The sequence below is a fragment of the Oncorhynchus masou genome, chromosome 33 (assembly GCF_036934945.1).
Source record: "Oncorhynchus masou masou isolate Uvic2021 chromosome 33, UVic_Omas_1.1, whole genome shotgun sequence".
Lineage (NCBI taxonomy): Eukaryota > Metazoa > Chordata > Actinopteri > Salmoniformes > Salmonidae > Oncorhynchus > Oncorhynchus masou.
Window position 1 is genome coordinate 13,646,758 of NC_088244.1, and position 288,358 is coordinate 13,935,115.

The following is a 288,358-nucleotide window of genomic DNA, read 5'->3' on the forward strand; positions in this document are numbered from 1 at the left end:
CAATGCCAAGCTTCGGCTGGAGTGGTGTACATCTCGCCGCCCTTGAACTCTGGAGCAGTGGAAACAAGTTCGCTGGAGTGGTGAATCACGCGTTCCCCTCTAGCAGTCCGATGGACAAATCTGGGTTTGGAGGACTGCCAGGAGAACTCTACCTGCCCGAATGGTAGAGTTGTTGGATGAGGAATAATGGTCTGGGGCTGTTTTACATGGTTCGGGCTAGGCCCCTTAGATCTAGTGAAGGGTAATCTTAACGCTACACCAAACATTGACATCTAGATGATTCTGTGCTTCCAACTTTGTGGTAACAGTTTGGGGAAGGCCCTTTGCTGTTTCAGCATGACAATGCCCCTGTGCACAAAGCGAGGTCCATACAGAAATGTTTCTCGAGATCAGTGTGGAATAACTTGACTGGCCTGCACAGATCCCTGACCTCAACCCCATCGAACACCTTTAGGATGAATTGGAACGCTGCCTGTGAGCCAGGCATAATTTCCCAACATCAGTGCCCGAACCTCACTAATGCTCTTGTGGTTGAATGGCAACAATGTTCCATCATCTAGTGGAAAGCCTTCCCAGAAGAGTGGAGAATGTTATAGATGCAATGGGGGTACCAACTCCATATTAATGCCCATGATTATGGAATGAGATTTTCGACAAGCAGATGTCCACATAGTTTTGTTCATGTATTGTATGTTGGATTCACGTCTCCATCTCAACCAAGAATGAGTTAAAGAAGTTAAAGTTAAAGAACATGACTAAATCAAATCAAACTGCAAGTTACATTTGTTTTGATTTAGTCCTATTCTTTGACTTCGATTCTTGGTTGAGATGGAGATGTGAATCCAACAAATCAATGAAACATTTGTAGACCAACTGGATGTCGAATTGAGTTTGGTTGTCAATGCAACCAAATATCAACATTTGAAGGAGATTTATCTTCTGCTTGGATAGTTCTATCTGAGCCACTGACTTAGTCTGGCTTAATTCCAGTTAGTCTACAAGAATCGAAGTTAAAGAATAGGACTAAATCAAATCAAATCTCCTTCAAATGTTGATATTTGGTTGCGTTGACAACCAAACAATTTATTGACACTTTGGCAAAACAGTATATACCCTATTGACTTGTCGACAAGTTATCAAATGATATGTTGGATTCACGTCTCCAACTAAACCACAAATAACAGTTAAAGAATGGAATTAAGCCAGTGGCTCAGATGAAACTATCCAAACATAATTCAATCATCATTTTGTAATACACTAAAAAGCCTAAAGTTAAGGCTGAAGTATCAGTAACACGTCCATGGCCACATTTTGTGGTAAGCCTACTGTGACTATAAATGTCTTGTGTAATCCTAAAAAGTCTGCATGTTCAAGATAGCAAGCAAAGGTTGCAGGTCTGTGGAGATCTTCACAATGGCTGTAATAACCTGTGGAGAATTTGATCAGCATTGATCACTTGCACCATGTACTTTAATGTAGTCTCAACTGTAATCCCGGTCATTTGGTTGTGCTATTAGATGAAGCACAGTGATGACACGTTGTGTATAAATACAAAATATCTGACATTGTTTTCCTATTTGAACTTTGTTGTGCATTTAAATGGTTGAAAGCGCAGTGATAACACATTTAGACAACTAAACCAAAAATCTTTGTTTTTGATGACATTTTGGGGAATTTTAAAACAATCTAACTGCAGTGAAGCTGCTCAACATTACATTCAGTCATCCAGCAGACACTCCCATCTAGAGCAACCCACAGGAGCAACCAGGGTCAAGTCATCCAGCAGACACTCCCATCTAGAGCAACCCACAGGAGCAACCAGGGTCAAGTCATCCAGCAGACACTCCCATCTAGAGCAACCCACAGGAGCAACCAGGGTCAAGCGTCGCGCCCAAGGGCACAAGAACCGATCCCTCACCCAGTTGAATCTGGTAGGCAAACCAGCCACCTTGAATCTGGGACACAAACCAGCCACAAGCTCCCAACCACCAGGCCAACTATCCAAGATTGCCCCCCCCCCCCCCCCCCACACACAGTATTTTTTTATTTTTTTATTTAACCGTTATTTAACTAGGTATGTCAGTTAAGAACTAGTTATTTTTAATAATGACCGCCTCCCCTGGCCAAACCCGGACGACTCTGGGCCAATTGTGTTTAAATGTGGGTGTGTGTATGCATGTGCAAGCCCCTGTGAGGCATCAGTCTCAGGAAAACAGGCATTGGATGTAACAACGTTCCTTTTTAGTGTCAGTTAAACTTTATTATTATTATTATTATTTTTATATTTGACCGTCATTCTACCCCATGCCCAGCAACTTCATTCCTACTTGGCTCCAGTTCCACATCCCAACCCTCAGTTTCCCTCAACATCTTTCGATTTCTACCAGCCATATATCTTTCAACTATGCTGTGATATTTAACATACAATTCAAATCTATCTAATCAAATAGAATCCACAGATTGCGAGTTGAAGATAAATACTTTTACTAAGTGTATTAGTATATTAGGAATTGACTGATCAGGTCTCTCCATATCTCCCAACAATACTATTTGTAGGGTCATATTTTATTTTATCTGACATTGTTTTTCCATTGGAATTTGGATGTTGTTTTATATTGTTGAAAACAAAGTGATTACACATTGGGAATTCAACAAACTTCTGGATGTTGTTTTGAGCGGGTTAATAAAGGTTGAAAACTCATTGATCAACATCTCAACCAAATAATAACCCCAAATCTACATTGAAATGACGTATGTGGTGTGCCCAGTTGGATACACACACACACACACACGTGTCACCCTCTTATCCCCCAACCCCTCACGCCCCAGCCTCACACCTACCCACCTTAGCAACCTCCACCCGGCCCAATCCCTCATGGAGAGGAATGTCGGAACAATAGAATTGTCCTGGCCCCTCCCTGCCCCAGCCCCAAGCAGGTCCTGACAGGAGAACAAACGTGCACCTTGCACCTCTCAGCAGAACCGCTGGCGCCCCTGAGACACATACCTCAATACCTGTGGCAGAGAGGGAGAGAGAAGGGAAGAGAAAATCTCACTCTATATGCGAATCAGCCTCTCTTTCTATACATTTCATCTATGATAGTACTGCTTTTATCCACCTGACTTACATTGTTTTCTTCCAAATATCTCACAATTATTTTCTTATATTATCCTTCACCGTCTCTCTCTCTCGCTTTCTCTCCCACTCATGTCATGACATGCTGTAGCCTTGGCCTATGTGTTTGTTTGGTAGTTTGACACCTCTGTCAGAGCACAGTGTTGGTTCCCCTCTAGCTCTCCCCTGCTCTCCTTGGTTCTACACAGTGTTGGTTCCCCTCTAGCTCTCCCCTGCTCTCCTTGGTTCTACACTGTGTTGGTTCCCCTCTAGCTCTCCCCTGCTCTCCTTGGTCCTACACAGTGTTGGTTCCCCTCTACTGTAGCTCTCCCCTGCTCTCCTTGGTTCTACACAGTGTTGGTTCCCCTCTACTGTAGCTCTCCCCTGCTCTCCTTGGTTCTACACAGTGTTGGTTCGCCTCTCGCTCTCCCCTGCTCTCCTTGGTTCTACACAGTGTTGGTTCCCCTCTACTGTAGCTCTCCCCTGCTCTCTTTAGTCCTACACAGTGTTGGTTCCCCTCTACTGTAGCTCTCCCCTGCTCTCCTTGGTTCTACACAGTGTTGGTTCCCCTCTAGCTCTCCCCTGCTCTCCTTGGTTCTACACAGTGTTGGTTCCCCTCTAGCTCTCCCCTGCTCTCTTTGGTTCTACACAGTGTTGGTTCCCCTCTCTGTAGCTCTCCCCTGCTCTCTTTGGTTCTACACAGTGTTAGTTCCCCTCTACTGTAGCTCTCCCCTGCTCTCCTTGGTTCTACACAGTGTTGGTTCCCCTCTACTGTAGCTCTCCCCTGCTCTCTTTGGTTCTACACAGTGTTAGTTCCCCTCTACTGTAGCTCTCCCCTGCTCTCCTTGGTTCTACACAGTGTTGGTTCCCCTCTACTGTAGCTCTCCCCTGCTCTCCTTGGTTCTACACTGTGTTGGTTCCCCTTTAGCTCTCCCCTGCTCTCCTTGGTTCTACACAGTGTTGGTTCCCCTCTACTGTAGCTCTCCCCTGCTCTCCTTGGTTCTACACAGTTTTGGTTCCCCTCTACTGTAGCTCTCCCCTGCTCTCCTTGGTCCTACACAGTGTTGGTTCCCCTCTAGCTCTCCCCTGCTCTCCTTGGTTCTACACTGTGTTGGTTCCCCTTTAGCTCTCCCCTGCTCTCCTTGGTTCTACACTGTGTTGGTTCCCCTCTAGCTCTCCCCTGCTCCCCTTGGTTCTACACTGTGTTGGTTCCCCTCTACTGTAGCTCTCCCCTGCTCTCCTTGGTCCTACACAGTGTTGGTTCCCCTCTAGCTCTCCCCTGCTCTCCTTGGTTCTACACTGTGTTGGTTCCCCTTTAGCTCTCCCCTGCTCTCCTTGGTTCTACACTGTGTTGGTTCCCCTCTAGCTCTCCCCTGCTCCCCTTGGTTCTACACTGTGTTGGTTCCCCTCTACTGTAGCTCTCCCCTGCTCTCCTTGGTTCTACACAGTGTTGGTTCCCCTCTACTGTAGCTCTCCCCTGCTCTCCTTGGTCCTACACTGTGTTGGTTCCCCTCTACTGTAGCTCTCCCCTGCTCTCCTTGGTTCTACACAGTGTTGGTTCCCCTCTACTGTAGCTCTCCCCTGCTCTCCTTGCTTCTACACAGTGTTGGTTCCCCTCTACTGTAGCTCTCCCCTGCTCTCCTTGGTTCTACACAGTGTTGGTTCCCCTCTACTGTAGCTCTCCCCTGCTCTCCTTGGTTCTACACAGTGTTAGTTCCCCTCTACTGTAGCTCTCCCCTGCTCTCCTTGGTTCTACACAGTGTTGGTTCCCCTCTACTGTAGCTCTCCCCTGCTCTCCTTGGTTCTACACTGTGTTGGTTCCCTTCTACTGTAGCTCTCCCCTGCTCTCCTTGGTTCTACACAGTGTTGGTTCCCCTCTACTGTAGCTCTCCCCTGCTCTCCTTGGTTCTACACAGTGTTGGTTCCCCTCTACTGTAGCTCTCCCCTGCTCTCCTTGGTCCTACACAGTGTTGGTTCCCCTCTAGCTCTCCCCTGCTCTCCTTGGTTCTACACAGTGTTGGTTCCCCTCTACTGTAGCTCTCCCCTGCTCTCCTTGGTTCTACACAGTGTTGGTTCCCCTCTACTGTAGCTCTCCTTGGTCCTACACAGTGTTGGTTCCCCTCTAGCTCTCCCCTGCTCTCCTTGGTTCTACACAGTGTTGGTTCCCCTCTACTGTAGCTCTCCCCTGCTCTCCTTGGTCCTACACAGTGTTTGTTCCCCTCTAGCTCTCCCCTGCTCTCCTTGGTTCTACACAGTGTTGGTTCCCCTCTACTGTAGCTCTCCCCTGCTCTCTTTGGTTCTACACAGTGTTGGTTCCCCTCTACTGTAGCTCTCCCCTGCTCTCCTTGGTCCTACACAGTGTTGGTTCCCCTCTACTGTAGCTCTCCCCTGCTCTCCTTGGTTCTACACAGTGTTGGTTCCCCTCTACTGTAGCTCTCCCCTGCTCTCCTTGGTTCTACACAGTGTTTGTTCCCCTCTACTGTAGCTCTCCCCTGCTCTCCTTGGTCCTACACAGTGTTGGTTCCCCTCTACTGTAGCTCTCCCCTGCTCTCCTTGGTTCTACACAGTGTTGGTTCCCCTCTACTGTAGCTCTCCCCTGCTCTCCTTGGTTCTACACAGTGTTGGTTCCCCTCTACTGTAGCTCTCCCCTGATCTCCTTGGTTCTACACAGTGTTGGTTCCCCTCTACTGTAGCTCTCCCCTGCTCTCCTTGGTTCTACACAGTGTTGGTTCCCCTCTACTGTAGCTCTCCCCTGCTCTCCTTGGTCCTACACTGGGGGTGAGCACTGTCTGTTTTCAGAAGAGTGACCACTCTATTCATTCCCTTTCTATGGCTTGAGGTTTGTTTTGAGGTGGCTGTTTGTTAGATTAGGGCAATGGGTCGCTGATAGTCCATTTATCAATTTATTAATCTATTAATCATTTCTCCCTGTCTATCCTTGTATTTATACTTGTCCATACCCTTCTTCAACAGGGAACATAGGACAGAGAGGGTCTGTACTTGGGAAGAGTGACACAACCCCAACCTCATGTCTCATTGGAGAGGTGGGCAGGAAATGGTGTGTACCCCCTCAATGGGGTCATGTCCTGTCCTTGGGTAGAGCAGCTTCTATTTGTCCTGAGATGTGTAGTTGTGTGTGCTTGTGGTTGTGCGTGTGTGTGGTTGTGCGTGTGTGTGGTTGTGTGGGTGTGTGTGTGGTTGTGTGCGTGTGTGTGGTTGGGTGTGGTTGTGTGTGTGTGTGTGTGTGTGTGTGTGTGTGGTTGTGTGTGTGTGGTTGTGTGTGTGTGTGTGCCTGTGGTTGTGCGTGTGTGTGGTTGTGCGTGTGTGTGGTTGTGCGTGTGTGTGTGGTTGTGTGTGTGTGTGGTTGTGTGTGTGTGTGTGGGGGGGGGGTGTCACAGACAGATTAGGGACTGAAGGAGAACCAAAAGAGGGACAGAGTGAAAGAGCGAAAGACAGTAGTGTGTCCTTTTTCTCTACTTGGCACAGACACAGCTACAGCAGCCCATGACAGTGATCAGAACTGCATTACAACATGTTCTATTCCTCAACCAATACAACACGTCGTTCGACCTCCTGCTTCCCCTCGCTCTCACACTCTGACAAACCTTGACCATTTCATCATCTGTGTTGTTTCTTCATTCCTCTCTTTCTCTCTCTATGTTCCCCCTTCTCTCTCTCTATCTCTCCCCCTCTCTTTTCCATTCCTCCTCTCCCTTTTTCCCTTTCTCCCTCACTCCATAATGAGAAATGTTTCTAAAGCTGTTGGGTCTGCACTAAAGTCCAGTAAAGCTACATTGTGTGCAGGTATGGTGAGTATTGGGCTTGTAACTATGTTAGTAGTAATTCTAACCCGGTGACAAAGCCCTCCTGGCTGGAACCTGATCCCAGTGACTCAGCCACCAAACCCCATTGGGTCAGTCCTGGCTTGCTCAAAAACACTAGTCTTTTTAGACATAGGCTGAACTCTGCTGTGACTTATTGATGTGCAGTGGTATACCCACCACCTCCTTTACACATAGGTACATCACACACACATACAAACAGGCGTACACACACACATACACGCACGCATGCACGCACGCACGCACACAGGAGAACACACACACACACACATACACGCACGCACGCACGCACACAGGAGAACACACACACACACACATACACGCACGCACGCACGCACACAGGAGAACACATACACGCACGCACGCACACACGAGAACACACACACACACACATATATGTACACACAGGTATACACACACAGACATGAACACACACACATACACGCATGCACGCACACACACACTTATACACATACACACAGGTATACACACACAGACATGAACACAAACACACACACACACTGATGTGCGACCCCGCCCAGATGTTTTTTATCAGCGCTGCCGGATTGGTGCTGTTTATACAAGCCTGACAGCTCACTTCCTGTGTCCCAAACATAGAGAGAGAGAGAGATTACTGCAGTAGAGGAGAGTTAAAAGAGGGGGACAGAAACAGAGAAGCCATCTCCCTCTCTGTGTAAAGTAGGTCAGCAGAACATGCTGCATTATCCAACCTGAACTGAACAACACAGCTATCTCAATGAGATGTTTCTCTCTGTTTATCTGTTTATCTGCATTATCCAACCATCTAACCTGAACTGAACAACACAGCTATTTCAATGAGATGTTTCTCTATTTCCTGGTTCTGTTTCTCTCCTTCTATCTGTCTCTCTCTCATACTGACACACACACACACACACACACACACACACACACAGTGTGTTTCAGAAAAGAAGGCTGTATTGTGTGTCTATCAGTAATGGTTCAGGAATGTCACATTAGTCAGGCGCTGCATGTGTGACTCTGACATAAAAACACACCGACATCACAAGCATGATCTCACACACACACACACACACTTAGAAACACACCAGCATCTCCAGTGATCTCACTGCCTCAGAGCTACAGGGTAACAGGGTGCCTCCTACACAGACAGACAATAGCCCAAATATGCCCCTCTGGCTGGCTGGCACAGCTTAGGTTTCATCGAAATAACAGTTTTTTTTTTACAAAAATGAATATTAAACTTGAGTCAGTACTTGCACAATTATGTGCATACGTGCACGCATGTGTATGCTCGCTGGGTGCCAGTGTGTGTGCGTGTGGCAGACAGATGCTGTTGCCACCAGACACTCAGCCCAGCGGGGGTTCGATTACCTCTGACTGTTGAGTAAAATGTTTAGTTAGAGTCGTGTTAGGCCTACTGCCAAATTGGTTTACATGACAAGTGTCATTTTCAATACGACTGAAAAGAAATGAAGTGAACTCCATTACGTCATCCTCTACCACTCAACAAAACATGCACACCCACATGTGCACATACACAGAAGTTCCATCCATACAACCTACCCACCCACGCTCCTCTCTCTGCCCAGCTAACCTGACACCGTCGGGAGATCAAGCAGAGTTCAGTCCCCCCTGCCCTGGCTCTCTCTCTCTCTCTGACTCACCATCTGTGTAAACCCACTACACCAAACTCCCCCAAACTCACACTCACACATGCCCATAACCCTATAAAACACTGGAGAAAAACAATCATGCACACACACACACGCACACCATCTATCCACTACACCAGACTTTGGGATCCTTTTCCAAGGTGGGGTGGCTCTATTTACATTACACACAAATGAGGGAACCTGAGCTCCTTCTGGCCCTGTTGTGGCCCTTCTCGCCCCCCAAAACACACACACATACACACCCCATCGCCAGTCCCAGCTATGGGTAGAAACACACCGTTACCTCAGAAAGACTGCATGGGTGAGGAGGGCAGGGCATACTGCACACCCTACCCTACCCATGTGTGGGGTGTTTGTTAGGGGTTAACATGCATAGGCTAAGGGATAGTCAGTCAGGGGTTTAGCCAGGATGTAGTATGAAAGGCTGGAGGCAGGGAAGGGGGTCAAATGGGCCATATGTGGGAGTATACCAAGACCATGGGATAGCTGGGGTTCGACCCTGTAGCTGGGGTTCGACCCTGTAGCTGGGGTTAGACCCTGTAGCTGGGGTTATCAAATCAAATCAAATCAAAGTTTATTTGTCACGTGCTCCGAATGCAACAAGTGTAGACCTTACAGTGAAATGCTTACTTACAGGCTCTAACCAATAGTGCAAAAAAGGTGTTAGATGAACAATAGGTAAGTAAAGAAATAAAACAACAGTAAAAAGACAGGCTATATACAGTATTGAGGCTATAAAGGTAGTGAGGCTACATACAGACACTGGTTAGTCAGGCTGAATGAGGTAGTATGTACATGTAGATATGGTTAAAGTGACTATGCATATATGATGAACAGAGAGTAGCAGCAGCGTAAAAGAGGGGTTAGCGGGTGGTGGACACAATGCAGATAGCCCGGTTAGCCAGTGTGCGGGAGCACTGGTTGGTCGGCCCAATTGAGGTACTATGTACATGAATGTATAGTTAAAGTGACTGTGCATATATGAGAAACAGAGAGTAGCAGCAACGTAAAAAGAGGGGTTGGGGGGCACATAATGCCAATAGTCCGGGTAACCATTTGATTACCTGTTCAGGAGTCTTATGGGTTGGGTGTAAAAAATGTTGAGAAGCCTTTTTGTCCTAGACTTGGCACTCCGGTACTGCTTGTCATGAGGTAGTAGAGAGAACAGTCTATGACTGGGGTGGCTGGGGTCTTTGACAACTTTTAGGGCCTTCCTCTGACACCGCCTGGTGTAGAGGTCCTGGATGGCAGGCAGCTTAGCCCCAGTGATGTACTGGGCCGTACGCACAACCCTCTGTAGTGCCTTGCGGTCAGAGGCCGAGCAATTGCCGTACCAGGCAGTGATGCAACCATGCTCACGATGTTGTAGCTGTAGAACCTTTTTGAGGATCTCAGGACCCATGCCAAATCTTTTTAGTTTCCTGAGGCTTTGTCGTGCCCTCTTCACAACTGTCTTGGTGTGTTTGGACCATTCTAGTTTGTTGTTGATGTGGACACTAAGGAACTTGAAGCTCTCAACCTGCAACCCCATTGATGAGAATGGGGGCATGCTCGGTCCTCCTTTTCCTGTAGTCCACAATCATCTCCTTAGTCTTGGTTACGTTGAGGGATAGGTTGTTATTCTGGCACCACCCGCCCAGGTCTCTGATTAGACCCTATAGCTGTGGTTAGACCCTATAGCTGGGGTTAGACCCTATAGCTGGGGTTAGACCCTATAGCTGGGGTTAGACCCTATAGCTGAGATTAGACCCTATAGCTGGGGTTAGACTCTATAGCTTGGGTTAGGTGCTATAGCTGGGGTTACACCCTATAACTTGGGTTAGACCTTATGACTGGGGTTAGACCCTATAGCTGGGGTTAGACCCTATAACCGGGGTTAGACCCTATAGCTGGGGTTAGACTCTATAGCTGGGGTTACACCCTATAACTTGGGTTAGACCTTATAGCTGGGGTTAGACCCAATAGCTGGGGTTAGACTCTATAGCTGGGGTTAGGTGCTATAGCTGGGGTTAGACCCTATAACTTGGGTTAGACCTTATAACTGGGGTTAGACCCTATATCCGGGGTTATACCCTGCAGCTGGGGTTAGTCCCTATAACTTGGGTTCAAACAGGCTCCAGCTTACAATGTCTAGGGGCAGTGATGGTAGAGCAGAATGCAGACACACTGTGATGGTAGAGCAGAATGCAGACACAATGTGGCTCTAGCGGCCAAGACCAGAGACTGCCTGGCTTATCCTACAGCCTGCAGCTTGAGTTGAGCTTGGGGTTAATGCTCTGCTGGGGTTTAGCCTAGCTGTGTCCAGCTGTATCCAGGCCTGCAGCAGTACAGTGCAGTATGTGGGTCAGGGGGGCTTCTCAAACTCTGCTGATTTCAAGCTACCTCCTGCCTAGGGGCCAACTATCTCTCAGCTGGAGCCAGGCACAGGTTTTCAAAAGATCATTGTCTCTCTTTGCTGGTCTCTCACTCTTTAATCTCCCACCCCAATAACTCAGACACACCTGTAGGATTGTCAAACATTTGCCTGACGACAGTACTTAGCACATTTGAACAGAGTGTCGGGGGTCTCTGTTGTGTTCAGAGAGCAAAGACCTTGAAGTCGTCAGCCACTCAACCTTGTTAAAATACTCCAAACCAGAAGGTGGCAATAGCCTTGTTTGGCAATGCATGTGTGTGTATGTTTGGCTTAGTTTTTGGTATATATTCCAATGTTAGCTAGCTAGCGACACTAACGTTACTATTTTGTAGAAGCCCTTTGCTGATACTACCAAGATGGTCACAGCTCGAGAACTACCGAGCAAGGTGTCGAAGAAACAATTTCATTCACCATAATCCCTACTGCCAGTGCCAGCCCATAGCCAAATGTTTAGCTTGCTAGCTAGGGTTAGCATATTCACTAGCTAGAACAACTTAGCTAGCTAGCTAAGGACACTGCAGTAACTTGGCAGCTAACACAGGCAGCTGTTTTATGGAAACTAATCCATTGTGATTTAATTATAATGTCAATAGTAGCTACAGTAGTAAAATAGCTTGGAAGCTTGGAGGGAAAATGTAGCGTTGTGTGCATTGTGTCTGTGTACTACTTAGCTAGCTAACATCCTATAGCCTACATTGCATATGAAGTGTGACTGGCTCATGACATTTAACCATGGATTTACGGAGGAAATGCCCTCTTTTTTCCTTTTTGTTGTCACTCCAGTTGGCTTCCCCATGTTGGGTTTTGTGCTCTCTGATTGGCATCAAGTAGAAATGGCAGATTCGTTGCTACCGGTCAGCGCGCAGCAGGTACCACTTTTCTTATAGCAAGAGAAGGAACGGCCTCCCACTGTTACAAGTACCTATAGGCAGTTTATCAGCAGTGAGATTCTCGGTGTGTTTCATGCTTAACCTCTCACTCTTTCTCCCTCATCCAAACTGCTCTCTCTCTCTCTCTCTCTCTATCCACCTGCAGTCAGTCCATTCATGCACCCCTCCAGAACATGTGTTGTCCATGTGTTGTTGGCTCAGCAGCCACACACATGTGTATGTGCTCAAACACACACTGCCCTGTGTAATCTGTGCTGAAAGCCTGGCAGGTGTGTGCAGGTGTTCCATACATCCCTCGACACCAGGGACTCAAACATGTCTGCATTCTCACACACACTTGCATACAGACAGAGACAGACACATAGACACAGACAGAGACACCGACAGAGACACAGACAGAGACATAGCCAGAGAAACATACAGGGACAGACAGAGACACAGAGAGACAGAGACAGACACATAGACAGAGACACAGACATAGACACAGACAGGGACATAGACAGAGACACAGAAACAGACACATAGACAGAGACACAGACATAGACAGAGAAACATACAGGGACATAGACAGAGAGACAGCGACACATACAGAGACACAGACAGAGACACAGCCGGATACATAGACACAGACAGAGACAGCGACACATACAAAGACATAGACAGAGACACAGAGAGACAGACACAGATAGAGACACAGACTGAGACACAGACAGGGACATAGACACAGAGAGACAGAGACACAGACAGAGGCTTAGACAGAGATACAGACAGACAGAGACAGAGCAGCACACTGACACAGAGATAGAGCAGCACACAATATACAATGACGAACTAAAGTACTATATCAACATGTATTACCCCTACCTACATGTACAAAGAACCTCTAAAGTACTATATCAACATGTATTACCCCTACCTACATGTACAAAGAACCTCTAAAGTACTATATCAACATGTAGTACCCCTACCTACATGTACAAAGAACCTTTATTGTGTAACTTGTTTTTTACTTTGCTTTATTTACTAAATATTTTCTTATATCTGCATTGTTGGTTAAGGGCTTGTCAGTAAGCATTTCACGGTAAGGTCTACACCTTGTATTCTTGTATTGTATTCTTATTTTTATATATATATTTAAAAAATGTAACCTTTATTTAACTAGGCAAGTCAGTGAAGAACAAACCCCGGCCAAACCCTAACCTGGACAATGCTGGGCCAGTGTGACAAATAAAATGTTAAATTATGTGGTAACAACAGTACAATACATGTATAGTTATAGTTGCAAAATAATATTTGAACGGAGTGAAAAGGAATGGAAACCATGTATTTGATACCATTCCACTAGTGCTGCACCAGCCATTAGCATGGGCCCATCCTCCCAATTAAGTTGCCACCAACCTCCTCTGCCAATAACAGACCAAGAACAGATTTAAGACAAAGCTTTATTTACATATGGCAAGCAGTGGAAAGGACCGTCTCTGCTGGTTTAGGAATCATAGCAACACATCTCATGATAAATCACAAAGTTATTTGTAGTAGAGCATCATGTTCCTGACAAATTGGCAAGGATGGCACATACAAACTCTTCATAAATAAATCTTGCCAAAAATGATTTGAAGCATTTATAAAAGTTTGATTTGAAAATGTTAAAGCGGAGATGGTTCAAATGGCTTTGGTTCGGTTACCTATTGGATATAGGACTTAGACTGCCTTTGGTTCGGTTACCTATTGGATATAGGACTTAGACTGCCTTTGGTTCGGTTACCTATTGGATATAGGACTTAGACTGCCTTTGGTTCGGTTACCTATTGGATATAGGACTTAGACTGCCTTTGGTTCGGTTACCTATTGGATATAGGACTTAGACTGCCTTTGGTTCGGTTACCTATTGGATATAGGACTTAGACTGTCTTTGGTCATTCTGATATGGTCAACTGACTTGTGATCAAAGCACACAAATCCCAATGGCTTGGTTCTGGCAAATGTTATATAGGTGAGGCGTGTGGTGGGGAGGTATAACGGGGGAACAGGTGCAGAGTGAGGATTAGAGGGGTGAGGGGAAAAATATTGAGAACTTGGGGGGTAGGTGGGGGGGGGGGGTTAGTCAGGGATAAGTGGAAAGGGTCTGGAAGAGATGGACTAGGAGGTGTGGTGTGAGGGAGAGGAAGGAGGTAAAAGCAGAGGGATGAAGAGGTTGTGATGGGAAGGAGGTGAGGAGATAAGGGAAGAGGATATAAGGGAGAAGGGGTGAGGGGATGAAGGGTGAGGAGGGAGAAGAGATGAGGGTCAACTGTTGAGGTCAGAGCTAAGACATCTCGCAGTACCCTGCCTCCACAGAACACCATACAGACAGCTGTCCACACACACACCTGTCCCAATACATGTATGCTGTGTATGTGGACAATGAGAGACAACATTCACTTTCTACACACACGCCAGCAGCTGCACTATGGTCACAGTCCCGGACCAGCCGGCACCGAGGGGTATGCTGGGAATTAACTATGTCCAGCTGCTCCCTCCACACACATATTCATTTGATTGGCATCACAGTCAACATCAAGTCTCTATGCATAACAACAATATGAAAAACTACTTGTTTTCAAATGTCAAGTGTTTTTTGTGTTTTTTTACAAATGGAAGGCACTTCGGAATTGAAAAGAGTTCACTTATAGGCAACACCCTCCCATCCCTGTCCTTCAGGCCACGAGGTTGCTCAATGGGGGTGCCTAATACCCCTCCAAATTGATGGATGTTTGGGGATCCATCCCCCTCTAAACATTGTCTGAGTGGTCCTGGGTCTTTCAACCCACTACAGTCGGTTTCTACTTTCACCCAGAGCAACTTACAGTCTGTATCGCAGTAAACATCCCTTATGGGGAATTGATCAACAGTGGCATCGTGGGCCAGACGTTCTAAGCCGCTGGGTCAGTGTGTGTCTAGGAGGCAGGGCAGCAGCCGGAGGCAGTGTGTTTGTGTAGCAGGGACATGCGGCTGAAGGTGCGAGAGCAGGAACCACACTGGTACTTCTTCACCTCAGAGTGGGTTTGCATGTGGGCCCGCAGGTTGGAGCGATCTGCAAATGCACGGTTACAGTGTTGGCAGGAGAACGGGCGCTCACCTGAAAGGGAGAGAGACAGATGTTAGGAGACTTGTCTTGATAAAGATTGTGTAACCAAAACATCAACGATGTGCAATCCCCTTTGCTGACTCAAGCCTTTGATTGACTTCTTTCCTCGCATAAACACAGAGATAAGATAGTGTCACAAGGAGCAATAACATGTGTTTACACCTCAGGGGACATTAATGAATATCAATGCCTGGCTAATCCCTAAGCTTCAACCAGTTTGAACTGGAAATGTCAACCTACCAGACCCCCACAGAAAAAGGGGTTTATTAGTCACATGCACAGGGTCGCAGATGTAATTGCAGGGTACAGTGACATTCTTAAGCTCCAACAGTGCAGGTCCAAGAGAAGTGAGTGAAACAATAAAAATAGTGAAATAAATAAGTGTTATTACCATGTAATTACAATGTGTACAACTATCCAACAGTGTAGTAAAGACCCCTATAACAATCCCAGTGCCATAAGAATGTAGAGGGTAAGACTCACCAGTGTGCGTGCGGATGTGTCCTCTGAGCAGCCAGGGTCTGGAGAAGGCCTTTCCACAGGTGGTGCAGACGCAGGGCAGGGTATGTGAACGGATGTGCATCTTCAGAGCCCCCAGGCTGGTGTACTCCTTTGGGCAGTTTTTGCAGTGGAAGGCTGGTCGAGGCAAGGCCTCGCTGGGTATGGAGCTGATCTCGCTGCCCCTGGGGCAGTGGGTGAGCTGGTGCCTGGAGAGGCCTGAGGGGCTGCTATAGGTCTTGCTGCAGTGGAGGCAGTGGTAGATGTGGTGGGGGGGTACAGGGCTGGGAGGGTCTGATGTGCGCCCTGCCTCCTCCTCATCCTCCCCACTGCTACTGGAGGGGGAGCTGCTGAGGTCCAGAGGTCCTGTGAGGGAGACAGGGGACACGGGGGAGAGGGGTGCTGGGAGGGCGTCCATGTTGAAGAGCAGGGCGGTGGGGAAGTAGGTCAGCACGGAGCTGTTGCCCCTCATCGGGAGCTCAGCAAGAGGATAGCACTCTGGGATGACTGCTGGAGGGGGTGAGAAAGAGTCAGTTAAATCTAGTTACACAGGTAACTTGTTTTCCTTCTCAGTGTCTTGTTACAGTCAAACTCAAGTGTTCCATGCAGTCCTGTTCCAACCATATGACTCGATGAGCAAACTTCCCAATTCACCATAGGCACCATAGGCCACAAAGAGATGGGACACACCTCTTTTAACACACACACTTAAATGCACCAATAGAAAATGTGAACCCTTTCCTGTTAAGCGTCTCGTGCACCTTGTTACACACTAGGTGCCAAGGTTGACACAACCGTATTCACACACTAGCCATCACTGTCCATCTGCCTCTCTGGCTCCTCACCAAATAGGCATATTAAGCTTGATCTCATCTCATAGACCAGACTTAATATTGTAAATGGAAATCCGGAAAACTCAAATAAATATAATATGTTAAGCCTTGGTATGGTATGGTCACTTATAAGACAGAAGGTTACTTAAGGCAAAAACGAAAGTAGGTTGGTCAGTTGTGGTGGACGCAACTACTTAGTATTTTGCAACTACTTAGCATGTTAGCTCACCTTTCCCCTAACCCTTTAACCTAACCGTAAACCTAGCTAATATTAGCCACCTAGCTAACGTTAGCCAAAGCTAATGTTGGCAACAAAAAATTGGAATTCATTACATTATCATACATTTCGCAAATTCGTAACATACATACGAAATGGATGATGACGTCCACGTAACATACTATTTGAAGTATCCCGGATTTACTTTTACTATGTTACATCTACTCCTGAGTCCAGGTTGCAGCAGCGCTATTTCCGCAGTTTATTAACACCGGATCGCCAAAACTTTGGAGGGGACGTGATCCCGACTGTTAAACGGGTTCATGAGGATGTATCAACGGAAAACGGTCTATTTTTTTAGTTGAGCGCTCACCAAGGTGAATTCATGATATCGAACCGTTATGGGGTGCACTTCGGGTGCACTTGCTGTTAGGATACACTACTTAAAATCTAGGCTAACCTCGATTAAAATATACATGTGTTCTCATAGTCATTTCAACAAAAACAGCTCACAACTTTGTGCAGAATTAAACGTTTTGATTTAAACAATTTACCATTCTGGCTTTCCAACTCGCTGTAATTCGGCCTCTTGTTGGTGAAATACTTCTTGACAAGGAATGACCGAGGCATCTTTGCACGCCTGGAATATTTCTGTTTTTGCAGATGAAAAATGACTTCTGCTCTTTCCTTGCAGGGTGGTGCCCGTCTCCCAAACCTCTCAGGGAAGAAATCACAGCGTTCCAAGACACTTCACTATGCACCACTCAATGTTGCACACAGAAGCTGTCCACTCCAAAAGTCCAAAGATACTTTCTTGTTTCCAAAGAGGCGCGGTTGTTGATAAAATGATGATTCAATCGATCACCAGATAAAAGATAAGTTGGAGCTGGGAGTCTGTCCCCTGATATAGCAGCTGAGGGGGGAGAGGGGGTTGGCAAGGATATCCCCGCCTCAAGACACACCCGCCCCAAAATACGCGCCACTAGGATCCTTGCTGACCGCAGGTGCCCGATCGATGATGGACGCACTTGGCTTGCAGACCAGAATCTATTCACATTACAATCCAAAATTGCTAAATGATTGCAGACGAAGCGCATTCCGAAGAAGATTGTGCAAATTCATAAATGTCCTGTTGTCACCTGTCTGCACGGGTGCGCACGGCCACTGATGATGACTAATTCGGCTTGCTACAAAAAAATAAAAAATATTTAGCAGAAATTACGTTTAAAACACTATTATAGAATGCATACACTGTTTCCTATATATTTCCTTATTTTTTAAAATCGCTAATTACCCTCAACATATTGTATTTATTTAAAAATAATAGACAGGCCTAATTGAATCAGAATGTTATCTTCAAAACACCGTTTATAAACCCACAAGAGTTTGTTGAACGCTCTCAGGTGACATTCCATGTAGCCTGCCTAATAGAAATGGGCCTAGAATAAACGCTGTTACTCAGATGATTGCTCCTAAGTGAAGCTGGAGCGTCCTCTGTTGGAACAAAGCAACACAGCCACCGAAACTATAATGTGTGACACTGAACACCTTATCATGAACTATTAGTTCAACAACAAATTCAGATATAGGCCAACTTTTTATATAGTAAATTCTGCACAACTGCGTGTTTTTACGGAGCCATTGAGGGGGTATGGGGCTGTGTGTTATAGCCTATGCCACGTCAACTGTGCTTTGGTTAAAAATGGACTCCAACCTCCTTGAATTATCTACGTACAATGGCAGCATTTACGCACACACAGGCAAGGAGACATTTGTATTAACGCACTGCAGACAAGCGCACCGTTCTCCTCTTTCCACACAAAGAAGCGTGCTCTTCATTCATGCTCTCCACTGCAGGAGCTCTGCGGGAAACCACCCGACTGCATGAAAAGAGGCGCTGTTCTCTCGCATGTGTTCGCAGTGGGACCGGGAGGGAAATTAACCGAGCCGACAGGAACAATATGACGCCGTAAAACCTCGCTAAAGTGCCCAAGGTGCCATGAAATTCACTGACCGGGTCAACCCCCAGAAGAGGTTACACACAGAGACACTGTTTGACACTTCTGTGTGCCATATATTTAATTGGTTTGTGTCAGGGTGTTGCCTAAGTAAGTCAAACTTTGTAAAACAAAAACTGTTCAAGGCAACAGTTAAACATGTAAATACAATTAGGCCTGTAATTCAATGTAGTTTAGGCCTTGTTGGTTAGTAGGTTAGACATCCACAGCTACCTTGGCCGGATAGAACCAGATAACTGGTGGTGTTGAGGTGCCAGTCGCCCTGTCCATTAGGCGTGAATGTAACGGTTCTAAGTGGCCCTGTTTAACATAACGAAAGGGGGGCCAAATGGCATATGCCATCTTGCGCCGAGTGAAGGGGTGAGGGGTGTACACCTGTCTATAGACGGCATTGTTCTAGAACCCAGGAATGTCTCCGCAACAGCATGCCTGATGGTTCACACGTCGTTAGCGCGCTTGTTCACACCGACTCCGTGCAGACTGGGGGTCATGGGGGCAAGGCCACTCTAAAAGCTAATAGCGTAGACACAAGAAAGTAGTAGAACTATACATCATTCAAATATGACCATTGTAGGTACATATGTGAAGGTACTATTATCCAAAGTGTGCCACACAGAAGCTGCGCTTTTGTGTCAATCAAGTGTACTTTAGGTCACTTCAGGTTTTTTGAACCAGGCAAGTCAGTTAAGAACAAATTCTTATTTTCAATGACGGCCTAGGAACAGTGGGTTAACTGCCTGTTCAGGGTCAGAACGACAGATTTGTACCTTGTCAGCTCGGGGATTTGAACTTGCAACCTAGTCCAACACTCTAGTCCAACGCTCTAACCACTAGGCTACCCTGCCGCGTTTGTATTTCAGGTGGAGCTTTTGGGTGCTTTGTAGGCCTATAGTGTGTGTGTTTGTGTTTTTGTGTGTGTGCATAGCCTATGTGGTGGTGGGGGAGGTGTCTTGCTTTCTACTATCTTGCTTTTAGGAGTTTATCCTTTAGGTCTTTATCCTTATGGTAGCCTATATTGTTTACTTTAATCTGACATCATTAGCAGGTAACTTATTTGCTAAATCAAATTGTATTGTATTTGTCACATGCTCAGAATATTGTGTCTTGTTGTCCTGGTGACATTGACCTGGTGACATAGAGCGAGAAGGAGCAGGTTAAATGTGAAATGCTCTCAGTTAAGAACAGATGTCTTCCACTTGTGGCCTGAGGGGGTTATCAGCCTCTCTTCATCCACTCTTTATTCTCTCTTCAGCCTCTCTTCAGCCTTTCTTCATCCTCTCTTCATCCTCTCTTCATCCTCTCTTCAGTCTCTCTTCAGCCTCTCTTCAGCCTTTCTTCAGCCTCTCTTCATCCTCTCTTCAGCCTTTCTTCAGCCTCTCTTCATCCTCTCTTCAGCCTCTCTTCAGCCTCTCTTCATCCTCTCTTCAGCCTCTCTTCATCCTTTCTTCAGCCTTTCTTCAGCCTCTCTTCATCCTCTCTTCAGCCTTTCTTCAGCCTCTCTTCATCCTCTCTTCAGCCTCTCTTCAGCCTTTCTTCAGCCTCTCTTCATCCTCTCTTCATCCTCTTTTCAGCTTTTCTTCAGCCTCTCTTCATCCTCTCTTCAGCCTCTCTTCATCCTCTCTTTATCCTCTCTTCATCCTCTCTTCATCCTCTCTTCATCCTCTCTTCAGCCTCTCTTCATCCTCTCTTCATCCTCTTTTCAGCTTTTCTTCAGCCTCTCTTCATCCTCTCTTCATCCTCTCTTCAGCCTCTCTTCATCCTCTCTTCATCCTCTTTTCAGCTTTTCTTCAGCCTCTCTTCATCCTCTCTTCATCCTCTCTTCATCCTCTCTTCAGTCTCTCTTCAGCCTCTCTTCAGCCTTTCTTCAGCCTCTCTTCATCCTCTCTTCAGCCTTTCTTCAGCCTCTCTTCATCCTCTCTTCATCCTCTCTTCATCCACTCTTCATCCTCTCTTCAGCCTCTCTTCAGCCTCTCTTCATCCTCTCTTCATCCTCTTTTCAGCTTTTCTTCAGCCTCTCTTCATCCTCTCTTCATCCTCTCTTCAGCCTCTCTTCATCCTCTCTTCATCCTCTTTTCAGCTTTTCTTCAGCCTCTCTTCATCCTCTCTTCATCCTCTCTTCATCCTCTCTTCAGCCTCTCTTCAGCCTCTCTTCAGCCTTTCTTCAGCCTCTCTTCATCCTCTCTTCATCCTCTTTTCAGCTTTTCTTCAGCCTCTCTTCATCCTCTCTTCAGCCTCTCTTCATCCTCTCTTTATCCTCTCTTCATCCTCTCTTCATCCTCTCTTCATCCTCTCTTCAGCCTCTCTTCATCCTCTCTTCATCCTCTTTTCAGCTTTTCTTCAGCCTCTCTTCATCCTCTCTTCAGTCTCTCTTCATCCTCTCTTCAGCCTCTCTTCATCCTCTCTTCATCCTCTCTTCAGCCTCTCTTCATCCTCTCTTCAGCCTTTCTTCAGCCTCTCTTCATCCTCTCTTCAGTCTCTCTTCATCCTCTCTTCAGCCTCTCTTCATCCTCTCTTCAGCCTCTCTTCATCCTCTCTTCATCCTCTTTTCAGCTTTTCTTCAGCCTCTCTTCATCCTCTCTTCAGTCTCTCTTCATCCTCTCTTCAGCCTCTCTTCATCCTCTCTTCATCCTCTCTTCATCCTCTCTTCAGCCTCTCTTCATCCTCTCTTCATCCTCTCTTCATCCTCTCTTCATCCTTTCTTCAGCCTCTCTTCATCCTCTCTTCATCCTCTCTTCATCCTTTCTTCAGCCTCTCTTCATCCTCTCTTCAGCCTCTCTTCATCCTCTCTTCATCCTCTCTTCATCCTCTCTTCATCCTCTCTTCATCCTCTCTTCATCCTCTCTTCATCCTTTCTTCAGCCTTTCTTCAGCCTTTCTTCAGCCTCTCTTCATCCTCTCTTCATCCTCTCTTCAGCCTCTCTTCATCCTCTCTTCATCCTCTCTTCATCCTCTCTTCATCCTTTCTTCAGCCTCTCTTCATCCTCTCTTCATCCTCTCTTCATCCTTTCTTCAGCCTCTCTTCATCCTCTCTTCATCCTCTCTTCATCCTCTCTTCATCCTCTCTTCAGCCTCTCTTCATCCTCTCTTCAGCCTTTCTTCAGCCTCTCTTCATCCTCTCTTCAGTCTCTCTTCATCCTCTCTTCAGCCTCTCTTCATCCTCTCTTCAGCCTCTCTTCATCCTCTCTTCATCCTCTCTTCATCCTCTCTTCAGCCTCTCTTCATCCTCTCTTCATCCTCTCTTCATCCTCTCTTCATCCTTTCTTCAGCCTCTCTTCATCCTCTCTTCATCCTCTCTTCATCCTTTCTTCAGCCTCTCTTCATCCTCTCTTCAGCCTCTCTTCATCCTCTCTTCATCCTCTCTTCATCCTCTCTTCATCCTCTCTTCATCCTCTCTTCATCCTCTCTTCATCCTTTCTTCAGCCTTTCTTCAGCCTCTCTTCATCCTCTCTTCAGCCTTTCTTCAGCCTCTCTTCATCAACTCTTTAGTCTCTCTTCAGCTTCTCTTCAGTCTCTCTTCAGCTTCTCTTCAGTCTCTCTTCATCCTCTCTTCATCCTCTCTTCTCTATCAATGCCATATTCAACTGCCAAATTCTCTGAAATGACGTTGGAGGCAGCTTAAGGACATTCCTGTAGTCAGCATGCCAATTGCACACTCCCTTGAAATGTAAGACGTCTGTGACATTGTGTTGTAAAACTGCACATTTTTAAAGTGGCCTTTTGTTGTCCCCAGCACAAGGTGCACCTGTGTAATGATCATGCTGTTTAATTAGTTTTTGATATGTCACACCTGTCAGGTGGATGGATTATCTTGGCAAAGGAGGAATGCTCACAAACAGGGATATAAACAAATTTATGCACCAAATTTGAGAGAAATACGCTTTTTGTGTGTGAAACATTTCAGGGATTTTTTTTTATTTCAGCTCATGAAACATGAGACCAGCACTTTACATGTTGTGTTTATATTTTTGTTCAGTGTAGATAGGGAACGAAGGCAAAACAGAGGGATCGAGAGGAAACAGAGAGAGCTACTCCTGGTATGCCTTCTCACTGTACAAGACACTAAAACACTAAATACATGACCAATCATTATGAACATCCACAGTCAGGCCTCCTTGTTGCAGTTGATGCCTGACTGATTGCAGTGGGCACCATTATGTTTAAAAGATTAGGATGTATGGAGAAAAATTGTGTATTAAATTGAAAAGAAACTCCAACAGATGGTGATCGTGATGCTCCACGGATTGGATCTTATTACTAACGTTCCGGTCTAACAAACAACCAATCATCAACCTTGATGCAACCTAGAATCTAGAGAGTCATACAGATGCACAACAAAACAAGATGAACTTGTTATTTTCCATGAATAAGTCAAATAGGGTACCTACATTGGGTTCTTAGAGAGGGCACAATGAGATCAGGGTTTTCAATTAAAATGTCCACTCATTTTCTTTTACAATATAATAATAATATGCCCCCCCCCCCTTATGCAGAGCTGACATGACAGACAGACATATGACTATGCATTGAGTGTAAAAAACATTAGGAACACCTGCTCTTTCCATGACATAGACTGACCAGGTGAATCTAGGTGAAAGCTATGATCCCTTATTGATGTCACCTGTTAAATCCACTTAAATCAGTGTAGATGAAGGGGAGGATCCAGGTTAAAGAAATATGTCCAAGCCTTGAGACAATTGAGAAATACATTGTGTACAGTGGGGCAAAAAGTATTTAGTCAGCCACCAATTGTGCACGTTCTCCCAATTAAAAAGATGAGAGAGGCCTGTAATTTTCATCATAGGTACACTTCAACGATGACAGACAAAGTTAGAAAAAAAAATCCAGAAAATCACATTGTAGGATTTTTAATTTATTTATTTGCAAATTATGAGTTACTTTTTTGCCCCACTGTATGTGTGCCATTCAGAGGGTGAATGGGCAAGGCACATTTAAAACGAGGCATGGTAGTGGGTGCCAGGCGCACCGGTTTGAATGTGTCAAGAACTGCAACACTGCTGGGTTTTTCCACACTCAACAGTTTCCCTTGTGTATCAAGAATGGTTCAACACCCAAAGGACATCCAGCCAGTTGACACAACTGTGGGGAACATTGGAGTCAACATAAGCAAGCATCCCTGTGGAACGCTTTCGACACCTTGTAAAGTCCATGCCCCAGTAAATTGAGGCTGTTCTGAGGCCAAAAGGGAGTGCAATTTAATATTAGGAAGGTGTTCCTAATGTTTTATACACTCACTGTATTTCCATGTAGTGTTTTTTTTGTCTATACCTTTTTTGTTAATCTTTAATCAGTGTGCTCTAAAGTGCTGTTTTAGTCCATTGTTCAGCTACAGTAATAGCCCTGCAATGTGAATGTTCCTATTAGCATGTTAAAAGTCTGACTTTCTGTGTTTTGCATTTAAAGACATGCATTTCCAATCACATGTTAACATGGCAATAGCTCTATTTCTTTGATCAGAAATGATTTGGGGGTAATGAACAACAGATATGGTAAACCAGCTTTTAGCTTGAAGCTAATCTATGGCAACTCCTGATGAACGTAATAGCTTTGGACTGTCATGAATGCTTGCATTGACTGAAGCATTCATATCCAATGCAAATCAAAATGCAATATACTGAAATGTAGTTTGGACTATATGCACACCTATAAGTAGTCAATAGTACGTTCAATATTTGCATGGGGAAAAAAATTGACTTCAATAACATTTTTCTTGAAACGCTAACGTATTCCAAAGGTAACGCTTATAGGACAGCGCCTCCGTGGTCTGTGTAGAAGTGTAGGGGGTTGATCATGAGGGGCCTATCCACCCTGATTAGAGTGTTGATGATTCGGTCGTTACCACCCACCTTTGTATTGTGTTGTAGAGTAGAGCCATTCCGATGCCTTCCTGCCGTATGGTGTGTGTCTGTGTGTGTGTGTGTGTGTGTGTGTGTGTGTGTGTGTGTGTGTGTGTGTGTGTGTGTGTGTGTGTGTGGGGGGGAAACCAGTGAAGAATAAACAACATTGTGTCATGTCTTGTTATGTCTGTTCCTGTCCTTTCTCTTCACTCTGTCTCTCTCTGCTGGTCTTTTTAGGTTACCTTCTCTGTCTCTCATTCTTCAGCTGTTCTACATCTCCCCTAACTAGCTCATCCACTCTTTCCCACCTGTTCTCTCTTCCCCCTCTGATTAGGTCTCTATTTCTCTCTCTGTTCCTGCTACTTTCAGTGTCTGATTCTTGTTTGTGTTTTTGATGCCAGAAGCAAGCTGTCGTCCCGTTTGCTTCCACCTTGTCCTATCCTGTCGGAGTCTGCCTGGCAGGTGCATCCTGCATTATACTACGTTCTTTTGTTCCATTGACTACGTTGGAAGAGGATTTATGCCATTCCTGTTTTTCATTAAAGAACTCTGTTTTCTGTTAAAACCGCTTTTGGGTCTTCACTCAAGTACATAACACATTGTAAATACAACCCATATTTATGCTTATTTATTTTCACTACAACACTGTACATAGACATATTATGACATTTAAAATGTCTTTATTCTTTTGGAACTTTTGTGAGTATAATGTTTACTGTTAAATTTGTATTGGTTATTTAACTTTTGTTTATTATCTATTTCACTTGGTTTGGCAATGTAAATATATGGTTCCCATGCCAATAAAGCCCTTCAATTGGAATTGAAATTGGAGAGAGAGAGAGAGAGAGAGAGAGAGAGACACACTGAGAGAGACACACACTGAGAGAGACACACTGAGAGAGACACACAGAGAGAGAGCTGAGCTGCCTGGTGTTCCGGGGCTTGCTGACCTAGCAGGGGGAGATAAGGTGTCTTTGAGGAATGTAAAGACGAACCATATGGACACACTCACTCGGCAGGCAGCCCTAAATCACCACTGCAGTCAGTGGATTAGTCTTTTAGCACCCCTACTCAAACTAAGCTCATTACCTGTGTGTCACTTCACTGTTCCCCATGGGGTTAAACTGTAGTATGTGTTTGCATGCATGTGTGTGAGGAGAGAGGGTCACCTTTTAGGATGGATAGAATGGGAAACAGCAGGAAAGTGATTTGGGGGCTCTGTCACCCTCTGTACCTCTAGCAGCATACTGGAATAGTTTTGGGTGTCTGAGTTTGTTTCACAAACAGTTGACCAATTCACGGTAAAGGTCTACATCTGTTGTATTTTTTATTTTATTTTTTATTCTATTTTTATTTAAATAGGCAAGTCCAATTGTTATTTACAATGACTGCCTAGGAACAGTGGGTTAACTCAGGGGCAGAACAACAGATTTTTACCTTGTCAGCTCCGAGATTCAATCTAGCAACATTTCGGTTACTGGCTCAACGCTCTAACCACTAGGCTACCTGCCGCCCCAGGCAAATAAAATGCTATTTGATTGAGACACACTTGAAGTTTTTCCACATTTTCTAAAGCCTCATCCTATATGTAATGTGCTTATTTCTAATATGTTCAGGAAAATCACCACAACGTCAACACAGACAGAGCAAGCAGACACCGAGGTGAAAACGACAGGAATGCATTTCTTACAGAGAATAACATGCCACTGTTACATGATGACAAACAAATGAAATATACCAGTTGATACATTTTTTTAAAAACAGTGGAAGAGGTATTTCAGCAACACAGCACAAGGCAACATCCATCTATTGTATTTGTGTAAGGAGATCCAATCTGCATGTGAATGACTTTGTACACCACTCACTCACTCACTCACTCACTCACTCACTCACTCACTCACTCACTCACTCACTCACTCACTCACTCACTCACTCACTCAATTCTTGACGTAGTGTCTAGTATCACTCCAGAATGGTCTGGTATATTTTGCTGGGAACAAACACAAAAATACAGTGTGTGTGTGTAACAGTATATCTTTAGACCGTCCCCTCGCCCATACCCGGGCGCGAACCAGGGACCCTCTGCACACATCAACAACAGTCACCCACGAAGCATCGTTACCCATCACTCCACAAAAGCCACAGCCCTTGCAGAGCAAGGGGAACTACTACTTCAAGGTCTCAGAGCAAGTGATGTCACTGATTGAAACACTACTTAGCGCGCACCGCTAACTAAGCTAGCCATTTCACCTCCGTTACGTGTGTGTGTGTGTGTGTGTGTGTGTGAGATAAAGATAAAGAAAGAGAGAGAGAGAGAAAGACAGACTGACAGTGAGAGAACTACAGACATCATGGATCACACTTATGTACTGTCATGGTAACAACTGATCTGCATGGCTATGGGGGTGGACTAAGGACAGTGTGCGTGTGTCCTTCTAGGCATCTCACCGTAATAATATGGATGTGGGCACATCCTGGAAAAGCTTTGTACAGAGCCGCAGGGTTTGGGTCAGTCAGTCAGAAAGCAAACACTTATTATTCTCTCTATAGAAAATATTGTTGTTTTTTCGTGCTTTGATTATTGGTTATTGCTAATCCATATTTGCCACTGCATTTAGCTCAGCATAAAACATGTTGTTTTGCACTCATATCACTGAGGAGAAAAGTAGTACCATTATTTAAACAGGTAAGTCAATTGAGAACCAATTTTGCATCAGTAAGTGGTGTATTATTTCTACCATTTAATTCTTTATTGCAGACCCGTGTGTTGCTCTACTGTGATGTACAAACAGACACAGAGGATGACATTGACAGAGAACATCTGTTCATAGATGAAGACTTTATATTATCTATTCGCTTGTTGATCCACTTACTCCTTTATTCACTTCCTCATTTATCCTAAAATATCTTCTAATATGGAGGACTTGGAAACCATGGAAACCTTCAACCATAATTGTTCTAGGTTCGTAAACAGATTTCGGTCAGGTTCTCAACGTCTCCTTTATGTTACTTCTGTCCGTTGCAATAACGTTGTGTAACGCGGTCAGTCTTACCATCTTCCTGGGCTCCCACCGTTTCCGGACCCCCCAGGGGTACCTGTAGGCCTCTCGGGCTACAGAGGACCTAGCAGTGGGGGTACTGCTCATCCCCTACTCCATCCACACAGAGATACAGGCCCCACTGACGGGAAGAGAAAGTGTGTAAGTCTACTAACATTCTGATTCAGGTCATATCATGTTCTAATGTTCTGATATACTATTGGTCCAACATGCCGATGTTCTATTAACCAGTCTGATGTTCTTTTCTTCATTTGTTCTGTCATTCTGTGATCCCTGGCTGGTTCCCGTCCACAGAACCACAGCCACAGGGGTTTTGTCCCTGTTTCCTGATAGGACCCATATTCGCTGGGTGTATGTTAGTTTCAGTGACCACCATCTTCCTGCTGTCAGTGGAGAGGGGTGTAACGGTGCTGAAACCCCTGCATAGGAACCTGGTGGTGACCAGAGAAAGGACTCTGTGGCTGATCGCCCTCTTCTGGCTGTTCTGCTTCTTCTGCCTGTCTCTCCTCTGATAATATCAGTCTGGAGTACAACCTCTGCAGCAAGATGTGTAACTACGCCCTCTCACCAGGAGGGAGGCAATATTATCAAGAACATAAGGTTAGTACAGGAGGCTGAGTTGGATTTGTCTTCTGTTTGTTTGTCTGTTTGCTCTCTGTCTCTCTCTCTCTCTCTCCCTCCCTCCCTCCCTCCAATTCAATTCAAGGGGCTTTATAGGCATGGGAAACATATGTTAACATTGCCAAAGCAATAAACAATAAAAATGAACAGTAAACATAACACTCCAAAAGAATAAAAACATTACAAAGGTCATATTATGTCTATATACAGTGTTGTAACAATGTGCAAATGGTTCAAGTACCAAAGGGAAAATAAATAAACATAAATATGGGTTGTATTTACAATGGTGTTTGTCCTTCGCTCGTTACCCTTAACTTGTGGCAACAGTACACAAATCTTGCTGCTGTGATGGCACACTGTGATATTTCACCCAGTAGACATGGGAGTTAATCAAAATTGGGTTTGTTTTTCAAATTCTTTGTGGATCTTTGTAATCTGAGGGAAATATGTTTCTCTAATATGGTCATACATTTGGCAGGAGGTTAGGAAGTGCAGCTCAGTTTCCACCTCATTTTGTGGGCAGTGTGCACATAGCCTGTCTTATCTTGAGAGCCAGGTCTGCCTCCAGTTGCTATGCTCACTGAGTCTGTACATGGTCAAAGCTTTCCTTAAGTTTGGGTCAGTCACACTGGTCAGGTATTCTGCCACTGTGCACTGTCTGTTTAGGGCCAAATATTATTCTTAGTTTGCTCATTTTTTTGGTCATTCTTTCCAATGTGTCAAGTAATTATCTTTTTGTTTTCTCATGGTTTGGTTGGGTCTAATTGTGCTGCTGTCCTGTCACTCTGTGGGGTATGTTTGTGAACAGAGCCCCAGGACCAGCTTGCTTAGGGGACTCTTCTCCAGGTTAATTTCTCTGTAGGTGATGGCTTTGTTATGGAAGGTTTGGGAATTGCTTCCTTTAAGGTGGTTGTAGAATTTAACGGCTCTATTCTGGATTTTGGTCGTTAGCGGGTATCGGCCTAATTATGCTCTGCATGCATTATTTGGTATTTTACCATAAGACTGCTGAACAATTCATAAAAATCGCCATGGCTTTAGAAGCTTCTGTTAGGCTAATTAACATCATTTGAGTCAACTGGAGGTGTACCTGTGGATGTATTTCAAGGCCTACCTTCAAACGCAGTACCTCTTTGCTTGACATTATGGGAAAATCAAAAGAAATCAGCCAAGTTCTCAGAAAACAATTGTAGACCTCCATAAGTCTGGTTCATCCTTGGGAGCAATTTCCAAACGCCTGAAGGTACCACGTTCATCTGTACAAACAATAGTATACAAGTATAAACACCATGGGACCACGCAGCCATCATACCGCTCAGGAAGGAGAAGTGTTCTGTATCCTAGAGATGAACGTACTTTGGTGCAAAAATTGCAAATCAATCCCAGAACAACAGCAAATGACCTTGTGAAGATGCTGGAGGAAACAGGTACAAAAGTATCTATATCTACAGTAAAATTAGTCCTATATCGACATAACCTGAAAGGCCACCCAGCAGGAAGAAGCCACTGCTCCAAAACCGCCATAAAAAAGCCAGACTACGATTTGCAACTGCACATGGGGACAAAGATCGTACTTTTTGGAGAAATGTCCTCTGGTCTGATGAAAGAAAAATAGAACTGTTTGGCCATAATGACCATCGTTATGTTTGGAGGAAAAAGGGGGATGCTTGCAAGCCGAAGAACACCATCCCAACCGTGAAGCATGGGGGTGGCAGCATCATGTTGTGGGGGTGTTTTGCTGCAGGAGGGATTGGTGCACTTCACAAAATAGATTGCATCATGAGGAAGGAAATTTATGTGCATATATTGAAGAAAAATCTCTAGAAGTTAAAGCTGGGTTGTAGTAAATGGGTCTTCCAAATGGACAGTGACCCCAAGCATACTTCCAAAGTTGTGTCAAAACGGCTTAAGGACAACAAAGTCAAGGTATTGGAATGGCCATCACAAAGTTCTGACATCAATCCTCTAGAAAATTTGTGGGCAGAACTGAAAAAAGCATGTGTGAGCAAGGAGGTCTACAAACCTGACTCGGTTACACCAGCTCTGTCAGGAGGAATGGACCAAATTCACCCAACTTATTCTGGGGAGCTTGTGGAAGGCTACCCGAAACGTTTGACCCAAGTTAAACAATTTAAAGGCAATGTTACCAAATACTAATTGAGTGTATGTGAACTTCTGACCCACTGGGAATGTGATGAAAGAAATAAAAGCTGGAATAAATCCTTCTTTCTGACATTTCACATTCTTAAAATAAAGTGTTGATCCTAACTGACCTAAGACATGGAATTTTTACTTGGATTAAATGTCAGGAATTGTGAAAAACTGAGTTTAAATGTATTTGGCTAAGGTGTATGTAAACTTCCGACTTCAACTGTATGTATAGTTTTTTATTTGCTCCTGTGCAATGGTGTCTAAATGGAATTTGTATTTGTGGTCCTGTCGACTGGACCTTATTTTGGAACTTACTGAGATTTACTGTCAGGGTTCAGGGTTCTGGCAGAATCTGTGTGGAAGATCTAGATGCTGCTGTAGGACCTCCTTGGTTGGTGACAGAAGCACCAGATCATCAGCAAACAGTAGACGTTTGACTTCAGCTTCTAGTAGGGTGAGGCCGGGTGCTGCAGACTTTTCTAGTACCCTCACCAATCGTTGACATATATGTTGAAGAGGGTGGGGCTTAAGCTGCATCCCTGTCTCACCCCACGGCCCTGTGGGAAGAAATGCGTGTGTTTTTTGCCTATATTAACCGCACACTTGTTCTTTGTTTACATGGATTTTATAATGTCATATGTTTTTCCCCCAATGCCACTTTCCATCAATTTGTATAGCAGACCCTCATGTCAAATTGAAGCAAAGTCTTTTTTTAAATTGACAAAGCATGAGAAGTCTTTGCCTTTGTTTTGGTTTGTTTGTTTGTCAATTAGAGTGTGCAGGATGAATACATGGTCTGTCGTATGATAATTAGGTAAAAAGACAATTTGACATTTGCTCAGTACATTGTTTCCACTGAGGAAATGTACGAGTCTGCTGTTAATGATAATGCAGAGGATTTTCCCAAGGTTGGTCTTGACGTATATCTCATGGAAGGTATTGGGGTCAAAATGTTCTCCACTTTTATGGATTGGGGTGATCAGTCCTTGTTTCCAAATATTGGGGAAGATGCCAGAGCTAAGGATGATGTTAAAGAGTTTTAGTGTAGCCAATGGAATTTGTTGTCTGTATATTTTATAATTTCATTGAGGATACCATCAACACCACAGGCTTTTTTGGGTTGGAGGGTCTTTATTTTGTCCTGTAGTTCATTCAAGGTAATTGGAGAATCCAGTGGGTTCTGGTAGTCTTTAATAGTTTATTCTAAGATTTGTATTTGATCATGTTTATGTTTTTGCTGTTTTTCTTTGTTATAGCGCTTGGAGAAGTGGTTTACCCATACATTTCCATTTTGGATAGATAATTCTTTGGTTTTTTTTTGTGTGTTTTCCAATTTTCCTAGAAGTGGTTAGAGCCTATGGATTCTTAAATTACATTGTGTGGATATCTGACAAGCTGTTCCTTCTTTTTCTATAGTGTATTTCTGCAGTGTTTTAGTGATTCACCATAGTGAAGGCGTAGACTCATGTTTTCTTTTGGTTGGACAGGTTTCTCAAATCCTTTTAGGTTTTTGCATTCTTCATCAAACCATGTCATTGTTGTTCATTTTCTTCGGTTTTCTGTTTGACATTTTCAGATTTGATAGGGAAGCTGAGAGGTTAAATACTGTTAAAATGTTCTACTGCCAAGTTTACACCTTCACTATTACAGTGGAAAGTTTATCCAGGAAGTTGTCTAAAAGGGATTGAATTTGTTGTTGCCTAATTGTTTTTTGGTAGGTTTCCACACTACATTCCTTCCACTTATAGCATTTCTTATATTACTCAGTTCCTTTGGATTTGATGCCCCATGACTGAGTATTGCTCTGTTCAAGTAGACTGTGATTTTGCTGTGATCTGATAGGGGTGCCAGTGGGCTGACTGTGGACACTCTGAGAGACTCTGGGTTGAGGTCAGTGATAAAGTACTCTACAGTACTACTGCCAAGAGATGAGCTATAGGTGTACCTACCATAGGAGTCCCCTCAAAGCCTACGATTGACTATGTACATACCCAGTATGCGATAGAGCTGCAGTAGTTGGGACCCGTTTTTATTGGTTATGTTGTCATAGCTGTGCCAAGGGGGGCACATGAGGGAGGGAATTCTGTCACCTCCAGGCAGGTGTTTGTCCCCCTGTGTGCTGAGTGTGTCAGGTTCTTGTCCGGTTCTGGCATTTAGGTCGCCACAGACTAGTACATGTCCCTGGGCCTGGAAATTATTGATTTTCCCCTCCAGGATGGAGAAGTATGGGGATTCTAGTGGGGGGGTATAGGTAGCACACAGGAGGAATATCTCTCTGTTAAAATAATTTCCTTTTGAATTTCTAGCCAAGTGTTAAATATTCCTGTTTTGATTAATTTAATGGAGTGAGTTAGGTCTGCTCTATACCAAATTAGCATAAGCCTTGAGTTCCTTCCCTGATTCACACCTGGTAGTCTCTCTCTCTCTGTGTCTCTCAGTGAAATGACTGGGGAGATGATGAGAAACAAACTGATGCCAGCTGGTCCTGTCTATTTTAATTAAACCTCTTCAAGTCAAGTCTAATATACTGTGAAAGACTTTCTGTAACAGGTCCTTCAGATTCACTGCTTTTCTCTCTCTCTCTCTTTCTGTCTCTCTCACACACACACTCTCTTTTTTATATAAAAATGTATTATCCTAACTTTGCAGACCAGTCTTGCCTCGTATATTAATATGTATTTTAGTATCTCACCCTCTCTCTCTCCCTTCTCTGCTCCAGAGCACCACTGGGGGAGGGTGGAGTGTGATGCTTCTCTTCCCTGCTTTCAATATCTCTCTCCTGAGGGCCACCTCAGTCACCAACCTGGTCAGCTTCTCCACTGTCCGCAGCTTCTGCCACGCTAGGAAGCAAGTGCTTCCTAAAGCTCAACACACACACACACGGGTCCACTACAGTGCACGGGCCCACCGGTTCCGTCAGAGGGTGCAGGAGCTGTTCCTGGGGAAAGTGGGGAGCAGAGCCGGGTCGGACCCCTGCAGTGGCTGACTGGGGTCGAGGAAGGTCGGGACGCTGTGTGGGAATCATCAGCAATGAATTGACTCCTGACTTTACACGGACATAAATACGCACCCCAGAGATCACCATCAGACATGAGGTGACCACGGTCACCAGTCTTAGGAGGACAGAAGACAGGTCACCTATTTGTTCTAAAAAAAATATATAATTTAAAAACAGTTCATCTAAAAAAAATGAAGTAGAGAAGTCGCCATAGCAGTTGGATAGTCAACCGACGTGAAAGTCCTACAAGAAGAAGAAATATCAGGTCTAAAATATCTCAAATATTTAAGGCAGATGTATGTCCAAAATAAGGTTGGGCGCTGTATGATAGTGATCAGTGATGTTTTGTGCTTAGAAACTCAACGTTTTGGCTCAAGTGCAACCACACAAAAAAAGGTGCTACCTAGAACCTAAAAGTGGTCTTACGGCTGTCCCCATAGGAGAACCCTTTGAAGAACCCTTTTAGTTCCAACTAGAACCTTTTCGGATTCCATGTAGGGCTCCCAAAAGGGTTAGAGCTGGAACCAAAAAAATATTCTTGCTGGAACCAAAAATGGGTCTCTTATGGGGACAGCCGAAGAACCCTTTTGGGAGCCTTTTTCTAAGAGTGTAGCCTGCTTGGTTTTATCATCAATGTCTATGGTTTGTATGTAGTATATAATATGATACAAATCAAATTGTATTTGTCACATCCGCCGAATACCACAGGTGTAGACCTTTCGTGAAATGCTTATTTACAAGCCCTTAACCAACAATGCAGTTTTAAGAAAATAGAGTTAAGAAAATACTTACTAAATAAACTCAAGTTTAAAAAGTAACACAATAAAATAACAATAATAAGGCTATATACAGGGGGTACCGGTACGGAGTCAATGTGCAGGGGGACAGGTTAGTCGAGGTAATTGAGGTAATTTGAACAATTAAAGGAGAGCCCACACTCTAGGAGCTCAGATGCAATAATGTAATTACCTAATATCCAACGTTTCAACAGACAAGCTGTCTTACATTTACATTTACATTTAAGTCATTTAGCAGACGCTCTTATCCAGAGTCTTCATCAGGGTATAATGACACTGCGGAGTGACTCGTTTATATAGTGTTAAAATACACACACAGGTGTCTGTAATCATGGCCGGGTGTGGCCTGATGTCATTGGTTAATTCTCAAATATTAAAATAGCATACAACAAAACATAAATGGATAGCATCTGATCATAGATACATTTGGCTACATAGGCCTACAAACATTTACAATGGCAAAATCACAATAATCACAAGAAAGGATTCAGATCAAAGTCTACGTTGAGACCAAAGGGAGGAAGGGTCTTTAAATGTAGGTCATTTGTACATGTAGGTAGGGGTGAAGTGACTATACATAGATAATAAACAGACAGTAGCAGCAGTGTACATGTAGGTAGGGGTGAAGTGACTATACATAGATAATAAACAGACAGTAGCAGCAGTGTACATGTAGGTAGGGGTGAAGTGACTATACATAGATAATAAACAGACAGTAGCAGCAGTGTACATGTAGGTAGGGGTGAAGTGACTATACATAGATAATAAACAGACAGTAGCAGCAGTGTACATGTAGGTAGGGGTGAAGTGACTATACATAGATAATAAACAGACAGTAGCAGCAGTGTACATGTAGGTAGGGGTGAAGTGACTATGCATAGATAATAAACAGACAGTAGCAGCAGTGTACATGTAGGTAGGGGTGAAGTGACTATACATAGATAATAAACAGACAGTAGCAGCAGTGTACATGTAGGTAGGGGTGAAGTGACTATACATAGATAATAAACAGACAGTAGCAGTAGTGTACATGTAGGTAGGGGTGAAGTGACTATACATAGATAATAAACAGACAGTAGCAGCAGTGGAAAAACAAAGGGGAGTCAATGCAAGTTGTCCAGGTGGCCATTTTATTAATTGTTCAGCAGTCTAATGGCTTGGGGTAGAAGCTGTTACGGAGCCTTTTGGACCTCTGTGGTAGCAGAGTCTTTGACTTGGGTGCCTGGAGTCTTTTCCTATTTTTTTAGCCTTCCTCTGACACCGCCTAGTATATAGGTCATGGATGGCAAGAAGCTTGGCCCCAGTGATGTAGTGGGCTGTACGCATTAGCCTCTGCAGCGCCTTACGGTCGGATGCCGAGCAGTTGCCATACCAGGCGGTGATGTAGTGGGCTGGATGTTCACAATGGTGCAATTGTAACACTTTTTGAGGATCTGGGGACCCATGCCAAATCTTTTCAGTCACCCGAGGGGGAATAGGCGTTGTCGTGCCCTCTTCACAACTGTCTTGGTGTGTTTGGACCATGATAGTTTGTTGGTGATGTGCTTCATACATACTTCTCTGCTTCATACAGAGAAGATAGAAATGAATTCTAACTTGACGCTTTCACAAAGCCATGTAAACTCAATGAACTGCTATTTCCTTGTACGGTAACGTTCAGAATGTTGTAACTGTGTGAGTGTTGATTCAATGTACATTCAAATGAGTCAATGGCTGTGGAAGAAATGACATATTGAGCACATCATAACAACCAATTTCAAGTGGGAGGGAAGTTCCTCTTGTTTCTATCTCCTCTGGTAATCATTTGTCTGGTCAGATGCGAGATGGACTGATGCCAGCTGTCCTGTTTATTTTAGTATACAACTCAGCCAGCCTGATAGGTAGCACCTAATAGTTTGTGAATTCACTTGAATAACAGAAGCTTGTAAGTCAGCCTTGCCTTTTTATTCGTTGCATCTTGTCTCTCTCTCTCTCTCTCTCTCTCTCTCTCTCTCTCTCTCTCTCTCTCTCTCTCTCTCTCTCTCTCTCTCTCTCTCTCTCTCTCTCTCTCTCTCTCTCCCTCTCTCTCTCCGTCTCTCTCTCTCTCTCTCTCTCTCTCTCTCTCTCTCTCTCTCTCCCTCTCTCTCTCCGTCTCTCTCTCTCTCTCTCTCTCTCTCTCTCTCTCTCTCCGTCTCTCTCTCTCTCTCTCTCTCTCTCTCTCCGTCTCTCTCTCTCTCTCTCTCTCTCTCTCTCTCTCTCTCTCTCTCTCCGTCTCACTCTCTCTCTCTCCGTCTCTCTCTCTCTCTCTCTGTCTCTCTCTCTCTCTCTCCGTCTCTCTCTCTCTCTCTCCGTCTCTCTCTCTCTCTCTCTCTCCCTCTCTCTCTCTCTCTCTCTCTCTCTCTCTCTCTCTCTCTCTCTCTCTCTCTCTCCGTCTCTCTCTCTCTCTCTCTCTCTCTCTCTCTCTCTCTCTCTCTCCGTCTCTCTCTCTCTCTCTCTCCGTCTCTCTCTCTCTCTCTCTCGTCTCCGTCTCTCTCTCTCTCCGTCTCTCTCTCTCTCTCTCCGTCTCTCTCTCTCTCTCTCTCTCCGTCTCTCTCTCTCTCTCTCTCTCTCTCTCTCTCTCTCTCTCCGTCTCTCTCTCTCTCCGTCTCTCTCTCTCTCTCTCCGTCTCTCTCTCTCTCTCTCTCTGTCTCTCTCTCTCTCCGTCTCTCTCTCTCTCCGTCTCTCTCTCTCTCCGTCTCTCTCTCTCTCTCTCTCCGTCTCTCTCTCCCTCTCAATTCAATTTAATTTCATGTTTAAAAATTGTATTACAATGTATATTACTGCCTTAATTTTTGCTGCACCACAGGAAGAGTAGCAGCTGCCTTGGCAGAACCGAATGGGGATCCATAATAAATACAAATACAAAATGAAAGGGCTTTATTGGTATTGGAAACAGGGTGAAATAGGTAATACATACAAGTGAAATAAACAATCAGAAATTAACAGTAAATATTACACTCACAAAAGTTTCAAAATAATAGAGACATGTCAAATGTAATATTATGGCTCTGTACAGTGTTGTGAAAATGTGGAGACTTTCTCTCTCTGTCTCTCTCTCTCTCTCTTGCTGTCTTACAATCATTCTCTTTTTCCTATTTCTCTCTTTCTCTGTAATTACTTTGGCTTTGCTGAACAGCTTTGACTAGTGCCCCGTGTGTGTGTGAGCGTGTGTGTGTGTGCGCGTGTGCGAGTGTGTGTGTGTGTGAGCGTGTGTGTGTGTGTGTGTGAGCGTGTGTGTGTGTGAGCGTGTGTGTGTGTGAGCGTGTGTGTGTGTGTGAGCGTGTGTGTGTGTGTGAGCGTGTGCGCGTGTGCGAGCGTGTGTGTGTGCGAGCGTGTCTCCTATACATGTGTCCATTCCAGTATTTTGGTTATTGCTCCAGGGTAAAGCTCCCGCTATAACACATAGATTTAACTAAATCAAAATGTATTCTAGCATTTCAATAGGATTGCGGACAAGGCCTCATGCTTCAGCAGCTTGTTACAGATTGATGAGGATTCATTGATTGTTTTGATGACAGGTAAAAACACTGCCCAATGAGGAAAGGAGATACACCCTCTAAGGTCTTTGTCCAGTTCTTCTGGCAAAAGAGACTATCTCAACAAGACTTCTGAAGGATCACAGCCCCCCATGACGAGCCTGGTTAACACTCGACCCACGTAAATGCACAGCGAGCTGAAGACTTGGAGAGCTGGTGTCAGACAGAATAACCCACGGCAACTTCTTTAACAAATATTGTATTACATAACATGCCTATGGATGTTGCTAAAGACAAAGATAAATACATCATTTTCCATGTCTTATATCCAGTGTTGTTTGGTTCAGAGGTCACCCGACCTGACCTGGTCTCACATGGGTTGTTACACCCTGATCTGTTTTACCTGATCTGTTTTATTGTCTCCACCCCCTCCAGGTGTTGCTTATTTTCCCCACTGTATTTATCCCTGTGTTTCCTGTCTCTCTCTGCCAGTTCGTCTTGTATGTTTCCAAGTCAACCAGCGGTTTCCCCGTTCTCCTGCTTTTTGCATTCTCCTTTTGCCTGTCTTCCCGGGTTTTAACTCTTGCCTGTTTCTGGACTCTGTACCCGCCTGCCTGACCATTCTGTCTGCCTTGACCACGAGCCTGTCTGCCTTGACCACAAGCCTGTCTGCCTTGACCACGAGCCTGTCTGCCAATCCTGGACTCTGATCTGGTTTTGACCTTTTGCCTGTCCACCACCATTCTCTTGCCTACTGCTTTTGGATTAATGAACATTGTAATACTCCAAACATCTGCCTCCTGTGTCTGCATTTGGGTCTTGCCTTGTGCCTTGATATGGGGAGGTTATACAGCCCAAACACATTAACTTCTGCTTTCTGGAGATCTACAGTAACTGAAGATAAGAGAAATGATTACTAAGGGCCAGATTCCTAATGGGGGTCAAGTGATATTCATCTGAGGCTGGAGGTTATCTTGACAAGAAGACCACTAACTCCACTTCAAAGTATCTTGATCCATACCTGGGATGCTGTGATGCTGGGAGTGCATGCAGGACATATGCATCAGGATGTAATGCTGTGTAATGGGGTTCGACAGCAACACAGCAACAGAGAAATATAGCAACAGAGAAACAGCAACACAGCAACTCAGCAACAGAGAAACACAGCAACAGAGAAACAGCAACACAGCAACAGAGAAACACAGCAACACAGCAACACAGCAACACAGCAACAGAGCAACAGAGAAACAAGAAACGGCAACACAGCAACACAGCAACAGAGCAACACAGCAACACAGCAACAGAGCAACAGAGAAACAAGAAACGGCAACACAGCAACACAGCAACAGAGCAACAGAGCAACATAGCAACAGAGAAACAGCAACAGAGCAACACAGCAACAGAGCAACAGAGCAACAGAGCAACAGAGAAACATAGCAACAGAGAAACATAGCAACACAGCAACAGAGAAACATAGCAACAAAGAAACAGCAACAGAGCAACAAAGCAACACAGCAACACAGCAACAGAGAAACATAGCAACTCAGCAACAGAGAAACACAGCAACAGAGAAACAGCAACACAGCAACAGAGAAACACAGCAACACAGCAACAGAGAAACACAGCAACAGAGCAACAGAGAAACAAGAAACGGCAACACAGCAACACAGCAACAGAGCAACACAGCAACACAGCAACAGAGCAACAGAGAAACAAGAAACGGCAACACAGCAACACAGCAACAGAGCAACAGAGCAACACAGCAACAGAGAAACATAGCAACAGAGCAACACAGCAACAGAGCAACACAGCAACAGAGCAACAGAGCAACACAGCAACAGAGAAACATAGCAACAGAGAAACATAGCAACACAGCAACAGAGAAACATAGCAACAAAGAAACAGCAACAGAGCAACAAAGCAACACAGCAACACAGCAACAGAGAAACATAGCAACACAGCAACAGAGAAACAGCAAAAGAGCAACAGAGCAACAGAGCAACACAGCACCAAATAAACACAGCAAAAGAGCAACACAGCAACACAGAAACAGAGAAAAATCATCATATCATATTTGTTTTAAGTTCTTGGAAGTGGAAATGACATAGATTAATATGCATCATCATTATTCAGCTTCGCAGAATTTATGAATGTCTAAGAGGGTTAGAATTCTGGTTGCCTGTGTTTCATCATCAATCATTTTAAAGTCTAATTACAGAGAGAACAGGGAGAAAGGAAAGGCCACTTCACATTATTTAGAGATACACTATTGCCCGGAATATAGAGCTCTGTAAAGGGTCTCCATCTATTGGCCAATTGTGAAATTGAATTGAAGTGGGCGTTTTCTGCCATTGAACCACAAGAGGGCGATAGAAGGCTAGTTATGTGACGTCTCAGGCCAGCGGTTGGCCAGCAACATAATCAATCACAAACGGCAAATGAATTCAAACCGAGTATTACACAGATTCATAGTGTAGTATAAATCTAATTAATTGTATTAAGTTAATCTGATTCCTTTAACTTGGTGAGTGTTTATTACCTGAGACCTTTCTAGACAACCCAGACAACATACAGGGAGCGGCCTTCTTACAATGGCTCATGATACCACACACACACACACACACACACACACACACACACACACACACACACACACACACACACACACACACACACACACACACACACACACACAGGCAAGCACAGAAAGTACCGAATGGGAATGATGAATGTGGAATGAATGTGGAATGTGTATGTTGTGCCTTGCCCTAACATTAAAAGATCAACATTGTGCAATGCTGACCAACAGACTTCAAACAGCAGACAGACTGAATGTTATGACCCTTCCCCTGACGATTGCTGTTTTTACTGAGTAATATAAAAACAAACATGCATCCACAGTACCTTCAGAAAGTATTCATACCCCTTGACTTATTCCACATTTTGTTGTGTTACAGCCCGAATTCAAAATTATATATATAAAAAAAAACTCTCACCCATCTAGCCTGAATACCCCTTAATGACAAAGTGAAAACATGTTTTTAGAAATGTTTGCAAATGATAAAAAATGTAATACAGAAATATGTCATTTATGACGGAGGGACCTTACAGATAACTGTAACACAACAAAATGTGTAAAAAGTCAATGTGATCGTATGAGTACTTTGTAAAGGCGCTGTCTTCATGTTTGTGTCATTATGTTGGAACCTGCTAGTCGGCTTCATGGTGTTTTGTATTGCTTTTATCCTGCCTTATAAACGCATCTAGCAGGCAGAACTTGGCATTGGAAATGGAGAGTTATTTGATGAAACATTTAGTTTAGCCTTTACTACCATAGCCCATAGAAATGCATTGCACAGCACGTGTGCATGGCAAAACAGACAGTTCAAAATAAATGGTAAGGAATAAGGTTGTGAGCTGTCTGGCCCATATCTGAGAGATATAAGACAATAAAGATTGAGCTCTGCCTGCTATGTGTCCTCTTCGATATTTATATAAGTCAATGGTCCCCTCTATGTCCCATCGCTCTTTCTGTTGAATCAGACTGTTGAATCACCCATTCCCACAATGGTCAATTAACCGCACACGGAGACAAGAGTAAAGCCCCTCTCTCCCTCTCTCTCTCTGAATTCACAGTAAAAATAGAATAGATACTCATTTACCTCTCCATAATGTTCTGTCATGCCTCTGGTGTTCATTGTCAGAGGATAGAGAGAATCATATGCCCACATCAATCGTCTATATTCTAGAATGGCATTACATTCTACCTACATCTATAACCCAGGGTAGCCTGGGTAGCAGCAGGGTAGCCGAGTGGTTAGTGTGTTGGACTAGTAACAGAAAGGTTGCAAGATTGAATCCCTGAGCTGACAAGGTACAAACCTGTTGTTCTGCTCCTGAACAAGGAAGTTAACGCACTGTTCTTAGGCTGTCATTGAAAATAACAATTTGTTCATAACTGATTTACCTCGTTAAAAAAACAAGAATGTTATTACAATGTCCCTACAGCTTTAACCCTAAACTGCTGGGAAGTGTCTCTATGTTGACAAGATAACTCCCTTTTGGGTGCTACAATACTGTCTTTATCGATTCCCCACAATCATTACACATTCTGAATGTGACTATTCCCTTTGTAACACAGCAGATTGCGGCCCGGTTGAGGCTGCATGTTGAAAGCTACGACCTGGTCGAAAGCTTCAAGTGACTTTAAGTGACCAAATGTACTTGGCAAAGTGGGTCAGTCAGTCACAGGAAGGACAGTACGATGATCCCCCAGCATACTCCAGTTCCATGAAGGATAGGATGTCCTGTCCAACTGTCCACACTAAAGCTGGGACACTGATCTACGGTCAGTTGAGCTTTCATCTCTCTAACAGTTCAACTTAAGATTTGGAGAGGGTAAGCTGATCCTAAATCTGGGTAAATTCTACCCAGAGCCCAAAAGAACATTGTGTCCTTTTCACATATGTTTTGCTTGTTTATGTCTCTTCTTCCTGTTCCTTGTTGGGTTGTTGTGTCCTTGTTGGGTTGTTGTGTCCTTGTTGGGTTGGTGTGTCCTTGTTGGGTTGTTGTGTCCTTGTTGGGTTGTTGTGTCCTTGTTGGGTAATTGTGTCCTTGTTGGGTTGTCGTGTCATTGTTGGGTAACTGTGTCCTTGTTGGGTTGTCGTGTCCTTGCTAGGTTGTTGTGGCAGCAGAGCAAGAGGTTGGTGGGTTGTTACATTTATCTGATGGTTCCTTGGTTATTGTGGTCGTTCCAAAGGAGGGACAGAGAGCATTCAGTTGTAAATTGTCTGGTCACCAAACAAGGAATGCACTGACCTGTAGCCTACAATATGACTAAACGGCATCCCCAAATCAAAGTTGAAAATAAGAGCCAATCATTATTTATTTATTTATTTATATATGAGGATTTCTAAATCTTGCTGAATAAAGGCACTGTTTGATGATGTAATGTATAAAATGAGTTGGCAAAAGTAATACCCCTGTTACTGTTCACATTTCTTTTAAAATCTTTATCCAATTCCTCCCGTCACAGTCAATTTGAAGATTTGGCTGCAGAGATTATCTTCTCCTTTCATTTAGACAAAAGAAATCCTGGAGATGCCGGGGATTGAACCCGGGGCCTCATACATGCAAAGCATGCGCTCTACCACTGAGCTACATCCCCTCCCATACATGAACTTATGCAACAGGCTTTATGTGCTTTCCCTGCAGGCAGGTGTCAGTCCTTATTGGTCCTGTGAAAGAGGAGCCAATAGACAGCCAGGATATTTCTGTTTGACTGTTATGCAATATGATTTGAGTTGCCCAGTCTTAACCCTTGACCTTGTGTTAATTAGGTGTGTGTGTGTGTGTGTGTGTGTGTGTGTGTGTGTGTGTGTGTGTGTGTGTGTGTGTGTGTGTGTGTGTGTGTGTGTGTGTGTGTGTGTGTGTGTGTGTGTGTCTTGTGGATGTGTGTGTAGTAATTGGCTTTGGATATTTTTTGTATATATTTTTTGTCATGAATATATTTTACATTAATATTCACTTTGGTTTCTATTTTCGAGGAGACATATACCACAAAGTACATTCCTTTCTTCCATTCATGTTTTCTTCTGTTCTTTTCATTAAAAAAATACACAATAAATGAAAAACAAACATACAGATGATTTATAGATACACATTTCTTTTTGAAACAATCCAGGCAATTTTTAGCTGAATGCTGTATTTTGGTTCACTGTAATGGGATTGGGGAAACAGACGATCTTCCCACAGCGCAAATACAGACCCTGTGTGTGTGTGTGTGTGTGTGTGTGTGTGTGTGTGTGTGTGTGTGTGTGTGTGTGTGTGTGTGAGAGAGAGAGAGAGAGAGAGAGAGAGAGAGAGAGAGAGAGAGAGAGAGAGAGAGAGAGAGAGAGAGAGAGAGAGAGAGAGAGACGGAGAGAGAGAGAGAGAGAGAGAGAGAGAGAGAGAGAGACGGAGAGAGAGAGAGAGAGAGAGAGAGAGAGAGAGAGAGAGAGAGAGAGAGAGAGAGAGAGAGAGAGAGAGAGAGAGAGAGAGTGAGTATAAATGCATGTGTGCCTCCGTGCGTGCATTCATAATCGGGTGGAGACCAGCATTTTCTCATCAGCCATGATATTCTAATCCAGTGGGAGATTAAAATAGCCCTGTTTCCTAATATCCTCCGGAGGACCGTGGAAAGGACCATGGCCTATCCCTAGCTAGCACAGCTTGTTCCCCAGCCACACTCTCCACCCAGAGCCCTGCCAAGGACACCCACCTGCAGCCCTACTTGTGTTAGCCATGTAGGGACAGACCCACAGCATCGGACGCATGGAGTGAGGATTTTAGTAGAGCTAAAGGAGAGGAGGAGTGGAAAAGGGGGGAAGGGAAAGAGAGGAGGAGGAGGTTGACTCTCTCCCCCATATATCTCTCTTTCTCTCTCTCAATTTCAATTTCAATTTAAGGGTTTTTTATTGGCATGGGAAATATATGGAATGGTGCCGGAGGGGATTGGCTGCCGTTTCACGGGCTCCTTATCAACTGTGCTATTTTGTGTGTTTTTCGCATTATTTGTAACTTATTTTGTACATAATGTTGGTGCTACCGTCTCGAAAAGAGCTTCTGGATGTCAGACCAGCGATTATTCACATCGAACTGGACGAAGATCTTTTCTTTAATGTGTCTGACGTGAAGGATATACCGTTTTTTTGAGACCAGGCCCAAATCCCCGTCATTCGCGTAAAGAAAAAATGTAGGTACAGCGGACGTAGATTGGGGTGCCTTGTGAGAATTTGTCAGCGAGAGAGTAACCCGCCTCTACCATCCGTTCTATTGGCTAACGAGCAATCGCTGGAGAATAAACTGCATGAGCTCCGTTCGAGACTATCCTACCAACCGGACATTAAAACCCGTACTGTCTTATGTTTCACAAGTCGTGGCTGAACGACGACACATATAATATACAGTTGGCTGGGTTTTCCATGCATCGGCAGGACAGAACAGCTACGTCCGGCAAGATGTGTGTCTGTATGTCAATAGCAGCTGCTGTGCGATGTCTAATATTAAGGAAGTATCGAAGTATTGCTCACCTGAAATAGAGTATCTCATGATAAGCTGTAGCCCACACCATCTATCAAGAGAATTTTCATCGACATTTTTTTGGAGCTGTCTATTTATCACAACAAAACGATGCACTAAGACAGCATTCAACGAGATGTATAAGGCCATAAGCAAATAAGAAAATGTCAATCCAGAAGCGGCGCTCCTAGTGGCCGGAGACTTTAATGCAGGCCAACTTAAATCCGTTTTACCTAATTGCTACCAGCATGTGCAACCAGAGAAAAAAAACCTCTAGACCACCTTTACTCCACACACAGAGACACAAACAAAGCTCTCCCTTGCCCTCCATTTAGCAAATCTGACTGTAATTCTATTCTCCTGATTCCTGCTTACAAGCAAAAACTAAAGCAGGAAATACCAGTGACTCGCTCAATACGGAAGTGGTCAGATGATGTGGATGCTACGCTACAGTACTGTTTTGCTAGCACAGACTGGAATATGTTCAAGGATTCATCCAATGGCATTGAGGAGTACACCACATCAGTAACCGGCTTCATCAATAAGTGCATTGACAACGTCATACCCACAGTGACTGTACGTACAAATCACAACCAGATGCCATGGATTACAGGCAACATCCACACCGAGCTAAAGGCTGTAGCTTCCGCTTTCAAGGAGCGGGAGACTATTCCGGATGCTTATAAGAAATTCCGTTAGGCCCTCAGCCAAACCATCAAACAGGCAAAGAGTCAATACAGGACTAAGATTGAATCCTACTACAACGGCTCTGACACTCGTCGGATGTGCAAACTATTACGGACCACAAAGGGAAACCCAGCAGCGAGTTGCCCAGTGACACGAGCCTACCAGACAGGCTAAATTCCTTTTATGCCTTCTTCGAGGCAAGCAAAACTGAAGCATGCATGAGAGCACCAGCTGTTCAGGAAGACTGTGTGATCACGCTGTCCGCAGCAGATGTGAGCGAGACCTTTAAACAGGTCAACATTCACAAGGCCGCAGAGCCAGACAGATTACCAGGACATGTTCTTAGAGCAGGCATGGACCAACTGGCAAGTGTCTCATGGACATTTTCAACCTCTCCCTGGCCGAGTGTGTAATACCTACATGTTTCAAGCAGCCAACCATAGTCCCTGTGGCTGTCACGCCCTGACCTTAGTTATCTTTGTTTTCTTTATTATTTTGGTTAGGTCAGGGTGTGACGAGGGTGGTATGTGTGTTTTTGTCTTATCTAGGGTTTTTGTACATCTATGGGGTTTTGGATTTGTCTAGGTAAATGTAAATGTCTATGGTGGCCTGAATTGGTTCCCAATCAAAGGCAGCTGTTTATCGTTGTCTCTGATTGGGGATCCTATTTAGGTTGCCATTTTCCATTTTGGTTTTGTGGGTTATTGTCTATGTGTAGTTGCCTGTCAGCACTCGGTTTATATAGCTTCACGTTCATTTTGTTAGTTTGTTTAGTGTTCTTTCTTTATTAAAATAAGTATGTATTCATATCACGCTGCGCCTTGGTCTCATCAATACGACGAACGTGACAGTGGCCAAAAAACTGAAGGTAGCCTGCCTAAATGACTACTGCCCAGTAGCACTCAATTCGGTAGCCATGAAGTGCTTTGAAAGGCTGGTCATTGCTCACATCAACACCACCATCCCGGAAACGCTAGACTCACTCCAATTGGCATTCCGCCCCAACATACCACCTCCCTCAGGAGTGCGTGCTTAGTCACCTCCTGTACTCCCTGTTCACCCATGACTGCATGGCCAGGCACAACTCCAACACCATCATTAAGATTGCTGATGACACAGCGGTGGTAGGCCTGAAACCTGAGGCCAGACACCTGGCCGTGTGGTGCCAGGACAACAAACTCTCCATCAACATGAGCAAGACAAAGGAGATGACTGTGGACTACAGGAAAAGGAGGGCCGAATATGCCCCCATTCACATCGACCGGGCTGTAGTGGAGCGGGTCAAGAGCTTAAAGTTCCTTGGTGACCACATCACCAACAAACTATCATGGTCCCAACACACCAAGAAAGTCATTCAGAGGGCATGATGATGCCTTTTCCCCATCAGGAGACTGAAAAGATTTGTCATGGATCCCCAGATCCTCAAAAGGTTCTACAGCTGCACCATCGAGAGCTTCCTGACTGTTTGCATCCCCTCCTGTTATGATAACTGCTAGGCACCTGACTGTAAGGAGCTACAGAGAGTGGTGAGTACGGCCCAGTACATCACTGGTGCCAAACTTCCTGCCATCCAGGACCTATATACTAGGCGTGTCAGAGGAAGGGCCAAAAAATTGTCAAAGACTCCAGTCATCCAAGTCATAGACTGTTCTCGCTGCTACCACATGGAAAGCGTTACCGGAGAACCAAGTCTATGTCCAAAAGGCTCCTTAATAGCTTCTACCCCAAAGCCATAACTGTAACGCTTGCCATCTGGGGAAGGAGAGGAGGACCAAGGTGCAGGCGAGAGATTCCGGCAGCGCCTGACAGGCGGGAGACTCCGGCAGCTCCGGAGTGAAGGGCGATTCCGGCATCGCTGGCGTGACAGACGGCTCTGGCAGCTCCTGGCTGACTGCCGGCTCAGGACAGACTGGCGGCTCTGGCAGCTCAGGACAGACTGGCGGCTCTGGCGGCTCAGGACAAACTGGCGGCTCTGGCAGCTCAGGACAGGCGGGAGACTCTGGCAGTGCTGGGCAGGAGGAAGGTTCAGGCAGAGCTGGACAGGCGGGAGCACCTGTAGGGAGAAGACAGAGAGACAGCCTGGTGCGGGGGATGCCACCCGAGGGCTGGTGCGTGGAGGTGGCACCGGATAGACCGGACCGTGAAGGCGCACTGGAGCTCTTGAGCACCGAGCCTGCCCAACCTTACCTGGTTGAATGCTCCCTGTAGCCAGGCCAGTGCGGCGAGGTGGAATAGCCCGCACTGGGTTGTGCTGGCGAACCGGGGACACCATGCGTAAGGTTGGTGCCATGTACACCGGCCCGAGGAGACACACTGGAGACCAGATGCGCTCAGCCGGCTTCATGGCACCTCGCTCGATGCCCACTCTAGCCCGGCCGATACGAGGCGCTGCAATGTACCGCACCGGGCTATGCACACGCACTGGGGACACCGTGCGCCTCACGGCATAACACGGTGCCTGCCCGGTCCCACTCGCTCTCCGGTAAGCACGGGGAGTTGGCTCAGGTCTCCTACCTGACTTAGCCACACTCCCTGTGCGCCCCCTCCCAATAAATTTTTGGTGCTGCCTCTCGGGCTTCCAGCCGCTCTGCCATGCTGCCTCCTCATACCGCTGCCTCTCAGCTTTCGCTGCCTCCAGCTCTGCCTTGGGGCGGCGATGTTCCCCAGCCTGTGCCCAGGGTCCTTTGCCGTCCAGGATCTCCTCCCATGTCCAGGAGTCCTGACATCGCTGCTGCTGCCCGTTACCAGGCTGCTTGGTCCTTGGTTGGTGGGTGGTTCTGTAACGGCTGTTGTCGGGAGAAAGAGAGGACCAAGGTGCAGCATGGTAAGTGTTCATATTATTTAATGAAATATGCAACACTAGACAAAACAACAAACACGACAAACAAACAGTCCTGAAAGGTGAAACAAAAACACTAAACAGGAAACAACCATCCACAAAACACAAAGGAAAACAGGCTACCTAAATATGGTTCTCAATCAGGGACAACAATTGACAGCTGCCTCTGATTGAGAACCATACCAGGCCAAACACAGAAATAGAAAATCATAGACAAACTAAAATAGACAACCCACCCAACTCACGCCCTGACCATACAAAAACAAAAACAAAAGGCAAAACAAAGGAACTAAGGTCAGAATGTGACAATAACACTGCTGAACAATTAATCAAATGACCACCTGGACTAAATAGTCCCTCCCCTTTGTTTTTACACTGCTGCTCACTGTTTATTATCTATGCATAGTCACTTTACCCCTACCTACATGTACAAATTATATCGACTAACCTGTACCCCTCCACATTGACTCAGTAACGGTACCTCTTGTATATAGCCTCATCACTGTTATTTTATTACATTTTTATTTGATTTTTTACTTCAGGTTATTTAGTAAATATTTTCTTAACTCTATTTCTTGAACTGCATTGTTGGTTAAGGGCTTGTAAGAAAGCATTTCACGGTAAGGTCTACACCTGTGGTATTCGGCGGATGTGACAAATAGATAATAAACTAAAGTGAAATAAACAATAAAATGAACAGTAAACATTACACTCACAAAGGTTCCCACAATGTTGTAACAATGTGCAAATAGTTAAAGAACAAAATGGAAAATAAATCAACATAAATAAGGGTTGTATTTACAATGTTGTTTGTTCTTTACTGGTTGCCCTTTTCTTGTGGCAATAGGTCACAAATCTTGATATTTCACCCAATAGATATGGGAGTTTATCAAAATTGGGTTTGTTTTCAAATTCTTTGTGGGTTTTTGTAATCTCAGGGAAATATGTGTCTCTAATATGGTCATACATTTGGCAGGAGGTTAGGAAGTGCAGCTCAGGTTCCACCTCATTTTGTGGGCAGTGTGCACATAGCCTGTCTTATCTTGAGAGCCAGGTCTGCCTACGGTGGCCTTTCTCAATAGCAAGGCTATGCTCACTGAGTCTGTACAAAGTCAAAGCTTTCCTTAATTTTAGGTCAGTCACAGTGGTCAGGTATTCTGTTTGCTCTGTTTTTTGTTAATTCTTTCCAATGTGTCAAGTAATTATCTTTTGTTTTCTCATGGTTTGGTTGGGTCTAATTGTGTTGCTGTCCTGGAGATCTGTGGGGTATGTTTGTGTTTGTGAAAAGTGCCCCAGGACCACCTTGCTTAGGGGACTCTTCTCCAGGTTCAACTCTCTGTAGGTGATGGCTTTGTTATGGAAGGTTTGGGAATTGCTGCCTTTTAGGTGGTTGTAGAATTTAACGGCTCTTTTCTGGATTTTGATAGTTAGCGGGTATTGGCCTAATTCTGCTCCGCATGCATTATTTGGTGTTTTACGTTGTACACAGAGGATATTCTTTGTACAGTTCTGCATGCACAGTCTCAATTTGGTGTTTGTCCCATTTAGTGAATTATTGTTTGGTGAGCAGACCCCAGACCTCACAACCATATAGGGCAATGGGTTCTATAACTGATTCAATTTTATGTTCCTTTTGATGGCATTGAATGCCCTTCCTGCCTTGTTTCTCAGATCGTTCACAGCTCTAATGAACTTATCCTCTGCAGCAGAGGTAACTCTGGGTCTTCCTTTCCTGTGGCGGTCCTCATGAGAGCCAGTTTCAACATAGCGCTTGATGGTTTTCGCGACTGCACTTAAAAATAAATTTTGAGTTATTTAGATTTTCCGGATTGACTGACCTTCATGTCTTCAAGTAATGATGGACTGTCATTTCTCTTTGCTTGTTTGAGCTGTTCTTGCCATAATATGGAGAATGCCAAGAGTGTGCAGAGCCGCCATCAAGGCAAAGTGGCGCTGATATTTAGCCAAAGGTATATATAGTTTTTTGTGTGCTCTAGGGCAATGGTGTCTAGAATGGAATTTGTATTTGTTGTCCTGACCTTTTTTGGAAGACCATTATTTTTGTCTTACTGAGGTTTACTGTCAGGGCCTTGGTTGGGGACAGAAGCAAAAGGTCATCAGTAGACATTTGACTTCAGATTCTAGTAGGGTGAGGCCGGGTGCTGCAGACTGTTCTTGTGCCCTCACCAATTCGTTGATATATACAGTGCCTTGCGAAAGTATTCGGCCCCCTTGAACTTTGCGACCTTTTGCCACATTTCAGGCTTCAAACATAAAGATATAAAACTGTATTTTTTGTGAAGAATCAACAAGTGGGACACAATCATGAAGTGGAACGACATTTATTGGATATTTCAAACTTTTTTAACAAATTAAAAACTGAAAAATTGGGCGTGCAAGATTTTTCAGCCCCCTTAAGTTAATACTTTGTAGCGCCACCTTTTGCTGCGATTACAGCTGTAAGTCGCTTGGGGTATGTCTCTATCAGTTTTGCACATTGAGAGACTGAAATCTTTTCCCATTCCTCCTTGCAAAACAGCTCGAGCTCAGTGAGGTTGGATGGAGAGCATTTGTGAACAGCAGTTTTCAGTTCTTTCCACAGATTCTCGATTGGATTCAGGTCTGGACTTTGACTTGGCCATTCTAACACCTGGATATGTTTATTTTTGAACCATTCCATTGTAGATTTTGCTTTATGTTTTGGATCATTGTCTTGTTGGAAGACAAATCTCCGTCCCAGTCTCAGGTCTTTTGCAGACTCCATCAGGTTTTCTTCCAGAATGGTCCTGTATTTGGCTCCATCCATCTTCCCATCAATTTTAACCATCTTCCCTGTCCCTGCTGAAGAAAAGCAGGCCCAAACCATGATGCTGCCACCACCATGTTTGACAGTGGGTATGGTGTGTTCAGCGTGATGAGATGTGTTGCTTTTACGCCAAACATAACATTTTGCATTGTTGCCAAAAAGTTCAATTTTGGTTTCATCTGACCAGAGCACCTTCTTCCACATGTTTGGTGTGTCTCCCAGGTGGCTTGTGGCAAACTTTAAACAACACTTTTTATGGATATCTTTAAGAAATGGCTTTCTTCTTGCCACTCTTCCATAAAGGCCAGATTTGTGCAATATTAGACTGATTGTTGTCCTATGGACAGAGTCTCCCACCTCAGCTGTAGATCTCTGCAGTTCATCCAGAGTGATCATGGGCCTCTTGGCTGCATCTCTGATCAGTCTTCTCCTTGTATGAGCTGAAAGTTTAGAGGGACGGACAGGTCTTGGTAGATTTGCAGTGGTCTGATACTCCTTCCATTTCAATATTATCGCTCGCACAGTGCTCCTTGGGATGTTTAAAGCTTGTATCCAAATCCGGCTTTAAACTTCTTCACAACAGTATCTCGGACCTGCCTGGTGTGTTCCTTGTTCTTCATGATGCTCTCTGCGCTTTTAACGGACCTCTGAGACTATCACAGTGCAGGTGCATTTATACGGAGACTTGATTACACACAGGTGGATTGTATTTATCATCATTAGTCATTTAGGTCAACATTGGATCATTCAGAGATCCTCACTGAACTTCTGGAGAGAGTTTGCTGCACTGAAAGTAAAGGGGCTGAATAATTTTGCACGCCCAATTGTTCAGTTTTTGATTTGTTAAAAAAGTTTGAAATATCCAATAAATGTCGTTCCACTTCATGATTGTGTCCCACTTGTTGATTCTTCACAAAAAAATACAGTTTTATATCTTTATGTTTGAAGCCTGAAATGTGGCAAAAGGTCGCAAATTTCAAGGGGGCCGAATACTTTCGCAAGGCACTGTATTTTGAAGAGGGTGGGGCTTAAGCTGCATCCTTGTCTCACCCCACGACCCTGTGGAAAGAAATGTGTGTTTTTTGCCCGTTTTAACAACACACTTTTTGTTTGTGTACATGGATTTTATAATGTGGTATGTTTTTCACCCAACACCACTGTCCATCCGTTTGTATAGCAGACACTCATGCCAAATTGCATCAAAAGCTTTTTTGAAATCGACAAAGCATGATGCTCTCGATGGCTAGCAAAGAGAAATGTACCTGCATGTGTTCAAAGGGACCCATGTCTTTGTCTCCCTGCTGTGAATACTGTTATGTGACTTCCTTGGAGTCCAAAGGTATGAACACTGAGCATTATGATGGAAACCTATCCAGTCGAGGAAGGGAATCTATATTTTGGAGAGGCTGCAGGGTGCACTGCAACTGTCTACACTGTCCCCTGGTTCCTGGTTATTTTCCTTCCTAACAGGCAGAGGATTGGGGCCCCAGAGGCATTGGACACAGCTGAGTAGACTGGACAGGAAACAGTAGGCCTTACAAGGGATTCATCCAAGTCAACCCAGAGAGAGAACACGCACATACACATACACACACACCGCAGACTATGATTAAAAACCAGTTGTTCCTGATCCAATAAGCCAGGCTGAAAGAGAACTCTAATTAAACATAGGCGGCATGGCAACGCTACACATGTTGGGTTGTGTTATGCCCTATGACGAGCCATGAACTATGAACTGTTCTGTATGTTTTGTTGCTGTAATGAATACCACTGCAAGGCCTATGTGTTAGTGCTGTGTTACTGCTGTGTGTTCATTTGCCTGAATTTGTTTGTCGTTGGCCTATAAACAGGCCATGGCCACTGGCATGTCTCTGGTGATACTGATAGAAAGAGTTATCCTGACCTCTCTGCTGTGGCTGTACACTTATCATGAGCCAGGACACTCACACTGAGGAGAGGGTAGAGAGGGAGATAAGGGAGAGAGAGGGGGGGCTGAGAGGGGGCAGGGCAGGGAGGGAGAGAGCGACATGGTGGAGAGGGAGAGAGAGACATGGTAGACAGGAAGAGAGGGGGGGTCTGAGGGGGGGCAGGGCAGAGAGGGAGAGAGAGACATGGTGAAGAGGGAGAGAGAGACATGGTAGACAGGGAGAGAGAGGGGGGGTCTGAGGGGGGGCAGGGCAGAGAGGGAGAGAGAGACATGGTGAAGAGGGAGAGAGACATGGTAGACAGGGAGGGTGATACATGGTAGACAGGGAGGGTGAGACAGCAACATGGTAGAGAGGGAGAGAGACATGGTAGAGAGGGAGAGAGAGACACGGTAGAGAGGTAGAGAGAGACATGGTGGAGAGGGAGAGAGAGGGGCTGAGAGGAGAGGGAGAGAGAGACATGGTAGAGAGGGAGAGAGAGACATGGTAGAGAGGGAGGGTGAGACAGCAACATGGTAGAGAGGGAGAGAGACATGGTAGAGAGGGAGAGAGAGACACGGTAGAGAGGTAGAGAGAGACATGGTGGAGAGGGAGAGAGAGGGGCTGAGAGGAGAGGGAGAGAGAGACATGGTAGAGAGGGAGAGAGAGGGGCTGAGAAGAGAGGGAGGGAGATACATGGTGGACAGGGAGAGAGAGACATGGTGGACAGGGAGAGAGACATGGTAGAGAGGTCTGACAAGAGGGAGAAGGGCTCGGAGGGCTGAGACTGGGGCAGGGTTAGCGAGGGGGAGTCACTTCGACAAGGTAGAGACAGGGCAGAGAGGGAGAGAGAGACATGGTGGAGAGGGAGAGAGAGACGTGGTAGACAGGGAGAGAGAGGGGGGGGGGGTCTGAGAGGGGGCAGGGCAGAGAGGGAGAGAGAGACATGGTGAAGAGGGAGAGAGACATGGTAGACAGGGAGGGTGATACATGGTAGACAGGAAGGGTGAGACAGCAACATGGTAGAGAGGGAGAGAGACATGGTAGAGAGGGAGAGAGAGACACGGTAGACAGGGAGGGTGAGACATGGTAGAGAGGGAGATAAGGGAGAGAGAGGGGGGGTCTGAGAGGGGGCCGGGCAGAGAGGGAGAGACATGGTGGAGAGGGAGACAGCAACATGGTAGAGAGGGAGAGAGAGACATTGTAGAGAGGGAGACAGCAACATGGTAGAGAGGGAGAGAGAGACATGGTAGAGAGGTAGAGAGAGACATGGTGGAGAGGGAGAGAGAGGGGCTGAGAGGAGAGGGAGAGAGAGACATGGTGGAGAGGGAGAGAGAGACATGGTAGAGAGGTAGAGAGAGACATGGTGGAGAGGGAGAGAGAGACATGGTAGAGAGGTAGAGAGAGACATGGTGGAGAGGGAGAGAGAGACATGGTGGAGAGGGAGAGAGAGGGGCTGAGAGGAGAGGGAGAGAGAGACATGGTAGAGAGGTAGAGAGAGACATGGTGGAGAGGGAGAGAGAGGGGCTGAGAGGAGAGGGAGAGAGAGACATGGTAGAGAGGGAGAGAGAGGGGCTGAGAAGAGAGGGAGGGAGATACATGGTGGACAGGGAGAGAGAGACATGGTGGAGTGGGAGAGAGAGACATGGTGGACAGGGAGAGAGAGGGGCTGAGAAGAGAGGGAGGGAGATACATGGTGGACAGGGAGAGAGAGACATGGTGGACAGGGAGAGAGAGGGGCTGAGAAGAGAGGGAGAGAGATACATGGTGGACAGGGAGAGAGAGACATGGTGGAGTGGGAGAGAGAGACATGGTGGACAGGGAGAGAGAGGGGCTGAGAAGAGAGGGAGAGAGATACATGGTGGACAGGGAGAGAGAGACATGGTGGACAGGGAGAGAGACATGGTAGAGAGGTCTGACAAGAGGGAGAAGGGCTCGGAGGGCTGAGACTGGGGCAGGGTTAGCGAGGGGGAGTCACTTCGACAAGGTAGGGTTGTCACATTCCAGTGTAAATATGAAATAGGTGAAAAGAGAGGTCGTCCTAAAAGTAATCTGAAAAGAGACTGAGGTTCAGTGAACTGCAGGTCATACATTAGACTGTAGGTCCAGATCAAATAATGGGCTATATTTACTCAATGATTTCACCAGCGCGCATACTGCAAACATAAACACTTGGTAAATGTATAGAGAAACACTTGGTAAATGTATAGAGAAACACTTGGTAAATGTATAGATAAACACTTGGTAAATGTATAGAGAAACACTTGGTAAATGTATAGATAAACACTTGGTAAATGTATAGAGAAACATAATGCTACAACATGAATCTGCACATTATGAATTCCTTTTCTTGTCCTTAAACCCTCCTCCAACTCTGCCTCCTCCCCTCCCTGTACCATAGACTCCTCCCCCTTCTTCCTCCTCCTCCTCCTCCACCCATCACATGAGAGTGTGTTATGTCATCAGGTTTCCCCTGTTTGTGCTTCCCTCCGTTTTGGCAACCCTGCAGATCCATCTCTCTATCCATCACTCCATCCATCTCTATCTTTCTATCTACCTCCCACCCTACCTTACGGCAAATACCTCTGTTCCTCAGGCATATTCTTCTGAAGGGTGCTTTGTCTGACCTGTTAGGGCTTGGCTTGAACAAAAGCCCGAACACTGCGGCCCTCGAGGACCAGAGTTGCCCATATGTGTCTTAAAAGGTCAAATGTGGGCAAAACCTCCACAGACACAATGAGGGACACTGAGCCTTTGAGTTTTGCTCTGTCAGCTGTTCTATTTCTCGTTCCTGTGAATCCATCTCTTATCAAAAGCACACATAGCTCTGTGATCCCTCTTGTTCCTAAAGCTGAGTACAGAAAACAGGTCTTGGGTGATATAGTTAAGCAATAAGGCCCGAGGGGGTGTGGTATATGGCCAATATACCACGACGAAGGTACCTGGACACAGCCCTGAGCCGTGGTATATTGTCCACATAACACAAACCCCAGAGGTGCCTTACTGCTATTATAAACAGGTTCCCAATGTAATTAGAACAGTACAAATACATGTTTTGTCATACCCGTGGTATATGGTCTCATATACCACGGCTTTCAGCCAATCAGCATTCAGGGCTGGAACCACCCAATTTATAATGAAGCATAGTAGGCAGATGTATGTGAGCATAACCTCAGTCTCATCAGCAGCTGTGTGCTCCCTTTGTACCTTCTAACAAATGTTTAATGCAATAAGTAAACAGTACACATATGTAACATACTCCCCTTTTCTGCATTGTTTTCCTTGCTGAATAAATATACTATCCACTAACACACCCAACCTATCGCTTCAAACTTAAGTTTGTCCTCATGTGCCATTGCGGGGTAAGGAAGGGTAGGGTCAGGCGTGATAGCAAAGAGCAACTGTGCTAACTGTGCACGCACGCACACACACACACACACACACACACACACACACACACACACACACACACACACACACACACACACACACACACACACACACACACACACACACACACACACACACACACACACACACACACACACACACACACAGCAGCCCCGTGACCTTTCCCCTACTTCCTCTACCAGCCCCTAGGTGCTTGCTGGGAGAAGTGTAGGAATCCAGTCAGTATTCTGTAAAAACAGTGATTGTAGTTCAGAAGGAGAGGAGGGAACGAGTGAGGAAGTCGATCACTTCTCTGTGTTCTTGACGAGAGTTTTGAAGTCCAGCTGACAGACTCTCTCTCAGACTCTCTGGTCTGGGTTATTGTGAGAACATTTATGAATCACATTTCACAAGATGTTGTTTTTGGGTTTCAGTCCCGAGAACCCAGCTTTTCATTCAGGGATGGATTTAATTTTCTATAATGGGTACCTGGAGGAAAATGGGGGAGGGTCATGCTTTCTCCATTTCAGTCAAGCGGAGGGTTTAGTATCTTTTAAATCTAGTCTAGGGGAGGGTCATTTTAATTTGGAATTGATGACATTTCTATATTTGTCAGTGTTTTAGAATGAGTTGCTTATTAGGCTATATATGGATGTGTGCCTGATGTCCCCCCTGATCTCTGATTGTCCGCTGGGTGTGAAATATCAAGTGCGCCTATAGCCTATTAGGTGTCGTCTCAATCACACGATCCATAGCCTATAAGCTATGAAGTGCCTGTACGGAGAGCACATGGCACAGTTCTATTTCTAAGATAGCTGTTGGGATGGTGTAAATTAAACAAGGCTGTTCAACACACTCCACACAGTTGTCACTGACTAGTTGGATACTAGTTGGATGTTCCAACCCTGAGCCCCGGCATGCTCTGCTCTTGCTGATCAAAACTAAGTAGTGGCTGTGCTGTTTGCTCAGTGATAAATTAGTATCCAACTAGTCAGTAACAACTGTGTGGAGTTTGGAGTTTGATACAGCAATTATGTGAGCTTATTACAATATTATAGAAACTATGTCCTGGGATTTCCTGTGATCAATGTAGAAGAACCCCTTACCTTCTAGCGACTCTTGTTTAGAGCAAAACGTGTGCGTGTTCGTGAGCGTCTCAGCTTTTCATGGATAGATTTGTATAGTTTATAGCTCAAACCCTTTAGGACTCTACAGACGTTTTTGTAAAAATCCCCGACCCTGTGCCCCTTCAGGATCCACCCTCGTCTCACAAACACCGCTCTAGGTCAGCCCCCCATAATCACAGACTAATCACACAGGTTTCAATGGATGCAGACGAGATCTATTGAATCCAATGGTACTGTCACACCCTGATCTGTTTCACCTGTCTTGTGATTGTCTCCACCCCCTCCAGGTGTCGCTTATTATTCCAGGCGGATATATCCCTGTGTTTCCTGTCTCTCTGTGCCAGTTCGTGCTTTTCAAGTCAACCAGCGTTTTCCCCCGTACTCCTGCTTCTATTCTCTTTTGCTAGTCCTCCCGGTTCTTGACCCTTGCCTGTTTTCTGGACTCTGTACCCGCCTGCCTGACCATTCTGCCTGCCCTGACCTCGAGGCTGCCTGCCTTGACCACGAGCCTGTCTGCCACTCTGTACCTCCTGGACTCTGATCTGGTTTTGACCTTTTGCCTGTCCACGACCATTCTCTTGCCTAAAACTTTGGATTGTTTAATAAATATCAAGACTCAAACCATCTGCCTCCCGTGTCTGCATCTGGGTCTCGCCTTGTGCCCTTATAGGTACAACTCAGTCTGTAGCTCAAATATACAATGCTTTAAAGGGACTAGAAGCCCAAAACATGCTGGGACTGTAGGAGTTAAGAGGACTGAAATAAAATAATTTGATTATGTTTGGAATAGCTTTTGTCTCAGGCTGGTAATCAATAGGGCTTATACAGTAACTGAGCTGTAACAAACACCAGGGTCAAATATAGCAGACAGACAGTCTATCTGCTCCATGTTTGTGTACATGGTGTTATCACAGTGCAGGTATCAGGGAGAGGTGAGGTGTGTGTGTGCGTGTGCGTGTGTGTGTGTGTGTGTGTGTGTGTGTGTGTGTGTGTGTGTGTGTGTGTGTGTGTGTGTGTGTGTGTGTGTGTGTGTGTCGTTGTACACCTGTGAAAGAGTGTTTTTTAGCACTTGGTAACTGTACAGGCCTGTAGCTTTATCATCTTGCCTTCAGTTTAGACCACATTGCCATGGGACTGGTCTCTCCTGTCGTCCTTCAGTTTAGACAACTAAAGCTCACATTGCCATGGGGCTGGTCTCTCCTGTAGTCCTTCAGTGGTACAGTCAGAGAGAGCGAGGCTTACTGGAGAGCATGTAGCCTACAGGACACTGACACAACCTGTTCTGTTAGCTTTGATCTGGGTCTGTGTTCAAAACACACACACACACACACACGCACACAGCACACACGCACACACGCACACACGCACACACGCACACACGCACACACACACACACACACACACACACACTGTCTTCCCTGCCCATGTCTGTACTCACAGTACAGTATGCACACTAGTCAGTATGTACACTACTCAGTATGCACACTGGTCAGTATGTACACTACTCAGTATGCACACTGGTCAGTACGTACACTAGTCAGTGTTTCTCTCTCCCTCACTCTCTCTGCCTCGCTCTCTCTCACTATCTCTCTCTCTATTTCAATACCTCCCTTTTGCTCTCTCTCGCTCTCTCACTCTCCCTCCCTCCCTCACTCTCTCTTTCTCAATTTCAATTAAATTCAATTTAAGGGCTTTATTGGCATGGAAAACAGATGTTTACATTGTCAAAACAGGTGAAATAGATCATAAACAAAATGGAAAATGAATAAACATAGGTTGTATTTACAATGGTGTTTGTTCTTCACCGATAGCCCTTTTCTAGTGGCAGCAGGTCACAAATCTTGCTGCTGTGATGGCACACTGTGGTATTTCAACCAGTAGATATTGGAGTTTATCAAAATTGGGTTTGTTTTCGAATTCTTTGTGGGTCTGTGTAATCTGAGGGAAATATGTGTCTCTAATATGGTCATACATTTGGCAGGAGGTTAGGAAGTACAGCTTAGTTTCTCGCTCTCTCTCACTCTCTCTCTCACTCTTTCTCTCTCTTTTTCACTCTCTTGGTCTCGCTCTCTCTCTCCCTCTCTCTCTCTCTCTCTCTCTGTCTCTCTCCCTATGTCTCTCTACACTAACTCACATTTGTATCATAGTGCTTCAGTTCAGAGTCTCTGTGGAGGACATTGAGTCCTGTCTGACCTGTCCTGTCTGATCTAGAAGAATGTGAATATCTGCTCATAAACCATTGACTACTGACCATTACACCCATGCTTAACAATAAACCTTTGTCTCAGATTCTGTAAGAGATACTGGCTAATCCTGTGGGCACTGAGTAACACTAACATGTAGGCCTGCTGTTAAGCCTTTGCTATAGCAACCAAAAAACCTTACTGAAAGGTTCCTGATGGTCCAAACTTCAATGTATTAATTTCTTGGTCAGGTAAATATGACCTCTGGTCCTCACAGCAAGCCAATAAGACAGTGTATCTCAACACTGACAAGCCCAAACCCATTGGGGTTGTGTGGATGTTTGTGTGAGGTACGTGTATGTGCGTGTGTATGTGTGTGTGTGTGTGTGTGTGTGTGTGTGTGTGTGTGTGTGTGTGTGTGTGTGTGTGGATGTTTGTGTGAGGTATGTGTATGTGCGTGTATGTATGTATGTGTGTGTGTGTGTTTGAGTGTGTGTGTGTGTGTGTGTGTGTGTGTGTGTGTGTGTGTGTGTGTGTGTGTGTGTGTGTGTGTGTGTGTGTGTGTGTGTGTGTGTGTGTGTGTGTGTGTGTGTGTGTTTGAGTGTGTGTGTGTGTGTGTGTTTGAGTGTGTGTGTGTGTGTGTGTTTGAGTGTGTGTGTGTGTGTGTGTGTGTGTGTGTGTGTGTGTGTGTGTGTGTGTTTGAGTGTGTGTGTGTGTGTGTGTGTGTGTGTGTTTGAGTGTGTGTGTGTGTGTGTGTGTGTGTGTGTGTGTGTGTGTGTGTGTGTGTGTGTGTGTGTGTGTGTGTGTGTGTGTGTGTGTGTGTGTGTTTGAGTGTTTGAGTGTGTGTGTGTGTTTGAGTGTGTGTGTGTGTGTGTGTGTTTGAGTGTGTGTGTGTGTGTGTGTGTGTGTTTGAGTGTGTGTGTGTGTGTGTGTGTGTGTGTGTGTGTGTGTGTGTGTGTGTGTGTGTGTGTGTGTGTGTGTGTGTGTGTGTGTGTGTGTGTGTGAACAAGATTTCAGACCCTCAGGAACCTTGGCCTGCTTCCAATATGGAGGGTAATGTTGTGGTGTTAGGTGTCATCTGTGAAAGGCATCCTCTCTGACATAACAACAAACTTTCGCTCCATGTTGCAACAAGCAACAAGACACAGCACGCAGGGCATACACACATTGAAGTGTAGATTCAAGAAAACTAGCACAAGACATAGCTTAAACAAACAGACAGTTCAGTTCTTCACAAAACATAGCCGTAGGTCTGTACATTAGCACAAATGTACTGGAAATTCAAGACTCTGACAAGTGCACACATCATTAAACACCTGTTGAAGTCACATACGGTATGCAAAACACCCATCTCAACGTCACCGGTGAAGAGGTGACTCCGGGATGCTGGCCTTCAAGGCAGAGTTCCTCTGTCCAGTGTCTGTGTTCTTTTGCCCATCTTAAAATTTCTTTTTATTGGCCAGTCTGAGATATGGCTTTTTCTTTGCAAGTCTGCCTAGAAGGCCAAAAATCCGGAGTCTCCTCTTCACTGTTGATGGTGAGACTGGTGTTTTGCGGGTACTATTTAATGAAGCTGCCAGTTGAGGACTTGTGAGGTGTCTGTTTCTCAAACTAGACACTCTAATGTACTTGTCCTCTTGCGCAGTTGTGCACCGGGGCCTCCCACTCCTCTTTCTATTCTGGTGAGAGGCAGTTTGCGCTGTTCTGTGAAGGGAGTAGTACACAGCGTTGTACCAGATCTTCAGTTTCTTGGCAATTTCTCGCATGGAATAGCCTTCATTTCTCAGAACAAGAATAGACTGATGAGTTTTAGAAGAAAGTTCTTTGTTTCTGGCCATTTTGAGCCTGTAATCGAAGAGGCTCAATGTTAGTGTACACCTGTTGTTTACCAAGCATGGGACAAATAATATCTGATTGATTTGATTTACAGTGCATTCGGAAAGTATTCAGACCCCTTGATTTATTCCACATTTTGTTACAGAATAAGGCTGTAATGTATTAAAAATGTTTTGTTTTTTCCCCGCTCATCAATCTACACACACTACCCCATAATGACAAAGCAAAAAAAAATAGAGAAAAAAATAAAATAACTGAAAGATCACATTTACATAAGTATTCAGACCATTTACTCGGTGCTTTGATAAAAAGCACCTTTGGCAGTGGTTACAGCCCCGATGGTATGGCTTTACAAGCTTGGCACCTGTATTTAGGGAGTTTCTCCCATTCTTTTCTGCAGATCCTCTCAAGCTCTGTCAGGTTGGATGGGAAGCGTCGCTGCACAGCTATTTTCAGGTCTCTCCAGAGATGTTTGATTGGGTTCAAGTCCGGGCTCTGGCTGGGCCACTCTAGGACATTCAAAGACTTGTCCTGAAGCAACACCTGCATTGTCTTGGCTGTGTGCTTAGGGTCATTGTCCTGTTGGAAGGGGAACCTTCGCCCCAGTCTGAGGTCCAGAGTCCTCTAGAGCTTGGTTTTCATCAAGGATCTCTGTGTACTTTGCTCCATTCATCTTTGCCTCGATCCTGACTAGTCTCCCAGTCCCTGACGCTGAAAAACACTCCCTCAGCATATTGCTGCAAACACCATGCTTCACCGTAGGGATGGTGCCAGGTTTCTTCCAGACGTGACAATTGGCATTCTGGCCAAATAGTTATTAGTTTCAACAGACCAGAGAATCTTGTTTCTCATGTTCTGAGATTCTTTAGGTGCCTTTTGGCAAACTTCAAGCTGTCATGTGCCTTTTACTGAGGAGTGGCCACTCTACCATAAGGACCTGATTGGTGGAGAGCTGCAAAGATGGTTGTCGTTCTGAAAGGTTCTCCCATCTCCACAGAAGCACTCTAGAGGTTTGTCAGTGTGACCATCGGGTTTTTTGTCACCTCTCTGACCAAGGCCCTTCTCCCCCGATTGCTCAGTTTGGCCAGGCTGCCAGCTCTAGGAAGAGTCTTGGTGGTTCCAAACTTCTTTCATTTAAGTATGATGGAGGCCTTTGTGTTCTTGGAGACCTTCAATGCTGCAGAATTGTTTTGGTACCCTTCCTCAGATCTGTGCCTCGACACAATCCTGTCTCTGAGCTCTACGGACATTCCCTTCGACCTCATGGCTTGGTTTTTTCTCTGACATACACTTTCGACTGTGGGACCTTATATAGACAGGTGTGTGCTTTTCCAAATCATGTCCAATCAATTGAATTTACGTCAGGTGGACTCAAATCAAGTTGTAGAAACATCTCAAGGATGATCAATGGAAATTGGATGCACCTGAGCTCAATTTTGAGTCTCATAGCGAAGGGTCTGAATACTATATATCTATTTTTAATTTTTAAATACATTTGCACAAAAAAAAAAAACGATTCGCTTTATCATTATGGAGTATTTTGTGTAGATTGCAGAGGGTAAAAAATACATTGAGAATAAGGCTGTATGGTAACAAAATGAGGAAAAAGTCAAGGGGTCTGAATAATTTCCGAAGGCACTGTACATGTAGGCTACGTACAAATGTATAAACTCAACACACTCATAGGGTTCACATAATTAAAGCCTGGTACAACATATACTGTACATAGGCAAACACACACACATAAAACAAACACTCAGTCAAGGGCCATGGTCACCAGCTTGCATAACTTGTCAGGAGTGGGAGCAAGGGTAGAGGAGGGGAGTGCAGTGGGCGCTGACAGAGATTACTTGTCCCTGGCACAGATCACTGAGTCTGGAGTCACTAGCTGAGGCTTTCAAAAACATTCACTGCCCATTGGCTGCTCAAATGCTGCATTCAGACTGAACCCATTTGATTGGCCAGTTTGGGTCGAGTGGCATTGAAAGCCACTCCCACTGAAGGAAGAATGAATAAAATATAGGGAGGGGGAGGGGAGAGTGGGGGACTATGACATTTAAAGCGACAGTACTCTTAATGATATGATGGAATATTACCACTGGACAATCAAGTTATTACTGTTGTGTCATTACACATATATAACATTTATTTTGTGAACATATGTTCCTTATTCATGTGTTATTCAATTAATATAGGCCTAGAGAGGAAGGCAGATTGAAAACTTTATTTGGGTTAAGGTTATATTTTGTTTTAGCTGTTTCATCGCTGGACTGAAGCTTGCTGGTCCACATTCAGGCCAACTGTAAAGAATGTTTCACACATGAGAGTTTGATCAAGAATTTAGTTGCAATTCAATATTTTAAATGCAAAAATGTTGGTATCTTCAGGGGGCAGAAGAAGAGTCAAAACAATTTTCTCTGATTGTTTTATATAACCAGAGAGATATTTTATTTGTCCTGCTATCTCTTAGTAATTAGTAATGATGACAGTGGATTTCCTGTTATGCTGTCAAACAGCTTTCATCACATTATTGGTCTCACCCATCCTTACACACAGTCACTCTGTAGGCCATTCATAGTTCTAGGACCAGTTTCTCCTCCCTGCCACTGGCGCCACCAGTCGTAAACATTTGGAGGGGAAACAAAACACGGACCTTAGATCAGCTTCTAAGGGCAACTTTATTCTACTCCACCAGAGCATGTTGACAGCTTTGAGTCCGACTACGCAAAAACCATACCCAACCCCCACTGTGTTACCAAGAGGCCCGGCTTGGATCTTGTGTAATATTCCGATTGGCCGTCGGTTCTTGGGGGCGTGGAAATGGGCGTCACTGGAAGTATTGTGATATCACAATCAGCTGTTTTGTACGTTCTACATTCTGATCCGAGGATCAGCTGGAGGAAGCAATAACAGAGGGAAAATCTGCAGGGGAAAAAATCGAGCAAGAGGGAAAAAACTGCAGATGTTATACTCTGAACATCAAGTGTAAATTCAAGTTTTACACGAAGCCCCTTCTTCTGCGAAGAAAGCCTTTTTTTTATTTTGTATTATGGTGTTTTAACTACCTCACTTAAAAGGCAACCTAAAGCTATGCTTTAAGAATTATTGACGTTTCTACTTTGTGTGAGATCATCACGTTTACAATTTGAAATATATTGCTAATACAGGTAAGCTATTAAATCTACTTTGCTGTTGTGTTTTGTGCTTTCTGAAAGGCAAACTGTGTAAGCTTGCAGGGTATCAGGCTACGTCTGCCACTGACGCCTGTATAGCTATCTCTGATGATGCATAGCCTATCTCATAACAGCAGGTGAAGAAAATGCGAATTAGGTTGTGTTATAAACAGAATCATTCTGAAACAAAACAATCTACATTACGACGGAATTCATCCATTGTAGTAGTGGCTGTCACCGAGGAAAATACATTAGTTCCGCATGAAATTAATTATCGACTGTTATGCATCCTAGACATCCGTTTATAGGTCAATGACGTTTTGATGGCTTCCATAAATTGATGCTTTTACGGAAACGTCGACGTCCGGTTTATGATCTCTCAGAATATGAAAATTATGTTTACATAAAACCTGTCCTTGTTTTTCACCAAACGCTGGGGTGTTGTGTCGAGTGAAGACGATGGGGGGTATTTTTGAATTGTGCCTTTCTCTCTTCCTCAGTGCTAATGTAGGCCTATGTATGGATTTTGAACGACCTCGATATTATAATTGATTCCTTCGCATCAGTCCTATACTGGTGAGCCTATCTGTCATTGCCATGACCCTTCAGCTATATCCATAGCCGTGTCACAGACTCGGAGCTTACACGGATAATTCATGTTTAACCTGACCGCTATCGACAATGACTTATTCTGGGCCCTATTTTTCTTGTCGTCGGTGACATTGGGAAGATTTTTGTAATCCAAATTAATTTATATCTGGCTTTAAATCAAATGTACACTGCTTGCTGTCGGACCCATAAAAGAATAAAACAAATGTTTTTCTTTCTTTTTCTCTCTCTCTCATCGGCATCTGTCAATGTGGTTGTTTAACTCGAAACAAAGCAGTTAAGGATGTTGAATCATTCCTTTATTTATTAACAATGCTTGGGGTTTATTCTTACTTTTGCATCCGAACAATTGCAGTTGAAATACATAAATAATTATTTGACGGCACCAGAATTGGTCCTTTTCTATTCGCCGCTGTTCTTCTTTCCTTTTCCTCGACTGAAGTCGGCTGAACCAGCAGCATCAGTGACGTAAGAGTCCTTCGTCATGCAAGCGCATAGGAGGTATTTATGTTGTTTTCGCGAAGCCACGCCCATCTCCCTCAGCTCCTCCCTCTGTTTAAACGGCCTTCTGACTGCCATGAGCAGAGAAATTATGAGCGCATCTGGGAATAGCAGAGCAACAGAGCGCTTTTGTTTTGTAGAATTAGGAAGAAAAAATGAAATATATAATTGTCTATATCTGGTCTTTACCTATTTGCTATGAGCTTATACTGGTTTATAACCAGTTTATAACCAGTGGATCAGGGTGAAAAACACAAAAAGCATAAAAGTAATATGCATTTGTACACTGATTTAACACGTATTATTATATCAAATCAAAGTTTATTTGTCACGTGCGCCGAATACAACAGACCTTACAGTGAAATGCTTACTTACAGGCTCTAACCAATAGTGCAGAGAAGGGGGGAACAAAGTATGTGTGTGTGTGTGTGTGTGTAGGTAAGTAAAGAAATAAAACAACAGTAAAAAGACAGTTGAACATTTTGGCTATGTAGAATAAATGATTAACTCAACAGGTACCTGGCAGAGCTGTAATGACCATACCATATGCCATTAGTTTTGAATAACACATTTTTGCACGTGGGTTCAATCGCCATTCTACACCATTTACTGTAAGGTTATGTTTCCTTTTAGAATGAATTAAACCAGTCACCAGTGCTGTCACAATGGAATCTTTATAACCACAAGTAATAATTGAACAGGTACAGTAAACATTGTGATGTCATCCAGAGGATAAATGCCTTGTGTTGGTCTATCATATTTCCCCCTTAGTTTATACAGGGCAAAAATATGGGAAATCTCTCGACATTTTCCTTGGATACATTTCCAATGTATTTTTTTCCTGTTTTCCCCAAACATCAGTCCTTATATGGACCACCTGAGGCATGAGAGACCACTGCTGGCTGTTTAATGATGTTTCCAATATGTTCCAGTGCTGTTCTTATCCCTGGTGTCGTCTGTCTGTCCCAGTAGACAGAATGGTATATTTATACACCAGGCAGATAATACTGAATTAGCATCACAGCTGACTGATAGCATTTGCTTATCAAGGAGACTGAATGGTGCTTGACACAGTTCCTTCAAAGGAAGTGTGTTTGTGTGTGTTTATGACTTGGGAACTCATTAAAAAGTGGCCCTGGGACAGTTTAATATTCTTAGAAAGATTCAAAGTGGGTAAACTCACGTAAATACATTTTTTAAATAAATGTTTTATCTCGCATCATCCTGTGACTTCAGTAAGCCTTAAGGAATGCATGAAAAACAGTCAAGACGGGAGCTGATCAACAGACTCCTCTATGTCCTCTGCAACATCTCTCATATCTCCACCTAAACCATCAACATTAATGGTAGCCTATGGCTTTATTTTACGAGCCTTCTTATGACGTTTTATATTTGCCTTATAAACATATGCAGCCACACATAAACCATTACAAAACTGTATAATGCAATGATAAGACAGAAGCTAGAAGTCCGAATGAACTTTCTTAGCAGTAGGTTTTTATAGTAATAGAATAAGGCTTTGTTTTATCCTCTCTACAATCACATCACACTGGCTGAATCAACATTGTTTCCACGTCATTTTATTAAAATGACATTGAACCATAGACTTTGAATTGATGTCTGTTTACATCCCTGTTTTGAGAAAGGCAGCATTACTTTCTTCTTGGCTGCTTTCCTGACAGGATCGTTTCTGACAAAATGTCTAGTAAATGTGATCATTTCTGTGTGTGTTTCTCTTCTTAGCGTGAGACTCCTGTGTCCTCCTGTCGGCTCCTGGTGTCAGTGTCACCATGGCAACCGTCCAAATAAGCAGGAAGTGTCGCTTTCCACCCATGCGTAACATATGTCCCTCTCCTTCTTCATCGCGCTCCTTTCCTTTCATTTATCTCCCTCACCTCATTGTACACCTTTCTCCCTCTCTCTACCTCCTCTGTTTTTATCCATACCTGTAGCCCAATTGCTATATCTTTCTAGTCCTCTCCTACACCTCTCTCCTTTCCTCTTCTCCCCTTACATTAATCTCTCACTTTTCATTTGTCTCTCTTCCTCCTTCCTCTTTATAACGCCCCCCCCTCTTTTATCTAATTTTAGAAAGTACACCCTGTCAGATCAGAGAGGTCAGTGTTCCGTCATACCGTCCAGTAGCCTCTGCAGGAATGATATGTCTCTCTGATATCCAATATCTCCCTCCATGGTTAAATACAGGGACAGAAGAGTGCAGGCTCTAGTGGCTCAGTTGGTTAGAGTATGAGGCTTGCAATATCAGGGATGTAGGTTCGATCCCCAGATGACCTATGAAGTGTCTAAACTTTTTGTATATAATATTATACTGTATTTGTTATTTTTTTACTGTCTTTGTGTTACTCCTTCCCCCTAGACTCCAGGCCCGGATTACGACCCGAGTTAAGCATGCGTAAATTTAACTTTTCTCTCTATGCGTATTCTGACCTTGAACTTAAGCATGGGTCTAGCGAACCTGCCGGTTCCAGGTGGAAAAAATGTGTACTTAATTTTTTCATATAGAAATAAGAGCATTCTCCATGCACTGTAATTTCTGAATGGATAAGAGTTAGGTAAATGCATAATCTGTTTGGAGAAGGGGATTGTAAATACACACATCAATTGTTTTAAGTGATTTTTACTTATGATCCCTGGAGACGAATGTGATACCAGTGATATGGAAGCTAACTGAAAAGCATGTCAACATGACATGTCTTGCTGCCCCTTTCCCACAGTGAAATAGGTTACAAACACACCAAGACAGCCTTGAGGAGGGCACAAAAATGTCTTTCCCCCTCAGGAGATTGAAAAGAATAGGCATGGGTCCCCAGATCCTCAAAAAGTTTTACAGCTGAACCATTGAGAGCATCCTGACCTGGTATGACAACTGCTCGGCATCCGACCGTAAGGCGCAACAGAGGGTAGTGCGTACTGCCCAGTACATCACTGGGGCCAAGCTTCCTGCCATCCTCGACCTTTATACTAGGCGGTGTCAGAGGAAGGCCCAAAACATTGTCAAAGACTCCAGTCACCCAACTCATAGCCTGCTCTCTACGGCAAGCGGTACCGAAGCGCCAAGTCTAGGTCCAAAAGGCTCCTTAAATGCTTCTACCCCCAAGCCTTAAGACTGCTGAACAATTCATCAAATTCCCCCTCCCCCCTTGTTTTGACATGCTGCTACTCACTGTTTATTATCTATGCATAGTCACATTACCCCAACCTACATGTACAAATTACCTCAATTACCTGTATCCTCACACATTGACTCGGTACCGGTACGGTATACAGCCTCGTTATTGTTATTTTACTGCGTAACTTTTACATTTTTTACTATAGTGTATTTAGTAAAAAAAATGTATTCTACATTCTTAAAACGACATTGTTGTTTAAGGGCTTGTAAGTAAGCATATTAGGGTAAGGTCTACACCTGTTGTATTCGACGCATGTGACCTTTTTTGTGTGATTTGATAAATAGCTGTGCCATCGTTCTGAATTTGAATTGTGTGCCCTCATAATTTGCATGGATGAAAGTTGGACACCCAAGCTATAGGCTTCTGTAGGGCTGAACCTAGGCTTCTGTAGGGATGAACCTAGGCTTCTGTAGGGCTGAACCTAGGCTTCTGTAGGGATGAACCTAGGCTTCTGTAGGGATGAATCTAGGCTTCTGTAGGGATGAACCTAGGCTTCTGTAGGGCTGAACCTAGGCTTCTGTAGGGCTGAACCTAGGCTTCTGTAGGGATGAACCTAGGCTTCTGTAGGGATGAATCTAGGCTTCTGTAGGGATGAACCTAGGCTTCTGTAGGGATGAACCTAGGCTTCTGTAGGGATGAACCTAGGCTTCTGTAGGGCTGAACCTAGGCTTCTGTAGGGCTGAACCTAGGCTTCTGTAGGGATGAACCTAGGCTTCTGTAGGGATGAACCTAGGCTTCTGTAGGGCTGAACCTAGGCTTCTGTAGGGCTGAACCTAACGAATTTGCAGTTGAAGTTGGAGGTTTACATACACTTAGGTTGGAGTCATTAAAACTAATTTTTTAACCACTCCACAAATTTCTTGTTAACAAATTATAGTTTTGGCAAGTTGGTAAGGACATCTACTTTGTGCATGACACAAGTAATTTTTTCAACAATTGTTTAGAGACAGATTATTTCACTTATAGTTCATTGTATCACATTTCCAGTGGCTCAGAAGTTTACATGCACAAAGCTGACTGGGCCCTGACCTCAATCCTATAGAAGATTTGTGGGCAGAACTGAAAAAGCGTGTGCGAGCAAGGAGGCCTACAAACCTGACTCAGTTACACCACCTCTGTCAGGAGGAATGTGCCAAAATTCACCCAACTGATTGTGGGAAGCTTGTGGAAGGTTACTCGAAACGTTTGACCCAAGTTAAACAATTCAAAGGCAATGCTACCAAATACTAATTGAGTGTGTACACTTCTGACCCACTGGGAATGTGATGAAGGAAATAAAAGCTGAAATAAATCATTATCTCTACTATTATTCTGATATTTCACATTCTTAAAATAAAGTGGTGATCCTAACTGACCTAAGAGAGATCATTTGTATTAGGATTAAATGACAGGAATTGTGAAAAACTGAGTTTAAATGTATTTGGCGAAGGTGCATGTAAACTTCCGACTTCAACTGTATGTATGCACTTTAGAATGTTTTAATTATAGCCTATGGCCGGGCTTTTCTTAGCTTTATTTTACCATTTGTATCATGTATAATATTAGCCACTATTGGAGCCACCATCAGTAATACCCACATAGATGTATAACTGTCACTTGCACTGTTCGTTTTCTTACATTTTGTACCATTCCGTTCCGTTTACCGTTCATTCCTCTGTCACATCCGTGCAAGTTGTTCCTGAGGGTCACTAGCATTAGTGGATCATATTAGGCTAACGTTCAATAATTTGGGACATGTAGCCTATTCGAATCGTTATGGAACTCAGACCACACATAGCAGGTTAAACCTAGAGCCAGCCTTGCGCACGGTTCACGACGACTGGACCGTTGTCATACAGTTTCATGATTAGTGAGAATTGGGGTAGATTTATTTCAACACCTATTGTACACTTTTTTCCACATTCCAACATTTCATGGTTTGAACTTGAATGTGACAATTTTCAGGATGAATCAAACCCCTGTATTTTTTTGTGCGTAAAGGCTCTCCAAACCTGTCTTTTTTAATGATTCATGCATACTTTCCTAACCCTAAAATGTGCCAAAATAATCTACAAGATCAGAGTATTTTTAAATCTACCAGTTGGTGCAGAAATGGAGACGAAGATGGATAGATGGGTTGGTTGTTTAGCAACAAACCACCCGCTCACAACCGTCGGGCAAAACAGATGAGGTTGGCTTTGACTGTTGACAACATGTAAACTGTATTTCTTCTCCAATGTTTATTGAAAACATGAATACATTTACACAATGACCACTTGTTGTCTCTCGAATATATCGTTGAAGTTGTTGGCTAGCTAGCTAGCAATCAATAACAAGATTAAACAAGCTGAAACGAGCGACTTGCGATTTTCCACATGGCAGCTTGTTGTCATTCTTGCTAGTAATCTGGCCACCCAGAATCACAACGACAGGCGCGCTGAATTACATGTATTCAACGCGCGCAATGGAAGCACCGTTATATGCATAAGGTAAGTCTGCAAACCAACTACTGAGAAGTGTGTAAGAAAGAAAGGCGTACTTTTCCTTAATCGGAATCGGGTCCCTCCCGTCTTCTCTCGGTAGTCCATCAGGCCTAAACCCATTCTGTTGTTCACTATAGCAGTAGCACAGGGGGAGGGTGTCACGCCATTGTTCCTCAGGAACAGCCTGGCTGCGTCTCCTTATTCTGCAATAGCTTCCCTTCCCTTAATCAAATGTCCTTCATTACAACCCAATTCAAAGAACTCATGTGAAATAAGCAATTTATCTGTTTGCATTTGTGTCTGACAGATTCTAACTGCATGCATACATTTTATGATCCTATTGAGAAAAGACTATTGTGATTGTTTACGATATGTTGCGCTTATTAAGCTATTTACTTGTTATTCATTTCGGAATTACATTACAATTACCCAATAGCTTCACATTTTCCAACTTCTGTTGAATTCTTTGAAGTACAGTAAGCACCACAATGTGCGCACTGTTGTTACGGCATAATTTGCTAGTAGATTGAAGACAAATTGACCAGCAGAAACAGAACCGTAAAACTGTTACTGTCTCCAGTCAGCCAGTATGACCCAGACAAACCTTCTCCCTCTGTCTACCTCAGAAGTAGACAGAGATAACTGCATCTCAATACTCTAGTGCCTTCCTCTCCTCATCTCCTTCCCTTCATATGCACTGATCTGAGGACACAGAACAGGTGAAAGCATTATAAGTGGATGCCTACTGTGCATTTGCTTTCAGTTTACTGGTCAATTTCTTTCAGATGAGTGCGGGTGAAGGGAAGGAGATGAGGATGAGGTGAGGAAAACATGTGAGACTGTTGAGATGCAGCCAACCTATCACACTTTCTAATCTTCTCCTCATAAATGGTTCCTTGACCAACATGATTAAAGTAGCCCTGGAACAGAAAGGCTCTTTTTGTTCAGTTCTGTTCACGTGATTTCGCCACATACACTTCATGGCCAAAAGTATGTGGAAACCTGCTCGTCGAACATCTCATTCCAAAATCATGGGTATTAATATGGAGTTGGTCCCCCCTTTGCTGCTACAACTGCCTCCACTCTTTCTGGAAGACTTTCCACTAGATGATGGAACATTGCTGCAGGGACTTGCTTTCATTCAACCACAAGAACATTAGTGAGGTCGCGCACTGATGTTAGGCGATTAGGCCTTGCTCGCAGTTGGCATTCCAATTCATTCAAAAGGTGTTCGATGGGGTTGAGGTCAGGAATCTGTGCAGGCCAGTCAAGTTCTTCCACACCGATCTTGACAAACTATTTCTGTGTGGACCTCGCTTTGTACACGGGGCCATTGTCATGCTGAAGCAGGAAAGGGCCCTCCCCAAACTGTTGCCACAAAATTGGAAGCACAGAATTGTCTAGAATGTCATTGAATGCTGTAGTGTTAAGATTTCCCTTCACTGGAACTAAGAGCCCGAGCCCGTACCAAGAAAAACAGCCCCAGACCATTATTCCTCCTCCACCAAACTTTACAGTTGGCACTGCATTCGGACAGGTAGTGTTTTCCTGGCATCCGCCAAACCCAGATTCGTCCGTCGGACTGCCAGATGGTGAAGCGTGATTCATCACTCCACTGCTCCAGAGTCCAATGGAGGCGAGCTTTGCACCACTCCAGCCGATGCTTGGCATTGCGCATGGTGATCTTAGGTGTGTGTGATGCTGCTTGGAAACCCATTTCATGATGCTCCCGACGAACAGTTCTTGTGCTGACGTTGCTTCCAGAGGCAGTTTGGTACTCGGCATTGAGTGTTGCAACCGAAAACAGACGATTTTTATGCACTATGCGCTTCAGCACTCAGCGGTTCCGTTCTGTGAGCTTGTGTGGCCTACCACTTCACGGCTGAACTGTTGTTGCTCCTAGACATTTCCACTTCACAATAACAGCACTTACAGTTGATGGGGGAAGCTCTAACAGGGCAGAAATTTGACAAACTAACTTGGAAAGATGCCACGTTGAAAGTCACTGAGCTTCAGTAGGGGCCATTTTACTGCCAGTGTTTGTCTATGGAGATTGCATGGTGGTGTGCTCAATTGTATACACCTGTCAGCAATAGCTGTTGCTGAAATAGTCAAGTCCACCATTTTTGGCCATATCGTGTATCTCCTTCATCTCGCTTTTTACTACTTTGTGATTCGCAACGCTGCTTTCTAATGTTCCTCACCACTTGTTCCCATTGTCTTTGGATTTGTAATCTAAATATTTTCTTGCTGTTATTAATAGTCTCTCCTGTCTTTCTTTTGTCTCCCCACAGGCCTTTGCAGCGATACCAAGTAAAACCTTACATTTGCACTAAGGAAGCCTGTCGAGTCCTGTAAGAAAATCAACCTACGAGATCAAGACAAGAAAAGGGTTGAAGCAAAGAGAGGCCAAGAAAACCGTGCTCACTTTCCTGACCTGGCAACTGTTTGACAAAGCGAAAGGAGAAATAACTAACTAAATAAGGCAACAAAAATACTTAATAAGTAGCAAAAACACACAAAGGCAGCTAGCTATACCTTGAGAACTACAACTATACACAGAACCTGACTTCAGCGATCCCTGACCCTTGACTTTTTACCCATTGACGTGTACCCGACCAACCGGCCTAGCCATGTTCCAAGCTCTGAGCAGCCTGTTCTTCGGGGAGGTGGAGGAGGTGGCCGCAGAGATCAAGGGGCCCAACCCCTGTGTGACCGACGCTGATGAGGAAGGATGGATGCTGGTCAACCTGCCCGGTGAGTCCTCCCTTAGGGATAGTTGGAAGGGGTTGGAAGTGGAGAGGGAAATGGTAGTCACTAGATGGCCATGCCAGAATGGACAGAAGTGAGGATATTGACGGTACTGTTGAGCATGTACATCAGCTGTTCGTTTTCTAAGGTCAAAGGTTTTGGTGATTTGTGGTCAGCACTTCAGTCCTCTCTAGTGTGGCCATATAGTGATGGGGGTGTGGGGGCTAATATATTGTTTAAAATCTCCATAAAAGGGAATCTGAATAGTTTAGAGGCCACATCTCAAACTAAATATATAAGCCCCAATGAAACACATCACAAAACAGTCAGTACAACAATACTGTCACTGACATGACCAAGCGGTTAGAGGGTCGAAGTAACTAATTATATTATTCCTATTTTTATGTTTTGTGTTTCTTTACCCTTTCTTCTCCCCCCTCTCCAATTTTATTTAAATATCCTGACATTTCTCACACTGGTGTGTGTGTGTGCGTGTGTGTACGTGTGTGTGCATGTGCTCCCCTTTTAATGACCCCACAACCTGCATGGCTTCTTCCTCTTTGCCTTCACCTTTCCCCCTAACCTACACCACCCTAAACATACACCCTACCTCAATTGGCCAACTCCTCCATGTCCCACCTTTACTCTGTTCTCAGGGGAAGCTGATTGTGCGATGCTAGTAGAGGGAGGGATAGAGGCGCCATCGATAGCACAGGCTCAAGCACAAAACAACCAATCAAATCACCCAGACACACCCACCAGAACTGAGTGCCCCGTCCCATCTCCAACCCCTCCCCCCCAATATCAGAATCGCCACAGAACACACAAAGCTTGTTCACGAGCGGCAACAGTGGCGCCATCAGATCCCCTCTCCACTCTCCCTTCTGCTAGCCCGTTAGCCACGGGCATCGTTACGCCCATATCCCTAAAAAGGCGGGCCAGGCTCTCCACCCCATCTGTGTCCCCTGGCAGTAGTGGGTCGGAGAGAGGCTGCATGGACGAGAGCTGGTTCGTTACCCCTCCCCCCTGTTTCACTGCAGAGGGAGCCACGGCCGAGACCAGCCCCATGGAGGATCTGCTTATAGAACACCCCAGCATGTCCGTCTACGTCTCCCCTAGCAACCTGTCCATGATCTCCAACGGCAACCTGTCCATCGTCGGGGAGGAGAGCATCACCAGCCTGACAGGCAGCATGAGGTGAGGACCGACCGACCAACACCTTATTATATCTTTGTCACCATGTAATAGATCTGGCACATAGCCACCGTTCTATGAGAGCTACATAACTGCTTGACTAATGTTCTATACTCCCACTTCCTCCAATTCCTCCCCTCCTCTAGCAGGGTGGCAGAACCAGCCGCTACCTCTGCCGTCCATAATACCATGCCCACCAGGGTGACCCGAGGAGCCGCTGCCCAGGCTGGTACCCTGGCCAAGGTGACCCAGGTGGCCAGGGTTCAGAGGGGCAAGGCCCGCACTGAGAGGCGCCACCTTGGACGCAACCGCATCCAGCGCCAGAACCGCACTAGGGAGCAGGTTCCCCGCCACGCAGCCCACGCTAGAAACACCTACCTGCACCAGCCCTGCCAGCGTAACATCTGCCACTGAGCTCCCAGGGGGAGCCATTTACTCTGAGGGCATTCGTGGTTATACTCCCCCTTACATACATACAGGTAGATTTATATGGACACACACACATATATACTCATGTAGACAAATATGTAAATACACATGCACACAACGTACACGCATCATTTACACATGCACACACAGCACATAGAGACTCTCTCTTTCACTAAATCACTCTCGCACACACACACACACACACACACACACACACACACACACACACACACACACACACACACTAATTGATTTACGTAGGCTACTGTGCCATGTTAGGCCCTAAACCCCAACCAAGCCCTCTAATAACTTAAGTCTATTGTTGTTAGCTGTCACATATAAACATTTTTGAAAAACTTGCAAAAAAATATTACTTAGCAACTAATATGTGTGTAAAACTATAAAAAGTTCCATCTACTCTCTGCATTTCAGTTAAAACACTCATCTCCTCTGTCTCTTCCTAGTGGAACTCCACCTATTTACTGTCATGGAATACATGGCCCTCTCTCCTTTGCAGCCGTCCTCATGCTTTTAATCAGGTTGGGGGACAGGCAGGCAAAGGAGGAGAAATTAAAGATGCTCACTCTCTTTCTGCGGGAACAAGCTTTTATAGGGAATCTTTATTAGATAGTACACCTGTGGACATGTAATGATTTTAGCCGTTGAGTATCTACGTAGCTATACTTGTTATAAATGAAGACAGGGAAAGGCAGCCCACAGGAAAAACATCTCATCTTGTCCTTTATTTGCCGTGTTTGAGTTACAAAACATTTTTTAATTAAAAAAATCTGTTCGCAAAAAGGAAGAGTATACCGTGTACATTACAGTGAGAGAGGAGAAAAACCAGAAGTGGTGTTTGTCTTCTTGTCCCAATGTGAGGGATGGAAGCAGGTAGAGGAAGGTGAAAGAAGTCAAAAACGATGAATTGGAGAGTTTAGATAGGATGACAGAGGAACCAGAGTAGATGTAGTTGACTGTGTAGTGTAGCTTTCTGGGCAACCAATAGTTCATTTTTAGAATGCCTAACTGGCTACTTTTACATATGTGGCTTGCCATCTGTGACTAAGACAAGTTTGCCAATGCAGAAACAAACAGGCACTCTTATCTCAAGTCAGGCAGACTTGCAAAGCAGGAAGCTGATTCCTTAATTTCCTAAACGTTTTTGTTCAACAACTACAACACGATCATGAAAGTAATTCAGAGCTGTCTGGTCATAAGAAGTCTAGTATAGCTAGCTTCAATGACTGTGCATAATTAACTGTGTATGTCCTGTGGAAATTACTTTGTTGGGACGTACCATAATGATATATGTAGGGGAACTAGCCAAGGGTTGCCTGTAGGTTACAAGGTATGACAGGCTAAAGTAGGTGCAAGGCGGTATAGATGGCAACTCTTTATTTTATTTTGGTTTGTTTGTTTGTCTGCTACTGTTATTAAGGTTATGGAGAAGGTAGGCCTGACCAATGCTCTCTGAATGATGTCTGTGACAGAAAAAGCCTGTTCCCTGCAGCCCCATAATGAGAGCACATCGTTTCATCCAAATAGCTGACAACCTAAAAACTTGGCCTAGTTTGACAGAATGACTGTGAAAGATTCACACTTTGAGGAGAATAGTATAAAAAAAAGAGAAAAAATCTATATACATTTGCTCAGCACACACATTGGGCTCCAAATGATGTTGTTGTGCTGTGATGCTTCTGCATTAAGACACCTCCCCCCTAACTAAATATTAATCAAGTGACAACCTTACCCATGAAAAGACAAACAGGGAAATAGATAACATCGACCAATCCCTTTTCACTTCACGTCATTCAGTGACAACAGGGTAATCATGGTAGGAGACTCGGGGTGAACACACACACACACACACACACACGATGTCCACCGGGCTGATACTGCTCAGTGTTGCTAGTAAAGACTAGCTCAAGGACAGTGAATTAGTTATGAGTGACCCTTTACCTTCTACACCCACTCCCTGGCCTCCTAATAGCACATCCAGCCGTAACAGTGTCCCCCACCTTAAGATCTAGCTTACTGAGATGTATTCAACTACAATAGTAAACTATGGTGCTGAAGTGTATATGACTATATACTAAAGTTTGTAAATGATTTGAGACATGGATGTAAGTTTGCACTGTCATACATTTTGGTGAGTCAAAGTTTTAGCTGTGTGATGTCTTTTATTCTCCTTTGGGATGTTTACTTTTTCTTTTTTGTTTTGTATCAAACCATCAAAGGTCTGTGAGAGTGTGAGAGGATGTGTGTTAAAAAAAAATACTTCAAAAGACAAATAATGATCAATTATTTTTCTTGTACATATTAGAATACAGGTTGTAATGCTCCTTGCCGTTAGGTGTCAAAGCGACTCAGGATTAGAGTCCTTAAAGTAGCTACCATCTTGACTGAGGACAAGACTGTCCCTGCCTCTTTCCTGAATAGGACAGTAAGGATGCATCTCAATAATCTAAAGTGGCATCCTATCCACTTATCCTTTCCTTAATCTACACTGAGATGTGACCAATTGAGATGTACCCTATTGGAGCGTTTGGGTTAGATGTGTTAAGTTCCAATTAGACACTGCCTTCTAGGGGGATAAAAGTGGAATGACTTGTAACGACACAGGATCATTTCATGCTGGCATCATCATAACACAACACATATTTCAAAGTATAAAGATGTATTTGTGGGAGCAGTGGATTTGTTCTCTAGATACAGTGAGAGTGAGGTGAGTAATTGTTCTCTAGATACAGTGAGAGTGAGGTGAGAAATTGTTCTTATTGTTTAGAATGTTCTGAACTAGAAACATTTATTTGTCCCTTCAATCACAAACCACCCTGTTCCACTCAACGTATCGCCAACTATCTTGTAAATTACTATATTTTATTTGAATGATCTACTAATATGATATAATTATTAATATTATGTATATTTATTTTCTGTTGCTGTTTTAAATGATGACTGTATGTAACTCTGTTTGATCCTATAAATGACGCAGTGTGTGGATTGCAGTAACGACTCACTCACACACACAGATACACACACATCTGGTCTCCATACTCCCTTAACCCCTAGGGTTTTCTGAACCTTATACTACAGTATCTCTGTGGTCACACTTCTCACTCACATGATGAAGACATTTTACAAAGAGAGAGGGGAGGGGGCCTATACATGAGAGACCATAGCTGTGTGTGTGTGTGTGTGTGTGTGTGTGTGTGTGTGTGTGTGTGTGTGTGTGTGTGTGTGTGTGTGTGTGTGTGTGTGTGTGTGTGTGTGTGTGTGTGTAACTCACCACCTCTAACAAGGCCTCACTGCGAGACTGTTTTTCTCTTTTTCTTGTTGTTCTTTTCCTTCTTTCCATCACCCTCTGACCTTTACGTCCATGTTATCTCCAAGTTGTTGTTTTCTGAGTATGTAGTGTGGGACTAATGAAAGGTGTGAGTTTAGGGTGGCAACCCGCCAATCACAGAGAGAGGGCGGGGCCACCAGGTGCACGTGTGTCTAGTGTGATATGAGAGTTGTGGGGGAGGGAGAGAGGAAGAAAGAGGGGATGTGACAGAGGATGGAGTAAGCAGATAGATTGAAAAAAAATCTGAAATGAAATGTATCAACAAAAAAAAAATTTGCTTGTATTTTTCCCCGTTTAGTTATTAGAACAGTTGTTCACCTGGTATGTTAATGTTTTAAAAGAAAGGGGGTTGATTGTGTGTGGATTATTTTTGTTCTGCTTTGCGCCCTAAAATGATGGCAGCTTTAAGATACTTTGGGGTTCACCCACGTACCATCTCAATGAGTACACCCCTCCCCAGTCAAAACAACTATTTATAGACATATAAAAAAGATTGGTGTATCTGATATCTATGGTGATCGTGCCTTTCACTATTTCTGCATGGTTTTTGTGATGTACTGAATTGTTCCATCCCTGAGTGGACAGTCAAGTCCATAGACAGTCAAGTCCATAGACAGTCAAGTCCATAGACAGTGAAGACCTATGCAACCACCAACGGATGGGTTAATACAACATCCATTCAGAAAAACGCAGGTACCACACAACAACAACAACAACAATAAACACTCAGGTTGACAACCTGAATCTCGTCTCGTCATTTACACCTGAAGGACTGGTTGGTCGGTGTGAGGACTGGGGGGGGGGGGGGGGGGTAGCTTGGGTGGGGGTAGGGGTGAGGACAGGGTAGTTTAGGTGGGTTTGGGATGAGGGTCACATGGGTGGGAAAGACAAATGGGTGGGCAATGGGGAAGACAGTACAGGAATACACACAGAAACAGCAGCCTCTCCAAGAACGTCCCAGTTTTAAATCTTGTGGGGGGAAAAATAAGTATGGGTTTTTGAGCAGCTGACACATTGTATGACCTAGCAGGGTTAAAATACACATACACACTCACATACACATGCACAAACAATTGCACATAAACACACAGACCCACAAGCATACCATGAGTACCATAGTATATAGACAAACAAAATAAGGATAGCAATTTAAATTATACAAGAGCTTCTCATCTAAACCATATTGCACATAGTTTGCACACTTGATTAATGCTATAATTCACACGTGTGGATATTTTAAAAGCCTTTTATTTTCAATTTGGCAAAGCGAGCAAAAATGCTGACTACTGGTATTGAGGTAAAGGAGCCTTTGTCTTTACACTGTACCACTCAGAGGAGGGTATGTGATGTTGATGTCTCTTAAAGAGATATTTGATACTTGTGTCTTTACACTAATTCTATTTCCTTGAGCTGCAGGGTGGTGTAGCCTATAAACAGAGAGAGAGAGAGGCGGTCTGTCCAGCCTCAGGTTTCCCATCCTTTCAGTAATCTGCTACAGCACGCCCTACTAAAACTTGTTCTGCAACTCCAGTATAGAGACAACACCACTTCCCCTTCAGGAAGCACAGTCTCAGGTAAATGCTAAACCAGATACCTATTTATGTTTTTTTATGGGGTGTTGTAGGCTACATGTAAATATACCTACATGTTACGTTTTCAACGAGATCTGTGTTTGTTCACTGACTGTAAGATTCCAACAGTTTGATTGCAGGTGAGTCCTGCTGTCTCAAGGTGAGACCATATTGTATTTTAGGATCAACAACTGTGGGCTACCACATCTCATTGTGTGACCTGTAGGCTTACCTTCAGTGGTGACCATGTGACCATTTCCTATCGTTATGTTACTGATCTTACGTATCACCGAAGATCATCTATTATATTGACAAGATAACTGAGTGGCCGCTTTTATTTAACAATGGAAATACACGTCCTCAAAGATGGAAGGCAGGTAGGAGAAGGCGAGATCAGGTGGGACCATTCTAGCCAATGAGAGGGCAGATAAGCATGGTAACGATTGGCACAACTCTGATATAAAGTAGTATTTTTCAAAGTTGCTAAAATGTCATGTGCGTCAATTTCACTTATCAATTGAGCAATTACATTTTTGTTGACCAAATTTAACACTCAATAACCACGTTTCCATCCAGTTTTTATGTGAGTAAAAAAATATATACTGTAGCCTATTAAAAAAAATGACAGCTGTGATCGAAACAGGAAGTTACCGTACCATTTTATAATTGCAGACAGATCATTTGTTCGTTCGACATATGGGAGATCTTGGGTAAAATTAATTATGTAAGAAAGGATGGTGGAAACGCCATTAGGCTGAAATATTGATATAATAACTATCATGTAAAGCTGGGGCGCAACTTTCTCTGGGGACAGTTCTGAAATGGCATTTCTGACCCCCCCCCCCCAGTTTTATCATTGGAATGGGATACAAAACGATGCAACGGTGTGCTTTAGGACCAATGCGGATGCCTCAGAGCGGTGGGGTAGGCTGTTTAGAGTGTTTATCTTGCTGGATACATTTTAAAATAATAATAATAATAAATTATGCCCCCCACCCCCACTTCTTAAACGCAAGTTGCGAGTTGCGCCTCTGATCACGTAAACTTGGAGACCCACCATGACATAGTTTGTGGTCCACTCACTAAGACTCGTCAAACCTTGCCGTTTATTAGGCTACATATGAAATAAATATGATAAACTTCACATGGTGGTGACAAACTGAATTGGTCCACCCACACAGACAGTATCGTGAAGAAGGCGCAGCAGCGCCTCTTCAACCTCAGGAGGCTGAAGAAATTCGGCTTGTCACCAGAAGCACTCACAAACTTCTACAGATGCACAATCGAGAGCATCCTGGCGGGCTGTATCACCGTCTGGTATGGCAACTGCTCCGCCCACAACCGTAAGGCTCTCCAGAGGGTAGTGAGGTCTGCACAACGCATCACCGGTGGCAAACTACCTGCCCTCCAGGACACCTACACCACCTAATGTTACAGGAAGGCCATAAAGATCATCAAGGACAACAACCACCCGAGCCACTGCCTGTTCACCCCGCTATCATCCAGAAGGCGAGGTCAGTACAGGTGCATCAAAGCTGGGACCGAGAGACTGAAAAACAGCTTCTATCTCAAGGCCATCAGACTGTTAAACAGCAACCACTAACATTGAGTGGCTGGTGCCAACACACTGACTCAACTCCAGCCACTTTAATAATGGGAATTGATGGGAAATTATGTAAAATATATCACTAGCCACTTTAAACAATGCTACCTAATATAATGTTTACATACCCTACATTATTCATCTCATATGTATACGTATATACTGTACTCTATATCATCTACTGCATCTTTATGTAATACATGTATCACTAGCCACTTTAACTATGCCACTTTGTTTACATACTCATCTCATATGTATATACTGTACTCGATACCATCTACTGTATCTTGCCTATGCTGCTCTGTACCATCACTCATTCATATATCTTTATGTACATATTCTTTATCCCCTTACACTTGTGTGTTTAAGACAGTAGTTTTGGAATTGTTAGTTAGATTACTTGTTGGTTATTACTGCATTGTCGGAACTAGAAGCACAAGCATTTCGCTACGCTCGCATTAACATCTGCTAACCATGTGTATGTGACAAATAAAATTTGATTTGAATTTGATTTGAAGTGCACGGTGATGAGCTTGATGCTCCTTTCCCAAAAATATCGAGGGTCTTATTCTGGTGACATGTTTATTAATGCTGTTTGACAATTACTGCCGTTTGACAATTACAGATATTCTTGCTTTTATCCATAGTAATCTCATCGTGTAGACGAGCCTACAGTATCTGCAAGGTGCTAACTCGAAAATGTTTCCATAGTAATCTCATCATGTGGACTAGCCTACATGCAGAGCCTACAGTATCTGCAAGGTGCTAACTCGAAAATGTGTCGCCAATTCAAATCACAATTTATTTGATTGGACGGAAACCTAACTAGTGACCTCCACAAAAAATGCCTCCCTCCATAGTCTTATTTTCGTGAACAGATTTTAGGCGAAGTAAACCCATCTCGCTTCTTCCTCTCTGATAGCACATATTGGGTGTAATGATTAGTCCAAACAGTTGCAACGTTTTGCAACAAAAATTAGAGTTTCTATTGGACGAATTCAGGTAGTTCCCGCTCCGTTTCGTTCGCTTCCGTTATAAAAAAACGTTTTGGAAACGTTTTGCAACATAACGTTTGTATAACGTTTTTATATTGACTGCGTAATGAATACGCCCTGCTCTCTATCTGGAGATGGCTACAGGAAAGCCCTAATGTTCTTCCTTCCTTCCATTATACATTCTACAAGAACGTCCTATCTGAATTGGTTGATGCTTGAATACAGTTGTCTGTCTCAAATGGTAAGAATTTCACAATTTTGTTTTACTGCAAAGAATATTCCGTCGCAAAGGGGGGCAACCTTAGCGATGCGTCAATTTATGGAAGCCAGCCGTGTAGGCTGTAGCCTATGTAGGTTGCATCTCGAAGAGTTGGCTGGAAAATCAACAAGGAGATAACAACAACCCTCTCAGGGAGCAGCTGATGCGATCAATTCTGACACATTTGATCTAATAACCACATTACGCGAGTTTTGTGGTTGTAGGCCTAGGTAGATATTTGCCGCATATAGCTGATGTGTTTCACGACCACTTTCACGGTGGAAGCATAGACTATTGGTAGCCTAATATTCATAGGGGGCTATGTATTTGGCCTACTGTTTTAATACTCAATCTATTAAGTTATGCATGTGGTGTTGGCTTTATTTTCAACTATGAATGATATTCGATGCGTTTGATCTTTCCACAGGTCTTACGAATGGAATCGGATAGGCTATGAATAATTGCCGCATCACCTCCTAGACCTAGAGGGAGCCAGACAACAATGTTACGGATCAAGTGCAACATTGTTACAACGGACCAATAACAAGTGTATTATTGCAGACCAATAGCATAACTAATTGCAACATTTTAACACACCAGGTTAAGGCTACATGGCTACCTCGTGTGAAGTCAAAAGGCAAAACTGAAGACAATTCATCCTGAAGTCTGCTAAACAACATCATCAGTGGATGCTGTAAGTTAACGAGAGAGAAGAGCTCAGGTTGCGCTGACTCCTCTATTCATTAGTTGTCTTAACTGAACCATCGCCATGTATAACCCTGCCAACGATGCCGTGGCTGGGTACTCCAGCGGCACCATGACGGAGAAAGACCCGAGCCTGGAGACGACCCTGGGAAGTGCCTACTCACCGGTGGACTACATGAGCATTACCAGCTTCCCCCGGTTACCCGAGGATGACGTGGTTTCCGGGGAAAACACTCTCAAATCACGAAAAGATGACGACAACTTCCTTAGCGAGCAAGACACAGGTAAGAGATCGGTGGATACACAGCAGACAATAAGGTGGTGATTAACCAAACCATCAGTTAGAAGGTCGAGAGAACACTGTCATAGCAGTGACATCTCCTTTACCTTCCTTGTCTGCCAGACAGTCATGTATGATGTTCAATATGTTGTTGTACTCAGAGCCATATACAGTATTTAGATATAAATATATGGGTCTGGTTGTACTTATTCTGGCAACTGCTGCCTGCCTATTTCCCTTCATGCCCATTAAACACTTCCTGAATTGCATTGACCTCTGACCTCAATGTTCCAGACCCAGACCTGTTTCTGAAGTCAGCCCGTCTACAGCGTCTCCCGTCCTCTGCCTCTGACCTGGCCAGCCATGACATCACACCCCTGCGGGAGACCACCAGAGACCCCTTAGCGGAGGGCTGTGCCTGCCAGAGAGATGGCCTCACTGTCATCATCACAGCCTGCCTCACCTTTGCCACAGGAGTCACTATTGCTCTCATCATGCAGATCTACTTCGGAGACCCACAGGTGTGTTGTGTGTGTGTCTGACTTCCGCCCATCTTCCTCTCTTTACCCTCGACCCATCTCTCTGTCTCCCCATCTTCTCCCATTCTCTCTCCACCCTCATTCCCTCCCCCAATCTAAGTGTATTCCCTCTCCTCTTCCCTGTGTGTCAGATCTTTAACCAGGGGGCGGTGGTGACTGACGTGGCCCAGTGTACATCTCTGGGCTTCGAGGCCCTGGAGAAGCAAGGCTCCAGTGTGGATGCTGCCATCGCTGCTGCTCTCTGCCTGGGCATCATACACCCACACACCTCCGGCATCGGCGGGTGAGTCTTCACACGTCACACCAGCAGGTCATCACCAGCAATAGATAGTCAATGGGATTAGGTGGATCCTAATCAAAGTGTGAGTTATGTCCCCCTCGATCTGCAAGAAGAGGATGTGCTTATTGCTGTTGAACAACACTGATCTTTGTTATTTGCAGTGGAGGCGTGATGCTAGTGCATGACATCCGTAGGAACGAGAGCAGGGTCATAGACTTCAGTGAGACAGCGCCCTCTGCCATCCTGGAGGACATGTTACAGACCAACCTGGAGCTCAAGGTAAGAGTCTCATCATAACCTCAGGCCATGCTTGAGAGCATCAAAACCGTAATGTACCATGGGTAAATTGTGACTGACATGTCTGATCTACAAAAAATATTGAGTCGTTACTTATGATGCAAGGTGATTTGTAGATCAGTCAGTCGGCAGTCGCCGGCAGTCTTTATGATGCTCTCGAACACGGCCTTAGTCTACAGCTAAAGGTCAAGTGTTGTGTCAGCCTGGAGTTCTGGTATTTGTAGTCACGGGAAATGTTCACTATCTCTGTTCCAGCCTGGCCTGATGGTTGGAGTTCCAGGCATGCTCAGTGGTATGCACCAGGCCCACCAACTTTACGGAAGGTAAAGTGAAGTCTCCATGGCTTTTTATCTCTGATGAAGTCACTTTGTCTTAGAGCTTTGAAGCTCAGTAGCCCCAGTTAAATTCCACAGGGTTTAATAGGCTCTGGATGTCTCCTTGCTCCAGTTTAGCGCACACAGACAGTCCCGACTCTTTGATTGGGTTAATCAGGAGTAGAGTGTTATTCTCTGTATCAGCCTTGAACAAGGGGACTCTTAGTCCATCTCCTGTACAGTGGAGCTATAATTACTCCAGTGATACATGGTCATTATCGTGGCTCAGTTGGAGGAGTGGGGTGCAGCGTTGAACAAAGCTGTGGGTTTGATTACAATGTTGTCTACATACACTAAATATAGCTATGCACAAATGTTGGATCTTAATTTGATCACTCTTTTTTTGCTGATTTTTTTTGTACACAGCAGGAAATGCAAACTTATAGTGTATTTGAGTCTTAAAAACGCTTCTAACGTTTGTAATTTCCACTTTGAAATTTCAGAGTTGATTTGTCCTAGCGAAAAATTAATCACCCTCTACAGAAATGTCCATTTAATTATCATTCACATAATAATTCACATTTCTTGTTGCTGTAGAATAATTTTTCTGCCGTAGCAAAATGGCTCAAATTAAGATCCTACCTCTGCAAGTGGCTTTGGATACAAATGTCTGTTAAACCATATTTGGTTACAGATTTAGGACATAAAATGTAATGATAACACAATCCAAACGGACATTTTTTTCACAGAATGCCTTGGAAGGATGTAGTCACCATGGCAGCAGATGTGGCCAGAAGTGGTTTCAATGTTACACATGACCTGGGTAAGCATGAGGAATTGATATTATGCTAAACATATGCATCGGTGCTCCTTAGATCAGTGTCTAGGGGCAACTTCATCCTACTCTGTATCCCCCCTTCTCTCTAGCTGAGGCCCTGGCCAAGGTCAAGGACAAGAATGTGTCGGAGGCTTTCCGTGCCCTGTTTCTCCCCAATGGTCAGCCTCCCCTCTCCGGCCTGTTCTCCCGACGACCCGACCTGGCCGCCATCTTGGACGCTGTGGCAGCCAATGGGATTGCAGAGTTCTACAGTGGAAACCTGACCCAGGAAATGGCAGCCGCAGTAAGCAGCTCCTCTGTCTCCCAGCCGTCAGCCTCTGGCATTGTATAAGCACTCATAAATACTGTATTGGCTTCACTTTAAAATATATGCTCTGGGTAGACGTAGCACTTAGGGACATCTCTAGGATCAGCTTACCTTCTCTAAATCCTAACCTTAACCATTAGGAGGGGTAAGCGTAATACTGTCCTTGGATCAGTGTATAGGGGTAACTTCATCCTGCTCCAAAAGATCCGGCTTCTCGTGACGTCTCTTGGTTATTCCTTATTCATAGGGATCTAGTCAGCTTTATTCCATCAGCATAACTCTTGCCAGAATGGAAAGGTATTATCATGTGTTTCATGTATTTAAGCGATAAGGCCCAAGGGAGTGTGGTATATGGCCAATATACCACGTCTAAGGGCTGTTCTTAAGCACGATGCAATGCAGAGTACCTGAAAACAGCCATTAGCCACGGTATTTTGGCCATATACCACAAACCCCTGATGTGCCTTATTGCTATTATAAGGTGATTACCAACATAATTAGAGCAGTACAAATAAATGAGAGCAGTAAAAATACATGTTTTGTCATACCCTTGGTATACGGTCTGATATACCACGTCTGTCAGACAATCATCATTCAAGGCTTGAAACACCCAAATCATGTATTTTCTAACAGGTGCAAGCCAGAGGAGGAGTTCTCTCTGAGGAGGACTTTGGGAATTACACCACTGTCCTACAGCAGCCAGCCGAGAGTTTCTATCAGGGTAAATATAAGGTTCCCTTTGAACAAATATCTTTTCACGATTATATTGTGATGATGCATCCTCACTCCCAATTCTTGCCAGATGTGATATTTGAACCTGCAACCTTGCGGCTAAATGCATCCATTTCTCTGTTGTTGATGTTGTGTAGGGCACCATGTGATGGCAGCCCCAGCCCCCAGTGCAGGAGCAGCTCTGATCACAGCTCTGAACATTCTGGAAGGCTACAACATCACCAGCCAGGTCCCGCGCAACAGCACCTACCACTGGATTGCTGAGGTACTTCACCCGATTTCATTTACATGACTGATGAAAATACTTGGTTGTCAACCTGATCATTGAGTTAATCCGTAATGGTTGTTGATTACTACATGCATCCTATAGTAAAGGTTAACCCTGTATACTGTGGTGTCTACAGCATGTACAGTCGTGGCCAAAAGTTTTGAGAATGATACAAATATTAATATTCACAAAGTCTGCTGCCTCAGTTTGTATAATGGCAATTTGGTGTGAGTGTTGACGAGGACAAGGCTGGAGATCACTCTGTCATGCTGATTGAGTTCAAATAACAGACTGGAAGCTTTAAAAGAAGGGTGGTGCTTGGAACCGTTGTTCTTCCTCTGTCAAATATGGTTACCTGCAAGGAAACACGTGCCGTCATCATTGCTTTGCACAAAAAGGGCTTCACAGGCAAGGATATTGCTGCCAGTAAGATTGCACCTAAATCGGATCATCAAGAACTTCAAGGAGAGTGGTTCAATTGTTGTGAAGAAGGCTTCAGTGCGCCCAAGAAAGTCCAGCAAGCGTCAGGACCGTCTCCTAAAGTTGATTCAGCTGCGGGATCGGGGCACCACCAGTACAGAGCTTGCTCAGGAATGGCAGCAGGCAGGTGTGAGTGCATCTGCATGCACAGTGAGGTGAAGACTTTTGGAGGATGGCCTGGTGTCAAGAAGGGCAGAAAAGAAGCCACTTCTCTCCAGGAAAAACATCAGGGACAGACTGATATTCTGCAAAAGGTACAGGGATTGGACTGCTGAGGACTGGGGTAAAGTCATTTCCTCTGATGAATCCCCTTTCCGATTGTTTGGGGCATCCGTAAAAAAGCTTGTCTGTCTGGAGAAGACAAGCTGAGCGCTACCATCAGTCCTGTGTCATGCCAACAGTAAAGCATCCTGAGACCATTCATGTGTGGGGTTGCTTCTCAGCCAAGGGACTGGGCTCACTCACAATTTTGCCTAAGAACACAGCCATGAATAAAGAATGGCACCAACACATCCTCCGAGAGCAACTTCTCCCAACCATCCAGGAACAGTTTGGTGATGAACAAGGCCTTTTCCAGCATGATGGAGCACCTTGCCGTAAGGAAAAGTGATAACTAAGTGGCTCGGGGAACAAAACATATATATTTTGGGTCCATGGCCAGGAAACTCCCCAGACCTTAATCCCATTGAGAACTTGTGGTCAATCCTCAAGAGGCGGGTGGACAAACAAAAACCCACAAATTCTGACAAACTCCAAGCATTAATTATGCAAGAATGGGCTGCCATCAGTCAGGATGTGGCCCAGAAGTTAATTGACAGCATGCCAGGGTGGATTGCAGAGCTCTTGAAAGAGAAGGGTCAACACTGCAAATATTGACTCTTTGCATCAACTTCATGTAATTGTCAATAAAAGCCTTTGACATGTATGAAATGCTTGTAATTATACTTCAGTATTCCATAGTAACATCTGACAAAAATATCTAAAGACACCGAAGCAGCAAACTTTGGAAATTAATATTTGTGTCATTCTCAAAACTTTTGGCCACAACTGTACTGTATCTGTAAAGCATGGCTACTTCTGTCATTGTCACTTACCAATGTCTCTGTCCAGTCTCTGAAGATTGCTGTGGCCCTGGCCAGTGGGCTGGGAGACCCCATGTATGACTCTTCCATCTCAGACATGGTCACACAGATGCTCAGGTAGGTTCTTCTTGATCAACACAATACATCATCAGACACTGTGATCAAACAAAATAAGATGATTGAGACATGAATCAGTGTGAAGCGTGAACATCAGACCCCTGTGATGTTTTGAACCATCATAAAGCTGGCTAACCTGTTGATTCCTTGACCTGTGGTCCTCCAGTAAGTCCCAGGCAGTGCTGCTCCGCCAGATGATCAATGATTCCCAGGCATTCCCCCCGGGTCACTACACGCCCTCGTACGCCCTGGAGGAGGGCGCCGTGGCCAGTCAGGTCATGGTTATGGGGCCTGACGACTTCATTGTCTCTGTCATGAGGTATACCAAGAAACATGCTAGCAGATACCATAGACTTCCAGTCATTGCGTCAATGCTAGTTAGCGTTGGCTCTCAAAACTACCTCTAACTTCCTTCATACTGGACACTGAGACATAAAAATTATATCCATGAGTTCATCTGACTCAGGGGAAGTATATAAAGGGCTTCATCTGACTGAGTCAGTAGATAAAGGGCTTCATCTGACTCTGGGTCAGTAGATAAAGGGCTTCATCTGACTCTGGGTCCGTAGATAAAGGGCTTCATCTGACTCTGGGAAAGTAGATAAAGGGCTTCATCTGACTCTGGGTCAGTAGATAAAGGGCTTCATCTGACTCTGGGTCAGTAGATAAAGGGCTTCATCTGACTCTGGGTCAGTAGATAAAGGGCTTCATCTGACTCTGGGTCAGTAGATAAAGGGCCTCGTTGCCAAAATCCCAAAGTATCCCTTTAACCTCAGAGACATTATTAATCAAAAATGTTTGTTCCTATCTATTGAGTTAATAATCCTGGACTTTGAAGGTTTGTGCAATGGAGTGAAGTACTGAAGTAAAAATACTTTAAAGTACCTCTTAAGTAGTTTTTTGGGGTATCTGTACTTTACTTTACTATTTATATTTTTGATTACTATTACTTTTACTCCGCAACATTCCTAAAGAAAATAATGTACTTTTTACTCCATACTTTTTCTCTGACTTCCAAAAGTCCTGCGAAGTATTCAAAATGTAAATAGTACATGTCTAATGACATCCCTGGTCATCCCTACTGCCTCTGATCTGGCAGACTCACTTAACAGAGAACATCCCTGATCATCCCTACTGCCTCTGATCTGGCAGACTCACTAAACAGAGAACATCCCTGGTCATCCCTACTGCCTCTGATCTGGCAGACTCACTAAACAGAGAACATCCCTGGTCATCCCTACTGCCTCTGATCTGGCAGACTCACTTAACAGAGAACATCCCTGATCATCCCTACTGCCTCTGATCTGGCAGACTCACTTAACAGAGAACATCCCTGGTCATCCCTACTGCCTCTGATCTGGCAGACTCACTAAACAGAGAACATCCCTGATCATCCCTACTGCCTCTGATCTGGCAGACTCACTTTACAGAGAACATCCCTGGTCATCCCTACTGCCTCTGATCTGGCAGACTCACTAAACAGAGAACATCCCTGATCAATCCTACTGCCTCTGATCTGGCATACTCACTTAACAGAGAACATCCCTGGTCATCCCTACTGCCTCTGATCTGGCACTCACTTAACAGAGAACATCCCTGATCATCCCTACTGCCTCTGATCTGGCAGACTCACTTTACAGAGAACATCCCTGGTCATCCCTACTGCCTCTGATCTGGCAGACTCACTAAACAGAGAACATCCCTGGTCATCCCTACTGCCTCTGATCTGGCAGACTCACTAAACAGAGAACATCCCAGGTCATCCCTACTGCCTCTGATCTGGCAGACTCACTAAACAGAGAACATCCCTGGTCATCCCCACTGCCTATGATCTGGCAGACTCACTAAACAGAGAACATCCCAGGTCATCCCTACTGCCTCTGATCTGGCAGACTCACTAAACAGAGAACATCCCTGGTCATCCCTACTGCCTCTGATCTGGCAGACTCACTAAACAGAGAACATCCCTGGTCATCCCTACTGCCTCTGATCTGGCAGACTCACTAAACAGAGAACATCCCTGGTCATCCCTACTGCCTCTGATCTGGCAGACTCACTAAACAGAGAACATCCCTGGTCATCCCTACTGCCTCTGATCTGGCAGACTCACTAAACAGAGAACATCCCTGGTCATCCCTACTGCCTCTGATCTGGCAGACTCACTAAACAGAGAACATCCCTGGTCATCCCTACTGCCTCTGATCTGGCAGACTCACTAAACAGAGATGCTTAGTTTGTAAATGATGTCTGAGTGTTAAAGTGTCCCCCTGGCTTTCCGTAAATTAAAAAAACAGGAAAACCGTGCCGTCTGGTTTGCTAAATATAAAGAATTTGAGATGATTTATACTTTTACTTTTGATACTTAAGTATATTTTAGTGATTACATGTACTTGTAATACTTAAATACATTTAAAACCAGATACTTTTACTCAAGTAGTATTTTACTGTGCGACTTTCACTTTTACTTGAGTCATTTTCTATTAAGGTATCTTTACTTTTACTCAAGTATGACAATTGGGTACTTTTTCCACCATTGGGTTTGAGTCAAGTTGCTTATGTATAACTCGGGTTAGGATTCGGTCCAATATCAGCCAAATAGTCATGATTATATTCAGATGCTGTGTGCTTTGTTCAGAAAAAGAGGACGGTGTAATATGTTTGATCTATTACTGTAAATGTTATTGCAGTTGTTGACTATACATATTTGATGATTGTAAGACGGTTGGCGTTATCTCTGCAATCTCCCTTTAGCTCCTTGAACCGTCCGTTTGGGAGTAGGATAGTGACACCGTCTGGGATCCTATTGAACAGCCAGATCCTGGACTTCTCATGGTCCAACAAGACCCAGACCTCTCAGACTCCAAACCCGGTACCACTGCCTGTCATATAATGGACTGGTTTTTATCTTTGACTTGGATTTAATCAATCAATACCAGGGTTTCCCAAACTCGGTCCTGCCCCCCTCATGATGGGTTGATTATTTGAATCAGCTGTGTAGTACTAGGGCAAAAACCAAAATGTGCACCCAGGCCAGGACTGAGTTTGGGAAACCTTGATCTAAACCACCAGTTATTGGGCATATGAATAACCCTCTCTCTGCTGTCTGTCTGCAGCATAATGTCATTCAGCCTGGTAAGAGGCCCCTGTCCTTCCTGGTGCCCACGGCAGTGAGGCCTCGCCTGGGTTTGTGTGGCACCTATGTGGCCCTGGGATCCTCCAACGGGGACCGAGCCCTCAGTGGCATCACCCAGGTGTTGATGAACGTCCTGTCCTCTCGTAAAAACCTGAGTGATAGTTTGGCGTATGGTAGACTCCACCCACAGCTGCAACCCGACACACTCTTGGTGGACTGTGAGTATGGCCTTCAGAAATAGTTTCTAACTTTGTCGCTGTTTCATCCACAAATAATCACATATCCATTCATATACTGTATGTCTAAATACTAAACTTGTTTTTCATCTTTATTCCTTCTTTCCCTCTTTCAGCTGAGTTCCTGGAGGAGGATGTGGAGGTGCTGCAGTTCAAAGGTCACCAGGTGCAGAGGGTAGACGTCCTCTCATTGGTGGAGGGCACCAGGAGGACCAATGACCTCATCATCGGGGTGAAGGACCCGCGTAGTGCAGACGCCTCGGCCCTCACCATGTCCATGAACATGCCCTAGCCTTCCTTTATGACAGGGTTGGGTGAGTGACAGGAGGGAATGTAGGGGCGAGGGATCCAAAAGGGAAGCAGAGGGTTTTGAGGAGTATGAAGGACAAATGTCTATATATGAGGCCAGTATTTTGGAGGAAAATGATGCTCGAAAGGGCTGATATTCCACCAAAGGGCTGATATTCCCAAAGGGACTGATACAAACGGAATTATTATGGACAGGTATGAAGGAGGGATACTAAGGGATATTAAGAAGAGGAGTAGAGGTGGAGGAAATGGAGGGGTGTGGAGCAGTCTTTGGGTGTCCTGGAGAAATGTGTAATGAGTCTTTGAAACAGGTTATACCCTCCTACTCACACGGGGTGTAGCATGCTGTGTGTTTTCGGTTGTCTTTTGCCAGGCACATTTCACTGTAAATCCACTGGGATATGGCTATGCTCACACACACTTGAGAGGACGGAAACTGAAATGGCTCCTTCCACCACCACACACACACACACAATCCTACATACGCACGCATTCATTCCTTTGCACACATAACACACACAGATGGCATGCTTACGTCTAGATTCTCCTCAGTGGCCCATTTAACTTAGCTGAGCATACCCCTGCCTGTCGTTATACTTCCACTCATTCAAAATGGCGGCGAATGCCAGTGCATATAAAATCATATGGGTTTGATCTGCTCAGTTCCATTATCTTCCCTTGTGAACACTCAGGAGTTGGCTAGTCACATACTGACACACCTTGATTTATGCTTAGACCACCTGTTTACTGTGTGCATTTGTATGGGCAGTGAGTCAGTGACTGAGTCAGTGACTGTCCTTAATCAGATTCTTGTGGCTTGAGTCTAAAGGTGTAGTAGCTTGTAGATATCTAACCTGTTACGAACAATCACTAGGTTACTAGATGCCATTTTGTAAAGAATAGAGATCATATTCTTATCTCAAAAAAGAGTGGATACCGCACACTACTCTTCACTGAATGTCGTCCGTCCTCACTTCAATATTGAATGTTATTTATTGCTAGTACTAATGGGTTTAAATAATGTATTATTATTTAAGGTGTTCTGGGGTAATGACTGGAAAGGGAGTAGTTTAAAAGCTTATTGCAAACATTTTTTTAGAAAGGATATTTTTAGAATGAATGGTCAGAGTGACCAGGTTATGAACAATTGCTCGTACGATGGTTTTGTCTATTTATATTAGCATATTTTGCTTATACTTTGTCATTTGCACAGATGTTTTTTCGCTTGAGACAACACTTGCGCTATCTGATTTACTTTTTAATATATTGAATGATTATTGTATTTTAGTGAAACAGTAGACGTTAGTCTTTGTGCCCATATTGCTGTGTCAATGGGCTATTGATTATAGCACGTATGAAAAGACTCTCCCTTTGTATTCCAAAATGCTACCACAGGCCAATTCTTCTCCCTAGCCTCAGTTGATTAACTGACCATTGTGCTAATACCTCAATAGATGTGGCTGTTTTCAATCTAATTTGAAAATGCCAATAACCATGATAAAACACTGCTTGGTTACATAAGTAGTCATTGATGCCATTATGAAGCATTAAATAAAATGCATATTTTATTTTCTCTTTTGTTGAGCAATGACTGGCCTATACATGGGCTCTGTTTTCTGTGATGCTATTTGCCTTTCCTTCTCCTTTGTCTTAAATTTTAACGTCCACTTGTTTGCACAGTAACAAGGTTGTTTGTATACGCTACGCATTATGTACTTTGTATTGAAAAGTAAGAATTCACACTGGAAGAAACACTGTATAGGAGGGCCCAGTTATGGAATAAATATGTTTACACAGAAATGTGTATATAAGGATGGAATTACTGTTACTATGTTTTTTAAATTAATTATATTTTTAGACATACTGAACTGTCATTAAATGTATTATCAAAATATAAACGATAAAGGTAATCAAATGGATGTATCAATATCACATTTAAACATGTGGTTCAAATTATTTAACTTCAAACAAATGTGAGAAATCATAAACTAGGAACCCAGTGAAAATCTTTTAAGTTCAGGATTTATTTGTCACATGCACAAGTACAGTGAAATGCTTAACTTGCAAGCCCTACACAAGTGTAGAATTCAATATAAAAAAGTATAAGTAATAAGGGAGCTGTACTGAACAAAAATATAAACGCAACAATTTCAATGATTTTACTGAGTTACAGTTCATATAAGGAAATCATTCCATTTAAATAAATGTTTTAAGCCCAAATCTATGGATTTAACATGACTGGGCAGGGGCACTGCCATGGGTGGGCCTGGGAGGGAATAGGGACACCAACTTGTGAGCCAAGCCCAGCCAATCAGAATGAGTCTTTCCACACTAAAAGGCTTCATTACAGACATAAATATTCCTCCGTTTCCTTAGCTGCCCGGGTGGCAGGTCTCAGACAATCCTGCACATAAAGAAGCCTGATGTGGAGGTCCTGAGCTGGCATGATTACATGTGATCTGCCGTTGTGAGGCCGGTTGAACGTGCTGCCAAATTCTCTGAAACAACGGAGGCGGCTTATGGTAGAGAAATTAACATTAAAATCTCTGGCAACAGCTCTGGTAGACATTCTTGCAGTCAGCATGCCAATGTCATGCTCCTTCAAATCTTGAGACATCTGTAGCATTATTGTGTGACAAACCTGGCCATTTTAAGTGGCCTTTTATTGTCTCCAGCACAAGGTGTACCTGTGTAATGATCATGCTGTTTAATCCGCTTCTTGATATGCCACACCTGTCAGGTGGAAGGATTATCTTGGCAAAGGAGAAACGCTCACTAACAGGGATGTCAACGCACAGATTTTTGTGCATATGGAACATTTCTGTGATCTTTTATTTCAGCTCATGAAACATGGGACCAACACTTTACATGCTGCATTTATATTTTTGTTCAGTATACATGACCGGTCAAAAGTTTTAGAACACCTACTCATTCAAAGGTTTTCATTTTATTTTTTACTATTTTCTACTTTGTAGAATAATAGTGAAGACATCAACTATGAAATAACACATGGAATGTACTTAACAAAAAAGTATGTCAAGATGTGTATGAAGGCGAAGTCAGGTGCAGGAGAGAAGAGTATGATAAATAAAGCGCACTTTATTATAGTTCCAAAACGGGGGCACAACAAAACAAACGCACTCAAAAAAACGGAACAATAAAGTAAAGCGCTAAACGAACATCACTAGACATGAAAACAATTACACACAAAACATGATGGGAAACAGAGGTTTGAATACAAGTAGATTGATTGGGGAAATGAAAACCAGGTGTGTATGAAAACAAGACAAGACAAATGGATATATGAAAAATAGAGCGGCGATGGCTAGAAAGCCGGTGACGTGGACCGCCGAACGCCACCCGAACAAGGAGAGGAGCCGACTTCGGCGGAAGTCGTGACAAAGTGTTAAACAAATAAATATATACAGTGCCTTGCGAAAGTATTCGGCCCCCTTGAACTTTGCAACCTTTTGCCACATTTCAGGCTTCAAACATAAAGATATAAAACTGTATTTTTTTGTGAAGAATCAACAACAAGTGGGACACAATCATGAAGTGGAACGACATTTATTGGATATTTCAAACTTTTTTAACAAATCAAAAACTGAAAAATTGGGCGTGCAAAATTATTCAGCCCAATTACTGTCAGTGCTGCAAACTCACTCCAGAAGTTCAGTGAGGATCTCTGAATGATCCAATGTTGACCTAAATGACTAATGATGATAAAGACAATCCACCTATGTGTAATCAAGTCTCCGTATAAATGCACCTGCACTGTGATAGTCTCAGAGGTCCGTTAAAAGCGCAGAGAGCATCATGAAGGACAAAGAACACACCAGGCAGGTCCGAGATACTGTTGTGAAGAAGTTTAAAGTTGGATTTGGATACAAAAAGATTTCCCAAGCTTTAAACATCCCAAGGAGCACCGTGCAAGCGATAATATTGAAATGGAAGGAGTATCAGACCACTGCAAATCTACCAAGACCTGGCCGTCCCTCGAAACTTTCAGCTCATACAAGGAGAAGACTGATCAGAGATGCAGCCAAGAGGCCCATGATCACTCTGGATGAACTGCAGAGATCTACAGCTGAGGTGGGAGACTCTGTCCATAGGACAACAATCAGTCGTATATTGCACAAATCTGGCCTTTATGGAAGTGGCAAGAAGAAAGCCATTTCTTAAAGATATCCATAAAAAGTGTTGTTTAAAGTTTGCCACAAGCCACCTGGGAGACACACCAAACATGTGGAAGAAGGTGCTCTGGTCAGATGAAACCAAAATTGAACTTTTTGGCAACAATGCAAAACGTTATGTTTGGCGTAAAAGCAACACAGCTCATCACAATGAACACACCATCCCCACTGTCAAACATGGTGGTGGCAGCATCATGGTTTGGGCCTGCTTTTCTTCAGCAGGGACAGGGAAGATGGTTAAAATTGATGGGAAGATGGATGGAGCCAAATACAGGACCATTCTGGAAGAAAACATGATGGAGTCTGCAAAAGACCTGAGACTGGGACGGAGATTTGTCTTCCAACAAGACAATGATCCAAAACATAAAGCAAAATCTACAATGGAATTGTTCAAAAATAAACATATCCAGGTGTTAGAATGGCCAAGTCAAAGTCCAGACCTGAATCCAATCGAGAATCTGTGGAAAGAACTGAAAACTGCTGTTCAACAATGCTCTCCATCCAACCTGACTGAGCTCGAGCTGTTTTGCAAGGAGGAATGGGAAAAAATTTCAGTCTCTCGATGTGCAAAACTGATAGAGACATACCCCAAGCGAATTACAGCTGTAATCGCAGCAAAAGGTGGCGCTACAAAGTATTAACTTAAGGGGGCTGAATAATTTTGCACGCCCAATTGTTCAGTTTTTGATTTGTTAAAAAAGTTCAAAATATCCAATAAATGTCGTTCCACTTCATGATTGTGTCCCACTTGTTGTTGATTCTTCACAAAAAAATAGTTTTATATCTTTATGTTTGAAGCCTGAAATGTGGCAAAAGGTCGCAAAGTTCAAGGGGGCCGAATACTTTCGCAAGGCACTGTATTTGAGATTCTTCAAAATAGCCACCTTTTGCCTTGATGACAGCTTTGCACACTCTTGGCATTCTCTCAACCAGCTTCACCTGGAATGCTTTTCCAACAGTCTTGAAGGAGTTCCCACATATGCTGAGAACTTGTTGGCTGCTTTTCCTTCACTCTGCGTTCCGACTCATCCCAAACCATCTCAATTTGGTTGAGGTCGGGGGATTGTGGACACCAGGTCATCTGATGCAGCACTCCATCACTCTCCTTCTGGTCAAATAGCCCTTACACAGCCTGGAGGTGTGTTGGGTCATTGTCCTGTTGAAAAACAAATGATAGTCCCACTAAGCCCAAACCAGATTGGATGGCGATTTGCTGCAGAATCCTGTGGTAGCCATGCTGGTTAAGTGTACCTTGAATTCTAAATAAATCACAGACAGTGTCACCAGCAAAGCACCATCACACATCCTCCTCCATACTTTACGGTGGGAACCACACATGCAGAGTCATCCGTTCACCCACACCGCGTCTCACAAAGACACAGGATTGGAACCAAAAATCTCCAATTTGGACACCAGACCAAAGGACAGATTTGCACCAGTCTAATGTCCATTGCTTGTGTTTCTTGGCCCAAGCAAGTCTCTTATTATTATTTGTGTCCTTTAGTAGTTTCTTTGCAGCAATTTGACCATGAAGTCCTGATTCACACAGTCTCCTCTGAACAGTTGATGTTGAGATGTGTCTGTTTCTTGAACTCTGTGAAGCATTTATTTGGGCTGCAAGTTCTGAAGCTGGTAACTCTAATAAACGTATCCTCTGCAGCAGAGGTAACTCTGGGTCTTCCATTCCTGTGGCAGTCCTCATGAGAGCCAGTTTCATCATTGCGCTTGATGGTTTTTGCGACTGCGCTTGAAGAAACAAAGTTCTTGACATTTTCCGGATTGACTGACCTTCGTGTCTTAAAGTAATAATGGACTGTTGTTTCTCTTTGCTTATTTGAGCTGTTCTTGCCATTTCATAAACTTGGTCTTCTACCAAATAGGGCTATCTTCTGTATACCACTACTACCTTGTCACAACTCAACTGATTGGCTCAAATGCATTAAGAAGGAAAGAAATTCCACAAATGTACTTTTAACAAGGCACACCTGTTAATTGAAATGCATTCCAGGTGACTAACTCATGAAACTGGTTGAGAGAATGCCAAGATTGTGCAAGGCTGTCATCAAGGCAAATGGTGGCTACTTTGAAGAATCTCAGATAGAAAATATATTTTGATTTGTTTAACACTTTTTTGTGTTACTACATGATTCCATGTGTTACTTCATAGTTTTGATGTCTTCACTATTATTCTACAATGTAGAAAATAGTAAAAATAAAGAAAAACCCTGGAATGATTAGGTGTGTCCAAACCTTTGACTGGTACTCTACATGTATGGAGAAATTACAAGGAAGTGACTGGTAGCAGGATTAATAATGATAATAATAAACAGTTTGGCAGCAACATAAGTGGTGGGTGATTATGTAAGTGTGTGGGTCTTATAGTGTGAGTGTGCAAGTGTCAGTGTAGGTGCAAGTGTCAGTGTAGGCGTGATAGATGGATATACATGTCAACATGGCTTAAAAGTTACTGGTAGCAGGAATATATAAATACTTATGGTAATGTACTAATGGTAATATGTACATATAAACAGGAGTAATAGTGACCAGTTACAGGATAAATACTGTAGATGTATACTAATTGTAATGGCAATCAGTCAATGAACACTAGCGTAGTGGTAGTAATAAATCTAGCTAATCAATAATAATTTTAGCAGCAGTGTAGGTGTGAGGGGGAGCTGTTAGCCATTTAACAGTCTTATGGCAAGGGGATAGAAGCTGTTTATGACTGCTGGTGTAAGAGGACCATGATAGGTCCTCAGTGATATGGACACCGAGGAACTAGAAGCTCATGGCCCTCTTCACTGCCTGCTGCTCCGTCGATGTAAACACTCGCTTACATCTACTGTATTTGTTGCTTGACAAGTTTATTAGTGTGTAAGCAAAATAAGGCCAAGTAGTGTCCTTATAATAAATCCATAATAAATAGTAAAATCACAGAGTACTTAAATTGTCTTTGGTAAAAGTTTCTCCTCCATCGACCACAGCCTAGCATTTCACTTATTGGTTGTGATTTTTACTTATTTAAACCCCTTTCAGCCAGTCAAGTTCACTGTCATTAGAATAAATTGTACTGAAGATTATCTATTATATTGACAAGAAAGTCAAGTGACCGCATGGAAATGCATGTCCTCAATAATGTGCATCTGCATCTACATCTGCATTGCTTGTTGTTTGGGGTTTTAGGCTGGGTTTCTGTATAGCACTTTGTGACATCGGCTGATGTAAAAAGGGCTTTATAAATACATTTGATTGATTGATGGAAGGCAAGCGGGAGGAGGCAAGATAAGGTGGGACCATTCTAGCCAATGAGAGAGCATGAACTACTAGGACAACTCCAACAACATTTTTTCAAAGTTGCTGAAATGTACTTATGTCATTGCGTTGGTAAGAACCTAACCATTATGGAACTTGTATTTGATCAAATAAGCTTTACTCATAAAAATATGAATTAGAATACTAGAATAGACATGAACCTTCTTATGATGGGATAAAGGTCATCCATTTTGGTCAGGGAGTCGGTCAACCTTGGTTTGCAGTGCTGTGATAAGATAGGGTAAAATATAGAATTTGAAGAATGTATCTGCACTGTATTAGCTAGCTAGCCAGACAGTTTTAGAGGACTTATTCCATATAGTTTTTCTAATTAACTGGCAACATTCAAATATACCAACATTCATTCAAACATTGTAGTCAATCCACAGCCATACACTGGCTGAAATCTGTTGATGATTGGATTTAGACAAGTTGTAAGTGCAGCAAGTACTAATATTGTGTCATATATAATAGAACTCACAGCTTTCCAAGAAAACAACCATTTTGAAATGTATTGTCTGTTTACATATAGAGTAATAAGGGATATGTGTACATACAGTTGGTATAAGCCCCATATAAACTGTATTTATAATTATATGACATATTTTCGGTTGACAAAAATTCTGATACACAATTTCTGTAATATCACATGCCTTACTTTTATTTTCCTGCAGAATTAAAGTCAGGATTATGCCTCTACTGCCATTAACTACAATTAGACTGATTTGGATTTCTCCCTGACCAATATTGCTGCCATTTTAAATCCATGCTGAACTTTGAGGGGTTTATCCTATTAAATTACTAGAGGGGCTTATTATTTATGACCTCATGTATGAAATAAAAAAAAAACATTTTTTTTTGTTCGACACTGATTGACCTCCATACAAAAATATCTCACTTTGTGGTTATTATTTTCATGGACAGATTTTGGGTGGAGTAAAATCTCGAGTTTCGCCTTTTCCTCTCTTGATGGTACCAACTCCAGCTACGCAAACACCACCGCAAATAGCGTATTTTAGTAAGATAATGGTCCAATCAAAAAACAGCATCGACAGTCCGTGGGTCGTACGCTACGTTTTAAACGAATAATATATTCACAAAGAATTACGACGTAAATATGCGAGTATCTCTTTTTGAGAATACAGAGAAAACCGAAAGAAAAAATCTCGTCGGATTCGGATTGGAAAGCCTCTCCTGTTTCGGTGTTGGTTACCACTGTTCCCCGGTTCATGTTTTGTTAGCTATCAGATATTACATCATTGGACTTTCTCCCTAATGGATTTATCTAGTAAGTATTGCATTGTTATATTTCATGTTAACATTTGGCTAGCAGTTGTAACTAGCTAGATAGCAGTAACCGGGACGAATATGATGAAATAACTTAATACGCATGATCAAGCTAGCCATCTAACCGTTGCATAGTAGACGTGTAGCTAGCTAATGCTACACGCTAACTACTGGATCTTGCTAGCCAGAGCTAGCTGTTAAGGCCTTCATTGTTTTTTTTTGCTCAGCTGTGTGTCGTGGTGTAAACTTTGTAATCAATTGGCTTTTCGGTGATCTCTAACGTTCATTTTCGACAACTACAAGTTTTTTTTGCTTGCTAGCGCGGCACTATGCAGGCTTGTCAAGCCAGGTCTTCTTCGTCAATGACCTGCTAGCGAAGGCCTTTGCAATCAATCGTTCTGATTACCGCCTTAGCCAATCGAGGAAATTATTTAATCGCTTTTGGCGGATAGTGCTGTGGCTTTACATATTTTGTAGTAGGGGTCTTCTTATTAGTTATTGCTAAAACATGGCTTGTTGTTTTGAATTATGTCGCTAGATAGTTATTATTGGTGTTATACTTTAGCCATTGCATTTGTGTTCGTTAACTCAAGTTAGGTAGGATAGCTTAAAGCTAACGCTACCTGTCATGTTAATGATTGTGATAAACATCTTTTGTAACTAGCTAATTATAACCAAAAAGACTGTTTAATATACAGTAAATGAACAACTCCGGAAACTTTTAACAACATCGGCAGCTATCTTAGCTACATTGAACAACAATGTTACCAGGGGTATTATCATGGGTACTACTAGCCCTTGTTCATGACTCTCAGTTTCTTTACATTAAGGGAAAGGGGGATACCTTGTCAGTTGTCCAACTGAACGTTTTCAACTGAAATGTGTCTTCCGCATTTAACCCAACCCATCTGAATCAGAGAGGTGCAGGGGGCTGCCTTAATCGACATCCAGAGTCCCTACGCTTGGATTGACATTACCACGCATCGCTTGCAGTATGTTTTTGGAAGCACAATAATCTTATCTTTCATATCAGCGAGATGGGGAAAAAAATAAACTTAAATTGATACACAATTTTATAGGGCTATTAGTGTTTCCAGACGGTCATATCTCCATGTTGCAGCCTGTGTTTACTCTGCTCATCAAACTCGTTGTGGGGGATTGTTCGCGAACTGCTATTTAGCATGATCCAAACACCTGTGTGTAACTGAAGAAGGCATCGAGAAACGTGTGGTCATAGAAAAATACTGTCGGCTGCAACTGTGATAAATCTGTTGAAAACTGTGTACACACAACACAGGAGGTTGGTAGCGCCTTGATTGGGGAGGATGGGCTCATGATAATGGCTGGAACAGAATTGGTGGAATGGTATCAAATACATCAAATACATGGTTTCCATGTTGCCATTCCATTTACTCTGTTCCAGCCATTATTATGATCTGTCCTCCCCTCAGCAGCCTCCACTGAATACAGTAACTGTATACTTTACATTTGTGAAATTATTTTGATGTGATATGAAGTAAAGGGCTTTATGTTTCTTGAACAATATTGCAATGTGAGAATCGATTCACGTTTAGGTGGAGTTTGGACCTTGGACCTTTTTTAAGGAGTAACGGTATGCTCCTTAAGACTACATCTTGGGTTAGGGTACGATGTAGTCACAACCCAGCAACATAGGTAACTTGTTTAGGATTTATATATAGTTCCAACTATACTATACTGTACATATATTTGTTGCCTTCATAGCAAATAGAATCAAGGTCAGTAATTTGTTATCCATAATTGTGGTCAAGAAATATCTTGACACTTCCTTGCTTGTGTTTGCAAGGTCATGCTGTTTAAATGTATGGGTTAGGCCACTTGTTGTTTAGTTTTAGTGAGCCTATCTCTGTCCTTGCTCTCATCAGATCTGTAACAAGTCAAGACTTTATCTTTAATCTACAGTACCAGTCAAAAGTTTAGACACCTACTTATTCAAAGTTATTTACTTTTGCAATTTTTTTACATTGTAGAATAATAGTGAAGACATCAAAACTATGAAATAACACATGGACTCATGTAGTAACCAAAAAAGTGTTAAACAAATCAAAAGATATTTGAGATTCTTCAAAGTAGCCATCATTTGCCTTAATGACAGCTTTGCACACTCTTGGCATTCTCTCAACCAGCTTCATGAGAGAGTCACATGGAATGCATTTCAATTAACAGGTGTGCCTTGTTAAAAGTACATTTGTGGAATTTCTTTCCTCCTTAATGCATTTGAGCCAATTGGTTGTGTTGTGACATGGTAGGGGTGGTATACAGAAGATAGACCAAGTTCATATTATGGCAAGAACAGCTCAAATAAGCAAAGAGAAACGACAGTCCATCATTACTTTAAAACATGAAGGTCAGTCAATCTGGAAAATGTCAAGAACTTCAATTGAAATTCATTAGAGTTACTAGCCTCAGAAATTGCAGCCCAAAAAATTGCTTCACAGAGCAACTGTTCTGAGGAGACTGCTTGAACCAGGCCTTCATGGTAATATTGCTCTAAAGAAACCACTACCAAAGGATACCAATAAGAAGAAGAGACTTGCTTGGGCCTAGAAACACGAGCAATGGGCATTAGATCAGTGGAAATCTGTCCTTTGGTTTGATCAGTCCAAATTGGAGATTTTTGGTCCCAACTGCTGTCTTTGTGAGACTGAGTAAGTGAACAGATGATCTACGCATGTGCGGTTCCCGCCGTGAAGCATGGAGGAAGTGTGATGGTGTGGGGGTGCTTTGCTGGTGACACTGTCAGTGATTTTTATTTCGAATTCAAGGCAGATTTAGCCAGCATGGCTACCACAGGATTCTGCTACGATACACAATCTCATCGGGTTTGGGCTTAGTCCCACTATCATTTATTTTTCAACAGGACAATGACCTAACACACCTCCAGGCTGTGTAAGGGCTATTTTACCAAGGAGATGATTGATGGAGTGCTACATCAGATGACTTGGCCTCCACAATCCCCCAACCTCAACCCAATTGAGATGTTTTGGGATGAGTCTCAGCATATGTGGGAACTCCTTCAATACTGTTTGAAAAACATTCCAGGTGAAGCTGGTTGAGAGAATTCCAAGCGTGTGCAAAGCTGTCAAGGCAAAGGGTGGCTATTTTGAAAAATCTCAAATATATTTAGATTTGTTTAACACTTTTTTTTTATTTTATTGGTTCACACATGATCCCATATGTATTATTACATAGTATTGATGTCTTCACTATTACTCTACAAATTAGAAAAAATAATGAGAAACCCTTGAATGAGTAGATGTGTCCATATTTGACTGGAACTGTTCATTGACACTTTCTTATGGCCTTTCTATTGAAAGTAGATTTAATTACATGGCATACATTTTCATATTACTTACAATATTTGTCTCAATTGGGTATATCATGGAAGATAAAGTCCTCGTTTGGTTCCATAGCATAAACGATTCCAGTCTTCCCCACGCCAGTCCTACTGAGAGGGGAAGATGGCACATCAACATCTCCCATTGGAGCTTCCCCAGTGGACAACAGTCCCAGATGGGGACACTGAATCAGATTCTGACCGGGACTCAGGAGTCGGAGAAGATGCCGGCAGTCACCGTGGCAATGACATCTCGCACCGGCAGGATGGAGTTGGAGAGCGAGGCGGAGAGGGGGATTTCACAATCTTTGTTGCCTTTCGAGGAAATATGGATGACGAAGACTTACAAGAGAAACTTGACAACATCCTTAACGGGATGCCTAGTATGCTTGAACTAGGTTAGTAATGGGTGGTGACGTGGTGCACCTTTCTAAATGGGTAAACAGTTTCCTACTTTGTCAAACTACTTTCAGGATACATTCAATGTTTGAAAGCCATCATTTCAGACCTCTGTATTATTTCTAAGCTGAAAATGAACTGTGATCGTGTACCTCTCATCCTCGGTCTTATCCCTCACCAGATTCTGATAGACTCCAGCCCCAGCATGTGGAGCCATGGAACAGTGTGCGCGTCACCTTTAACATTCCCCGGGAAGCAGCGGAGCGCCTCAGGCTGCTGGCCCAGAACAACCAGCAGCAGCTCCGAGACCTGGGCATCCTCTCTGTACAGATAGAAGGTATGTACAGTACGCAGATAGTCATTGCTGCTGCTATGATCAGGCCCAAAAGTGATTGCTTATTTTATAATAAGCATCCAGAAAAGTACTTAGACCCTGGTTGTTGTTAATGTTTGTTTTTGTTTCGTCCAGGTGAAGGAGCCATCAATGTGGCCATGGGGCAGAACAGAGGTCAGGAGGTCAGGGTGAACGGACCAATCGGCGCCCCCGGACAGCTAAGGATGGATGTGGGATTCCCAGGACAACCAGGCCCAGGTACCTAACACTCATATTATGTCATACTGGCCCAGGATGGGGACGTAACAAGTTGAACTATATGCATTCATTGTTTATCTTTTAGTTGTTAAAATATAAACAAACCTCCATACCAATCCAGGGCTTGACATTAACTATTGTCCTCTTGTCCAGGACAAGTAAGACAAATAGTCAGACAAGAAGAATATAGATTTGTTGTCCGAATAGTAAAAAAAAAATATCACTCACAAATCACAATATCTAACTTTTACCCTGTAGGCCAACATTGGAATAATATTTAAATAAATGTTTCATGTACATAAATAAAAAGGCCAACGGGTCAAATTGTAGGTGACGTGCATATCTGCTACAGCCTCATGTCCAAACCCATGCTGACATGATGGAGGTGCCAGAAAATGTAGCCAAACATTAATGATACTTTTAATTACTTAAATATAAGCTAAACACCAGTTATGTTTGACAAATATATATGTTTTATTGTCACATACAGTACACCGGGTCAGCTATAGTAGTATGAATGAACTGTGCCTCAAGTATGTCGAGAGAATCAAGGCTTCAGCCTTGAGCGTGACTGTCACAAGACTGGAGAGTCAAGGACAGTGCCTGTTGCACACTGCACATCACCCACCTTAAATCTGAGCGGAGGCGGTCATCATGTTGAAACTATTTAACCATGAACTTAATTGTTTAAAACCTGGATGTTTTGTCATTTCATAAAAAGCATGTCTTACCTTGTTTCAAAGTATCTTTGGCTAAAATATGACCACAGAAATGTTGGGATTATTTTATAAACACTTATGACATTGAAACCAGCATGTTCTATTGGTTTTCAAGTCAGTGTTATTTTATTGTCCAGCAGCCAAAGACATAATCCTAGTCATATTAGTAAACCATGCTAGTTGATGATAATCCTAGTCATATTAGTAAACCATACTAGTTGATGATAATCCTAGTCATATCAGTAAACCATGCTAGTTGATGATAATCCTAGTCATATTAGTAAACCATGCTAGTTGATGATAGTCCTAGTCATATCAGTAAACCATGCTAGTTGATGATAATCCTAGTCATATTAGTAAACCATGCTAGTTGATGATAATCCTAGTCATATTAGTAAACCATGCTAGTTGATGATAATCCTAGTCATATCAGTAAACCATGCTAGTTGATGATAATCCTAGTCATATTAGTAAACCATGCTAGTTGATGATAATCCTAGTCATATTAGTAAACCATGCTAGTTGATGATAGTCCTAGTCATATCAGTAAACCATGCTAGTTGATGATAATCCTAGTCATATTAGTAAACCATGCTAGTTGATGATAATCCTAGTCATATTAGTAAACCATGCTAGTTGATGATAATCCTAGTCATATTAGTAAACCATGCTAGTTGATGATAGTCCTAGTCATATCAGTAAACCATGCTAGTTGATGATAGTCCTAGTCATATTAGTAAACCATGCTAGTTGATGATAATCCTAGTCATATTAGTAAACCATGCTAGTTGATGATAGTCCTAGTCATATTAGTAAACCATGCTAGTTGATGATAGTCCTAGTCATATCAGTAAACCATGCTAGTTGATGATAATCCTAGTCATATTAGTAAACCATGCTAGTCGATGATAGTCCTAGTCATATTAGTAAACCATGCTAGTTGATGATAGTCCTAGTCATATTAGTAAACCATGCTAGTTGATGATAATCCTAGTCATATTAGTAAACCATGCTAGTTTATGATAATCCTAGTCATATTAGTAAACCATGCTAGTTGATGATAATCCTAGTCATATTAGTAAACCATGCTAGTTGATGATAATCCTAGTCATATTAGTAAACCATGCTAGTTGATGATAATCCTAGTCATATTAGTAAACCATGCTAGTTGATGATAATCCTAGTCATATTAGTAAACCATGCTAGTTGATGATAATCCTAGTCATATTAGTAAACCATGCTAGTTGATGATAATCCTAGTCATATTAGTAAACCATGCTAGTTGATGATAATCCTAGTCATATTAGTAAACCATGCTAGTTGATGATAATCCTAGTCATATTAGTAAACCATGCTAGTTGATGATAGTCCTAGTCATATTAGTAAACCATGCTAGTTGATGATAATCCTAGTCATATTAGTAAACCTTGCTAGTTGATGATAATCCTAGTCATATTAGTAAACCTTGCTAGTTGATGATAATCCTAGTCATATTAGTAAACCTTGCTAGTTGATGATAATCCTAGTCATATTAGTAAACCTTGCTAGTTGATGATAATCCTAGTCATATTAGTAAACCATGCTAGTTGATGATAATCCTAGTCATATTAGTAAACCATGCTAGTTGATGATAATCCTAGTCATATTAGTAAACCATGCTAGTTGATGATAATCCTAGTCATATTAGTAAACCATGCTAGTTGATGATAATCCTAGTCATATTAGTAAACCATGCTAGTTGATGATAATCCTAGTCATATTAATAAACCATGCTAGTTGATGATAGTCCTAGTCATATTAGTAAACCATGCTAGTTGATGATAGTCCTAGTCATATTAGTAAACCATGCTAGTTGATGATAGTCCTAGTCATATTAGTAAACCATGCTAGTTGATGATAATCCTAGTCATATTAGTAAACCATGCTAGTTGATGATAGTCCTAGTCATATTAGTAAACCATGCTAGTTGATGATAGTCCTAGTCATATTAGTAAACCATGCTAGTTGATGATAGTCCTAGTCATATTAGTAAACCATGCTAGTTGATGATAGTCCTAGTCATATTAGTAAACCATGCTAGTTGATGATAATCCTAGTCATATTAGTAAACCATGCTAGTTGATGATAATCCTAGTCATATTAGTAAACCATGCTAGTTGATGATGGTCCTAGTCATATTAGTAAACCATGCTAGTTGATGATAGTCCTAGTCATATTAGTAAACCATGCTAGTTGATGATAATCCTAGTCATATTAGTAAACCATGCTAGTTGATGATAATCCTAGTCATATTAGTAAACCATGCTAGTTGATGATAATCCTAAAAGGCTGAGCTGTTGCCGTACCAGGCAGTGATGCATCCAGGATGCTCTTGATGGTGCAGCTGTAGCACTTTTGAGGATCTGAGGACCCATGCCAAATCTTTTCAGTCTCGAGGGGGAGTAGATTTTATCATGCCCTCTTAATGACTGTCTTGGTGTGCTTGAACCATGTTAGTTTGTTGGTGATGTGGACACCAAGGAACTTGAAGCTCTCAACCTGTTCCACTACAGCCCCGTCGATGAGAATGGGGGTGTGCTCGGTCCTCCTTTTCCTGTAGTCCACAATCCTCTCCTTTGTCGTGATCACATTGAGGGAGAGATTGTTGTCCTTGCGCCACACTGCCAGGTCTCTGACCACCTCCCAATAGGCTGTCTCATCGTTGTCGGTGATCAGGCCTACCACTGTCGTGTCGTCTGCAAACTTAATGGTGGTGTTGGAGTTGTGCTTGGCCATGTAGTCATGGGTGAACAGGAAGTACATGAGGGGACTAAGCACGCACCCCTGTGTGGCCCCTGTGTTGAGGATCAGCGTGGCAGATGTGTTGTTATCTACCTTTACCACCTGGGGGCGGCCCATCAGGAAGTCCAGGATCCAGTTGCAGAGGGAGATGTTTAGTCCCAGGGTCCTTAGCTTAGTGATGAGCTTTGAGGGGACTGTGGTATTGAACTCTGAGCTGTAGTCCATGAACAGCATTCTCACATAGGTGTTCCTTTTGTCCAAGTTGGAAAGGGCAGTGTGGAGTGCAATATAGATTGCATCTGGATCTGTTGGGGCGGTATGCAAATTGGAGTGGGTCTAGGGTTTCTGGGATAAGGGTGTTGATGTGAGCCAAGTGACATGAGCTTTTGGATAACAAAAAAAAGAGGTCCTTCAGACGAGTAGGACAGGTGGCTAAAAAAAGTTCATGTCAAGCCTTATAATCTCTCGTAGGAGGCATGAGAATGAGCAACCCGTCGATGGTCCCCTCTGGCCCCGGTATGTCTGGCCAGGCCATGGTCCCCAGCAGCAGTGGACAGATGCACCCCAGACCCCCTTCGCAGACTGGTGAGGACATACTTGCTTAATAACCAACCAGTTAACTCATTCACGCATCCAGAATATATGCAACTTGTTCAGAGGTAGTGAACATGTATATGTTTTTCCTCTCCTTCAGATGCAATGGACCCCATGATGTCCTTACAACAGCAGCAGCTTCAGCATCCCCAGGCTGGCCCCCACAACCAAGGCCCCATGCCCCCCCAGGCTGGCCCCCACAGCCAAGGCCCCATGCCCCCCCAGGCTGCTCACCACATTCAGGTATATAATCACTAATGGAGCTCAACAATAACCATGTGTTTATAATCACTATCAATACTACCAAGTAATGAAAGGATCAACGGTATCAGGAGTTGATTGCATTTATAAAGGCTGTATTTTGACCACAGGTCATGCAGGCAGGGCGGCAGCTCAACCCAGCCGCCCTCCAGCAGCTGCAGCAGGCTCAGCAACAGGCTCAGCAACAGGCTCAGCAACAGGCCCAGCTCTCCCAGCTTGGTGGCCCCCGTCCCCCTTTCAATCCCTCTGGCCAGATGCCCGTACCCTCCGGCTGGAACCAGCTCCCCTCAGGGGTCCTCCAGCCTCCTCCAGCCCAGGGAGGACCCATGGGCCCAGCAGCCTGGAGGAAGGCGCCTCCCCAAGTCCAGATGGGCCAACGTCCCCCTTCCCTGGCTACGGTGCAGACCCCCAGCCACCCTCCACCCCCGTACCCGTTTGGTAGCCAGCAGGCTGGCCAGGTGTTTAATGCTATGGGGCAGCTACAGCAACAGCAGCAGTCAGGGGCTGGTCAATTTGCAGCGCCCCAACATAAAGGTCCCCAAGGTGTGCTTGGAGGGGTGGCAGGACTCCCTAGACCTCATCTGCCTCCATCAGCAGGGCCTCAGGGTAACCTCACAGCCAAGTCCCCTGGGTCTTCATCTTCCCCCTTCCAGCAGGGTTCTCCAGGGACTCCTCCCATGATGGGTCAGGCCCAGCTAGGCCCGCGCTCTATGACCCCACAGGGTTTCCCTCAAGGGGTGGGCTCACCGGGCAGGGTGGTGATGGGACAGCAGGGTAACATGCAGCAAGGGTTCATAGGAATGCCCCAACATGGGCAACCTGGACCTCAGGTTCATCAAGGAGGAATGGGAGGTAAGAAGCTAAAACATTGTGGATGACTACAAATGATTCATTCACTTTCATAGAGTATGTATGTTTCATGGCCACAGAAGAGCTCCTGTGTTATTACCTTTGTAGTTAGAATTGCTGTTAACTAGGAATGTGACTGTATTTCAATATTTCTTTCCATGGCAAAAATGAAAACATGAAACAGATAACACTTTGGTCCTTTTAAAAACCTGCTGTATGTAAAATGGTGTGTGCTATAGTGTGAAAAATACATTAGTGATTCTGGATGACAAAGTTTGTTTCCAACATTGGGGATGTTTTCCTCAAGAAATGATATCTGATTCGTGTTTTCTTTCCTTGCCACATACTAGCGTGTATCATGATACTGGTATCGTCCTGGCCCTACTGGTATCACAATTCACTCTTAACTCAAAATAGTACTCAGACAGTTAGTGTAATACAGACTCACTATAATGACCGTGTTAGCTGGGCTGATGAAGTTCCCCATGGTGGGGTTTGATCACAGGCATGCCCAAACGTCTGCCCATGGGGTTCCCTAGCGTCTCAGGGAACCAGAACTTTGCCCAGGGTCAGGTGACTAGTGCCCCAGGAACCCCAGGGGGAGGAGCCAATCCCCAGCCCCAGAGCAGCCAGACTATGGCCCACACAGGTACAAGACCAAGAATAGATCAGCACATACCTTTCAGATATACTGTATACCATTAGAAAAAATGCTTAAGAGCAGATAACACAGTGATATGATTTAGACTGCATTCGTCAGTGTCATTCTTCTATCACAATCTGATTTCAGGAGCCCAGTCGTCAGCCTCCACCCCCAACACCATGCAGGGTCCATCCCACTCCCAGCCCAACGTCATGGGTCTCCACAGTGGCATGGCTGGCCAGCCCCAAGGCACAAACTCTGGGCCCAGTATGAGCCAGCCCCAGCCAGGCCTCCAGTCCCAGATGATGGACCTCCAGGGCCAGCCCGTGTCCTCGTCCCCCAGCCAGATGGTCCAAGGTGGGGGTCAGGGGCAGACAGTCCTCTCCAGACCCCTCAACCCAGGGCAGAGAGGAGGCATGACCCCACCCAAACAGCTGATGCCACAGCAGGGCCAGAGCCAGATGCTTGGAGGGCCGGGGCACCAGGCGATGCTCCTACAACAACAACAGCAAAACTCCATGATGGAACAGATGCAACAAATGCAAGGAAACAAGCAGGCGTTTGGGTTGAAAGGTCAAGCCGGGGTCATGCCAGGTCAGATGATGCGGGGTCCATCTCCTAACGTGCCCGGTAACATGGCTCAGTTCCAGCAGCCTCAGGTGGGCCAACAGCAGCAACAAATGACTCCACAGCAGCAGCATCAACAGCAGCAGCAAATGGCTCAGCTCCAACAGTTACAACAACTGCAGCTACAACAGCTACAACAACAGCAGCAGCAGCAACAACAACAGATGACCCAGCAGCCCCAACAGGTATTTCATTACTTTTTTTCCTTTTTTATTTGCACGGTGGAAAACCATCCACAAATTTTACTTCTGGGTAGCATTAAAGAGTATTATTTCACTCGCTCATTCCTTAATTTGTTCAGGTCCCCATTGGAGGCAACCCCAACCAGGCCATGGGTATGCAGGGTCAACAGATGAGACTCCCCAGTGGTCATCCTCTGGTCCAACAGCAGCTACAGCAGCAGCAGCTCCAACAAAAACAAGCCATGCTGCAACAGCAGCAGCAACAGGCGGCGCAGCAACACCCACACGCTCTCGGGGACCCCAGCGGTGCTACAGGCGACATGGGCGGTGTCCAACAGATGCTCCCAGACATGCAGGTTCAGCAACAAGGCATGATGGGAATTGGAGTCCCTCAGCACATGCAGGTGGGCAATGGCCACTTCCCTGGTCATGGGATGAACTTCAACCCCCAGTTTGGGGGTCAGATGCCCATGGGAGGGCCGTGTGCTCAGGCAGGGGGGTTTCCAGTGAACAAGGATGTGACGCTAACCAGTCCTCTCCTGGTCAACCTGCTTCAGAGTGACATCTCTGCCAGTCAATTTGGGCCTGGGGGGAAGCAGGCGGCTGGAGGACCTGGCCAGGCCAAACCCAAGAAGAAGAAACCCCCACGCAAGAAGAAGCCCAAAGTAGGGGAGGGACAGCAGCCGGTCGAGGGGCTAGGGTAAGCAGCTGGATTTAATTGAAATTAAAAACTATACTGAACAAAAATATAAACGCAACATATAAAGTGTTGGTCTCATGTTTCATAAGCTGAAATAAAAGTTCTCAGAAATGTTCCATACGCACAAAAAGCTTATTTCTCTCAAATTTTGTGTACAAATTTGTTTACATACATGTTAGTGAGCATTTCTCCTTTACCAAGATAATCCATCCACCTGACAGGTGTGGCATATCAAGAAGCTGATTAAACAGCATGATCATTACACAGGTACAACCTTTTGCTGGGGACAATATAAGGCAATTCTAAAATGTGCAGTTTTGCCACACAACACAATGCCATAGTTGTCTCAAGTTTTGAGGAAGCGTGCAATTGGCATGCCTACTGCAAGAATGTCCACTAGAGCTGTAGCCAGAGAATTTAATGTACATTTCTCTACCATAAGCCACCACCACTGTGGTTTTAGATTTATTTTTCTTTGTAATAAATCCCTTTTGTGGGGAAAAACTCTTGTTTGCAGGGCCTTGCTCCCCAGTGGGTGTGCATGGCTCTCAGTGGGTGGGCATATGTGAAATCCATAGATTAGGGCCTATTTCCTTATATGAATTGTAATTCACAAAAATCTTTGAAATTGTTGCGTTGTATATATTTGCACAAGGTATTTGTTATTGGACATGGTTTGTCATTGAGGTATTCTTCTCTCCTCAGGGGCCTGGATGTGGGGGCTGGCCTGGAGGACCCAGAGCTGCCAGGGCTGAGTGGGGAACAGGGAGTGGGCATGGACCCTTCCGGACCCAAACTCTCAGACTTCACCAACAGGCCTGCAGGTATGCAATTTGGATGCTTCTTGGTTTGCTTACTCCCACTGTTCTATATAGTTGATTGGCTTTCGATCACTCCTTTTCTCTCATGTCAGGTTTCCCAGGTCAGCCTGGAGACCAGAGAGTCCTACAGCAGGTGCCCATGCAGTTCATGCAGCAGCAGCAGCAACAGCAGCAACAGCAACAACAACAGCAGCAGCAACAACAACAACAGCAGCAGCAGCAACAACAACAACAGCAACAACAGCAGCAGCAGCAGCAGCAACAACAACAACAGCAACAGCATCAAATGCAGCATATGCAACAACAGCAAATGCAACAGCTGCAACAACAGCAAATGCAACAACTACAACAGCAGCAGATGCAGGGACTGCAGGCTCCTCCTGGACAGCAGCAGGGGGTGGCTGGAGCTCAGGGTCCGACTCAAGTCCAGCCACAGATGCACCCTCATCAGCTACAACAGCAGCAGCAACAACAACAGGTATAATCTACTGCCAATGTGTACTTGTTGCTTTCAGCCTTGCATTTGTGTATATGGTGAAAAGACACATTTTCCACATTTGGACTATGGATCATCTAGATAACTGGTTTCTTGTGTTAAAGCAGCAGATGCTGATGATCATGAAGATGCAGCAGGAGCAGGCTAAGAGCCGGATGCCCCTCCCTCCAGGCGGGCAGCACCCCCCCAGGGGCATGTTGAATCCCGGGGAGGCCCAGAGAACACCCGGTTCCCAACAGGGCAACATGCCTGTCATGATCAACCTCCAGGGGCATGGAGGAGTGCCTCCCTCTCCAGACAAACCCAGAGGGATGCCCCTCATGGTCAATCCACAGGTTGGACACACTATCTGGATGTTTGACATTTATATATATCATATTTATTGTTGTTGTCTTGTGAATGTTCTATGCTTTTTGAATTTGTCTGTGTAGGATAATGAATTCCTCTGTGTGTATAAATAAAGTATTCTCTTGCTCTACCTATGTAGATGGCTGGGGCAGCCAGAAGGATGTCTCACCCCGAGGCAGGGCAGGGTACTGGGGCTGATGAGGCCCCTGGAGCGGCCAACTCCCTGCAAGACAGACCCGGGGGCCAGGAGATGGGGATGCCGCCTGGTAACGGGGCCCAACAGATGGTGGTGAACCAGGGCCCCAATGCCCACATGATGAAGCAAGGCCCAGGCCCCTCGTCCCAGCACCCTGGAGCCAGCCCCCAGCAGCAGATGCCCCCTCAGCCCCAGCAGGGTGGCCCCATGCCAGGCCTCCACTTCCCTAATGTCCCCACAACTTCCCAGAGCTCCAGGCCCAAAACACCCAACCGAGCCAGTCCCAGGCCCTACCACCATCCTCTCACCCCAACCAATCGTCCTCCCAGCACTGAGCCCTCTGAGATCAACCTCTCCCCTGAGAGGCTGAATGCCTCCATCGCAGGCCTGTTCCCACCCAAGATCAACATCCCTCTGCCCCCCAGGCAGCCCAACCTTAGCCGGGGCTTTGACCAGCAGGGTGGGCTCAACCCCACCACTCTCAAAGCCATAGGGCAGGCCCCTCCCAGCCTAACTATGCCCAGCAACAACGGAGGTGGTGTAGGTAACTCTAACAACGGTCAGCAGTCTTTCCCTACAGGCAGTGGAACTGCCAACTCGGGCCAGGGCAAACCGGACAAGCAGCCTGGTGGAGGTCAGTCTAAAAGGACCAATCCCAGTAACGGCCGCAGATCCAGCCCTGCCTCCAGCCGCAAAGTCACTAACCCCAGCTCAGGGAGGCAGAAGTGGACCAAAATCACCCTTGCATCCCCTTCTCACCAGCAACAGATGGTCAACCCCCAGGCAGGGCATACCATGATGCTGAGCCCCACCCCAGTGCCTCCGAGCCCAGTCACTCTCCCACCAGTGGCGGGGGTGGGCCTAGAGCCCCAGCAGATCCAGACCCCCTTCCAGGTGATGCAGGGTAACCCAGCTGAGATGCCCAGGGAAGGGCAGGGAATGGCAGGTGTAGAGCACCGGCAGATGCCCCAGCCTCTGAGGGAGCTCTCCGCCCCACGGATGGCTAGCCCCCGTGTAGCCACTCCTCAGGAGGCTAAAGCTGGGCTGGAGCAGACAGTGGTGATAGTGGAGCGGCAGCCTGTACAGAGCACTCCTCAGCAGGTGTCTGGATCTGAGGCCTCTCCTTCTCTCAGGGATGCGCCTTCCTCCCTCAACCAGCTGCTGGATAACGCAGCCACCCCCAGCGTGCCTCCCAGGCCCACTCTGAGTGCTCCAACTGGGGATGCTGCGTGCAAGGAGAGCTCTAAAGCCTCCACAGTTTCAGAGAACCCATCCAGTGTTTTTCAGAGCTCGAATGTGGGGGCTACCACTGTTGCTACTACTGCTGCTGTGAACGAGCCAGAAGCGAAACCCAAGCCTCGCTCAACCCCCAGCCCAAAACTCCCAAATCCAGTCGGTAGTCCTAACCTGCAGCGCAATGCAAATACCAATCTGAATGCTAATCCCGGCCCTAGCCCCAATCTTAACCCAACTGACAGCCCCAACCTAAACTCTAACTCTAGCCCCAGCGTCAAGTCTAGCACCCCCAGCCCTAACTTAAACCCTACCATTACCCACGGCCCTACTCTAAACCCTACTCCTAGTCTTAGTGTCAGTGTGGGCGCCAGCGTCAGTCACAGTAGTCCCATCCCCAGCATCACCTCCAGCCCCAAACTTAACCCAAACCCTGCCGTTGGCCCCAAACCAACCCCCAGCCCTAAACCATCGACCAATGTCCCCACTGTCCTGCAGATCCCTGCATCATCCGCCACCATCTCCCCCAACCAGATCAGTTACACCCCTGCTCCCACCCCCCAGGCCTCCCCAGCCATCATCTCAGCTATGGTGGCAATGCCCAAAAAGAACATCAGACCCCAGCAGTCCAGCCAGCAGACCCGAGGTCCCCACACCCAGTTTATCACCACTCCTGTGTTTAACACCGGTACCCCCATCTTCCAGGTCCCTACAGTGTCTGTGGCCCCCAACGCCACGGTAGTGTCCCAGCCAGTCACCATGGTAAAGCCCATACAGGTGTCCACCACTAACATCCAGCTCACTGCTGCTCCAACCCAGGCCCAAGCCCCGGCCTCGACTCAGGCTGCTGTGGTCAGTGTGGCTAGCTACCAGCCTGCCCGAACGCTAGTTGGGCAGGTCCAGATGGCCACTAGACGTGCTTCCCCTGTCCCTGTTAGTACTCTGCCTCGTCCTCCGCAGCAAAGCCCTGGCACTCCCAAGTCAGAAACCCCGGGTGAGGCGCCCTCTGGCCAGAAATTGAGCCCACCTGTTGGGCAGCCATCCCCCCATCCCAGCCTCTCTCCCACAGCCTTGGCGTTTGCCTCGTCTTCCGTCCAACAGCCCCTTGCGTCCCCTCCTCCATGCTCCAGTCCTGGTGCCCCAGCCAGCACCCGGAAGAGCCCTATGTCCCCCCCCTTGCCTGCCCAGGGAAAGCCTACCCAGACTCCTGGCTCTGCGCCACCAGTGGGTAATCGACCAGACTACCAGCAGGTTGCTGAAGCACGGGCTGCCCAACCTTTAGAGGTGACTTCCCAGCCCCAGAGGGGGCCGAACTGGGCTGTGCCCCCTCACGCCTTCCCTCCACCCCCTGCATCTGTCATCCAGACTCGGACCACAGTGTCTGGAGCACAGACCAGGACCACAGTGTCTGGAGCACAGACCAGGACCACAGTGTCTGGAGCACAGACCAGGACCACAGTGTCTGGAGCACAGACCAGGACCACAGTGTCTGGAGCACAGACCAGGACCACAGTGTCTGGAGCACAGACCAGGACCACAGTGTCTGGAGCACAGACCAGGACCACAGCTGCTGCTGTTCCTCTGAAAGTTACCACTCCTCCTCCAGTATCAGCGCCAACTCCTGTCCTTGCGCAACCTACTGCACCAGCCCAGTCCTGTCTTCCTGCCTCTACTACTACCACCCCTCCCCCAGTGTCAGTCCCTGTCCCCACCCGAACCCCTACTACTGCCCCTGTTCCTACCCCTGCTACGTCTCTCCCTGCTCCTTCTTCAGCCTCAGTCCCAAGTCCATCCCCATCCACCTCTCCTGTTGCTGGTGTCCCTGGACCCTCCAACCCCCCCGGTGACTCCCCAGCCATATCCTCCCTAGTGGCCCCTACCCCTACTGGGGCTCAGCCTGCCCCCATAGCCATGGAGCCTCCCAGCCAGCCAGCCCCACTAGAGCCCCCAGCACCTGCAGGCAACACCCCAGGTACATATTGATCGATAAATCAATCAATGATTGAGTGACTTATCCCCCACATGTCAAACTTTGACTGATAATAATCATCTCCACCATGTCCTTTCTCCCAGTGTCAGTCCAACCTGAACCTCTACAGCAAGAGGAGCCTGCTGCTCCGGAGAAGACGGGTAAGTACTGTCACACTAACTTATCTGTAACAAAATGGTTCATGCTCCGGCCATGGTAATGATATGGCATATTGTTAAGAGGACGGATGGGAACATCCATAACGTAAGCTAAGATTGTGATATATTATGAGGGAACCATAAAATGTAAATGTAATAGAGCAAGTTATTCATGCAGGCTGTGCTGATCTAGGATCTGTTTTACCTTTAATATCATAATGAATAAGGTTATTTGGACAGATTCTAGAGCAGTGTTAGCCTGGTTGCCAATCTGTTTAGCTAACATTCCACTCCCTGAACTATGTCATGTGCCATATGTTTGGGCGTTGCCAATGGTGCGGTTTTTATAGGCCTTTCTCTTGGCCGCAGAGACATTTCACTGTTTTTAAAGCTAATTTCCTACAATTATACACATTTTACCATGGCTGAGGCCTTGTTCTTATGTTATCTGAGTGACTCGAGCATTATAACAAAGTCAATGCCATGACATTTTGGGAATTTAAGCTTCTCCCTGACTCAATGTTTTTTTGGGGGGGGGGGGGGTGATTATTAGTTCTCAAAGATGATCTTGTTTAAAAATATTGCACCATTATATTTTCTGCATACCCCCCTATAAAACATTAGTACCTTTTTTTGGGGGGGCTGCCACGATTTGACAGCGTTGGTGCCCCACTGCTAAATGCACATAAGGGAAACACTGCTTTATATGACACCCTGTATGCTGTGAACATGATATGCCCTTTGTTGTAATATTTAGTAACCTTTTTTGTTTGTTTTGTTTTTCCCTCTACAGCAGAAGTTGCCACAGTAACTGAGCAAGGGTGAGGTTGTCAAAACAGATTTCAAATGAACAAAATGAAACCCTGTTCTTTTTAATAAACAAATACTTTTCATGCCAGGGGTGATTGGGATATTCCATTGCCTTTAAGGTTATCAGTATTTACTACTTGGCCTAGTCTGCTGTAAGTGCCATGTTTGTAAACAGAAATGCTTAGACATTTGTAACTCTACTGAAACTCAGGGAGTTTATTTGGTTGGCCAGGGCAGGGGGGGTACATGGCGAAACCCAATGAGCCACGTGGCCTCAGCACTTGGTATGTATGCTTAGCATGCAAACTATATCCAAACTTAATGCATGTCAAAAGACAACTCAAGCTCTACCACTCCATAAGATCTTGTCTACAATATGAATATGGCCATATCTGATTTATATTTTCTGGCGATATTTATAATCATTAAGCGTATTTTGGCGGACTAAAACCATGTTTGTTCAGCATCGTCACAGTTTTAGTTTACCTCTGTTTTTTCACTTCTATCACAGATGGGCAAAGAAAAGAAAGAATCCTGTCAACTTAGTCCCAAGGTATGTAAATGTGAATGTATGTATTTACATGCGTGAGTACTGTCAGGATACACGCAGCAGCCCTGTCGCGTGCACCATTTTGTTATCTATCGGATACTGTTTGGGGTGAAGACAGACGACCGTATCTGTGGTCGACGAGGAATAACAACCCATTCCCCAAGCGGTTTTCCCAACTGAACTTTCACTGAGTAGCTACTGTAGAGCTACTATTTTTATTATTATCTCTGTAAATGACCTCCTGCTTTTCTCTTTCTCCCCTGTTCTGTTTTCTGTTGGGAATCTATCAGGGCTGCCGTGGAGAAGCCGAAAGGTCCCAGCAGACGGAGCTCGCGGGCTGAAAAGGAGGTGGAGGAGGAAACGGTGGCAGACAGCGCGCAGAGGAAGAGACCAGCCAGGCCTGGAGCCAGCACTGTGGTTGCTGCTAAAGGTACACACAGCCACATGTATACAGTACACACACTTCCCACTGAGGGCACACACTCTCTCACACAACTTACTCTTGCATAGCTTAAATTGTTATTTTAAAGTTCTTTGTCTCATCAAACTTGTCCCCCTTTCTTTCCTGTGGCCTTTCAGAAACCGGTGCCAGTCCTACCCAGGCTAAGAGAAGGAAGTCTAAGTGACCACAGTAGTGAAACCCTGTGAACTGTAAATGTGTTTTTCTGTCAATCATTCAATGACTTTATTTTCTCCCAGATTATGAATTCACAATGGAGAAAATAACCATGTACAGATAATTGTTTTTAAAATAATTATGTTGATGTTTTGTCCCAGCTATCATGTGAGGTTGTAGCTAGTGTGTGTTTGTGCGTGCGTGAATGTGTTTTGTTTTTAAACAATTATGCTGGATTAATCATGTGAAGACTGATAATTGAAGGTGTCTCAATTGTATAATTATGTTGTGAAACTTAATAAAATGTTCTGCTACTTAATTGTCCTGTTTTAATGTGTTGAACTGACGTTCTGTGAAAGAAGTTCACACATAAGTGGCTGACATGGCTGCATGAATTGTTCCATTTTACAATATTTTGTTAGGACTGAGTGCTGTCCCCTTTTTTAAAAGTGAAGTTTGACAATAGAATATTTTCTATCCTCTATATCCTACTGTTAATCTATCATAGAGAGATTTTACGACAAATAAGGGAACTGTAACTATTGTAGGGAGGAACCATGCAGGACAGGAGACATTTCTTTTTCATGATTTAAATTCGAGCATGCGCAGTTGCAGAGAATTCGGACTTAGCCCAGTGCGCAACGACTCCATTCCACAGTACCCAGACTACTCTGTCAACCTCATCTTCTTACCTTGGGCATCTCTGACTTGTGCATTTGGCTTTACAAGACAATGAGCGGGGATCACGGTGAAAGAGACTCGCAGGTAGTGTTATTATGCTGAACGAGATGTAGGTAGCTGGTTATTTGCATTATGTGACAGTTGGTTTGGTTGACTAGATAATGATAAAATTACATTTAATGTGATAGCCTATCGATTGTATCCATGCAATGTTAACAAGTTGCATTAGTTGTCTTTCAAGTAGCAACTTTGTTATAAATAATACAAGTAATCGCTGGGCTTTGTGTAGAATTTCTCATATTTTCATGTATGAAACTTGACATTCTCCTTTCTACCGGCATTCAGAAAATATAAACATTAATTTAATATATTTTTAAAATTTTGCAGGTCAATTCTGGGTCTCGAGCCAATGGTAAGTTGATTTTAACGTCAAAAAAAATATTGATCATGGTTTTGCTTGTGATCAAGTCCCAATCTTCATTCGTCTACTCCTGTTAGTTTTTAAAGGACAGAAATGGCGTCCCAGAGACTAAGTCCCTTCTCCTCCACTCTCTTGTGTCTATTGTTCAAAAAGAGGGCCTCAAAATTACCCTTTCGGTATATAATATTGCGATCTGAGGGGAAATTCTGGCAGCGCTTTACATCGTGTTTCTCAAATAGATCATTGTTTGTTTATGTTGTGGTGCAACAATGTATAATTTTTGAGCCGAAAGTAGTGAAATGGGGGTTTAGGACTTAGTCTCTGCGCCATTTTCTTTTTCTCTGTCTAGCAGCCAGTGCGCCGAGCACTGATAGAACAGTTGGCCGTGATATGGAGGCCAGAGCTGGGAGTTCATCGGCCTCTCCCACCCCATGGCTCCTGGTGCAATCGCTGCAGACATTACTGCCACATTTCATCTGTCAAAGATAGTTGCTTTATTACAAATATGTTTTAAATGTTGTTCTAGCTTGTTGCATTTGTTAGTCAACTTTGGGCATGGTTTTTAGAAATTATACTGGAATTCTGCCAGCACAATAATACTGTAATAACATATATTTAAAAAGGGGGGAGGGGGGAATCAAGTGCACACACCTTTGACAACTCAACATTTCATTAGTTTTATAATTACACAGTCATGGAAATGGGACAGAGATATAATAGTGGGAGCATATTATTGTTTCCTATGACAATAACCCCCTACCCGTTATTTAACTGCCATGACAGAGGGACGCCACAAGGTGACGTTCAAGCTCAAGACTGACAGTTATATGGGCCCACCCTGTGACAAAGCCACCACTAATTGGAAGTTTTTCCCACTTTTGTTCAGGGGGATTTAAAAAAAAAAGACAATCACCCAAAGGAGATGGCCCAAATTTAATTTATTGAGGAATCATAGACTGTCTCAAATTATAACCTGTTATTCTTAATCTAGTTCACTACTTCTCACCAGCGTCACAGACTATTGTGCACCACTAGAGGAAAAGGGTACCCTATCATTTAAGACAGGGGTATTCAACCTGGGGTCTGCGGACCCCTACGAGTTCGCCATGGTACTGCAGAGGGTCTGCGAAAATAATTGTTTAAAAATAAATAATGTTTTCATGAATATCGCTTGCAACAACAGAATAAATACATTTTGAATTACAAACCTACAGTCAACTTTTGTTTCTCTACTCCTAATATTGAGCTAATTACACTCACTGGAGTATCTGACATAGGCTTTGAAAAAACACCCGCATTTAAAAAGTGCTGCTGGTAAACTTTCTTGACTTGTACACTTCCTCTTCCAATTATAATGTGGGAAGGTCAAAACAATTAACTATTATTTGTACATTTTTGATTTCTTGTTGCCATTATAATTTACTTCATGATAAGACATATGATTGGGGTCCCTGGGTCGACTGTTTGCCTGGGCCAGGGGTCAAGAAAAGGTTGAAGACCTCTGATTTAAGATTTTACCTTTGACAGTGATGTAGTGGTAAAAACATGGTGGGTAAAATGCTGATTGCAAGACTGGATTACAGAAGTAACGCTCCCTATACTTTCAATACATTTTTCTGCAAGAGGTGTGTAAACGCTCACCCAAAATAAATAAAAAAGCTGCGTAAACAATGTTGTATGCGTTTACCCTCCCCTACACCACTGACCTTAGTTCTAGGGTTACATGTGAGTTCAACGTGATGTTACTGTCAACAGAGAACATGCAGGCGTGTGTGTGGGTGGTTCAGGTCTAGATGTTTGGGGAGCGTGTTGAGACAGGGCAGCAGCAGTATGGATCTCTCATGTTTTGGTCTAATAACAGAGATATGCAGCCTCCATTGTGGGAGAGTAGACCCACCTAGATGTCTGAACCTCCCTCCTATCCCCACTCTCCTGGACCCACTTTTTTTTCTCTTTGACACTCCCCCTGGGATCTAATTTTGAGTTTAGACAGGTAGGGATAGATATGCAAGGGTGGTTTTGACTTTCAATTACCCAGTCCTGTTTCCGTACTTGATTTTACAGGTCATACTTCACATTAAATGGTACAATACCGTTTAAGCTTTTAATTGTGGTGTAATTACAAAGTAATGACACAGTAACTTAATAATCCAGCCAACTAATTTGAAAGAAAATGTGGCACTAAAGAGGCTGGGTTAGGGTCTGTTTGATGTTTAATATTAAACACCCTTGCGGTATGAGAAGTGATTCTATTTGTTGAACCTGCTGTTTGTATTCATTACTATGTGACGCTGAAGACATTAGCTTATCCTTACACTGTGCCACCGAGGGCCACAAAATGCTCAGATTACACTGTGCTGTTACAGTTCCTATTGTCTGGGGGATCTCTACTAAACAAGTCAATCTCTAACTTTGTCCCAGACACTCACAAACACAAGGACAAGCACAAAGAACACAGGCGCAAAGAACACAAGAAAGACAAGGAGAGAGATAAAGCCAAGCACAGCAACAGGTATGTTCCCTCTCCCCTCCTCTCTTTGTCTCTCTCTCTTTCTTTCCGTTCGCTAGTCATCTCCATCCTGCTGAGGGTTTCTCAGAAGTAGTTCCGTCTTGTTCTCCATCTCTCATTCTTTCTCATTTCCCTTTTCATTTGGTCTGAGAGAGAGTTCTGAGTATACTGCCATTGCTGACCATAACTTTGTGTTGTACAAGACCATAAGACAACACCACATTACATCATTCAACAGGATATCTTCATTTACTATGCTGCACCTATGCTGTCTCTGTGCTGTTGTACTGTACCTTCAGAACAGTGGCGGTCGGGGCCATTTAAGATGGGGGAGGACATTTTTGTTTTATGAGCATGGCCTTATTACAGCATATTGGATGACTATCATTCATATTCCATTCACCCTGCTCAGTGTAACATCGATAAGTTTAGGCTACTACATGATACTCCAATTTTCCCTATATTCATCATGAGGTTGCTACAACCTAGCCTATGGATGAAAATGTACAACATAGGTGCACAGGTCCATTTATTTTTGAGTAATCAAGGTGACAGACATTGACACATTCAATACTGCCTTGCACACTCTTGCCTGCATCTAGCTGATCTAGGGTGTAATCATTAGTCCAACAGTTCCAAACAAAAGTTTCTATTGTACAAATTCAGGTATGTTTATCCCCGTTTTGTTCCATTTGAGAAACGTTTTTCAACAGAATCGGCAGAATGAATACGCCCCTGATCACACGCAAACACGGTTTACTTTCATAGCTGCCACATACAAACAGCATGATCCCTTTGATTGTTGTATAATTTCTTATCGCATCTATGCTCTCTCTTCCTCTCACCTTTTCCCTTCGGTTGTGGACGTCAGTGCCCTTCACATCACCAGTCTGTGACAAGGCACAAAAAAAAAATCACAAGCCAAACCTTCATGAATGCTAGCCACTACACACAACCTACATAATAGTCACCATATTAGCTAATGACATAATCAACATAGCTACTAGAACTAACCCACTACAATCACGCAGTACAGTATACAGCAAGCAGTTTAGCAGTTACACCATCGGGCCCCAATGGCAATACATTTATAAAATCAAAAGCTTACCTTGAATTGGAAGAGTTCCAGTGTTGGATAGTCATAGCCAGCTAGCTAACATAGCATCCCTATCTGTTTGAGCCAGGTGTTTGAGTAGACTAAACTAGCTAGAAGGGAAAGGGGGATACCTAGTCAGTTATACAACTGAATGCATTCAACTGAAATGTGTCTTCAGAGAGGTGGCTGCGGTGGCTGCCTTAATCAACATCCACGTCATCGGCGCCCGGGGAACAGTGGGTTAACTGCCTTGCTCAGGAGCAGAACGACATATTTTTATCTTGTCAGCTCGGGGATTCGATCCAGCAACCTTTCAGTTACAGGCCCAACACCCCTACCCGCAGGCTATTTTGAGATGCATTGGTTAGCTAAGTAAGTGAAAGTGGGGGATAAAATACAATGAAATATGGCTACTTTAGGTAGTTGCTTCTCCTTAATTTTTTAAGAATTGAATTAGTTCAAAACTGTTCAGTGATTGTCTTTCTCTCTCTTTGAGTCAACTACTCACCACATTGTATGCACTGCAGTGCTAACTAGCTGTAGCTTATGCTTTCAGTACTAGATTCATTCTCTGATCCCTTGATTCGGTGGAAAAGATGTCATTTTATGCTGCAAGTGCTCTGATAGGTTGGAGGACGTCCTCTGGAAGTTGTCATAATCAAATCAAATGTATTTATATAGCCCTTCTTACATCAGCTGACATCTCAAAGTGCTGTACAGAAACCCAGCCTAAAACCCCAAACAGCAAGCAATGAAGGTGTAGAAGCACGGTGGCTAGGAAAAACTCCCTAGAAAGGCCAAAACCTAGGAAGAAACCTAGAGAGGAACCAGGCTATGAGGGGTGGCCAGTCCTCTTCTGGCTGTGCCGGGTGGAGATTATAACAGAACATGGCCAAGATGTTCAACTGTTCATAAATGACCAGCGTGGTCAAATAATAATAATAATAATTACTGTGTAAGTCTATGGAAGAGGGTCAGAACCACAAGCCTCATAGGTTTTGTATTGAAGTCAAAACGGAAACTTGCTGTCCTCTGGCTACACCATGGTGCTACCCTAGAGAGTGCTGTTGAAACTCTGGCTACACCATGGTGCTACCCTAGAGAGTGCTGTTGAAACTCTGGCTACACCATGGTGCTACCCTAGAGAGTGCTGTTGAAACTCTGGCTACACCATGGTGCTACCCTAGTGAGTGCTGTTGAAACTCTGGCTACACCATGGTGCTACCCTAGAGAGTGCTGTTGAGGCTACTTTAGACGTTTGTCGTGTCTTTGGCATCATTAAACTGAAGATTCATCTTTATCAAATGACTGTAATTATTATTACGCGATTAAACTGATTAATCATGTAACTGTAATTAACTAGGAAGTCGGGGCACCAAGGAAAATGTTCAGATTACAAAGTTATAATTTTCCTAATATAACTTTTCAGATATATTCATATCTGATCAATAGTCTTCTGATTAATGAATTCTTCTTTACCACACATTAGTCTCATTCCAAATGTCGTAAATTGTTGGTTATCTGCACGAACCCAGTCTTCACTATGAGTCATCCATACATCAATTATCTTAAATCATTTATTTATTAACTAACTAAACAATCACAGAAGTGCACACACAAACAAACAAAGTAAATATGGTTACAAGGGAATGTGCCCTAGTGGGCTAAACCGGCATGGCGGCTTGTTCGACAAAAGGGGAGTGGGAGTCAGCTGAGAAGTCACTCCAGAGTTGATAATTATATAATATAACAATTGAAATGCTAATCCTTTGCACATGAACACTCACTCATTCGGGAACAATTGCAATCAATATATATATTTATGCTCAGTGCGTCGTCGGGATCTCTGTTGAAAAGTTAGTTTCTGTTGGAGAGTGTCCGTCCTCTCTCTCTCTCTCTCTCTCTCTCTCTCTCTCTCTCTCTCTCTCTCTCTCTCTCTCTCTCTCTCTCTCTCTCTCTCTCTCTCTCTCTCTCTCTCTCTCTCTCTCTCTCTCTCTCTCTCTCTCTCTCTCTGTCTTGGTTAGAATGGATAGTTCAGAGTGACATTCATTCATGTCGTTATGGATAGATGTTTCAGGCGGTTGTCGGTCTTCATTTTCAATGATACCGAATTCCTAGCTGCAGACTAGTAATTAATATCAAAGACATGTTCTTATTCTGTCGGTATCGATAGTCTAAGAGTTTAACCACGTGGGATGGTTAAAAGATTCAGCAGTCTGGTCTCAAACCTTGGCCCTCTCGTTATCGAGGTAAGCTGGTCTGCAACCTTTGTCCTCTCGTAATTGAGAGCAACATGGTCTGTTGAGAAATTCTCAAGGTGGGGGTTTTATTCGGAATTGCAGAAAAGAGCCTGTCCCAGGATGCCCGACCATAATTGTGCTCATGGGCGGTCCTCTGATTTTGTTCAACTCCAAAGAGAATTGGAGTTTCCTTCATTAAACAGTCCAAAATCACATTACACAATTTCACAAACAGTATCATCCACACTCATTCATCTTATGCAACAATTAGATGTAAACCTCATATCTGAGGCTATTATATAAACAGCGTTATGGTAATGTGGCCGTTTTGTCTTCCACGAGTTTCACAAAATTGTAACAAACGGACCAGTTCGTAGCTGGATTCTTCACCGATCTTTTATTACCTTCTCCAGAACATAAATGTTATTCGGTTCTCCAGTTCTGTGAGGTGGAAGAAATTCCTTTGTTCTCTCTATGAAACTGTACTCTCTATACTGTGGCCATGAGGAGATAATCTCCTCCAGGAATGTACGACCTCTCTCTGACCACAGCAGCCTGGGTGTAGGAGACAGGGAGAGGGGGATGGGGCTTGCTGTACCCAAAGATGACACCTTCATTGCAAAACAGTGTGTTTTATTCAATTATTTGGTGACGTGAATGTATTTCGTATAGTTTTAAAAAGGATAACTTTCTATTTTTCTTAAATTCACTGGGGGGGGGGGGGGGTTTCTCCCCTTTCTCCTCTGAGGAGCCTCCACTGGTTCAGAAACTATTCACACCCCTTGACTTTTTCCACATTATGTTGAGTGACAGCCTGAAATTAAATTGATTTTTTTAAGATTGTGTGTCACTGAACAAACAGTACTCAAAGTACTAAATAATATAATTAATTTAATCCATGCTCGAAAGAATACTAAAAGTGAAAGTGCAAGGTGCTAAATAAATTAAAAGGGGGCAGAGCATACGGTTCAGCCTTATGTCTTCATCAGTGCTGATGTGCAAAACGACAAAAGGAATACCTATGTGAGAATGCTGTTCATTAACTACAGCTTAGCGTTCAACACCATAGTGCCCACGAAGCTCATCACTAAGCTAAGGACCCTGGGACTAAACACCTCCCTCTGCAACTGGATCCTGGACTTCCTGACGGGCCGCCCCCATGTGGTAAGAGTAGGCAACAACTGCCATGCTGATTCTCAACACGGGGGCTCCTCAGGGGTGGGTGCTTAGTCCCTTCCTGTACTCCTTGTTCACCCACGACTGCGTGGCCAAGCACGACTCCAACACCATCATTAAGTTTGCCGACAACACAATGCTAGTAGGCCTGATCACCTATAACGATGAGACAGCCTATAGGGAGGAGGTCAGAGACCTGGCAGTGTGGTATTGTATTTTTTCAAGCATGGATTAAATTAATTATATTATTTTTCCATCTCTGCCTCCTTGGGTTATTCCTTTTTGTGGTTTTGAGTGTGAGTATTTTTTTTTAACTCTACATATATATTCTCTCCCACGCACCTGCCTTCTTTCATTATAGCCTGAGCACAAACCCTCTTAATGGGTTTCTTCTGAGTCACTGATCTACACTTGTTATGGCAGTGACTGCCCCATCTCTACCCCACACATACATTTAACTGTAAGGTCCCTCAATTGAATAGTGAATTTCAAGCACAGGTTCAATCACAAAGACCAGGGAGGTTTTTCAATGCCTCGCAAAGAAGGGCACCGATTAGTAGATGTGTAAAAATAAAAAAAGCAGATGCTGAATATCCCTTTGAGCGGTGAAGTTATTCATTCAGCTTTGGGTGGTGTATCAATACACCCAGTCACTACATAGATAGAGGCGTCTTTCCTAACTCAGAGAGGAAGGACACTGCTCAGGGATTTCACCATGAGCCAATGGTGATTTTTAAACACAGAGTTTAATGGTTGTGATATGAGAAAACTGAGGATGGATCAACGACATTGTAGTTACTCCACAATACTAACCTAAATGAAAGAATGAAAAGAAGGAAGCCTGTACAGAATAAAAATATTCCAAAACATGCATCCTGTTTGCAAGAAGGCACTTAATAAGTAATACTGCAAAATATATAGCAAAGCAATTAACTTTTTGCCCTGAATACTAAGCGTTATGTTTGGGGCAAATCCAAAACAATACATCACTGAGTGCCAGTCTTCATATTTTCAAGCATGGTGGTGGCTGCATCATGTTATGGGTATGCTTGTCATCGGAAAGGACTATGGAGTTTTGGGGGGGATATAAGCACAGTCAAAATCCTAGAGGAAAACCTGGTTCAGTCTGCTTTCCAACAGACTGGGAGACTAATTCATCTTTCAGCAGGACAATAACCTAAAACACCAGGCCAAATCTACACTGGAGTTGCTTACCAATATGACATTGAATGTTACTGACGTAGTTACAGTTTTTACTTAAATCGTCATGAAAATCTATGGGAAGACTTGAAAATGGCAGTCTAACAATGATCAACAATCAACTTGACAGAGCTTGAAGAATTTTACAAAGAATAATGGACAAATATTGAACAATCCATGTTGACAAAGCTCTTAGAGACTTACCCAAAAATACTCACAGCTGTAATTACCACCAAAGGTGCGTCTGCAAAGTATTGACTCAGGGGTGTGAATCCTAATATAAATTATACATTTCTGTATTTAATGTATTTAAATTTGCTAACATTTCTAAAAACATGTTTTCACTTTGTCATTATGGGGTATTGTGTGTAGATAGATTGGTGATATTTAATTCAGATGGGTGATATTTAATACTTCCTGAAGGTACTGTATGTCTTCTACCTAGTTCTCTAGGACATCAATGCATGATTTTCATGCACAGAAATGACTTTCTCACTCTCCCTCTTTCCCTACCCATTCTTTATCTTTCTCCCTTTCTCTCTACCCCCCTCTCTCTCTCTCTCCCTCTCTCTACCCCCCGCCCTCTCTCTACCGCCTCTCTCTCTCTCTCTCTCTCTTGCTCCCTCTCTCTACCCCCCCTCCTCTCTCCCTCTCTCTACCCCTGCCCTCTCTCTACCGCCTCTCTCTCTCTCTCTCTCTCTACCCCCCCCTCTCTCTCTCTATCCCCCTCTCTCTCTCTCTCCCTCTCTCTACCCCCTCTCTCACGACTTCTCTCTCTACCCCCTCTCTCTCCCCCCCCCTCTCTCACGACCCCTCTCTCTCTCTCGCTCTCTGCTAACATCCATAGGCATGAGTACCCTCTCTGAAACAAAGTGTTCCCACTTGTACTTGTTATGAAAACATTTTTCAATTGGTATTTGGCACAATGTGGGTCTTATGCTTTTGAGGTTATTTCTGGGCAGTAATGCTAGATAAAGAAAATCATGCTTTTCAGAGTTTTTGAGGATAACTGGGATTCGTGTATTTATTTAGCTCATATGTGTCTATGTAAGTTCACTGAGAACACATTATAATTTATAGCAAATACCTTGGGAAATTTGTCAGAGAGAGAGTTTGAATGTTGTCTATGGCTAAGAATGGCTGTGGTTTCAGTCAGGAACACTGTGTGCAAGTGACGCGTTTCATACGTCGTACTTCCTAGTTCATGTCTCTGGTCTTTTGAATGGGCTTGAGGATTATATAATACAATTCATGAAAACGTGGTCAAATAAGATATGGTGCATTCAGAATGTATTCGGACCCCTTGACTTTTTCTATATTTTGTTAGGTTACAGCCTTATTCTTAAGTTGATGAAGTTGTTTTTTCCCCTCATTAATCTACACACAATACCCCATAATGACAAAGCGAATTTATACAACAACAAAAAAATACTACATATTTACATAATTTCTAACCCTTTGCTATGAGACTCGAAATTAAGCTCAGGTGCATCCTGTTTCCATAGATAGTCCTTGAGATGTTTCTACAACTTGATTGGAGTCCACCTGTGGTAAATTCAATTGATTGGACACACACCTGTCAATATAAATCAAATCAAATGTATTTATATAGCCCTTCGTACATAATATAAGGTCCCACAGTTGACAGTGCAGGTCAGAGCAAAAACCAAGCCACGAGGTCCAAGGAATTGTCCTGAGAGGTCTAAGATAGGATTGTGTTGAGGCACAGATCTGGGGAAGGGTACCAAAACAATTCTGCAGCATTGAAGGTCCCCAAGAACACAGTGGCCTCCATCCTCCATCATGCTTAAATTGAAGCAGTTTGTTACCACCTAGACTCTTCCTAGAGCTGGATGCCCGGCCAAACTGAGCAATCGGGGGAGAAGGGCCTTGGTCATGGAGGTGACCAAGAACCCGATGATCACACTGACAGAGTTCCTCTGTGGAGATAGGAGAACCTTCCTGAAGGACAGCAATCTCTGCAGCAGTCCACCAATCAGGCCTTTACGGTAGAGTGGCCAAAACGGAAGCCACTACTCAGTAAAAGCCAAATGACAGCCCACTTGGAGTTTGCCAAAAGGCACCTAAAGAACTCTCAGACCATGAGAAACAAGATTCTCTGGTTTGATGAAACCAAGATTGAGCTCTTTGGCCTGAATGCTAAGCATCACATCTGGAGGAAACCTGGCACCATCCCTACGGTGAAGCATGGTGGTAGTCTGGACCAAGGGAAAGATGATCGGAGCATAGGACAAAGAGATCCTTGATGAAAACCTGATCGAACATCTCTGGAGAGACCTGAAAATAGATGTGCAGTGATGCTCCCCATCTAACCTGACAGAGGTTGAGAGAATCTGCAATTAAGAATGGGAGAAACTCCCCAAATACAGGTGTGCCAAGCTTGTAGCATCATATCCAACAAGACTCGAGGTTGTAATCGCTGCCAAAGGTGCTTCAACAAAGTACTGAGTAAAGGGTCTGAATACTTATGTAAATGTGATATTCACATTTTTTACTTTTAATACATTTGCAAATTTAAAAAACTGTTTTTGCTTTGTCATTATGGGGTATTGTGTGTAGATTGATGAGGGGGAAAAAAAACAATTTAATTCATTTTAGAATAACACGGAAGCCAAACCGGCTGCGCGCGTGCACCATCGTGCGCCATCGTGCATAAATGTATTTTGTCACCCCGTGATCATAACACGCAGGTTAAAATATCAAAACAAACTCTGAATCAATGACATTCATTTGGGGACAGGTCGAAAAGCATTACACATTTATGGCAATTTAGCTAGTTAATGTGCACTTGCTAGCTAATTTATCCCATTTAGTTAACTTGCTGTTGCTAGCGAATTTGTCCTGGGATATAAACATTGAGTTGTTATTTTACCTGAACTGCACAAGGTTCTCTACTCCGACAATTAATCCACACATAAAATGGCCAACTGAATCGTTTCAAGTCATCTCTCCTCCTTCCAGGATTTTTCATCTTTGAACTTATATGGTGATTGGCATCTAAACTTTCATAGTATTACTACACCGACCGGCAACACAGATCGTCTTTCAATCACCCACGTGGGTATAACCAATGAGGAGATGGCACGTGGGTACCTGCTTCTATAACCAATGAGGAGATGGCACGTGGTTACCTGCTTCTATAAACCAATGAGGAGATGGCACGTGGGTACCTGCTTCTATAAACCAATGAGGAGATGGCACGTGGGTACTTGCCTCTATAAACCAATGAGGAGATGGCACGTGGGTACCTGCTTCTATAAACCAATGAGGAGATGGCACGTGGGTACCTGCTTCTATAAACCAATGAGGAGATGGCACGTGGGTACTTGCCTCTATAAACCAATGAGGAGATGGCACGTGGGTACTTGCCTCTATAAACCAATGAGGAGATGGCATGTGGGTACCTGCTTCTATAAACCAATGAGGAGATGGCATGTGGGTACCTGCTTCTATAAACCAATGAGGAGATGGGAGAGGCAGGACTTCCAGTGTGATCTGCATCAGAAATAGAAAGGAGTTCTATTTTAGCCCTTGGCATCGCAGATGCTCGTTGGCGTGCGCGAGCAGTGGGGGCAATAATTGAATAACATGGATTTCTAAAAAAGAATTGCGACGTGTCTGGTCTGGTCAGCATGTAAGGCTGTAATGTAACAAAATGTGAAAAAGTCAAGGGGTCTGAACACTTTCCAAATGCACCTTATATCAATAAATTATATCAAATGTCTTTCATGAAGTTTTTGCGCAGAAGTCTGTTTTTTTGCCATTGAAGACCATTCAAAAAGCCTACATAAGTTCAAAACCTACAGGACTGCTTGCCGCGTCAATTGCGTAGTCTATTCAGTGAAACAGAAAGCTGTAGACAAAACAATCTAAGTCTTTATTAAGTTGACTTCTCCTTGTCCTGTTCATCTGTGTTCATCCAGGTTGTGTGTTCTGTATTCAAGTCTGTATTCAATATTGGAGCTCTCTGTGGCCTGAATAATTTGTGTTTGTGTAGCTTTCCTGTGTCTGACCCCTGTCCATTGACCCCTAACTCCTGACCTCTCATGTGTTGTCCATCTCTCAGTGAACACAGGGAGCACTCTGAGAAGAAGCACAGAGACAAGGAGAAGGAGAGGGTGAAGCACAGCGACGGGAGTGTCGACAGGCACAGGGAGAAACAGAAGGAGAAAGACAAAGAGAAGAGAAGGGAGGAAAAGGTTTGTTTTCTCCGTATAGACCAGGGGTATTCAACTCTTACCCTATGAGGTCCGGAGACTCCTGCTTTTCTGTTCTACCTGATCATTAATTACGCCCACCTGGTGTCCCAGGTCTAAATATGTTTGTGATTAGAGGGGAACAATGAAAACATGCAGTGGAACTGGCTTTGAGGTCCATAGTTGAGTTTGATGGGTATAGAGGGTCTATCAGAAAAGGTAGATCTCAGATGTTACAGTGACTCTACTAGTAGACTACAATTCCCAGCCAGTTTGTCTGTTTCTCGTAGGTCAAATCCTCCCATGTTGAAGGCAAGCCCAAGAAGGAGAAAGAAAACGGTCATGCGAGGTAAATGGGAATATAGAATTGACTGTTCTATTTTATTTTTAATTGTAACTACAAGCAGTAGTGTAAACAACTATGGGTGTAGAAGGCAGATACTGTACATTTTAAGAATATCTATGGATTGCACCTTTAACACTGTAATGTGTCCTACAGGGAGATGTGGAACAGTCCCAGCCCTCCTGCCATTAAGAGTGAACCAGAGGAGGACAACGGCTTGTACCCCTCTCCCAAACACAACAAGACTCTGAAGAGAGAGAGAGATGAGGAGGAGTGAGTATCCACAACGTTTTAAGGCTTCTTATTAAATCTTGGTGCAGTATGCCAAGGTTTGTTAGCCCGGCCTGTTGAGCCAATCAGGAAGACAAACAGATTAGAAACTAATACAAAAACACTTAACATTTATGTGTGGATACTCACACATAAGTAGTACGTACGCCTCATGTAAATAGTTAATTCATGCATTTTTTTAATGAAAGTGATCAAATTAAACCTAGGTACATTTTTTTTCATGTTTCATCTGATGGTTGTATTTTGTTCAGATTTGAATACAAGCCCAAAAAGATCAAGACAGAGAATGGCAAGAAGGCAAAGAAGAGAAAACAGGAATATGAAGATGAGGAGGAGGAAGAGGTGAGTTGAGGTTCCCAGATGAAGTTGATTACTCTTTCCTCACCCTTGTTCACACTCGTTTTTGTCTCGTTCAGGACATAAAACCCAAGAAGAAGACAAAAGACAAGAAAGCAGGAGCGGATGGCAAGAAAGCCAAGAAGGAAACAGAGGAGAAGTGGAAATGGTGAGATGTTTGGGAGGATTGGTTGATTCCTACAGATACAATCACTAAATGGTTGTGGGTACTCTAAAAAAACAAAAATCTATAGTCCTTCTACTCTTTACTTGTTATTTTTCTCATACACATTTTATCATCCATCCATTTTAGGTGGGAGGAGGAGAGATCTACTGATGGCTCCAAATGGAAGTTTCTGGAACACAAGGGACCTGTTCTTGCTCCTCCATATGAACCCCTACCTGGCCATGTCAGGTTTTTCTACGATGGTGAGTGAGTCCTTATAGATTCACACTTTATGTTTAGGTGGTTAGATTATATTTTTGATATGATGATATCACCAAGTCTCTCTGAAAGACGAGTCATATTTTATGTGCTCAATCTTTCTATGCCCCCCCAGGTAAGCTCCTGAGACTAAGTGCCCCAGCAGAGGAGGTGGCTACGTTCTTTGCTAAGATGCTGGACCATGAGTACACAACCAAGGAAATGTTTAGGAAGAACTTCTACAAGGACTGGAGAAAGGTAGGTTCATGGCTGGTCTGTTTCCTCTAGGGGAACGTTCAGACAGATATTAGTTGAGTTATGCTCCATGGAATACTGTGTTATACTCGATTGCACCTACTGTTGGCCAAGCATTTTAAAATTCTGGTACTGCAGAATGCATATATGATAAACAGAGAGTAGCAGCAGCGTAAAAGAGGGGTAGGGGTGGGGGGGCACACAATGCAAATAGTCCGGGTAGCCATTTGATTACCTGTTCAGGAGTCTTATGGCTTGGGGGTAAAAACTGTTGAGAAGCCTTTTGGTCCTAAACTTGGCACTCCGGTACCGCTTGCCATGCGGTAGTAGAGAGAACAGTCTATGACTGGTGTGGCTGGGGTCTTTGACAATTTTTAGGGCCTTCCTCTGACACCGCCTGGTGTAGAGGTCCTGGATGGCAGGCAGCTTAGCCCCAGTGATGTTCTAGGCCATACGCACTACCCTCTGTAGTGCCTTGCGGTCGGAGGCAGAGCAATTGCCGTACCAGGCAATGATGCAACCATGCTCTCAATGTTGCAGCTGTAGAACCTTTTGAGGATCTGAGGACCCAAGCCAAATCTTTTTAGTTTCCTGAGGGGGAATAGGCTTTGTCGTGCCCTCTTCCCGACTGTCTTGGTGTGTTTGGACCATTCTAGTTTGTTGTTGATGTGGACACCAAGGAACTTGAAGCTCTCAACCTGCTCCACTACAGCCCCGTTCATGAGAATGTGGGTGTGCTCGGTCCTCCTTTTCCTTTATCTCCCTCACCAACTTCAAACATCAGCTATCTGAGCAGCTAACCGATCGCTGCAGTTGTACATAATCTATTGGTAAATAGCCCACCCATTTTCACCTACCTCATCCCCACAGTTTTTATTTATTTACTTTTCTGCTCTTTTGCACACCAATATCTCTACCTGTACATGATCATTTATCAATCCAGTGTTAATCTGCAATATTGTAATTATTCGCCTACCTCCTCATGCCTTTTGCACACATTGTATATAGACTCCCCTTTTTTTTCTACTGTGTTATTGACTTGTTAATTGTTTACTGCATGTGTAACTCTGTGTTGTCTGTTCACACTGCTATGCTTTATCTTGGCCAGGTCGCAGTTGTAAATGAGAACTTGTTCTCAACTAGCCTACCTGGTTAAATAAAGGTTAAATAAATAAATAAATAAAAATTCCTGTAGTCCACAATCATCTCCCTAGTCTTGGTTACATTGAGGGAGAGGTTGTTATTCTGACACCACCCGGCCAGGTCTCTGACCTCCTCCCTATAGGCTGTCTCGTCCTTGTCGGTGATCAGGCCTACCACTGTTGTGTCGTCTGCAAACTTAATGATGTTGTTGGAGTCGTGCCTGGCCATGCAGTCGTGGGTGAACAGGGAGTACAGGAGGGGACTGAGCACGCACCCCTGGGGAGCTCCTGTGTTGAGGATCAGCGTGGCAGATGCGTTGTTGCCTACCCTCACCACCTGGGGGCGGCCCGTCAGGAAGTCCAGGATCCAGTTGCAGAGGGAGATGTTTAGTCCCAGAGTCCTTAGCTTAGTGATGAGCTTTGTGGGCACTGTGGTATTGAACGCTGAGCTGTAGTCAATGAACAGCATTCTCACATAGGTGTTCCTTTTGTCCAAGTGGGAAAGGGCAGGTAACCTTTAACGTTATGTGTATATTGGATTATTGGATTATGGGGTGTTGTTTACATGCATGCTGCAGCGTCCACACTTGGATGCTGTATATCATTGTGCCCTTAGGTTCATTACTGGCTCTGGTTCTAAAACTCACCACTGTTCCTGATATCTAAAAGTAGGTTGGGCCTCTTTGACCGCCAGAAGAGAGCAGCATTGTATGTTAATTATCTATAATGCAAACATTTCCAATTTATCTGACATCTTTGATCGCTTATAGAATGACTCATTCTAAATGGATGTCAATGAATTACATTACACTTCAGATATGCTGCACCTTACATGTGAAAAACAAACTTGTTGGAATGGATGTTCTAGGGCCTCTTGGGTCCTTCAAAAAATAGATTTCTGATCATTTAAATCTTAATTGTGATTGTTTTTCTTAATGCGCATGTTTTTTCTTTGTATTGAAAACAGGGCTCTACTGCAAATGAGACCTTAGTCTCATTTGATCCCCTGTATAAATACAACTCTATTCTGTCCTTTAACCCCAGGAAATGACATCGGAGGAGAAGTCAAAGATCACAGATATAAACAAGTGTAACTTCACGGAGATGAGCGAGTACTTCAAGGCCCAATCAGAGGCCCGGAAACAGATGTCCAAAGATGAGAAACTGGTGAGGCCCTGAACCAACATGTGCACACTCGCTCGCACACACAGACACACACATACAGTACACACGTCTACAACTCACACACCCTCCAACGTTCTCCAATTTTATTCCAACGTTTTCCAGAAAATCAAAGAGGAGAATGAGCGTATCCTCCAGGAGTATGGTTTCTGTGTGATGGACAACCATAAGGAGCGAATTGGAAACTTTCGCATCGAGCCTCCCGGTCTGTTCAGGGGGCGTGGGGACCACCCAAAGATGGGCATGCTGAAACGCCGCATCCGCCCTGAGGACATCATCATCAACTGCAGCAAGTGAGTCTCCCCATCTTCATCATCATCAGTTGGAAAGAGGGTGATGAATGAGCATTGCGAGGGATTGTTGGTAGAAAGGTGGCCAAGTGGTTAGAGCGTTGGACTAGTAACCGAAAGGTTGCTACATCAAATCCCAGAGCTGACAAGGCAAAAATCTGTCGTTCTGCCCCTGAACAAGGCGGTTAACCCACTGTTCCTATTGTAAATAAGAATTTGTTCTTTAAACTGACTTGCCTAGTTAAATAAATAAATAAAAAAATTAAATGGATCACCAAGTTCATGATAAATGTGAAGTTTTGTGTTCCTACCACATGAGGTCCCTGTGTACCACTATATATTTGAGTGGTAAGCTATTGAGGCCTGCAACAATCACATTGAATTGCTTACCAAGTTGTGCCTGCTCCTGTATGGATTCTATGGGCTTCATGTGTAAGGGTGTGAACCTATGTCTCGTGAGAAGAGAACATGTTATTGGGACATTGTGTTTTGTGGGAGTTTTATGTTCCTGACATCACACACTTTTTTTCTACGGTGACGTGATTTCTTATTGTACTTGTGTGTTTTTATGTAAAAGAGTCCTCCACCCCTCTGCCCCATTGTTATGTTCCTCTGTTCTCTCCCTTATCCCTCCTCTTCCTGCTGTATGTCTGTCCCCCACTTCTCCCTCCTTCCTCTGTATGCCTCCCTCCCTCCCCCCTCTTATCTCCCCCTCCATATCTGCCTTGTTGTGATTGCTGCAGCTATTTTTATCCAGGGTAAAACGTATCTTTGCTTGCTGTCCTGTCCTGGCTCTGTCCTTGCTCTGTCCTGTCTCTGTCTTGTCTCTGTCCTGGCTCTGTCCTGTCCTGGCCCTGTCCTGGCTCTGTCCTGTCCTGGCTCTGTCCTGGCTCTGTCCTGTCTCTGTCCTGTCCTGGCTCTGATCTGTCTCTGTCCTGGCTCTGTCCTGTCCTGGCTCTGTCCTTTCCTGGCTCTGTCCTGACTCTGTCCTGTCTCTGTCCTGGCTCTGTCCTGTCCTGGCTCTGTCCTGTCCTGGCTCTGTCCTGGCTCTGTCCTGTCCTGGCTCTGTCCTGTCCTGGCTCTGTCCTGGCTCTGTCCTGTCCTGGCTCTGTCCTGTCCTGTATCTGTCTCTGTCCTGTCCTGGCTCTGTCCTGTCCTGGCTCTGTCCTGTCTCTGTCCTGGCTCTGTCCTGTCTCTGTCCTGTCCTGGCTCTGTCCTGGCTCTGTCCTGGCTCTGCCCTGTCCTCTCCTGTCCTGGCTCTGTCCTGTCTCTGTCCTCTCCTGTCCTGGCTCTGTCCTGTCCTGGCTCTGTCCTGTCCTGGCTCTGTCCTGTCCCTGTCCTGGCTCTGTCCTGTCCTGGCTCTGTCCTGTCCTGGCTCTGTCCTGTCCTGGCTCTGTCCTGTCCTGTCCTGGCTCTGTCCTTGCTCTGTCCTGGCTCTGTCCTGTCCTGTTCTGGCTCTGTCCTGTCCTGTCCTGGCTCTGTCCTGTCCTTGCTCTGTCCTGTCCTGTCCTGGCTTTGTCCTGTCCTGTTCTGGCACAGTCCTGTCCTGGCTCTTCTAGTTTCCATGCATGGTTTGTGTTTGTGTGTGTGATGGTCCTAAACATGCCATATGGTTGTTTACGTGTGTGTCCGTCTGTGTCAAAGGCCATTTCTCTCTCTGTGTAGCCCCAGGCTCAGTTGTGTGTGTGTGTGTGTCTGTGAGTATGTGTGTGTTCATGTGTGCACGTGTGTGTGTGTGTGCATGCGCACGCATGTGTGTGTCGCCTCGAGCCCAGTCCGGTGGTGGAAACAATAAAAGGACAAGCTGGCCATCTACAGTGCCTTGCGAAAGTATTCGGCCCCCTTGAACTTTGCGACCTTTTGCCACATTTCAGGCTTCAAACATAAAGATATAAAACTGTATTTTTTTGTGAAGAATCAACAACAAGTGGGACACAATCATGAAGTGGAACGACATTTAATCGCAGCAAAAGGTGGCGCTACAAAGTATTAACTTAAGGGGGCTGAATAATTTTGCACGCCCAATTTTTCAGTTTTTGATTTGTTAAAAAAGATTGAAATATCCAAAAAATGTCGTTCCACTTCATGATTGTGTCCCAACTTGTTGTTGATTCTTCACAAAAAAATACAGTTTTATATCTTTATGTTTGAAGCCTGAAATGTGGCAAAAGGTCGCAAAGTTCAAGGGGGCCGAATACTTTCGCAAGGCACTGTACCTGCTCAGCTTGGCGTTGTTTTGGTGTGTTTTTCACCCCGGTCCTGTGATAGTTGTACACAGGAAAGGAAATGTCAAAACAGGATCAGCTTTGACTTTAGAACACAATTGAAGCCTTACTCCTTTGAGGAACCTCAGTATACCATTGAGAGGTCTGAAGGCCTCAAGCCCTAAAGGATTTGGGGTGAACCCACGTGGACTAGGCTTACCTCTTAGACCAGCTAAAACACTACATCTCTCAGCCCCTCTTCCCCAAGTTGTCTCACTCAGTCTCTTTGATCCAAGGTATTGCTTTATTCTTCTTCAAACCTTCTCTCTGCCCCTCTCCTCTTCTCCTCAGAGACTCCAAGCACCCCAAGCCGCCCCAGGGCACGCGCTGGAAGGAGGTTCGTCATGACAACAAGGTCACATGGCTGGTGTCGTGGACTGAGAACATCCAGGGTTCTATTAAGTACATCATGCTCAACCCCAGTTCCAGAATCAAGGTAATGACAACCTTAAACCTCCTCACTCCTAACCCTAACACGTACATTTACTTCAGCTCCAGAATCAAGGTAACTCTAAGATCTAACTCCTAACCATGACCCTCTCACCCTAACCTCAAATAAAGGAGGTTACTAAAGGAGTCCCTCACTCCCTTATCCTGACCTTATCACTCACCCTAAATCTGATGTAACCTGTCTGTCTGTCTGTCTCTGTCCCGTATCTGTCTCTGTCCTTGTCTGTCTCTGTCCCGTGTCTGTCCCGTGTCTGTCTCTGTCCGTGTCTGTCTTTGTCCGTGTCTGTCTCTGTCCGTGTCTGTCTCTGTCCCGTATCTGTCTCTGTCCTTGTCTGTCTCTGTCCCGTGTCTGTCCCGTGTCTGTCTCTGTCCGTGTCTGTCTTTGTCCGTGTCTGTCTCTGTCCCATGTCTGTCTCTGTTCTGTGTCTGCCTGTGTCCCGTGTCTGCCTCTGTCCCGTGTCTGCCTCTGTCCCGTGTCTGCCTCTGTCCCGTGTCTGCCTCTGTCACGTGTCTGTCTCTGTTCTGTGTCTGCCTCTGTCCCGTGTCTGCCTCTGTCCCGTGTCTGCCTCTGTCCCGTGTCTGCCTCTGTCCCGTGTCTGCCTCTGTTCTGTGTGCCTCTGTCCCGTGTCTGCCTCTGTCCCGTGTCTGCCTCTGTCCCGTGTCTGCCTCTGTCCCGTGTCTGTCTCTGTTCTGTGTGCCTCTGTCCTGTGTCTGCCTCTGTCCCGTGTCTGCTTCTGTCCCGTGTCTGCCTCTGTTCCGTGCTGCCTCTGTCCCGTGTCTGCCTCTGTCCCGTGTCTGCCTCTGTCCCGTGTCTGCCTCTGTTCCGTGCTGCCTCTGTCCCGTGTCTGCCTCTGTCCTGTGTCTGCCTCTGTCCCGTGTCTGCCTCTGTCCCGTGTCTGCCTCTGTTCCGTGCTGCCTCTGTCCCGTGTCTGCCTGTGTGTAGGGCGAGAAGGACTGGCAGAAGTACGAGACAGCCCGGAGGCTGAAGAAGTGTGTGGAGCGCCTGAGGGCCCAGTACAGAGAGGACTGGAAGTCTAAAGAGATGAGGGTCAGACAGAGAGCTGTGGCTCTCTACTTCATAGACAAGGTGAGAGGAAATACACGTTACAGTACATCTATTAGCTGTGACTGGATTGTTGAGAACAAGGTTCTGCTTTCACCACTCCAAGCCTTTTTGATTGAGGTTGGATACCTAAATACTCGAGGATGCTCAAACACAACCTCTGCCCTCCTTCCTGTGTGTCCTATAGCTGGCCTTGAGGGCGGGGAATGAGAAGGAGGAGGGGGAGACGGCTGATACGGTTGGCTGCTGCTCCCTGAGGGTGGAACACATCAAGCTGTACCCCAAGATGGACGACCAGGAGTACGTGGTGGAGTTTGACTTCCTGGGAAAAGACTCCATCAGATACTACAACAAGATGCCTGTGGAGAAGAGGGTGAGGAGAGGAGGAGAGAGGGGACAGACGGAGAACAGAGGAGGGGGGAGGAGAGAAGATATGGAGAAGAGGGTGAGGAGAGGAGGAGAGAGGGGACAGACGGAGAACAGAGGAGGGGGGAGGAGAGAAGAGATTGAGAAGAGGGTGAGGAGAGGAGGAGAGAGGGGACAGACGGAGAACAGAGGAGGGGGGAGGAGAGAAGATATGGAGAAGAGGGTGAGGAGAGGAGGAGAGAGGGGACAGACGGAGAACAGAGGAGGGGGGAGGAGAGAAGATATGGAGAAGAGGGTGAGGAGAGGAGGAGAGAGGGGACAGACGGAGAACAGAGGAGGGGGAGGAGGAGAAGAGATTGAGAAGAGGGTGAGGAGAGGAGGAGAGAGGGGACAGACGGAGAACAGAGGAGGGGGGAGGAGAGAAGAGATTGAGAAGAGGGTGAGGAGAGGAGGAGAGAGGGGACAGACGGAGAACAGAGGAGGGGGGAGGAGAGAAGAGATTGAGAAGAGGGGGAGGAGAGGAGGAGAGAGGGGACAGACGGAGAACAGAGGAGGGGGGAGGAGAGAAGAGGAAGGAGAGAATAGGATATTGATTAAGAATTAAAGGGATGTTTAAGATTTCATCCCTTCCATTTGATCGGGTGGTCTAGTCTGTGTTGGGCGAGCGTTTAACAGATGTCTAGAGCGTGTGTTAGTCATGCTCTAATGATCTGCCCGTGTGCGCACACCTGCGTGTGTGTGTGTGTGTGTGTGTGTGTGTGTGTGTGTGTGTGTGTGTGTGTGTGTGTGTGTGTGTGTGTGTGTGTGTGTGTGTGTGTGTGTGTTTGGACACACATTGCTCGGAGGATGTTTGTACAGACAGGTGAGCCAGGCCTAAAGTGCTTTCCGTCAGCTCTGCCTCTGGGGGAGATCTGTTTCCTGCTATTACTGGCATACACACACACACGCACGCACGCACGCACGCACACACAACCTGCTCAATGACGGCACCCTCAATCTGGCAGGAATCAGACATTACAAGAGAATAACTAGATCACCAGCCTGGTCAGGGTTATTTATCTAAACCTAAAAGTGGAATGTACTAGAATACTGGTGTATTTTATAAGGAATAAGACATGTCAAGACTCCCTCTTAAATGAACCTGTGTATTCTATCTCAGGTGTTTAAGAACCTGCAGCTGTTCTTGGAGAATAAGCAGCCCGAGGATGACCTCTTCGACAGACTCAATGTAAGAGAGACAACCTATGGTCTTAATACTGGGTGAATGAAGGCACTGAGGGCTAATAGTCAAATATAAAACAGGTCTTACATCAGTGTCTCGAATGTGCTCTCCCTCTCTCCCCATCTCCTCTAAACTCACCGCCCTCTCCCTCTCTCCCCATCTCCTCCAAACTCACCGCCCTCTCCCTCTCTCCCCATCTCCTCCAAACTCACCGCCCTCTCCCTCTCTCCCCATCTCCTCTAAACTCACCGCCCTCTCCCTCTCTCCCCATCTCCTCCAAACTCACCGCCCTCTCCCTCTCTCCCCATCTCCCCTAAACTCACCGCCCTCTCCCTCTCTCCCCATCTCCTCCAAACTCACCTCCTCTCTCTCCCATCTCCCCTAAACTCACCGCCCTCTCCATCTCTCCCCCATCTCATCTAAACTCACCTACCTCTCCCTCTCTCCCCCATCTCCCCAACATCTCCCCTAAACTCAACTCCCTCTCTCCCCCGTCTCCCCTACCTCTCCCCTATCTCCCCTAAGCTCACCTACCTCTCTCTCTCCCATCTCCTCTAAACTCACCTCCCTCTCCCTCTCATCTCCCCTAAACTCACCTCCCTCATCTCATCTAAACTCACCTGCATCTCCCTCTCTCCCCATCTCCCATATCTCACCCCCATCTTCCCCAAACTCACCTCCCTCTCTCCCCATCTCATCTAAACTCACCTCCCTCTCGCACCCATCGCCCCTAAACTCACCTACCTCTCTCTCATCTCATTTAAACTCACGTCCCACTCCCCCATCTCCTCTAAACTCACCTCTCTCCCCCTCTCTCTCGCTAATCTCCTCTAAACTCACCTCTCTCACCTTCTCTCTCACGAATCTCCCCTAAACTCACCTCTCTCACCCTCTCTCTCCCTCATCTCCCCTAAACTCACCTCTCTCTCTCCCTCATCTCCCCCAAACTCACCTCTCTCTATCATCTCCCCTAAACTCACCTCTCTCATCTCCCCTAAACTAACCTCTCTCTCTCTCCCTCATCTCCCCTAAACTCACCTCTCTCTCTCCATCATCATCTCCCCTAAACTCACCTCTCTCACCCTCTCTCTCCCTCATCTCCCCTAAACTAACCTCTCTCTCTCTCCCTCATCTCCCCTAAACTCACCTCTCTCTCTCCATCATCATCTCCCCTAAACTCACCTCTCTCTCTCTCTTGCTAATCTCCCCTAAACTCACCTCTCTCACCCTCTCTCCCTCATCTCCCCTAAACTCACCTCTCTCTCTCTCCATCATCTCCCCTAAATTCACCTCTCTTTCTCCCTCATCTCCCCTAAACTCACCTCTCTCTCTCTCCATCATCTCCCCTAAATTCACCTCTCTCTTTCTCCCTCATCTCCCCTAAATTCACCTCTCTCTTTCTCCCTCATCTCCCCTAAACTCATCTCTCTCTCCATCATCTCCCATTTACTCACCTCTCTCTCTCTCCCTCATCTCCCCTAAACTCACCTATCTCTCTCCATCATCTCCCCTAAACTCTTCTCTCTCTCTCCATCATCTCCCCTAAACTCACCTCTCTCTCTCTCTCTCTCCCTCATCTCCCCTAAACTCACTCCTCTCTCTCTTCTCCCTCATCTCCCCTAAACTCACCTCTCTCTCTCCCTCATCTCCCATCATCTCCCCTCTCATCATCTCCCCTAAACTCACCTCCTCTCTCTCCACCATCTCCCTAAACTCACCTCTCTCTCCTCATCTCCCCTAAACTCACCTCTCTCTCTGTCCCTCATCTCCCCTAAACTCACCTCTCTCTCTCTCTCTCCCTCATCTCCCCTAAACTCACCTCTCTTTTCTCATCATCTCCCCTAAACTCACCTCTCTCTCTCATCATCTCCCCTAAACTCACCACCTCTCTCTCATCTCTAAACTAACCTCTCTCTCTCATCTCCCCTAAACTCACTCTCTCTCTCCTAAATCATCATCTCCCCTAAACTCACCTCTCTCTCTCTCCCTCATCTCCCCTAAACTCACCTCTCTCTCTCTCTCCCTCATCTCCCCTAAACTCACCTCTCCTCATCTCCCCTAAACTCACCTCTCCATCATCTCCCCTAAAACTCTCCCTCATCTCCCCACCTCTCTCTCTCCCTCATCTCCCCTAAACTCACCTCTCTCTCTCTCCCTCATCTCCCCTAAACTCACCTCTCTCTTTCTCCCTCATCTCCCCTAAACTCACCTCTCTCTCTCTCCATCATCTCCCTTTACTCACCTCTCTCTCTCCCTCATCTCCCCTAAACTCACCTCTCTCTCTCCATCATCTCCCCTAAACTCACCTCTCTCTCTCTCCCTCATCTCCACTTTACTCACCTCTCTCTCCCTCATCTCCCCTAAACTCACCTCTCTCTCTCCATCATCTCCCCTAAACTCACCTCTCTCTCTCTCCTCATCTCCCCTAAACTCACCTCTCTCTCTCCCTCATCTCCCCTAAACTCACCTCATCTCCCTAAACTCACCTCTCTCTCTCCCTCATCTCCCCTAAACTCACCTCTCTCTCCATCATCTCCCCCATCACCTCTCTGTCTCTCATCTCCCCTAAACTCACTCTCTCTCTCTCCCTCATCTCCCCTAAACTCACCTCCTCTCTCCCTCATCTCCCGTAAAACCATCATCTCCCCTAAACTCACCTCTCTCTCTCCCTCATCTCCCCTAAACTCACCTCTCTCTCTCCATCATCTCCCCTAAACTCACCTCTCTCTCCATCATCTCCCCTAAACTCACCTCTCTCTCTGTCCCTCATCTCCCCCTAAACTCAGCTCTCTCTCTCTCCCTCATCTCCCCTAAACTCACCTCTTTTTCTCCATCATCTCCCCTAAACTCACCTCTCTCTCTCTCCCTCATCTCCCCTAAACTCACCTCTCTCTCTCTCCCTCATCTCCCCTAAACTCACCTCTCTCTCTCCCTCATCTCCCCTAAACTCACCTCTCTCTCTCTCATCATCTCCCCTAAACTCATCTCCCTAAACCTCTCTCTTCTCCCTCATCTCCCCCTAAACTCTCTCTCTCCATCATCTCCCCTAAACTCACTCTTTCTCCCTCATCTCCCCTAAACTCATCTCTCTCTCTCCCTCATCTCCCCTAAATCTCTCCATCATCTCCCCTTTACTCACCTCTCTCTCTCCCTCATCTCCCCTAAACTCACCTCTCTCTCCATCATCTCCCCTAAACTCACCTCTCTCATCTCCCCTAAACTAACCTCTCTCTCTCATCTCCCCTAAACTCACCTCTCTCTCTCCATCATCTCCCCTAAACTCACCTCTCTCTCTCTCCCCTTCTCTCCCTCATCTCCCCTAAACTCACTCTCTCCATCATCTCCCCTAAACTCACCTCTCTCCCTCATCTCCCCTAAACTCACCTCTCTCCCTCATCTCCCCTAAACTCATCATCTCCCCTAAACTCACCTCTCTCACCCTCTCTCCCTCATCTCCCCTAAACTCACCTCTCTCTCTCCATCATCTCCCCAACTCATCTCCCTAAACTCACCTCTCTCTCTCCATCATCTCCCCTAAACTCACCATCTCTCTTTCTCCCTCATCTCCCCTAAACTCATTCATCATCTCCCTAAACTCTTTCTCCCTCATCTCCCCTAAACTCACCTCTCTCTCTCTCCATCATCTCCCCTTTACTCACCTCTCTCTCTCCCTCATCTCCCCTAAACTCACCTCTCTCTCTCCATCATCTCCCCTAAACTCACCTCTCTCATCTCCCCTAAACTAACCTCTCTCTCTCTCCCTCATCTCCCCTAAACTCACCTCTCTCTCTCCATCATCTCCCCTAAACTCACCTCTCTCTCTCTCTTGCTAATCTCCCCTAAACTCACCTCTCTCACCCTCTCTCCCTCATCTCCCCTAAACTCACCTCTCTCTCTCTCCATCATCTCCCCTAAATTCACCTCTCTCTTTCTCCCTCACCTCTCTCTTTCTAAACTCACCTCTCTCACCCTCTCTCCCTCATCTCCCCTAAACTCACCTCTCTCTCTCCATCAACTCCCCTAAACTCACCTCTCACTTTCTCCCTCATCTCCCCTAAACTCACTCTCTCTCTCCATCATCTCCCCTAAACTCTCTTTCTCCCTCATCTCCCCTAAATTCACCTCTCTCTTTCTCCCTCATCTCCCCTAAACTCACCTCTCTCTCTCTCCATCATCTCCCCTAAATTCACCTCTCTCTTTCTCCCTCATCTCCCCTAAACTCACCTCTCTCTCTCCATCATCTCCCCTAAACTCACCTCTCTCTCTCTCATCATCTTCCCTAAACTCACCTCTCTCTCTCTCCCTCATATCCCCTAAATTCAGCTCTCTCTCTCTCCCTCATATCCCCTAAATTCACCTCTCTCTTTCTTCCTCATCTCCCCTAAACTCACCCCTCTCTCTCTCTCTCTCCATCATCTCCCCTAAACTCACCTCTCTCTCTCTCTCCATCATCTCCCCTAAACTCACCTCTCTCTCTCTCTCTCATCTCCCCTAAACTCACCTCTCCCCTCTCTCTCCCTCATCTCCCCTAAACTCACCTCTCTCTCTCCATCATCACCCCTAAACTCACCTCTCTCTCTTTCCCTCATCTCCCCTAAACTCACCTCTCTCTCTCCATCATCTCCCCTAAACTCACCTCTCTCTCTTTCCCTCATCTCCCCTAAACTCACCTCTCTCTCTCCCTCATCTCCCCTGACTTCACGTCTCTCCCCCTGCCTTTATATCTTTCTCTGTTCCTTCTCTTCCTCCTCTTCTCTAGACCTCTATTCTGAATAAGCACCTCCAGGAGTTGATGGACGGGTTGACAGCCAAAGTGTTCCGTACGTACAATGCCTCCATCACCCTGCAGCAGCAGCTCAAAGAGCTCACCAGCCGTGAGTGACAGCACGCAGACAGCCAATCACACACACTGCTACGATGAGTGACAGGTCCACTAGCCAATAGTGGATGAAGTTGTCTGCCCACTGTTTGCTTCTACTAACCTGATGTCGGGGCAAATGTTATTGTTGCTGTGTTACTAGCTTAAATAAAGATCACATTGGCAGCAGCAAACAGTGAGCAAATAGTTGGTTCAACTTTATGTTGAGGTAGCCTACACAATTTACCAGATATTTCTTTGAAAAGTGCATGGTAAATACTGTATCTGTGTCTGTCTCCAGCGGATGAGAGCATTCCTGCTAAGATCCTGTCCTACAACAGAGCCAACCGGGCTGTGGCTATACTGTGCAACCACCAGAGGGCTGCACCTAAGACCTTTGAGAAGTCCATGCAGAACCTGCAAACCAAGGTAACAGTAGAATAGAATAAGTCTCTATTGTCCACTTGCACTGAAATGTATATTTTTGCTGTCACAGTACCCACATAGTATACACAGTAATGACTGTGTGTGTGTGTGTGTGTGTGTGTGTGTGTGTGTGTGTGTGTGTGTGTGTGTGTGTGTGTGTGTGTGTGTGTGTGTGTGTGTGTGTGTGTGTGTGTGTGTGTGTGTGTGTGTGTGTGTGTGTGTGTTTAATGCTCTCAGATAGATGAGAAACAGAAGCAGCTGTCGGCCACCAGGAAACAGCTGAAGGGTGCAAAGACAGAGCACAAGGCCTCACATGATGACCGGAGTAAAAAGTGAGTACAGCTCTACTGAAACTACACCAGACTAGGGCCCCATGCCAAGTCAACCCTTAGCTAGCCCCTTCCCCTACGTACTTTGTGCTGCATATAAATGACAATAGACTCACCTTGCCGGCAGATAGGTGGAAGTTTCTACTCATTTCTTACCCCAATCCGATTTGGTAGAACTAGGGATGGATCAATCAGCTAATCAATGACTTGTGTGGTGTCCTCAGGATGGTGGAGGTGAAGAGGAAAGCGGTCCAGAGGATAGAGGAACAGCTGATGAAGCTACAGATGCAGGCCACAGACAGAGAGGAGAACAAACAGATCGCACTGGGAACCTCCAAACTCAACTACCTGGACCCACGCATCTCTGTGGCATGGTAAATGAAAGACAGACAGACAGACAGACAGACAGACAGACAGACAGACAGACAGACAGACAGACAGACAGACAGACAGACAGACAGACAGACAGAAATGATCACATTACATAGAGTGGATTACATTTTACTTCACAATATCACAGATACCATGTAGTTAATTTATCTTGTAATTACACGATAAGTAAGTAAGTGATGTCTGACGTTACCAGGTACAAACTGAGGAATATATTTGTTACTAAAGTACATACGTAAGCCTGTCATACATGTAATGTTTTCATAGGCAGGGGTGGGTGTGTGTCTTGGGTGGGTGGGGGGTAGTGGTGACAGAAGGCAGGAAATGCTTGTGCATTGTGGGAAAGCAGAGTGAAGAAGAGAACGAAAGGGTGAGAAGGAAAGTGTGTGTGAGTGAGGAACAATAGGGTTTGTTTGTAGGGCAAGAGAGCGTCCCCTCACAGAGCTCTTCCTCCACATGTAGAGGCAATGTGACGTGGCACGCCCGGGACAAATAGCCAGTTGTGGGAAAAGTACTCAATGCTAATACTTTAAAAGTAAAATATCTTAATAGAAAATGACTCAGCTAAAAGTGTCACCCAGTAAAATACTACTTGAGTACAATTCTAAAAGTATCAAGTTATAAATGTACCTAAGTACAGTGGTGGAACAAGTATTCAACATGAACATGAAACAATTGTGAAAAGTAAAATGCTATACATCAAATTCCTTATATTAAGCAATTTTATTTTGAATTTTTTATGGACAGACAGTGGAACACTCCAACACAACCACAGTATATATTTTTCTGTGGGTCTGCCAGATCAGAGATAGTAGGGATGGTTGATAGGTGTGTGAATTGGACCATAATTCTGTCCTGCCTGAGCATTTGAACTGTAACTACTTTTTGGTGTCAGGGGAACTAACTGTATGGGAGTAAAAAGTACATATTTTCTTTAGAAATGTTGTTTCTTTAGGAATGAGTAAAAGTAAAAGTTGACTGATATATAATATATGAATAGTAAAGTAAAGTACAGAATCCCCAAAAAACGACTTAAGTAGTACTTTAAAGTATTTTTTACTCAAGTACAGTACACCACTCCAAATAGCCTACTGCTGCTGGATGAGTGGAGGGCCAAGACAGAGGGCCCTCACCCACACACCCTTGCATGATCAATAGATGTTTTTATATCATCTTCAATGATAAAAGGAAAAAATATGAATAGAAAAGACAACTGTCTTTGGACAGTCATTGTCAGAGATTGGGAGTGTGAGGGATTTAAATACACTGTATTAAAAAAAAATACACTGTCCCAATACAAACTTGGGACAGTGACAATTTTTTTGTTTGTTTTCGCTCTGGATTTGAAATTACACAATGGCTATGTGGTTAAAGTGCAGACTGACACTTTCATTTGAGGGTATTTTTGTTCATTTTGGGTGAACCCTTTGAATTTACAGCACTTTTGTGCATAGAACCCCCATTTTACGGGACCAAAAGTATTGGGACAAATTCACTTACAGTGGGGCAAAAAAGTATTTAGTCAGCCACCAATTGTGCAAGTTCTCCCACTTAAAAATATGAGAGAGGCCTGTAATTTTCATCATATGTACACTGCAACTCTGACAGACAAAATGAGAAAAGAAATCCAGAAAATCACATTGTAAGATTTTTTTATGAATTTATTTGCAAATTATGGTGGAAAATAAGTATTAGGTCACCTACAAACAAGCAAGATTTCTGGCTCTCACAGACCTCTAACTTCTTCTTAAAGAGGCTCCTCTGTCCTCCACTCGTTACCTGTATTAATTGCACCTGTTTGAACGTGTTATCAGTATAAAAGACACCTGTCCACAACCTCAAACAGTCACACTCCAAACTCCACTATGGCCAAGACCAAAGAGCTGTCAAAGGACACCAGAAACAAAATTGTAGACCTGTACCAGGCTGGGAAGACTGAATCTGCAATAGGTAAGCAGGTTGGTTTGAAGAAATCAACTGTGGGAGCAATTATTAGGAAATGGTAGACATAGAAGACCACTGATAATCTCCCTCGATCTGGGGCTCCACGCAAGATCTCACCCCGTGGGGTCAAAATAATCACAAGAACGGTGAGCAAAAATCCCAGAACCACACGGGGTGACTTAGTGAATGACCTGCAGAGAGCTGGGACCAAAGTAACAAAGCCTACCATCAGTAACACACTACGCCGCCAGGGACTCAAATCCTGCAGTGCCAGACGTGTCCCCCTGCTTAAGCCAGTACATGTCCAGGCCCGTCTGAAGTGTGCTAGAGAGCATTTGGATGATCCAGAAGAAGATTGGGAGAATGTCATATGGTCAGATGAAACCAAAATATAACTTTTTGGTAAAAACTCAACTCGTCGTGTTTGGAGGACAAAGAATGCTGAGTTGCATCCAAAGAACGCCATACCTACTGTGAAGCATGGGGGTGGAAACATCATGCTTTGGGGCTGTTTTTCTGCAAAGGGACCAGGACCACTGATCCGTGTAAAGGAAAGATTGAATGGGGCCATGTATCGTGAGATTTTGAGTGAAAACCTTCCATCAGCAAGGGCATTGAAGATGAAACGTGGGTGGGTCTTTCAGCATGACAATGATCCCAAACACACCGCCCGGGCAACGAAGGAGTGGCTTCGTAAGAAGCATTTCAAGGTCCTGGAGTGGCCTAGCCAGTCTCCAGATCTCAACCCCATAGAAAATCTTTGGAGGGAGTTGAAAGTCTGTGTTGCCCAGCAACAGCCCCAAAACATCACTGCTCTAGAGGAGATCTGCATGGAGGACTGGGCCAAAATACCAGCAACAGTGTGTGAAAACCTTGTGAAGACTTACAGAAAACGTTTGACCTCTGTCATTGCCAACAAAGGGTATATAACAAAGTATTGAGATAAACTTTCGTTATTGACCAAATAGTTATTTTCCACCATAATTTGCAAATAAATTCATGAAAAATCCTACAATGTGATTTTCTGGATTTTATTTCCTCATTTTGTCTGTCATAGTTTAAGTATACCTATGAGGAAAATTACAGGCCTCGCTCATCTTTTTAAGTGGGAGAACTTGCACAACTGGTGGCTGACTAAATACTTTTTTGCCCCACTGTATATGTATATTAATGTAGTCAAATGTTTAGCATTTGGTCCCATATTCATAGCACGCAATGACTACATCAAGCTTGTGACTTTATACATTTGTTGGATGCATTTGCTGTTTGTTTTGGTTGTGTTTCAGATTATTTTGTGCCCAATATAAATGAATGGTAAATAATGTATTCTGTTATTTAGAAGTCACTTTTATTGTAAATAAGATTAGAGTATGTTTCTAAACACTTCTACATTCATGTGGATGCTACCATGATTACAGATCATCCTGAATGAATTGGGAATAATGATGAGTTAGAACGTTACAGACACACAAATATCATAACCTCCCCTGTTATTAACATGACTTGGGGGTAGGATATTTGTGTCTGTAGCCAAAACAACAAAAAATGTGTCACTGTCCCAATACTTTTGTTTGCTTTCCCTCCTCTGTCTTTAGTTCTCTCTCCTAATGCCCTGCTCTCCTTCTCTCTTCCTCTCCTCCTCTCCTCTGCAGGGTTAAGAAATGGGACGTTCCCATGGAGAAGATTTACAACAAAACCCAGAGGGAGAAGTTTGCCTGGGCCATCGACATGGCTGAAGAGGACTACGAGTTTTAGATCCTGTTCTGTCATTTTATCCCTCCATTTTATTATTGTTTAATTTTAGAAGTATGTGTAGTTCATGTGATTGAGTTCACCGTGTAAAATGGAGATCATTCTTAGCAATTGACCAGGGTCCTGTTTGAAGCATGTACTGCATCCTTCCTTCCTCCCTTGAATTGAACGCAGATCTGATAGGTTAAAGCAGTATGGTAGAAACCTTGCTTACACATATCCAATCACATGCAAATCAGTGATGAGGAATAAAATAGTGCATTGGCCAAGTATTCAAACAGGGATCACGCCCTGAATCTTACTGCAGTGAAAAGTATAGTAGTGTGTTTGACCAAAACATGTTAACCGAACTTTTCAACCTTATCAGCTTCTGTGATTTTCAGCTAGCTAATAGAAGAACTGTAAATGCCTGCTTTTTCTATTGATTTATGCTACAATATCTTAGTCATCAAATATATTGATAAATTCTATATTTTGAAATATTCATGAATTAATCAAAGAATTCCCTAATGAGCGGCACCTTCATACCTTGTGGAAAGAAACAGAGCAGTGGTATGGGGTGCGTGTGTGTGTGTGTGTGTGTGTGTGTTTAATGGTGAATGAGTGCACCATATTTGATGATTTATGAACTTTGAAATCTGTATGAAGAGAGGAGAAGAACATGAGGATGATGTTTATAATGGATGATGATGAATAAGAAGCAACCAATCACTATGCTCGTGTAATTCTGGCACATAGAATGTGAATGTTTTTCATTGGTTTCATTTTGCTGTTTATTTCAGGGATGTATATATTTCTTGTCTGTTTTCAGTCCGTACTGGTATGTTATTCTGTATTTTGTAGGATATGTATCCTTCGTGTTGTCACCAGGCCTCCCTACCTGTAGATATATGTCTTTTCACACGTTTTGCTGAATGAAAACTATTCCACTGTATGTTACTTGAAGAAATGGCTATATAAAAATGTATTGTTTTGGTGCCTGTTTTGTGTCGATACAAATGACTGCTTGCTCTTTTAAAAGGAGAAAAATAGAAATGTGTGAGGGATATGGATTTTGCCAAAAATAAAAACAAAAACAACTGTTACATAAAGATCTATCATTAATTAAAGATTTGAGGGTGTTTCTTTTTTTTGTACTGCTGTAAACAATGTGGAAGAAATATGTCCTCTATGAAATGATTTTTTTCATGTGAATAAGCATTTACGTAACATTATTAAATTAGCATTATTACCACTAAGCACTTATTTAGCATTAATGTAACAAGTCAATAGCCTTTCTCAATAACCCTTTAGCCATTTAGTTTTGTTTGTTGTTTGCTAATTATTTTTGCTTTTGTAGATTATTTGAGAATAAAACATACAACTCATCATTCCACTGCTTTCCTTTCCTGAGAGACTAAAGTTACATTTTCTTATGTAATGACCAAAACATCAACTGCTGAAAGATATTTGACATGAATAAGATCAATCATTAACTACAGGACCCATTATGGCTGTGATGTACTCTACAAAATATCCAGCAGTTGTCAGTCTCTGGAATTATACATAACCAAATTCATATTGTTCATCAAGCTTATATTCAAGTTTCTGAATGACTTGAATCCAAAAAATACAGCACAATGGGAAAGTGTATCAGAACACACACTACATTTAGAGAAAGAGGTAAATGTAGGCCTGTCGGATAATTAACAGTGGCCAATCAGGGTGGTGGTCGCAATACAATTCTCAATGATCTTATGTCCTTTTGGGAGAGAGGGGGGAGGTAACAGGTGTGCGTGCTGTGCTGTTGTGTGTTGTGTTGGCTCTACAGTTTCTGTCTGTGCTGTGTATTCCTGCTGTGGTGACCTGTCCTGTTAATGGGTCTATGTGTACACTCAGTTTAGAAAGAAAAGTGAAATGAAACCACAACTCAACACATGACATTGTCATCTTTATGAAACTGAAACTTATTTGCGGTACCTCCTGAGACCACACGAGGGCTCTGTTATAAAAGCAGGTCAAAACTCCCCACACAATGACAAAAGTAGTCTATTACAATCAAGATCATGGCTTAAACAAATACTTGTAACAATTGTCATTGTATGACTTGTTAAAGATTAGACAAAGAGTGGATGTGTGAACATGTTTGTAGTTCCATGTTTTGTGGTGAGTTTCAAGCCACTCTATGGGTGTCATAGGAGTGTGACTTTGGCTTTCAGCAAGAACACTAATTATTTATGTACTTCAAATGACTGTAAATGGGATGTGGTGCACAAAGGCCAATGTTGGATTACATTTAGTCAAGGAGCACTAGGCCTATAGCCTAGAGAAGGGCTCTGCAACCCTGTTCCTGAAGAGATACCCTCCTGTAGGTTTACACTCCAATCCTTTTCCTGGAGAGATACCCTCCTGTAGGAGGGAACAGGGTTGGAGTGTAAACCTACAGGATGGTATCTCTCCAGGAACAGGGTTGGAGTGTAAACCTACAGGATGGTATCTCTTCAGGAACAGGGTTGGAGTGAAAACCTACAGGATGGTATCTCTCCAGGAACAGGGTTGGAGTGAAAACCTACAGGATGGTATCTCTCCAGGAACAGGGTTGGAGTGAAAACCTACAGGATGGTATCTCTTCAGGAACAGGGTTGGAGTGTAAACCTACAAGAGGGTATCTCTCCAGGAACAGGGTTGGAGTGAAAACCTACAGGATGGTAGCTCTCCAGGAACAGGGTTGGAGTGTAAACCTACAGGAGGGTATCTCTTCAGGAAAAGGATTGGAGTGTAAACCTACAGGAGGGTATCTCTTCAGGAAAAGGATTGGAGTGTAAACCTACAGGATGGTATCTCTCCAGGAACAGGGTTGGAGTGTAAACCTACAGGAGGGTATCTCTCCAGGAAAAGGATTGGAGTGTAAACCTACAGGAGGGTATCTCTCCAGGAAAAGGATTGGAGTGAAAACCTACAAGAGGGTATCTCTCCAGGAACAGGGTTGGAGTGAAAACCTACAGGATGGTAGCTCTCCAGGAACAGGGTTGGAGTGTAAACCTACAGGAGGGTATCTCTTCAGGAACAGGGTTGGAGTGAAAACCTACAGGATGGTATCTCTCCAGGAAAAGGATTGGAGTGAAACCCTACAGGATGGTAGCTCTCCAGGAACAGGGTTGGAGTGTAAACCTACAGGAGGGTATCTCTTCAGGAACAGGGTTGGAGTGTAAACCTACAGGAGGGTATCTCTTCAGGAACAGGGTTGGAGTGTAAACCTACAGGAGGGTATCTCTTCAGGAAAAGGGTTGGAGTGAAAGCCTACAGGATGGTAGCTCTCCAGGAACAGGGTTGGAGTGAAAACCTACAGGATGGTATCTCTCCAGGAAAAGGATTGGAGTGAAAACCTACAGGATGGTATCTCTTCAGGAAAAGGGTTGGAGTGAAAACCTACAGGATGGTATCTCTCCAGGAACAGGTATCTCTCCAGGAACAGGGTTGGAGAGCCCTGGACTAAAGTGTAATAAATTACACATGATTACATTGCATAAAAACACTCAGAATATGGCATATTCAGGTTTGTAGGCTACTTTGTTTCAGCAGGTTTGTGCGTTTGTATGCAAATGCCTCCTAATGCCACTGGTTGGCAATGTATTGCACAAGTACAGAGCCTTGAGAAAGTATTCACACCCCTTGTCCCTTTCCACATGTTGTTGTGTTACAGCCTGAATTTAAAATGGATTTAAAAAAAAATATTCCTCACCCATCTACACACAATACCCCATAATGACAAAGTGAAAGCATGTTTTTAGATATTTTAGCAAATGTATTGAAAATTAAATGCAGAAATATCTCATTTACATAAGTATTCACACCCCTGAGTCAATACAAGAGCTTTGCACACATGGATTGTACAATATTTTCAAATTATTCTTCAAGCTCTGTCAAGTTGGTTGTTGATCATTGCTCGATAGCCATTTTCAAGTATTGTCACAGATTTTCATGCCAATTTAAGCCACTTAGGAAAATCTTGGTAATCAACTCCAGTGTATATTTGGTCTTGCGTTTTAGGTTACTGTCCTGCTGAAAGGTGAACATTTCTCCCAGTGTCTGTTGGAAAGCAGACTGAACCAGGCTTTCCTCTAGGATTGTGCTTAGCTCTATTCTGTGAATTTGTATTCTTTTTAAAAGCCTCTCTAGTCCTTGCCAATGCAAGGAATGGAATTGATGGGAAATTTGATTTGATTTGATTTGCCAGCCATACCCATAACATGATGCAGCCACCACTTTATTAAACATGTAAAGTGTAGTTCTCAGCGATGTGTTGTGTTGGATTTGCAAACATAATGCTTTGTATTCAGGACATAAAGTTTATTTCTTTGCCACATTTTTTGCAGTTTTACTTTAGTGCCTTATTGCAAACAGGATGCATGTTTTGGAATATTTGTATTCTGTTTATTCTGTCATTTACGTTAGTATTGTGAAGTAACTACAATGTTGTTGTGCCATGCTCAGTTTTCTCCTATCACATCCATCACTCTGTAACTGTTTTAAAGTCACCATTGGCCTCATGGTGAAATCCTTGACTGGGTTTCCTCCTCTCTGTGAACTGAGTAAGGAAGGACGCCTTTATCTTTATAGTGAGTAGGTGTATTGATACACCATCCAAAGTGTAATAATAACTTCACCATGCTAAAATAGATATTCAAAGTCTGCTTTTCACCCATCTCGGAGTAGGTGCTCTTCTTTGCGAGGCAATGAAAATCCTCCCTGGTCTTTGTGTTTGAATCTGTTTGAAATTCACTGCTCAACTAAGGGACCATACATATAATTGTATGTGTGGGGTACAGAGATGAGGTCGTCATTCAACAACAAAAAACACTATTATTGCACACTGAGTGAGTCCATGCAACTTATGTGACGTTTACTCCTGAACGTATTTAGGCTTGGCATAACAAAGGGGTTGAATACTTACTGACTCAATAAATTTTTATGAGTTTGTAAAAATGTCTAAATAGATAATTCCACTTTGACATTATGTGACATTGTGTGTAGGCAGGCCAGTGACACAAAATCTCAATTTAATCCATTTGAAATTCAGGCTGTAATAACAAAATGTGGAAAAAGTCGAGGGGTTTGAATACTTTCTGACGGAAAGTATTCACTGACTCACTGACACTGACCAAAGGCGCGCAATAATTAGCTATGCTTAGTTAGCCTACTTATAGTAAACAGATAATTATGAAAACAAAGTAGACTTGAGGGGTGGAAAAGTAAGTGCTGTATCTTTAAGAGACCGATCTATCCGATGCTTTGTTGTACAGAGGGGTCGGATGGGGGAAGGGCCCGAGCCGTGCATGATACAGACAGAACTTGCTTATGGCTCTCTCCGTCGATGGGGAACTGTGACAGGACGCAAAAGGAAAAGGGATCTTTCTCCTCACGACTGAAGCGTACGCACACTGTTGGGACCACAATGATATAATCACGAAAAAGGGGAAGACGGGAGGACAGCCGAAGTTGGACCGGCGGAGATGAGCGGGGCGGTGATTGCGGCGATATACCGAGGTGTTGTTCTGCTATTGTTGCGCTGCTCGCGTGTTCCAGTTGGATTTTGAGACGGTAAGACGAAGGGTACTAGAAGGGTGACCTAAAATAAAGGCTATGGCGATAGCTAACTGGGTTTGTCTGCGTTGAAATCAGCCATTCTTCCTTGGTCGAACAACTGCCCACCACCCTCGCCTTTAGGAAAATGTAGCACCGAATTCCTTGCCTCGCAGTGTATCCGCTCTCCCTTTCGCAACGAATGTTATTTTGTATTGCTTGTTACAAAACGAGCAGAATCTGGGCCCATGGAAATAAACTTTATGGGTAGCTTGTGAAGGAAACATTCCATTTAGCTAATAGGATTTGATCCCTCAAACTGGCCTATCTAATCTATTTAAATGTGCCGCGTATTACAGTTAACCTGTGGATTTCCATGTATTATCTTCGTGAGAAAAGTGTTGTAAATCGGTTTGTATGTTCCCATACCAGTATGTGATCAGCTGGAGTTGATTGGTGCACGTCTGTCATTTTCTCAGTCCAGCACCTGTAGGCCTACTGCACAAAATATGTAGCATCATAGCGAAGACTATTGCACAACATATGACCCTAATAACATAGGTTTAGGCCTACACCTAAACTCACCTAGCCATATTTCTAACAGTAAAGCAATATGCAAGTTTGACAGACCTTAGCCAAATAGATGATCAACTCCAGAGAATAGGTTTTCATGGGTTTTCCCCCTGTTCTGTAGGTATCCCTGTCTCTGTCTCGCCCAGGGCTGTGGAGATTGTTCTGAAAGGAAAAGGACAACAAACGGGGGAAGTGAACATGGCTGGGACCTCGGGCTTCTTTTCCAACGGACCCATTCCGTGGATTGAGAGTGACACCGAGATGAACAATCTTTACCGGGATCTGGAATTGGGGACCGTGTTGACTTTGTTTTACTCCAAAAAGTCCCAGCGACCCGAGAGAAGGACATTTCAGGTCAAACTTGAGACGAGGACAATTATCTGGACCCGAGGCACGGATAAAATAGAGGGAGAAAGTGAGTATGGCTCTCGCATTGGAAAACGTGTACAATGCATAGGCTGCATGATATTCTGTTTCATCCAATGAATACAATTTAGGCCTGTCTTTGTCCAAAAAATATTTGATCACACTGTCGTCACTGTCGCACAGAATATGTTCTGACAGGAGAATATGATGCCAAACCGGTCTGTTTACCTGCTGTCATAAACAGGAATGTTTTTACAAAACAACAAAGCTGTGAGACACACGAGTGTCACACAATAACAAAACACTTGCTATGACAATTTGTCCAGTAGCTTGTGATTAGACGTGTACATTTACATTACATTTAAGTCATTTAGCAGACGCTCTTATCCAGAGCGACTTACAAATTGGACAATTTGTACAATTATGAAATTGCGTATTTGTTAGTACTATTATGAAGCAATTATGGGATTTGAAGTGTGTTCAATGTTCAGATAATGGAAAAACCATGTCACATGAGGTCAGAGCAAAGCCAAAAAGTGGGGATTGTAGCCTATTGAAACATCCTTATTTGGCCCCATTTGAACATGACCTACATATAATCTTGTCCCAGTGTTAAATAAAGTGTAGAAACCCATGCTGGATAGAAGTGTCAAATTCATCACAGGCCCTGTGTGTTTTCGTGAAGGGAGCCTTGTGCGTGCGCCCCTCACTCAGAACGGTCTCCCGGGTAGCAGGATGCCTCTCACACAGCTGTACTCTGCTCCGGATGCAGCCAGGGAGAAAGGAAAAAAGGTTTAAATGACCCCCCCACCCCCACCACCACCACCATGTACCTATGGTTGTCCTTTGTTTGCTTAAATCCATACTTAAAAAAATAAAACCTTAATCTTATTGCTACATCCAATGACTGACTGGTTTACATGAGATTCAATGTGCACAGCGCATTACATTTTATTAAAACATGGATTTCAGGAAACAAATTAAGGCACGCAACAACAAACACAGGTAAACAGTTTTACATTTTTGAAGTATGGATTCAAAGCAACTTTAAGGAGTCGGAGGTTAATTTAGGATACTTTAGTCTTTGCTCAACTCCATGGAGGAGTTTCGGTACTTGACAACGTCGTCATGATATCCTACTCTTTGCGAGTGAGACGATATTGGCGAATGCGTCTCCTTAAAAATAGAATGGATAGTTTTTACTGGAAGTGTGGGATCATTTAGGAGAGAATCGGCGCCATTTTAGTCTTCCGTCCTATCGATGACGGGGAGATCAGTGGGTCTCACATCACCACTGACTCAGCAGTTTTGATGCTTGCTGGTTGCCTCTGAGAGGAAATAAAGATGATGTCCAGTTACCTGCTGTATGTAGATAATTCTCCCTAGTAAATTATCAAATGTCATTTGAATTGAATACAAATCTAATCGTATTTGTCAGATGTCCCGAAATACAACAGGTATAGACTTTACCGTGAAATGCTTACTTTACAGCCCTTTCCCAACAATGCAGAGTTAAAAAGTAAGAAAATAAATTACATTTACAAGGACTACCTGTACCTAGTCAATGTGTCAATACCTCCTTAGTGATTGGTGTGCTTTTGGTCCCCTGATAAACATTTTGCATATCATAAGTGATGTAGTTGTATGCAAATTGTAACTGGTGAACAGCAGTTCACTTATTTGATGTACACTGACCTCACAGGAGTGAAGGACTGCACTAACGGACATAACGGTTTTGGTTGGTTCAGTAACCTATCAAACCCTAACCCAGCCGCCTCACTGTTGCTTTCCCAACCCTCCCCGCCTACCCTTGACTGAATCTCAGGCGAAGACCACAGCTTAGGTCTGAGTGCACCGTGAAAATTCTAGACGGAACCGACAGAGACCCAAAATGTCAGTGTGGCCGAGACGGTCCTGTCCCAAACACACATCAAGCAGGTGACCACCTCATCTCAAACACACCAGGCCTGGTGTGTGTGTGTGTGCCTTTATCTAACCACAGTCATAGCTTGCATCAACACACAAACATCTGGGTTTTGGTATAGTGGTAGACAGTATGTCTTTATACACTCAGTCAGCCAGGAACATGCAGTAAGGTACGCCTGTATGACAAATCTAAACTCTTGTTTGAACAGGTGTTACTGGGATTTCTTAACATGGCACTTGTATGCTGTAAGACTTGCTGGTTTAGCAAGTGTCACTAAGACTAAAGTCCCCGTGTTGGCAGAATGTAGTCCGAGCACTGGCACTTGCACTCAGTGTGACCTGAGAATGTGGACAACATAGGTTCTCATTTGTGCCGACAAGCCTGAAGGCAGAGAGAGAGAATCGAGACACGCAGGACCCAATTATTCCCCCAGATATCTCCATGCCCTTGTTTAGTAAGCACAAATCAGTCCCAAGCCACTGTGTAAACAACACAAACAAATCTGAAACGAAATCTGTTTTTTTCTGTCCGTAAGGATCATGCTTATTAGAATCCCACTATAGGAAAGAGGGTTTACGAGACATGGATAAAGGCGTTGCTGAGGTGGCTACATCAGTGACTGCACACAACAGAATCCGAGACCCAGTAACTGCAGACATGCAGGCTGGACTGGTTCCATTCTGTGTGGATCATGAGCTTCCTTTTGAAAGTTATTGTAGCTGTCACATTGGATAAGATCTTCTGATAAGTGTAAAGGTTTTGGTGAGATTCTGACAAATACTATTTTTTGGGGGGGGTGGAGATATTTAGATCTACTGAAAACGTCTCAGATTTGAGAGAGAGGTGTGTCTGTTCCAGCAAAGGCACCTGCACGCCTCTGTAGAAACTGTCAGTCAGTATATGTAGGCCAATGGCATGCCTTGAACTAGGATTTTCCATCCTTTCAGAAACACAAGTCTAATGAAAAAGGACAACCTCTGCAATACCACAGTCAAATATAGCCTACATCATGGTTGACTGTGCATTGGCCAATTAGTTTGTTCAAAGTTCAACAGCTCTGCTCTAACACTTCAAAACAAACTACACTTCAGTGTAGTTTGTTGTTATCCTCCCATGCTTTCATCCTCAAACGTGCATATTATCCCTAAAGTCAACAAAGATAGTTGTGAGCCAATGAGAGAGAGGTTAATGGGGTAGAGGGAAGTAAAATGAAGAGCAAACAGGGAGAGACGTGTTGGTATGTTAGTCAGGATGCCTCCTCTCCCTGTGTAAGGTCACACCTCTGGCTAGCTCTTATTTCCTGGAGCTTCACAATAACTCTGCAAATATTTAGACTGACTTACATGTTCTCTCGAATATCAACCTGTCAGATTGACTTAGTCTCAACGGAAGTCGGCTGCATAGATGCATGTGATGCAAAGTAGATGTGTATTTTGTGTGTGAGAGATTCTTCGAGATGAAAGAAGGTGGGTACATACGCACACACAGGCGCACAGACAGTGTAGGCGGCAGAGCAGCACAGGATGTGTGGTTTAGGGCAGGAAGAGGAGCAGGAGCAAAGCTATGCGAGAGCTATGCTGTGTGTGTGAATATCTTAATGCCTAACTAACTGCACCAGGACAATCGGTGTACCTCAACACTGTCACTAACACAATCCCACTTTGCCACTGTCCGTAACTTCAACTCTCCATATGCTTTACAGCTCATTCTTCTGGCCAAATCAGAACTTGAGATGCACATTTCTACAGTAACTAGATGTCTTGCGCAAATCTCCCATTGACATGATTTACAACGAAGTTCAAGGTATGCAGTGTATGTCCTGAAACATGCACTGAATTGGGCTATTCAGGTTTCTGTTCCTTAGCTGTTGATCACCATCTGCAAGCCAAAAAAGGAAAGCTCCTGTTCTGTCTCCTCTGAGGCCCTTATAGTGAGGTTGTGGTCCTCTGAGGCCCGGTCGGCCCTTATAGTGAGTGTGGCTTGAGGTTGTGGTCCTCTGAAGGTCTGTTGCAACAGTGTGGCTGGACTTAAGAGCAGTGTCTTAATATGTTATGTATGTAGTAACACTCTGCTCTGCTTGACAATGTGCAAACTAAATGTGATTGGTGGATACAGTTTAGCTAACCTTAACAGACTGTTTCATGTTGGAGTGACTTGGCTGACCCCTGTATCTGTCCCCCCTCCAGTTGATATCCGAGAGATAAAGGAGATCCGAGCGGGCCAGAAGTCTCGGGACTTTGAGCGCTATGTGGAGGACTCTACAGCACGACTGGACCAGGCTCACTGCTTCGTCATCCTACACGGCACTGAGTTCCGCCTCAAAGCACTCAGCCTAGCAGGTAAATACGAAATACACACCACAGTATTACCTCCAAAGCCTTCCGTTTTGTCAGGTAGAGACACACCCATACCATAATATGGAACTTGAATGTCAGGACTTTGACGCCTAACCCTTGACCCCTCTCCCCAGCGACGTCTGATGAGGAGATGACCATGTGGGTGAAGGGGCTGACCTGGCTGGTGGCAGACACACTCAAATCCCCCACCCCTTTACAGATAGAGAGGTACACCTTTATTCGGTTGGGTAGGCTGAGTGGGTATCACTTGATGGTACGTTGCAAATGGCTATCACAGCACTTTCGGTGTCGAAGACTCATTCTTCAATGTAACTCTTTTTTTTCACCCAGGTGGTTACGGAAGCAGTTTTATGCCGTAGATCGCAATAGAGAAGACAAGTAAGTTAAATAAATCAGTGCTTTTTTGGGGATATAAACTAAATATAGTACCATCGGAAAGTATTCAGACCCCTTGACTTTTTCCACATTTTGTTATGTTACAACCTTATTCTAAAATGGATTAATATTTATTTTTTTACTCAGCAATCTACACACAATACCCCATAATGACAAAGTGAAACAGGTTTTTAGATTTTTTTCAAATGTAAAAAAAAATGTAAAACAGAAATAGCTTTACACAGGTATTCAGACCATTTGCTATGAGACTCGAAATTGAGCTCGGGTGTATGTTTCCATTGATCATCCTTGAGATCCTTGATTGGAGTCCACCTGTGTTAAATTCAATTGACTGGACATGATTTGGACAGGTACACACCTGTCTATATAAGATCCCACAGTTTGCAGTGCAGGTCAGAGCAAAAACCAACCCACGAGATCAAAGGAATTGTCTGTAGACCTCCGAGACAGGATTTTGTCAATGCACAGATCTGGGGAAGGGTAACAAAACATTTCTGAAGCATTGAAGGTCCCCAAGAACACATTGGTCTCCATTATTTATAAATGAAAGAAGTTTGGAACCACCAAGACTCTTCCTAGAACTGGCCAAATTGAGCAATCGGGGAGAAGGGTCTTGGTCAGGGAGGCCAAAAGGCACCTAAAGACTCACTGACCATGAGAAACAAGATTCTCTGGTCTGATGAAACCAAAAATGAACTCTGGCTGAATGCCAAGTGTCACATCTGGAGGAAACCTGGCACCATCCCTACGGTGAAGCTTGGTGGTGGCAGCAACATGCTGTGGGGATGTTTTTCAGCAGCAGGGACTGGGAGACTAGTCAGGATTGAGGCAAAGTACAGAGATCCTTGATTTAAAAACCTGGGTTCGGGACAAGTCTCTGAATGCCCAGCCAGAGCCTGGACTTAAACCCGATCTAACATCTCTGGAGAGACCTGAAAATAGCTGTGCAGCATCACTCCCCATCCAATCTGACAGAGCTTGAGAGGATCAGCAGAGAAGAATGGGAGAGTCTCCCCAAATACAGATGGGCCAAGCTTGTAGCATCATACCCAAGAAGACTCTAGGTCGTCATTGCTGCCAAAGGTGTTTCAACAAAGTACTGAGTAAAGGGTCTGAATACTTATGTAAATATATTTCAATTTTTTTATAAATGAGCAAAAATGTCAACCTGTTTTTGCTTTGTCATTCTGGGTTATTCAAATGAAATTGTATTAATCACATGCGGCAAATACAACAAGTGTTGACCTTACAATGAAATGCTTACATACGAGCCCCTAACTAACAATGCTGTTAAAAAAATACAGATGAGAGATAAAAGTAACATTTAATTAAAGAGCAGCAGTAAAATAACCATAGTGAGATTATATACAGGGGGGTACCGGTACAGAGTCAATGTGCGCGGGGGCACCGGTTGGTTGAGGTATTATGTACATGTAGGTAGTGCTATGCATAGCTATTTTAATAAATGACAACAGAGAGTAGCAGTGGTGTGGAGAGGGTGCAATACAAATAGTCTGGGTAGCCATTTATTAGCTGTTCAGGAGTCTTATGGCTGGGGGGTAGAAGCTGTTTAGAATCCTATTGGACCTAGACTTGGCCCATGCCAAATCTTTTCAGTCTCCTGAGGGGGAATAGATTTTGTCGTGGCCTATTCACGACTGTCTTGGTGTGCTTGGACCATGTTAGTTTGTTGGTGATGTGGACACCAAGGAATTTGAAGCTCTCAACCTGCACCACTGTAGCCCTGTTGATGAGAATGGGGGTGTGCTTGGTCCTCTTTTTCTCGTAGTCAACAATCATCTCCTTTGTCTTAATCGCATTGAGGGAGAGATTGTTGTCCTGGCACCACACGGTCAGGTCTGACCTCCTCCCTATAGGCTGTCTCGTCGTTGTCGTTGATCAGGAATGAGCACACTGTGTCATTGGCAAACTTAATGATGGTGTTGGAGTCGTGCCTGGCCGTGCAGTCATGAGTGAACAGGAGGGGACTGTGCACGCACCCCTGAGGGGCCCCTGTATTGAGGATCAGCGTGGCAGATGTTGTTACCTACCTTCACCACCTGGGGGCGGCCCATCAGGAAGTCCAGGATCCAGTTGCAGAGGAAGGTGTTTAGTCCCAGGGTCCTTAGCTTATTGATGAGCTTTGAGGGTACTGGTGTTGAACACTGAGCTGTAGTCAATGAATAACATTCTCACATAGGTGTTCCTTTTGTCCAGGTGGGAAAGGGCAGTGTGGAGTGCAATAGAGATTGCATCATCTGTGGATCTGTTGCAGCGGTTCGCAAATTGGAGTGGGTAGGCAGGGTTTCTGGGATGAAACCAGCCTTTCAAAGCACTTCATGGCTACAGATGTGAGTGCTACGGGTCGGTAGTCATTTAGCCAGGTTACCTTAGTGTTCTTGGGCACAGGCACTATGGTGGTCTGTTTAAAACATGTTAGTATTACAGACTCTGCGAGGTTGAAAATGTCAGTGAAGACACTTGCCTTTTGGTCAGCGCATGCTCGCAGTACACGTCCTGGTAATCCTTCTGGCCCTGCGGCCTTGTAAGTGTTGACCTGTTTAAAGGTCTTACTCACATCTGCTGCGTAGAGCGTGATCACACAGTCTTCCGGGAACAGCTGGTGCTCTCATGCATGTTTCAGTTTTATTTGCCTCAAAGCGAGCATAGAAGTAGTTTAGCTCGCCTGGTTGGATTGTGTCACTGGGCAGCTCTCGGCTGTGCTTTCCTTTTGTAGCCTGTAATGGTTTGCAAGCCCTGCCACATCCGACGAGCGTCAGGGCCGGTGTAGTACAATCTCAGTCCTGTGTTGACGCTTTGCCTGTTTGATGGTTCGTCGGAGGGCATAGCGGGATTTCTTATAAGCTTCCGGGTTAGAGTCCTGCTTCTTGAAAGCGGCAGCTCTAGCCTTTAGCTCAGTGCGGATGCTGCCTGTAACCCCAACCAGAAGCCATGGATATGTACGTATGGTCACTGTGGGGACGACGTCATCGATGCACTTATTGATGAAGCCAGTGACTGATGTGGTGTTCTCCTCAATGCCATCGGAGGAATCCCGGAACAAATTCCAGTCAGTGCAGCAAAAAAGTCCTGTAGCTTAGCATCTGCTTCACCTGACCACTTTTTTTATTAATCTAATTTTCGCTTGTAAGCAGGAATCAGGAGAATAGAATTATGGTCTAATTTGCCAATTGGAGGGAGAGCTTTGTATGAGTCTCTGTGTGTGGAGTATAAGTGGTCCAGAGTTCTGTTTCCTCTGGTTGCACATTTAACATGCTGATAGAAATTTGGTAAAATGGATTTAAGTTTCCCTGTTTTAAAGTCCCCGGCTACTAGGAGCGCTGCCTCTGGGTGAGCGTTTTCTTGTTTACTTATGGCGGAATATAGCTCATTCAATGCTGTCTTCGTGCCAGTGTATTATCAATAATTTAGACCAGTATGACTAGCTACCTGCTGTAGCAAATAGCAATATAGGCCAGCCAGAGGCATTTTGGACAGACGAGGGATGAAAGTAAAACCATACAATGCATGCGGAAAGTATTATTTTTCCACGTTTTGTTACGTTACAGCTTTATTCTAAAATTGATAAAATTGTTACTTTTTTCTCATCCATCTACACAATAACCCATAATGACAAAACAAAAATAAGTTTTTAGAAATGTTTGCAATTTAAAAAATAAACAACGTAATAACATTTCCATAAATATTCAGACCCTTTACTCAGTACTTTGTTGAAGCACCTTTGGCGGCGATTACAGCCTCAAGTCTTCATTGGTTGTGATGCTACAAGCTGGGCACTCGTGTATTTGGAGAGTTTCTCCTGTTCTTCTCTGCAGATCCTCTCAAGCTCTGTCAGGTTGGATGGGGAGTGTCGCTGCACAGCTATTTTCAAGTCTCCAGAATTGTTCAATCGGGTTCAAGTCCGGGCTCTGGCTGGGCCACTCTGGGACATTCAGAGACTTGTTCCTGACGCCACTCCTGTGTTGTTTTGGCTGTGTGCTTAAGAGTCGTTGTCCTGTTGGAAGCTGAACCTTCGCCCCAGTCTGAGAACCTGCTCCAGCACGCTCAGGACTTCATCAAGGATCTCTCTGTACTTTGCTCCGATCATCTTTCCCTCAATCGTGACTAGTCCTCCCAGTCCCTGCCGCTGAAAAACATCCCCACAGTATGATGCTGCCACCACCATGCTTCACCGTAGGGATGGTGCCAGGTTTCCGCCAGATGTGACGCTTGGCATTCAGGCCAAAGAGTTCAATCTTGGTTTCATCAGACCAGAGAATCTTGTTTCTCATGGTCTGAGAGTCTTTAGGTGCCTTTTGGCAAACTCCAAACTGGCTGTCATGTGCCTTTTTACTGAGGAGTGGCTTCCGTCTGGCCACTCTACCATAAAGACCTGATTGGTGGTGCTGCAGAGATGGTTGTTCTTCTGGAAGGTTTTCCCACTTCCACAGAGGAGCTCTGTCAGAGTGACCATCTGGGTCTTGGTCACCTCCCAGAGCCGGCCAGCTCTAGGAAGAGTCTTGGTGGTTCCACACTTCTTTTAAGAATAATGGAGGCCACTGTGTTCTTGGGGACCTTCAATGCTGCAGAAATGTTTTGGTACCCTTGCCGAGATCTGTGCCTCATCACAATCCTGTCTCAGAGCTCTATGGACAATTCCTTCGACCTCATGGCTTGGTTTTTGCTCTAACATGTACTGTCAACTGTGGGACCTTTATATAGACAGATGTGTGCCTTTCCATATCATGTCCAATCAATTGAATTTACCACAAGTGGACACCAATCAAGTTGTAGAAACATCTCAAGGATGATCAATGGAGACAGGATTCACCTGAGCTCAATTTCGAGTCTCATAGCAAAGGGTCTGAATACTTGTGTCAATAAGGTGTTTCTGTTTCATTTGTAATAAATGTACAACATTTTCTAAACCTGTTTTCGCTTTGCCATTATGGGGTATTGTGTGATTGAGGAAATGTTTTTATTTAATCCGTTTTAGAATAAGGATGTAACGTAACAAAATGTGGAAAAAAGGAAGGGGTCTGTATACTTTCCAAATGCACTGTGTGCACAACTAGGGAATGAGCACAGCTTAATTGTTTTTGAAGAAGCTTCCTACCAGCTCCGGTTGGTGTGTGTACGTGGTGTGAAGGAACTAACCTTTCAGCCACAGACCTGCACAGCTTCCTGGTGTATGTGTGTGTGTGAGCGAGCACCACCACCCCCCCATTCAGAAGCAGCTTTCTTTAAGTAGTTCTGAGGTGAAGTCACGACATGGTACTCTTCCAGAAGTGTGTGTGTGCACCTTCATTTGTGTGTTTGGCGTTGTGTGTATTTTAGGATATCCTGTAAGGATCTGAAGAGCATGCTGTGCCAGGTTAACTACAGGGTCCCCAACATGAAGTTCCTCAGAGAGAAACTTCCGGTAACATCCTCACACTCATCACATTTCCCTAATATCCCCTCCCCACCAGTGTGTGTGTGTTTTCCAGTGTCATCCTAACACTGTGGCAACATTGCCCTCTCCTCTCACTCTTTCTCTCAGGACTCGGAGTTGAGGAATGGAGACGTGTCCTTTAGCCAGTTTTCCCAGCTCTATCGCAGCCTGATGTTTGACGCCCAGAAAGCTGTAAGTCATCTTCAGCCTTCTCTCCTAATCTTCTCTCTCACCCCCTCTCTCTGTCTGTCTGCTTCTCAAATGGCTCCCGAATCAAGAGGCCTGTTAAAACCCACAGAGCCTCTGGTAGGAACCGTTAGGCCCAGCAGGCAGGCAGACAGACGGGAGCTGTGTTGTCATACTGAAACGACAAGGTTTATTGTGTTTAATCATTTTCTTTACTTTTGTCTTTCAGATGGAGATTCCTTTTCTACAGAGGTAGATACTCACACACCCAGCCTGAGCATCATGTTATACTGTAGATGTGAGTTGTGTAACACCTCTCTCCCTCTGTCAGGTTCATTGAGAGACCAGAGCAGAAGATCTTACTAGAAGACTTCAAGACTTTCCTTCTGGAGGCCCAGAAGGTATACTGGATGATATAGCATTATCATCTATCTAAGTTCCTAGGGATTCAGTTCAACACAACGCTTGACTTGTCATACACTTTAGTAACAGGTTCTTTTGTAAAGGTGTTACGTGTTAATACACAAGGAAATCAAATGACCTGAATAACATAATGTGTTGTGTGTGTTCGTAGGAGCTGTGGGCCACCGACAACAATAAGGTGCAGGAGTTTATGTTTGGGTACCTGAAGGACCCTCTGAGAGAGGTGGAACAACCCTTCTTCCACCAAGATGAGGTACCTTCTCACTCTTAAGCTTGTCCCCTAGCCTCTGAAATCCCAGAACTAGAGAACATGGTTAACAACCCGTCTACCTAGGGAGACTAATCGCACCCCCTCCCCTCTCTCTCACTCTCCGAGGCAATAAAATTAAAGTACCACTATGATTAACTATTTTCATGTTACACAGTGGTGAGAGTACATCCAACAGACATTGCGCATCCTAATATTTATATATTTCTTAATTCCATTATTTTACTTTTAGATTAGTGTGTATTATTGTGAATTGTTAGATATTACTGCACTGTTGGAACTAGGAACACAAGCATTTTACCTCACCCGCAATAACATCTGCTAAATATGTGTACGTGACCAATAAAATTTAATTTCACATGATATAATTTGGAATAGAACACCCACATCTTGCTGGTAACCTGAATGTGCCTGAGTTCTGTGGAAAGGAGACATTAGTTATTGTCAAACCACGTGTCTTGTCTGAAATGTCTGACAAAGGAAGTGCCTCTAGTGTCTACCTACAGGATGGTACACTTCATATGTCTGGGCCTGTGATTAGTAGAAAACTCTGACTTTCAGTTGAACACAATCACAAAGGGTGCCTGGTTTTCACGTGGTAGTGCTCTCCATTGGACTGTCTCTGCATTCATCAGATCCCCAATATTGATTGCGTGTCTTCCCTCCCCCCTCGGTCTAGTTCCTGACATACCTATTTTCCAAAGAGAACACTGTCTGGGACTCGGCCCTGGACCAGGTGTGTCCTGAAGACATGAACAACCCCCTGTCTCATTACTGGATATCCTCATCTCATAACACGTAAGAACAGAGGGAGTGGGGGGGAGAGAATGGATTACTGTATTTGAAATGAGTGGTGTGATAATGCTGGCTTCACATGAATGGTAAGAGAAAGCAGAGTTTCCCAGACGTTTTTCCCTAGTCCAAGGGGATTTGTGTCCTACAGTTCTGATGTATATCAGATTAAATTGGTATTATCTAACAATTCCTTTTTAACAATGAGAACTGGGCTTTGATTGTGTAGGGAAATGTCATTTTCCTCTCATTGAAAACATGGTGAGAAGAGGTTAATGTGATAACCTTTTGTGTTGGCTGAGAAACAATACTCCTGGAAGTGAGGAATGAAAATGTCCATGTTGCTTTGATAAAGTCTGAATTGCCTGGCTAAGTGAGAAAGGGGTGTTTACGCGAACCAACAAAGACAGAAATATCTTTTTGATTCTGTATTCAATGTTTCACTGCTGACATGGAAGGGGATGTGAAGAACACAGGATGAAGGGAAAGGAGTCTTCTGTAGACTATCTGATGTCGTGTGTGTGTTTGTAGCTATCTGACAGGTGACCAGTTTTCTAGTGAGTCATCCCTGGAAGCGTACGCGCGCTGTCTGAGGATGGGCTGCCGCTGCATCGAGTGTGAGTTTATTACACACACACACACCTGACTTTGCTCTCTCCATAACCCACTTTCTTTCAGACCTAAAGCCACTCTTCTCCACAATATCTGCATGACAAACACTCTTCATATACTGTATCACTGCACTGGAAGTGAGGGAACACTGTTCAGACCGGTTTCTAAAGGATCTGACTATTTTTCGAGACAGTCGTCGTACTTCACTGCTGCTCCATTCAGAAAGGCACATATGACAGTTTAATATTTCATCTTGATTTAAACCAGGAAGTCCCTTTTTTAATGTGTGTTATATACACACACACACACACACACACAGGGCCTTTAGAAAGTATTCAGACATCTTGACTTTTTCCACATTTTGTTACAGCCTGTATTTAAAATGGATTAAGTTGAGATGTTGTCACTGGCCTACATAATACCCCATAATGTCAAAGTGGAATTATTTTTTAACGAATTAATTAAATGAAAACATGAAATGTCTTGGGTCAGTAAGTATTAAACCACTTTATGGCAAGCCTAAATAAAACATCTGCTTAACAAGTCACAAAATAAGTTACATGGACTCACTCTGTGTGCAATCAGTGTTTAACATGATTTTTGAATGGCTACCTCATCTCTAACTTACACATTCAGTTATCGGTACGGTCCCTTTGTCGAACATTGAATTTCCTAATGCCTCGCAAAGAATGGCACCTCTTGGTAGATGAGTCAAAATTTAAAAAGCAGATATTGAATATCCCTTTTGAGCATGGCAAAGTTATTTAATGACACTTTGTATGGTGTATCAATACACCCAGTCATTACAAAGATAGTCATCCTTAACTCAGTTGCCGGGGAGGAAGGAAACTGCTCAGGGATTTCACCAAGAGGCCAATGGTGACTTTAAAACAACTACATGGCTCTGATGGGAGAAACCTGAGGATGGCTCAACATTGTAGTTACTCTACAATACTAATGTAAAGGAGGCCTGTATAGAATAAAAATATTACAAAACATGCATCCTGTTTGCAATAAGGCACTAAAGTACAACAGAAGAAAGGAAGATTTTTTTAAACTTTATGTTTGGGGCAAATCCAACACAACACATCACTGAGTACCACTCTTCATATTTTCAAGCATAAGGTAGTGGCTGCATTATGTTATGGGTATGCTTGTCATTGGCAAGGACTATGTATTTTTATTTTTTGCATAAAAAGAAACTGAATAGTTAAGCACTGGCAATATCCTAAAGGAAACATGGTTCTGTTTTCCAACAGACAGTGGGAGAAAATTCACCTTTCACCAGGATAATAACTTAAACACAAGTTTACTGTGCCTTTTAAACAGCTTGGAAAATTCCAGAGAAGGTCATGACTTTAGAAGCTTCTGATATCCAATTGACTCAAATTGTCAATTAGCCTGTATTTCAAGGCCTACCTTCAAACTCAGTCCCTCTTTGCTAGACATCATGGGATTTTTTATTTTTTTTAATTTTACCTTTATTTAACCAGGCAAGTCAGTTAAGAACAAATTCTTATTTTCAATGACGGCCTGGGAACAGTGGTTTAACTGCCTGTTCAAGGGCAGAACGACAGATTTGTACCTTGTCAGCTCGGGGGTTTGAACTCACAACCTTTCGGGTAGTAGTCCAACGCTCTAACCGCTAGGCCACCCTGCCGCCCCAAATCAAAATAAAGACCTCAGAAAATAATTTGTAGACCTCCAGAAGTCTGGTACATCCTTGGGAGCAATTTCCAGATGCCTGAAGGTACCATGTTCATCTGTACAAACAATAGTATGCAAGTATAAACACCATGGGACCACGCAGCCGTCATACCGCTCAGGAAGGAGACGTGTTCTGTCTCCTAAAGATGAATGTACTTTGGTGTGAAAAGTGCAAATCAATCCCAGAACAACAGCAAGGGACCTTGTGAAGATGCTGGAGGAAGCGGGTACAAAAGTATCTATGTCCACAGTAAAACGAGTCCGATATTGACAAAACCTGAAAGGCCGCTCAGCAAGGAAGAAGCCACTACTGCTCCAAAACTGCCATAAAAAAGCCAGACTACGGTTTGCAACTGCATATGGGGACAAAGATTGTGCTTTTTGGAGAAATGTCCTCTGGTCTGATAAAACAAAAATAGAACTGTTTGGCCATAATGACCATCGTTATGTTTGGAGGAAAAGGGGTAGGCTTGCAAGCCGAAGAACACCATCCCAACCGTGAAGCATGGGGGTGGCAGCATCAGGTTGTGGGGGTGCTTTGCTGCAGGAGGGACTGGAGCACTTCACAAGATATATGGCACCATTAAGGAGGAAAATATATGGATATATTGAAGCACCATCTCAAACATCAGTCAGGAAGTTAAAGCTTGGTTTCAAATGGGTCTTCCAAATGGAGGATGACACCAAGCATACTTCCAAAGTTGTGGCAAAATGACTTAAGAACAACAATGTCAAGGTATTGGAGTGGCCATCACAAAGCCCTGACCTCAAACCTATAGAACATTTCCGGGCAGAACTGAAAAAGTGTGTGCGAGCAAGGATGCCTACAAACCTGACTCCGTTACACCAGCTCTGTCAGGAGGAATGGGCCAAAATTCACCCAACTTCTTGTGGGAAACTTGTGGAAGGGTACTTGAAACGTTTGACCCAAGTTAAACAATTTAAAGGCAATGCTACCAAATACTAATTGAGTGTATGTAAACTTCTGACCCACTGGGAATGTGATGAAAGAAAAGCTTAAATAAATCATTCTCTCTACTAATATTCTGACATTTCACATTCTTAAAATAAAGTGGAATCCTAACTGACCAAAGACAGGGAATTTTTACTTGGATTTAATGTCAGGAATTGTGAAAAACTGAGTTGAAATGTATTTGGCTAAGGTGTATGGGAACTTCCGACGACATACAGTGGGGCAAAAAAGTATTTAGTCAGCCTCCAATTGTGCAAGTTCTCCCACTTAAGAAGATGAGAGGCCTGTAATTGTCATCATAGGTACACTTCAACTATGACAGACAAAATGAGGAAGAAAATCACATTGTAGGATTTTTTATGAATTTATTTGCAAATTATGGTGGAAAATAAACTTTTGTTATTGACCAAATAAATACTTATCTCAACACTTTGTTATATACCCTTTGTTGGGGACCTTGATATGCTTCTTACGAAGCCACTCCTTCATTGCCCGGGCGGTGTGTTTGGGATTATTGTCATGCTGAAAGACCCAGCCACGTCTCATCTTCAATGCCCTTGCCGATGGAAGGAGGTTTTCCCATTCATTCTCTCCTTTACACGGATCAGTCGTCCTGGTCCATTTGCAGAAAAACAGCCCCAAAGCATGATGTTTCCACCCCCATGCTTCACAGTAGGTATGGTGTTGTTTGGATGCCACTCAGCATTCTTTGTCCTCCAAACACGACAAGTTTAGTTTTTACCAAAAAGTTATATTTTGGCTTCATCTGACCATATGACATTCTCCCAATCTCTTCTTCTGGATCATCCAAATGCTCTCTAGCAAACTTAAGCAGGGGGACACGTCTGGCACTGCAGGATTTGAGTCCCTGGCGGCGTAGTGTGTTACGGATGGTAGGCTTTGTTACTTTGGGTCCAGCTCTCTGCAGGTCATTCACTAGGTCCCCCCGTGTGGTTCTGGGATTTTTGCTCACCGTTCTTGTGATCATTTTGACCCCACTGGGTGAGATCTTGCGAGGAGCCCCAGATCGAGGGAGATTATCAGTGGTCTTGTATGTCTTCCATTTCCTAATAATTGCTCCCACAGTTGATTTCTTCAAACCAAGCTGCTTACCTATTGCAGATTCAGTCTTCCCAGCCTGGTGCAGGTCTACAATTTTGTTTCTGGTGTCCTTTGACAGCTCTTTGGTCTTGGCCATAGTGGAGTTTGGAGTGTGACTGTTTTGAGGTTGTGGACAGGTGTCTTTTATACTGATAACAATTTCAAACAGGTGCCATTAATACAGGTAACGAGTGGAGGACAGAGGAGCCTCTAAAAGAAGTTAGAGGTCTGTGAGAGCCAGAAATCTTGCTTGTTTGTAGGTGACCAAATACTTATTTTCCACCATAATTTGCAAATAAGTTCAAAAAAAAATCCTACAATGTGATTTTCTGGATTTGTTTTTCTCATTTTCTCTGTCATAGTTGAAGTGTACCTATAATGACAATTACAGGCCTCTCTCATCTTCTTAAGTGGGAGAACTTGCACAATTGGAGGCTGACTAAATACTTTTTTGCCCCACTGTACATATACAGTACCAGTCAAAAGTTTGTTCACACTTACTCTTTCAATGGTTTCTCTTTATTTTTACTATTTTCTACACTGTATAATTTTTGTACTTAAAAAAAATCCTTTATTTAACCAGGTAGGCTAGTTGAGAACAAGTTCTCATTTGCAACTGCGACCTTGCCAAGATAAAGCATAGCAGTGTGAACAGACAACACAGAGTTACACATGGAGTAAACAATAAACAAGTCAATAACACAGTAGGAAAAAAAAGTCTATATACATTGTGTGCAAAAGGCATGAGGAGGTAGGCAAATAATTACAATTTTGCAGATTAACACTGGAGTGATAAATGATCAGATGGTCATGTACAGGTAGAGATATTGGTGTGCAAAAGAGCAGAAAAGTAAATAAATAAAAACAGTATGGGGATGAGGTAGGTAAAATTGGGTGGGCTATTTACCGATAAGACTGTGTACAGCTGCAGCGATCGGTTTGCTGCTCAGATAGCAGATGTTTGAAGTTGGTGAGGGAGATAAAAGTCTCCAACTTCAGCGATTTTTGCAATTCGTTCCAGTCACAGGCAGCAGAGAACTGGAACGAAAGGCGGCCAAATGAGGTGTTGGCTTTAGGGATGATCAGTGAGATACACCTGCTAGAGCGCGTGCTACGGGTGGGTGTTGCCATCGTGACCAGTGAACTGAGATAAGGCGGAGCTTTACCTAGCATGGACTTGTAGATGTCCTGGAACCAGTGGGTCTGGCAACGAATATGTAGCGAGGGCCAGCCGACTAGAGCATACAAGTCGCAGTGGTGGGTGTTATAAGGTGCTTTAGTGACAATGGATGGCACTGTGATAAACTGCTTCCAGTTTGTTGAGTAGAGTGTTGGAAGCTATTTTGTAGATGACGTCGCCGAAGTCGAGGATCGGTAGGATAGTCAGTTTTACTAGGGTAAGTTTGGCGGCGTGAGTGAAGGAGGCTTTGTTGCGGAATAGAAAGCCGACTCTAGATTTGATTTTCGATTGGAGATGTTTGATATGAGTCTGGAAGGAGAGTTTACAGTCGAGCCAGACATCTAGGTACTTATAGATGTCCACATATTCAAGGTCGGAACCATCCAGGGTGGTGATAATAGGCAGGCAGCGAATGGTTGAAAAGCATGCATTTTGGTTTTACTAGCGTTTAAGAGCAGTTGGAGGCCACGGAAGGAGTGTTGTATGGCATTGAAGCTTGTTTGGAGGTTAGATAGCACAGTGTCCAAGGACGGGCCGGAAGTATATAGAATGGTGTCGTCTGCGTAGAGGTGGATCAGGGAATCGCCTGCAGCAAGAGCAACATCATTGATTATATACAGAGAAAAGAGTCGGCCCGAGAATTGAACCCTGTGGCACCCCCATAGAGACTGCCAGAGGACCGGACAGCATGCCCTCCGATTTGACAGACTGAACTCTGTCTGCAAAGTAGTTTGTGAACCAGGCAAGGCAGTCATCAGAAAAACCAAGGCTACGGAGTCTGCCGATAAGAATATGGTGATTGACAGAGTCGAAAGCCTTGGCAAGGTCGATGAAGACGGCTGCACAGTACTGTCTTTTATTGATGGCCGTTATGATATCGTTTAGTACCTTGAGCGTGGCTGAGGGGCACCCGTGACTGGCACGGAAACCAGATTGCACAGCGGAGAAGGTACGGTGTGATTTGAGATGGTCAGTGACCTGTTTGTTGACTTGGCTTTCGAAGACCTTAGACAGGCAGGGCAGGGTGGATATAGGTCTGTAACAGTTTGGGTCCAGGGTGTCTCCCCCTTTGAAGAGGGGGATGACTGCGGCAGCTTTCCAATCCTTGGGGATTTCCGACGATATGAAAGAGGTAGAACAGGCTGGTAATAGGGGTTGTGACAATGGTGGCCGATAGTTTCAGAAATAGAGGGTCCAGGTTTTGCAGCTCTTACAGAACATCTGCTATTTGGGTAAAGGAGAACCTGGAGAGGCTTGGGCGAGTAGTTGCGGGGGGACGGGGGTGGTGACGGAGCTGTAATAATATAATAATAGTGAAGACATCAAAACTATGAAATAACACATGGAATCATGTAGTAACCAAAAAGTTGTTTAACATATTTGAGAATTCAAAGTAGCCAACCTTTGCCTTGATGACATCTTTGCACACTCTTGGTATTCTGTCAACCAGCTTCATGAGGTAGTCACCTGGAATGCATTTCAATTAACAAGTGTGGTTTGTTAATTTGTGGAATTTCTTCCTTAATGCGTTTGAGCCAATCAGTTGTTTTGTGACAAGGTAGGGCCATCTTGTCTATACCACCCCTATTTGGTAAAAGACCAAGTCCATATTATGGCAAGAACAGCTCAAATAAACAAAGGGAGGTGACGGTCCATTACTTTAAGACATGAAGGTCAGTCATTGCAGAACATTTCAAGAACTTTGAAAGTTTCTTTTGATTGCAGTTGCATAACCCATCAAGCGCTATGGTGAAACCAGCTCTCATGAGGACCGCCACAGGAAAGGAAGACCCAGAGTTACCTCTGCTGCAGAGGATAAGTTCATTCGTTACCAGCCTCAGGAATTGCAGCCCAAATAAATGCTTAAGTGTTCAAGTAACAGACATCTCAACAGCAACTGTTCAGTGGAGACTGCGTGAACCAGGCCTCGTGGTGGAATGGCGGAAGAGAAACCACTACTGAAGGACACCAAGGAGAAGAAGAGACTCGCTGGGGCCAAGAAACATGGACATTAGGCTGGTGGAAATCTGTCCTTTGGTCTGATCAGTGTCTTTGTGAGACGTGTTGTAGGTGAACGGATGATCTCTGCATGTGAAGTTCCCACCAGGAAGCATGGAGGAGAATGTGTTGGGGGGCTTTACTGGTGACACGTCTGTGATTTATTTAGAATTCAAGGCACACCGGCATGGCTACCACATGTTTCTGCAGCAATACGCCATCCCATCTGGTTTGGGCTTAGTGGGACTGTCATTTATTTTTCAACAGGACAACGACCCAGCACACCTCCAGGGCTATTTGTCCAAGAAGGAGAGTGATGGTGTGCTGCATCAGGTGACCTGGCCTTCACAACCTCAACCCAATTGAGATGGTTTGGAATGAGTTGGACTGCAGAGTGAAGGAAAAGCAGCCAACAAGTGCTCATCATTTGTGGGATCTCTTTCGAGACTGTTGGAAAAGCATTCCAGGTGAAGCTGGTTGAGAGAATGTGAAGACTGTGCAAAGCTGTTAAGGCAAAGATTGGTTACTTTTTGAATAATCAAATATACTTTGATTTAACACTTTTTTGGGGGGTTACATGATTACATGTGTTTATAGTTTTGATGTCATCACTTTTATTATACAATGTAGAAAATAGTACAAATAAAGAAAAACCCTTGAATGAGTAGGTGTCCAAACCTGTGTGTGTAAATGGATAGATATGAGTTGCCTACCAAGAAGACAGTGAATGTTCCTGAGCTGCCAAGTTTTACTTAGATTTAAGCAGATTTATGTCAAGACTTGGAAAAGCGGTGTAGCAATGATCAACAACCAACTTGACGGAGCTTGAATAATTTTTCTAATAATAATAGGCAATTATTGTACAATCCAGGTGTGCAAAACTCAGACATACCCAGAAAGACTCATAGCTGTCATTGCTGCAAAAGGTGACAAATTCCCCTTTTCAAAAAATGTTTTATTTTTTATTTTTTTTACCTGTGTTGACTCAGGTTGTGAATACTAATGTAAATAAGGTATTTCTGTATTTCATTTTCAATAAATTTGCTAAAATCATGTTTTCACTTTGTTATTATGGGGTATTGTTTGTAGCTGGTTGAGAGAAATAAAGAAGCTATTTCATCAATTTGAAATTCCGGCTGTACCAGGTGGTATGAATACTTTCTGAAGGCACTGGATGCTGTCCTTCCTCTCTTTGTCATTGAATAAATAATTTTCAATCACATTTTTTGATCCTATATCTTTAATGTTGAGGCTGGTTGTGGAGGCCTAGTCTAAGCATACTACACATAAAACCATGGCCAACCGTCGTCTGCTTATCTTGGGATTGTGTAGCTGCCCTTGTAAATGAAAAATAAGCAAACTATAGTTTGTGTACTCAACAGGTTACTAACGTGGTTAAAGCCTACTACTCCCTACATACCATTTTAACAGACACTCACTCAACTCACCAAATATGACATCTCTACTATGCCATTTAAAAAAAGTTTGTGTGTGTTGGCAGTGGACTGCTGGGATGGTCCAGATGGAATGCCTGTCATCTACCATGGACACACCCTCACCACCAAGATCAAGTTCTGTGATGTCCTGGCGACCATCAAGGAACACGCCTTTGTGACGTCTGAGTGAGTCTCCATGTGCTCACAGTCTTTGTATGCGTTTTGTATGCTTGAGTGATACTCAGTAATCTACTGTCCTCTAAAGAGAACATGACATTTAAATGAGAAGTTCACAAAGGGGGGGGCCTTTCCACCACGCCTTTCACCTTGGATGTGCTGTTGACCTCTGATCCCTCTCCCCCTCTTACTCCTTCCCCAGCTACCCCATCATCCTGTCCATAGAGGATCATTGCAGCATTGTGCAGCAGAGGAACATGGCTACCTACTTTAAGAAGGTCTTTGGAGAAATGCTGCTTACCAAGGCTGTGGACATCTCCGCTGACGGATTGCCCTCACCCAATCAGCTTAAGAAGAAGATCCTCATCAAGGTCAGAGGTCATGTGGATTTGGAATTAAAGATGTTTGTGTTGTCATTTTAATGTACTCGTGGATCAGAGCATCTGCGAAATGACTCTATAAACCAACTGCAGTTTCACCACTCTTCCTCTCCCCGTCTTGTGCAGCATAAGAAGCTAGCAGAGGGCAGTGCCTATGAGGAGGTGTCCACCTCTACTCCCTACTCTGAGAATGACATCAGCAACTCCATCAAGAATGGCATTCTCTTCCTGGAGGACCCCATCAACCATGTGATAACTTTTTTTCTCTCTATCTACAGTGAGCTCCAAAAGTAGTTGGACAGTGACACGTGTTGTTTTGACTCTGTACTCCAGCACTTGGGATTTTAAATGATACAATGACTATGAGGTTAAAGTGCAGACTTGCAGACTCCAAACTGCCTCTGGAAGCAACGTCAGCACAATAACTGTTTGGTGGAGGAGGAGGAATAATGGGGATCTGGGGATGTTTTTCATGGTTCTGGCTAAGACCCTCACTAATGCTCTTGTGCCTAAATGGAAGCAAGTTCCCGCAGCGGTGTTTGAACATCTAGTGGAAAGCCTTCCCAGAAGAGTGTTGGCTGTTATGGCAGCAAAGGGGGGACCAACCCCATATTAATAAGGACATTGTCTGAGCCCTGGCGGAAATCTAATTAACATAGTCAAATAAGCATAGTCAAATCTCCATAAATGTCACATTAAGCTAGAGATCAGTTTTTTTGTTTACGTGTCAATCCACCGCATCTGCATATGTCGCACTTCCACAGCTGAGGTGGAAGGTGACAGAGGTAGAGCAGTGTTTGTCAGACCATGAGACATCCCATCTGTGGTAAAAGGTGACAGAGGGAGAGTGGTGTTTGTCAGACCATGAGACATCCCATCTGTGGTAAAGGTGACAGAGCGAGAGCAGTGTTTGTCAGACCATGAGACATCCCATCTGTGGTAAAAGGTGGCGGAGGTAGAGCAGTGTTTGTCAGACCATGAGACATCCCATCTGTGGTAAAAGGTGACAGAGGGAGAGTGGTGTTTGTCAGACCATGAGACATCCCATCTGTGGTAAAGGTGACAGAGCGAGAGCAGTGTTTGTCAGACCATGAGACATCCCATCTGTGGTAAAAGGTGACAGAGCGAGAGCAGTGTTTGTCAGACCATGAGACATCCCATCTGTGGTAAAAGGTGGCGGAGGTAGAGCAGTGTTTGTCAGACCATGAGACATCCCATCTGTGGTAAAAGGTGACAGAGCGAGAGCAGTGTTTGTCAGACCATGAGACATCCCATCTGTGGTAAAAGGTGGCGGAGGTAGAGCAGTGTTTGTCAGACCATGAGACATCTCATCTGTGGTAAAAGGTGGTGGAGGTAGAGCAGTGTTTGTCAGACCATGAGACATCTCATCTGTGGTAAAAGGTGGTGGAGGTAGAGCAGTGTTTGTCAGACCATGAGACATCCCATCTGTGGTAAAAGGTGACAGAGCGAGAGCAGTGTTTGTCAGACCATGAGACATCCCATCTGTGGTAAAAGGTGACAGAGGTAGAGCAGTGTTTGTCAGACCATGAGACATCCCATCTGTGGTAAAAGGTGACAGAGGTAGAGCAGTGTTTGTCAGACCATGAGACATCCCATCTGTGGTAAAGGTGACAGAGCGAGAGCAGTGTTTGTCAGACCATGAGACATCCCATCTGTGGTAAAAGGTGACAGAGGTAGAGCAGTGTTTGTCAGACCATGAGACATCCCATCTGTGGTAAAGGTGACAGAGCGAGAGCAGTGTTTGTCAGACCATGAGACATCCCATCTGTGGTAAAAGGTGGTTGAGGTAGAGTGGTGTTTGTCAGACCATGAGACATCCCATCTGTGGTAAAAGGTGACAGAGGTAGAGCAGTGTTTGTCAGACCATGAGACATCCCATCTGTGGTAAAAGGTGACAGAGCGAGAGCAGTGTTTGTCAGACCATGAGACATCCCATCTGTGGTAAAAGGTGACAGAGCGAGAGCAGTGTTTGTCAGACCATGAGACATCCCATCTGTGGTAAAAGGTGACAGAGCGAGAGCAGTGTTTGTCAGACCATGAGACATCCCATCTGTGGTAAAAGGTGACAGAGCGAGAGCAGTGTTTATCAGACCATGAGACATCCCAAAAATTGGTCTTCTCACAAAATCATCTGTAGCGTCTGACTGGTTTGGCCAACAGAACTATTGTGACCCCTCTATGGAAAGATGACTCTCACGAACAGTGTTTTCCTCTACGGCCTTCACACAAGTGTCGAGACTCGTCTGACGTTGGCACAGCTGATCTGCCAACTTGTGTCTGTAGCGTCCAAACCTTTTGGGTTACACACTCTCACGAATATGTACATGTTGGATATTTTGCTCTAGGATGCCCACAGGCCTGAAGGTCTCCGGTACCGTTCAAAAGTTTAGGGTCACTTAGAAATGTCCTTGTTTTGTTTTTTTAAGAAAAGCAAATTTTGCTATTGTTAGCACAACTGGCCTTTAGACTCGTTGAGTATCTGGAGCATCAGCATTTGTGGGTTTGATTACAGGCCAGTGTTATTGCATCTTTAATCAGGACAACATTTTTCAGCTGTGCTAACATAATTGCAAAAGTTAACTGACTTACCTAGTTAAATAAAAAGGTTCAAGCATATGTTTTATCCTTTTTATTTAACTAGGTAAGATAGTTAAGAATAAATTATTATTTACAATGATTGCCTACCGGGGAACTGCCTTGTTCGGGGGCAGAACGACAGATTTCTACCTTTTCTGCTCGGGGATTTGATCCAGCAACCTTGCGGTTACTGGCCCAACGCTCTAACCACTAGGCTACCTGTCACCCTTTAAATAGATATTCCATAAACAATCTGCTGTTTCCAGCTACAATAGTCATTTACAACATTAACAATGTCTATACTGTATTTCTGATCAATTTTATGTTAATTTTAATAGACAAAGAATTTGCTTTTCTTTCAATGGCAAGGGAATTTCTAAGTGACCCCACACTTTTGAACGGTAGTGATTGAATACATGTAAAAAAAAAATATAAAAGATATAGGAGAGACACTTCAGCACAAACTTCCTTTTTGATATTTTTTGGGGATCTGTTCCATGTAGTGAATCTGGTTTTCAGTGTTACATTTTTCTTTGATACTTCAGGGGATCTTAAACTCCAATAGCTAAATGATCCTTGGTATGACCTTAAAACAATTCCATATAGTTTAGTAGAACCCCCTTATTGTAAATAAGAATAGAATATATTTCTAAACTCTTCTATGTTTAATGTAGTTCCGTGTAGCTCAGTTGGTAGAGCATGGTGCTTGTGGATGGATGCTACCATGATTACAGATAGTTCTGAATGAATCGTGAAAAAGTTAGACGCTCAAATATTGTACCCCCAAGACATACTAACCTCTCACTTTTACAATCAACTCTGATTTAATAACAGGGGAGGTTAGCATTTTTTTGTTTTTTAAATTGTTATTTATGCCTGTAACTTTCTCACTCATCATGATTCATTCAGAATGATCTGTAATCTTGGTAACTTCCACATTAATGTAGCAGTGTTTAGAAACATATTTTTATTTACAATAACAGTGAATCCAAAATGACACACTACGTTATTTACCATCAATTTATATTGTGCACAAAATAATCTGAAACGCAACCAAAATATTGGGGGGGACTATGTACAAAAAGTGTCAAATTTGAAAAAGTTTCACAAGATGTGGATGAAAAAACCTTCAAATTAAAGCTGACTTCAACCTTATAGTCACTGAATAATTTCAAATCCGAAGTGCTGAGTACAGAGCCAAAACAACAACCAATGTCACGGTCCCAATATTTGTGTAGCTCACTGTACATGCCTTGGTTGTATGGTCCATAGCTCTTGTCACTGTTACCTTTTTTAAGCACCTTTTTATAACTCAAACACCATCTCCCCCTCTCTCTGCAGGAGTGGTACCCTCACTTCTTTGTCCTGACCAGCAGTAAGATCTACTACTCGGAGGAGACGTCTAGCAACCAAGGCAACGAGGATGAGGAGGAGCACAGAGAGGTAAGGCATTGCGGTACAGTGGGGGGGGGGAGTCGGGGGTGCAAATGAATAGGCTGAAGCATGTCTGCATTTACCCCATTGGGCTAATCATTAGCCAGATCTCATGTGTTCTCTTAACTAGTTATCATATTGATTCATTTATGTCCCAAGAAACTTGCATAAGCACGGAATAAAATCTAGGCCTCCGTGTTAATTTTTCCCCCAACATGTTATCTGGTTTCCACTACTCTTGCTCAACCAAAAATATTATCTCATCACAATTTAAGTCATTCAAATAAATCATTTTTAGGTAGTGAGGCGTTGTACCTCAAGTCACCCTATAATTGTTGTGTGTTTAGCCCCACTCTCCCCTATGCACGCACTGAATTGCTGAGCATAACATGCTTAACCATGCTCATGGGTTTAAAATGGTGCAGTTTGTGCATATTTAGGAGTTGAGAAATAAATTAAGTAGGAATGGAAAGCTGGGATTCCCCTCTTTTTAACAAAAGCCATTAAAACTGCTGTTTTCGCAATTGCAATAATTGTTGTGCATTGACTGCTTGTCAGAATGCACATGTCCCTTCCTATGGCACTTATAACATGAATGAGTCACGGAGAGGAATATTTATCTAGCATAGAACACAACAACAAGCCGACTTGGTAAAGAAACTATTCTACTCTGGGGTTGTTATTTTTTTCTAGGAATTACTTGTTTTGTTTGCAGATAAATTACATGTGGAATGTTCTAGGCAAAATGCTCCTCAACAGAGTTTCATGTTCCATATTTTTTATTGTGTCGAGGCAATGTTTTTGCAGTGGCGCATCACCACCACAGCAAAATAAAGCCAGCAGACACTCTGCGGTACATACAGGACAGAACATCACTTTATGGTGCTTAATGCCATAGGACAGGGTTTCCCCAACTCCGTCCCTGGGACTCCAAGGGGTGCACGTTTTAGATTTTTGGCCTAGTACTACACAATTGATTCAACTAATCATCCAGCTTTGATCATTTGAATCAGCTGTGTAGTGTTGGGTTAAAAAAAGTGCACCCCTCGGGGTCCCCAGGACCAAGTGTGGGGAAACGTTGCCATAGGAGTTCCAACATTAAACTCTGGCACTCTCTATCTTTCTAGGTCTCTAGCGGTATGGAGCAACATATAGCAGAGAAGTGGTTCCATGGGAAGCTGGGTGCTGGTCGCGACGGGAGACAGATAGCGGAGCGGCTGCTGTCGGAGTACTGTCTTGAGACGGGGGCTCCCGACGGGTCCTTCCTGGTCCGGGAGAGTGAGACGTTCGTAGGAGACTACACCTTGTCCTTCTGGTAAATCTCCCCTACAGTACCCCACCCTCTACTAACTCCCTTCTCCTCACCCTTGTTCCTAGCTCACTCTGAACCTGCCTCACCCCACTCCTCACCCTTGTTCCTAGCTCACTCTGAACCTGTCTCACCCCACTCCTTACCTAACCCCCCTTTTCCTCACCCACCTCCATTGCTTGCATCACATCACATAATACTTGTGCTGTATGTTCTTGAGGGCTAGCCCCCAAATCTACGGTGGCCATAGGTTTGCTACACTGCTAAACCTTGGACCTGAACAGTCAATCAATCCAAATTGTTGTCCTATTGATTTTCTGTAGTAGCCAGTCACAGTGTAGGCTAGGCTGCTGGTCTCTCTGCTAATGCATGGGACAGGGCTGAGTAACTGGGACCATCTCATTTCAAATCAATACCTGGTCTCTCTCTTTCACTGTCCACACAGGCGTTCAGGCCGGGTGCAGCACTGTCGCATCCACTCTCGCCAGGAGGCGGGCAGCCCCAAGTTCTACTTGACAGACAACCTGGTGTTTGACACGCTGTTCGCCCTCATCACCCACTACCAGCAGGTAGCGCTGCGCTGTAACGAGTTTGAGATGAAGCTGACTGAGCCTGTGCCCCAGACCAACGCCCACGAAAGCAAAGAGTACGTCCAGCTCTCAAGGCTTCAGATAGTCATTCATTTCAATCTTGTGTGTCAGTGATGACTTGATGAAAGGAGAAGGAGGGTAGGAAAGAAAGTAGGAAGGATGTGTGTAAGTATGAGTGTATGTTCTAGGTGGTACCATGCCAACCTGTCTCGGAGCCACGCCGAGAACATGCTGATGAGGGTTCCACGTGACGGGGCGTTCCTTGTCAGAAAAAGGGCAGAGCTAAGCTCCTTTGCCATTTCTTTCAGGTGAGTCCCAAATATAGAAACAAATGACGAAACAAAAAGACAGAATTGTTTGTTCTGGTTGTTACTGATGGGTGTTCTCTATTAGATCACTAGTATAGCTCACGCAGCCATCTACCTGGCCTCCCGAGACACGTGTTCTCTATTAGATCACTAGTATAGCTCACGCAGCCATCTACCTGGCCTCCCGAGACACGTGTTCTCTATTAGATCACTAGTATAGCTCACGCAGCCATCTACCTGACCTCCCGAGACACGTGTTCTCTATTAGATCACTAGTATAGCTCACGCAGCCATCCGCCTGGCCTCTCGAGACACGTGTTCTCTATTAGATCACTAGTATAGCTCACGCAGCCATCTACCTGGCCTCCCGAGACACGTGTTCTCTATTAGATCACTAGTATAGCTCACGCAGCCATCCACCTGGCCTCTCGAGACACGTGTTCTCTATTAGATCACTAGTATAGCTCACGCAGCCATCCGCCTGGCCTCTCGAGACACGTGTTCTCTATTTGATCACTAGTATAGCTCACGCAGCCATCCGCCTGGCCTCTCGAGACACGTGTTCTCTATTAGATCACTAGTATAGCTCACGCAGCCATCCGCCTGGCCTCTCGAGACACGTGTTCTCTATTTGATCACTAGTATAGCTCACGCAGCCATCCGCCTGGCCTCTCGAGACACGTGTTCTCTATTAGATCACTAGTATAGCTCACGCAGCCATCCGCCTGGCCTCCCGAGACACGTGTTCTCTATTAGATCACTAGTATAGCTCACGCAGCCATCCGCCTGGCCTCTCGAGACATGCGTTACAGCATCTGGCATTACTGACTGGGTTGTTTTGAAAATGTACAGGCCAGTTATTGGTTGAATTACAATGAAAAGCATCTTCCATGACAATGGGTTCTTGCCACTCATCTTGGCGTCCTCTTTCTTTACGGGGGTTTGGGTTCAGATTGCTGTGAAGCACCTGATGATTAATGCATGCAGCAGGACACGTACGTGTGTGTTAAACCCTGTGTTGTCGTCCCCTCAGGGCAGAGGGGAAGATCAAGCACTGCAGGGTGCAACAGGAGGGCCAGACAGTGGTGTTGGGGACGTCGGAGTTCGACAGCCTGGTGGATCTCATCAGTTACTACGAGAAACACCCGTTGTACCGTAAGATGAAGCTCCGCTACCCTATCAATGAGGAGACGCTGGAGAAGATAGGCACCGCTGTGAGTGGACCACACACACTTGTGCTCAGGATTGTTGCTGTAGTCAATGTAAGTGAGTTGGATATCGTCTGAACTGTCATGTATTTGTCAGGAGCCAGATTACGGGTCTCTGTATGAGGGGCGGAACCCTGGGTTCTATGTGGAAGCCAATCAAATGCCCACCTTCAAGGTAAGACTGCACCGTTTCTTTGATCTCCTGTGTGTTTACATCCTGTCTCCTTCCCTCTCTTTGCAAATGTAACAATGCAAGGATTGTGTGTGTGTGCGTGTGTCCTAACCCCTTCACATCGGCCTGCAGTGCACAGTGAAGGCCATGTATGAGTACAAGGCCCAGAGGGATGATGAATTGTCCTTCAGTAAGAACGCCATCATCCAAAACGTGGACAAACAGGAAGGAGGATGGTGAGTGACATCACTCACAGGAAGTCAAGTTCACCATCCAAATCATCACAGAGCTCCATGAGTTATCTGGGGTTGGTTATAGAACATCCTTCTAGAGTAAACCCCATTCCGTGTGTGTGTTTTAACTCTCTCACTCAGGTGGAAGGGGGACTGTGGTGGGAAGAAGCAGCTGTGGTTTCCTGCTAACTATGTAGAGGAGATCAGTCCTTCAGCTGTGGAGCCAGACAGATCAGTAAGGCCCTCTACCCTGTAGACGCATACTGGGATACGCATCAGATAATCCCACCTGCTAATAATCCACATTTTACAGCCACTAGTCTATGCTATGAGAGGGACTGGCATTTTCTGGCATTGTTTATAGCAACAACATGTAAAATGCTGCTGTTGGGTTTTTCGATTAGCATTCATGTCTCCCCTCTCTCTCTCCCACTCTCCCTCCCTCTCTCCCCCTCTCCCTCCCTCCCCCCGTCTCCCCCTCCCTCCTCTCCTACAGCAGCTGACAGAGAACAGTCCTCTGGGAGACCTGTTGAGAGGAAGTGTAGATGTGTCTTCCTGTCAGATTGGTGAGTGACTCCTCCCCTTCCTGTTTCTATCCTCCTGCAGATGGCACGGTCACCTTGCCTCGGGAAGACCTCTAGATACTTGTATCTCCCTTTCTTTTCTTTGTCTCTCACCACCCTCTCTGTGTGGGGTTATCACTGTTCCATCTCTCTCCCACTCTGTGTGGGATTATCACTGTTCCATCTCTCGCTCTCTGTGGGGTTATCACTGTTCCATCTCCCGCTCTGTGTGGGATTATGACTGTTCCATCTCTCGACTCTCTGTGGGGTTATCACTGTTCCATCTCTCGACTCTCTGTGGGGTTATCACTGTTCCATCTCCCGCTCTCTGTGGGGTTATCACTGTTCCATCTCCCCCTCTGTGTGGGGTTATCACTGTTCCATCTCCCCCTCTGTGTGGGGTTATCACTGTTCCATCTCCCCCTCTGTGTGGGGTTATCACTGTTCCATCTCCCCCTCTGCGTGGGGTTATCACTGTTCCATCTCCCGCTCTGTGTGGGGTTATCACTGTTCCATCTCCCGCTCTGCGTGGGGTTATCACTGTTCCATCTCCCCCTCTGCGTGGGGTTATCGCTGTTCCATCTCCCGCTCTGCGTGGGGTTATCGCTGTTCCATCTCCCGCTCTGCGTGGGGTTATCGCTGTTCCATCTCCCGCTCTCTGTGTGGGGTTATCGCTGTTCCATCTCCCGCTCTCTGTGTGGGGTTATCACTGTTCCATCTCCCGCTCTCTGTGTGGGGTTATCACTGTTCCATCTCCCGCTCTCTGTGTGGGGTTATCACTGTTCCATCTCCCGCTCTCTCTCTGTGGGGTTATCACTGTTCCATCTCTCTCTCTGTGTGGGGTTATCACTGTTCCATCTCTCTCTCTGTGTGGGGTTATCACTGTTCCATCTCTCGCTCTCTCTGTGGGGTTATCACTGTTCCATCTCTCCCCCTCTCTCTCTGTGTGGGGTTATCACTGTTCCGTCTCTCTCTCTGTGTGTGGGGTTATCACTGTTCCGTCTCTCTCTCTCTCTCCCCCTCTCTCTCTCTGTGGGGTTATCACTGTTCCCTCTCTCTGTGGGGTTATCACTGTTCCGTCTCTCTCTCTCTCTGTGTGGGGTTATCACTGTTCCATCCCTCTCTCTCTCTCTGTGTGGGATTGTCACTGTTCCATCTCTCTCTCTCTCTCTGTGTGGGATTATCACTGTTCCATCTCTCTCTCTCTCTCTCTGTGTGGGATTATCACTGTTCCATCTCTCTCTCTCTCTGTGTGGGATTATCACTGTTCCGTCTCTCTCTCTCTCTGTGTGGGGTTATCACTGTTCCATCCCTCTCTCTCTCTGTGTGGGATTGTCACTGTTCCATCTCTCTCTCTCTCTGTGTGGGATTATCACTGTTCCATCTCTCTCTCTCTCTGTGTGGGATTATCACTGTTCCATCTCTCTCTCTCTGTGTGGGATTATCACTGTTCCATCTCTCTCTCTCTGTGTGGGATTATCACTGTTCCATCTCTCTCTCTCTCTCTCTCTCTGTGGGATTATCACTGTTCCATCTCTCTCTCTGTGTGGGATTATCACTGTTCCATCTTTCTCTCTGTCTGTGTGGGATTATCACTGTTCCATCTTTCTCTCTCTGTCTGTGTGGGATTATCACTGTTCCATCTTTCTCTCTCTCTCTGTGTGGGGTTATCACTGTTCCTTCTCTCTCTCTGTGTGTGGGGTTATCACTGTTCCATCTCTCGCTCTCTGTGTGGGGTTATCACTTTTCCATCTCTCGCTCTCTGTGTGGGGTTATCACTGTTTCATCTCTCGCTCTCTGTGGGGTTATCACTGTTCCATCTCTCTCTCTCTCTCTCTGTGTGGGGTTATCACTTTTCCATCTCTCGCTCTCTGTGTGGGGTTATCACTGTTCCATCTCTCTCTCTCTCTCTCTCTGTGTGTGGGATTATCACTGTTCCATCTCTCTCTCTCTCTCTGTGGGATTATCACTGTTCCATCTCTCTCTCTCTCTCTCTCTCTGTGGGATTATCACTGTTCCATCTCTCTCTCTGTGTGGGATTATCACTGTTCCATCTTTCTCTCTCTCTGTGTGGGGTTATCACTGTTCCATCTCTCTCTCTCTGTGTGGGGTTATCACTGTTCCATCTCTCGCTCTCTGTGGGGTTATCACTGTTCCATCTCTCTCTCTCTCTCTGTGGGGTTATCACTGTTCCATCTCTCTCTCTCTCTCTGTGGGGTTATCACTGTTCCATCTCTCTCTCTCTCTGTGTGTGTGGGGTTATCACTGTTCCATCTCTCTCTCTCTGTGTGTGGGATTATCACTGTTCCATCTCTCTCTCTCTCTCTCTCTCTCTCTGTGTGTGGGATTATCACTGTTCCATCTCTCTCTCTGTGTGGGATTATCACTGTTCCATCTTTCTCTCTCTCTGTGTGTGTGGGATTATCACTGTTCCATCTTTCTCTCTCTCTGTGTGTGTAGGATTATCACTGTTCCATCTTTCTCTCTCTCTCTGTGTGTGGGGTTATCACTGTTCCATCTCTCTCTCTCTCTCTCTCTCGCCCCCTCCTTCTCATCTCTCTCTCTCCCCCTAGTGGTGCGGCCTGATGGTAAGGGAAGCAGGCTGCATGTGTTCTCCCTCCTCCCAGCTGCCTCTCCGAGGGCAGGGCAGGTCTTGGACATCGCTGCCAATACCCAGGAGGAGCTCAAGGAGTGGGTCATCAAGATCAGAGAGGTCACCATGACATCAGAGGCCAAGGTATGGAAAGAGTCATTTGTAGTAAATGTGCATATACCATGTGCAGGAATACTTCCTCAGAATCTGAGTCTTGTGGTTATCTGTGAAGTAATGACTGTGTGAGTAGTGTCAAACTGTCAAACTGAGTCGTGTGTGTGTCAGCTGGAGGAGGGGAAGATGATGGAGAGAAGGAAGAAGATCGCTCTGGAGCTGTCTGACCTGGTCATCTACTGTAGACCTGTACCCTTCGACGAGGACAGTAAGGACACGTCTATACAGTTAAACACACTGTCACTCACACACACAAGGATATCTCACCCCCCATCTCCCCCTTGCTCCTGTAGAGATTGGGACAGAGCGGGCGTGTTTCCGGGACATGTCTTCGTTCCCGGAGACCAAGGCAGAGAAATATGTGAACCGGATCAAGGGGAAGAGGTTCCTGCAGTACAACCGGCTGCAGCTGTCCCGTATCTACCCCCGTGGACAGAGGCTGGACTCCTCCAACTACGACCCTCTGCCCATGTGGCTCTGTGGATCCCAGCTGGTTGCGCTGAACTTTCAGACTGCAGGTACAGAGGGAAGGATGAGTTGTTACTGAGTGAGGAGGGGTAGGAGAGGGGATTTTTGCTTTTTCTAAATGATTAGTATTATTTTTTTAACGGTGACTGATTTTCCTTACATTAACTTTTTGAAGATGACTGACTGAACTTCTTTCCTCTCCAGACAAGCCCATGCAGATGAACCAGGCTCTGTTCATGTTGAACGGGAGGAGTGGCTACGTCCTCCAGCCACCAATCATGAGAGACGACCACTTTGACCCCTTTGACCGACACACACTGAGGGGTCTTGAGTCAGTCACCCTGCAGATAGAGGTGTGTGGTCTTCTATCCTCGTGGAAATCCTCAGAGGTCCCCCACAAGGATTTTAAAACAAGGACAAATCTCCCTCAATGGGACATTTCCCATGTCCCCATAAGGACATCGGCTATCTTAAGCTTAGGGGTTGGGGAAAATGTTAGGTCGCCACGAGAATCTAAAAACGTGTGAAGGTGTTTAAACGGTCTGTCCTCTCCAGGTGTTGGGTGCTCGTCACCTGCCTAAACACGGTCGTGGCATCGTGTGCCCCCTGATCGAGATAGAGGTGTGTGGTGCAGAATATGACAGTGCCAAGCAGAAGACTGACTCAGAGGGTGAGTAACACATATTACACTAATACTTAATTCAACTAATCAGGTTCTTTACATGTAGTTGGTTAGTTGAACCAGGTGTTATTTCGATGAGAAGGGTCCTAGGTTTTAGGGCCAGGGCAAGGATGTAGTGATGGGTTTGGAATTAAGCTTGTCATTTCCTGTCCAGTTATGGAAAAACAAAGTTGTACAAATAACTAAGGATTGTGTGGCAACCTGATGGACAAAACATCCCCGAGTGTGTACACACAATATATGACAATGGGGACTTGGCTGATCTAGTCTTCTCTCTCTCTCCATGTTCTCCTCAGCGGATAATGGTCTGAACCCCACGTGGCCCCGGAAGCCTTTCCAGTTCACCGTGTGTAACTCTGCCTTTGCCTTCCTGCGCTTTGTGGTGTATGAGATTGACATGTTCAGCGACCAGAACTTCCTGGCTCAGGCCAGCTTCCCCATCAACAGCCTCAAGACAGGTAGGTGTCATGTCGCACCAACATCCACTCGGATTGGCTGAGACAAGTATGATGAGCTCTCTGACTAGCAGAATAGTTTGATAATGCCATTCTTTTGGCATTACTAGACTCATGTCTGTGTGTCTCTGTGTGGTGTCAGGTTACCGGTCAGTCCCTCTGAAGAACAGCTGTAATGAGGATCTGGAGCTGGCCTCTCTGCTGGTGCACATGGACATCACCCGGAGCAGGGTGGGTAGTGGTCCACTCACTGGACTGACTCCACCACCACTGTCAGTTCCCATCACACATTGACAGTTATTCATTAGGGCCGGGATGGTACCAGTATCGCGTTACTCCTTAGTATCCTGGGAAGGAAACAAAATACAGAGGATTTAACTTCTTTAGAGGAAAACATCCCTAATGTTGGAAAAAAAATATGATGTTGTCATCCAGAATCACGTTTATTTTTCAAGCTATAGTGCACAGTATTTTACATACAGCAGGTTTTTAAAGGACCATAGTATTATCTTTGTGTTTTTGTTTTTGCCATGGAAAACACATTACGTTACTGGTATCATCCCTAATATTCACTCCTCCAACTTATTTTCTCTCCCTCTACTAGGCTGAAAATGGGGAGGTGCTGAGCCCGTTCCTGCCGGTAGGAGGTGTCTCTGCAGCGGTGGTTACCCAGACAGGACGTGAGCGTCTGGGGGAGACAGGCTCCACGTCCTCAGCCTCCTCCATGTCCCCTCTGCCCCAGTCCCCAGCAGCCCAGACCCAGACACAGGCCTACAGAGGCAGGGAGGGCTCCTTCGAGGCCCGCTACCAGACACCTCTGGATGACTTCAGAGTATCACAGGAGGCTCTGCTGGACCTGGACCCTCAGAACAGGAGGTATGTGTAAGGAGGTATGTGTAACTTCTATCTGTCTGTGTTGGTGCATTTCAGTTTTGAGATTTTAGCGTGTCCTTGCTTGCTCTCTCTCTCTCTCTTTCTCTTTCTCTTTTCCTCCCCCCCTCAGGATGATGCGCAGGACCAGAGTGGGCGGAGAGAACCGCGTTTAGGCCGGACCAATCAGGGAGCATTCCAACCACCCCCAGCTCCTCCCCGTACCGATGATGTCACTGACTGCTGTGAACACTGTTTCTATGGAAACGCCCACCACCGCTTTGGCCTACATTTCAGGCAGCTCTCCCTTGCTCTGTTCTCTTTCTCTCCTCTGTCCCCCTCCTGGAGTGAGTGTGAGGTGGAGGGGGCGGGAAGGGAGAGAGAAGACAAGGATGACAAGAAAAAAATGATACGTGAAGTTTCAGCCCTCGGCTAAGATGTCGGGAGATGGGGAGTTTTGGCGTGCTCGACTCGAGGGAAAGAAGAATGGAAGAGGGAGGGATGAGATGAGGGAGATGGGGAGTTTTGGCGGGCTCGACTCGAGGGAAAGAAGAATGGAAGAGGGAGGGATGAGGTGAGGGAGATGGGGAGTTTTGGCGTGCTCGACTCGAGGGAAAGAAGAATGGAAGAGGGAGGGATGAGGTGAGGGAGATGGGGAGTTTTGGCGTGCTCGACTCGCGGGAAAGAAGAATGGAAGAGGGAGGGATGAGATGAGGGAGCTGTGAAGGTGTCAGTTTGAAACTGTTTTCCACGTTAGGTTATTATTTTTCTCTTCTTTCTGGCGTATATGAGTATATATATTTATTCCTGCTGTGCTGTTGGCCAGACGACGGCAGCAGCCAACCTGCTCTTAAAGAGCTTCTGTCTCCATGTTTTTTTTAATTATTTTTATTTAAACTTTTAAACATTCATGTGATTTCTTTTTTTAATGTGTAAATCACGAGGGCTCTCTGTGGAGTAACTCAAGCCTTTATACACACGGGCTTTTCTTATTTTGCCAAACTTGCATTCTGAAAACTACGGATCATTCCGTTGCCTGCCTTGTGACACTCTTACCCCCTATACACTATACAATCTGGACAGCTGAAGTGTAACAGACTCCGTGATAGAAATGTAAAGGTAATTGAGCCGACAAATGCAGCATTTACAGTGAAAGCAGCCTCTGCTAACGCGAGAACATTGCCTTTAAATTCCAATCACGCTGTGAAACTGAACTTTGGCAGTGTGTCTTGAATAGAGCCAAAATCCCCCCCACCCCCCCAATATAGAACTTTATCAAAAGTGCTACCCTATTTGGAGATTAGCATGGCATTATTTTCCTTTTTTAGGATGCCATACTGCATTGTCGAGTGCTGGAACTGGGCTCGCCTGTCTGTCCCTGAAAGCAATGCTGTGAGTTCAAATGCTAGTGATGAAGTCACATCCTTAATGTTTAATTCTGTTTCAATGTGGATATATGGTGGAGAGACAGGGTGCCACTGGAGGCAGTGTGTTGTATTCAGTTCTGCCCACACGTTTACAAGACGGGCTTGGGTTTAGCAGACATTCCGGTGCCAGCGCAGAGCGATGTTTTTAAATCTTGTTTTACTGTAGCAAGTGTCTACAGTTTCTGCTCTGGACTTCATTACATTTCCACTTGGAATGAAAGGCATTGGTTATCTTTGTTTACCTATGTGTTAAAGTTGTCTAAATTGTAGACCGTCATTCCTCTTAAATGTACCGTCTTAACTGGTGTTGAGGGGCTTGCATGTAGATAATCTTAGAGTAGAGCGCGCTAGGAAGTCGACTAACCTAATTAAGTGCAGTATTGCTGGCCGAGAAGGACCTAACTGAAATCCTATAGACAGTATCGATTTGAAAGGCTATTCTTAAATGTTTGTGTAGGTCGGTGGTTCTTGTATGCATATTATTCAGCTGAGGGGATGTGTCTTTTCCATTGCGGCATTCCAGATGATCCCAAAGATTTTCTGAAGATTCTTTCAGTACTGCTGATTGATAGACTTCTGTATTAGACTTGCAGAGACGTGACATGATTCAGCCTGCAGGGGTCATAACAGCACTTTAAATGTATATCGGTGTTGTTCCTGAAACCTCAATTGATCATTCCTGACTGACAAACGCCCCCAGTTGGTGGTTCAATGGAAGTTGCTCTCAGCAACCAATCTAAGGTCATGCACTTTTGTGCTTACCCCCACAATAGTTTAGGCTGAGTAGGGGACGCCAGAGTGATTTCACTTGATATGCAATGCCCCTCTTGAGCAGACCATACACTCTAAAACCAGTATTTAGAATGTTATGCCATGGAGGGAAACTCCTTTTGAAGCCATATGGAACATGGGGGTTGGAACTGAATCTTGCCACCTTTTTGTTTTGCAGCCATTGTCAAACCTTCACGGTGAGGTTGGGGGAACGTGTGTGTGCGCGCACACTCTGTGTTGCCCCTCTTGTGCTACATAGCTCCTAATGCTGACCAGTGTGCTTTCTTCCATGGGCCTCGATGTACACGACTATATATCTACATTGTTCTTTCAGAAATCCTGTTGTCATCCACTGTTTCTTTTGATCTAGACACATCACAATTGTGACTGATGGTCTCATTTACAAACCAAGCCTTTCTGTATTGTGCCTAAACTATGGAGAAAAGTATTCATTTCATTTTGCCTTTCATATGCAACATATTCAAGCCTGAGAATTAAAGTACTTAATCAACTATGATTGGCCTGATCTTGTGCTTGTTTCATTATAATGCATCAACAGACCTATGAATAAAAAACTCAGTGTAGTGCACATTCACATCAGGTAACTGTAGGCCTACAGTTTACTTAGAAGGTTTGAAGTAATGGCTCAATTAACTTTTCTGATCCACACTGAAACGTCAACCTCGATCATTGACTTTGAAAATAAGTGACAGGAAACCAATTTGTTACATTGTTTATTCTGCAAATATCTGTAAAAAGTATACAACAGGCCTAAGTATGTTGGAACTTTTACAGTCAGTCAAGATGTTACAGTTTAAGAAAAAGATCCATGACATACAGAACAGAAGCACTTGATGTTAAAACAAGGACACATCTAATATTCACCTCAAGTCTCCTTTAAAAAAAAAACCTGTGCAATTTCTCCTACCCCAGTACCAAAAACCTCTTGTATACAGTCAGTCTCTTCCCCTCCCTCACACCAGTGATCCTCCCACTGGAGGATTGGATTGGTCAACATCTGTCCAGTCAGATTTTTATTTTTAAAACACCCCACACCTTTCTTTCACGTCTGCTGGAGTCAAAATCCCAACCACACCTCTCCCCTTTTCTCCTCTCCCTCCATTTGCAGGAGAGGATGGGGAGAGAGAAACACCCCCCTTCCTCAGAAAATCCTGCATTTGAGTCAACTGGAACTTGTTTTGAAGAAAATGGCAGATTAGAAGATGTGGGGGTGTAGGAAAAATGGAAAGCAGGCAGGAGGCCTACTTCAGTATAGCGGAGGGTTGGGGGTTCAATGTCCATCCCCAGTAAAAGGGGTGGTTGTGTGGGTAGGGAGTTCAGGGTCCATTTCTAGTGATCCAGTTACAATCACATCTGCTGTGCACTCACAAGACCACCTGCATTGTCTCTCTGGGTTACCCCGAGACCAGGGTCTCCCAAACTTGGTCCTCAGAGGACCCCTTTGTGCACACGTTTTGGTTTTTACCCTGAGCGCTACATAGCTGATGGAAACAACCAACTCATCAAGCTTTGATTATTTGAATCAGCTGTGTAGTGCTAGGGCAAAAACCAAAACGTGCACCGGGGGAGGGGTTTGGGAAACCCCCATCTAGACAAAGGCCCCTCAGTCTGTTCCTGTGGCAGAAAGGAAAAAAGAAATCCAATAAATAAACCTTGTTTGTAGTGCTACTTTATGACAGTGTGACGTGCCAACATTGTACATACATAGACCAAGAAAAACACTACCTTTCTCAGGATTCACAGCCTTGGGGTCCACGCTCCTCTCATCGTTCGCTCCTCCACACACCGACTGTTCCATCTTCTCCTCACCTTGAACCGGCTCTGACGATCCTTCCACCATGGGTGCTGGGTTGGGTGTTATTCCCCCTGCTGCGGGTGTCTCCTCTGTGGCTGCAGCAGCACTGTCCTTCCCCTGCAGCAGTATAGGAGCCTGGGTAGAGAACCAGCGTCGAACCAGCTCTTCGGTCAGCCCACTAGCCTGGGCCAGTTCCAACACCTGGAGAGGACAGAGTCTTACTCATCACTACTGACAGGCAACATGATAGTATAGACACTACATCCAGGTGCACAAATGCTATGTCATTTAATGATGATCATTTCTTGGTGTTATTACATGCAACTTGAACCAACTCAGTGGCCTTGTGGTTATAGTATCCTCCCTGAGTTTGGAAGTTCGACCCTCGGTCAGAGTCATCCCAAAGACTAAAAATGGGACCTGAGGAGTCTGCTTGGCACGCAGCATTAAGGAGATAAATTGGGGGCAAGGCCCTGTGATAGACTAGCGTCCTGTCCAGGGGGTGCACTTGTACATCAAGCTGCCTCAAGCTCCAGAAACAGGATCCTGCTCCTATGAGCAGCTTGTGCAAGGGTACTTCAGAATATGAAGATTAAAAGAAACTATTTATCCCAGATAATTTCGAGTCCTACCTGTTCTTCCTCCAGACTCCCGTGGGCCTCCAGATGGGCCTTGAGCATCTGAGTGTCTCCCCTCTGGAAGTCCTCCTTCAGGACCATGGTCTGGTAGGCCTCCAGCCACTTAAGCTGGCCGTTCTTCTGCACGTAGCGACAGTCCCCGAACCAACGCACTACCTCAGGCCTGGGCAGCCCTGTGGAAGAGATCAGCTCGTCATACTGGGCTGCGCTGGGCCACTGGGTCCGGACAAACACCTGCTTCAGGAGGTGGAGCTGCTCTAACGTCTTTTTACCCCGGATAGGGGAGGGTTTGGGGGACGCGGAGGGCTTGAGGGCAGGGGTGGAAGATGGTGCTGTAGAGGGGGAGGGTTTAGGTGATGGAGATGGCTTTGGGGTTAGACTTGGAATTGTGGATGGAGCAGGGGTTGATGTTGGGTCTGTGGAGGGAGACAGGTTAGGCATGGTGGGGCTATCTGCCTGCCCTCCCTCAGACTCCAGTTTGCCATCTGACTCAGTCACTTTGAGCATCTTCAGGTTGATCTTAATGGGGTTCACCTTCAGCTCGGAGCCTGAACCATCCTCCTCTTTCTTCACCCCGACATCATCCTTACTCTTAACTCCCTCCTCCCCTCCCCCTGCTTCCATCTCATCCGCTTGCTCCGCCCTCTCCAACTCCTCTTTCTTCTTCTCAGCAGCGACTCTCTTCCTGCGTTCAGCGAACCAGCCGTGGATCTCTCTACGGGTCATTTTGGTCTCGGCCCGGAGGCGGTCCACCTCCTCTCCAGGTGGGTCAGGGTCCTGGCTGAAGCTGGCCTCTAGCGCCCTCACCTAGTGGGGTAGAGAAGAGATTAGTGTAGGGTAGACGTGCATAGGTTTCATGTCCCAGTGAGCAATTTGATTGGCAGTAAATAGATACTAAAGGGATACTTCACCAATAATAAAAAATGTTTATAATCTTTTGAGGAAAAAATGAGGCTGTGTGCAAAGTCAATCATCACAGTCACACCACCACTCACCTGCTGAGGGTCCCTCTCTTTGTAGCGGATGGCTGTGAAGTCTGGGGAGGGGGTCTGGGTGGCCGTCTGGACGGGGTGGTGGGGGAGGTGGGTGTCTGTGAGGGAGGGGGGCTGAGGGCTGCCAACCCCTGCTGGGAGGTTTTAGTATTCTCACTGGGATTGGCAGTGTCTGAGAGGTCCATGGGGGTAGCACTGTTACCACGGGGCGTCCCGGGTGTGGTCGTTGCGTTAGCTGACCCGGGCGTGGTCGTTGCGCTAGCACCGCCCGTGCTCGAACGCCCCCCCTTGAGGTTGCGGAAGTGGTAGCGGCGGTCACTGAACCACTTACGGACCTCGCGCACGGTCAGGCTGGTGAAGGAGATGAGACGGTCCACCTCTTCCTGGTTGGGGAACTGGTTGTTGGTGAAGCTCTCTTTTAGCGCACTCAGTTGCTCCACGGTCTTCTTGCTCTTGTAGAAGCCGGGGTCCAGGAAGGTGTTGGGGAGCGTTCTGGAGCTGGGGGTTCCACTGGCGTCTGTGCTCCCGCTCTGCGCCGGAGAAGATGAAGAGGAAGGTTTGGTGGAGGGGGAAGATGCCGCCTCTGTTTTGGTGGTGGTGGGGTTACTGGTAGGATTACTGGGGGTGGTGGGGTTACTGGTGGTGGTGGCAGTAGGGGTAGTTGTGGCTGTGGGGCCACTGGTTGTGGTGATTGTTTTCTTGTTGCTCAAGCTGCTGCTGTTAGTATCTTTGCTGCTGTTGGGTTTGTTGTCCATGGTGCTTTTAATATCAGCAGTTACTTGACTTTCACTTATCATTTTAGCAATAGTACTGCTGCTGTTGCACCTACTGTCAGTGCTGCTGCTTTTAACCATGCTGATAGCATTGCTGTTGCTTTTCCCACTGAGATTAGCAATAGCATGGTTGATTTTACCATTGGCGTTGATGACTTTTCCATTGCTATAAATGCTGTTCCCCCTGTTGCCAAAGCTAAGGTTAATAACACTAGCATGGCTGCTGAAACTACTGCTATTGTAACTACTACGGCTACTACTGATGTGACTACTAGTACTTCCTCCACCATTACTAGCACTACTAATACTACTCCCTGCACCATTTCTACTACTACTGATACTACTAGTACTCCCTCCACTATTACTACTACGGCTACTGATGATGATGTTTCCAATACTACTGCTCTCCACCACCATGCTGATCCCCTTATCGGCCACTAGGGCGGCAGCAGGCCGGGCCTGCATCATAGGGCGGGCTGCAGCCTGGTGCTTGGGTGTGACCGCCAGGGCCATGGGGGCACTGTTGACCTGGATGCTGTTGGCCATCATGGGCTGCGTGACAATCACCCCTCCCTGACCCACCAGAGAGCCCTGGAGGATGTGAGGGATCCCTGTAGGCCCCAGAGAGGCAGGCAGGACCCTGATGGTGTGCTGGGCTGGACTGTGGTGGGTCTGGCTCAATGGCTGGTACTGGGTGCTAGGGGGAGCAGTCTGTATGATGGTGTTGAACATCTTCTTCCTGGCCTCCTCTATCTCCTCTGGAGACCAGCTGATGCCCTGCTTGAGTCTCTGGGCGGTGAACCAGATGTTGATCTGCTCCTCTGGGAACTTGGTGACCACGGTGAGGTAGCAGAGCTCTGCCTTGGTGGGATAGGGGAACTTACTGAAGGACGTCTTGAGGAAGGAGGAAGAGTCCATAGAGGCGCTGTAGGTTGGGATGCTGCTCAGAGGGATCATCACCTGCACAACAGAAGGTAGAATATATATTTCATGTAGTACCAACATCGGAATTACATTGAATTTACACTACTTCACATAAACTAGGAGAAGATTTACACTGACAGCTCAAAGGGCACTGAAACCCATGGTAAATACCATGTAATAATGTGTACATACACCAATTACACTTGAACTGCCTAGCACATCTTCATAAAGCTGGACTGACACTAGTCAATCACCAGACACAAATTGGTATGTTAAGAGCTGCTGGCCTCTTGGTAAAATGACAGGAAGTAAATCAAATGTTAGTACCTTGGGCATGTTCTTGGAGGAGGTGGATGAGGAGGACGTGGAGGAGGACAGAGCAGCGGACACTGTAATGGGAGCTGTCTGATGGTAGATGTTCCTGTTCTGGACCACTGACACCACCTGGTTCAGAGAATAGAAAAAAAACAAATGTTATTGTCCAGTCTGATATGAAATGCATTCAACTCCCCGAGGAAACTTGTACACATTCTGGCAATGTAATTCAATGAAGTTAATTGAGCACCAATTGTAATTTGCCGTAATGGACTGACCAAGACTTGAAACACAAAAGATTAAAACCACAAAGTACCTGTGTGATGGCAGTTTTGAGCATGGGCAGAGCCCCCGAGCCGTTCACTATCTGGATAGCAGAGGGGAGCGTGACCTTGGTGGCTGTCCCGTTGTGCACTATGGTTGGAACGTGGGTAACCGTCACTGTGGGGGTCTCTTTTCTCTCCATCTCCTTGGACTTAGAGATGGGGAGGGGGTCTGGGGAGTGTTCATCAGGAGAGGAATGGGACACCACAAACCTCTTGGACTCTGACTTCCCTTTCATCATCCTCATGATGGGGGTCTTTGTGATGGTGATCTCTGTGTCCCTCCCGGTCTCTGACCCTGTCACCAGACTCTGCTCCACCACCACCCTCCTGTCCCTCCTCCTCAGCTGCAGGGTGGTGCACACTGTGCTGGGGTGGACCTGGGCATTGTGCAGGGCCAAGCCCTCAAACTTGGCTGCTGACACCCCACAGTCCACACACTGGAAGCTGGGGTCAGCTCTGAAGTCTGGGTGGCCACTGTAGACGTGGTCCAGGAACAGGTTTAGGTCCTGGGTCTCAAAGTTACACGGCCTGCAAGTGTAGGTGCCACACCCATCTTTGACATCATTGCCCCCCTCAGGCCTGGAGGATTTGCCTGGGGATCGCTCCCGGGGGCTCTGCCCGTTACCGCTCGCACCCATAGAGGGGTAGCCCTGTTCCCGGGCCTGTCGGAGGAGGGAGAGAGGGTCTGACAGGCATGAGTCCTGCTCCAGCTCCTCCCGAAGGTGCATGGTCTTATGGGGGATCATGCAGGGTATGGTGGATTTCCTCTTGCTGGCCATGGTTGGAGCGGATGGTATGGGGAAGGGAGGGGGGGTTGTGGTAGCCGGCCAAGGAGTACAGCAGTCAGTTTGTAGTTCAGTTGGGGCCCTGACTATGGACCAGCCATTGGGAGGGGAGTGTGGGGAAACATGACCATGAGTTGGGTTTGCTCACGTCTCAGTGTGTTTGCGCTGAAAACAAGATGGAGAGAAAAAACAAACATAATTAAGCTTCAAGTCATCATTATGAAACTATACTGTAAACTATACACATACTGTAAGAGGTCAATCATTTTTATACTGAGTCCCAGAAGCATATTACACTACGTAATAAATGCATTTGATACAGACAAAGGAAAGGCAAACATGCTCTGATATGAAATATGTGGTTTAAAGACGTCTTGAATTTTGGTACAATGTTCTATCATTTTCAGTGTTGTGTCTTTGTCAATAAATAAAGTCTGCTCCTTTAAAAACTCAACTCACAAGCCAAGTAACTCAAGGCTGTGTTTGATTGGCCTATATTGGGTGTTTCTCTCTGCTCCCCTCCTCGTGTCTCACTCTTCTGTAAAAAAAAGTTTTTTTAAGAGAGCTATCCCAGGCCACCCCCTCTCCTCCACGCCTTTAACTTCCCCAGCTTCATACACAGTACACCCTCAGAGGGAACACAACCCACTCTGGACAGACGCAGCACAGCGCATGACAGATCCACACTCATAGGCTGGCCAAACAATTCACACCACCAAAGAAAACATTAGTGAATATTTTCAAATCTGTAGCGGGACATTCACTCCACAGGATTTTGGTAGCCTTCATTTGGGGAAAGGTGGGATTCGTATTAGGCGGGCCAATGGCACACACAGATTCAATCTCTACACTATCCAGACTTTTCCTATGTTATAACTACCCCCCCAACAACAACAAAATGGCGTAGCTTCCTGTTAGGTGTGCGACTTCTCCCTTCCTTCCCCTCACTTCCTCCCTCCCAAGATGCATTGGTGAAATACTGGAGGACAGCTCTAGGGCAATTACTCCCAACGGCACCACACACACTACCAGTCCTTCAACCCAAAGCCTCCTCCATGAACACAATGAATCCCCCTACCTTATAAGGAGCTTACACACCTCTGTCTCTCACCTCTGCCACATGGCAGACATGTCCACTGTGCAAATTAGGTCAGCGTCATCTTACCCCCTAATCCAAGTTCCCTGCATCCACACACAGGGTGGAGCAGAAACCATAGTAAGATGAAGTCGGCCCTACACACTGGTCTAAGACCTGTTGTGTTTCCCTCCTGATGGCGCCGAAGAGCAACGTGTTATTTTCTAGTCCCAACTGACTGGACCCAAACTGCCGACCAAAGTTCCAGTGAGCCTCTGAGCTATGGACTAAATGGTGTAGGGGTGTAGAGTTTCAAATCTCTTAAAGGTGCAGTGGCTTTTGGAGGACTGAGGTGGCGGATGTTTTGCGAATAGGACATGGTGTTGAAATGGAGTTCTGGAGAAAAACATTGGCGTAACTTACTAATCAGCGCGTCTGTATCAAGTCTATCAATGGGGGAGTCTTGTTCAATAAAGAGAGTGGGTCATGTGTTGAAAATACACAATCACTGAAGACGATATTGCAAATGCCAATCTGAAAACAATGTTTCATCTTTTGTTGCTACTGTGAGTCTTCTATATTACGCAGCAAGCCAATGACCAGTCCCTTCTGTAACATATTCACCAACAGCAATATCTTATGTTTGTTATGCCTCAAACTTTGTGTTAACTGTAAAATTGCTAACCCGATTGAAAAGACTTTCCGGGCTTCTCCAAAGCATCGTACTTTTCCTCTACACTGGTGTCTGGTGTACGAGTGGTTAACAGGCAGAGCAGGCCTTTGCCACTGTAGGGGGAACGCGATCCCCCAGAGGGAGTAACTGCCCTCCATTTTGGCTATTCTGCCCCCCTCCCTCTCTCTCTCTGCAACCCGCCACTCCCTCTCCCTGCCATTCAGTTCTGCATCAGGGGGCACAGCTTTGCCAAGGCGGCCAAGTCACATGACCAACACAAAGGCTTGTGGGGGGGGGGTGGGCAGGCCCTGCCATCCATCACGTGGGCCTGATGGGGAGAGAGGGGGAAAGAGGTTGGTGGGGGATGGGCAGGAGGGTTGGGGTGAGAGTGGAGCGGGGGGTGTGGGGGGGGTGTTAACGGTCTCAGAGGAAGCAGTTTAGGTGTTTCAGCCAGGAATTCTCTGCCCCAATACCACCCCCCCATCCACCCAACCCCCGCTCTCTTGCTCCCTCTGCCTCTCTTCGCACTACAATCACATCAAGTCATTTCTCCTCCCCCTCCTCGGCTGCGAAGACTGGAATGTTCCGCTGCAAGCTCGTCAGCCAGTGGACACAACCTGAGAGTTGGGCTGCAGTGTGTCTGCACATGTGTTTTTCTGAATGTGCATGATATGTGCGTGTGTGTGCCTTTGTGCTGAGTACCACACACCAGCCCCCGACTGGCTACAACGAGCAGTTAAAAGACACAAGATCACAAACTGTGTGTGAACCCCCCCATTAACACCTTGGAGCACCACCGTTAGGTTAACTTGACTACTGTAGGTTCACACAACAACACACACCTGGGAGGAGAGCTTATTCTCCAGGTGGACCTTTGTTAAGCAGTATTTACACCAAGTATGTCAGAGAGGAACATTTCACAGAGATTACATGAACAAAGAACCTGCTTCACAGGAATTGAATAGATACACGTATCAGTACAACACTGGTGAACCTCTCCTCTCGATCTCAGCAGATCTCAGACAAGCCCTGTTGACTTAATATGGGAGATCCGCTGAAAACTAAAATATGGGTCAGAAATGTTTTTCCATGAGCACAGCAAGACTTACCATGAAGCTTGATTGTGTGTCCGTGTGGGTGCTTGCGTGCGTGCGCACATCAGTGTGCCTATGTGTGAGCATGCGGGGTATGTGTGAGCATGGGGGAGTGTGCTTGTCTGCATGCCTGTGCGTGAGGCTTGTTTACCGAGGCAGTAGGGCAGCCATTTTCCCACACGACACAGGCGAATACTACTCGCTGTGACCCACAGACAGAATGTGGTTATTGTCCCGACACTCAAATAATCTATCAGATGTAGAGCGCTCAAACTCACATGCCCACCCGTCGCTCTATCATACCCTGGACTTGCTTCTATACTCTCAGTGTATAGGCCAATATTAGCCCCCAAACACTAGAGACCAACGCTCCAAATATTCTATGAGCGTAGCCGGCCGGGTGCGTACGCCATCCCAGCCAGCATGACATCCCTGACTATGGCTCCTGTCCCCCATCCCTGCTGTATGCCTGTCTGTCCACGTGACAGTGTCCATCTGTCTGTCCTCTCTGTGTCAGAGAGACTCTCCCATATCCCCTAGCCGTCCCATGTTTGCTTGCCTCCTCACCCCCCCCCCTTCTTCCCCTCTCCCCCTTTTTATGTCCCCTCTTTCTCTTTGACCCAATCCCTTTCTGAATAAGTTCGACCAAGAGACAGGTCGGCAGTGCCACTGGTATGTTACTGTCCCCATGGCAACTGCCCCCCCTCCCCTCCCACTCTCCTCATTTCACTCACTCGTGCATCCACCCACAAGCTCACACACAAACAAACACACCTCAAATGCCTTCCAGGTCCTGGCTCTAGTGGGCTTGTTTTTCCACACACTCCTGTGAGTGGTGACTGGAGAGTCCGTGCCCTGCTCCTATTTCAGTGCCTCACTCACGCGGTGTGCATGTCTTCTAGGTGTGGTCGCCCTCGCCAGCGCACGCTATTGGCTGGGGCGAATGGCGTCCTTTCCTTTCCTGCTCACACTCTGTACAGACAGACGCCTGGGTCACTGCCCACCATTACTGAGAGACATGCTGGGAGCACTGCAGCCAGTTCTCTTTGTTGTTTCCCTGAGATCCTCTACCTCTTTAAAATATCCATACTCCCACCATACTACCCCTACAGTTACCCTTCTACATCCTCCTCAGCTCCCTCTAAACCAGGAGTATGTGGTAGTAATCTCTCCTTCCATCACCACCACCTCCTCCTTTTCCTCCTCTGGCACCACAGCAGAGGCTTGCGTATGTTTGTCTCTGAGGTTTCCCTTCATTCTGGCTGTATCATTTGTTCTTCACTTTTGGCAACAGAAACAAAACCCTAATGACACTGTCTCTACACATTGTCACAGTTCAGCTGCTGCTGAATCCCAATTGGGCTGTGTTCAAGTCAGGGAGCGCAAACGGCTGCAAAAAGGTTGCGAAAGCCTGCGTTGCTGTGGCCACTGGCAGTGCAGGCTTTAATGCTGGATTGTTAAGAGGGTAGGGAGAGAAAAATGGCGGAGCACCACCATGCTCTGTGCTGGCCAACCTAAAATGGCTGACATCACAGGCTGTTAGCCAGGCAGTGTTCTGCCGGTTACTGTTGACCTAAACCTGCTGGCTCTGGACACAGGCACACACGCTCTCTTCCTCTCCTTTCTCCTCTCACTTCCAATCCTCTCCTCCTATAGAAAAGGGGGTCTTACAGCAGACCGCCTTAGTGGGGTTTTGTGGAGAATAAAAGTTGAACAGTGGATAAACGAACGCTTGCCAAAACAGAAAATAGTTCAAGTTTAATTTGAAAAATGAGGATGGGCAAGAAAATGTTTAACTGCTACCCTTGCCAGACATGATGAAATACAGGCAAATAGTTGTATGTTTTTATTTATAAACAAATAAGGGTTTGTTTAAACTACCACGTGCATGCATCAGCTAAATTATTCTGTATGGCCTACATCTCACAATAACAATGCCAACGGAGCAATTGGGGACACTTTTCAAATCTGATGGTAACAGAGTCAGTTATTATAATCATTCTAATGCAACCTGTCCATATACAATCAAGCCTTTGTGCCAACACCAGGCCTGGCAGACTGTGCCACAAAGAGAGAAAGGGAGGGTGTGTGTGCGCGTGCGTGATCAGGGAGATAGGCACACCACCATGACCTCAGGCAATCAATTCAACACAAAACACAGTTGCTGACTAAATGCACATGCACCAACAAACCATTAATAAATAATTTAATGAATCACATCTGAAACACTGAACCCACCCCTTCAAATCATAAATGACTAGTCTACCTTTTTCTCCCCAACTATTGTATGGCAATTGGTATGTCGGGTGAAAACTGTTACATGGCTGATGAATAGATAGCTGGATTAGAGTTAGTGCTCTATGGCTGTTTTATCATGTGGACATCAGACACAAATGAGCCTTTTGGGAACAGCTGTGAACTCATATCTAGCATGCACAGAGAGCATGGCAATGTTGACATGTGGTGGGAGGAACCTAAACAGCTACTGCTGCTGCGTGCATACATTCATATAGCCTAGGCTATCAGGCATACACAGTACATTAGTCGAGATATGAATGTTAATATGAAGAGACAGAATCGTGAAAACTATATTCTGAAAACATTTATCATCCAAATACATTTGATAACTATGCAGACAATTTCTGTAATATCTAGAATGGGAAAAATAGTATATTTAGTCTTCTACTCCAATAATTGTAGATAAATTGCATAACAGCGTACTAAACTGCGATGGTCAAAGATTTTATGACATCTAGATATCTTGAAGTTAAACTTTCAAAGCCCATGTTCCTCAAAATCGTGCACGAGGATGCAATATGATGGACTGATTACAATAAAACCATATTCTACATAACCCATAACGCTTAGAGTGCGTCAACGTAAAGCCAGTTGTTATGATAATTAACTACATTAGTGAACTGAGAAAACTGTGATTAATTACAATTGGGAGAGTGATTTTAAGAGGAAAGCCTGTAAATTACATCTCGTCAATGAGACAGCCAGGAAAATTAATTGATACATTGTAACAAAACTGGCGCGTGTTGTTCTTCCGCTCAATTGCGGAGTGAGCGATAAGTTAATAGGCTGGCTACATACATCTTTGTAATATTGTAACCAATTCAGAACGGTGGAAGAGACAAGCCTCCAAAAACTACTCGCCCCTTGCTGTCGCCATTTTATGCGAGCGACATGCAGCTGGCTAACATTAGCACCATAAAGGTAACGCTCGCACAACTTTGAAAAGGTAAAAACTCGTTTTTAAGAGTAAATTCACAGAAACCTTACCTTATTTGATAGAGGTGGAGTTCAGATTGTGGAAAAAGTCAAAAAAATAAACGTAAGCATATGTAACAAAATAAATAAATAATGTGAGATTTGGGGCTTTGTTGATGCCAACTTAGGTAGGGTGGTACCCCTCTCTTCCTCGAATGGTGATAAACGTGATACTGGCCACTTGGGCTAGTGACACAATGGCCCCCGTCGTTCTTGTTTATTTCGAATGGCTCTCACAGCTTCTGGAGGCGTGTGGAGAGGGAAATACGACGCACGTAGTCAGCATAGAGACAGGCACGTGGTACAAAACGTCACTACCGACCTCTAACACCTCAGATCGTCTTGAATTTAGAGAGAGAGAGAGAGAGAGGTTTCATAATAAAGAAAAGTGAACTTCACCCTTCAATATGGTAGTCTAAATTACTCATGTTAAAGGCTTTCCTTTCAGTTGGTATAGGCTAGTCTATACCTCTATGCCACAGGAGGTTGGTGGCACCTTAAATGGGGAGGACTGGCTCATGGTAATGGCTGGAGCAGTTTTGGTGGAATGGTATCAAATACATCAAACACGTGGTTTGATGCCATTCCATTTGCTCTGTTCCAGCCATTATTATGAGCCGTCCTCCCCTCAGCAGCCTCCACTGCTGTTCTGAGTTAGGCCTAATGTGTTTTCATACCCTAGGTTTTTAGCCTAGGTTACTTTTCTGTTATTATGTGTCATGAGGTGTAAATGCGAAACAGCTCTGATCATGCCACCACAGCCTCACGGTTATCGGACACATCAGACAATATTTCCAGTTGCACGTGAACTCATGCACACATCACTTTCAATGTGGCGGATGGGATAGAAAATCTGGAGCACAGTAAGGTCCAGATGATCAAATGGCTGATCATTTTTATAGGGATGTATTTAAGCCCTACTTTACTTTATCAAGATTCTGCAAAGGAAAAGCACACAATCTTTGATTCCCTAGTGAATTGATTGAGACCCGTTCATCCATGTTGTTCTTGTAACGAAGCCTTCAAGGCTTACACTCATTTACATTTACATTTAAGTCATTTGGCAGACGCTCTTATCCAGAGCGACTTACAAATTGGTGAATTCACCTTCTGACATCCAGTGGAACAGCCACTTTACAATAGTGCATCTAAATCATTTAAGGGGGGGGGTGAGAAGGATTACTTTATCCTATGTATTCCTTGAAGAGGTGGAGTTTCAGGTGTCTCCGGAAGGTGGTGATTGACTCCGCTCTCCTGGCGTCGTGAGGGAGTTTGTTCCACCATTGGGGGGCCAGAGCAGCGAACAGTTTTGACTGGGCTGAGCGGGAACTGTACTTCCTCAGTGGTAGGGAGGCGAGCAGGCCAGAGGTGGATGAACGCAGTGCCCTTGTTTGGGTGTAGGGCCTGATCAGAGCCTGGAGGTACTGCGGTGCCGTTCCCCTCACAGCTCCGTAGGCAAGCACCATGGTCTTGTAGCGGATGCGAGCTTCAACTGGAAGCCAGTGGAGAGAGCGGAGGAGCGGGGTGACGTGAGAGAACTTGGGAAGGTTGAACACCAGATGGGCTGCGGCGTTCTGGATGAGTTGTAGGGGTTTAATGGCACAGGCAGGGAGCCTAGCCAACAGCGAGTTGCAGTAATCCAGACGGGAGATGACAAGTGCCTGGATTAGGACCTGCGCCGCTTCCTGTGTGAGGCAGGGTCGTACTCTGCGGATGTTGTAGAGCATGAACCTACAGGAACGGGCCACCGCCTTGATGTTAGTTGAGAACGACAGGGTGTTGTCCAGGATCACGCCAAGGTTCTTAGCGCTCTGGGAGGAGGACACAATGGAGTTGTCAACCGTGATGGCGAGATCATGGAACGGGCAGTCCTTCCCCGGGAGGAAGAGCAGCTCCGTCTTGCCGAGGTTCAGCTTGAGGTGGTGATCCGTCATCCACACTGATATGTCTGCCAGACATGCAGAGATGTGATTCGCCACCTGGTCATCAGAAGGGGGAAAGGAGAAGATTAATTGTGTGTCGTCTGCATAGCAATGATAGGAGAGACCATGTGAGGTTATGACAGAGCCAAGTGACTTGGTGTATAGCAAGAATAGGAGAGGGCCTAGAACAGAGCCCTGGGGGACACCAGTGGTGAGAGCGCGTGGCGAGGAGACAGATTCTCGCCACGCCACCTGGTAGGAGCGACCTGTCAGGTAGGACGCAATCCAAGCGTGGGCCGCGCCGGAGATGCCCAACTCGGAGAGGGTGGAGAGGAGGATCTGATGGTTCACAGTATCGAAGGCAGCCGATAGGTCTAGAAGGATGAGAGCAGAGGAGAGAGAGTTAGCTTTAGCAGTGCGGAGCGCCTCCGTGATACAGAGAAGAGCAGTCTCAGTTGAATGACTAGTCTTGAAACCTGACTGATTTGGATCAAGAAGGTCATTCTGAGAGAGATAGCGGGAGAGCTGGCCAAGGACGGCACGTTCAAGAGTTTTGGAGAGAAAAGAAAGAAGGGATACTGGTCTGTAGTTGTTGACATCGGAGGGATCGAGTGTAGGTTTTTTCAGAAGGGGTGCAACTCTCGCTCTCTTGAAGACGGAAGGGACGTAGCCAACGGTCAGGGATGAGTTGATGAGTGAGGTGAGGTAAGGGAGAAGGTCTCCGGAAATGGTCTGGAGAAGAGAGGAGGGGATAGGGTCAAGCGGGCAGGTTGTTGGGCGGCCGGCCGTCACAAGAAGCGAGATTTCATCTGGAGAGAGAGGGGAGAAAGAGGTCAGAGCACAGGGTAGGGCAGTGTGAGCAGAACCAGCGGTGTCGTTTGACTTAGAGACTATTTTTTTCATTTTATTTTACCTTTATTTAACTAGGCAAGTCAGTTAAGAACAAATTCTTATTTTCAATGACGGCCTAGGAACAGTGGGTTAGCTGCCTGTTCAGGGGCAGAACGACAGATTTGTACCTTGTCAGCTCGGGGGTTTGAACTTGCAACGTTCCGGTTCCAACGCTCTAACCACTAGGCTACCCTGTTAGACTATGACATTTGTAATCTGCCTCCTTCCTAGTCTTGACCTTTATGCACAGGTGGTACAGTGCTGTGTAGTGTTTTGTTCAGTTGGTTCACAAGTGGTACAGTGCTGTGTAGTGTTGTGCATCTGTAGTGTTGTGCAGCTGTTTCACGGGTGGTACAGTGCTGTGTAGTGTTGTGCATCTGTAGTGTTGTGCAGCTGTTTCACGGGTGGTACAGTGCTGTGTAGTGTTGTGCATCTGTAGTGTTGTGCAGCTGTTTCACGGGTGGTACAGTGCTGTGTAGTGTAGTGCAGGTGGTGTCGTGGAGTAACACGTTGCCTTAGACCGGCAGGACTCGAGTCTGCTCCCAGAGCCTGATGGTGGACTAACACAGTCTGTATTTACACATACCGCACAGGTTACATACTAGATCGGCTGCTGGGGTTCATGCAAAGAGATGGAGGACAAGAGTTTACTAATGGTAGCTCCTCTGACCAAGCTTAATATCTAGGGTTAAGCTCAATGGGCTAACACAGGCTCAAGTCCTTCAAACAACCCAAGTTTGATACCAAATTGGTCACACTAGTTTCCCTCTAACTGTGTATTGTGCCCCACTACATCAGTGGTGGTTGTAATGAGATGTCTACAGTCTATGTAGCAGTTCTCTTTGGGGGTTGGATGCAGACCAGTCTAAGGTATGTGAGGTCTGGACCTTTATGGCAAATATGTCTTTGCCCTGTAAGCACAGACCAGTGGTGGAAAAAGTACCCAACTATCATACTTGAGTAAAAGTAAAGATACCGTAATAGAAAATTGACTCAAATAAAAGGAAAAGTCACCCAGTAAAATACTACTTGAGTAAATGCATAAAAGTATTTGGTTTAAAATATACTTCAGTATCAAAATAATACTATAAATCATTTAAAACCAGATGGTACCATTTTCTGTTTTTTTATTTTTTTTATTTCCGGAAAGCCACGGGCACACTCCAACATTCAGACATAATTTACAAGCAAAGCTCTGTTTAGTGAGTCCGCCAGGGATGACTAGGGATGTTCTCTGTTTAGTTAGTCTGCCAGATCAGAGGCAGTAGGGATGACCAGGGATGTTCTCTGTTTAGTAAGTCTGCCAGATTAGAGACGTTAGGGATGACAAGGGATGTTCTCTGTTTAGTGAGTCTGCCAGATCAGAGGCAGTAGGGATGACCAGGGATGATCTCTGTTTAGTGAGTCTGCCAGATCAGAGGCAGTAGGGATGACCAGGGATGTTCTCTGTTTAGTGAGTCTGCCAGATCAGAGGCAGTAGGGATGACCAGGGATGATCTCTGTTTAGTGAGTCTGCCAGATCAGAGGCAGTAGGGATGACCAGGATGTTCTCTGTTTAGTGAGTCCTCCAGATCAGAGGCAGTAGGGATGACCACGGATGTTCTCTGTTTAGTGAGTCTGCCAGATCAGAGGCAGTAGGGATGACCAGGGATGTTCTCTGTTTAGTGAGTCTGCCAGGTTAGAGACGTTAGGGATGACAAGGGATGTTCTCTGTTTAGTGAGTCTGCCAGATTAGAGACGTTAGGGATGACCAGGGATGTTCTTTGTTTAGTGAGTCCTCCAGATCAGAAGCAGTAGGGATGACCAGGGATGTTCTCTGTTTAGTTAGTCTGCCAGATCAGAGGCAGTAGGGATGACCAGGGATGTTCTCTGTTTAGTTAGTCTGCCAGATCAGAGGCAGTAGGGATGACCACGGATGTTCGGTTGATAAATGTGTGAATTTGACAATTTTCATGGCCTGCAAAACATTCAAAATGTAACGAGTACTTTTGGGTGTCAAGGAAAATGTTTGGAGTAAAAAGTACAATATTTTCTTAAGAAATGTTGTGAAGTAAAAGTAGTCAAAAATATAAATAGTTAAGTAAAGTACATATACTCAAAAAATGACTTAAGTAGTACTTTAAAGTATTTTTTCTTAAGTACTTTACACCACTGCCACAGAGTCAGTGGAATTAACTTCAGGCATAGTCTTGTAAACCCGACCCTAGGCAAGCCAGAACTTTTGAAAATTGTTCTGGACCTGGATGTCTAGAGAGACTACTTCAAGCATTTTTACCCATCAATTGCTACAATAGTGATACATTGTGAGTTGCATTTAAGTATCTATTCCAAAGACTATTCCAAAGACTTCCACATTGAAGAAAGGACAACCTCCATCCCATAATCTACATCAGCCATACTCAAAGACACTGAAAATACTGCTCTGCATCTATGATTAGAACACAGCTCTATCATTTGAAAGGCCAGAGGAGCCGAACAACAAAACCAGAAAGACAAAAAGAAAGAGGCAATAGCATGACTCCACCTCCAGAGGGCGCTGTCTTTTATTTTTGTGTGAAACTTGTCCGTTGGGTGAACGTAGCATTTTCTTATTGGCTCTTACCGACAAGCTAATTTCGGGTCAAGTCCTTCCTGCGCATGAAGTCTGTTGGGTCAGCAGTGCGGTGGTTCCTTTAGCCCTTTGTAAACATTTGACAAGAATAATCGATTGAAATAGACGACGGAAACCGTATAATAATAACATTATTGTAAGGTGTGTTGCACGCTTAGCTTAATTTAACGTCTGCAGAGCAAGGGGGTAACAGCAGAGAATGACGAACGGTTCAAAGAGAAAAGAAGAAGTTCATCTCGCCAATGGGGGTGTAAAGCAGTCCACATGGAGCAAAGTCTTAAATAGTACCGCTGTATGGGAAGAGAAGGTTGGTTTAGCTCATCTGATTATAATGATATTGTTGTTTTCATGTATATATTTAACAAAGCTGGGTATTTGGCGTTTTCATATTGGGCCCTCACTTGATTGGCCAGACAGCTAACTTTAGCTAACGGAGCTAGCTGGCTGTCACCAGGAATCAGGATCGGGTAACGTCGGGGTAGGCTAACGTTAGCTATTTAGGTTGGGGTCATGGTTGAGGGATCTGATTTCCCGGTCTCAAGTGCCAATGATAGTTGTGACTCGTATGATTTTGTATTTTAGCTAGCTCCATTGACATTGTGAAGATAGGGCCCGGGAGTTGCCGTGGCCTTTGTTACAGTCAAGATTAATGCAAATAGTAATCCGTCAAACCCACTGGTCTTTGAGTAGCCATTAGCTTCACCCCTCAGTGACTTCTTCAAGATTAATCAAACGTTCGCTAGGTTGTCGGCAATTAGCACAGCAGCTCTCAAACGTACCACTGTTTACACTACGCTCCTACATGAATTTGAGGACATTTTTGGATACTGTCTGCAGGGGAAACTTGCCAGTGGATGAATATAGAACTTTATAAATGTGACTATGACATTACTTGCTCCTCTTTGAAACAACTCACTTACTTTTATCATTTTCTTCTGCTTACTCTCCAGGATGAGTTTTTAGATGTGATCTACTGGATTCGACAGATTATCGCTCTCATCCTTGGCGTGATATGGGGTGTTGCACCACTAAAAGGCTTCCTAGGAATAGCCATGTAAGTATCATAACGCCTACTCTCCTTTTGCACTCATTGTGGACTGCAGGGCCAGGAGAGTACACTGGTTCGATGCTTCTCTCTACGATACGTCCCCTTAAAACAACTACCTCTTGCAGTGTTAATCATTTATTTTACAACAGTAACATCTTTGTGTATAGATTCCCTACTCCCTTGTTCCCTTCCTGTTTTTCCCCAAACAACTATAACAACTGTTCCTTAACTTCAATAACAATGACGGCTCCATCTCTGTCTAACCTCTCGTCCTCCAGATTCTGTGTCATCAACGCGGGGGTCCTGTATGTGTACTTCAGCAGCTTTCAGCAGGTGGACGAGGAGGAATATGGAGGAACGTGGGAACTCACCAAAGAAGGCTTCATGACATCCTTTGCATTATTCCTGGTATGCACACATTTGTTTAACCTCTGTGGAAGTAATGTTCCAGGTAGTATTTATTTTGTGGTCAGTGGTCACCAACCCTGGTCATAGAGAGATTGTTTAGTCTGGGGACATGGTTGAGGGATCTGATTTCCCGGTCTCAAGTGCCAATGATAGTTGTGACTCCTTTGATTTTGTATTTTTGCTAGCTACATTGACATTGTGAAGACAAAGCCCGGGAGTTGTTGTGGCCTTTGTTACAGTCAAGATTAATGCAAATACTAATCCATCAAACCCACTGGTCTTTGAGTAGCCATTAGCTTCACCCCTCAGTGACTTCTTCCTCAAGATTAATCAAACCTTTGCTAGGTTGTCGGCATTTAATGATAGTTGTGACTCCTATGATTTTGTTCCTGGTTAGCAGTAGCACTAACACATATTTATTTATTTTTTTAACCTTTATTTAAGTAGGCAAGTCAGTTAAGAACAAATTCTTATTTTCAATGACTGTTTAGGAACAGTGGGTTAACTGCCTTGTTCAGGGTCAGAACAACCTATTTTCACCATGTCAGCTCAGGGATTCGATCTTGCAACCTTTCGGTTGCTTGTCCAATGCTTTAACCACTAGGCTACATTCCGCCCCCATCTAATTGAAGTAAAAGCCTGATACGTGATCTATTAAGAGTTCAATTGGATATTGCAGTGATGTAAAAGGAACCTGCACAACAACATACATTCTTTGAGCATGGATTCAGTACCCTGATATGGTTCTGAGAATTGAACAAAAACACTTTTCACAAGGACTGAAAATAGCCAAAAGTCTCTCAATCTGTATCAGTTTCTGATACTGTATGTGAAAATGTCCTTTTCCATGGCTAACCCTCTCTCTTTCCAGGTGGTGTGGATAATATTTTACACAGCGCTTCATCATGACTGAAGACCCGAGGGGAATCTAATCCATTCGAGAAAAATATGAACATTTCAGTTGAAGTTAAAATGTCAAGACATGAAGTGTTTAGAAATTGTTTTTAAGACAACTCGGAAACTCCGAACCTCTTGAGTTAAAATGTACATACGTTTTTTTTTTTTTTTTTTTTGTGTAGAGCTTCCTATTGGTTGATTCTGATATTTTCCAAGTGGGGAAGCGGAGCTCTTTTTTTTTTTACAATGAGTTTCCAAGTCGGAAATGTCAGAGTTTCCGAGTTGCTTTGAAAGCGGCAAAACTCCACCGTTTCTGGTGTGTCACCACCCACACCGAGGACCCGTCTGTATGCAGTGCATTTTGGGAGCCATAGTTCGACATCAATGACCTTGTAAGACCATCAGGTTTACATTAAGCTATGGCTCTGTTTGAATACTTTATTGGTGCATCTCAATCCTTTAACATTGCTTCTTCTCTTCATCTCCTTTCCTTTATCTGAACTGACATGTAAACACAGCACTGGTGAGGAAATGTGGAGGATGCCATTTAGAAATTTGCTCTCACCTGTCCAGTTATGTCATATCAATGCAGATAAAGGGGATGAGGAAAAGAGGTATTTTTTTGACTATTGAGATGCAATCTTTCCATCCATCTGTATTTCTCCTTAACTTTCTAGAGTTGATCACTAATCTGACAGAAATGGGTTGATGAAAGCAAGTGCTCAGCCAGATTTTCCACCTACCCATCCCATAGAGAATGATAGAGGCCTCTAGTGGCCAAAAAGCTGTATTTGCATGGGCAGCACCATTGAGGGCTTCCACCATTTTAATGTAATCAACTGGGTGGGACTTTAACTTCATTGGCTGATCCCTCCTGGTCACTCTGATAGAGTAATGTCCAACTGGGTCATCAGAAGGGATCAGCCAATTGTAAAGAAGAAATTTGACTACTTAAAAATGGAGATTGCCTCAATCGTGCTGCCCATGCTGTCACAAACGCTATAATTGCACAGATACAAAGATGAGTCCTCTGTATATCTTTGACCCACACAGCCGAGATCAGTGTAATCTTCATGGAGAGATGGAAGGAAACTGTAACCTCTGAAGTGTTGGAACTCTGTCCAACTTTTAAGCTAAAACTGTTCTACAGCCATAATTTGTTATTGTTTTTCTTTTCACTTAGTAATGGCAGTATTTGTATCTAGCAGTCAGAACTGGTTTTAATTCAACTTTTTTTGTTTGTTTTCCCTCACACATAGCTTCCAAATCAAATAGTCTTACTTAATGTTCTGAGATTATTCATTTAAAACATCTGTAAATTCTGTGAAATGTTCCCTTTTCTCAATCTGCATTGTATTAAACTGATTTATTTGTACTCCTTTGTTATATCTTGGTTGATGTAACATACATTTCAGTATTTTATAGTTCATTCAATTAATCGTTTGTGCAAGATGTCTGTAATGACTACTGTACCACGTACATGATTGGTTTTTGAGAGTATTGTATTTTCTGATTTGGGAATCACATTAAACATGGGCTTTGTTTATCATCCAATTTCAAAGAGATGCTGTGTCACTGATTTAGTATTTGTTAAGAGCATGTCAACTCTTTTTCTGAGTAAAATCTTCTGAATTCACACAGGTGCAGTTCTTTGAATATGAATGGTACAGTACAGGTGACTCAAGTGTGTGCACATCCTTGTCTCAACAGCTAGTCACTAGTACATCATCTTGCAAGCATACAGTCTTCTGATTTTAAAATAAACTCTCCATAGCATGGACAAAAATGTCTTAATTTTTGGAGACTCATTTGCAACTCATTGTGTCCTCTCCTCGCCTCCTCAAAACCCATTGGAGGAGAAGGTCAGAGGGGTGAGACCAATGGGTTTTGAAAGGTGGCCAGGAGTATTAATTTGAGATTAGCCCATTGTATTATTAGTATAGTATTTTATATACAGTACCAGTCAAACATTTGGACACCTACTCATTCCAGGGTATTACTTTATTTGTACTATTTTCTACATTTGTTGAATAATTAGAGACTTGCTTGGGCCAAGAAACACGAGCAATGGACATTAGACCTTTGGTCTGGTGAGTCCAAATTGGAGATTTTTGGTTCCAACCGCCATGTCCTTGTGAGATGCAGAGTAGGTGAACGGATGATCTCCGCATGTGTTGTTCCAACCGTGAAGCATGAAGGAGGAGGTGTGATGGTGCTTTGCTGGTGACACTGATTTATTTAGAATTCAAGGCACACTTAACCTGCATGGCTACCACAGCATTCTGCAGAAATACGCCACGTCATCTGGTTTGCGCTTAGTGGGGCTATCATTTATTTTTCAACGGGACCCAACACACTTCCAGGCTGTGTAAGGGATATCTGACCAAGAGAGTGATGAGTGCTGCATCAGATGACCTGGCCTCCACAATCCCCCGACCGCAACCCATTTGAGATGGTTTGGGATGAGTTGCACTGCAGAGTGAAGCAAATGCAGCCAACAAGTGCTCAGGAAATGTGGGAACTCTTTTGAGACTGTTGGAAAAGCATTACAGGTGAAGTTGGTTCAGAGAATAGCAAGAGTGTGCAAAGCTATTTGTTTAACACTTTTGGTTACTACATGATTCCATGTGTGTTATTTAATAGTTTTGATGTCTTCACTATCATTCTACAATGTAAAAAGAATAAAGAGAAACTCTTGAATGAGTAGGTGTGTCCAAACTCTAACCAATGAATTACAGTAGTTGACTTTTTTGATTCAAATTAGATTGTGTCACTGGCCTACACACATACAGTACCCCATAATGTTAGTGAAATTATGTTTGTAGACATTTTTCCAAATATTGAAAACTGAAATGTCCTAACTTAATAAGTATTCAACCCATTTGTTATGGCAAGCCTAAATACGTTCAGGAGTAAAATGTGCTTACGAAGTCACACAGACGCACTATTACACTTTGGATGGTGTATCACACCATGTCGAAGCATCAAACAGGCAAAGCATCAGTACAGGACTAAGATTGAATCCAACTACACCGATTCTGATGCTTGTTGGATATGGCAGGGTTTGCAAACCATTACGGCCTACAAATTTGGACACCTACTTATTCCAGGGTATTACTTTATTTGTACTATTTTCTACATTTTCTACAAACCGAGCCGCGAGCTGCCCAATGACACGAGCCTATCAGACAGGCTAAATGCCTTTTATTCTTGCTTTGAGGCAATCAACATTGAAGCATGCATGAGTGCGCCAGCTGTTCCGGACGACTGTGATCCCTCTCTCCTTAGCCGATGTGAGCAAGACCTAAACCTGTTTGGGTGAAAAGCGGATGAAAATCGTGTCCAGAGTAAACCTCCTGCTACACAGGCCCAGAAGCTAATATATGCATATTATTAGTAGTATTGGACAGAAAACAATCTGAAGTTTCTAAAACTGTTTGAATGATGTCTGTAAGTATAACAGAACTCATATGGCAGGCGAAAACCTGAGAAAAATCCAACCAGGAAGTGGAAAATCTGAGGTTTGTAGTTTTTCAACTCATTGCGTATCGAATATACAGTTTCTATGAGGTCATATTGCACTTCCCAAGGCTTCCAATATATGTCAACAGTCTTTAGAACATTGTTTGAGGCTTCTACTGTGAAGGAGGGGGGAATGAGAGCTGATTGAGTCAGGGGTCTGGCAGAGTGGCATGAGCTGATTACTAGCGCACATGTGAGAGTGACCTGCGTTCCATTGCAACATTATTGAAGATTTATGTTAAAAACATCCTAAAGATTGATTCTATACACCATTTGACATGTTTCTACAAACTGTAATATTAATTTTTGAACTTTTCGTCTGAACTTTCGCCTGGACTTGCCAGTGCCTCATGAGTTTGGATTTGCTTACCAAACGTGCTAACAAAAGGAGGTATTTTGACATAAATTATGGACTTTATCGAACAAAACAAACATTTATTGTGGAACTGGGATTCTTGGGAGTGCATTCTGATGAAGATCATCAAAGGTAAGTGAATATTTATAACGCTATTTCTGACTTTTACTGACTCCACAACATGGCGGATATCTGCATGGCTTGTTTTTGTGTTGGAGCGCCATACTCAGATTATTGCATGGTTTTCTTTTCCGTAAAGCTTTTTTGAAATCTGACACAGCGGTTGCATTAAGGAGAAGTATATCTATAATTCTGTGCATAATAGTTGCAACTTTTACCAAAGTTTATTATGAATATTTCTGTAAATTGATGTGGCTCTCTGGAAATTCGCCAGATGTTTTCGAGGCACAACATTACTGACCATAAAGCACTAATGATAACTGAGATTTTTGGATATAAATATTAACTTTATCGAACAAAACATACATGTTTTGTGTAACAGGAAGAACTATGAGTGCCATCTGATGAAGATCATAAAATGTTAGTGATTAATTTGATCTCTATTTCTGCTTTTTGTGACTCCTTTCTTTGGCTGGAAAATGGCTGTGTGTGTTTTTGTGACTAGGCTCTGACCTAACATAATCATATGTTGTGCTTTCGCTGTAAAGCTTTTTTTTAAATCGGACACGATGGGTAGATTAACAAGAAGTTTATCTTTAATTTGGTGTATTGCACTTTTGAATGTATGAAAGTTACATATTTCAAAAAAATATTTTTGAATTTCGCTCTCTGCCTTTTCAGCAGAATGTTGTCGAGGTGGAACCCCTAGCCATAAGAAGCTGGCCCTATCACCTCCAAGCCTTTCTCTGACCGTTTAACCTGTTTCTCCTCTCTGGGGAGGTTCCCATTGCTTGGAAGGCAACCACAGTGCATCCTTTATTTAAAGGGGCGATCAAGCTGATCCTAACTGTTATAGGCCAATTTATATTTTGCCCTGTTTATCAAAAGTGTTGGAACAACTTGTCAATAACCAACTGACTGACTTTCTTGATGTCTATGCAATCTGTTTTCCACTCAGGTTATGGATGTGTTACTGCAACCTTAACGGTCCTAAATGATGTCACCATTGCCCTTAATTCTACCCAATGTTATGCTGCTATTTTTATTGACTTGGCCAAAGCTTTGGATACGGTGGACCATTCCATTCTTGTGGGTCTGCTAAGGAGTATTGGTGTCTCTGAGGGGTCACCAAGGTAGTACCCCAAGGCTCTATCCTAGGCCCTACGCTCTTTTCAATTTACATCAACAACATAGCTCAAGCAGTAGGAAGCTCTCTCATCCATTTATATGCAGATGACACAGTCTTATACTCAGCTGACCCCTCCCTGGATGTTGTGTTAAACACTATATGACAAAGCTTTCTTTGTGTCCAACAAGCTTTCTCTGCCCTTAACACCTTCAAAACAAAGGTCATGTGGTTTGGTAAGAAGAATGCCCTGTGATTACTACCTCTAAGAGTTTAGAGCTTGAGGTAGTCACCTTTACAAGTACTTGGGAGCATGGCTAGATGGTACACTGTCCTTCTGTCAGCACATATCAAAGCTGCAGCCTAAGGTTAAATCTAGACTTGGTTTCCTCTATCGTAATCACTCCTCTTTCCCCCCCAGCTGCCAAACTAACCCTTATTCAGATGACCATCCTACCCATGCTAGATTACGGAGACGTAATTTATAGATTGGCAGGTAAGGGTGCTCTCGAGAGGCTAGATGTACTTTACCATTCGGCCATCAGATTTGCCACCAATGCTCCGTATAGGAAACATCACTGCACTCTATACTCCTCTGTATACTGGTCCTCTCTGTATACACGTTGCAAAACCCACTGGTTGATGCATTTTTATAAAACCCTCTTAGGCCTCACTCCCCCCTATCTGAGATACCTACTGCAGCCCTCATCCTCCAACTCACATTATGCTAAAGGTCCCCAATGCACACACATCCCTGGGTAACTCCTCTTTTCAGTTCGATGCAGCTAGTGATTGGAATGAGCTGCAAAAAACACTCAAACGGGACAGTTTTATGGCCATCTCTTCATTCAAAGGCTCAATCATGGACACTCTTACTGACAGTTGTGGCTGCTTCACGTGATGTATTGTTGTCTCTACCTTCTTGCCCTTTGTGCTTTTGTCTGTGTCCAATATGTTTGTACCATGTTGTGCTGCTGCCATGTTGTGGTGCTATCATGTCATGTTGCTATCATGTTGTTGTCGTGTTGTGTTGCTACCATGCTGTGTTTTGATGTGTTGCTGCCATCTTATGTTGTTGTCTTAGGTCTCTCTTTATGTAGTGCTATTGTGTCTCTCTTGTCGTGATGTGTGTTTTGTCCTATATTTTTATTTTATTTGTTATTGTTAATACCAGCCCCTGACCCTGCAGGAGGCTTTTTGCCTTCTGGTAGGCCATCATTTTAAATAAGAATTTGTTCTTCACTGACTTACCTCGTTAAATAAAATAAAAAATGAATTAAAAAAAAGTTATGGAAATATATATTGATCTATTATGAATTATTATTCGGCTGTATGGATTCACAAACTTTTTGGGGGGCCTTTTTTTGTCAACAATGTGGCCTCATTAACCTGGACAGTGGTCTCGAGTGGAAGGCCTCGAGCAGAGCATGGGGGTTCTCAAGCTGAGAAAATGTATTTTTTTAAATGATTGCTAATATTATTATTTTTAAATTATGCCCAGCTCAGGAGGCCCCTTGATGATGTGAGCCCTGAGGCAATTGCCTCTTTTGGCTACTGGTAAGTCCGCCACTGCTTGACAGAGCTTGAAGAATTAAAAAAATAATATTATACAATCCAGGTGTGCAGAGTTCTTAGTGACTTACCCAGAAAGACTCATAGCTGTAATCACTGCCAAAGGTGATTCTAACATGTATTGACTCAGGGGTGTGAATACTTATGTTCATGAGATAAATCTGTATTTCATTTTCAATCAATTTGAAAAAAGCTCTAAAAACATGTTTTCACTTTGTCATTATGGGGTATTGTGTGTAGATGGTTGAGAAAAAAATCTTCATGCTTTAACAATAAAATGTGAAATAAGTCTAAGGGTATGATGAATACTTTCTCAAGGCAGGTATGTACTGCATAACTCATTTAAAAAATGTTATATATATAGCATAAAGCATTGACTTTAACCCATGGTCATTTGTGCCATATTGTGGTCAAAATAATAAACACTCAAGGAATCGCGCCGTAAACATGACGTCATACTCATAACACGGCGTTTTATGTTTTTTTTCTCGCATTTTTTATGCCGCGTTCAAGACAACTAGGAACTGGGTACTCGGAAATCGAAATCTCCGACATCGACCTCAGTGCGTTCAAGACAACTGGGAACTCGTAAAAACGCGCACAACCTGGAAAAATGGTTTTGAACGGTCATCCAACTCGTAATTCCAAGTCATAAACTCGGGCATCTTGCTTGAGCTCCCACTTTCTGACCTGAAGATCACTGACGTCATGATTTGACCTCGTATTTTTCCTTGTTCTCAGTTGCGTTGAACGCACCTTTAGGCTAGAAAAGAATGTGTGACGTGGAAGCCAAGATGGCGGCCCCCCTCTCCACGATGAAATTTTGGAAACCGGGTAAGCGCAATATTGTTAAATTAGACAATGATTGCATGCATTTAGTCGTTTCACGTAAAAAGTGTATTAATTTGTGCATGTGAATTAGTGCGTAAGACATTTATTGCAGATAATCAACGTTTTTTCCCGCCTGCGTTGTGTTATGATCGCTAACGTTACTACTGTGGTCCATTGTCATTGATACTAGCTAGTTATAACGTTAACTAGGTAACGTTAGTAATTAGTTACTGCTATCTTGAGGATTGTGAACGTATTTAAGTTTCACAACATGACAAAATATACGTTGTCAAGCCACGTTGGCTAGGATGTAAAGGGGTGTAGCTAACTAGCTAGCTAGTTACTATCATTCGGTTCCCGCTCGGTTATGCATAAGGAGGATTTTGCACGTCCCTTTGCAGTAACAATATATCTATAGCTATATTGGCATGTCATCATATCAGGCGTTAGTTATGTAAACGTTAGCTGAATCCAAGCTGTCAGCAGCATTTCACTATGCAGAGAAACAATCTGTGGTATTAGGTTATTTTATCAATGTTGTATTTGTTTCATTGCGACGTTGATTATGGTTGATCATGAATTTACGCCGATCTTTGATTATACTACATCGTCTGTGTCTAAGGTTCGGAGGCCCCCGGGATATCGGAGGAGCGGCATGTCACGACAGAAACGACAGGCTCCCCCATCATTTTCAACCCTCACACCGCGCTGTCCATCGAGAAGCAGCGACAGAAACTTCCTGTTTTCAAGGTTGCTCATCAACTCTCATTAGTAAAGTGTTTTTTATTGTTTCTACTAAATCATATGAGCCCTGTTGACATGTCTGCCATGTTGTTTTCAGCACAGAAACAACATCCTTTACTTGGTGGAGAGTTACCAGACAGTGATCATCGTAGGAGAGACAGGATGTGGGAAGACTACACAGATCCCCCAGGTTTGGATAAGCTAATATACAGTAGCCAGGCTTGACAACGACAGAGTTGGCTCAAGCAGCAGTTCATATCTGGCTAGTTCTAACTTAATATGAAGGATTTGGACCATTCTCATGAAGTAGGACAGATTAATATAGAAGTTGGGGTTGGGGAACACTTGACTCATTACTGTGGAGAATACTATGGACACCCCAGTCGTCCACTAGCGAAGCTGAGTTTTTTTCCAGCCAGTAGAACAGCCTCCAGGCAGGACACTGCAGCAGTGGACTGATACCCTTCACACAGCTTCCTTCTTACGGAGCGGAAGAGTGACCTTGTCCACTGCTTACTAGCCATTTTCTCTTCTATGCAACCAGGGTTCGGAGCAAATCAAGTGGGACTTAATTTCTGCTGAGTAGGCTGTCCTAGACTTTATATTGATGCCCCTCGCTCTCTTTCTCTCTCACTCCCCCTTGTCCTCTGTCTTTCTCTTGCTCTTCTGCATCCAACTCTTCCCCTCTCTCTTACCCCTTCCTTTCTTTCTCCACCTCAGTATTTGCTGGAGGCTGGCTGGGCAGCTGAGGGGAAGGTGATTGGTGTGACACAGCCTCGTAGAGTGGCTGCTATCTCAGTAAGTACTCCTATCTCCCTCACATTCTCCTTAAGCTCTGCTGGCCCTTTGGACCGCTTACTGCCCTGAATATCAAATAGTCCCCTTTTATCATTTTAACGAGTTGCAAAAAATGATATAACTTCATTAAAATAACTGTATTTTGGCACTTTTTTAACACAGTTCTGCCTGACTGAGGTTGTTTCCCCTCTCTTCCTGTCAGGTAGCCAATCGTTTGGCAGAAGAGCGTGGAGCCCTGTTGGGGCATGAGGTGGGCTATACCATTCGCTTTGATGACTGCTCTGACCCCCATGCCACCCGCATTAAGGTACTACACTCAGCCTGCCGCCATGTCCCCTGACACACAGTGGTACCATAAATTCCTTTTGTTGGCTGTTTTCCTTATGTGAATTTTCTCTTTCTCTCTCAGTTCCTGACAGATGGGATGCTGGTGAGAGAGATGATGGCTGATCCTCTACTGAAGAAGTACAGGTGAATAACTTGTAATAAACTGACCTAGTATTGACTACGCAATACTAGCCTCAGACTGAATATCAATGGTGGATTCATAGTCTGGGTTCATCCTGTTTTAACCCCAGGGGTCTGTCTGTCTATCTTTCCTCCTCAGTGTCCTAATGCTCGACGAGGCCCATGAAAGAACCCTTTACACGGACATAGCCATCGGCCTGCTAAAGAAGGTAGCTTCTATGCATGTCTCCGTTAATGCTGGAATCCTTAATTGAAACGATAGCAAAGTGTTTACCTTGCCTATGTTCTGGTAAAAAGCTGAGGGATGGAGGAATGAAACCACCCTTAAACTCAAAGCCACAGCTATGGATCAGAGGACTGACCATCCATGATATAAAAACATGAGTTATGAGGCTATGCAATGTTATATTGACTGCTTTGCTTTATCTTGGCCAGGTCGAAGTTGTAAATGAGAACTTGTTCTCAACTAGCCTACCTGGTTAAATTAAAGGAAGGTGAAATAAAATAAATAAATATTGGAGTATAACAAGCTTATATTTTGCGTTTCTGATTGGGTACGGCCGTTTGTACTAAGCTCATTGGGCATTTATAAGTTATGTTCTTCAAGAATCAATGGGCGTATGTTTAATTTAGAAGTCATGAAATGTGTGTAGCAACTAAGGATTCACAGCTTTAACAGCTCTATCTACTTCACTGTAATGTATTTCCACTGACCATGCATTCAGTTAGGCTAACAATGCATCTGAAATCTATTAAATCAATTAAATCAAGCTTTCTCCTTGTTTCATCCTTCTCTAGATTCAGAAGAAGCGCAGAGACCTCCGACTGATAGTGGCCTCTGCCACTCTGGATGCCAAGGTGATTCTCTGATTCATTAAGATGGACAGATATGCTTCAGTACAGAGCAACAAAGGAACCGGGAGAGATGAGCTGATGTCATGAGAGACCACAGTGCACTGACATCTGAAATGTACTACCAAGATAGTGCAGACAGATGAAGATGCAGTCGGCTCATGACTGCGTCAGTCAGCAAGCCAGATGGGACATCAGACTGTATTTTTTTGTTGTCTTGTGCAGAAATGGTTTTTATGTTCGCCAGCTCAGCAATTTTTGCTTGGTAATTCTGTTCCCTGTGTAGCTCAGCCGAATCTCACTTTAGGTACAGTTACATTTCACATTTGCAAATACAGTTTCGATAAAATATCTATTTTGTCTTAGAAACAAACAACTCCTTTGTCGTAGGCATTCCAGTGAAAAGCCTGTTTACCTGGCTACATCTAACCCACTCCTATGTTATCACCTTGGCTGCAGAAATTCCAAGAGTTCTTTAACCTGAATGAGACTGGAGATCCTAACAAGGACACGTGTGGAATTCTGACGGTGGAGGGACGCACCTTCCCTGTTGACGTCTTCTACACTGTCAGGTATTCCATGGAATTCTGAGCGTCTCTTCTGTCTCCAAACCTGTCACATATGATCACACCCCACATATTTAATGTTTCACTGGTGTCAGAATTAATCAAGCCTAGGACAGACTGAGTTGAGCATCTCCTCACATTGTCTGCGCTCTCTTTCTCTCTGTCCCCAGCCCAGTTATTATACACTGTCTCCCCTATCGCTCTGTCCCCAGCCCAGTCATTATACACTGTGTCCCCTATCGCTCTGTCCCCAGCCCAGTCATTATACACTGTCCCCAGCCCAGTCATTATACACTGTGTCCCCTATCGCTCTGTCCCCAGCCCAGTCATTATACACTGTCCCCAGCCCAGTCATTATACACTGTCCCCAGCCCAGTCATTATACACTGTCCCCAGCCCAGTCATTATACACTGTGTCCCCTATCACTCTGTCCCCAGCCCAGTCATTATACACTCTGTCCCCAGCCCAGTCATTATACACTGTGTCCCCTATCACTCTGTCCCCAGCCCAGTCATTATACACTCTGTCCCCAGCCCAGTCATTATACACTGTCTCCCCTATCGCTCTGTCCCCAGCCCAGTCATTATACACTCTGTCCCCTATCACTCTGTCCCCAGTCATTATACACTCTGTCCCCAGCCCAGTCATTATACACTGTGTCCCCTATCACTCTGTCCCCAGCCCAGTCATTATACACTCTGTCCCCAGCCCAGTCATTATACACTCTGTCCCCAGCCCAGTCATTATACACTCTGTCCCCAGCCCAGTCATTATACACTCTGTCCCCAGCCCAGTCATTATACACTCTGTCCCCAGCCCAGTCATTATACACTCTGTCCCCAGCCCAGTCATTATACACTCTGTCCCCAGCCCAGTCATTATACACTCTGTCCCCAGCCCAGTCATTATACACTCTGTCCCCAGCCCAGTCATTATACACTCTGTCCCCAGCCCAGTCATTATACACTCTGTCCCCAGCCCAGTCATTATACACTCTGTCCCCAGCCCAGTCATTATACACTCTGTCCCCAGCCCAGTCATTATACACTCTGTCCCCAGCCCAGTCATTATACACTCTGTCCCCAGCCCAGTCATTATACACTCTGTCCCCAGCCCAGTCACTATACACTCTGTCCCCAGCCCAGTCATTATACACTCTGTCCCCAGCCCAGTCATTATACACTCTGTCCCCAGCCCAGTCATTATACACTTCTGTCCCCAGCCCAGTCATTATACACTTCTGTCCCCAGCCCAGTCATTATACACTTCTGTCCCCAGCCCAGTCATTATACACTTCTGTCCCCAGCCCAGTCATTATACACTTCTGTCCCCAGCCCAGTCATTATACACTTCTGTCCCCAGCCCAGTCATTATACACTTCTGTCCCCAGCCCAGTCATTATACACTTCTGTCCCCAGCCCAGTCATTATACACTTCTGTCCCCAGCCCAGTCATTATACACTTCTGTCCCCAGCCCAGTCATTATACACTTCTGTCCCCAGCCCAGTCATTATACACTTCTGTCCCCAGCCCAGTCATTATACACTGTTGTCCCCAGCCCAGTCATTATACACTGTCTTCCCCAGCCCAGTCATTATACACTGTCTTCCCCAGCCCAGTCATTATACACTTCTGTCCCCAGCCCAGTCATTATACACTTCTGTCCCCAGCCCAGTCATTATACACTTCTGTCCCCAGCCCAGTCATTATACACTTCTGTCCCCAGCCCAGTCATTATACACTGTTTTCCCCAGCCCAGTCATTATACACTGTTGTCCCCAGCCCAGTCATTATACACTTCTGTCCCCAGCCCAGTCATTATACACTTCTGTCCCCAGCCCAGTCATTATACACTTCTGTCCCCAGCCCAGTCATTATACACTTCTGTCCCCAGCCCAGTCATTATACACTTCTGTCCCCAGCCCAGTCATTATACACTTCTGTCCCCAGCCCAGTCATTATACACTTCTGTCCCCAGCCCAGTCATTATACACTGTCTCCCCCAGCCCAGTCATTATACACTGTCTCCCCCAGCCCAGTCATTATACACTGTCTCCCCTATCTCTGTCCCCAGCCCAGTCATTATACACTGTGTCCCCTATCTCTGTCCCCAGCCCAGTCATTATACACTGTCTCCCCTATCTCTGTCCCCAGCCCAGTCATTATACACTGTCTCCCCTATCTCTGTCCCCAGCCCAGTCATTATACACTGTCTCCCCTATCTCTGTCCCCAGCCCAGTCCCAGACTATGTGAAGGCCACAGTGGAGACTGTGCTGAAGATCCATGAGACTGAGGATGATGGAGATGTTCTGGCCTTCCTCACTGGACAGGTGTGTTTCTCTTACAGTTTGATTTGGAACTGGGTACTTGTTGTCATGTTACCTGTGTGTGACCTGTGTGTGTCCTGTAGGAGGAAGTGGAGAAGGTGGTGTCTCTGCTCCAGGAGCAGGCCAGGGCTCTGGGCCGTCTCGGCATGAAGAAATACCTCAAGGTGCTGCCCATGTACGCAGGCCTGCCCTACACTGACCAGATGAAGGTGTTTGAGAGGACGCCCCCTACTGTCCGCAAGGTGAATTTCAATCTGCCTCTATACTCCGTCCCAATGTCCCTACGCAGTGGTCATCAACCCCGATCAATGGAATGTTAAATTAGTTGTTTTGTTACTGGGCTGGCACAAAAGCCTGCACATCTTCTAGTTCTCCAGGACCAGGGTTGGTGAGAGCTGGTCTAGTGGTACTGCATATGATGCATGTATCACTATCAGCGTCCTGAAGAGATGTAGCGTCCAACATAAAGGCTTGTAAAAACAAATGGATTTATTTATTGTCGGACAAGAAGAATATAGATTTTGGTTGTCTAAATGGACGAGAGAGAAAAATCGCACACCCCAATATCAAATAATTACTCTGATCAGAGAGGCTAACATTGGAATACAGTTTATGTACATACATTTTTAAAAAGCCTACAGGGATTTCAAAAAGATTTCACACAGTGGTCTTCACGGATCCAAAAAGTTGGACCGGTTCTGAAATAGACCTGGGTCTTTCCCACCTGGACCCGATATGCATAATTTAAAAAAAATATAGAGACCCGTTCCAAACGGACCTGGGGACATCTAGACTCCTTCCATATAGTCCGAGGTGGATCCCAGTCCGCTCCAGGTGAACAAAGCATCAGAAAGCTACTTTATTAACCAGAGCTGATAAAGCACACGAGGAGGGAGAGAGGTACCACTAGCAGACGGGTGAGGGGGCATACTGTGAGGGAGGAGGGGGAGGAGAGACGGCAACCAACCAAGCCGACTCGCTCTATAATAGACTAAGGGCTGCCATAGCTAGGTTATTTATCATCAAATATGATTACATAGTACCTGTCTTGGACTGCATCGAACCAGGAGAAGCTAGTTAAGCTAGCTAGCTAGGCTAACTGATGCTGCAGTTCATACACTTTCTCATTTTAGTTACAAATAACTCCATTCAGAATATTAAGTAGCAGCCTGCCTACCTCTTTGCTCTTGGTCGTTGTAGCCTATCCTTCTCCTTTTTACTCTGTCATTTTAATTCCATCGTTCACTGATTAGATATCTCCTAACTTTTGCCTCACACTGAGTGATGCTCTATGACTGTAGCCTATTGCCGCTTTGATGACTTATGATTGACCAAGAAAAAGTGCTGCTCTTGTGAAAAGCAAGAGCAGCAGCATAAATAATAATTTTTGAATCCGTTATTTTACCAGGTACGTTGACTGAGAACATGCTCTCATTTACAACAACAACCTGGGGACTAGTTACAGGGGAGAGGGATAAAGGAACCAATTGTAAACTGGGGATTATTAGGTGACCAGATTAGGAATTTAGCCAGGACACCGGGGTTAACACCCCTACTCTTACAATAAGTGCCATGGGATCTTTAATGACCCCAGAGAGTCAGGACACCCGTTTAACGTCCCATACAAAAGACGGCACCTGACACAGGGCCGTGTCCCCAATAACTGCCCTGGGGCATTGGGATATTTTTTAGACCTGAGGAAAGAGTGCCTCCTACTGGCCCTCCAACACCACTTCCAGAAGCATCTGGGCTCCCATCCAGGGACTGACCAGGACCGACCCTGCTTAGCTTCAGAAGCAAGCCAGCAGTGGTATGCAGGGTGGTATGCTGCTGGCATAAAATGTATTTCTCTACTGCAGCAGTCGTGTTTGGATCTGTATGGGCCGGACAAGTCAGTTAAAGTCAGACCTATTGGTAAATTTAAAAAATAAGACATTGAATATCCCTTTTGAGCATGGTGAAGTTATTAATTACAAGTTGGATGGTGTATCAACATACCCAGTAACTTCAAAGACACAGGGGCCTAACTCAGTTGCTGGAGAGGAAGGAAACCACTCAGGGATTTCACCATGAGGCCAATGGTGACTTTAAAAGGTTGGTGTTTAATAGCTGACAGGAGAACGCTGAGGATGGATCAAATCAACAACATGGTAGTTACTCCACAATACTCTTGTAAATGACAGAGTAAAATGAAGGAAGCCTGTACACAATAAAGATAATGCTAGTTGATTCTGTTGACTCGAGACAAGGTAGTGTTCAGATCGAATGGTCACGTTAGCGGAGGCGTTCGTCATGTTGAAACTATTTAACCATAAAATGATTTGTTTTAAAACCTGGATGTTTTATGTTATTTTATGAAGCATGTCTTAACTTGTTTCAAAGTAGCCTAAAATACGACCATAGAAATGTTGAGGGAATTACTTTACATGGCCAAATGCATGTGGACATCCCTTCAAATTAGTGCATTCTGCTATTTCAGCCACACCTGTTGCTGACAGGTGTATAAAATTGAGCACACAGCCATGCAATCTCCATAGACGCACTTTGGCAGTAGAATGGCCCGTACTGAAGAGCTCTGACTTTCAATGTTGCACCGTCATAGGATGCCACCTTTCCAACTAGTTAGTTCGTCAAATTTATGCCCTGCTAGCGCCACACAAACTCACAGAACGGGACTACTGAGTGCTGAAGCGCGTAAAAATTCTGTCCTCAAGTTACAACACTCGCTACGAGTTCCTTACTGCCTCTGGAAGCAACGTCAGCACAATAACTGTTCGTTGGGAGCTTCATGAATTGGGTTGACATGGCCGAGCAGCCGCACACAAGCCTAAAATCACCATGCGCAATACCAAGCTTTGGGCTGGAGAGGTGTAAAGCTCGCCGCCATTGGACTCTGGAGCAGTGGAAACCTGTTCTTTGAATCACACTTTGCCATCTGGCAGTCCGACAGACAAATCTGCGTTTATTGGATGCCAGGGGAAAGCTACCTGCCCGAACGCATAGTGCCAACTGTGAAGTTTTGTAGTGGAGGAATAATGATCTGGGGCTGTTTTTTATGGTTCCGTGAAGGAAAATCCCTTACGCTACAGCACACTGGCATTCTAGATGATTCTGTACTTCCATCATTGTGGCAACAGTTTGGGGGAGGCCCTTTCCTGTTTCAGCATGACCATGCCCCTATCTACAAAGTGAGGTCCATTCAGAAATGGTTTGTCAAGATGGGTGTGGAAGAACTTGACTGGCCTGCACAGAGCCCTGACCTCAACCCCGTCGAACACCTTTGGGATGAATTGGAACGCCGACTGCGAGCCAGGCCTAATCACCCAACATCAGTGCCCGACCTCACTAATGCTCTTGTGACTGAATGGAAGCAAGTCCCTGCAGCAATGTTCCAACATCTAGTGGAAAGCCTTCCCAGAAGAGGAGAGGCTCTTATAGCAGCGAAGGGGGGGATCAACTCCATATTAATGCCCATGATTTTGGAATGAGATACTTTTGGACATGTAGTGTATTTTATAATGCTTAATATGACATTGAAACCAGCATTTTTCTCATGTTCTATTGGTTTTAAATCAATGTATTTTTATTGTCCAGCAGCCAAATGCATAATCCTAGTCATATTAGTAAACCATGCTAGTTGATGATAATCCTAGTCATTAGTAAACCATACTAGTTGATGATAATCCTAGTCATATTAGTAAACCATGCTAGTTGATGATAATCCTAGTCATATTAGTAAACCATGCTAGTTGATGATAATCCTAGTCATATTAGTAAACCATACTAGTTGATGATAATCCTAGTCATATTAGTAAACCATGCTAGTTGATGATAATCCTAGTCATATTAGTAAACCATGCTAGTTGATGCATCATTAGATCTCCCCTTAATTTCTGATGGATATTTTAATCTGTGGGTTTTTGAGAACGGTGTTTTCCTGCCAATTGCATTTTTTAAACATTTGCAGCAGGGTTCGCCAACTGTCGGCCCGCAGGCTGGTGTTGGAGACCCCTTTCCAGGGGTGGGGGTAACGTGAAGGGTGACTTTTTAACATTTGGACAAGTAAATTTTTTCCCCCTAATTATCTGAAGCACAAGTGTCAAAAAAAAGTTTGTCAAGCCCTCAGATGGCAAAGAATGCTTTTATACCTCCGCTTGGACATAGGACAACCATGGGTATACGCTAAGCTTCCTGAAGAGTACACCTTTTGCCACAGGATGAAATGATCTGAGTGGCTGAAGCATGTGCTTTATAAAAGCCCTGTATTGGATATACAGGAGTGGGTGGTCTATGTTAAAGCGCTCTCTCTGGTTCTCTAAGGTGGTGGTGGCCACTAACATAGCAGAGACGTCCATCACCATCAACGGCATCGTGTTTGTGATCGACTGTGCGTTTGTCAAGCTGCGGGCGTACAACCCTTGCACTGCCATCGAGTCGCTGGTTGTCACGCCCATTTCCAAGGCCTCAGCCAGTCAGAGGGCAGGACGAGGGGGACGCAACCGAGCCGGAAAGTGCTTCAGACTATACACAGGTGTGTATGTGTGAGGGAGGGGGTGGGGTCTCTGTGTGTGTTATCGGAAAAGGCCATCGGTGAGGGGGAGAAAGTGTCAAGAAAGCTGTAAGCTGTCTCAGATCAGCCCTGTACTGTGGTGTGTGTTCTGACCTGTGTGTGTGCTCCAGAGGAGGATTTTGACAAGTTGCCTGCGTCCACGGTTCCTGAGATGCAGCGTACCAACCTGGCCCCTGTCATCCTACAGCTCAAAGCTCTGGGCATAGACAACGTGCTGCGATTCAGCTTTCTCTCTGTGAGTCCATCCAATACAATGTGTGTACTTTGTTTTGAGCACACGCTGTAATCTTGGGTTTACTCGGATCTAAACATTTTCTGAATTTGGTCAGATGCTTGAGTCAGATGCTTGTACACAAGATTAAGAGCACCGTGAAAGGCTCACGATTCTAAAAGATGGTGAATTGACTCAAAAGAGCACCAAGACTGCTTGTCAACAAATGATTAACTTTGATAGCCTGTGTATTAAACTAACTTTATAATTGTTCCCACTCTAGCCTCCTCCAGCTCAGTCCATGGTCCAAGCCCTGGAGCTGCTCTACGCCCTGGGGGGTCTGGACCAGTATGGTCGTCTGACTGACCCTATGGGCGTGCGTATGGCAGAGTTCCCCCTCAGCCCCATGTTTGCCAAGATGCTGCTGGAGTCAGGAAACTTTGGCTGTTCCAAGGAGATCGTTACCATAGCAGCCATGATGCAGATCCAAAACATCTTCATGGTGCCAGCCAATCAGAAGAAACCAGCAGTGAGTGTTGCAGATGTCATGTTGAATGCCCAGTCTAAAATGTTCTGTTGTGCAGATCTGTATGTCTGTCTCTGTGCTTCGGGAAGCACGGCATCTACCATCCTAATCACCTCTCGTCTCCCCCTCTGTCTGCATGTTTCTCTCTCTGCTCCCTTCCTCCTCCCTCCTCCATAGGCGCGGGAGCATCGCAAGTTTGCTGTGGCGGAAGGAGATCATCTCACCATGCTCAATGTCTACGAAGCCTTCATCAAGGTGGGCACTGCCACTGTATGGGCCACTGCTAGGAATGAAGCCTTCCGTTTAGCAGCGATCAACCTGAATCTTTTTATATGAACATGGTCCATGAACAGCAAAGCACTCTGCTGAATGATATAACATTTTAGATTGATATCTTTTCAGGACTTGGTGCTAAAGATCAGTTTTACTAAGCATTTTTATTCCTGAAAACTATACTAAACAAAAATATAAATGCAGCATGCAACAATTTCAAAAATTGTACATATAAGGAAATCAGTCATTTTAAATAAATTCATTAGGTCCTGATCTATGGATTTCACATGACTGGGAATACAGTTACGCCTACAGATACCTTAATAGAGGTAGGGGTGTGGATCAGAAATCTGTTGTGACCACCATTTGCCTCGTGCAGCGCGGCATATCTCCTTTGCATAGAGTTTTCAAAAACGATGTTGGAGGTGGCTTATGGTAGAGAAATTAACATTCAACTCTCTGGTATCAGCTCTGGTGGACATTCCTGCAGTCAGCACGCCAATTGCACGCTTCCTCAATTTGAGACATCTGTGGCATTTTGTTCTGTGACAAAACTGCACATTTTAGAGTGGCCTTTTAGTATCCCCAGCACAAGGTGCACCTGTGTAATGATCATGTTTAATCAGCTTCTTGATATGCCATACCAGTCAGGTGGATGGATTTTCTGACTACCAAGGAGAAATGCTCACTAACAGGGATGTAAACATTTGTGCACAAAATTTGAGAGAAATAAGCTTTTTGTGCGTATGGAACATTTTCTGGGATTTCAGCTCATGAAACATGGGGCCAACAACTTACATGTTGTGTTTATATTTTTGTTCATTGTAAGTACCCTTGTTATTTTCCAAAGGGAATGAAACCTAAATGGTTTTAACCTAAAACTGGTTTGTCTCTCCCCCCACCTCGTCCATCTAGCACCAGAAGAGCTCTCAGTGGTGTCAGGAACACTTCCTCAACTACAAGGGTCTGCAGCGAGCCATGACTGTACGAGAACAGCTCAGGCGACTCATGAATAAATTCAAGGTGCCACGCACCTCCAGCGAAGGTGTGTATACCCCACATTGTGTATACCTCACATTGTGTATACCCCACATTGTGTATACCTCACATTGTGTATACCCCACATTGTTTATACCTCACATTGTGTATACCCCACATTGTGTATACCCCACATTGTGTATACCCCACACTGTGTATACCCCACACTGTGTATACCCCACACTGTGTATACCCCACACTGTGTATACCCCACATTGTGTATACCCCACATTGTGTATACCTCACATTGTGTATACCCCACATTGTGTATACCCCACATTGTGTATACCCCACATTTTCTGTCCTGTTTGTATCCTTTATGTGCACCTCTTTACGGTGTTCAAATTGAATTGGGTTTTTGTCTTGTCCAGGTGACCCGGATGTGATCCTGAGATGCATTGTGTCTGGGTTTTTTGCCAACGCTGCCCGCATGCACCACTCAGGATCCTACAGGTGACTGACTACCAACTACCTGAAACACTATTGTCTGTTGCTCATTGCTTTTGCCTTGACTAAGCTCAATGTCTCCACAGTTAATTCATCCCTTCCTCACACCTTCTGTTTCCCAGGACTCTACGGGATGACAGAGAGCTTCACATCCATCCAAACTCCGTGCTGTTTGGAGAAAAGCCTACGAAGTGGTGAGGATTTGGCTTTTACTTTGGTCCAAGGGTTCTCAAACCTCTCCCCGGGGACCCCAGAGGTTTCACTATGTTGTTGTAGCCCTAAACTAGCTCAGCTGATTCATCAAGGGCATAATGAATAGTTGTCTGAATCAGGTGTTCTAGCTCTGGAATAGATCAAATATGTCTGGATCTCAGAGGAATGAATCTCCTAGATATATGCGTCGAACACTGCCTTGTCTTCCCCCAGGGTTGTCTTCAATGAAGTCGTGCAGACCTCGAAGTACTACATGCGTGATGTCACAGCTGTCGAGTCCTCCTGGTTGGTCGAGCTTGCTCCCCACTTTTACAAGCAGGCTAAGGTAGGAGAAAAACACTCTTTCTAATACTCTACTCTTTTTGTTCTCGCTTGTTTGCTCTGAGGAAAGTAAAAAACAAAACACGCCCATAACACACACTAGGGCTATGTATGTACACTACATGACCAAAAGTATGTGGACACCTGCTTGTTGAACATCTCATTCTAAAATCATGGGCATTAATATGGGGTTGGTCCCCCCTTTGCTAATATAACAACCTCCACTCTTCTGGGAAGGCTTTCCACTAGATGTTGGAACATTACTGCAGGGACTTGCTTCCGTTCAGTCACAAGAGCATTAGTGAGGTCGGGCACTGATGTTGGGTGATTAGGCCTGACTCGCAGTCTGCGTTCCAATTCATCCTAAAGGTGTTCGATGGGGTTGAGGTCAGGGAAGGCAAGTTCTTCCACACTGTTCTCAACAAACTATTTCTGAATGGACCTCGCTTTGTGCATGAGGGCATTGTCATGCTGAAACAGGAAAGGGCCTCCCCCAAACTGTTGCCACAAAGATGGAAGTACAGAAAAATCTAGAATGCCATTGTATGCTGTAGCGTAAAGGATTTTCCTTCAATGGAACTAAGGGGTCTAGCCCGAACCATGAAACAGCCCCAGACCATTATTCCTCCTCCATCATCCGTCAGTTGGCACTATACATTCGGGCAGGTAGTGTTTTTTTTTTTTTCTGGCAACCCAGATTTCGGACTGCCAGATGGCGAAGCGTGATTCATCACTCCAGAGAACGCGTTTCCACTGCTCCAAAGCTCAATGGCAGTGAGCTTTACACCTCTCCAGCCAATGCTTGGCAATGCGCATCGTGATCTTAGGCTTGTGTGCGGCTGCTCGGCCATGTCAACCCATTACAGGAAGCTCCTGACGAACAGTTATTGTGCTGACGTTGCTTCCAGAGGCAGTTTGGAACTACCACTTTGCGGCTGAGCCACTTTTGCTTCTAGACGTTTCCACTTCACATTAACAGCACTTACAGTCGACCAGGGCAGACATTTGAGAAACTGACTTGTTGGAAAGGTGGCATCCTATGACAGAGCCACGTTAAGTCACTGAGGTCTTCAGTAATGCCATTCTACTGCCAATGTTTGTCTATGGAGATTGCATGGCGTTGTGCTCAAATTGATACCCCTGTCAGCAATGGGTGGGGCTGAAATAGCCGAATCCACAAATTTCACGGGGTGTCCACCTACTTTTGTGTATATATAGTGTATACATGCGTACAACTGTCCAGGACCTTGTTTTGGATCTAATCGTGTCTTATGCATATAGAACAGTCTTGATGTTCTGTGTGGACTCCAAGAAGAGTATCTGCTGCTTCAGGAACAACTAATGTGGATCCTAATAATACACTACCATATATGTTTATCTTAGTCTTTCTCTGATTCACTTTATATCCCTCTTGTTCTCTCTCTGTCTGTATCTCCTTCTCCCCATCTGTTAGCATGGGTCACTAACCAGCAAGAGATCCAGGGTCCTCTGAGCTGGTTCCTGTCCACGCCTCTCATAACTCTGACCACTACATCCTGGTTCCAACCCCTCACCCAGAGAGGACCAGCGTTAGGGGAACAGAGTCATGGGAAGCAGGGTACTGGGTAAGACCCGAAGAGGAGAAAGGAGAACACCCCTCCTAAACCTACACTGTGCCCCCCCATCCCCATTCTGATACCCTCTTCCCCTTTATCACCCTGTACAAATCTGTATTATATATTTATTTCCCATTCCACATGGCAGTCACTAGAGGGTCATTCTGAAAGGGACAGAACAAATGAGCATGTAAATGGGCTGTTTGTTCTGAGTTTACTGAAGGGTTAGTGGACCCCCCCATCTGCGTTTTGGCTTAGATCAAATGTAGGATCTGTTCTTATCAGTTTAATGTCTGATAGTTATAAATATGGTTGGAGAGCTCCATAGTTCTGTCCTTTCCAGCATGGCCAGCTAGACCATGTCCCATCCACACCTGTACATATAGAGACAGAGCAGGCTCGGGGCCAGGGAATGACGGCACCATGCCTGGTCCTTGGTTCCATGGTTATTTTTTTATGGCTTTGGGCTCAATTCAATCGAACCCTGTAGTATTTACGCAGTAGCTCTTTTTCGCCATGGTCAAATAAAATCCCTGCCAACACCAGCTAGACTCCACAGGTAGATGCTTCCAGTTTAAGATAATCTGTGTGTGTGTTTTATGTGCAGTAATTTGTAAAACCAAGATGCTTTGTAAACATTGCTATGGGGGGTTTGATTTGAATCATGGCATGGCGCGGTAAATAAATGAAGACAGTGTGAGGATGTGAAAAGTTTATTTATTTTGTAATTAATTTTTTGGGTGGGGGGGTGCAAAAAATGTGTATCTTATTTTGTAATAATTTGCTCCTCCCCTAGACTGGGTGCTCGTCTCATCCTACTGTAGCTGTCAGTAGTACCAAGGCGAGCGGTCTCCTTTTTCCAATACTTGTCTCTCTAGAACAGGAATCCCCAACTCCACTCCTGGAGAGAGACGGGAAAAGCAGGGTTTTGTTCCAACCCAGCCTCAACACAATCGATCCACTACTCATGGTCTTCAATCTGGATCACGTTTAGCTTAATCAGATGTGTTCGGGCTGGAACAAAAGCCAGCACACCTAATGGCTCTCCAGGACCAGAGTTGGAGAACCCTGCAATCTTCAATCATAAGTGTTTTGACTCAGTGGCACAGATCTATAAGCTTGTGCCACAGATGGAAAATCCATTTAGGATTTGATGTGTGGACCCAGAATGTAGCATTCTGGGTTATTACTGTGAAAAAGACCTCTTTGCTTTTAGACAGCGTCTCTACAACTCTTTACTACTGTCTATCTCAAACATAGTGGCCTTTTTAACCGTTCTGTGCCAAATGATCTAACCATATTTCACATTTCATTTTGGTATGAAATGTGCAAATAACCCATCAAGCATTTTAAGTGCAAAAGAAGCAATCAAACCTGAAAAATGTAAGTGCCATTTTTCCATACGAATAAGTGCATTCAGAGATGCATGTGAAGCCTAAAAAATGTAAGCATTTTATATTTTTGAGCCATTTCTCTTTGTCCCACCACTGTTTCCCCCATTGGTTGTGGTTTGCATAAATCAGTTGTTCTTTTGTACACCGTTGTCAGTGTCAAGACCAGTAATGTTCAACAGAAAGGAAGGCACACATTTTTATGGGTCATTGCTATCTTGGTTCCTTTTGATGTCCCTACCCATAACCCTAACCTTAACATTTTACATTTTAACTTCAATTGGGGGGGGGGCGTCCGTCCGAAGGGGGCGTCTGAAGGATACCAGATAGCATGGCCCATTTTAAGTATGTTTCACCCCGTATATTACAACAAACCCTGCTCCTGTCTTGATTTGCTCTTCCTTATTTTCTTTGTTTTTCTCTAGGATTGCTACTATTATTGGGTAAAAAAAAAGACCTCCAAAAGCTTTAGAGTAAGAAAACAAACAAGACCATAGGACCTGCTTTCATTACAGTGAGGTTGCTGTCCTTACTTTGACTTAAGTCTGCATGATTTGAACTTTCAATTCCTTGTCCTTTCTAGGTACAATATAACTGCCTCTGAACTCTGGAAAAGTTACATACCATAGATGATCCAATGCAATCTGAATAGTAGAATGACTACAAGTGAAATACTCTTGCATGTTAAATGGTAGTCTAAGGACACTGCTAAGATCACAATGTAGATTTGCACAAATGTAGTTGACTTTGAGATGACTGATGTTCCTCTGTGCTGAGAATCTTGATGCGTCTGTCACAAAGCCACAGTGTAATCTGTAGTCTGTAGTTGCCCAACTCTGATAAGCAGCTGTATCCCTCCACATCTTGAAATAAAGCCGTATGGTCATGGGCTCAACTATGCTTGTCTGTGTCTGTTAAATGGTTTCAACTTAAGCAATAAGGCCTGAGGTGGTGTGGTATATGGCCAATATACCACGGCTAAGGGCTGTTCTAAGCACGACGCAACACGGAGTGCACCCTGAGGTGCTTATTGCTATTATAAACTGTTTACCAACTTAATTAGAGCAGTAAAAATGTTTTGTCATACTGATGTACTGCAGCTTTCAGCCAATCACCATTCAGGGCTCGAAAAACCCAGTTTATAATGACCATTAGGTCAGTGTTTAGGGGAAAGTTCATCCTACACCTGAGTCCTGGGTGAACTTACTGGTGTCCTCAAATACTGGTGCTGTAGTGTACTTGTCCAGCAGGTGTCAGTGTTGTACTGTAAACTGATCTGGAATGGTTTCCAGTCCTGCCAGTATTTCCTTTGATAGATGTTATTCCATTTAAGATTTAAAGCATATAATAAGTATTATTATGGGAGTCAATGCCAGCATGTTAATAATGTAGTATGCCCAGTTTTTTTTAAACCCCTTTTTCTGTTTTCCCTACTCACCCAACAATGTACTGACAATTCTTGAAACAACCTTGTATTGGCATTAAAGACGATCTTCACTGGAATGCTCATAATTACACTGAATGAGATGTATTGTTTCAACTTCAGGTATTTTGAGTGTTTTAAATTACTAATGTAACCAACTGAATTTATCCTCCGATTAGACAATTGAAGATTGTGGTAGGCACATGGCTGATGATAGGCCCTGGTTTGTTTTTGTCTGGCTGATTAGGTTACAAATGATTTCATATTGGGCGGGCATTTAGGCATCTACCTGGCGCGTTGATTGATCTCTGACAGCGGTAAAAGGGAATGTGGGTAGAGTAACCCTACAGCGGGTAGCGGAAATGTAAATAAACTCTGGGATGACAGTATGAGAGAGTGCGGCTGACTTCCTCGCTTAGCGCTCCAATCAGTTTGCAGAGTTGCGGGAAGAGCGTGCTCACGACTCTTGGGAATTGAGGGAAGCTGGCAACCTGGTCTCAGCATTTCGTATTATTCTGTATGTATATCCAAAACATTGCTTTAGCATGATATGTTTCGTATGGTATGTTACGAATTACAATGGCAATTCGTATATGTTACGAATTTTCAAAACGTTTGAAATGTTACAAATTACAATTTGTTGTGGGTAACGTTAGCTAGGTTATGGGTTAGGGTTAAATGTAGGTGTTAGGTTAAAAAGCTATATGCAGTTGATAAAATTGTGAAGTTGTCCGTGATGAGATTTGAACATGCAACCTTTGGGTTGCCAGCTGTTCACATACGTCCACCCTGACCAACCACCCTCCTTTCATCTTTGCCTTAAGTAACCTTCTGTCTTACGTAACCATAACAAACATATTGACATTTCAATATCCCAAATTTATATGTACTATGTTATGTCTAGTCTATCAGACCAGTCTGAGGGGAAAGAGAGCCAGAGTGGTGGGTCTTCTACTGAAATGTAAGAAAGAGACCTAGGACCTCTTGCGAAATGAACTTGAAATTTGTTGTGACTCTTAAAAGGATGGCACTGGCAACCACTTGGTGGAGTGGAAGGAGGGAGTCATGGCACCAGGCTGTTTTTGTCTTGTATGGTTTTTATTTTCATAACCCTAACACACTTGATCCTAACCTGTTATAACCTGATATGAAAGTCACTCCTGACACTTCACTTAAACCTTTTATAGCCCTGCCATACCTGGAAGATACCAAAGGCATATCAAACCTTTTATAGCCCTGCCATACCTGGAAGATACCAAAGGCATATCAAACCTTTTATAGCCCTGCCATACCTGGAAGATACCAAAGGCATATCGGTAGGCTAAATATGATTAGCCTAACCCGAAAACTTTTCAACATGAATGCTTCCGTACAGCATATGCATTTCAAATATACCCATTTTAGATTATTTATTCAATAAAGAAAAATGCTGACCATAGTTATATCACCAGCAAAATAATTTGTAAACCAAAAAGATACCATACAAAGTAGTACCTGCACAGTGAAATGGCCACTCTGTCCTGGAGAGAAACCCAGAAAACCAAACACCAGATGTAAGTTAATGGTGATGTTAGACAATAATATAATGATATTTTTATAACAATGTGCTGCACCTTTTAAAACAATGTATTATCCTTTAAGCTACTAGTTTGATGTTTGTAGCCCACTATCACATTTCTCTAGTATAGGCTTGTTATCATAATGAACGATATCAGCACATTGCCTGCGATAAGTGACCGGTATGATGTGTCGATAGTCACTTATCGTCTCAGTTCTAGGGATTTAGTATTGAGAAATTTGGGGACACGCTTTGCTGAAGGAAGGGGGTAATGTACTGACCTGAAACCAACACGTAAACACTTCATCAACAGGGACCGCTTGGCATAATGGTAAAGGTGTTAACTTGACAGCCCCTGTACCCAGGTTTGAGTCCTGGTCAGGGCTACCCCCCACGTTCAATAAAACAATTAAACAGTAGCCTAATACATATCAAGAGTAAACAGGGTTCCTCCTAATGGTTAGAATTATTTTAACTTTTGACCAAACAAACAAGATGCTGTAAGGCGCTAACTGGCCACTAGCCTAATTGGAATAAGGACAATAACCATTAGCTCCAATGATCATTCTATGATGAGTAGCCTAGTTAAAAATAACTATGCTGGTTGGCAGTCTGGCAGATGCTGTCCAAGCCAAGGTGAAGGGATAGAGCTGGTAGTTTTACAACAAACTGGTAGCCTGATGAGCCCCATGTGTGTTCTCAACATTTCAAAGGTGTCCACGCTCCCTCATCTAAAGAAGATTTACTGTCTCTAAAGTTATCTCACTTCAATATCACTTACAGCCCTATTGATAGGAAGTTATCGCGACAGTTGTCATCCCAACCCTGTTGATGGGATATTCTACCTCGGTGTCTAGGCGAGAAAGGAGTCGCCCCTCTGTCCTTGATCTAGGCTGCATTTCTGCTTTAGCTTACATCTAGGTGTTCGGGTCTGTAAAACAGTGTTACCAAACCTGCTTTCCAGTTCCACTCAGTTGCCCATTCTAGTTCTCCAACCATGGGATGACAGGAGGAGTGACAGCCACATCTGTTAGTGATTCATAGTAGCTCATTGGACCACAGGATTTAGACGAGGCAGCAGTTTGAACGGGTCGTGTGTGTTAGGTCCACTGTCTTCCTTTCCGTCTTTTAGACCACCATTTAAACAATCATTGACGTGTTTGAGTCAATTTGAAGAATGTTTAACAGTGATCAAGTGTTCTGGAGGGGAGGCATGTCATGTTTAGATTGTAATTAAGGCCTACCCCCCCTGTTCAAAGTTTACACATGTTTTGAAAGAAAACAATCTGGTTATTGTTTCCTATCTGTCATTCAAGCGAAGTGTCCACGTCTACACCTACATGTTTTTTTGTCACTATGAACGTGTAATTGTATAAAGCAATATGTCAGTTGATCAATAATATACAGCAGGTTAGTTGAACTGTAGTCTTGGAGGGTGCTGAGATTAGTTGAATTTCATTTTAGCTTCCTATTATCAGTTTGTTTTTCATCTCTTGTAAGGAAAGGATAGCTGTTGTAAAAATGTACAAATGCTGATGAATTTGAGTTAAATCTGAGTTGGGGATGAGATAAGGTTTATTACAGCTCACCCGTTTCATAGGTATGGGTGTAAGTTAAGTTGCAGACCGAGAGGCAGCTTGTACCCATCAGATCATTCTTCTAGGGCTATGAGAAGTGTCTAGAGGTAGGGGGGACTGACACATTTAGTTGACATCCTAGACCTAGATAGTAAACCTGTGGCAACATATTGGCAAATATAACCACTCACATGATGGTCTTCCATCCTGTTTGGCCACACATTAACATATTCTAATAAATGGCCAGAGTCAAAGGGCCCAAACATGTGCAGAGGGTTAATACTGTTGAATAATAGTTCAAATAGCATTTTACGTTCTGCTCTGTTATGACTAAGTGAGTGTGAGAGCTGCTGTTGTATTCCCAGGAAGAACTATTGACCTTTTTATTTAACATTGTGCGCAAAAAAACGTTTAGCTGAGGATTGTGTAAGATCTTACCAGTACTGCCTCATACATACTGCGTAGTCACTAATGGACACTATATTATATTCCAAATGATCTCTCTTTATAAAATATTATATAATTGAAGGATTGAATTCTTCTCACAGTTTGCATTGCTTAAAAATAAACATATCTTCAAAAACGGCGAAACATGGATATTAAATAGACAACATACGCTACAAAGCAGGCTTCAGTTTCAACGGGCTTTTTCAGTATGTACAGGACATGGTGGGATGGACTGGGCGGAGGGTTTGTAACATTTTGGCTTAAATGTTAAGTAGTAGAGAATATAAAATGAAAAGGAAAAGACCAGAAAGAATTTCAACCGCGGGAGGAGTTTTTACATTTGGAATGGTGGATGCAATCAATTGTGCGAGGCTGGTTAGTGGGCTCCCCGGGTGACAAATTGAAAGTGTCTCGGTCTAGTTTATAGCCCTGATCAGGTCAAACGAAAAATATTGGAGGTCTGGGTGAGAAGACAGGCCCGCCTGGCGCAGATAAATGGACTGATCATTTCTTATTGAGAAACAATTCCTAAAAGGTAGTTTACTGTGTGACTGGGGAAGCGGGGGAGCGGAGAGCACGACGCGCATCCACTGCTCCCTCCCTGACCCTTCCTCCAGCGCCGGAATGAAATGGATAGAGAGAACGCGCGTTTCTGATGGCACTCCTCCGCCAGAGAGACACTCCATTTGTTATGAAGTAGGGGTCCTGATGAAGTGTAGGGAGCGCCTCCTTTTTTTCTCTTCTTTTCCCCCCTCATCCCTCCTTTCTCAGGCACTACAAGGCCGGCCTTCAGTCTGCTACACTCGAAATGGATGGAAGGAGCCGATTGAATTTTACACTCCCTTGGTCATGATTAATGTGTCTGGAGTGGGGCGTCGCGGCAGTGTCATGCCATGAACACTAGGTGGTGGTCAAGCTCCTCTGGTTGAAGCTTGATACTTGGGTTTGGGGGCAAGTGGCGGTGAGGGGCGCATTGGTGATTGGAGATACGACTCCTCTCTTAGCAGTCGACCCCTTCAACTCCTCTCTCTAGTGTTAATAGAAAATGTGTGCTCACTCCCACTCCCTCTCGTTATTAGGCTACTTCACGGTCTGTTTCTCTGTGCTGTGCGCTGCCCTCTCTGTGTAACTTGGCAGGGTTGGCTGTAAATGTCAGTTTATCACTTAACGCATTGTAAAAGGGTGCGAGGCCTAATAAAAAGAGTCAGGTCGCATTGCTAGACTTTAACAGATGTTTATGGTGTCCCTTTACTCATTTACAGTTCAAGCCAGATGTCTATCAGTGGGCTTAAGTGTGTTGTGGGTTTTATTCTAGATTCACCTAAGAGGGAGCTTGTACGAGGTAATGTTTTCTTTAGTGGGTTGTGTCAGTTGATAACAGTAGCTTTTCTCTGTTTGGGTCACAGTGGGGGTCAGCTCTGATGGGGTCTGTGTATACTCATTCCAGAGAGTGAGGATTTCCCCACATTAATGCCAATAATCTTTCCCTGGTTAAATCCAGGAAGTCTGATATTGGGATAATATTGTGACACACATCCAGGCCCAAGCTAGCCAATGGTCCTTAAAGTGGCTGGTGATAAGGGTCTGTGTTTCATGGTATTAATGGCATTGGGGCAGGAAGTACTTCAGAGATGAGGGATCAATAAAGGCCAGGGTGTGTGTGTGTGTGGCTGGTTTTCCCAGACAGGGAGCAGGTTTAATTTGGCATGAATAATGCAGACAGAGAGAGGAGGAAGATTGGACAGAGGAAGCTGAAGCCTTCAGGTAGACAGTGGCTCTTATCTTGTCCCTTCTCCCCTTCTAAATGATCTGCTACTATCTGATGCTACAGGACATCTCGTGATCGTGACTGATTTTGTGTATGTTTGTCAGGTCGAACACAGCAGGTCATTGGCTTATCTTCATCTTCTTCCCAATATATTTTTTTCTGTTGATCATCTCCTGGAAGGAAAGATTAATTTACTGATAACAACATCTTGTCAATGCATGAGGAACTCACATTCTCAAAACTCTGAAAAACGTGGTGTTCTGCCCTAGAGGAGCTCTCGTCCTATTCTGCTCCTCCTGTCCAACACTGCTTTCATCATCAGGACTACAGCCTGTGATGGATGGAGCTGTCCATAGCCAGGTTATCATGGTATCTGTTGCATGGCACTGCCTCTGTATACTGCTTTCTAGATGCTTTGTGTCTTCATATCCTCACACAAACACCATTACAAAGACACACACACACACACACACACACACACACACACACACACACACACACACACACACACACACACACACACACACACACACACACACACACACACACACACACACACACACACACACACACACACACACACACACACACACGTGCTCAGTGCTCAGTGGATGCTTGGTGCCCAATCACCTCACTCTGGACCCAGTTCCTCTTAGGCAATACCAAACGCTTCTAGAGCAGTGAACTCTCACATACTCAAGTCCCAAATGGACTGAGTTTGAAATCGGATCATCTGCGTCCCGCAAGACTGTGTAGGCCTCTGAGCTCATTGGTCATTTGGTAATTGGTCTCCAGGCAAGTTTACTCAGCAGGCCAGCATCGTTCACCAAACCACCTCCACTACCTGGGCTCTCCTAAAATGGCTGACAGGACCGCGGTCTCATCATGGAGGTGGAACAGAAGGATGGAGAGAGGAAGGGAGGAGATAACTGGAGATAAAAACAATGGGAGAGTGACGAAGCGAGAGATGGCGGAATGGAGGGAGAAATCAATAGGAAATCAGCGTTTGGGGAGGGCCCGCCGTTTATCAGGTGACACGGTTAAACAGCGTTAAGGCACTAAAAGTGAGAAAAATACGGGCCGTCCGGCAGGCCATATTGATCACAGCGGAATGGGCCAGCAGAAGGCCGAAACCACTAATAAAATAAGACGTATCTGAGAGGGAATCAGCCAGGGATCGATCGGCGGGGTGATCAAGGCCAAAAACATCTTCACTGGGATTTAAGCCCTCTTCCGCTGACCTGTGGCCCTCACACGCACACACGTGGATGCACACGGGGGCACAAACACCTCAGACCACAGAAGGAGTTCTTTTTTCTCCACCTATAGCCTATCCCTGTCTTTTTGGTTCAGTGAAAATGCAATAGAGGAGACGAGCAGAGGAATCCAAGTTGAACTATTGAGATGCACCCATAACATCTCCCCCTGTCCTCATTCCCCTTCTCTATACCTCCTCATTACCTAAGTGCCTGGATAGTCCACATTAATGGCTTTATTCACTACCCCCACAGACCTCCGGCTTAAACATGTTTTATAGCCCACGTAGCTTGTTTCAAGTGCTCATTTAAATCAGCACCAGTGAAAATGGCCCATCATTGAGGGAAAGAGAGTAGAAATCAGAACGCCATGCCATTTAACATCTGTCCATGGACACATAATGAGAGTAGTTCAGTTGGCTAGGGGGCGGGACTTCGAGATGGAACACTTCTGGGTCTTGACCTCTTGTCATAGGAATGGAGTTCCCCTTTACACACTGATCTAAGGTTAGGTCTTGCTAGAACTATCAGGTCTTGTCTACCAGAATCTCCAGTAGGACTTCTGTGGAAAGAAGGGTCATGGTAGCAGAGCAGAAGTGCTGACAGACTAACTGAGACCCCTCATCTTCAGGGACAGTCTTTCCAGTGAAATACCACAAACCCTTGCCATTCTGTCTTGTTATTTCTAGGAAAACAAAACAGGTGTCATTGGGCCAGGATGACCTGACTGAGAACGTCTCCTGTTTTTCCTGGGAAAGTCACATGGTCAGGTAATAATCATTGGTGTGTTAAAGGCCTTCCCAAACACCAGAGGTTAGTTAATAGACAGTTAGTGCTCCTCATTGACCCCTTCTCACAACTTCCACATTATGAGAAGCTCTTTCCTCATGTCTTTCAACAGCCCAGGCGTTCTACCAAAACACATTTGTGTTGTGTAATAACCGTTAACCAGTTAGGATGTTGTCAGTGATTCACAGAAACTCTGGGATATTTTCCTGCGTTCAGAATGGCAAGTGTAGCATAATAATTAATAATAATCATTTGGTGGCTGCTTATATTTGTCCTATTTCACACATGTACAAGTGTGTGTTAATATGAGTTTGGGAATTGGAAATGTGTTTTTTGCGTATCCCACTCTCCCTGAGAGGTCAAGTGCCAGGGTCTGCCATTATCAACAGTGTATATATGGTGAGAATGGCTGTGCATTCAACTCAATGATACATAATGACTGGCGGCCATTGTGAGTGTACCCATAAGAGCAAAGCAGGAAAGATGACATTTTGGTCATTTTGAGCCAAGGTCAATTGTAGTTTACTGAGAACATTTCCCACAACCCCCTTTATCTCCCCTTTCTAGTGAAGGGAACGGCAAAACAGGAAGTGTGCCAGTCTCTGACCTGTGCCTCCAACATATCTCAAACTTCCTTCCTCCCATGATGCAATGATAGGAGCCAGTGGCATTGACTCAGGGAGGGAGGGACAGTCTTTCTTTCCCCATTGCGTCGTTCTGCGCTGGCATTAAGTTTAACAAGTGCTACAAGTGAGGGGCGGCTGGGGAGAGAGTCGGAGTGTGACAGATCGCAGCAGATCATGCAGAAAATGTGCCATGCTAAACATCACTTACTGCACATGGGAGAAGTGGCGTGTTTGTGCAGTGTTTGCTATCCAAGGAGTTCTGGTGATGGGAGTAAAACAGAGAGAGAGGGTTGTTTGCCTTCACAGCTGGGGACTGGAAATTGAATATACAGCTTCATTTTCACAGTTTGAAAAAAACAAAACACAGAAACTCACAGGAATTATGTTTAGGAGGGCAGAAATTGTTGCTGGGGTTTTGAGTTTCGTGTGATGTGTCCTGATGACGATTATGAAATCCAATAAAAACTAATTAGGAAATTAGGAGAGGGGATCAATACAGTATGCTCTAGTGGAGCGCACTCTGCGTGTGTTTTGCAATGTGTGTGTGTGTGTGTAGTACGTCTCAGTGTATGTGTGATGGTCAGCCTTCAGTAACCCCCTACACCCCCAGGAGTGTGGTGCAGACCCAACCTGGCCAAAACAATCGTTAGCCTGTGGTCCTCTGCGGACTCTACCCCACTCCCACAGAAGTCATTTATATTTTGTTGAATGCCAGTTCCCTCTCCTATGTGTAATTTGATTCCAGCCAGGGCTACTCATTTCTGATTATTCCCCCCCTCTAATGTTACGCCTAATGTACTCTGGAACCTGCTTATTGCTCTTTAGTTACTTAATTTATTTATTTAAACTGTTTGGCCGCCACAAAAACAAATGACGTAGTAGTGTTGGAGTAGGAGCCTTGTGAAATGTCTCTCCTGCGGTGTTTCTCAGTGCCATGGTGACGGGTGGATGGTGACGGGTGGATGGTGACGGGTGGATGGGGACGGGTGGATGGGGACAGGTGGATGGGGAAGGGTGGATGGGGACGGTTAGATGGTGACGGGTGGATGGGGACGGGTGGATGGTGACGGGTGGATGGTGACGGTTAGATGGTGACGGGTGGATGGTGACGGGTGGATGGTGACGGTTAGATGGTGATGGTTAGATGGTGACGGGTGGATGGTGACGGGTGGATGGTGACAGTGGATGGTGACGGTTAGATGGTGACGGGTGGATGGGGACGGGTGGATGGGGACGGGTGGATGGTGACGGTTAGATGGTGACGGTTAGATAGTGACGGGTGGATGGGGACGGGTGGATGGTGAAGGTTAGATGGTGACGGTTAGATGGTGACGGGTGGATGGGGACGGGTGGATGGTGACGGGTGGATGGTGACGGTTAGATGGGGACGGGTGGATGGTGACGGGTGGATGGTGATGGTTAGATGGTGACGGGTGGATGGTGACGGGTGGATGGTGACGGTTAGATGGTGACGGGTGGATGGGGACGAGTGGATGGTGACGGTTAGATGGTGACGGGTGGATGGTGACGGTTAGATGGTGACGGGTGGATGGTGACGTTTAGATGGTGACGGGTGGATGGTGACGGTTAGATGGTGACGGTTAGATGGTGACAGTTAGATGGTGACGGGTGGATGGTGACGGGTGGATGGGGACGGGTGGATGGGGACGTGTGGATGGTGACGGTTAGATGGTGACGGGTGGATGGTGACGGTTAGATGGTGACGGGTGGATGGGGACGGGTGGATGGGGACGGGTGGATGGGGACGGGTGGATGGGGACGGGTGGATGGGGATGGGGACGGGTGGATGGGGACGGGTGGATGGGGACAGGTGGATGGAGACGGGTGGATGGGGATGGGGACGGGTGGATGGGGACGGTTAGATGGTGACGGTTAGATGGTGACGGGTGGATGGTGACGGTTAGATGGTGACGGGTGGATGGGGACGGGTGGATGGTGACGGTTAGATGGTGACGGTTAGATGGTGACGGGTGGATGGGGACGGGTGGATGGTGAAGGTTAGATGGTGACGGTTAGATGGTGACGGGTGGATGGGGACGGGTGGATGGTGACGGTTAGATGGTGACGGGTGGATGGGGACGGGTGGATGGTGACGGGTGGATGGTGACGGTTGGAGGGTGACGGGTGGATGGTGACGGGTGGATGGTGACGGTTAGATGGTGACGGGTGGATGGTAACGGGTGGATGGTGACAGTGGATGGTGACGGTTAGATGGTGACGGGTGGATGGGGACGGGTGGATGGGGACGGGTGGATGGTGACGGTTAGATGGTGACGGTTAGATGGTGACGGTTAGATAGTGACGGGTGGATGGGGACGGGTGGATGGTGAAGGTTAGATGGTGACGGTTAGATGGTGACGGGTGGATGGGGACGGGTGGATGGTGACGGGTGGATGGGGACGGGTGGATGGTGACGGGTGGATGGTGACGGGTGGATGGTGACGGTTAGATGGTGACGGGTGGATGGTGACGGTTAGATGGTGACGGGTGGATGGGGGACGATGGTGGATGGTGACGGTTAGATGGTGACGGGTGGATGGTGACGGTTAGATGGTGACGGGTGGATGGTGACGGGTGGATGGTGACGGGTGGATGGTGACGGGTGGATGGTGACGGTTAGATGGTGACGGTTAGATGGTGACAGTTAGATGGTGACGGGTGGATGGTGACGGGTGGATGGGGACGGGTGGATGGGGACGGGTGGATGGGGACGGGTGGATGGTGACGGTTAGATGGTGACGGGTGGATGGTGACGGTTAGATGGTGACGGGTGGATGGGGACGGGTGGATGGGGACGGGTGGATGGGGACGGGTGGATGGGGATGGGGACGGGTGGATGGGGACGGGTGGATGGGGACAGGTGGATGGAGACGGGTGGATGGGGATGGGGACGGGTGGATGGGGACGGTTAGATGGTGACGGTTAGATGGTGACGGGTGGATGGTGACGGTTAGATGGTGACGGGTGGATGGGGACGGGTGGATGGTGACGGTTAGATGGTGACGGTTAGATGGGACGGGTGGATGACGGGTGGATGGTGACGGTTAGATGGTGGTTAGATGGTGACGGGTGGATGGTGACGGTTGGATGGTGACGGGTGGATGGTGACGGGTGGATGGGGTGACGGTTAGATGGTGACGGGTGGATGGTGACGGTTAGATGGTGACGGGTGGATGGTGACGGGTGGATGGTGACGGGTGGATGGTGACGGTTAGATGGTGACGGGTGGATGGTGACGGGTGGATGGTGACGGGTGGATGGTGACGGGTGGATGGTGACGGTTAGATGGTGACGGGTGGATGGTGACGGGTGGATGGGGACGGGTGGATGGTGACGGTTGGATGGTGACGGGTGGATGGTGACGGTTAGATGGTGACGGGTGGATGGTGACGGTTAGATGGTGACGGGTGGATGGTGACGGGTGGATGGTGACGGTTAGATGGTGACGGTTGGATGGTGACGGGTGGATGGTGACGGGTGGATGGTGACGGGTGGATGGGGACGGGTGGATGGTGACGGTGGATGGGACGGGTGGATGGGTGACGGGTGGATGGGGACGGGTGGATGGGGGATGGGGACGGGTGGATGGGGACGGGTGGATGGGGACGGGTGGATGGTGACGGGTGGATGGTGGGGACGGGTGGATGGGGACGGGTGGATGGTGACGGGTGGATGGTGACGGGTGGATGGTGACGGTTAGATGGTGACGGGTGGATGGGGACGGGTGGATGGTGACGGTTAGATGGTGACGGTTAGATGGTGACGGGTGGATGGGGACGGGTGGATGGGATGATGGTGACGGTTAGATGGTGACGGGTGGATGGGGACGGGTGGATGGTGACGGTGGATGGTGACGGGTGGATGGGACGGGTGGATGGTGACGGGTGGATGGTGACGGTGGATGGTGACGGTTGGATGGTGACGGGTGGATGGTGACGGGTGGATGGTGACGGGTGGATGGTGACGGGTTGGATGGTGACGGGTGGATGGTGGATGGTGACGGGTGGATGGGGACGGGTGGATGGTGACGGGTGGATGGTGACGGTTAGATGGTGACGGGTGGATGGTGACGGGTGGATGGGGACGGGTGGATGGTGGATGGTGACGGGTGGATGGTGACGGGGTGACGGGTGGATGGGGACGGGTGGATGGTGACGGGTGGATGGGACGGGTGGGATGGTGACGGGTGGATGATGGGGATGGTGACGGTGGATGGTGGATGGGGTGGATGGTGACGGTTAGATGGTGACGGGTGGATGGTGACGGGTGGATGGTGACGGGTGGATGGGTAGATGGTGACGGGTGGATGGACGGGTGGATGGTGACGGGTAGATGGTGACGGTTAGATGGTGACGGGTGGATGGTGACGGGTGGATGGGGACGGGTGGATGGTGACGGGTGGATGGTGACGGGTGGTGGAGATGGTGACGGTGGATGGTGACGGGTGGATGGTGACGGTTAGATGGTGACGGGTGGATGGTGACGGGTGGATGGGTGACGGGTGGATGGTGACGGGTAGATGGTGGATGGTGACGGGTGGATGGGGACGGGTGGATGGTGACGGGTGGATGGTGGGTGGATGGACGGGTGGATGGTGACGGTTGGATGGTGACGGGTGGATGGTGACGGTGGATGGATGACGGGTGGATGGTGACGGTTAGATGGTGACGGGTGGATGGGGACGGGTGGATGGTGACGGTTAGATGGTGACGGGTGGATTACGGGTGGATGGTGACGGGTGGATGGTGACGGGTGGATGGTGAGATGGTGACGGGTGGATGGTGACGGGTGGATGGTGACGGTTGGATGGTGACGGGTGGATGGTGACGGGTGGGGACGGGTGGATGGTGACGGGTGGATGGTGACGGTTAGATGGTGACGGGTGGATGGTGACGGGTGGATGGTGACGGGTGGATGGTGACGGTTAGATGGTGACGGGTGGATGGGGACGGGTGGATGGTGACGGTTAGATGGTGACGGGTGGATGGTGACGGGTGGATGGTGACGGGTGGATGGTGACGGTTGGATGGTGACGGGTGGATGGTGACGGGGGTGGATGGTGACGGGATGGTGGTGGATGGTGACGGTTAGATGGTGACGGGTGGATGGTGACGGGTGGATGGTGACGGTTGGATGGTGACGGTTGGATGGTGACGGGTGGATGGTGACGGGTGGATGGTGACGGTTAGATGGTGGTGACGGGTGGATGGTGACGGGTGGATGGTGACGGGTGGATGGTGACGGTTAGATGGTGACGGGTGGATGGTGACGGGTGGATGGTGACGGTTAGATGGTGACGGGTGGATGGTGACGGGTGGATGGTGACGGTTAGATGGGACGGGTGGATGGTGACGGGTGGATGGTGACGGTTAGATGGTGACGGGTGGATGGGTTAGATGGTGACGATGGTGGATAGATGGTGACGGGTGGATGGTGACGGGTGGATGGTGACGGGTGGATGGTGACGGTTGGATGGTGACGGTTAGATGGTGACGGGTGGATGGTGACGGGTGGTGGATGGTGGATGGGGACGGGTGGATGGTGACGGTTAGATGGTGACGGGTGGATGGTGACGGTTAGATGGTGACGGGTGGATGGTGACGGGTGGATGGGGACGGGTGGATGGTGACGGGTGGATGGGGATGGATGGTGACGGGTGGATGGGGACGGGTGGATGGTGACGGGTGGATGGTGACGGTTAGATGGTGACGGTTGGATGGGACGGGTGGATGGGGACGGGTGGATGGGGACGGGTGGATGGGGTGGGGACGGGTGGATGGGGACGGGGGATGGGGACGGGTGGATGGGGACGGGGTGGATGGATGGGGACGGGTGGATGGGGACGGTGGATGGGGTGACGGGTGGATGGGGACGGTTGGATGGTGACGGGTGGATGGGGACGGGTGGATGGGGATGGGGACGGGTGGATGGGGACGGGTGGATGGTGACGGGTGGATGGGGATTGGATGGGGATGGGTGACGGGTGGATGGGGACGGGTGGATGGTGACGGGGTGGATGGTGACGGTTAGATGGGTGACGGGTGGATGGTGGGGACGGGTGGATGGGGACGGTTGGATGGTGACGGGTGGATGGGGACGGGTGGATGGGGACGGTTAGATGGTGACGGTGGATGGTGACGGTTAGATGGTGACGGTGGATGGTGACGGGGTGGATGGAGACGGTTGGATGGTGACGGGTGGATGGGGACGGGTTAGATGGTGAAGACGGACGGGTGGATGGTGACGGGTGGATGGAAGTTAGATGGTGACGGGTGGATGGGGACGGGTGGATGGGACGGTGGATGGTGACGGTTGGATGGGGACGGGTGGATGGTGACGGTTAGATGGTGACGGGTGGATGGTGACGGTTAGATGGTGACGGGTGGATGGTGACGGGTGGATGGTGACGGTTAGATGGTGACGACGGTTGGATGGGACGGGTGGATGGGGACGGGTGGATGGGGACGGGTGGATGGTGACGGGTGGATGGGGACGGGTGGATGGGGAGATGGTGACGGGTGGATGGGGACGGTTAGATGGTGACGGTTAGATGGTGACGGGTGGATGGTGACGGGTGGATGGGGGATGGGGACGGGTGGATGGTGACGGTTGGATGGGGACGGGTGGATGGTGACGGGTGGATGGTGGATGGTGACGGGTGGATGGTGACGGGTGGATGGGGACGGGTGGATGGGACGGGTGGTGGGACGGTGGATGGTGACGGGATGGTGACGGGTGGATGGGGACGGTGGATGGGACGGGGTGGATGGTGACGGGTGGATGGGGGATGGTGGACGGGATGGGGACGGGTGGATGGGGACGGGTGGATGGGGACGGGTGGATGGGGACGGTTGGATGGGGACGGGTGGATGGGGACGGGTGGATGGGGACGGGTGGATGGGGACGGGTGATGATGGGGATGGGGACGGGTGGATGGGGATGGATGGGGATGGTGGATGGGGACGGGTGGATGGGGATGGGACGGGTGGATGGGACGGTTGGATGGTGACGGGTGGATGGGGACGGGTGGATGGGGATGGGGATGGGTGGATGGGGACGGTTGGATGGTGACGGGTGGATGGGGACGGGTGGTGGATGGGGACGGTTGGATGGGGACGGGTGGATGGGGATGGATGGTGACGGTGGATGGGACGGGTGGATGGGACGGGTGGATGGTGACGGGTGGGACGGTTGGATGGGGACGGTGGATGGATGGGGACGGGTGGATGGGGACGGTGGGGGACGGGTGGATGGGGAGATGGAGACGGGTGGATGGGACGGTGAGATGGAGACGGTTGGATGGGTGGATGGGGACGGTTGAGATGGGGATGGTGACGGTGGATGGGGACGGGTGGATGGTGACGGGTGGATGAGATGGTGGATGGGGATGGTGGATGGTGGACGGGTGGATGGTGACGGTTAGATGGTGACGGTGGATGGATGGGGGACGGGTGGATGGTGACGGTGGATGGGGATGGGGACGGGTGGATGACGGGTGGATGGATGGGGACGGGTGGATGGGGACGGGTGGATGGTGACGGTGGATGGGGACGGGTGGATGGGGATGGGGATGGTGGATGGTTAGACGGGTGGATGGGGACGGGTGGATGGGGACGGGTGGATGGATGGGGACGGGTGGATGGGGACGGTTGGATGGTGGTGGATGGGGACGGGTGGATGGTGGGGACGGGTGGATGGGGACGGGTGGATGGATGACGGGTGGATGGTGACGGTTAGATGGTGACGGGTGGATGGGGACGGGTGGATGGGGATGGGGGTGGGTGGATGGGGACGGTTAGATGGGGAGATGGACGGGTGGATAGATGGAGACGGTGGATGGGGACGGGGATGGTGACGGACGATGGTGACGGGTGGATGGTGACGGTGAGATGGAGACGGACGATGGTGACGGTTAGATGGAGATGGTTGGATGGGGACGGGTGGATGGGGACGGTGGATAGATGGTGACGGTTGGTGGGGACGTGGTGGATGGTGGGTGGATGGGGATGGTGACGGGATGGTGACGGGTGGATGGGGACGGGTGGATGGGGACGGTTAGATGGTGACGGGTGGATGGGGATGGGTGGATGGTGACGGGTGGATGGGACGGGTGGATGGGGTGGGTGGATGGGGACGGGTGGATGGTGACGGGTGGATGGTGACGGGTGGATGGTGACGGGTGGATGGTGACGGGGGTGGATGGTGACGGTTAGATGGTGACGGGTGGATGGTGACGGGTGGATGGTGACGGTTGGATGGTGACGGGTGGATGGTGACGGGTGGATGGGGACGGGTGGATGGGGACGGGTGGATGGGGACGGGTGGATGGGATGACGGGGACGGGTGGATGGGGACGGGTGGGATGGTGGATGGGGACGGGTGGATGGGGACGGTTAGATGGTGACGGGTGGATGGGGACGGGTGGATGGGGACGGGTGGATGGGGATGGAGACAGGTGGATGTGGATGGATGGTGACGGGTGGATGGGGACGGGTGGATGGGGATGGGACGGTGGATGGGGACGGGTGGATGGGGACGGGGTGGATAGATGGATGGGGACGGGTGGATGGGGACGGTGGATGGAGACGGGTGGATGGGGGTGACGGGTGGATGGTGACGGTTAGATGGTGACGGGTGGATGGTGACGGGTGGATGGTGACGGTTAGATGGTGACGGGTGGATGGTGACGGTTAGATGGTGACGTGGATGGATGGATGGGGACGGGTGGATGGATGGTGACGGTTAGATGGAGACGGTGGATGGAGACGGTTAGATGGATGATGGAGACGGGATGGAGATGGATGGAGACGGGGACGATGGTGACGGGTTAGATGGAGACAGTTAGATGGGTGGACGATGGAGCGGTTAGATGGGACGGCGATGGAGACGGTGGATGGTGACGGTTAGATGGAGACGGGGTTAGATGGTGACGGTTAGATGGACGGGTGGATGGTGACGGGTGGATGGTGACGGTTAGATGGTGACGGTTGGATGGGGACGGGTGGATGGTGACGGTTGGATGGTGACGGTTAGATGGTGACGGGTGGATGGGGACGGGGGGGGACGGGTGGATGGTGACGGTTAGATGGTGACGGGTGGATGGTGACGGGTGGATGGTGACGGTTAGATGGTGACGGGTGGATGGTGATGGGTGGATGGTGACGGTTAGATGGTGACGGGTGGATGGGGACGGGTGGATGGTGACGGTTAGATGGTGACGGGTGGATGGTGACGGTTAGATGGTGACGGGTGGATGGTGATGGTTAGATTTTGACGGGTGGATGGGGACGGGTGGATGGGGACGGGTGGATGGTGACGGGTGGATGGTGACGGTTAGATGGTGACAAGTGGATGGGGACGGGTGATGGGACGGGTGGATGGGATGGGGAAGGGTGGACGGGTGGATGTTAGATGGGGACGGGTGGATGGGGACGGGTGGATGGTGACGGTTAGATGGTGACGGGTGGATGGTGACGGTTAGATGGGGACGGGTGGATGGGGACGGGTGGATGGGGACGGGTGGATGGTGACGGTTAGATGGTGACGGGTGGATGGTGACGGTTAGATGGTGACGGGTGGATGGGGATGGGTGGATGGGGACGGGTGGATGGTGACGGGTGGATGGTGACGGTTAGATTGTGACGGTTACATGGTGACGGTTAGATGGTGACGGGTGGATGGTGACGGGTGGATGGTGACGGGTGGATGGGGACGGGTGGATGGGGACGTGTGGATGGTGACGGTTAGATGGTGACGGGTGGATGGTGACGGTTAGATGGTGACGGGTAATTGGGGACGGGTGGATGGGGACGGGTGGATGGGGATTGGGACGGGTGGATGGGGATGGGGACGGGTGGATGGGACGGGTGGATGGGGATTGGGACGGGTGGATGGGGATGGGGACGGGTGGATGGGACGGGTGGATGGGGATGGGGACGGGTGGATGGGGACGGTTAGATGGTGACGGTTAAATGGTGACGGGTGGATGGTGACGGTTAGATGGTGACGGGTGGATGGGGATGGGGACGGGTGGATGGGGACGGGTGGATGGGGACGGTTAGATGGAGACGGTGAGATGGAGACGGTTAGATGGATACAGTTTGATGGAGACGGGACGATGGAGAGGGTGAGATGGAGACGGGACGATGGTGACGGTTAGATGGAGACAGTTAGATGGAGACGGGACGATGGAGACGGTTAGATGGAGACGGTACGATGGAGACGGGACGATGGTGACGGTTAGATGGAGACGGGACGATGGTGACGGTTAGATGGTGACGGGTGGATGGTGACGGGTGGATGGTGACGGTTAGATGGTGACGGTTGGATGGGGACTGGTGGATGGTGACGGTTAGATGGTGACGGTTAGATGGTGACGGGTGGATGGGGACGGGTGGACGGTGACGGGTGGATGGTGACGGTTAGATGGTGACGGGTGGATGGGGACGGGTGGATGGTGACGGGTGGATGGTGACGGTTAGATGGTGACGGGTGGATGGTGATGGGTGGATGGTGACGGTTAGATGGTGACGGGTGGATGGGGACGGGTGGATGGTGACGGTTAGATGGTGACGGGTGGATGGTGACGGTTAGATGGTGACGGGTGGATGGTGACGGTTAGATGGTGACGGGTGGATGGTGACGGTTAGATGGTGACGGGTGGATGGTGACGGGTGGATGGGGAAGGGTGGATGGGGACGGGTGGATGGGGACGGTTAGATGGTGACGGGTGGATGGGGACGGGTGGATGGTGACGGTTAGATGGTGACGGGTGGATGGTGACGGTTAGATGGGGACGGGTGGATGGGGACGGGTGGATGGGGACGGGTGGATGGTGACGGTTAGATGGTGACGGGTGGATGGTGACGGTTAGATGGTGACGGGTGGATGGGGACGGGTGGATGGGGACGGGTGGATGGTGACGGGTGGATGGTGACGGTTAGATGGTGACGGTTACATGGTGACGGTTAGATGGTGACGGGTGGATGGTGACGGGTGGATGGGGACGGGTGGATGGGGACGTGTGGATGGTGACGGTTAGATGGTGACGGGTGGATGGTGACGGTTAGATGGTGACGGGTAATTAGGGACGGGTGGATGGGGACGGGTGGATGGGGATTGGGACGGGTGGATGGGGATGGGGACGGGTGGATGGGACGGGTGGATGGGGATGGGGACGGGTGGATGGGGACGGTTAGATGGTGACGGTTAAATGGTGACGGGTGGATGGTGACGGTTAGATGGTGACGGGTGGATGGGGATGGGGACGGGTGGATGGGGACGGGTGGATGGGGATGGGGACGGGTGGATGGGGACGGGTGGATGGTGACGGTTAGATGGTGAAGGTTAGATGGTGACGGGTGGATGGGGACGGGTGGATGGGGATTGGGACGGGTGGATGGGGATTGGGACGGGTGGATGGGGATGGGGACGGGTGGATGGGGACGGGTGGATGGGGATGGGGACGGGTGGATGGGGACGGTTAGATGGTGACGGTTAAATGGTGACGGGTGGATGGTGACGGTTAGATGGTGACGGGTGGATGGGGATGGGGACGGGTGATTGGGGACGGGTGGATGGGGATGGGGACGGGTGGATGGGGATGGGGAGGGGTGGATGGGGACGGGTGGATGGGGATGGGGACGGGGACGGGTGGATGGGGACGGTTAGATGGTGACGGGTGGATGGGGACGGGTGGATGGGGACGGGTGGATGGTGACGGGTGGATGGGGATGGGGACGGGTGGATGGGGATGGGGACGGGTGGATGGGGACGGGTGGATGGGGATGGGGACGGGTGGATGGGGACGGTTAGATGGTGACGGTTAAATGGTGACAGGTGGATGGCGACGGTTAGATGGTGACGGGTGGATGGGGATGGGGACGGGTGGATGGGGACGGGTGGATGGGGATGGGGACGGGTGGATGGGGACGGGTGGGTGGATGGGGACGGTTAGATGGTGGCGGGTGTATGGGGACGGGTGGATGGGGATGGGGACGGGTGGATGGGGACAGGTGGATGGTGACGGGTGGATGGGGACGGGTGGATGGGGACGGGTGGATGGGGATGGGGACGGGTGGATGGGGACGGTTAGATGGTGACGGGTGGATGGGGACGGGTGGATGGGGACGGGTGGATGGGGATGGGGACGGGTGGATGGGGACGGTTAGATGGTGACGGGTGGATGGGGACGGGTGGATGGTGACGGGTGGATGGTGACGGTTAGATGGTGACGGGTGGATGGGGACGGGTGGATGGTGACGGTTAGATGGTGACGGGTGGATGGGGACGGTTGGATGGGGATGGGGACGGGTGGATGGGGACGGGTGGATGGTGACGGGTGGATGGGGACGGGTGGATGGGGACGGGTGGATGGGGATGGGGACGGGTGGATGGGGACGGGTGGATGGTGACGGGTGGATGGGGACGGGTGGATGGGGACGGGTGGATGGGGATGGGGACGGGTGGATGGGGACGGTTAGATGGTGACGGGTGGATGGGGACGGGTGGATGGTGACGGGTGGATGGTGACGGTTAGATGGTGACGGTTAGATGGTGACGGGTGGATGGGGACGGGTGGATGGTGACGGTTAGATGGTGACGGTTAGATGGTGACGGGTGGATGGGGACGGGTGGATGGTGACGGTTAGATGGTGACGGGTGGATGGGGACGGGTGGATGGTGACGGTTAGATGGTGACGGTTAGATGGTGACGGGTGGATGGGGACGGTTGGATGGTGACGGGTGGTGGTGACGGTTAGATGGTGACGGGTGGATGGGGACGGGTGGATGGTGACGGGTGGATGGTGACGGTTAGATGGTGACGGGTGGATGGGGACGGGTGGATGGTGACGGGTGGATGGTGACGGTTAGATGGTGATGGGTGGATGGTGACGGGTGGATGGTGACGGTTAGATGGTGATGGTTAGATGGTGACGGGTGGATGGTGACGGGTGGATGATGACAGTGGATGGTGACGGTTAGATGGTGACGGGTGGATGGGGACGGGTGGATGGGGACGGGTGGATGGTGACGGTTAGATGGTGACGGCTAGATAGTGACGGGTGGATGGGGACGGGTGGATGGTGAAGGTTAGATGGTGACGGTTAGATGGTGACGGGTGGATGGGGACGGGTGGATGGTGACGGGTGGATGGTGACGGTTAGATGGGGACGGGTGGATGGTGATGGGTGGATGGTGACGGTTAGATGGTGACGGGTGGATGGTGACGGGTGGATGGTGACGGTTAGATGGTGACGGGTGGATGGGGACGAGTGGATGGTGACGGTTAGATGGTGACGGGTGGATGGTGACGGTTAGATGGTGACGGGTGGATGGTGACGTTTAGATGGTGACGGGTGGATGGTGACGGGTGGATGGTGACGGTTAGATGGTGACGGTTAGATGGTGACGGTTAGATGGTGACGGGTGGATGGGGACGGGTGGATGGGGACGTGTGGATGGTGACGGGTGGATGGTGACGGTTAGATGGTGACGGGTGGATGGGGACGGGTGGATGGGGACGGGTGGATGGGGACGGGTGGATGGGGACGGGTGGATGGGGACAGGTGGATGGAGATTGGTGGATGGGGATGGGGACGGGTGGATGGGGACGGTTAGATGGTGATGGTTAGATGGTGACGGTTAGATGGTGACGGGTGGATGGTGACGGGTGGATGGGGACGGGTGGATGGGGATGGGGACGGGTGGATGGGGATGGGGACGGGTGGATGGGGACGGGTGGATGGGGATGGGGACGGGTGGATGGGGACGGGTGGATGGGGATGGGGACGGGTGGATGGGGATGGGGATGGAGACGGGGACGGGTGGATGGGGACGGTTAGATGGTGACGGGTGGATGGGGACGGGTGGATGGGGACGGGTGGATGGGGATGGGGAGGGGTGGATGGGGACGGGTGGATGGTGACGGGTGGATGTGGACGGGTGGATGGGGATGGGGACGGGTGGATGGGGACGGGTGGATGGGGATGGGGACGGGTGGATGGGGACGGTTAGATGGTGACGGGTGGATGGTGACGGTTAGATGGTGACGGGTGGATGGTGACGTTTAGATGGTGACGGGTGGATGGTGACGGGTGGATGGTGACGGTTAGATGGTGACGGTTAGATGGTGACGGTTAGATGGTGACGGGTGGATGGGGACGGGTGGATGGGGACGTGTGGATGGTGACGGTTAGATGGTGACGGGTGGATGGTGACGGTTAGATGGTGACGGGTGGATGGGGACGGGTGGATGGGGACGGGTGGATGGGGACGGGTGGATGGGGATGGGGACGGGTGGATGGGGACGGGTGGATGGGGACAGGTGGATGGAGATTGGTGGATGGGGATGGGGACGGGTGGATGGGGACGGTTAGATGGTGACGGTTAGATGGTGACGGTTAGATGGTGACGGGTGGATGGTGACGGGTGGATGGGGACGGGTGGATGGGGATGGGGACGGGTGGATGGGGACGGGTGGATGGGGATGGGGACGGGTGGATGGGGACGGGTGGATGGGGATGGGGATGGAGACGGGGACGGGTGGATGGGGACGGTTAGATGGTGACGGGTGGATGGGGACGGGTGGATGGGGACGGGTGGATGGGGATGGGGACGGGTGGATGGGGACGGGTGGATGGTGACGGGTGGATGGGGACGGGTGGATGGGGATGGGGACGGGTGGATGGGGACGGGTGGATGGGGATGGGGACGGGTGGATGGGGACGGTTAGATGGTGACGGGTGGATGGGGACGGGTGGATGGGGATGGGGATGGGTGGATGGGGACGGTTAGATGGTGACGGGTGGATGGGGACGGGTGGATGGGGACGGTTAGATGGAGACGGTGAGATGGAGACGGTTAGATGGATACGGTTTGATGGAGACGGGACGATGGAGACGGTGAGATGGAGACGGGACGATGGTGACGGTTAGATGGAGATGGTTAGATGGAGACGGGACGATGGAGACGGTGAGATGGAGACGGTTAGATGGAGACGGTACGATGGAGACTTGACGATGGTGACGGTTAGATGGAGACGGGACGATGGTGACGGTTAGATGGTGACGGGTGGATGGTGACGGGTGGATGGTGACGGTTAGATGGAGACGGTACGATGGAGACTTGACGATGGTGACGGTTAGATGGAGACGGGACGATGGTGACGGTTAGATGGTGACGGGTGGATGATGACGGGTGGATGGTGACGGTTAGATGGTGACGGTTGGATGGGGACGGGTGGATGGTGACGGTTAGATGGTGACGGGTGGATGGGGACGGGTGGATGGTGACGGGTGGATGGTGACGGTTAGATGGTGACGGGTGGATGGGGACGGGTGGATGGTGACGGGTGGATGGTGACGGGTGGATGGTGATGGGTGGATGGTGACGGTTAGATGGTGACGGTTAGATGGTGACGGTTAGATGGTGACGGGTGGATGGTGACGGGTGGATGGTGACGTGTGGATGGTGACGGTTAGATGGTGACGGGTGGATGGGGACGGGTGGATGGGGACGGGTGGATGGGGACGGGTGGATGGGGATGGGGACGGGTGGATGGGGACGGGTGGATGGGGATGGGGATGGAGACGGGGACGGGTGGATGGGGACGGTTAGATGGTGACGGGTGGATGGGGACGGGTGGATGGGGATGGGGACGGGTGGATGGGGACGGGTGGATGGGGATGGGGACGGGTGGATGGGGACGGTTAGATGGTGACGGTTAAATGGTGACAGGTGGATGGCGACGGTTAGATGGTGACGGGTGGATGGGGATGGGGACGGGTGGATGGGGACGGGTGGATGGGGATGGGGACGGGTGGATGGGGACGGGTGGATGGGGATGGGGAGGGGTGGATGGGGACGGGTGGATGGGGATGGGGACGGGGACGGGTGGATGGGGACGGTTAGATGGTGGCGTGTGTATGGGGACGGGTGGATGGGGACGGGTGGATGGGGATGGGGACGGGTGGATGGGGACGGGTGGATGGTGACGGGTGGATGGGGACGGGTGGATGGGGACGGGTGGATGGGGATGGGGGACGGGTGGATGGGGACGGTTAGATGGTGACGGGTGGATGGGGACGGGTGGATGGGGACGGTTAGATGGTGACGGGTGGATGGGGACGGGTGGATGGGGACGGGTGGATGGTGACGGGTGAATGGGGATGGGGACGGGTGGATGGGGATGAGGACGGGTGGATGGGGACGGGTGGATGGGGATGGGGACGGGTGGATGGGGACGGTTAGATGGTGACGGTTAAATGGTGACGGGTGGATGGCGACGGTTAGATGGTGACGGGTGGATGGGGATGGGGACGGGTGGATGGGGACGGGTGGATGGGGATGGGGATGGGTGGATGGGGACGGGTGGATGGGGATGGGGAGGGGTGGATGGGGACGGGTGGATGGGGATGGGGACGGGGACGGGTGGATGGGGACGGTTAGATGGTGGCGGGTGGATGGGGACGGGTGGATGGGGACGGGTGGATGGGGATGGGGACGGGTGGATGGGGACGGGTGGATGGTGACGGGTGGATGGGGACGGGTGGATGGGGATGGGGACGGGTGGATGGGGACGGGTGGATGGGGATGGGGACGGGTGGATGGGGACGGTTAGATGGTGACGGGTGGATGGGGACGGGTGGATGGTGACGGGTGGATGGTGACGGTTAGATGGTGACGGGTGGATGGTGACGGTTAGATGGTGACGGGTGGATGGGGACGGGTGGATGGTGACGGTTAGATGGTGACGGTTAGATGGTGACGGGTGGATGGGGACGGGTGGATGGTGACGGTTAGATGGTGACGGTTAGATGGTGACGGGTGGATGGGGACGGTTGGATGGTGACGGGTGGATGGTGACGGTTAGATGGTGACGGGTGGATGGGGACGGGTGGATGGTGACGGGTGGATGGTGACGGGTGGATGGGGACGGGTGGATGATGACGGGTGGATGGTGACGGTTAGATGGTGACGGGTGGATGGGGACGGGTGGATGGTGACGGGTGGATGGTGACGGTTAGATGGTGACGGGTGGATGGTGACGGTTAGATGGTGACGGTTAGATGGTGACGGGTGGATGGGGACGGGTGGATGGTGACGAGTGGATGGTGACGGTTAGATGGTGACGGGTGGATGGGGACGGGTGGATGGGGACGGGTGGATGGTGACGGGTGGATGGTGACGGTTAGATGGTGACGGGTGGATGGTGACGGGTGGATGGGGACGGGTGGATGGTGACTGTTAGATGGTGACGGGTGGATGGTGACGGTTAGATGGTGACGGGTGGATGGGGACGGGTGGATGGTGACGGGTGGATGGTGAAGGTTAGATGGTGACGGGTGGATGGTGACGGGTGGATGGTGACGGTTAGATGGTGACGGTTAGATGTGGATGGTGATGGGTGGATGGTGACGGGTGGATGGTGACGGGTGGATGGAGACGGGACGATGGAGACGGTGAGATGGAGACGGGACGATGGAGACGGGACGATGGAGACGGGACGATGGAGACGGGACGATGGAGACGGTGAGATGGAGACGGGACGATGGAAACGGGACGATGGTGACGGTTAGATGGAGACGGGACGATGGTGACTGTTAGATGGAGACGGTTAGATGGAGACGGTTAGATGGAGACGGGACGATGGTGACGGTTAGATGGAGACGGGACGATGGTGACGGTTAGATGGAGACGGTGAGATGGAGACGGGACGATGGAGACGGGACGATGGTGACGGTTAGATGGAGACGGGACGATTGTGACTGTTAGATGGAGACGGTTAGATGGAGACGGTTAGATGGAGACGGGACGATGGTGACGGTTAGATGAAGATGGGACGATGGTGACGGTTAGATGGAGACGGGACAATGGTGACGGTTAGATGGAGACGGGACGATGGTGACGGTTAGATGGAGACGGGACGATGTTGACGGTTAGATGGAGACGGGACAATGGTGACGGTTAGATGGAGACGGTTAGATGGTGACTGGTGGATGGTGACGGATAGATGGTGACGGGTGGATGGGGATGGGTGGATGGGGACGGGTGGATGGTGACGGGTGGATGGTGACGGTTAGATGGTGACGGTTAGATGGTGACGGTTAGATGGTGACGGGTGGATGGTGACGGGTGGATGGGGACGGGTGGATGGGGATGGGTGGATGGTGACGGTTAGATGGTGACGGGTGGATGGGGATGGGACAGGTGGATGGGGATGGGACGGGTGGATGTGGACGGTTAGATGGTGACGGGTGGATCGGGACGGGTGGATGGGGACGGGTGGATGGGGATGGGGACGGGTGGATGTGGACGGTTAGATGGTGACGGGTGGATGGGGACGGGTGGATGGGGATGGGGACGGGTGGATATGGACGGGTGGATGGGGACGGGTGGATGGGGACGTGTGGATGGGGATGGGGACGGGTGGATGGGGACGGTTAGATGTTGACGGTTAGATGGTGACGGGTGGATGGTGACGGTTAGATGGTGACGTGTGGATGGGGACGGGTGGATGGGGATTGGGACGGGTGGATGGGGACGGTTAGATGGGGACGGGTGGATGGGGACGGGTGGATGGGGACGGGTGGATGGGGACGGGTGGATGGGGACTGGTGGATGGGGATGGGGACGGGTGGATGGGGACGGGTGGATGGGGATGGGGACGGGTGGATGGGGACGGTTAGATGGTGAGGGGTGGATGGGGAAGGGTGGATGGGGACGGTTAGTTGGGGACGGTTAGATTGTGACAGGTGGATGGTGATGGATGGATGGTGACGGGTGGATGGTGACGGTTAGATGGTGACAGGTGGATGGTGACGGTTAGATGGGGACGGTTAGATTGTGACGGGTGGATGGTGATGGATGGATGGTGACGGGTGGATGGTGACGGTTAGATGGTGATGCTAAAATGGTGACGGGTGGATGTTGACGGTTAGATGGTGACGGTTAGATGGTGACGGTTAGATGATGACGGGTAGATGGTGACGGTTAGATGGTGACTGGTGGATGGTGACGGTTAGATGGTGACGAGTGGATGCTGACGTTTAGATGGTGACTGTTTGATGGTGACGGATGGATGGTGACGGTTAGATGGTGATGGTTAGATGGTGACGGTTAGATGGTGACGGTTGGATGGAGACGTTTGGATGGTGACGGGTGGATGGTGACTGTTAGATGGTGACGGTTAGATGGTGACGGGTGGATGGGGACGGGTGGATGGTGACGGGTGGATGGTGACGGTTAGATGGTGACGGGTGGATGGGGACGGGTGGATGGTGACGGGTGGATGGTGAAGGTTAGATGGTGACGGGTGGATGGTGACGGGTGGATGGTGACGGTTAGATGGTGACGGTTAGATGTGGATGGTGACGGGTGGATGGTGACGGGTGGATGGTGACGGGTGGATGGAGACGGGACGATGGAGACGGTGAGATGGAGACGGGACGATGGAGACGGTTAGATGGAGACGGGACGATGGAGACGGGACGATGGAAACGGGACGATGGTGACGGTTAGATGGAGACGGGACGATGGTGACTGTTAGATGGAGACGGTTAGATGGAGACGGTTAGATGGAGACGGGACGATGGTGACGGTTACATGGAGACGGGACGATGGTGACGGTTAGATGGAGACGGGACGATGGAGACGGTGAGATGGAGACGGGACGATGGAGACGGGACGATGGTGACGGTTAGATGGAGACGGGACGATTGTGACTGTTAGATGGAGACGGTTAGATGGAGACGGGACGATGGTGACGGTTAGATGGAGATGGGACGATGGTGACGGTTAGATGGAGACGGGACAATGGTGACGGTTAGATGGAGACGGGACGATGGTGACGGTTAGATGGAGACGGGACGATGTTGACGGTTAGATGGAGACGGGACAATGGTGACGGTTAGATGGAGACGGTTAGATGGTGACTGGTGGATGGTGACGGTTAGATGGTGACGGGTGGATGGGGATGGGTGGATGGGGACGGGTGGATGGTGACGGGTGGATGGTGACGGTTAGATGGTGACGGTTAGATGGTGACGGTTAGATGGTGACGGGTGGATGGTGACGGGTGGATGGGGACGGGTGGATGGTGACGGGTGGATGGGGATGGGACAGGTGGATGGGGATGGGACGGGTGGATGGGGACGGGTGGATGGGGATGGGGACGGGTGGATGTGGACGGTTAGATGGTGACGGGTGGATGGGGACGGGTGGATGGGGATGGGGACGGGTGGATGTGGACGGGTGGATGGGGACGGGTGGATGGGGACGTGTGGATGGGGATGGGGACGGGTGGATGGGGACGGTTAGATGGTGACGGTTAGATGGTGACGGGTGGATGGTGACGGTTAGATGGTGACGTGTGGATGGGGACGGGTGGATGGGGATTGGGACGGGTGGATGGGGACGGGTGGATGGGGATGGGGACGGGTGGATGGGGACGGGTGGATGGGGACGGGTGGATGGGGACGGGTGGATGGGGATGGGGACGGGTGGATGGGGACGGGTGGATGGGGATGGGGACGGGTGGATGGGGACGGTTAGATGGTGAGGGGGTGGATGGGGAAGGGTGGATGGGGACGGTTAGTTGGGGACGGTTAGATTGTGACAGGTGGATGGTGATGGATGGATGGTGACGGGTGGATGGTGACGGTTAGATGGTGACAGGTGGATGGTGACGGTTAGATGGGGACGGTTAGATTGTGACGGGTGGATGGTGATGGATGGATGGTGACGGGTGGATGGTGACGGTTAGATGGTGATGCTAAAATGGTGACGGGTGGATGTTGACGGTTAGATGGTGACGGTTAGATGGTGACGGTTAGATGATGACGGGTAGATGGTGACGGTTAGATGGTGACTGGTGGATGGTGACGGTTAGATGGTGACGAGTGGATGCTGACGTTTAGATGGTGACTGTTTGATGGTGACGGATGGATGGTGACGGTTAGATGGTGATGGTTAGATGGTGACGGTTAGATGGTGACGGTTGGATGGAGACGTTTGGATGGTGACGGTTGGATGGTGACTGTTAGATGGTGACGGTTAGATGGTGACGGGTGGATGGTGACGGTTAGATGGAGACGGGTTGATGGTGACGGTTGGATGGTGACGTTAGATGGTGATGGGTGGATGGTGACGTTAGATGGTGACTGTTAGATGGGGACGGTTAGATGGTGACGGGTGGATGATGACGGTTAGATGGTGACGGTTTGATGGTGACGGGTGGATGGTGACGGTTAGATGGAGACGGGACGATGGAGACGGGACGATGGAGACGGGACGATGGAGACGGAACGATGGAGACGGGACGATGGAGACAGATGGAGACGGTTTGATTGAGACGGTTAGATGGAGACGGTTAGATGGTGACGGTAAAATGGTGACGGGTCGATGGTGACGGTTAGATGGTGACGGTTAGATGATGACGGGTGGATGGTGACGGGTGGATGGTGACGTTAGATGGTGACGGTTAGATGGTGATGGATTGATGTTGACGGTTAGATGGTGACGCTGAGATGGTGACGGGTATATGGTGACGGTTATATTGGGACGGTTAGATGGTGACGGTTTGATGGTGACGGGTGGATGGTGACGGTTAGATGGAGACGGGACAATGGAGACGGGACGATGGAGACGGGACGATGGAGACGGAACGATGGAGACGGGAAGATGGAGACGGGACGATGGGGACAGTTAGGTGGAGACGGTTTGATTGAGACGGTTAGATGGAGACGGTTAGATGGTGACGGTAAAATGGTGACGGGTGGATGGTGACGGTTAGATGGTGACGGTTAGATGATGACGGGTGGATGGTGACGGTTAGATGGTGACGGGTGGATGGTGACTGATGGATGGTGATGGTTAGATGGTGACTGATGGATGGTGACGGTTAGATGGTGACGGATGGATGGAGACGGTTAGATGGTGACGGTGAGATGGTGACGGGTGGATGGTGACGGTTATGTTGGGACGGTTAGATGGTGACGGTTAGATGGTGACGGGTGGATGGTGACGGTTAGATGGGGACGGGTGGATGGTGACGGATGGATGGTGACGGGTGGATGGTGACGGTTAGATGGTGACGGTTAGATGATGACGGGTAGATGGTGACGGTTAGATGGTCACGGGTGGATGCTGACGGTTAGATGGTGACTGTTAGATGGTGACGGATGGATGGTGACGGTTAGATGGTGACGGTTGGATGGTGACGGGTGGATGGTGACGGTTAGATGGTGACGGGTGGATGGTGACGGTTAGATGGTGACGGTTGGATGGTGACGGTTGGATGGTGACGGTTGGATGGTGACGGGTGGATGGTGACGGTTATATTGTGACGGTTGGATGGTGACGGTTAGATGGTGACGGGTGGATGGTAACGGTTAGATGGTGACGGTTGGATGGTGATGGATGGATGGTGACGTTTAGATGGTGATGGTGACGGTTAGATGGTCATGGTTAGATGGTGACGGTTGGATGGTGTTTGGTGGATGGAGACGGGACGATGGAGACGGGACTATGGTGACGGGACGATGATTACGGGACGATGGAGACGGGACGATGGAGACGGGACGATGGTGACGGGACGATGGAGACGGGACGATGGAGACGGGACGAAGGAGACGGGACAATGGAAACGGTTAGATGGAGACGCTTAGATGGAGACGGGACGATTGTGACGGGACGATGGAGACGGGACAATGGTGACGGTTAGATGGTGACGGTTAGATGGAGACGGTTAGATGGAGACGCGACGATGGTGACGGTTAGATGGTGACGGTAAGATGGTGACGGTTAGATGGTGACGGTTAGATGATGACGGGTAGATGGTGACGGTTAGATGGTGATGGGTGGATGCTGACGGTTAGATGGTGACTGTTAGATGGTGACGGATGGATGGTGATGGTTAGATGGTGACGGTTGAATGGTGACGTTTGGATGGTGACGGGTGGATGTTGACGGTTAGATGGTGACGGTTGGATGGTGACGGTTAGATGATGACGGGTGGATGGTGACGGTTAGATGGTGATGGTTGGATGGTGACGGTTAGATGGTGACGGTTGGATGGTGACGGGTGGATGGTGACGGTTGGATGGTGACGGTTAGATGGTGAAGGGTGGATGGTGACGTTAGATGGTGACTGTTAGATGGTGACGGTTAGATGGTGACGGGTGGATGATGACGGTTAGATGGTGACGGTTTGATGGTGACGGGTGGATGGTGACGGTTAGATGGAGACGGGACAATGGAGACGGGACGATGGAGACGGGACGATGGAGACGGGACGATGGAGACGGGACGATGGAGACGGAACGATGGAGACGGGACGATTGAGACGGGACGATGGGGACAGTTAGGTGGAGACGGTTTGATTGAGACGGTTAGATGGAGACGGTTAGATGGTGACGGTAAAATGGTGACGGGTGGATGGTGACGGTTAGATGGTGACTGTTAGATGATGACGGGTGGATGGTGACGGTTAGATGGTGACGGGTGGATGGTGACTGATGGATAGTGATGGTTAGATGGTGACTGATGGATGGTGACGGTTAGATGGTGACGGATGGATGGAGACGGTTAGATGGTGATGGTGAGATGGTGACGGGTGGATGGTGACGGTTATGTTGGGACGGTTAGATGGTGACGGTTAGATGGTGACGGGTGGATGGTGACGGTTAGATGGGGACGGGTGGATGGTGACGGATGGATGGTGACGGGTGGATGGTGACGGTTAGATGGTGACGGTTAGATGATGACGGGTAGATGGTGACGGTTAGATGGTCACGGGTGGATGCTGACGGTTAGATGGTGACTGTTAGATGGTGACGGATGGATGGTGACGGTTAGATGGTGATTGTTAGATGGTGACGGTTGGATGGTGACGGGTGGATGGTGACGGTCAGATGGTGACGGGTGGATGGTGACGGTTAGATGGTGACGGGTGGATGGTGACGGTTAGATGGTGACGGTTGGATGGTGACGGTTGGATGGTGACGGTTGGATGGTGACGGGTGGATGGTGACGGTTATATTGTGACGGTTGGATGGTGACGGTTAGATGGTGACGGGTGGATGGTGACGGTTAGATGGTGACGGTTGGATGGTGACGGATGGATGGTGACGGTTAGATGGTGATGGTGACGGTTAGATGGTGATGGTTAGATGGTGACGGTTGGATGGTGTTTGGTGGATGGAGACGGGACGATGGAGACGGGACTATGGTGACGGGACGATGATTACGGGACGATGGAGACGGGACGATGGAGACGGGACGATGGTGACGGGACGATGGAGACGGGACGATGGAGACGGGACGAAGGAGACGGGACAATGGAAACGGTTAGATGGAGACGCTTAGATGGAGACGGGACGATTGTGACGGGACGATGGAGACGGGACAATGGTGACGGTTAGATGGTGACGGTTAGATGGTGACGGTTAGATGGAGACGGTTAGATGGAGACGCGACGATGGTGACGGTTAGATGGTGACGGTAAGATGGTGACGGTTGGATGGTGAAGGGTGGATGGTGACGGTTAGATGGTGACGGATGGATGGTGGCGGTTAGATGGTGATGGTTAGATGGTGACGGTGAGATGGTGACGGTGAGATGGTGACGGGTGGATGGTGATGGTTAGATGGTGACGGTTCGATGGTGACTGATGGATGGTGATGGTTAGATGGTGACTGATGGATGGTGACGTTTAGATGGTGACGGATGGATGGTGACGGTTAGATGGTGACGGTTAGATGGTGACGGATGGATGGTGACGGTTAGATGGTGACGGTTAGATGGTGACGGGTGGATGGTGACGGGTGGATGGTGACGGTTAGATGGGGACGGTTAGATGGTGACGGTTAGATGGTGACGGTTAGATGGGGATGGTTAGATGGTGACGGGTGGATGGTGACGGTTAGATGGTGACAGGTGGATGGTGACGGTTAGATGGGGACGGTTAGATGGGGACGGTTAGATTGTGACGGGTGGATAGTGATGGATGGATGGTGACGGGTGGATGGTGACGGTTAGATGGTGACGGCTAGATGATGACGGGTAGATGGTGACGGTTAGATGGTGACGGGTGGATGCTGACGGTTAGATGGTGACGGGTGGATGGTGACGTTTAGATGGTGATGGTTAGATGGTGACGAGTGGCTGCTGACGGTTAGATGGTGACTGTTTGATGGTTACGGATGGATGGTGACGGTTAGATGGTGATGGTTAGATGGTGACGGTTAGATGGTGACGGTTGGATGGAGACGTTTGGATGGTGACGGGTGGATGGTGACTGTTAGATGGTGACGGGTGGATGGTGACGGTTAGATGGTGACGGGTTGATGGTGACGGTTGGATGGTGACGGTTAGATGGTGACGGGTGGATGGTGACGTTAGATGGTGACTGTTAGATGGTGACGGTTAGATGGTGACGGTTTGATGGTGACGGGTGGATGGTGACGGTTAGATGGAGACGGGACAATGGAGACGGTTTGATGGAGACGGGACGATGGAGACGGGATGATGGAGACGGGACGATGGAGACAGTTAGATGGAGACGGTTTGATTGAGACGGTTAGATGGAGACTGTTAGATGGTGACGGTAAAATGGTGACAGGTGGATGGTGACGGTTAGATGGTGACGGTTAGATGATGACGGTTATATGGGGACGGTTAGATGGTGACGGGTGGATGGTGACGGTTAGATGGGGACGGTTAGATTGTGACGGGTGGATGGTGATGGATGGATGGTGACCGGTGGATGGTGACGTTAGATGGTGACGGTTAGATGGTGACGGGTGGATGGTGACGGTTAGATGGTGAAGGTTAGATGGTGACGGTTGGATGGTGACTGATGGATGGTGATGGTTAGATGGTGACTGATGGATGGTGACGGTTAGATGGTGACGGATGGATGGTGACGGTTAGATGGTGACGGTTAGATGGTGACGGTTAGATGGTGACGGATGGATGGTGACGGCTAGATGGTGACGGTTAGATGGTGACGGGTGGATGGTGACGGGTGGATGGTGACGGTTAGATGGGGACGGTTAGATGGTGACGGGTGGATGGTGACGGTTAGATGGGGACGGTTAGATTGTGACGGGTGGATAGTGATGGATGGATGGTGACGGGTGGATGGTGACGGTTAGATGGTGACGGTTAGATGATGACGGGTAGATGGTGACGGTTAGATGGTGACGGGTGGATGCTGACGGTTAGATGGTGACGGGTGGATGGTGACGGTTAGATGGTGATGGTTAGATGGTGACGAGTGGCTGCTGACGGTTAGATGGTGACTGTTTGATGGTGACGGATGGATGGTGACGGTTTGATGGTGACGGGTGGATGGTGACGGTTGGATGGAGACGGGACAATGGAGACGGTTTGATGGAGACGGGACGATGGAGACGGGACGATGGAGACGGGACGATGGAGACGGAACGATGGAGACGGGACGATGGAGACAGTTTGATTGAGACGGTTTGATTGAGACGGTTAGATGGTGACGGTAAAATGGTGACGGGTGGATGGTGATGGATAGATGGTGACGGTTAGATGATGACGGGTGGATGGTGACGGTTATATGGGGACGGTTAGATGGTGACGGTTAGATGGTGACGGGTGGATGGTGACGGTTAGATTGTGACGGGTGGATGGTGATGGATGGATGGTGACGGGTGGATGGTGACGTTAGATGGTGACGGTTAGATTGTGACGGATGGATGGTGACGGTTAGATGGTGACGGGGAGATGGTGACGGGTGGATGGTGACGGTTATATGGGGGTGGTTAGATGGTGATGGTTAGATGGTGACGGGTGGATGGTGACGGTTAGTTGGGGACGGTTATATTGTGACGGGTGGATGGTGATGGATGGATGGTGACGGGTGGATGGTGACGGTTAGATGGTGATGCTAAAATGGTGACGGGTGGATGTTGACGGTTAGATGGTGACGGTTAGATGATGACGGGTAGATGGTGACGGTTAGATGGTGACTGGTGGATGGTGACGGTTAGATGGTGATGGTTAGATGGTGACGAGTGGATGCTGACGGTTAGATGGTGACTGTTTGATGGTGACGGATGGACGGTGACGGTTAGATGGTGATGGTTAGATGGTGACGGTTAGATGGTGACGGATGGATTGTGACGGTTAGATGGTGACGGTGAGATGGTGACGGGTGGATGGTGACGGTTATATGGGGGTGGTTAGATGGTGATGGTTAGATGGTGACGGGTGGATGGTGACGGTTAGTTGGGGACGGTTATATTGTGACGGGTGGATGGTGATGGATGGATGGTGACGGTTAGATGGTGATGCTAAAATGGTGACGGGTGGATGTTGACGGTTAGATGGTGACGGTTAGATGATGACGGGTAGATGGTGACGGTTAGATGGTGACTGGTGGATGGTGACGGTTAGATGGTGATGGTTAGATGGTGACGAGTGGATGCTGACGGTTAGATGGTGACTGTTTGATGGTGATGGATGGATGGTGACGGTTAGATGGTGATGGTTAGATGGTGATGGTTAGATGGTGACGGTTAGATGGTGACGGTTGGATGGAGACGTTTGGATGGTGACGGGTTGATTGTGACTGTTAGATGGTGACGGTTAGATGGTGACGGGTGGATGTTGACGGTTAGATGGAGACGGGTTGATGGTGACGGTTGGATGGTGACGGTTAGATGGTGACGGGTGGATGGTGACGTTAGATGGTGACTGTTAGATGGTGACGGTTAGATGGTGACGGGTGGATGATGACGGTTAGATGGTGACGGTTTGATGGTGACGGGTGGATGGTGACGGTTAGATGGAGACGGGACAATGGAGACGGGACGATGGAGACGGGACGATGGAGACGGGACGATGGAGACGGAACGATGGAGACGGGACGATGGAGACAGATGGAGACGGTTTGATTGAGACGGTTAGATGGAGACGTTTAGATGGTAACGGTAAAATGGTGACGGGTCGATGGTGACGGTTAGATGGTGATGGTTAGATGATGACGGGTGGATGGTGACGGGTGGATGGTGACGTTAGATGGTGACGGTTAGATGGTGATGGATTGATGGTGACGATTAGATGGTGACGGTGAGATGGTGACGGGTGGATGGTGACGGTTATATTGGGACGGTTAGATGGTGACGGTTAGATGGTGACGGGTGGATGGTGACGGATGGATGGTGACGGGTGGATGGTGACGGTTAGATGGTGACTGTTAGATGATGACGGGTAGATGGTGACGGTTAGATGGTGATGGGTGGATGCTGACGGTTAGATGGTGACTGTTAGATGGTGACGGATGGATGGTGATGGTTAGATGGTGATTGTTAGATGGTGACGGTTGAATGGTGACGGTTAGATGGTGACGGTTAGATGGGGACGGTTAGATGGTGATGGGTGGATGGTGACGGATGGATGGTGACGGGTGGATGGTGACGGTTAGATGGTGACGGTAAAATGGTGACGGGTGGATGGTGACTGTTAGATGGTGATGGTTAGATGGTGACGGTGAGATGGTGGATGGTGACGGTTATATGGGGGTGGTTAGATGGTGATGGTTAGATGGTGACGGGTGGATGGTGACGGTTAGTTGGGGACGGTTATATTGTGACGGGTGGATGGTGATGGATGGATGGTGACGGGTGGATGGTGACGGTTAGATGGTGATGCTAAAATGGTGACGGGTGGATGTTGACGGTTAGATGGTGATGGTTAGATGATGACGGGTAGATGGTGACGGTTAGATGGTGACTGGTGGATGGTGACGGTTAGATGGTGATGGTTAGATGGTGACGAGTGGATGCTGACGGTTAGATGGTGACTGTTTGATGGTGACGGATGGATGGTGACGGTTAGATGGTGATGGTTAGATGGTGACGGTTAGATGGTGATGGATGGATGGTGACGGTTAGATGGTGACGGTGAGATGGTGACGGGTGGATGGTGACGGTTATATGGGGGTGGTTAGATGGTGATGGTTAGATGGTGACTGGTGGATGGTGACGGTTAGTTGGGGACGGTTATATTGTGACGGGTGGATGGTGATGGATGGATGGTGACGGGTGGATGGTGACGGTTAGATGGTGATGCTAAAATGGTGACGGGTGGATGTTGACGGTTAGATGGTGACGGTTAGATGATGACGGGTAGATGGTGACGGTTAGATGGTGATGGTTAGATGGTGACGAGTGGATGCTGACGGTTAGATGGTGACTGTTTGATGGTGACGGATGGATGGTGACGGTTAGATGGTGACGGTTAGATGGTGACAGTTGGATGGAGACGTTTGGATGGTGACGGGTTGATTGTGACTGTTAGATGGTGACGGTTAGATGGTGACGGGTGGATGGTGACGGTTAGATGGAGACGGGTTGATGGTGACGGTTGGATGGTGACGGTTAGATGGTGACGGGTGGATGGTGACGGTTAGATGGTGACTGTTAGATGGTGAAGGTTAGATGGTGACGGGTGGATGATGACGGTTAGATGGTGACGGTTTGATGATGACGGGTGGATGGTGACGGTTAGATGGAGACGGGACAATGGAGACGGGACGATGGAGACGGGACTATGGAGACGGGACGATGGAGACGGAACGATGGAGACGGGACGATGGAGACGGGACTATGGAGACGGGACGATGGAGACGGAACGATGGAGACGGGACGATGGAGACAGATGGAGACGGTTTGATTGAGACGGTTAGATGGAGACGTTTAGATGGTGACGGTAAAATGGTGACGGGTCGATGGTGACGGTTAGATGGTGATGGTTAGATGATGACGGGTGGATGGTGACGGGTGGATGGTGACGTTAGATGGTGACGGTTAGATGGTGATGGATTGATGGTGACGATTAGATGGTGACGGTGAGATGGTGACGGGTGGATGGTGACGGTTATATTGGGACGGTTAGATGGTGACGGTTAGATGGTGACGGGTGGATGGTGACGGATGGATGGTGACGGGTGGATGGTGACGGTTAGATGGTGACGGTTAGATGATGACGGGTAGATGGTGACGGTTAGATAGTGATGGGTGGATGCTGACGGTTAGATGGTGACTGTTAGATGGTGACGGATGGATGGTGACGGTTAGATGGTGATGGTTAGATGGTGACGGTTGAATGGTGACGGTTAGATGGTGACGGTTAGATGGGGACGGTTAGATGGTGATGGGTGGATGGTGACGGATGGATGGTGACGGGTGGATGGTGACAGTTAGATGGTGACGGTAAAATGGTGACGGGTGGATGGTGACCGTTAGATGGTGATGGTTAGATGGTGACGGTGAGATGGTGGATGGTGACGGTTATATGGGGGTGGTTAGATGGTGATGGTTAGATGGTGACGGGTGGATGGTGACGGTTAGTTGGGGACGGTTATATTGTGACGGGTGGATGGTGATGGATGGATGGTGACGGTTAGATGATGACGGGTAGATGGTGACGGTTAGATGGTGACGGGTGGATGCTGAAGGTTAGATGGTGACTGTTAGATGGTGACGGATGGATGGTGACGGTTAGATGGTGACGGTTAGATGGTGACGGTTGAATAGTGACGTTTGGATGGTGACGGGTTGATGGTGACGGTTAGATGGTGACGGGTGGATGGTGACGGTTAGATGGTGACGGTTGGAAGGTGACGGTTGGATGGTGACGGGTGGATGGTGACGGTTATATTGTGACGGTTGGATGGTGACGGTTAGATGGTGACGTTTGGATGGTGACGGATGGATGTTGACGGTCAGATGGTGATGGTGACGGTTAGATGGTGATGGTTAGATTGTGACGGTTGGATGGTGTTTGGTGAATGGTGACGGTTAGATGGAGATGGTTAGATGGAGACTGTTAGATGGAGACGGGACGATGGAGACGGGACGATGGAGATGGGACAATGGAGACGGAACGATGGAGACGGGACAATGGAGACGGTTAGATGGAGACGGGTGGATGTGACGGTTATATGGTGATGGTTAGATGGTGACGGGTGGATACTGACGGTTAGATGGTGACTGTTAGATGTTGACTGATGGATGGTGACGGTTAGATGGTGACGGATTAGATGGTGACGGTTAGATGGTGACTGTTGTATGGTGACGGTTAGATGGTGACGGGTGGATGGTGACGGTTAGATGGTGACGGCTGGATGGTGACGGTTAGATGGTGACGGTTGGATGGTGACGGTTGGATGGTGACGGGTGGATGGTGACGGTTATATTGTGACGGTTGGATGGTGACGGTTAGATGGTGACGGGTGGATGGTGACGGTTAGATGGTGACGGTTGGATGGTGACGGTTAGATGGGGATGGTTAGATGGTGACTGGTGGATGGTGACGGATGGATGGTGACGGGTGGATGGTGACGGTTAGATGGTGACGGTTCGATGATGACGGGTAGATGGTGACGGTTAGATGGTCACGGGTGGATGCTGACGGTTAGATGGTGACTGTTAGATGGTGACGGATGGATGGTGACGGTTAGATGGTGATGGTTAGATGGTGACGGGTGAATGGTGACGGGTGGATGGTGACGGTTAGATGGTGACGGGTGGATGGTGACGGTTAGATGGTGACGGTTCGATGATGACGGGTAGATGGTGACGGTTAGATGGTCACTGGTGGATGCTGACGGTTAGATGGTGACTGTTAGATGGTGACGGATGGATGGTGACGGTTAGATGGTGATGGTTAGATGGTGACGGTTGAATGGTGACGGGTGGATGGTGACGGTTAGATGGTGACGGGTGGATGGTGACGGTTAGATGGTGACGGTTGGATGGTCACAGGTGGATGGTGACGGTTATATTGTGACGGTTGGATGGTGACGGTTAGATGGTGAGGGGTGGATGGTGACGGTTAGATGGTGACGGTTGGATGGTGACGGATGGATGGTGACAGTTAGATGGTGATGGTAACGGTTAGAAGGTGATGGTTAGATGGTGACGGTTGGATGGTGTTTGTTGGATGGTGACGGTTAGATGGAGATGGTTAGATGGTGACGTGTGGATGGTGATGGTTAGATGGTGACGGTTAGATGGAGACGGGACGATGGTGACGGTTAGATGGAGACGGGACGATGGTGACGGTTAGATGGAGACTGTTAGATGGAGACGGGACGATGGAGACGGGACAATGGAGACGGAATGATGGAGACGGGACAATGGAGACGGTTAGATGGAGACGGGTGGATGTGACAGTTATATGGAATGGTTAGATGGTGACGGGTGGATGCTGACGGTTAGATGGTGACGGTAAAATGGTGACGGGTGGATGGTGACGGTTAGATGGTGACGGTTAGATGATGATGGGTGGATGGTGACGGTTAGATGGTGACGGGTGGATGGTGACGTTAGATGGTGACGGTTAGATGGTGACGGATGGATGGTGACGGTTAGATGGTGACGGTGAGATGGTGACGGGTGGATGGTGACGGTTATATTGGGACGGTTAGATGGTGACGGTTAGATGGTGACGGGTGGATGGTGACGGTTAGATGGGGACGGTTAGATGGTGACGGATGGATGGTGACGGGTGGATGGTGACGGTAAAATGGTGAAGGGTGGATGGTGACTGTTAGATGGTGATGGTTAGATGGTGACAGTTAGATGATGACGGGTAGATGGTGACGGTTGGATGGTGACTGTTAGATGTTGATGGTTAGATGGTGACGGGTGGATGGTGACGGTTGGATGGTGATGGTTAGATGGTGACGTGTAGATGGAGACGGGACGATGGTGACGGTTAGATGGAGACGGGACGATGGTGACGGTTAGATGGAGACTGTTAGATGGAGACGGGACGATGGAGACGGGACAATGGAGACGGAATGATGGAGACGGGACAATGGAGACGGTTAGATGGAGACGGGTGGATGTGACGGTTATATGGTGATGGTTAGATGGTGACGGGTGGATGCTGACGGTTAGATGGTGACGGTAAAATGGTGACGGGTGGATGGTGACGGTTAGATGGTGACGGTTAGATGATGACGGGTGGATGGTGACGGTTAGATGGTGACGGGTGGATGGTGACGTTAGATGGTGACGGTTAGATGGTGACGGATGGATGGTGATGGTTAGATGGTGACGGTTAGATGGTGACGGGTGGATGGTGACGGTTATATTGGGATGGTTGGATGGTGACTGTTAGATGGTGACGGGTGGATGGTGACGGTTAGATGGGGACGGTTAGATGGTGACGGGTAGATGGTGACGGATGGATGGTGACGGGTGGATGGTGACGGTTAGATGGTGACGGTGAAATGGTGACGGGTGGATGGTGACGGTTAGATGGTGACGGTAAAATGGTGACGGATGGATGGTGACGGGTAGATGGTGACGGTTAGATGGTGACGGTTAGATGATGACGGGTAGATGGTGACGGTTAGATGGTGACGGGTGGATGCTGACGGTTAGATGGTGACTGTTAGATGGTGACGGATGGATGGTGACGTTTAGATGGTGACGATTAGATGGTGAGGGTTGGATGGTGACGGTTGGATGGTGACGTTTGGATGGTGACGGGTGGATGGTGACGGTTAGATGGTGACGGGTGGATCGTGACGGTTAGATGGTGATGGGTGGATGGTGACGGTTAGATGGTGACGGTTGGATGGTGACGGTTGGATGGTGACGGGTGGATGGTGACGGTTATATTGTGACGGTTGGATGGTGACGGTTAGATGGTGACGGGTGGATGGTGACGGTTAGATGGTAACGGGTGGATGGTGACGTTTAGATGGGGATGGTTAGATGGTGACGGGTGGATGGTGACGGTTAGATGGTGACGTGTGGATGGTGACGGTTAGATGGGGACGGTTAGATGGTGACGGGTGGATGGTGACGGATGGATGGTGACGGTTGGATGGTGAGGGTTAGATGGTGACGGTAAAATGGTGACGGGTGGATGGTGACGGTTAGATGGTGACGGTTAGATGGTGACGGTTAGATGGTGACGGGTAGATGGTGGATGGTGACGGGTGGATGGTGACGGTTAGATGGTGACGGGTGGATGGTGACTGTTAGATGTTGATGGTTAGATGGTGACGGGTGGATGGTGACGGTTAGATGGTGATGGTTAGATGGTGACGGTTGGATGGTGACGTTTGGATGGTGACGGTTAGATGGTGACGGTTGGATGGTGACGGTTAGATGGTGACGGATGGATGGTGACGGTTAGATGGTGACGGATGGATGGTGACGGATGGATGGTGACGGTTAGATGGTGATGGTTAGATGGTGACTGGAGGATGCTGACGGTTAGATGGTGACTGTTAGATGGTGATGAATGGATGGTGACGTTTAGATGGTGATGGTTAGATGGTGACGGTTGGATGGTGACGGTTGGATGGTGACGGGTGGATGGTGACGGTTAGATGGGGACGGTTAGATGGTGACGGGTGGATGGTGACGGATGGATGGTGACGGTTGGATGGTGATGGTTAGATGGTGACGGTAAAATGGTGACGGGTGGATGGTGACGGGTGGATGGTGACGGTTAGATGGTGACGGTTAGATGGTGACGGTTAGATGGTGACGGGTAGATGGTGATGGTTAGATGGTGACTGGAGGATGCTGACGGTTAGATGGTGACTGTTAGATGGTGATGAATGGATGGTGACGTTTAGATGGTGATGGTTAGATGGTGACGGTTGGATGGTGACGGTTGGATGGTGACGGGTGGATGTTGACGGTTAGATGGAGATGGGGTGGATGGTGATGGTTAGATGGTGACGGTTAGATGGAGACAGGACGATGGAGACAGGACGATGGAGACGGGACGATGGTGACGGGACGATGGTGTCGGAAAGATGGAGACGGGACGATGGAGACAGTTAGATGGAGACGGATTGATTGAGACGGTTTGATTGAGACGGTTAGATGGAGACGGTTAGATGGTGACGGTTAGATGATGACGGGTGGATGGTGACGGTTATATGGGGACGGTTAGATGGTGACAGTTAGATGGTGACTGATGGATGGTGACGGTTAGATGGTGACGTTTGGATGGTGACTGGTGGATGGTGACGGTTAGATGGTGACGGGTGGATGGTGACGGTTAGATGGTGCCGGTTAGATGGTGACGGGTGGATGGTGACGGTTAGATGGTGTTTGGTGGATGGTGACGGTTAGATGGAGATTGTTAGATTGTGAAGGGTGGATGGTGATGGTTAGATGGTGACGGTTAGATGGAGACGGGACGATGGTGATGGTTAGATGGAGACGGGACGATGGTGACGGTTAGATGGAGACTGTTAGATGGAGACGGGACGATGGAGACTGGACGATGGAGACGGGACAATGGAGACGGAACGATGGAGACGGGACAATGGAGACGGTTAGATGGAGACGGGTGGATGTGACGGTTATATGGTGACGGGTGGATGCTGACGGTTAGATGGTGACTGTTAGATGGTGACGGATGGATGGTGACGGTTAGATGGTGATGATTAGATGGTGATGGTTAGATGGTGACTGTTAGATGGAGACGGGACGATGGAGACGGTTAGATGGAGACTGTTAGATGGAGACGGGACGATGGAGACGGGACAATGGAGACGGAATGATGGAGACGGGACAATGGAGACGGTTAGATGGAGACGGGTGGATGTGACGGTTATATGGTGATGGTTAGATGGTGACGGGTGGATGCTGACGGTTAGATGGTGACGGTAAAATGGTGACGTGGTGGATGGTGACGGTTAGATGGTGACGGTTAGATGATGACGGGTGGATGGTGACGGTTAGATGGTGACGGGTGGATGGTGACGTTAGATGGTGACGGTTAGATGGTGACGGATGGATGGTGATGGTTAGATGGTGACGGTTAGATGGTGACGGGTGGATGGTGACGGTTATATTGGGATGGTTGGATGGTGACTGTTAGATGGTGACGGGTGGATGGTGACGGTTAGATGGGGACGGTTAGATGGTGACGGGTAGATGGTGACGGATGGATGGTGACGGGTGGATGGTGACGGTTAGATGGTGACGGTAAAATGGTGACGGGTGGATGGTGACGGTTAGATGGTGACGGTAAAATGGTGACGGATGGATGGTGACGGGTAGATGGTGACGGTTAGATGGTGACGGTTAGATGATGACGGGTAGATGGTGACGGTTAGATGGTGACGGGTGGATGCTGACGGTTAGATGGTGACTGTTAGATGGTGACGGATGGATGGTGACGTTTAGATGGTGATGATTAGATGGTGAGGGTTGGATGGTGACGGTTGGATGGTGACGTTTGGATGGTGACGGGTGGATGGTGACGGTTAGATGGTGACGGGTGGATCGTGACGGTTAGATGGTGATGGGTGGATGGTGACGGTTAGATGGTGACGGTTGGATGGTGACGGTTGGATGGTGACGGGTGGATGGTGACGGTTATATTGTGACGGTTGGATGGTGACGGTTAGATGGTGACGGGTGGATGGTGACGGTTAGATGGTAACGGGTGGATGGTGACGTTTAGATGGGGATGGTTAGATGGTGACGGGTGGATGGTGACGTGTGGATGGTGACGGTTAGATGGGGACGGTTAGATGGTGACGGGTGGATGGTGACGGATGGATGGTGACGGTTGGATGGTGAGGGTTAGATGGTGACGGTAAAATGGTGACGGGTGGATGGTGACGGTTAGATGGTGACGGTTAGATGGTGACGGTTAGATGGTGACGGGTAGATGGTGGATGGTGACGGGTGGATGGTGACGGTTAGATGGTGACGGGTGGATGGTGACTGTTAGATGTTGATGGTTAGATGGTGACGGGTGGATGGTGACGGTTAGATGGTGATGGTTAGATGGTGACGGTTGGATGGTGACGTTT

At 46.2% G+C, this 288,358-nt stretch overlaps 9 protein-coding genes, 1 non-coding gene and 1 pseudogene across 23 annotated transcripts; 8 read left to right on the forward strand and 3 right to left on the reverse strand.

Annotated features, from left to right (window-relative positions):
- Nucleotides 1-13,363: 13,363 nt before the first annotated feature.
- On the reverse strand, nt 13,364-17,548 carry snai1b (snail family zinc finger 1b). Its single transcript, XM_064956016.1, has 3 exons — nt 17,169-17,548; nt 15,550-16,074; nt 13,364-15,057 (listed from the first exon to the last, which is right to left on the reverse strand). The coding sequence occupies exons 1-3, from the start codon at nt 17,242-17,244 to the stop codon at nt 14,876-14,878; spliced, it is 783 nt and encodes a 260-aa protein (XP_064812088.1). The 5' UTR covers nt 17,245-17,548; the 3' UTR covers nt 13,364-14,875.
- A 25,153-nt stretch (nt 17,549-42,701) lies between these two features.
- On the reverse strand, nt 42,702-42,773 carry trnaa-ugc (transfer RNA alanine (anticodon UGC)). The gene has a single exon. It is a non-coding gene; the product is annotated as a tRNA-Ala (tRNA).
- Nucleotides 42,774-64,311: 21,538 nt separating this feature from the next.
- Nucleotides 64,312-79,446, forward strand: LOC135527867 (tumor protein p53-inducible nuclear protein 2). 4 transcript variants are annotated; one of them, XM_064956483.1, is made up of 5 exons: nt 64,312-64,604; nt 66,354-66,421; nt 73,668-74,130; nt 74,781-75,321; nt 75,465-79,446. In XM_064956483.1, the coding sequence occupies exons 3-5, from the start codon at nt 74,007-74,009 to the stop codon at nt 75,730-75,732; spliced, it is 933 nt and encodes a 310-aa protein (XP_064812555.1). In that variant the 5' UTR covers nt 64,312-64,604; nt 66,354-66,421; nt 73,668-74,006; the 3' UTR covers nt 75,733-79,446. The 4 variants fall into 4 exon arrangements, with proteins under 4 accessions (XP_064812555.1, XP_064812554.1, XP_064812557.1 ...); XM_064956482.1 differs by lacking the exon at nt 66,354-66,421; XM_064956485.1 differs by lacking the exon at nt 66,354-66,421 and having other exon boundaries at nt 75,468-79,446.
- Nucleotides 79,447-80,003: 557 nt separating this feature from the next.
- Nucleotides 80,004-95,257, forward strand: LOC135527869 (glutathione hydrolase 7). 4 transcript variants are annotated; one of them, XM_064956490.1, is made up of 16 exons: nt 80,004-80,667; nt 81,846-82,178; nt 83,949-84,510; nt 84,801-85,027; nt 85,177-85,328; nt 85,487-85,604; nt 85,878-85,945; nt 86,686-86,759; nt 86,864-87,057; nt 87,715-87,802; nt 87,951-88,078; nt 89,672-89,760; nt 89,927-90,079; nt 92,512-92,629; nt 92,874-93,111; nt 93,246-95,257. In XM_064956490.1, exons 3-16 carry the CDS (start codon nt 84,291-84,293, stop codon nt 93,419-93,421), a joined length of 2,043 nt encoding a protein of 680 aa, XP_064812562.1. In that variant the 5' UTR covers nt 80,004-80,667; nt 81,846-82,178; nt 83,949-84,290; the 3' UTR covers nt 93,422-95,257. The 4 variants fall into 4 exon arrangements, with proteins under 4 accessions (XP_064812562.1, XP_064812559.1, XP_064812563.1 ...); XM_064956487.1 differs by lacking the exon at nt 81,846-82,178; XM_064956491.1 differs by lacking the exons at nt 80,004-80,667; nt 81,846-82,178 and adding an exon at nt 80,682-80,804.
- Nucleotides 95,258-102,004: 6,747 nt separating this feature from the next.
- Nucleotides 102,005-121,469, forward strand: LOC135527870 (nuclear receptor coactivator 6-like). 5 transcript variants are annotated; one of them, XM_064956495.1, is made up of 19 exons: nt 102,005-102,231; nt 105,683-106,004; nt 106,187-106,342; nt 106,475-106,597; nt 110,569-110,682; nt 110,792-110,934; nt 111,063-111,804; nt 112,307-112,450; nt 112,592-113,256; nt 113,373-113,953; nt 114,659-114,777; nt 114,867-115,252; nt 115,375-115,605; nt 115,758-119,019; nt 119,121-119,177; nt 119,971-119,995; nt 120,496-120,537; nt 120,825-120,964; nt 121,114-121,469. In XM_064956495.1, exons 2-19 carry the CDS (start codon nt 105,731-105,733, stop codon nt 121,158-121,160), a joined length of 7,251 nt encoding a protein of 2,416 aa, XP_064812567.1. In that variant the 5' UTR covers nt 102,005-102,231; nt 105,683-105,730; the 3' UTR covers nt 121,161-121,469. The 5 variants fall into 5 exon arrangements, with proteins under 5 accessions (XP_064812567.1, XP_064812564.1, XP_064812568.1 ...); XM_064956492.1 differs by having other exon boundaries at nt 102,006-102,231; nt 119,968-119,995; XM_064956494.1 differs by having other exon boundaries at nt 102,007-102,231; nt 115,378-115,605; nt 119,968-119,995.
- Nucleotides 121,470-121,785: 316 nt separating this feature from the next.
- LOC135527871 (DNA topoisomerase 1-like) lies at nt 121,786-155,390 on the forward strand. 2 transcript variants are annotated; one of them, XM_064956497.1, is made up of 21 exons: nt 121,786-121,915; nt 122,219-122,243; nt 124,674-124,764; nt 134,561-134,693; nt 134,981-135,039; nt 135,190-135,306; nt 135,576-135,666; nt 135,741-135,829; nt 135,974-136,089; nt 136,221-136,342; nt 138,526-138,648; nt 138,769-138,956; nt 141,509-141,653; nt 142,611-142,754; nt 142,918-143,103; nt 144,256-144,324; nt 149,078-149,192; nt 149,478-149,605; nt 149,840-149,934; nt 150,156-150,305; nt 153,918-155,390. In XM_064956497.1, the coding sequence occupies exons 1-21, from the start codon at nt 121,883-121,885 to the stop codon at nt 154,018-154,020; spliced, it is 2,322 nt and encodes a 773-aa protein (XP_064812569.1). In that variant the 5' UTR covers nt 121,786-121,882; the 3' UTR covers nt 154,021-155,390. The 2 variants fall into 2 exon arrangements, with proteins under 2 accessions (XP_064812569.1, XP_064812570.1); XM_064956498.1 differs by having other exon boundaries at nt 149,078-149,138.
- A 3,916-nt stretch (nt 155,391-159,306) lies between these two features.
- On the forward strand, nt 159,307-198,237 carry plcg1 (phospholipase C, gamma 1). 3 transcript variants are annotated; one of them, XR_010453483.1, is made up of 34 exons: nt 159,307-159,597; nt 160,274-160,567; nt 164,632-164,784; nt 164,916-165,009; nt 165,133-165,180; nt 170,536-170,620; nt 170,741-170,824; nt 171,048-171,070; nt 171,150-171,219; nt 171,393-171,494; nt 172,189-172,307; nt 172,833-172,918; nt 181,374-181,494; nt 181,688-181,856; nt 181,992-182,114; nt 185,805-185,906; nt 187,025-187,212; nt 187,652-187,852; nt 187,985-188,104; nt 189,138-189,318; nt 189,410-189,487; nt 189,617-189,720; nt 189,859-189,952; nt 190,214-190,283; nt 192,854-193,017; nt 193,159-193,255; nt 193,341-193,565; nt 193,720-193,868; nt 194,071-194,185; nt 194,494-194,655; nt 194,795-194,883; nt 195,257-195,528; nt 195,656-196,914; nt 197,899-198,237. XR_010453483.1 is itself a non-coding variant. In XM_064956504.1 (33 exons), exons 2-32 carry the CDS (start codon nt 160,351-160,353, stop codon nt 195,536-195,538), a joined length of 3,915 nt encoding a protein of 1,304 aa, XP_064812576.1. In that variant the 5' UTR covers nt 159,307-159,597; nt 160,274-160,350; the 3' UTR covers nt 195,539-195,542; nt 195,656-198,237. The 3 variants fall into 3 exon arrangements, 2 of the variants coding, with proteins under 2 accessions (XP_064812576.1, XP_064812575.1); XM_064956504.1 differs by having other exon boundaries at nt 195,257-195,542; nt 195,656-198,237; XM_064956503.1 differs by having other exon boundaries at nt 195,656-198,237.
- A 204-nt stretch (nt 198,238-198,441) lies between these two features.
- LOC135527873 (zinc fingers and homeoboxes protein 3-like) lies at nt 198,442-210,674 on the reverse strand. The gene is given in 8 exon segments (XM_064956499.1): nt 198,442-199,355; nt 199,467-199,737; nt 200,169-200,981; nt 201,170-201,231; nt 201,234-202,899; nt 203,191-203,307; nt 203,495-204,454; nt 210,417-210,674. Coding segments are annotated over 7 exon segments (3,729 nt in total). The 5' UTR covers nt 204,284-204,454; nt 210,417-210,674; the 3' UTR covers nt 198,442-199,344.
- A 5,151-nt stretch (nt 210,675-215,825) lies between these two features.
- On the forward strand, nt 215,826-219,817 carry rab5if (RAB5 interacting factor). The gene is made up of 4 exons (XM_064956500.1): nt 215,826-216,135; nt 216,779-216,882; nt 217,155-217,284; nt 218,156-219,817. Exons 1-4 carry the CDS (start codon nt 216,028-216,030, stop codon nt 218,195-218,197), a joined length of 384 nt encoding a protein of 127 aa, XP_064812572.1. The 5' UTR covers nt 215,826-216,027; the 3' UTR covers nt 218,198-219,817.
- Nucleotides 219,818-225,624: 5,807 nt separating this feature from the next.
- On the forward strand, nt 225,625-242,337 carry dhx35 (DEAH-box helicase 35). Its single transcript, XM_064956501.1, has 20 exons — nt 225,625-225,710; nt 226,330-226,457; nt 226,549-226,641; nt 227,172-227,249; nt 227,452-227,556; nt 227,659-227,720; nt 227,857-227,926; nt 228,516-228,575; nt 229,029-229,141; nt 231,371-231,467; nt 231,548-231,706; nt 235,785-235,995; nt 236,145-236,269; nt 236,529-236,774; nt 236,949-237,026; nt 237,960-238,089; nt 238,454-238,535; nt 238,652-238,723; nt 238,956-239,067; nt 240,517-242,337. The coding sequence occupies exons 1-20, from the start codon at nt 225,650-225,652 to the stop codon at nt 240,553-240,555; spliced, it is 2,121 nt and encodes a 706-aa protein (XP_064812573.1). The 5' UTR covers nt 225,625-225,649; the 3' UTR covers nt 240,556-242,337.
- On the forward strand, nt 240,894-240,983 carry LOC135528576 (U2 spliceosomal RNA; annotated as a pseudogene).
- Nucleotides 242,338-288,358: the final 46,021 nt, after the last annotated feature.

Excerpts from the sequence above, each read along its gene's own strand:
- LOC135527867 (XM_064956483.1), top strand. The coding sequence starts at position 74,007 with ATGTTCCAAGCTCTGAGCAGCCTGTTCTTCGGGGAGGTGGAGGAGGTG. Across the intron at positions 74,131-74,780 it reads GATGCTGGTCAACCTGCCCG|GGGAAGCTGATTGTGCGATG; the intron begins GTGAGTCCTCCC and ends CTCTGTTCTCAG. Across the intron at positions 75,322-75,464 it reads AGCCTGACAGGCAGCATGAG|CAGGGTGGCAGAACCAGCCG; the intron begins GTGAGGACCGAC and ends CCCCTCCTCTAG.
- rab5if (XM_064956500.1), top strand. The coding sequence starts at position 216,028 with ATGACGAACGGTTCAAAGAGAAAAGAAGAAGTTCATCTCGCCAATGGG. Across the intron at positions 216,883-217,154 it reads GGCTTCCTAGGAATAGCCAT|ATTCTGTGTCATCAACGCGG; the intron begins GTAAGTATCATA and ends CTCGTCCTCCAG. Across the intron at positions 217,285-218,155 it reads CATCCTTTGCATTATTCCTG|GTGGTGTGGATAATATTTTA; the intron begins GTATGCACACAT and ends CTCTCTTTCCAG.
- snai1b (XM_064956016.1), bottom strand. The coding sequence starts at position 17,244 with ATGCCTCGGTCATTCCTTGTCAAGAAGTATTTCACCAACAAGAGGCCG. Across the intron at positions 16,075-17,168 it reads CGAGTTGGAAAGCCAGAATG|CAGTCATCCCAGAGTGCTAT; the intron begins GTAAATTGTTTA and ends CACCCCCTCCAG. Across the intron at positions 15,058-15,549 it reads ACACATCCGCACGCACACTG|GTGAGCGCCCGTTCTCCTGC; the intron begins GTGAGTCTTACC and ends TCTCCCTTTCAG.
- LOC135527869 (XM_064956490.1), top strand. The coding sequence starts at position 84,291 with ATGTATAACCCTGCCAACGATGCCGTGGCTGGGTACTCCAGCGGCACC. Across the intron at positions 86,760-86,863 it reads CAATGTTACACATGACCTGG|CTGAGGCCCTGGCCAAGGTC; the intron begins GTAAGCATGAGG and ends CCTTCTCTCTAG. Across the intron at positions 90,080-92,511 it reads TTCATTGTCTCTGTCATGAG|CTCCTTGAACCGTCCGTTTG; the intron begins GTATACCAAGAA and ends ATCTCCCTTTAG.
- plcg1 (XM_064956503.1), top strand. The coding sequence starts at position 160,351 with ATGGCTGGGACCTCGGGCTTCTTTTCCAACGGACCCATTCCGTGGATT. Across the intron at positions 193,566-193,719 it reads GCTGAACTTTCAGACTGCAG|ACAAGCCCATGCAGATGAAC; the intron begins GTACAGAGGGAA and ends TTTCCTCTCCAG. Across the intron at positions 194,656-194,794 it reads CATCAACAGCCTCAAGACAG|GTTACCGGTCAGTCCCTCTG; the intron begins GTAGGTGTCATG and ends GTGTGGTGTCAG.
- dhx35 (XM_064956501.1), top strand. The coding sequence starts at position 225,650 with ATGTGTGACGTGGAAGCCAAGATGGCGGCCCCCCTCTCCACGATGAAA. Across the intron at positions 226,458-226,548 it reads AGAAACTTCCTGTTTTCAAG|CACAGAAACAACATCCTTTA; the intron begins GTTGCTCATCAA and ends TGTTGTTTTCAG. Across the intron at positions 229,142-231,370 it reads GACGTCTTCTACACTGTCAG|CCCAGTCCCAGACTATGTGA; the intron begins GTATTCCATGGA and ends CTCTGTCCCCAG.
- LOC135527871 (XM_064956497.1), top strand. The coding sequence starts at position 121,883 with ATGAGCGGGGATCACGGTGAAAGAGACTCGCAG. Across the intron at positions 138,649-138,768 it reads TGTCCAAAGATGAGAAACTG|AAAATCAAAGAGGAGAATGA; the intron begins GTGAGGCCCTGA and ends AACGTTTTCCAG. Across the intron at positions 142,755-142,917 it reads CTCTCTACTTCATAGACAAG|CTGGCCTTGAGGGCGGGGAA; the intron begins GTGAGAGGAAAT and ends TGTGTCCTATAG.
- LOC135527870 (XM_064956492.1), top strand. The coding sequence starts at position 105,731 with ATGGCACATCAACATCTCCCATTGGAGCTTCCCCAGTGGACAACAGTC. Across the intron at positions 106,005-106,186 it reads GCCTAGTATGCTTGAACTAG|ATTCTGATAGACTCCAGCCC; the intron begins GTTAGTAATGGG and ends ATCCCTCACCAG. Across the intron at positions 119,020-119,120 it reads ACCTGCAGGCAACACCCCAG|TGTCAGTCCAACCTGAACCT; the intron begins GTACATATTGAT and ends CCTTTCTCCCAG.